The following is a 232,721-nucleotide window of genomic DNA, read 5'->3' on the forward strand; positions in this document are numbered from 1 at the left end:
CTCTTTTGATAGCACCTTCGAAACCTGCGACCTCTATCACCTAGAAGGACAAGGTAAGGAGATATGTGAGAACACCACCAGCTGCAAGTTCCCCTCCAAGTCTCACACAATCCTGACTTGGAACTACATCGCCATTTCCTCACTGCTAATGGTCAAAATCATGGAACTCCCTCCCTAACAGCACTGTGAGTGTACCTACACCACATGGACTGCAACGGTTCAAGAAGGAGGCTCATCACACCTTCTCAAAGGTAATGAGACATTGGGTTTAAATGGTGGCCTTGCCAGCGATGTGCACTTCCCATGAAAGATTTTTTTTCAAAAGTATTAAGGTGGGAAGAGGCTCATGTGAAGCATATACAGCACAGACCTGTTGGACCAAATAGCCTGGTTCTATGTTGTAAAATTCTATGCAATACATCTCAATTGTAATTAGTACCTAAAGGTTGATTGCCTTACTGTTAGAAATATTTTTACACTGGGAAACTGTTATAAAATATCAGTTGGTGCCGCGGGGGCGAGATTTTCATCTCTAAGTCAGAAGGTTTAGGTTCAATTCTTATTCTAGAAATTTGAGCACATTAACTAGGCTTATAATTTGGTGCAGTACTGTGGGACTGCAGCACTGTCAAAGGTACCATCCTCTAATGTTGCTTTTTTAAACAAGGTCCTGTTGCACTTTCCGGAGGATGTAAAAAAGCCCATGGTACTATTTGTGGAAGAGCAGGAGTGTTCTCTTGGTACAAAAACAAGAAATGGTGGAATCACTCAGCAGGTCTGGCAGCATCTGTGGAAAGAGAAGCAGAGTTAACGTTTCGGGTCACTGACCCGAAACGTTAACTCTGCTTCTCTTTCCACAGATGCTGCCAGACCTGCTGAGTGATTCCAGCATTTCTTGTTTTTGTTTCAGATTTCCAGCATCTGCAGTATTTTGCTTTTATTTTAGTGTTCTCTTGGTATCTTGGCCAACATTTCTCCCTGAACCAATATCACTAAAAATGATCTGGTCATTTATTTCATTGTAGTTTATACAAATTGGCTGCTACGCTTCCCTACAGTATAACACTGACTACACTTCAGAAGTACTTCGGTTGCTGTGAAGCGCTTTGGAATATTCAGATGTCATGAAAAGTGCTACTTCAATGCAAGTTTTTTCTTTATATAATGATTTGCAACATTAAAAATAATCTCCAGCCTATAGTGTTCCTAAAAGTCAATAGAAACAGATGTCATATGGATTATGTGCAGAGTTGAACAGGTACCAGTTGTGTAGGTTGTGTGAGAACAATATAAAACTTAAAAAGAACTAACATGTCATAGTAAATTTAAAAGTATATAGTAATCTAACAGAATTGTTACTTTTTGATGAAAGTGATTCTTCTGTCTTTAGAGTCAATATGTTTGCAATAAACTAAAATGATCAATTTTATTTGAGATTTTCAGCCATTCTACAAAAATGAGGTTCCAAAGAAATAGAGCACTAAAACAGCTTTTGGTTAACTATTATTAACAACTGGAGTAATTTAACATTTGCCATGCTATCCTTTGATAAGGCATTCAATCTGCCATAGAGAGTCAACTCAGTTCAATCTTTTCAATCTTCCATTGACTCAGGTGTGTCATCTTTTCACTAACTTGACCCTAAAGAGACCTCACTTACATTTCTGTCTTTTTCCAAAGTATGATAATCACGAGTTGCTCATTAAACCACTGACAAGCAGCTGATGAGGTTGTTATAGAAGATTAGGGCTCATGGAATTGGATAACATATTAGCATGGATTGTGGATTGGCTAACAGAGAGAGTAGGAACAAATGGGTCATGTTTGGTTTGGCTGGTTGTATCTAGTGGGGTTCTGTAAGGATCAGTGCTTGGATCTCAGCTATTTACAATCTATATCAATGACTAAAGTGAAGGGACTGGGTATAATATATCCAAGTTTGCTGATAACACAAGGCTAGGTGGGAAAGTAAGCTGTAGGAGAATGCAAAGAGGCTGTAAATGGATACAGATAGTTTAAGTGAGTGGGTAAGAAGACAAGCAGATGGAATATAATTTGGTGGAATGTGAAATTATCTACTTTGATAGAAAAATAGAAAGCAGAATATTTTTAAAAGGCTGGAGACTAGTAAATGCTGGTATTTAGAGGATTTTGGGTGTCCTTTTATCCAAATCACAGAAGGCGAACATGCAGGTAAAGCAAGTAATTAGGAATGCAAATGGTATGTTAGCCTTTATTGAAGTGGGTTGAAGTATAAGAGTAAGAGTCTTGCTGTAATTATGTAAGGCTTTTTATGTACAGTTTTGGTCTCCTTACATAAGGAAGGATATACTTGCCTTGGAGGCAATGCAACGAAAGTTCACTAGATTGATTCCAGAGATGAGAAGGTTGTTGTATGAGAAGTTGAATAGAATGGGCCTAGAGTTCAGAAGAAGGAGAGGTTATTTCTTGAAACATATCAAATTCTTAAAGGCCTCGACTGGGTAGATGCTGAGAGACTCTATCCACTTGGCTGGAGAAACTAGAACTAGGGGTCATAGTCTTAGGATAAGCGATCAGCCATTTCGGGGTGAGATGAAGAGAAATTTCTTCCTACAAAGGGTTGTGAATCTTGAGAACTTTGTACTCTAGAGGGCTGTGGATGCTCAGTCGTTGAGTATATTCAAGAATGAAATCAATAGCTTTTTGGACACAAAGGGAATCTAGGAATATGGGGATAGTGTGGAAAGTATACTTGAAGTAGATCAGCCAGGATCTTATTGAATGGTGGAGCAAGTAAGAAGGAGCCATATGGCCTACTCCTGCATCTTTTTTATGTTAAGCATAGGTTTTGAGCCCTAGCCAGTTGGACAACAGGGAATCTGAACAACTGATAACAGTACAACTCATTATGGAACATGAGTCCATTGCCACCATCCTCCTGATTACAGCATGGTGATACTATACCATGTTGAACAATTGTTTCACTAGTTGGTGGCATGGAACTCAGAATTTGCTACCTGCCTCTCTGCAATTGAATCATGTTAGATACAAAACTCTAGTTATATGAGCACATGTTCTTATACATGATTCCCAATTAATACTTTCCAGGACCTCGAGTTAACTTTCAATTTATGCATCAACTATAAAATAGGCATCCATGTTCTTTATGGTGGAATGAGCCATGCAAGACTGTTTACCCCTTGCCAAAAATATTGATGTGTTAGGTGTCAGAGTCCAATTTTATGTATATTCTCACTCATCACCTTGAACCCAATTCATATGAGGAACTTTGGCAAAGAGTTGCATCTGTCATAAAGTAGATTCCTTCTCCATGGAGCTCGGTGACAAGTCAGTTAGGATGTGGACCTCCCACCCTGCAACCATTTTCCCTTATTGCCTCAAATTTAACTTACAATTTGGTCCTGAATCTCTCACTTGGGCCAAAAAGAAGCCCTTCAAGTTGCATGCTTAGAGGCTGTAAACTATGAAGGAGAACTGGATGGATATATGCCGCAAGCTTAATCTGCATTGGATTTTCTCCCCAACCATTTCAAAGGCAGCAACAACCATATTGCCCTTTACAGCACATTCCCAAAATAACATGTTCCTGTGAGAGTTGGCATCCACCTGAACTCCTAGGTACCAAATGAATCAATAATTGGGATAGACACCCTTTGTATTTTCCAGTCAATATCTTGGAAATCCTCAGATCAGGCAAAACCATAATATTGGATTTTGGGTACCCACCACCATATCTCCAATTGGTTAGTCCATTATTCAAGATGAAGAATAGATCCCCAGGCAATTCCACCAACATAATATCATCTGCAAAAAGGAGCATTCAATGCATTCAAGAGTGTGGAGTGAGACAATTTGACTTGCACATCTAATGCTGATTTTAAGAACTTAAATTTAAAGTTGTGAACAATTATTTGGGATTCAGAAGAATCCTTGCACAGATCACAAGATGTTTCATCATCCTGGAATACACCAGGTAACATTTTACTGTAAGAGACTACTATTGAAGAAATTATCATCCAGAGTGAGAAATAGAATACTGAGGCGCAGGAACTAGTGGTAGAGGTTGTCTACACATCCGGTTTGTTTTAGACAGTGCCAGTTGCATGTATTTAAGCGTATGCATACTTATACTGACAGACACAGGAAATTTATATTACACAGCTGGATGTCAGAAAGAGAAAAAAAAGGAAGAGAAGGACAAGAGGGGAGAACGACATTAAAACAGAACAGGTACAGAAGAGTAGGGGACCCTTTACCCATATGTGCCTCCATGAGGTTTTAACTGGGTACACGTTTAGAATTGAGGTCTACAAAGGTATGTTTGTATACTGATGGGAGATTGCAAGAAATGGTCCAAAAACACACAAATTCTTTATTCAGAAAACTTCAAGAAAGTCATTTTTCATTCAAAATAAAAATTAACTTCCCTGAAGCTTTTTTTGCTGAAGCCATTTAGTTTTAGTAACATTATCTTCTCTCTGGTAGTAGTGTCTATTTAAGTTCCTCAGTTCAACTAAATACTTAGTTATCATCTTAAATTATCATCTGTAGTAGCATAGGAAAATCCCAGAAATGCACTTGTCGCAGTTGGACTGTTAATGGTAGAATCAGGAATGCGTCCCACAGAACTAGGGACAATTTCTTGTGTGAATTCGGGATCAAAGTGCTGTAGATCACCAGGGCCAGCCTGAAAAAAGAAACAAAGAAATTGTGAAGCTAGTTTTTTTCCCCAATGCACTTATCTAAATTTAAATTTAAGAAAAGTTGGTAAGTTGATTTCTTTTATCCTGTGTTCACAGAGAGGCACAACTATTCTGGGGATGAAAATACTTTGGGTCTCTTTATGTGTAGCAGGTCATATATTGTCTGGACTAGCCAGGGGTAAAGCTCACTACACTGTTCTACCAGACCTTAAAAAAAATACTCAAAACTGCACTTTTGCACAGTGATGCTTTTCCTCCACCTTCCTCCTACTCAAAACTCTGGTGAGACCGCACCTGGAGTATTGCGTGCAGTTCTGGTCACCGCATTATAGGAAGGATGTGGAAGCTATGGAAAGGGTGCAGAGGAGATTTACTAGGATGTTGCCTGGTAATGGAGGGAAGGTCTTACGAGGAAAGGCTGAGGGACTTGAGGTTGTTTTCGTTGGAGAGAAGGAGGAGGAGAGGTGACTTAATAGAGACATATAAGATAATCAGAGGGTTAGATAGGGTGGATAGTGAGCGTCTTTTTCCTCGGATGGTGATGGCAAATACGAGGGGACATAGCTTCAAGTTGAGGGGTGATAGATATAGGACAGATGTCAGAGGTAGTTTCTTTACTCAGAGAGTAGTAAGGGCGTGGAACGCCCTGCCTGCAGCAGTAGTAGACTCGCCAACTTTAAGGGCATTTAAGTGGTCATTGGATAGACAAATGGATGAAAATGGAATAGTGTAGGTCAGATGGTTTCACAGGTCGGCGCAACATCGAGGGCCGAAGGGCCTGTACTGCACTGTAATGTTCTAATTCTTCTAATTCTAATTTCCCCACACCTGTCATTGGTTAATGCTGATTTACATGCAGTTTTTCTTTCTCCTGACCTCACCTTGAATTTTGCTATGCAATTTAAATCTTTATATATTTTAAAGAGAGCCTGTAAGTGTCTCCTTGGGTAACAGAAGGAATGGAATGAAGTCTAGAGATAAGCCCTTACAAACCATATGCAGCAAGAAGTGCATTTTTTTAATCAATACCAAAATTCCATAAATTTCCAGTTTTCCTAGCAGATAAATGATAGAGATATTCTGGCCAGTCAGGCACACCACAGCATGCTGATCGTACTCCAAAATCAAATGAACCTGAACAGGTGTCTGGTATGTCACAAAAGCCTTGACTGACTTCTTGATCTCATCAGATATACTGATTCACTTACTAGAAATTTCCCAAGGTTGGGAAAGTATCCTTCTCCCTATGGAAATTTTACTGTTAAAAGTGAGAAGGTACATCCCTTAGCATTTGCAAAGCATTTTTATTTTTTTTATTTAGAGATACAGCACTGAAACAGGCCCTTCGGCCCACCTAGTCTGTGCTGACCAACAACCACCCATTTATACTAACCCTACAGTAATCCCATATTCCCTATCACCTATGGGCAATTTACAATGGCCAATTTACCTATCACCTGCAAGTCTTTTGGATGTGGGAGGAAACCCACGCAGACACAGGGAGAACTTGCAAACTCCACACAGGCAGTACCCAGAATTGAACCCGGGTCCTTGGAGCTGTGAGGCTGCGGTGCTAACCACTGCACCGCCCATTTGGAAAACCTCTATAGGCATATGTCATTTGGAATGAGTTTGATTCAACTTTCACCTAAAGTTTGAAAAGCAGCAAGTGGCCTCATCCTGTTCCATGCAACAATTTTGCCCATCACAAACATTAAAATGTACCCTGTCCAAACTTTTTACGTGGGGGGGCTATATTACAATTTTTGTCTTACATAGGGGGCCGGTGAGACAATTTCAGAAAGATAAAGGCATTAAAAATTTATCTTACTATGAATCAAAACCACAACAAATCTACATTTTTGTGAAGAAGCTTTAAATAAAAATACTAATTTATTCACTTACCTTCTCTTCACTATGTTGGGCACTGATTTAGTGAGATACCTGGCATTTTTCTGCTTGCACAAGTAGTCAATGTTTGCCCACAACTTGTAGTGATGTGTAGTATTCCGGATAGATGTCCATCTGTTAGGAGTGATCTTGATCTCTCTCTCTCCCTCCCTGTGTTCCCCCTCTCTATCCCCCTTTCTGTCTCCCCCCCTCTTCTGTCCCCTTCTCTCTCTCTCTCTGTCCCCTCTCTTCCCCCTCTCTCTCTGTTACATCTCTCTATTTCTGTTCCCTCTCTCTCTGTCCCTCCCCCTCCCTCTCTGTCACTCCCTTTCCCCTCTCTTGCTGTCCCTCCCTCTCTCTCTTTGTTCCCCCTCTCTCTCTCTCGCTGACCCCCCTCTCTCTGTCCCCCTCTCTCCCTATCCCCCCTTTCTGTCTCTCTCTCTCTGTCCCACTCTCTTGCTCTCTATCCCCCCCCCCCCCCCCAACTCTCTTTGTCCCTCTGTCCCTCTCAGTCCCTCTCTTGACAGTTGCAAAGAGCGGTAATGCTCAGCAGATGGTTGGTCAGTTTTTTTAAAAGTCTCAAGTCAGTTTCACAGCTGACAGGTGTTGACATGGGGAACAGCCATTTCCCAACTTCTGACAGATTAGGGGTTTTCCGGCGGGTTCTGACTTTTTTTTTCAAGCCCGCTGGAAAACCCCGAATCTGTCCGAAGTTTGGAAACAGCTGTTCCCCATGTCAACACCTGACAGCTGTGAACTGACTTGCGACTTTGTTTTAAAGGCCGGTCTGCAAGAAGAAGCCAGTGGGAAATTTCTCTGCTCTAGTCACAGACCCCTGGCGAGGATGAGGAACGGCCTAGGTACAGTTTACATCCTCGGCTGGATGGAAACCTTTAGTGGGCCGGATCCTGGCCAGTGGGCCGTATGTTGAACAACCCTGATACATATGATGAGCTGCCAGGAAAGTAAAGACATGAACTACACCCAGACACAAGAACAGCAACCCGACTTCACCTCATGCAATATAGATCAGACCCAAATGCACCTGTTCGACTATCTCTATGGCCAATGTTAGTAGGTCCCTGGGTCATAAATTATGCACCACCACTCAAGATTTTTCAACAATGCAAGCAAATTTCACTACAGCATTGTATCCTCTTGTAAAATGCCACACAACAAAATGTACAGCCAAACAAATATAAAAACCAACAGAAAAACAAAAACTTACCACATTAGGATTGTATGGTGGAGTAATTCTCTTGTGGTAGATATCCTCCCAGTTGATGGATGCAAAGAATATGTGTTTTTTTATATCAAGCTATGATAGGAGAAAATACAGTAAAGTTAATCAAATAATGTCATTTGCTCATGCCTCATTCTAGAGCTTGAAATGAAAATTATGCTTTTTGGATTATAGGCCTTGATACGATTAGGGCTGTTATGCAATACTTTGCGTGTGCTCATTGTAAAAAGCATTATCCATAAGTATGATTGAGGATGCTATAAATTGAATCTTAACCTTATGTAAGTAGTGAATGAGCTGTAGCATGCCTCAGGGATAACAATCCACCTGTTTATGGGGCGCCCAAGAAATATTCCCAATTTCTCCAAAAGGTATAGAAATACTACACTGATAGACCATACATTTCAGGGGAGACTTGTTTATTAACAAAAAGCACTATGCACCAAAGCAAGTTAAATGAGCAGCACTTGACTCTGATACTTTAAATGTTTTCTGAGATTCTTGCAGTCCCTTTTTCAGAGCTCTTTAACGTGAAACTCTCACTGAGCTTTTCATGCAAGTCCATTCTCATCACAATGGTCTGGAAATACAACTGCACTGAGTGAACTAAAGAGGAACAGCTATCTCAAGGTTTTTATGCCAAAAGAAACCGAATTTCACAGGAGCTAATTTTTAGGGGTATAAAGTACTGAGTGGGTTACCCTAGGATTGGCACTGTGACTGCTATGTCTTCAATTTACATCAATGATTTTGATTCAGAAATTCCATGCAAATTGGTCAAATTTGCAGATACCAATCTAGGATGGCAAGGGGAAATTACAGTAAGAGACAAATATATTTAAATTGGCAGAAAATGGCTGATGAAACTTAATGCAGACAAATGGAAAATACTGCACGTAGGAAGGAAAAATGGGATACAAACATAGTCCATCAATTGAGTTGAAATAGTGGTAAAGTTGAAAGGCACTCGGGTCTTACTAGACTTGACATTCAAATACATCCAACTGCTGTAGAACAGCCATTAACAAAGCTAATAAAATGCTAAACTATGTGGCTAAAATAGAAAAGTGCAAAGCAAAGAAATTATGCTAAAACTGAATTGTACATTGCTTAGACTGCACCTGCCTACAGTGTTTAGTCCTGGTAGGTGACATGGGGAGGCATTCCAACACTGGAAGTAATACACAGCAGAGACAAAAAAGTTGATCCCTACTGTTAGAGGATTGGGTTATGAGGAAAGGTGGAGAAATTTGGGGGTTTTAGCCTTGAGGAAGGTGTATTGACAGGTGACCTTTTAGAGATATATAAACAAAGTCAACAATATGGCAGGGATAAATCCAGAAAATTACTTCAAAGTAAATTATGACAGGTTCATTACAGGTTCAAAACTAATAGAAGCCAAATTTAAGACTGGGATAAAGATCTTCTTCATACACAGCGATTAATACGTGGAATGAATTTCCAGATAAAGGAGTAAATGCGAGAACCCTGAAACAACTAAATGCAACAGTGGTGCAAAAGCACCTCTCTGGATGAACTGAAATGGATGGAGTGTGTTCCTGCTCATAAATTATGTTGTGATCTAATAACACCTTTCATGTGGTCAGAACATCCCAATGCACTTCATAACCAAATTAATTATTTTGAAGTACAGTCACTGTGGTTATTGTAGCCAATTTGCACAACAGCAATATTCTGTAAATAGCAAATAAAGTAAACAATCATTTAATTTGCTTTGGTGGTATTGACTGCTGGATGAATAGTCGCTAAGACACCAGGTGAATGCGTTACTTTTATTTTTGATTCGTGCTATATGTTCTTTTACATCTACCTGAATAGACAGCTAGGCCTAGGCATAACAACTGTCCAAACAACGGCACTTCCAACTATGCAGCATTCCCTCAGTGCTAAAGTGCCAGCCAGGATTGTGTGTTGAGTTCCGAAAGTAGGGCTTGAACTTACAGTTTTCTGAGACCTACCAAGGGAGCCAAACTAACATAGAATCATAGAATTGTTACAGCACAGAAGGAGGCCATTTGGCCTATCGTGTCTGTACTGGTTCTCTGCAAGGGCAACTCATCTAGTCCCACACACCCCTCCCTTTCCCCCGTAGCCCTGCAAATCTTCTCTTTAGATAATTATCCAGTCTGTCACATCAACTTGCTTTGTTGAATGATAATTTTCTTTAATCCATTGACTGGAGATCTGAATTTATTTTTTTTAAAGACATTTTTAAAGGAACAGATAAAAGATGAATTTGCTAGCAGCTTAAGATGGCCACCTAATTTGCAACACTGTATCCCACATTGCAAGGGCTGTGAGGAGGGAGACGAAATGTCTGCTCATCCCAGCAAGAACCAAGACCCAGGAAGTTTAAGGGAATGGCTTGTTCTTTTTCTTTTAGCAAGAAGAAATACTGCTAACGACTATGCTTGAATGACTGAGTGACTGTCATGCGACAAGCCCCTCCCCATCTGTGGTTTTAAGCTTGAGTTTCTCGACAACAGCAAGGCCAAGCTTCTGGATTCTGACGCGTTGTTACGACTGAGGCGGGAGCAATGCACTGTCAATTCAGTCCCATCACTCCACAGGTTGCAGCATATTTTTAGTTTTCCCATCCAACTGGAAACACAGCTAAATTAAACACTCTAATAGCCCCCAGAATAAAACAGACCAAACCAGCTATCTTTAGACAACAACAAATTAACTATTTATTAAAACGAAATCTTAAACACTATTAAGATAAATTGTGTCCCCTGATTTAGATTTGAGGGGGGCGATCTTCTTGATGGTTGGCCCAAAAGCTCTCTTAATGCCATCATACATTCCTCTGATGTTTCCGGTGTCAGAGGCCAGCTGAATATGACTGCATAGGTGTTGCCAGTAGTCATTTGCGTAGTGCCTGGCTGTTATTTGTGCAGTGCTTCTGGCTGCTTTAAGTGCTACGGATGTTAACACGCTGGGGGCGTTCTTGTAGTTCAGCAGTGCAATGCGCTTAGCAGCTATGACAGGTTTCAGCTCTTCAAAGTGAGATTGAAACCAGTCTACATTCCGCTTCACGCGTTTGCCATAGTTGCTCATTGCTGAGTCATAGATGGCGTCTCTGATGTGGGCCCACTTGGTCTCTGCATCCCCTGTAGGAATGTTTTGAAGTGCTTTTTCAAGTGAATTTAGAAAGCTATGTAACAGCTGTGGATGGGAGATTCTGCTCGTGTTGATGTGCGGGCAGCCCTTCTGCTTGGAGTGATGCAGCTTCTTTGGTTTGAGTCTAACCTTGCTGCACACCAGGGAGTGGTCGGTGTCGCAGTCCACACTGTGGAAGCTGCGTGTGATTTGAACGTTGTTTAAAGAGGCTCGCCTTGTGACGATGAGGTCCAGCTGGTGCCAACGACGTGATCTTGGGTGCCTCCAAGAAACCTGGTGACAGGGTTTAGTGTGAAAGAATGAGTTGGTGATGCAGAGGTTATGATAGATACACAACCCAAGCAGTCTCTGTCCATTCTCATTCATCCTTCCAATGCCATAGCGCCCAAGGCAGGAGGGCCATGAGTCATGGTCGGCCCCAACCCTGGCATTAAAGTTCCCCAGCAGGAACAGGTGTTCGGTATTGGGGATGCTACTAATGATATTATGGAGTTCCTCGTAGAACTGGTCTTTAGTTTCATGTGGGGAGCAGGGTGTTGGAGCATAGATGCTGAGTAGGTGTACTGGACCAGAGGCAGTGAACAGTCGAATGGACAGTATGTGTTCTGAGCCATTTGAGGGTGGCTTTATCATGCTGAGCAAAGAGTTTCTGATGGCGAAGCCCACTCCATGCTGTCTTGGTTCTTCAGGATCCCTACCCTGTCAGAAGAAGGTGTAGTCTTACTCTCTTAGAGATCTGCTCACAGGGAGGCGTGTCTCCTGAAGTGCTGCAATGTCCACATTGAGTCTCCTGAGCTCGTTGTTAATGATGGCGGTCTTCCGAGAATCGTTGATTTGTGTAAGGTCTTCCGACAGGCTGGGACATACAGTTCTGACATTCCAGCTTGCAAATCGAAGGGCTGGTACCTTCTTTCCTTTCAAATCTAAATCAGGGGACACAATCACTGACCAACGCAAGCAAATGGACCGCTGGGTGGAGCACTACCTAGAACTGTACTCCAGGGAAAATGTTGTCACTGAGACCACCCTCAATGCAGCCCAGTCTCTGCCAGTCATGGATGAGCTGGACGCACAGCCAACAAAATCGGAACTCAGTGATGCCATTGATTCTCTAGCCAGCGGAAAAGCCCCTGGGAAGGATGGCATTACCCCTGAAATAATCAAGAGTGCCAAGCCTGCTATACTTTCAGCACTCTACGAACTGCTTTGCCTGTGCTGGGACGAGGGAGCAGTACCACAGGACATGCGCGATGCCAATATCATCACCATCTATAAGAACAAGGGTGACCGCGGTGACTGCAACAACTACCGTGGAATCTCCCTGCCCAGCATAGTGGGGAAAGTCTTCACCCAAGTCGCTTTAAACAGACTCCAGAAGCTGGCTGAGCGCGTCTACCCTGAGGCACAGTGTGGCTTTCGAGCAGAGAGATCTACCATTGACATGCTTTTCTCCCTTCGCCAGCTACAGGAGAAATGCCGTGAACAACAGATGCCCCTCTACGTTGCTTTCATTGATCTCACCAAAGCCTTTGACCTCGTCAGCAGACGTGGTCTCTTCAGACTACTAGAAAAGATCGGATGTCCACCAAAGCTACTAAGTATCATCACCTCATTCCATGACAATATGAAAGGCACAATTCAGCATAGCGGCGCCTCATCAAACCCCTTTCCTATCCCGAGTGGCGTGAAACAGGGCTATGTTCTCGCACCTACACTGTTTGGGATCTTCTTCTCCCTGCTGCTCTCACATGCGTTCAAGTCTTCACAAGAAGGAATTTTCCTCCACACAAGATCTGGTGGCAGGTTGTTCAACCTTGCCCATCTAAGAGCGAAGACCAAAGTACGGAAAGTCCTCATCAGGGAACTCCTCTTTGCTGACGATGCTGCATTAACATCTCACACTGAAGAGTGTCTGCAGAGACTGATCGACAGGATTGCGGCTGCCTGCAACGAATTTGGCCTAACCATCAGCCTCAAGAAAACGAATATCATGGGACAGCACGTCAGAAATGCTCCATCCATCAATATTGGCGACCACGCTCTGGAAGTGGTTCAAGAGTTCACCTACCTAGGCTCAACTATCACCAGTAACCTGTCTCTTGATGCAGAAATCAACAAGCGCATGGGAAAGGCTTCCACTGCTATGTTCAGACTGACCAAGAGAGTGTGGGAAAATGGCGCACTGACACGGAACACAAAAGTCCGAGTGTATCAAGCCTGTGTCCTCAGTACCTTGCTCTACGGCAGCGAGGCCTGGACAACGTATGTCAGCCAAGAGCGTCGTCTCAATTCATTCCATCTTCACTGCCTCCAGAGAATCCTTGGCATCAGGTGGCTGGACCGTATCTCCAACACAGAAGTCCTTGAGGCGGCCAACATCCCCAGCATATACACCCTACTGAGGCAGCGGCTCTTGAGATGGCTTGGCCATGTGAGCCACATGGAAGATGGCAGGATCCCCAAGGACACATTGTACAGCGAGCTCGTCACTGGTATCAGACCCATCAGCCGTCCATGTCTCCGCTTTAAAGACATCTGCAAACACGACATGAAGTCCTGTGACATTGATCACAAGTCGTGGGAGTCAGTTGCCAGTGATCGCCAGAGCTGGCGGGCAGCCATAAAGTCGGGGCTAAGGTATGGCGAGCCAAAGAGACTTAGCAGTTGGCAGGAAAAAAGACAGAAGCGCAAGGGGAGAGCCAACTGTGTAACAGCCCCGACAACCAATTTCATCTGCAGCACCTGTGGAAGAGTCTGTCACTCTAGAATTGGCCTTTCTAGCCACTCCAGGCGCTGCTTCACAAAACACTGACCACCTCCAGGCACTTACCCATTGTCTCTCGAGACAAGGAGGCCAAAGAAGAAGAAGAGAAGATTAAGATAAACCTATGTCTAAAGACCTTATAACTTCTTATTTTAATCTAACTCCCCCATTCACACACATACACTCAAAAACTAACGGTTAACTGTTTTTAAAAAATATGATGTTTTAAAAATTAGCGGTTTCTTAAGGATAAATAAATAACTGGGTTGTTAGTCTTTGTGGGTTATGTTCCTGATGGGTGAGGTATCCAAGTGTAAAAATAATCAGATGCCACTCGGAGTCTCCACGCGGATTTGATGAAACAGTCTCTTAGTAGCTAGGCATTCAAAGCACTTCGGCTGCAGCAGGCATCACACAGTTCTTTCAACGATGAGCAGAGCAATAGGTCTACTTGAATTTTTAAAAATCGGCAGTCTTTTGGGAAAAACTTTACTGTGAATTCCAGAAAACATAATCAGTCAGAAGAGAGTCAATCTCGAAGCAAAGACTATTAGATTGGAAGTAAAGAAAAGGAATTTTGCTACCTCCAGCAATACAAATGGTCTCTTTAAAAGTTTTTTTCCTGATTATGCAATTAACTTGGCCTGTAGCTCCTTTTAGAATTTCTGAGAAATAGACAGTTCATTTTTTCAGTAGACTGCTTCATTGGTGTCTCTCAAAACTGGTTTCAGCCGATTTTTACACACAGTTAAATTGTTACAGTACACCATGTGACCTCTCTCTCCTGCTGTGGCCTAGAAGCAGGTGCAGCTGGGACACTGTGCCTTGTAATTTTTAAAGGCATGCTGTTTTTAAATAGAGTCTTAAAGGCACACTGTTAATCAGGGGAGCAGAAAAAAAATAGTTCTGTGACAACGTGCAGACCCAAGTGGGGGTCCCTCCATCTCTACTCTGTCCAGACCCCTCATGATTTTGAACACCTCTATCGAATCTCTTCTTAATCTTCTCCAAGGAGAACAGCCCCAGCTTCTCCACGTAACACTACAATTAGTAGAAATTTGATTACTTGATATAGGACTAGCCCACATTTTCATCACAGGCCTCATTTAATTCAACAAAAATGACCTGAAATCCTGGCTGATCTTCTGCTGGGGTAACTGAAGTTTAGCTGTGCCTATACTATTAGCTGGAACAGTGTTAAATGCTTTCTTGAAATCCAGGTAGATTAAAATTCAGTCTCTCCCCATCTCTCCTTTCACTTCCACAGAAACTAGCTATAAACCTCCTTTCAAAAGGTTTGACATAAGAATATAAGAAGTAGGAGCAGGGGTCGACCATATGGCTTGTCGAGCCTGCTCCACCATTCAGTATGATCATGGCTGATCTTGGGCTTCGACTCCATTTTTCTGCCCGCTCCCCAAACCCTTTGATTCCCTTAGAGACCAAAAAACCTGTTTATCTCAGCCTTAAATATGTTCAATGAGGGCAATCCACAACCTGCTGGGGTAGAGAATTCCAAAGATTCACAACCCTTTAAGTGAAGAAATTTCACCCCATCTCAGTCCCAAATGATCAGCCTGTTATCCTGAAACTGTCCCCCTTGTTCTAGATTCCTCAGCCAGGGGAAACAATGTCTCAGTATCTACCCTGTCACACCCCTTCATAAAATTGAATGTTTCAATGAGATCATCTCTCATTCTTCTAAACTCCAGAGAATATAGGCGCAATTTAAGCAGTCTCTCATCGTAGGACAACCCTGTAATCCCAGGGACCTATCTAGTGAATATTTGTTGTACTGCCTCCAATGCAAGTATATCCTTCCTTAAATATGGAGACCACAATTGCACACAGTATTCCAGATGTCGTCTCACCATGACCAAATATAGTTTTGAAATGACCTCTCTGGATTTATATGTGTACCACTTGCTATGCATCCCAACATCCTATTTGCTTTTTTGTGCTGATGTTTCTAGTGACCTATCCACTAAAATCCCAAGATTGTTGTCCTGCTTCTGAACTACATTCCAATTTAGCACATAATCCACATCAACTTCCCACTACCAAATATCACATTTTCCTGTATTAAATTGCATCTGCCATTTCCTCACCCACTGTTGAAGCTAGGCAAGACCCTTTTGAATTTGTGTGCATTGATATTTATCATTTACCACAGCTCATTATTTGGAATCCTGGACACAATTCCTTACTTTCAATCATTTATAAAAAAAACAGTAGCCCCAACACTGAACTTTGTGGTGCTCCACAGGTTAACTGGCTGCCAATCAGATACATGCCCATTCATTAATACTCATAGGGAAGAGTTTTCAGGCCCCACCAAAGTTGGGAATGGAGGCAGACAGGGCCCGAAAATACTGCCAACCCCATTCCCAGTGCCGGCCATTTTTGCCAAGGAAGGTTTGGGACCGGCAGGGCTACCCACACCCCTGAGGGGGATAGCCAATTAGGCTCATTAAGAGGCTTGTTAACTGGGGATAAAGGAGGCCAACTGGGATTTTCTAGTCGGCCTCCAGTTTCCTGATGCGATGTGGGGCAGTTTAATTGTCTGGAGGTGTGCATCCAGCGGCAGGCCGGGGTGCCCAGGCTGGGTTACATGTATGGGTGTTGGCAAAGGCCACCTTGTAGAGGGATGCCCCCACCCACAGTGGTGGCCTGAATGCTTTTTTTGCTTATTTATTTAAATTTTAAAAAAAGTTGGAGAGGGTGCCTCCTTGATGAAGCATCCTCTCAGTCACTTATTATCTATTGCAGGCTACCGCTCCTGGTCAAGCTGGAAGGCCTCTAGCTTTGAGAGCCTGTCCATTGCCCTTAATTGGAAAGGGAACCTGTCTCCATGCCAAATAAGGGGACGTCCTGGTCAAAATTCCAAAGAGTGATTGTTTCCTGCCGGGGAAGGTTTGGGACCTGGAAACAGTCCCAACTCCTGTTTTGCTCCCCTGAAGCGAAAATTCAGACCATAAAATCTGCCAACCTAACAACTGCCTCTTCATTTTAATACATTACATCTATTCCACAGTGTCAAATGCCCTTCTGAAATACAGGTAAATAACATTCACTGTCTCTCTCCTATCTACTAGGTTTGTCATTTTTTCCAAAAGAAATGCAATAAATTAGTTAAGCATGATCTCTCACTCACAGCACACTGTCTCAAATTAGCATTCTTTCTAAACAGTGTAATGTATCCTTATAATAATCCAGTGTTTAGTGTTCAGTCATATACTAAATGCAAACATACAAAATCTGCTTCAGCTCCTAATCTTCTTTTTTGATCTTTTTGTAGAAGTCCCGTCAGAATATCATGAGCAGCAGTTGACATTCTCATTGGCAAGTGGAGCGGCTTCTGGACAATGTTATTGTACATCTCAGCTACATCCCGACTGTAAAAGGGTGGCTGTCCACATAAAAGAAAGAAACATTAACTCATGGATCAAATCTTTGGTGGAAATAAGCCTGTATCAGTCTCAAATTTACAATTTAGACTTGACTCAAGAGAACCTTGCACAAGGAAAAAATAAAGTTAGAAGTCTGTTGTTCATTTTAAACTTCTTTTCAGACCCAAATTTGTTATCTACATATCTATCTGCTATGTATTGTATAAAGTTTCAAACTACCAGAATATGACTTGAGTCTTCTAACAATGTTTCCTCATTGTTACCATTATCACAATACTAAAGAGAGTAGTCAGAAATGTTCAGTTTATTTGTACAGTATTTAATATCACAATGTAAATTGATTCACAGTATTGGGACCATCACCTATTGTGCCTCTAAATTTCTTCTTTCTTTCTCTCTCTCACTCACAGTTTCTTCCATGATTTTAATGTGTTACTGAAATTTAGAAACTAGAATATTCCAAGTTTGATTTCTGGGCAAAAGCCCATGAAATCAGCATGAGGCTCTTTGAGTGAGACGGGGGAGTAGGGAGAAACAGTGGCTTGAGTTTTACTGGATCTCTTGAGGTTTATACTGTTCATGAAATATATGCAGGAAGATACTTCTAGCAATTATCAACATTTGCTGATGACATCAAGCTGTGTGATAGGGTTGCAGGGCAGAGCAAGACAATTACAGCAGTGTAAAGGCACCTAGATAAATCAATAGATGACAAGGCACGATAGAATTTTATGCGGAATAAAATTAAATTAACTTACGCTGGTACAGGAAATATGGCATCCATTTACACAACACAACTGTCATATTCAAATAATGTAGATTGGAATGTTATATTGGCATGCAATTTTGGGTGAATTACGGTTTTGAGAGAGGAAGAAAATTCAAAATTTTTACTTTTGGCTCTGTAGTTCATACAAGAGATTTACTAAGTGCAAGTTCCAAATGGTCTATTGAAGGGAGTAGGGATGGGCCAGACAGTCTATTGTCATTCTATACTTTATATCTGTCATAGATACATGTCATGGATGAGGTTTTAACTCATTTAAAACCCATCTACTTGCACTGAGTTAAAATTGGGCTCCATGTTGTGATTTTTGGCCATTTTTCTTACAGAATTTAGAAAAGTTACAATTTAACTTTTAGGATTTTAGAGAAAAATGTATTCACAGAAGTTTAAAGACAGAGTACAGAGATGAAGGTAGTTAAAATGTTACAACAACGCAAAAGCAAAATACTGTGTGGATGCTGGAAATCAGAAATATAAACAGCAAATGCTGGAAATACTCAGCAGGTCTGGCAGTAGCTATAGAGGGAGAAACATAATTAAAGGGCCAGATTTTAACTCACTCAAAATTCATTCACTTACACTGAGTGAAAAAGTGCCGTAGAAAGGGGAAGGTTATTGGGGGTGACCCAGGAGTGTACCAGGGTATCAAGGAAGGAACGGTCCCTTCGGAATGCTGAAGGGGGTTGGGGGGAGTGGACGATGCGTTTGGTGGTGACATCATGTTGGAGGTGGCAGAAATGGCGGAGAAAGAACTGTTGAATACAGAGGCTGGTGGGGTGGAAGGTAAGAGCAAGGGGAACCCTATCATGTTTCTGGGAGGGAGGGGAAGGGATGAGAGCAGAATTGCATGAAATAGGACAGACCCGGTTAATGGCCCTGTCAATTATGCTGGGTGGTTAAAATGCTAATAGGTTAAGCATTGTTTCCCCAAAGACCACAAACAATAATCAGTTTAACAGCCTGTTTTTTTTATTTCCAAAATATACCTTATTCATAAAAATCTGTAAAAAATACATTACCGAACAGTTTCAAACAGCACCAAGTCAAAAAATACGAACAGTGCAAAGGAGATTAGTTTCCTTCAATACAATCATGAGTTGCCTCACAACCCTTCCATTTCATTTGTCATGCCATATACATTTTTACATTTTACAGCAAACGAAAATTTTCCCGATACAGTTCGAGGGGTTTTCCATGGATACAGCCCCTCCGTTCAGCTTGGTGGGGGGACCTTACACAGTGGTCTTTCCCCATTGAGCCTTTGCTGCGGCTGCCCCAAGCTTTAGTGCGTCCCTCAGCATGTAGTCCTGGACCTTGGAATGTGCCAGTCTGCAACATTCGGTCGTGGACAACTCTTTGCGCTGAAAGACCAGCAAGTTTCGGGCAGACCAAAGGGTGTCTTTCACCGAATTGACAGTCCTCCAGCAGCAGTTGATGTTTATCTCAGTGTGCGTCCCTGGGAACAGCCCATAGAGCACAGACTCCTGTGTTACAGAGCTGCTTGGGATGAACCTCGACAAAAACCACTGCATCTCTTTCCACACCTGCTTTGCAAAGACACATTCCAGAAGGAGGTGGGCAATCGTCTCTTCCCCACCACAGCCGCCGCGAGGGCATTGTCCGGAGGGAGTGAGACTTCGGGCGTGCAGGAAGGATCTGACGGGAGGGCTCTTCTCACCACCAGCCAAGCTACATCTTGGTGCTTGTTTGAAAGTTCTGGTGATGAGGCATTCCGCCAAATGACTTTGGCGGTCTGCTCAGGGAACCATCCGACAGGATCCACCGTCTCCTTTTCCCGTAGGGCCTTGAGGAAATTCCGTGCAGACCACTGCCTGATGGATCGGTGGTCAAAGGTGTTTTGCAGCAGAAACTGTTCCACGAAGGATAGGTGGTACGGCACAGTCCAACTGGATGGAGCGTTCCGCGGCAGCCTGTCTCTAATCAATAAACACCTCACACCCACTGTACTCAGAGATCCTTGATTCTGTGCTGTTAGTAGGGGTTGTCTGGCATTGACTGTCCTCATAGGTTGTGAAAACAGGAAGTTAAAAACAGAAACCTTCAGTCACAAGAACATAAGAAATAGGAGCAGGAGTAGGCCATTCGGCCCCTCAAGCCTACTCCATTGTTTAATATGATCATGGTTGATCTAATTGTGGCCCTAACACCACTTTCCTGATGGCCCCCCATAACTCTTGGCTCCCTTGTAGATCAGAAATCTGTCTAACACAGTCTTTAATATATTCAATGACCCAGCCTCCATTGCTGTCTGGGGAAGAGAATTCCAAAGATTAATGACCCTCTGAGAGAAGAAATTCCTCCTCATCTCTATCTAAAAAGGCAAACCCCTTATTTTCAAACTGTACCCCCCAGCTCTAGATTCCCCCACAAGGGAAAACATACTCTCAGTCAACTCTTTTTTAATCAGTAAACTATGTGTAAACTTCTGCAAGTTCAAGCGAGGCTGACTTTGGTTTGCTGTGGTAATCTGGCAGCTGGAGGTAGATCTGGTTGTGGGCAGTGGGCTGGTCAAGGGGAGGAGATGAGCACTCATGCTACTCCTGGCCCCACAAAAATCTGAAACTTACTTTTGCAGGGCCTTTTCAGCTGCGACACCAATCAAGCTTGCTGGAGCGTGTGCAGCACATGCTCTGACTATTTCTCTCAACAGAAAGAAGTCAGGGTCGTATGTACATCATAGGACCCCAGCTTGCATTTTAAAGAAACCTACTGCCTGACTCAGGGGATGCTCTGGCCCCGTGTTTAGGGTTTCCAACCCTCCCGGAATAACCAGGAGTTTCCTGGAATCGGGTACCTCTCCTGAGTTGTGCCTTCAGCAGCCTGGGAGATCAGCTATTTAAATACCCTACCACAGTATGACCACTGCCCCCCTCCACCTCTCCCACTCCATGATGCTGACTACAGTTAAAGCCTCAGGCTTGGTAATGTCACCTAACCCTGCTGCAGAAAGGCACAACCCTGAGAGTGCAACTGGCAGAGGGCGGTAATCAGGAATTGTGGGTGTCAACATTCAGAGAGTTCCTGCACTCGTGAGAGTTCTGAAAATTGTGGGGGAGATTGGGGAATGGGGGCTTGAGAAGAGGGAGACTGGGCAAATGAAGGTTAAGGGAATTGAGGGAGACTGGGAAAATGGGGGCAGGTGGAAGAGAAGTTGACTGGGAAATGGGGGCTCATTGAAAATGGTCTGGAATGGGAGCTCAGGGAGAGATACAAGGTAGGTGAAAGGGAAATTGGGAGGAATGATGGAGATTAGGTATTGGGGGCTCAAGTGGAGAGAAGGGTAATTAACGGATTGGGGGCAGGGTTGAGCGAGGAGGGGGGTGGGGACCAGCGTTTTCCACGGAGTCGGGAGCAGCAGTAGCAGCAAGGTAGTGAGTGGGAGCAGTACTAAGAGTGTAAAGAGGTACGTGAAACCCAAAGACCTTACTGTGGGTAAATAGTGAAATATTTCCATTGGTGCGTGAATGGGGAACTGGGAATCAGTAAACAAGGGTGAAGGGAGCAGGAGAATTCTTGAACTGAGGGCTATTAGACCATGGGCTACTTCACCACATGTGACAATTGAGTTAGGACTAACATTTCACTTCAAAGGGAATGGGATAAATATTTGAAAATGAGGAATATAAACAGATCACGGAGGCGTGAGGAATGGGGTTATGGGAGAAAGTGCCAGCACAGGGGGACAAATGGCCTCTTCCTGGGCTGTAATTTCTATAATTTTATGAAAACGTTCCTTTATTGAGCCCAAACTCAGGGAGTGATTTCGAAATTTTGGGGCTGAGTTGAGTTTAGGACGATGTGACCTGTGAGAAGTGCCCCAAATGCTGAGCCTGCTGCCTATGTGTGATCTCTTGGTTTGGTTCAAATTGGTTTGTGCCACCCGGTTTTGGAATGTGAATTTTGAGTACAGATCAGCTCTGCCTGAGGCTCCCAGATCTGAGCTGCCACCATCACACAGAACCTGAGACAAGGTATAGGGTGAGAGATCGGGCCTGTTAAAATTGGCTGACGGGAGCCTGATCGCATCTTGAGCAATGAAGGGGATTATGGTCATGGTTTCAGGGTAAATATTAGCACGTTATAGGACTACTAATAATTAAAGGTTGGGACATTATTACTGTAAGTTAAATATAGACTACCAGTGAGTTATTTTATTACTGTTAGTTATAGGGGAAATCTGAGTTTCCACTCTTCCCTGCGCTCAGCTTCCCCTCTTTGCCTGCTCAAGGATGGCCCCCTGGTTTTTGGAACTTTGCATACAACAGCTGCTGCAGCAAAAATACTCGACAACAAAGGACCCAACCTTTACAAGGTATGTGCAATAACATCTGTAGAATTCTTGGGACCTGATATCATGTGATTGAGTATCACATGGTCAGAAACCATGTGGTCAGAATGTCACATCATCAAACCACCAGGAATGCCTCCGATCAGAGTTGGCAACCCTACCAGTGGTAGGTCTGGGGTAAAATTAACATGGGCATAAGAACATAGAATTGGGTTGTATGTCATTCCTCACCATTTTGGGGCGATATTGCTCCATTTCAACCAGGCTGCAGGCCTCAAAATTCAGCCCCTAGTGTCACAAGTAGACAACTTATACCTCAATATCATGTACAATTGTTAAATGATCTGAAGTCCACAGGAAATATGTTGTTTGATATCATATTGATTCTGCAAAAATGTAAAAATATCCTTAAATACTACATTGAGTTTGGGTATAGATTTCTGGCTCAGGTAGCAGGTTGCTAGTTTGTTACTTACCATTCCAAACAACATTTCATAGAGGACTGCCCCAAAGCACCACCAGTCAACAGTCCGATCATATGGTTGCTTTTCTAGCACTTCTGGGGCAAGATACTGGTAAAACAAAATGCATTTAGAATGAGTGCTTATGAAATTTTTCTGTGCTGTGAAAATTCATTGCTTGTGAGCATTAAATGGAAGCAATAACCACCTGAAAGTGCATTAATCACTGCACAAGAACAAAAGTAAACCAAACAAAAAGTATTCCATTAACTTTCTCCCACCAATTAGAAATTTGAGCAACAGTGGGAAGTTGGTCATCACCCATGAATACTCATGCCTTGAACTGCAATATTCCTGTACTCTCAATGAGACAATTAGGTATAAAATCCTAGGTGCCCGTTCTCCACTGTTACGAGTATGACCAATACTGCAATTGGCACAATATACCGGAGCAATGAAATACAAGGCACTAGACCAGATTCAGCTCTTAGTTTTAGAGACAGAGGAGAAAAGGGTTGGTGCCACTGTGTAACACATAGTAAACCCTATAGAGAGAAATGTGAAAAATATTTGACTTAAACTTTGCCGAAAAATAAATATACTTTGCAGGTTGGATGCCCAAATTTACATTACTAGACTTTATTTGTTCTTTCTTCACAGGTTGCTTTGACTTATTGAGCCCTTACAGGCCAAATGAAATATGAACCTAGTAGTCACACACTTACCTCGGGGGTCCCGCAGAAAGTAGAGGTTGTTCCTGTTGGTTCTATTACTTCTTTACAAAGCCCAAAGTCTGTCAGTACAATATGGCCCTGAAATATAACAAAATTCAGTCATTAACAGGGTTCTGCAACTATTTCTTTTTTATTTAAAAAACCTGGGAAGATTGTTAATAATACCTGAGAATCCAAGAGAATGTTTTCAGGCTTCAAATCCCTGGAATACAAAGTGAGATCTAACATTCAACAATAGAGGCTTTGGAATTTTATTTAAAAAATTACTGAAAACATCCCTTTATAGCAGAACTCACCGATAAACAATGTTGAGCGAGTGCAGGTATCCTATAGCACTGGCCACCTCTGATGCATAAAATCTAGCTCTAGGCTCTGGAAAAGTGTGCTCTCGTTGCAAATGGAAGAAAAGCTGCAAAATTAGAAACCATTACTCAGTAGCTGTAATGTGTCAAGACTTATTTTCTGTCAATTATGTAGCATTACATGAAGTTTCCACTGGTGGCTCTCTGGATCAAAATGCCGTGGAGAAACTAGTCAGTGTCTATAGAACATAACCTACACCTCAGCAAGAAGAATTTCCCTTGAGCATGGTCTCCTTCCTAGAATATTGTGAACTTTTACCAACTAGGTCTTTCCAATATTTCCCCAATCTTCCAGATGTTGGAAGAACTGCATTGCTTTGGCCTGCTCCTTACTTTCCCCTTCCCCTGAGTCTGATCAGTAGGACCCAGCTAGCTAGTAAAGTTACGATAAAGAGATTCTTCGGATTTTAGTTTATTATTAAAACTGCATTGTAACTGTTTTGCTAATGATGTGGGTTGAATAAAATCACTATCAACATCAATTTTTAAAGTGCAACCAGCCCTGCCAGCTAATTTAAAATTTTAAAGGGAACCACCCCCCTGGAATGAGTCCAGTCTCTTCGGGGCATGAGTTCGTATCCCACCACTGCCACCATATAATGAGTTCTTTTTATATTGTCTGATGCAACATAAATGAGATGCCTGGAGTCCAGTTGGTTGAAGATCTCAAAACAGGTTTATTAAACAACTAACTATTATATACAGTACAGAGCTAACTACTTATAGGACCTTACTGTGGGTATTACAGTTACAGAGTGCCTCTTGCTTGTAGTCACATGACTGCATCCTGGCACATAACTCATTAGTATACCAAGATCGTAAAGGGATATCACTCTTAAAGACAATCATACAACACCCCCCACTGTTACAATCACAATTCTGTCACCCCCTTCCCACCCCCCAATAACAATAAAATTAAGTATTTGCCCTTCCCCCCGAAAATACTTACCTTACAAATATGACTTTGCCCCGCAAACTGTACAAACTTATCAGTTCACCCCCTCCCACCATCCCCTACACGAATGACCCTGTTCCCCCCAAGCCCCGCACTAAAAATCTCATGTTCCTCCCTTCCCCCTGTGGCACCTGTTTTTTTCCAGATGGGAACGTGAAGGCGCGGGAGGGCCCACTGCTGCTCTGAAGATCGCAGCCCGACCGTAGAATTGCTGGTAAGTTTGTTTAAATGTATGAATTGTACTCATTTCAATATGGTAAGCCAGGTCCAGTCGCCCAGCAGCGGGGGCGGGGGTAGGGGGGAGGTGGTGCAGGAGGGGGGCTGCTGTCTCGCCGCAGCTGGATTGGTCCTGGCCCTCCTGGCATCAGGCTCCATGGCAGGCCACTGCCGGAACGATCTTCCTGCCACCACCCCCACTGCCCCCCCTATCATGGAGCCCGACATCAGGAACCCTGTAAAATCCAGCTCATTGTAAAAAAAGCTGAATTAATATCTTAGCACGTACAAAATGAAAGTTGTTTTACATTGGTGTAAGAGCAGTATGCATAGATTTCAGCTATGAATGTTCAATCTAAATACAAGCATATAGTTGTAGCTGAGTGTTTAAGGCAACGGACAATAACTCCCTTAAGGTTGCACTGTGGAGGTTTGAATCTATCCCACTACTTGTTCGATCTTTTCCAAATTTAACCAGGTCCTTGCAGAATTAACCATCAGTTACAGGGAATAATATCCCACACCTTTCAACCCTTCCAGAGTTTTTTCACTGGTTTCATAAATAGAGGTATTGAGTTATGCTGTTATTGAGTATAAAGTTATGCTGAATCTTTATAAAGCTCTGATTCTGCCACAACTAGAGTATTGCATTCAGTTTTGGTCACCACACTTTAGGAAAGATGTGAGGGACCTTGAGAAGGTGCAAAGGAGATTTACCAGAATGGTGTCAGGGATGAGGGAATTCATCTACTAGGTTAGGTTGGAGAAGCTGTGGTTGTTCTCCTCGGAGCAAGGAAAGTTGAGGGAGATTTGATAGAGGTGTATGAGATTATGACAGATTTAGATAAGGTAGACAAAGAAAAGATGTTCCCAGTGGCTGATGGTACAAGGACTAGGGGACACAGATTTAAGGTTTTGGGCAAGAGATGCAGGGGGGATGTGAGGAAGAACTTTTTTACGCAGCGAGTGGTAATGACTTGGAAATTGCTGCTTATGATGGTGGTGGAAGTGGAGATGAACAATGATTTCAAAAGGAAATTGAATGGGCCCTTGAAGGAAAAAAAACCTGCAGGGCTATGGGGTTAAAGTGGGGCAATGGGACTGACTGGATTGCTCTACAGAGAGCTGGCATGGACTAGACGGGCCAAAAGGCCTCCTTCTACCTTTGTGCTGTAATTACTCTATAGTCAGGATTTTAGGCCTCCAAAATGGACGGCATTGGATGTGGGTGGGGCGGTAGGTGGGGCTGTAAAATTGTGTGGGGTGACGTCAGGTTGGCCTTCCGACATCATCATGCCAGGGCCACATTTTACGAGTGGCGGACGAGAAGCCGCATGGGGATGTCGCTCGCGTTTTCAAAATGAGCAATTGACAACCGTTTGAGACAGTAGACTGCGACTGTACAGGCCCCTCTGGATTTAATGGTAAGCGCATGAAGAACACAGTGGGGCGGAGCCTCGGCAGGTTTTGAAGGGCGGCAACTGTCACCATTGCTGCATTCGGCACTGTGGAGTAAGGCACTTTTCATTTGTAGGTAGGAAGGAGTTGGGAAGTCATTGATCTGGGCTTGAGCCCCACTTGATGCCATTGTGGTCCTGGCAGGGGATCATGACAGGGGCCTGGGGGGGGGGTGGTGGTGGCGGCGGGTGGGGTGGGCCGCATTGCAGCAGCCAGTGGCAGGGTGGCCCAGTCAGACCAGCAGTGTCTGTTCCATGGGCATCGTTCATTCAGGCTTTCGCCTCCTGCTTCCAGTTCCACCTCCCCTTTCCTGCTGGGTCCTGAAACATTCCAGCCTATGACTCTATGACCCCTGCCTCCCCCCAGCCCGCCCCCACCATGACCTAAGTTAGGTCCTGGTCCCCCAATGCCTCAGGTTCAAAATTCTAATTGTATTTAAATCCTTCCACTACCTTGCTATTTCGTATCTCTGTGACCTCTTTCAACCTTAGAACCTTCCCTGAACTCTCTGTTCCTGCAATTGGCCTCTTGTCATTCTCCATCATTTTGCCCTACCATTGGCAATGCTGCTTTCAGTCTAGCTCAGAATTCCCTATCTAAATACCTCCACCTCTCCACTTCCTCTCCTTCCTCTCTTCCTTTAATACTCTCCTTGAAACACATTCTACGCTAAAGGTGCAATATAGATTTAATTTTTTTCCCCAAGGCGGAACACACACATTTCACTGACCAGTCACATTCTTTTTCCAAGTTTCTCTAGGTGCAAAGATTTGTTCCAGGACCTCAGTTGGCAAGGTCTGTAGTCCTAGCAATGGCAATTGGGTCAAGTGAACATGAAAGACACCTCTCTAACATTACCTATTATTAGACTATACTCGGCAAGTGGTTTGCTTGTACTGGGAATACGTAATATTTCTCGGAAGTGAGAGCGCAGAATGGTTCCATATAAATGCTATCAGACCCCATTTTAAGCTACAAGTTGGCAACACCCCTGTCAATATCTGCTCAAAAAATGGAACCACACTGTGTCTTTGTCTTCATTCCGAAGATGTCCTGATAAAGGAAACATACACTTCATGGAGTCTACTACTCACTTTGTTTTTGTAACTCAAGGAAATAACTGTTTGAAGCCAAAAGTGCCATCTTTGAACAGTGCTGAAGAGCGTTTTCTCCAGTCCATTCAAGAGGCCATGGATAGAAGTATTGTGCCCATAATGTACAATGCTGTTACAGTATTATGTGAGTTGCAAAGCCATAGATAGCAGCACAAATAATATGAGACCAAGGAAGTAAAGAGACAAAAGCAAGGAAATAGGTACTAGATTTAAGGATGTAAAGTTCATGAAGCGACTGCAGTCTTAGGGAATCACAGTCCACAGTAGGCCAGCCACTCACCTCACCACCATTCACATAGTCGAGGACAAAATAGAGTTTCTCTGTTGTCTGAAAACAGTAGTGCAGCCCAACAAGAAAAGGATGCTTGAGATTTTTCAGTAGCACATTGCGTTCAGCCATAATGTTCTTTTGCTAATATAAAATAGGTACAATTAGAATCTGAACAAGCAACCACGGAGAAAAGATTCATACATCTTTAGTCAGTACATTTAAAACAGTGTACTTTTTACTTTTACTGGGTAGATTCAGTTTGAGGGCGAGAAGAGTGGGTCCAAGACTAGCATTTTAAACTTAAATAAGAGCAATTATGAGGGCATGAAAGCAGAGTTAGCGGAAGTGAACTGGCAAATCAGGTTAAGGGATAGGTCAATAGAGATGCAGTGGCAGACATTTAAGGGGATGTTTCAGAATACACAGAATAGATACATTTCAACAAGAAAGAAAAATTCCAAGGGTGGGAACTGCCATCCGTGGTTAACTAAAACAGTTAAAGATAATATCAAACTTAAAGGAAAAACCTATGCAAAGATGGGAGGCAGGTCAGAAGATTGGACAGAATATAAAAAACAGCAAAGAATGACTGAAAGATTGATAAGGAAGGTAAAATTAGAGTATGAGAGAAAGCTAGCTAGAAATATAAAGTCAGATAGTAAGAGTTTCTATAGATAATTAAAAAAGAAAAGTTAACAAAGTGAGCATTGGTACTATTAAGTCTGGGGAATTAATAATTGATAATAAGGAGATGGCCGATGAATTGAACAGATATTTTGCATCGGTCTTCACTATTGAGGATACAAGTGGCATTCCAGTATTAGCTGTAAGTCAGGAAATGGAAGGGAGAGAGGAACTCAAGAGAATAACAATCACCAGGGAAGTGGTATTGAACAAATTGTTGGAGCTGCGGGCTGACAAGTCCCCGGGTCCTGATGCACTTCATCCTAGGGTGTTAAAAGAAGTGGCTAGTGAGATAGCTGATGTGTTAGTTTTAATTTTCCAAAATTCCCTAGATTCGGGGAAGGTTCCGTTAGATTGGAAAATAGCAAATGTAACTCCTGTATTTAAAAAGGGAGGGAGACAGAAAGCAGGAAACTACAGGCCAGTTAGCTTAACATCTGTCTTAGGGAAAATGTTAGAAGCTATTATTAAAGACATTATAGCAGGGCATTTAGAAAAAATCAAAGTAATCAGGCAGAGTCAACATGGTTTTGTGAAAGGGAAATCATGTTTAACTAATTTATTGGAGTTCTGTGAAGGAGTTACATGTGCTGCGGATAAAGGGGAACTGGTGGTTGTATTGCACTTAGATTTCCAGAAGGCATTTGATAAGGTGCCATATCAAAGGTTATTGCAGAAATAAAAGCTCATGGTGTAGGGGGTAACATATTGGTATGGATAGAAGATTGGCTAGCTAACAGGAAACAGAGAGTAGGCATAAATGGGTCATTTTCTGGTTGGCAAGATGTAATGAGTGCCACAGGGATCTGTGCTGGGGCCTCAACCTTTTACAATTTATATAAATGACTTAGATGAAGGGACCGAAGGTATGGTTGCTAAATTTGCTGATGACACAAAGGTAGGAAAGTAACTTGTGAAGAGGACATAAGGGGGCTACAAAGAGATACAGATAGGTTAAGTGATTGGGCAAAGACCTGGCAAATGGAGTATAATGTGGGAAAGTGGGAAATTGTTCACTTTGGCAGGAAGATTAAAAAAGAACCATATTATCTAAATGGTGAGAGATTGCAGAGCTCTGAGATGCAAAGGGATCTGGGTTTCCTCGTGCATGAATCACAAAAGGTTCGTATGTAGGTACAGCATGTAATTAGGAAAGCTAATAGAATGTTATCGTTTATCTGAGGGGAATTGAATACAAAAGTAGGGAGGTTATGCTTCAGCTATACAGGGCATTGGTGAGACCACATCTGGTTTCCTTATTTAAGGAAGTATGTAAAAGCATTGGAGGCAGTACAAAGAAGGTTTACTAGACTAATACCTGGAATGGGTGGGCTGCCTTACGAGGAAAGATTGGACAGGTTAGGCTTGTATCCACTGGAATTTAGAAGAGTGAGAGGCGACTTGATTGAAACGTATAAGATCCTGAGGTGTCTTGGTAGGGTGGATGTGGAAAGGATGTTTCCCCTTGTGGGAGAATCTCTAACTAGGGGTCATTGTTTAAAAATAAGGGGTCGCCCATTTAAGACACCAATGAGGAGAAATCTTTTCTCTCAGAGGGTGGTGAGTCTTTGGAATTCTCTTCCTCAAAAGGCAGTGGAAGCAGAGTCTTTGAATATTTTTAAGGCAGAAGTAGATAGATTCTTGATAAGCGAGGGGGTGAAAGGTTATCAGGGGTACGTGGAAATATGGAGTAAATGGTTCAGCCATGAACTTACTGAATGGCGGAGCAAGCTCGAGGAGTCGAGTGGCCTATTCCTGCTTCTAGTTCGTATGTACATATTTCTAATTTTATATTCATGAGAATTCATACCAAATTTATTCCAGCTTCAGTGTACCTAACTGCTTGCAGTTCAAGCCATGAAAAATCTTTAGTATTAATTACCAGTCACATTTTCCCTTTTACAGTAACTTTACCCCAACATAAAAGGATAGTTGTAGCTCAGTGGGTAGAACTCTCACCTCTGAGTCAGAAGGTGGTGGGTTCAACTCCAGAGACTTGAGCACAAAATGTAGGCTGACACTTGTGCAGTACTGAGGGAGTGCTGCAGTGTCATAGGTGCTATATTTCAGGTGAGATACTAAACTGAGGTTCCGTTTGCTCTCTCAGTTGGATATAAAAGAATCCATGGCACCATACCGAAGGGAAAAAAATTAGAGGGCCATGGGGAAAGAGCAGGGGAGTGGGATTAATTGAACAGCTCTACCAAAGAGCCAGCACAGGCATAATTGACCTTTCTATAATTCTATGAAGAGCAGGTGTGTTCTTCTCCAGTGTCCCAGCCAATATTTACTTCTCAACCAACATCACTAAACAGATTATCTGGTCATTATCAGAATACTGTTTGTGGGATCTGGCTGTAAAACCCTTTGAGATGTTCTGAGGCCATGAAAGGGACTATGCAAGGTAAATCTTTCTTGCTTACTAATTTTGCAAGTTTTGCTTAGTACAGTGACAGGCCAGGTGTGTTTCAAAGACAACAGAGTAGATAATGACTTTGGTGATCTTATTATACAAACATTACTTCTATCAAATTGATGGGTTAGTGCTTCCATTAAAATAGCAAGAAGAGGAATTTCACTCCCATCTCATCTCCAACCTCTCTTTCCTTTCCAAAGTCATTAAATATATTGATGTCCCCCAAATCTACATCTGTTTCTCGCAACCCCTTATTTGAATCCCCCCAGTCAGGTGTCTGCCCCACCACAGCACCAATTTGGCCCTAACTGAAGTCATGGGCTACATTCTCTGTGACTGGGATCATGGTGGATTATTTCTTTTCATCTTCCTCAATCTCTCTGCAGCCTTTATTGTGATTGAACACACCATTCTCCTCTGACACTTTTCCTTCGTTGTTCAGTGCAATGAGACTGCCCTTGCTTACACATTTTCCTATCTGATCAAAGCCAGAACATTTCCAGCAATGGCTTTTCTTCCCAACCCTGTATCATTACATCCGGAGATCCCCAAGGATCTATTGTTGACCTCCTTCCTCTTCCTCATCTATATGCTACCTTTTAGTAACATCAGCTGCAAACATGGGGTCAGCTTCCATATATACGCTGACAACATTGGCCCTACCTCACCACCACTTTCTCTTGAACCCTCCACTGGCACTGTATTGTTAGACCACTTGTCTGACATTAAGTTTTGGATAAGCTGTGATTTCTTTCAGCTAACGTTGGGAAGATGAAAGTCATCACCTTTAGGCCCCGCTACAAATTCTACACAATCCTGAGCTGTGTTTATGACTCCATACCCTCTCCATTACAAAAACTGCTTACTTCCACCTCTCTAACATCACTGGTCTCCACTTCTACCTCAACCAATCTGTTGCTGAAACCTTCATCCTTTAGACTCAACTGTTCTAATGTCTGCTGATTAGCACCCTATTATTCACCTGTCATAAACTTCAGCTCATCTAAAACTCTACAGCCCATATCCTGTCTTGTATCCCTTCACCACTCATCCTGATCTTGCTGATGTATTTGGCTTTTGGTCCCAGGCATGCCAATTCTAAAATTGTGTTTAACTCCTTTTATGGTCACAACCTCGTTATCTCTGTAACCTTGTCCAGCCCTACAAGTACTCCCCAGCCCCACCAACCCAAACTCTCCACTCTTCTGACTCTGGCCCTTTTGCAATTCCTCCCTCCCTTTGTCCTACCATTGGCAGCAAAGTCTTCAGCTACCTCAGTCACATACTTTTGAATTCTCTTGCTAAAGTGCTCTTCACCTCCCTGCTCTTTTAAGACCCTCCTTAAAACACATCTCTTCGAAAAAACTTTTTTGTCACCTCCTGTCCTGACATCAGGGTTTGGTATCCAGTTTGGAAGACATCTCTGTGGAGCAGTTTAGGATATGTATCCACATTAAAATATGCTACATGAATGCATGTAGCTGTAGCATCAGCTGTAAGAGATTAATTTTCTAGACTAGTAAGAGGGAATCACTGAAGACTGGATGACATTGATATTCAGTTAAGGAGAGATGGAGAGAATAACAATCTCACCATGGTTTACCAGTTACTAAAGTGGTTGGGGATTCCTGTCACCAACTTCCATGACTTGTTTTTGAGCTTGGTCTGTGAATACGACTGCACCAATGCTTAAAAAAATTATCGGAGGTAAATAAAATGTTATTGTTTGAGCTCCCATTTACAAGTGATTAAAAATGCCCCACTTTCTAGTTCCAAGCATCTGATACACTGCAAACTATTTTACTTCATTACGTATTGTACACAATAAGCTCAACTGCCAATACATTCTGACATTCTGTGTTGTGAGGAAATTCCTTCAGGACACTTGTGATATAGGTATAGTCATTAAGAGATACAGAGTAAAATTTAAGTCTGTGCATTAAAGTGCACACTCAAGGAATTAAGCAATGAGGACAATTTTATACTTACTTCTTTTCTATTCAGGATCATTTTTTTCTGCAAGACTTTGATGGCATAAAATCTGCCATCCGATTTACGTTTTGCAAGGAGAACCTAAATAAAAGTTAAGAGCTTTTATGTCCGAACTCTGTGTGTCACACATGGGCTTCAAAAGTTACATATTTTCCAACTCTACATTGATTATATATTGCAAGTAAAGGTTAATTTTGACCAAGTTTGACTAACAAATTTGAACATATTTAAAGTCAGATGCAAGTTTCCGTAAACTGTCCTTTTTGTTGGACCTGGACTTACCCAAGCTTACTCAATAAACAATATATTTTTTTTAAAAAGAAAGGCACTCTATAAAGTGGAAACAAAATATAGAAGTTTGGTAAAGCAGGTTCAAAATTTGTATTGGAGGAGAAACTCAAACAAAAAAGTACAAACAGAATGAAATAGAAATAAAATCAAACTAGTAATAATATAATTCGCTTACTTTCCCAAAGCTCCCTTTTCCAATAACTTTTAGAAAATCAAAGTCTGTTGGTTTGGCACTGCAAGAAAATAATCATTTTTAAATGAAATGTTTCCAGGGATAATGGGCTATTATTCCAATATTAAAATAAACTTACTAGGAATTGGCGGATGGTCCCAGGTTGATGTTACTTGGCACTGACATGATCTGCAAGAGAAAGTTTGGGGAACACACTCAAAGGAAACGGTTATAATGAGGATCTACAATTTCTAGATAGCAAAACAGGAAAGCAAGGGTGAAGAGAGTTTTCTACTCACCGGATTTTCCTCATCGTTGTGAAAGCGATCCTTTTGAATTTTTGAGTGTTTCATTTTCGCAGAAGGACTAGTCCTGAAAAGAAAAAAATCAGCTGCTTCTTGCTGTTTGAAATCTAAGCTTTAAAACTTTCTCCTGCTTTAAAGCGTAGTTTATAAAACGGAAGCCATTTCAAACAGGTACTGCTTTCATGACAAAGTGGTATTTGAAAACTTCAGAGGAAGAAAGCCTTGCATTACTTTTATAAGAATTCACAAGGAGTATGATCTAGGAAATTACATGCGCTTCTCTGAACAAAAAAAAATGCACTGAACATTTTATTCCATGAAGCTGCGTGTGCTGCCATCAGTCTGATGCATTTTAGGATATTTTACTGCACTCATTCCTGCAGCAATCGCAATACTGTTCCTGTAAGCAGATCTGATTTCCTGTGCTCCATGAGACATTTCTGTCCCTGCAGAGGAGACCTTGCATCCTTTGGAATCTTAAACCTAGGTCATTAGTGCCCCCTATGGACTATCCCAAGCCATTGCAGTGTTATCAACACCTATGCTCAAGCTGGGTTCTGAATTAACTAACTAGATATATTTAGAAAAAATTAAGAAAGCATACAGAACACACAAGTATTTGTACGATGACTGCAAAAATCACGAGGTCTTTTAAATCTATAATGAACTCCACTATCAATGAATTTACAGTCACTTCCACCACCAGTCTCTAAAACACTCTAAAGCTCACTTTCCATTCTGTTTCATCCACAACCACCAGAGTCCTCATGACTTTCTAGGCAAGAGTGATCAGAACATGATAGAATTTCAGATTCAGTTTGAGGGTGAGAAGTTTGGGTCTGAAACTCGTGTATTAAACTTAAAGGGTATGAAGACAGAGTTGGCTAAAATGGACTCGGAAAATAAGTTAAAAGATAAGACAGCACAGAAGCAGTGGCAGACATTTAAGGAGATATTTCATAACTCTCATCAAAGATATATTCCATTAAGAAAGAAAGACTCCATGAGACTCTGTGGCTAACTAAGGAAGTTAAGGATGGTATCAAATTGAAAGAAAAGGTGTACAATGCTGCACAGATAAGTGGTAGCCAGAAGATTGGGAAAAGTTTAGAAACCAGCAGAGGATGACTAAAAAAATGGGGTGGAAAATTAGAGTATGAGAGTAAAATAGCAAGAAATATAAAAATAGTAAAAGCTTCTACAAATCTTTAAAAAGGAAGAGAGTAGCTAAAGTAAGTGTTGGTCCCTTAGAGGATGAGACTGGGAAATTAATAATGGGAAACAAGGAAATGGCAGAGACTTTGAACAAGTATTTTGTATCTGTCATCACAGTCGAAGACACAAAAAAGCATCCCAAGAATAGTAGAAAATAAGAGGCAAAAGGGAGGGAGGAACTTAAAACAATCACTATTAAGAAAATGTATTAGGAAAACTAATGGGAGGTAAAAGCTGAGAGTTCCCCTGGACATGATTGGCCTGCATCCTAGGGTCTTAAAAGAAGTGGCTGCAGAGAGAGTCGATGCATTGATTGTAATCTTCCAAAATTCCCTAGATTCTGGAAAGGTCCCAACAGATTGAAAAACCACAAATGTAACACCTCTATTCAAGAAAGATGGGGGCAACAGAAAGCAGGAAACTATAGGCCAGTTAGCCTATCATCTGTCATTGGGGAAATGCTAGTATCCATTATTAAGGAAGTAGTAGCAGGACATTTAGAAAATCATAATACAATCAGGCAGAGTCAACTTGGTTTATGAAAGGGAACTTGTGTTTGACAAATTTATGAGTTCTTTGAGGATGTAACAAGTAGGGTGGTTAGAGGGAAATCAATAGATGTAGTATATTTGGATTTCCAAAAGGCATTCGATAATGTACCATGTAAAAGGTTACTACACAAGATAAGAGCTCATGGTGTTGGGGTAATATATTAGCATAGATAGAGGATTGGCTAACTAACAGGAAACAGAGGGTGGAATCTTACAAGTGCTGTGGCGTTCCCGACGGTGGGACCAAAGGTTGTCGTAACTTTCGCTTCCGCTGCATAACTTAACGCTGCTTTCAGTGGTGTGTAGTCGCATTCATCATAGTGCATAGATGATTTCAAATGCCAACTACATGAAAGTGCAGCCACGCTTTGTTGAGATTGCAGCGATGAAGAAGGTCTCATGCAAAAGGGAATTTCTGTGAGGAATTGTTATGTTTCTCCTCCCAATGTTCCTTGATGATGTGGCTTATTGTTGGCTGAAACGTGTATAATTGAGGTTCTCCCTGATGTCCTTTGCATGTCTTTTCATGGCCCTCATATCGATGACAGCATCATTGGCATTGTTGTCCTCCCCCCTCACCCTCTTCATAGTCATCCTCATCTGAGGAGGACCGGTGTTCCTCCTGTTCCTCCGTCTGCAGAATGTCGCTGCGTCTAATTGTAAGGCACAGCAGACAACAATTATTTGTGACACCATCTGTGGCGCGTACTGAGGATCCCCTTCAGACCGGTCAAGGCATTGGAATCACATTTTCAACATGTCAATGGTATGTTCAGTGATGGCTCTGGTGGATGTGTGAGCGATATTGTACCTCTCTTCAGCAGTGCTTTGGGGATGACGTACTGGTGTCATCAACCATGTACAAAGTGGGTAACCCTTGCCACCCAGGATCCAGACATCCACTTCAGCTTGTTCCTCGAAAACTGCTGGCAGCTGGGAGTTCCTGAAAATGTATCAGTCGTGACAGCTCCCTGGCAAACGTGTGCAAACCTGCATGATTCTTCTCCTGTAGTCGCAAACCAGTTGCATGTTTAAAGTGTGGAAGCCTTTGCGATTGAAAAAGACAGCAGGCTGGTCCCAGGGAGCTTTAATTGCCAGATGAGTACAGTTGATCACCCCTTGCACTCTAGGGAACCCAGCGATGGTGCCGAAGGCTGCAGACCTTGCTGCCTGGATGTCCTTGTCTCCAGGACAGTAGATGAAATCATTGACACGTTGAAAAGGGCATTGATCACCCCTTTGATGCACCTGTGGGACGCAGACTGTGAGATGCCACATATGTCACCAGTGGATCTCTGGAAGGAGCTGCTGGGGGAAAAAAAATTGAGTTCAGCAGTTACCTTGAGGGCAACTGGCATGGGATTCCCACCGAAGTCAAGTGGCTGCAGGTCATGCTGCAGGATCCTACAAGTTTCTGTGGCTATTTCACATGACATCCTGTGGCATTGCCTCTCTGACCTTTATGGGTAATTTGTCCCTTTCCTGAGGATGCGATCATGTGCCAGTGCCTGTCTTCTTCAATAATGCTGTTCCTGGATGTTATCATTCTCAGCATCCTCACCTTCCCGTTCTGCCTGTTGCTGGCACTCAGACATCATGAGTTGAGGGAAAAAAGCCCTCCTTCGTCTCTCTTTGCTTTTCTTCCCGTGGTACTAGACAAATTGGGTGTATGAGACCCATGACACTGTGGCTTATCTGAACAATAAATAAGCAGAGCGTGGCGATCCAGTCTTCTGTTGGTACAGAGCTGAAACATTGAGGCGATGAACAGCTCCCTTATCTCTGCCATCAAATTGTAGCCAGGTAGATGACACATCCACTGTCATTTGTCTCCTCCCACTCTCCTTGCAATCCTTCAGTGTCCAAGTAGTTTCCATTATTGTTGGAGAAGATGGTGCGCATGGAATTCAGGGCAAGTCTCCCCATCTTCCAACCTCCTCCTGCAACCTTCCAGCTTGACGCACCCAATGTTACCATTACCCTTCCCTCCATTACCATAGAGCCTCCCCCCATTAGTGTGCACAGTGCAATCATCAATGTATTCATGCCATCCCTCCCCATTTGTGAACCGGGTGGCATGGGAATATCGCTCGCTGTTCACCTAATCTGGCAAGTAGAACTAAATTGTAACTATCTGTGGGGTAATGAGTATTCATGTTATTTAAATGAATGCAAAGCTGCAATCTGCTACCGTGTTGGGGAACCCCAGCTTGCTGCAAACTCGCCGCCAACTTAATTCCTCTAAAATATCCTGCCATCGGGAATCCGAAAAAACATCTCCCACCTCATTAAACCACCCCGCATGCCACCAAATCCACCGTGGTGGACAACATAAAATTCCCCCAGAGTGTCGGGATAAATGAGACATTTTCAGGTTGGCAAACTGTAACTGGTGGAATGCCACAGAGATCAGTGCTGGGTCCTCAACTATTTACGATCTATATTGGTGACTTGGATGAAGGGACTGAGTGTATTGTAGCCAAATTTGCAGATGATACAAAGATAGGTAGGAAAGCAAGTTGTGAGGAGGACACAGTGTCTGCAAAACAAAAGAGATTTGTTAGGTAAGTGGGAAAACATTTGGCAGATGGAATATGATGTGGGAAAATGTGAGGTTGTCCACTTTGGCAGGAAGAATAGATAAGCAGAATATTATTTACCAACTCGTTTTTTCATACTAAACCCTGTCACCAGGTTTCTTGGAGGCACCCCAGATCACGTTGTTGGCACCAGCTGGACCTCATCGTCACAAGGCGAGCCTCTATAAACAGTGTCCAAATCACACGCAGCTTCCACAGTACGGACTGTGCACCGACCACTCCCTGGTGTGCAGCAAAGTTAGACTCAAACCAAAGAAGCTGCATCACTCCAAGCAGAAGGGCTGCCCGCGCATCAACACTAACAGAATTTCTCATCCATAGCTGTTACATAAGTTCTAAATTCACTTGAAAAAGTCCTTCAAAACACTCCTACAGGGGATGCAGAGACCAAGTGGGCCCACATCAGAGACGCCATCTATGACTCAGCAATGACCACCTTTGGCAAACGTGAGAAACAGAATGCAGACTGATTTCAATCTCACTTTGACGAGCTGGAACCTGTCATAGCTGCGAAGCGCATTGCACTGTTGAACTACAAGAAACTCCCCAGCGAGTTAACATCCATAGCACTTAAAGTAACCAGAAGCGCTGCACAAAGAACAGCCAGGTGCTGCGCAAATGACTACTGGCAACACCTATGCAGTCATATTCAGCTGGCCTCCGATACCGAAAACATCAGATGGCATGATGGCATTAAGAGAGCTTTTGGGCCAACCATCAAGAAGATCGCCCCCCTCAAATCTAAATCAAGGGACACGATCACTGACCAATGCAAGTAAATGGACCACTGGGTGGAGCACTACCTAGAACTGTACTCTAGGGAAAATGTTGTCACTGAGACTGCCCTCAATGAAGCCCAGTCTCTGCCAGTCATGGATGAGCTGGACGAACAGCCAACTAAATCGGAACTCAGTGATGCCATTGATTCTCTAGCCAATGGAAAAGCCTCTGGAAAGGACGGCATTACCCCTGAAATAATCAAGAGTGCCAAGCCTGCTATACTCTCAGCACTCCATGAGCTGCTTTGTCTGTGCTGGGATGAGGGAGCAGTACCACAGGACATGCGCGATGCCAATATCATCACCCTCTATAAGAACAAGGCTGACTGCGGTGACTGCAACAACTACCGTGGAATCTCCCTGCTCAGCATAGTGGGGAAAGTCTTCGCTCAAGTCATTTTAAACAGACTCCCGAAGCTGGCTGAGCATGTCTACCCTGAGGCACAGTGTGGCGTTCGAGCAGAGAGATCCACCATTGACATGCTGTTCTCCCTTCGCCAGCTACAGGAGAATGCCGCAAACAACAGATGCCCCTCAACGTTGCTTTCATTGATCTCACCAAAGCCTTTGACCTCATCAGCAGGCGTGGTCTCTTCGGACTACTACCAAAGATCGGATATCCACCAAAGCTACTGAGTATCATCACCTCATTCCATGACAAAATGAAAGGCACAATTCAGCATAGCGGTGCCTCATCAGACCCCTTTCCAATCCTGAGTGGTGTGAAACAGGGCTGTATTCTCGCACCTACAATGATTGGGATCTTCTTCTCCCTGCTGCTCTCACATGCGTTCAAGTCTTCAGAAGAAGGAATTTTCCTCCACACAAGATCAGATGACAGGTTGTTCAACCTTGTCCGTCTTAGAGCGAAGACCAAAGTACGGAAGGTCCTCATCATGGAACTCCTCTTTGCTGACGATGCTGCATTAACATCCCACACGGAAGAGTGTCTGCAGAGACTCATCAACAGGATTGCAGCTGCCTGCAACGAATTTGGCCTAACCATCAGCCTCAAGAAAACAAACATCATGGAACAGGATGCCAGAAATGCTCCATCCATCAATATTGGCGACCACGCTCTGGAAGTAGTTCAAGAGTTCACCTACCTAATCTCAACTATCCCCAGTAACCTGTCTCTTGATACAGAAATCAACAAGTGCATGGGAAAGGCATCCGCTGCTATGTCCAGACTGGCCAAGAGGGTGTGGGAAAATGGCACACTGACACGGAACACAAATGTTCGAGTGTATCAAGCCTGTGTCCTCAGCACCTTGCTCTACAGCAGCGAGGCCTGGACAACGTATATCAGCCAAGAGCGACGTCTCAACTCATTCCATCTTCGTTGCCTCCAGAGAATCCTTAGCATCAGATGGCAGGACTGTATCTCCAACACAGAAGTCCTCGAGGTGGCCAACATCCCCAGCATATACACCTTACTGATCCAGCGGCGCTTGAGATGGCTTGGTCATGTGAGCCGCATGGAAGATGGCAGGATCCCCGAGGACACATTGTACAGCGAGCTCGTCACTGGTATCAGACCCACCGGCCGTCCATGTCTGCACTTTAAAGACGTCTGAAAACGTGACATGAAGTCCTGTAACATTGACCACAAGTCGTGGGAGTCAGTTGCCAGTGATCGCCAGAGCTGGCGGACAGCCATAAAGGTGGGGCTAAAGAATGGCAAGTCGAAGAGACTTAGCAGTTGGCAGGAAAAAAGACAGAAGCACAAGAAAAGAGCCAACTGTGTAACAGCCCTGACAACCAATTTTATCTGCAGTACCTGTGGAATAGTCTGTTATTCTAGAATTGGCCTTTATAGCCACTCCAGGCGCAGCTTTACAGACCACCTCTAGGCGCTTACCCATTGTCTCTCGAGACAAGGAGACCAAAGAAGAAGATTTACATGGAGAGAGACTACAGAATGCTGCGGTGCAGCGGTATCTGGGTGTCTTTGTACATGAAGCACAAAAAGTTAGCATGCAGGTACTGCAAGTAATTAGGAAGACAAATGGAATGTTGGCATTTATTGCAAGGGGGATGGAGTATAAAAGAAGGGAAGTCTTGCTACCACTGTAAAGGACTTTGGTTAGACCGCACCTAGAGTACGAAGTACAGTTTTAGTCTCCTTACTTAAGGAAAGATATACTTGCATTGGAAGCAGTTCAGAGAAGGTTCACTAGGCTGATTCCTGGGATGAAGGGGTTGTCTTATGATGAAAGGTTGAGCAGGTTGGGCCTATACCCATTGGAGTTTAGAAGAATCAGAGATAATCTTATTGAAACATATAAGATTCTGAGGGGTCTTGACAGGGTAGATGCTGAGAGGATGTTTCTCCTCGTGGGGGAATCTAGAACTCTGGGGCACAGTTTCAAAATAAGGGGTTTCCTATTTAAGATGGCGGTGAGGAGAAATTTCGTCTCTTAGAGGATTGTTAATTTTTGGAATTCTCTTCCCCAGCGAGCAGTGGAGGCTGAGTCATTGAAAATATTCAAGGCTGAGTTAGACAGAGTTATGATTTACAAGGGAGTCAAGGTTTATGGCGGGGGGGGGGGGCCAAGCAGGAAAGTGGAGTTAAGACCACAATCAGATCAGCCATGATCATATTGAATGGCGAAGCAGGCTTGAGGGATCGAATGGCCCACTCCTGCTCTTAATTCATATGTTCTTATGTTTTGTATTTGCATCTCCATTTCTCAAGCCAGAGGTTTAAATGTCCTCGTAGCCTTCAAAGTGTCTGGAGTGCAAGAAAAATTCCAGGTAGATATAAAATAACAACGTGACAGACGATAACATAATAGATCCTCCAATAGTCTCATTTCCAGTTTGAATGTACCGCAGCAGGGTATTGCTGAAATCTTAAGCAAAGTTATCCTGAGTTAATTAACACATATATAGTGCCTGGAAGCTGAAGATAGAAGCCATTGCCTGGAAGCTAGCTCTCTCTCCATCTACTTACATTACATACAGTAACAGTACCATCAAATGTGTCACAGCATGGTTCCCTTTAAAAAAGAGCTTGCTAATTCCCGCTTTTATGTTGCAGGCCAGGCTTGGGGAGAGTGAACTAACGATGGTACTCTCCCACATTTACTTAACAGGCAGCTGGTCTCCCTGTAAGTTGTCTGACTTTGCAGGTTAGACGCACCATGTACGCACAGGCAGATTGCCACAGTTTTGCCAGTGAGCGTTTGTGCAACAGTCCCGTCATCACAAGTTAACTTAACATTGGTATGGGTAAGCTTGTAAAGGCCATAATGCGGGATATAATTAATATTCACTTTGAAGGACATAGGTTAATTAAAAACAGCCATTATGTAAAAGACAATCACATGACAAATTTAATTGAGTTTTTAAGGAAATAACAGACTATATTGATATGTAAATACAGTGAATATTCTGTACAAGGATATCCCAAAAGCATTTAATAAGGTGCAACATAGAAGGCTACTTGATAAAATTCAGGCAAATGGCATTAAAGGGAATGTGCCAGCTAGGAAGTTGGTGAAGAACAAAAAATTTTTAATGGATGTTTTTCAGGTTGGAGGAATACTATCCCCCAGGTGTCAGTGTTCGATTCACTGCTGTTCAAATTGTATAATATCTATGGAGAACAATATCAAAATTTTCAGTCAATAAAAATAGGGAGCATGTGGGGAACTATGAAGAGAACTGTTAAACAACTTTTAATATATTTGTGAGATAGAGGTGAGAGGAAATTAATGTGGACAAATGTGAGGCATTAGTTTGAGAGGAAGAAGGAGGAAAAATACACTAAATAGTAAAACCTTTAAAGTAGTACAGCACAAAAACTTGGTCGGATATACAGATCTTTAAAAGTGAGAGCAAAGGTTGATAAAATCTGAAAAGAAAAGGATTCTAGGTTTTAGAAATATGGGTGCTGAATATAAACAAAAAGAGATCATTTTAAACCTATACAAATCATTGGTAAGGCTACAGTTGGAATATTGTGTTATGGTTTGTGCAGTACAGAAGGATGCTAACAAATCAGTGGATAGTTATAGAAGTGTTTCACTATGATACCAGGGATAAGAGGCTTTAATTATGATGAGAGACTAGAGAAACTAGGGCTCTCTTCCTTAAAACAGACAAAATTAAGAGGATAGAGGTATTCGGAATTATGACGAATTATGATGAGGTAAATAGGCAAGTTTAAACCCATGTGTTATCCCTACCAAGTCCTGTTGTCTCATCACCCTGTCCTTGTGGACCTACATTGGCTCCTAGTCTCCTAATGCCTCAGATTTAAATTCTCATTCTTGTGTTTAAATTTACACCATGACTTCGTCCATGCCAATCTCCACAACCTCCTCTAGACCTACAACACTCACCCTAGAACTCTCTGTTCCTCTGACTCGTTGTACAACTCCAAGTCCTTCTCACCCCCAATCCATTTCTCCCACCATTAGTGACTGTGTCTTCAGTTGCATAAGTCCAGCTCTCTGGGATTCCTTCTCAAAATCCCTCCACCTCCCTCTCCTCCTTTAAGGCCATCCTAAAAGCACACTATTTTTGGAAAGAAAAGAAAGACTTGCATTTATATAGCATCTTTCACAACTACAGGTTGCCCCAAAGGGCTTGACAGCCAATGCAGTACTTTTTGAAGTGTAGTCAGTGTTGCAATGTAGGAAATGCAGCAGCTAATAAGCACACAGCAAGCTCCTACAAACAGCAATGTGATAATCACCAGATAATCTGTTTTTCTGATGTTGATTGAGGAATGAATATTGGCCAGGACACCAAGGATCACTCTTGTGTGATTGCCTTTAAGAGTGATGTCACTTTAAGATCTTAGTATGCTAATGAGCTAAGTGTCAGAATGGAGTCATGTGACTACATGCTAGTCAAACTCTGTAACTGTAACACCAAGAGGCAAGATCTGAAAATAGATAGCTCTGTACTGTATATAGTTGTTAGCTGTTTAATAAACTTGTTTGAGCTCTTCAACTATCTGAACTCCATGCATATCATTTATGTTGCATCAGACAACATAAAGAAGCTTTTCATTGCATGGTGGTAGCTGTGGTGAGAAGACTGAATCCAAAGACCACAGGAAAACAGCTTTAAAAATACCTACAGCAGGAAGAGAGAAAGTTAAAAGTTAAAACTGACCCAAACAGTGTAAATAAAAAAAATTACCTTCAGCTGCAGAAGACAGAGCTCTGAATGACAGGCTGCAGATCAATCACTGTGATTGGGTGAGTCAGTCTACTGTCAGTAGAGGAACCCCCATTTTAAAAAAAAAAGAGAAGCCTTGAAGCCCTCAAAAAATTGATTTCTTTTGTCTCTCAAAGGCTCCCATGGAGAGTAAAAAATATGGAAAAGACCCAATCCCTTTCTTAGGCTGATCATGGCATGTGCCATTACAGGAGGCGCCCAACAGTGAAAAGCACTGGAATCCTCCATTCACGCAGCTCACAGCTAGAGTTATAAATAGAAATCCTATTAAATCATTTGAAGGCTGAAAAACTTACATTCACTCAGTCTGAGTTTTAAAAACTCATAAAACCACTCAAGTGTGAAGAATTGTCTCTTGAATGGCTGGATAAACAAACTTTAGCAGAGAAAAAAAGCACTTGAAATGCCTATTGGACAGCTGTATAAACAAACAGACTAGAGTGCTAGAAACTAGAACTGACAAGCTGCTCCTATCAATCAAATCAGCCAGTCTAAAGAAGAGAATTTTTTTTTCAAGGGAAGAGAGTACAGAGTCAAAGAACCAGGTCTCAAAGCAAGTTCTTAAAGCAAGTAGGAGAGCAAAAGAACAGCAGGAACATGGATACCAATATTCCCAGCATGAACTGGAAAGCCTTGGATATTGAATCCGAGTTCAAACAGTTCCAACAGAGAATGCAGTTATGCTCTACAGACCAAGTAATTACAGAACCAGAAAAGCAAGCTGTAAAGATAATGATAGTGATTGTAAGTGAGGCATTGCATAGAATCAATACCTCTGGATTATCTGAACAGGGCCAGAAAGATCCCGCAAAGATAAGGAGAGTGCTGGAAGAACAGCTCCATTTCGGAGTGAATTTTCAAATTCACCACCTAGAATTGATATCCTACAGGCAACAGCCACAGGAATCAATAGACCAGTTCATCAGCAGATGCCAAAGTAAGGGCAATGAATTTGATTTCTCAGAAGGTGAGCTGTCAGACCAAATAATCAACTTGGTGATCATAGCATCACCCATTGAAGCATTGCAGAAAGACCTCTTGGGAAAAAGAAAGGTCACAGCATTGACGCACTGCTGGAAGATGGCAGGAAATATGAAGCCATTGTAGATGGACAACAGCATCTGCAAGCACTATGTGCAACCAGCAGTATCGGCACCATAACCAGGTCGAAAAGAACAAGCAAGCTGTGTGGTAAGTGCAGTCTGTCCCACTCACGGCAAAATTGCCCTGCATTTTGTGACCTGTGCAAGGAATGCGGTGCAAAAGGACACTGGGCCTGCCTATGCGGGAATTGTGGCTCCAAAGATGCAGCTAGAAGTCACGGTCGGGCTGTTACGACCGAGACGGGAGTGATGTGCTGTCAATTCAGTCCCATCACTCCACAGGTCACAACATATTATTAGTTTTCCCACCCAACTGGAAAACAGCCAAATTAAACACTCCAGTAACCCCCAGAATAAAACAGACCAAACCAGGTATCTTTAGACAACAAGTTAATTATTTATTAAAACTAAATCTTAAACACTATTAAGATAAACCTATGTCTAAAAATCTTATAACTTCTTATTTTAACCTAATTGCCCATTCACACACATACACTCAAAAATCACGGTTAACTGGTTTCTTTTTTTTAAAAATTAACTGTTTCTTAAGAATAAATAAATAACTAGCATATAAGTCTTTGTGGGTTACGTTCCTGATGGGTGAGGTATTCTAATGTGAAAATAATCAATTGCCACTTGAAGTCTCCATGCGGATTTGATGAAATAGTCTCTTAGTAGATAGGCATTCAAACACTTCGGCTGCAGCAGGCATCAAACAGTTCTTTCCATGATGAGCACAGCAATAAGTCTACTTGAATTTTTAAAATCAACAGTCTCTCAGTCAAAACTTTACTTCAACAATACAAACGCCCTCTTCAAAGGGTTTTTTCCTCCTTTGGCAATTAACTTGGCCCGTCGCTCCTTGTAGAATTTTTGCTGAGAGAAATAGATAGATTTTTCCTTTCAGTAAGCACACTTCACTGGCAAGTCTTTCAAAACTCGTTTCAGCTGGTTTTTACATGCAGTTAAATTGTTACAGTACACCATATGACCTCTCTCCTGCTGTGGCCTAGGTAACAAGTGCAGCTGGCACACTGTGCCTCAGAAATCCAAAAGCTTCTCTCGCTGTCTTAAAGATACACTGTTTGTAACAGAGTCTTAAAGACGCACTGTTTTAATCCGAGGAGAAAAAAAATACGTTTCTGTGACAGGCACAAACAAACAGACAACAGGGCAACAGCAGCAAGGAAAGCGCCAGAGACCGACGTAAACACAAGCCGATATACAAAATCCACGGCAAAACAGACCTGAGACAAGATCCAGAGAGGCAGGTCGCAGTCAGAAGACAAGCAGGCATTCCACATTGTGAACCTGATACACCATGTCGATGAAATCAAGTAACTGGAAGCTTTTGTCACTATCAACATCATGTGCCCAAAGAAAGCTGGCAAACATACACTCAAGATCAAGATTGACACCGGCGCGAGTGCAAATATCCTACCAGTCCGTATCCTCAAAGATATGTACTGAAGTCAGTGGAAATCAATGATACAACTGGCAAATGCAAAGCTATCTGCATACAGTGGGTCATCCATCCTTTGCACTGGCACATTAACAATGCAATGCAGATACAGTAAGTTGGTGTGGAAACCACAAACGTTCTACCTAGTAGACACGAGCGGACCAGCAGTGGCAGGACTACCAGAGTGTCAGGACCTCGACATCATCACCATCCATGACAGCATTGCCGGGGGACATCTCTGAGGACTGGACCCCGCTCGTAGACTCTGACCAGCATCAAATGGTGCAGTCTGGAAATCCAGCAACAGCACAACTATGCCGCGCCTTCACTTCTGCTCTCTAGAGAACCGCCAGCAGCACAATGAGCCAGAATAGACAAGTACCTCCATAAGACCAAGTACTCTTCCCCCAACAAGTCCTCGACCTTGAGCGCCAAGCCTTCAGACACATGGAGGATGAGGAGAGGCAAAGGACACGCAATATCCTGAAGAGGCAGAGGAAAAATGAGTTGAAGCATTGTCTATTGGCTCTTCGAGATGAGATGCCAGAAGTTTCCAAGACTGACAAGGCCCCAAAAATGATTATCTTGAGAAAAGCAACAGAGTATGTTAGCAGGCTGAAGGAAGAGCAACAGAAACTGAATACAGAGAGGGTGAAGCTTCAGAAAAAACAGCTACAGGTAAGACGCAAACTCCCCGAACAAGAGTTGTCAAACCAACGAGAAGATCAAGGACTTTTGAGCCTCTATTCTCGTAAAGTTCATAATCTCTATCCATGTGTAAATAATTTCGATGTTATCTAATTTTATATGTTTCTTACGTTTAGCATACGAGACTTATCTTTGGAAAGAAGGGGGATGTTGTGTGATTTCCTTTAAGAGTGATGGCCCTTTAAGATCTTAGTATGCTAATGAGCTAAGTGCCAGGATGTAGTCCTGTGATGACATGCCAGTCTCACTCTGTAACTGCAACAACAAGAGGCAAGACCTGCAAATAGATAACTCTGGACTGTATATACTTGTTAGCTGTTTAATAAACCTGTTTGGGATCTTCAACTTCCTGAACTCCACGCATCTCATTTATGTTGCATCAGACAACATAAAAAGCTTCTCATTTCAATAACCCCTGCTTTTCTTCAAAATACTGCCATTGGATCTTTTACATTCACCTAGGAAGGCAGACGGAGCCTCAGTTTAATGTCTCATCCTAAAGAAGGCACCTCCAACAGTGAAGCACTCCCTCAGTACTGTACTGGAGTGTTAGCCTTGATTTTTGTGCTCAAGTCCTGGAGTTATACTTGAATTCACAACCTTAAGACTCAGAGGTGAAAGTGCTACCCATTGGGCCACAGCTGACACTTAACCAAGTTTCTGGTCACCCCTCCTAATTATTTCTTTTTGGCTCAGTGGCAGTTTTCCTCATGCCTCTAACAATTTGCCATGTTTAAGATGCTATATTAATGCAAGTAATAGCAAAAACTATTTCCACTGGTTGGTGAATTTATAATTAGATGCTATAAATTTAAGATCATCACTAAAGGAACATAAGAACATAAGAAATAGGAGCGGGAGTAGGCCATATGGCCCTTTGAGCCTGCACTGCCATTCAATACAATCTGATCTGACCTTGGCCTCAACTCCACTTTGCTGCCTGTTCCCCATAACCCTTGCCTCGCCTATAATTCAAGAATCTGTCTAACTCAGCCTTGAATATATTCAGTTACTCAGCCTCAAGTACCCTCTGGGGTAGAGCATTCCAAAGATTCAAGACCCTCAGACAACAAATTCTTCCTCATCCCCATCTTAAATGGGAGAACCCTCCCCCTTCTGAAACTATGCCCCCTAGTTCGAGATTCACCTACGAGGGGAAACATCCTCTCAGCATCTACCCTATCAAGTCCCCTCAGAATCTTATTTACTTCAATAAGATCATCTCTCATTTTTCTAAACTCCAATGAGCATAGGCCCAGTCTGCTCAACTTTCCCTCATAAGATACTCCTTCATTCCAGGAATCAACCTAGTGAACCTTCTCTGAACTGCCTCCAATATGTCCCTCCTTAAATAAGGAGACCAAAACTGTACACAGTACTCTAGGTGCAGTCTCACCTATGTCCTGTACAGTTGTAGCAAGACTTCTCTACTTTTATGTTCTATCCCCTTGCAATAAATGCCACAATTCCATTTGCCTTCCTAATTACCTCTGTACCTGCATGCTAACCTTTTGTGTTTCATGTACGAGGACACCCAGATTCCTCTGTACTGCAGCATTCTGTAGTCTCTCTCCATGTAAATAATATTTTGCTTTTCTATTCTTCCTACCAAAGTGGATAACCTCATATTTTCACACATTATACTTCATCTGCCCAATGTTTGCCCACTCGCTTAACCTATCTACATCCCTTTGCAGACCTTTTGGGCTGGGTTTCCCACCGAAAGTGGGAAACTGGAGTTGGGACTGTTTCTGGATCTCAAACCCACCGTCATGGGGAAGCAGTCACTCTTTGGGACTTGCACGGAGGCGTCATCCACTTAATTGGATGGAGAGAGGTTCCCAGTCCAATTAAGGGCAGCGGGCAGGCTCTTGAAGCTGGAGGGCCAATCAAAGGCCTTCCAGCTTGAGAGGGGCAGCAGCCTGCAACGAATGGTAAGTAATTGAGAGGGTGCTTCAAAATGGAGGTGCCGTCTCATCAATTTTTTAAAAAGTAAATAAGAAATAGATACAGCAGCCAGGCACCACTGTGGGTTGGTGGGGGGTGTGGGCATCCCTCTACAGGGCGGCATTTGGCTGCACTCATACACAGGCAGGTTTTACTGTGTTTTTCCCCTCCCATCAAGTTCTGTTTCAGATACTGGCAGGACAGAGGAGCTGGGGGCAGGGTAGGGGCCAGGGAACCAGGGTGGGTGAGTGGGGGACAATGAGCCGGAAGAACCCGGGGAGCCGGTAAGGTGGGGGGCGTGTTGGGGGACGAGGAGCTGGGGAACCATGGGAGCGAAGTGCGGGGGGGGTGGTGGTTGTGGGAGGTGGTGAAAAGGATTAATTAATGACCTCATAGTAAAGGAGCCTCTAGGTAGCAGTGATCATAACATGAATGAATTTCACATTCAGTTTGAGGGCGAGAAGAATGGGTCTAAAACTAATACTTTAAATTTAAATGAAGGCAATTACAAGGGTATGAAGACAGAGCTGGCTCAAGTGAACTGGGAAATTAGGTTAAAGGGTAGGTCAATGGAGATGCAGTGGCAGACACTTAAGGAGATATTTCATAACTCTCAGCAAAGTTACATTCCAGTGAGAAAGAAAGTCTCTATGAGAATGATGCACCATCCGTAGCTAACTAAGGAAGTTAAAGATAGTGTCCAATTGAAAGAAAAAGCTTACAGTTCTGCAAAGATTAGTGGTAGGTCAGAAGATTGGACAAAATTTAAAAACCAGCAAAGAATGACTAAAAAATAAATGAGGGAGAATTTAGAGTATGAGAGAAAGCGAGCTAGAAGTGTAAAAAAGGAAAAAGAGTAACAAAAGTTAATGTGTGTCCTCTAGAATGTGAGTCTGGGGAATTAATAATGGGAAATAAGGAAATGGCAGAAGTGTTGAACATATTTTTGTGTCTGTCTTCACTGTAGAAGATACAAATAACGTCCCAGAAATACTTGTAAATCATGAGGCGAATTGGGGGGGGGAGGAACTTAAAGCAATTACAGTCACCAGGGAAGGGTATTGAGAAAACTATTCGAACTAAAGGCTGACAAGTCCCCAGGACCTGATGGACTTCAACCTAGGGTCGTAAAAGAAGTGGCTGCAGAGATAGTAGATGCATTGGTTGTAGTTTTCCAAAATTCCCTAAATTCTGGAAAGGTACCATCAGTTTGGAAAATAGCGAATGTAACTCCTTTATTCAAGAAAGGAGGGAGACAGAAAGTAGGAAACTACAGGCCAGTTAGCCTAACATCTGCCATTGGGAAAATGCTAGAATCTAAGGAGGTTATAGCAGGGCACTTAGAAATCTTAATGTAATCTGGCAGAGTCAACATGGTTTTGTGAAGGGGAAATAGTGTTTGACTAATGTATTACAGTTCTTTGAGGAAGTAACAAGCAACATGGATAAAGGGGAACCTGTGGATGTGGTGTACTTGGATTTCCAGAAGACTTTTGATAAGGTGCCACATCTAAGGTTACTACATAAAGTAAGAGCTCATGGTGTAGGGGGTAACATATTAGCACACATTAGGTTAACTAATCGGAAGCAGAGAATAGGGATACATGGGTCATTTTCAGGTTGGCAGGCTGTAACTAGTGGAGTGTCACAATCTATATAAATTACATGGATGAAGGGACAGGATGCATGGTTGCTAAATTTGTTGATGACACAAAGATAGGTTGGAGAGTAAGTTATGAGGACATAAGGAGTCTGCAAAGGAACATAGATAGGTTAAGTGAGTGTGCAAAAATTTGGCAGAGTATAATGTGGGAAAATTTGAACTTGTCCACTTTGGTAGGAAGAATAGAAAAGCAGTATATTATTTAAATGGAGAGAGATTGCAGAACTCTGTGATACATGAATCACAAAAAGTTAAGTATGCAGTGTTACGACTGAGGCGGGAGGATTGCACTGTTTATTCTAGTTCCACCTCTCCACGGGTCACAACATATATTTAAATTTTTTCCCACTTACCAATACGTTCAATCATAGACTTTATTTTTATCTCAGAATAAAACACAACAACCAGGCCTCTTTAATAAACATCAAGCCCTCACTCTTTCTCCTGACGCCAGGCCCTGCTGCAGCAAGAAGAGGAAGTTCCTGCTGCAGCCTACGATCCAAGTAAGTATGGATTTTTTTGTGTATCAGTGGCAGATACTGCCATTTCACCACTGACAGGATTATCCGGGCCTCTGTTTTCTGTTAGCCAATCCTCTATCCATGCTAATATATTACCAACATCATAAGCTCTTATGAAGCAAGGGAGAAGTTAGGAGAAATCAATCTACTTATAACATTATTACGCAGCAGTTCATGGAATGTTCTACCAGAAACATAGGTGGAAACAGAATTCATAATAGTTTTCAAAAGGGAAATGGATAAGTGTCAGGCAAATCCCCCACCTGCCAAGACTGAGGCATAGATTGGGCTGGATTTTACGTCGGGCAGACGGGAGCTGGCCACCGACGTAAAATTCGGTGGTGAACCCACTTCCGCCTAGCCTGGGGATCCGTCCCACATTTTATGGGTCCTCTGGCTTTAACTGTTCAGAGGCGGGACTTCCACCCACTTGAGGGAGGAAGTCCCGCCTCATTGAGCTGCCAGCCAATCATTGGCTGGCAGCTCTTAGTCCCAGCAGCGCCACTGGGAGCCGTGGCCACTGCTGAGACTGTAGCCCAGCCAAGGACATGGAGCCAGGACTGCAGGTAAGTTTGGGTTGCCTTGCCGGGGGTAATCGGTCGTGCCCTGGCGAGGCAAGGGTGGTCATTTGGGGGGAAAGGGGACGTCTTGGTTCCTGGGGGTGGTTGGGGAAGTGGGAGTGGCCCTTCATCGGGTCCCCTGTGCCCAATTGTCAGGCCCCCTGCCAGGGTGCTGAGAGGCCACCAACTTTCACTGGGAGGCCTTTCCTGGCTCCAGGATACCCATTTGCCACAGGTAAAATCCCCGTGGAGGCGGGCGAAGGTCCTTAAGTGGCCGTTAATTGGCAACTAAGGGCCTTGATTGGCCTGGGGCAGGCGGCTCATTTTCCGTCCCCCCGCCCTATGTAAAATTTAAAATTGCAAGCCCTGACTGGAAGGACATTTGCATAGTACCAGACAATGTTAAAACAATGGGGACCCAGTAGTTGCTCCCCAAAATAGAAGTGGTCAGACCAGTTTTAGTCACATGACAAACTGACTGTTGCAGAGTTTTGAACTGAGAGTTTTCAATTGGAGAAAACAGGATTTGAACTGAGACAAAGCCATGTGCTCATGGAGTAAAGATCTTTCCTGGAACTGAAGCAAGAATTCCTGCTTCCATCTTCTTCCCACAGAACAGAAGCTTGTGAAAACACATGAAAATCAAAGAGAGAAAGGTTTCCTACGTGAACCAAGTTTTATGAAGAATACTGGGCCCTAACAAAACGCAAGACCATATCTTCAATCAAGGAGTACAGCAAGCTCGAGAAACAGTAACAAGATATTGCCTCAAACTGTTCTACTTAACTTTTCCTCTGCTGTTTTCTGTCCCTGTTTGCATGTGTGTATTGCGTGTGCATGCTAGCATGGGCGCATTGTAGATCCGTAGGCGTGAACCATATTAGAGTTTAAGTTTTAAGGTTTATTAAAATTTAATCTTTCTTCTTTAAACCTGAGAAAGCCTGTGTGAAATGGTTTCTTTGTCTTATAATTGAAAAAGGATTCACAAAGGGGGAGCTCAAAACACAGTGTGTTTAAAATTAAACCCTGTTACAATAAGACCAGGTGAAGATAGTAACAGACACCTTTCGCACCTGGTTGTAACAATAAGTATTTAGGAAAAAGCATTAAAAATTATAGGGGGAGGACAGAGGAACAGGACTTCTTCCAAGGGAGTCAGCAGAGGTATGATGGGCAAAATGGCCTTCATTGGTGATGTAACATTCTATGATGTCAGTATAGAAAATAGTAGCATGCATCATGATGTTACCACAAACACACACATCTATGTTTACTGGGCAAAGGAAGACTGGCAGTAGTATGGATGTACCAGTAAAAAAAAAGAGCTCTAAGAAAAATCCAGTAGCTTTATGTTATTGTTGCCATCAGCTATATGAAATCTGGGCTCACATGAGTTGATGGCCAAAGACAGTCATAAAAAGAGCTTATGGATGCATTTATGGTCTGAGATTGGTAGGAGTAGCAGCAGTGTCAACCAAACATTCTTTGTTTATCTTGTCTGGCGCCAATTTGGATTGTCCCTCCCAGGAGGGAACTCTGCCTATATGTACTTACAGGCGTGCACAGAGCTCCAGTCCTAGTAATTAAACTTCAAATATTTTGAGAGTATGTGGGTGGAGCATCCATACGCTCTGAACATTTAAATCAACTCTGGTTAAGTATTTTTTCAAAACACTTCAGTGATCACAAGCACTTTTTAAAACCTGATTTGACAACCCATTGGAGTTATGCTCCTCTGTACAGTATAAAATTCATATTGTTCAGACTGCCTCCTCTTGGGGTTGGGGCATTGTGGGTGGTTGGGGGGGGGGGGGGGGAGCGGAGGAGGGGTGAGGGGGGGGTGGTCTCTCGCACTACTGCCTTCTAACATCAGGTCAGGTTCCAGAAACCACTTCATCATAATGCCAAAGTTGCAATATAAACAGAATCTAATAATTCTTATATAAAAACTATATGGTAACATTGAGATTCACTACAACAGTCAACAAGATGACATATAACTCAGTTTAAAGACATTCTGTTTACTCACTGTGTACATGTCAGCAACTTAGTATTGTCGTATTGTATATACACTTGATCAATCTGTCCCTCTGCTGGTTAATAAAATCTGCAAAAACAATAGTGTCCGTACAAAGTTACAAATAATCAACTCTTACTGAATATAAAAAACAAAAAAGATATTTTGATTAGAACTCATCTGTGAGAATTCTCATAACTTCACATATCCTTGAACAACTCAGATTAAATCCAGTCTTATTTTCGAAGGTCACCTCCCTCAGAAGAGTTTAAACCACTCGACTATTTGCATTTACTGTGCACTGTATAAGAGTTGCAATAATTTGTATTAATGCAAAACACTAATGCGACTTCAGAGCCAGCTTTTTAAATGTTAAAGCAGCATCGAGACGGTTAATTATTAGTTGAGGATTTGCCAATTTCTTGCAAAGAATCACAGAAAGAACTCGCTTTATTGTACTTATTGGGGTTTAACCCACTCATGTCCGATTGAGAAGAGGTTTATCACAAATTAAGTGCTTCAGAAAGAAGACAGAAAAATTGAAAAGTGGATGTAGTAGATGCCAACTCTGATTTCCAAAGGCAGCACTGACCGTGATCAACATTTCAATCACTTGGGGTTTTGCAGTTTTTAAAGAGATAATTAGTGATGGCTTTTTTTTTGTATGACAGCTGTTGGTGACGATTCTGCTATTTTCATTTACACCTCCTCTAGACTCATCTATCGTGCTTCACTTGTCCCATTACTATCTCCATTTGCCTTGCACCATCATCCTTTTTGTCATTTGCATCAGCCATGGCTCAGTAGTTAGCACTTTTGCAAGGTTCTAGGTTCGAGTCCCACTCCAGGACTTGAGCACAAAAGTCAAGGCTGATACTTCGGGGAATGCTGCAGTGTCAGAGGTGCCGTCTTTCAGATGAGATGTTAAACCGAGGTCCCAAATGCCCTCTCAGATGTACATAAAAGATCCCATGGCACAATTTTGAAGAAAAGCAGGGGAGTTATCCCCGATGTTCCAGCCAGTATTTATCAAAAGAAAGGACTTGCATTTATATAGTGTTTTACAGCCAATGAAGTACCTTTGAATTATCATCACTGCTATAATGTAGGCAACAATTTTGCATACGGCAAATTCCCACAAACAGATTTCCAGCATCTGTAGTATTTTGCTTTTATTATCCCACAAACAGCAATGTGATAATGACCAGAGCAGATAATCTGCTCTTTTGTGAAGTTGATTGTGGGGTAAATATTGACTAGGACATGAGGGATAACTCCTCTGCTTATCTTCAAAATAGTGCCATGGGCTCTTTTACATCCACCCAAGTAGGCAGATGGGACCTCAGTTTAACATTTCATCCAAAAGACAGCATCTCCAACAGTGAAGCACTCCCTCAGACCTACATTGGAGTGTCAGCCATGATTTTTGAGCTCAAGCTATGGAATGGGACTTGAACCTAGAACCTTGTGAGTCAGAGGCAATAGTACCACCAACTGAGCCATGGTTGACATAATCCCTTGCTAGCCACTATCATATCGCTGTTTATGGGAACTTGCTATGTGGTAATTGACTGTCGTGTTTCCTACATTACAACACTGACTACACTTCAAAAGTACTTCATTGGCTGTAAAGCTCTTTGAGATATCCAGTGGTCATGGACAGCACTATATAAATGCAAGTCTTTATTTTTTCTTTTCTTTTAAATCACTCCTGTCTTTCACCCTATCACAGAATTTGCCTTTTGCTCTTTCTTCCCCCCTTTCCCTGCCTCTGTACTTACTTAAAACCTGTTATATCTCTAACTTTTTCCAGTTCTGATGAAAGGTCATCAACCTGAAATGTTAACTCTGCTTCTCTCTCCACAGATGCTTCCTGACCTGAATATTTCCAGCATTTTCTGTTTTTATTTCAGATTGCCAGCATCCGCAGTATTTTGCTTTTGCATAACATTTCATCCAATTTGTTTCACTTTACATTGGTTGAAACACTATGGAGTTCACTGTTAGTTTCTCCCCTTTTACAGTGCTATCGAGTCTCGATATTATTACATGGATTGTGCCAGTAAGAGAAAGTGTTAAATTATTTTCAGTAGTGTTTAAATATTGTCATGATCTATCTACTTATTAAAACATCTTAAATCAATTTTGGGAAAATTGCTCAGAGACGTGAATCGTACTTAAGTGGAGATTTAATCCAATCCTCTTTCACAGGTGAAATGTTCAATTAAAGTTATAACTATTAATCTGTATTTCAGCTCCTTTTATTGCTCACTGCTTAATGGCGACTAATAATAATGCTTAATGGACAAATAGATCACATGTAGATCATTGGCTGATTTTGAACTGAAGTTGTTCCTGTATTAAAGGAACCGTTAACTTTAAAAACAGACTTATCAGACGATGTAGTAACTGGATTTCGACATCCAACATTCTCTGTTCTAACACAAACTTGCAGAACATTGCAAATGACCAGCATGTTTCAACAAGTTAACAATAATAGTGAATTAAGTTAGAAATTAGAAAGCAAACAATGCTGTCTAACCAGAAAAGGAAAAGAAATGGCTTGTATTATTTTGTCTTATTTAGCTGTTAGTTATTCTAATGTTACACCAGATGACAGGGAAAGAAAATCAAGAGAATCAGACATTACTCTCTGCTGTTCAATGGGTTTATTATTTTATATCAATCAACCTCTGGGGAGCGTTGCCTTTTCTGTTAACCCATAATTAGACACTGGGTTGCCTCGGTGTTATCAACACAAATAAAATAAATCTAACAAAGGTTCCCCCTTTTTAATAGGAACATAGGAATTGGAACATAGGAACAGGAGTAGGCCATTTAGCTCCTTGAGCCTGTTCTGCAATTGAATGAGATCTTGGCTGCTCTGCAACATAACTCCCCATCTCTTTTAATACCCTTGGTTAAGAAAAATTTATCAATCTCAGATTTAAAATTAACAACTGACCCAGCAAAAACTGCCATTTGTGGAGAACTTCTATCACCCTTTGATTGTCGGTTTGGAGCTTCACTCCCGAAAGGTCTGGCACTAATTTTTCGACTTTGCCTCCCTAGACCTAGACGCCCCAGCTAGCGGAAATGTTTTCTCTCTATCTACCCTATCAGTTCCCTTTAATATCCTGAAAACTTAAATCAAATCACCCATTAATCTTTGAAATTCCAGGGAGTACAACATTAGTTTGTGTAATCTCTCCTCACAATTTAACCCTTGGATTCCAGGTATCATTTTGGTAAATCTAAGCTGCACTCCTTTCAAGGGCAATATGTTCTTCCTAATAAAACTCCAATCATAAAAAGACAAAGGAAACTTATCAAATTAAATAATAATGTAATATTGGGCCATTGGACATGGGGGGTTAAGGCGACTTGTATTCTTCAGGTGGACTGTGAGATAATTTGACCAGGGTGCCAAAGACTAAATTCAGTTCCATTTTAAAATCTTATACTGTTCTTATTTTACAAACATAGGGCTGGATTTTACAGCCCCCCCACCCCCTCAATGTTGGCGGTAATGGCGGGGGAGGGGGGGAGGCTGGGGGGGGGGTGGGGCGGTGCCCAGAAAATGCCTCTAGGAGAGGCACGACACGGGCCCCGACACCGGAAAGGCTTGGCTCCATATTGCCGGCGGCAGCAAGGCCTCGTGGTGGTGCCCTCGCCGCTTGGTGACAGGATCCAGATTTACATATTTTAAAAACTGCAAATGACTGAACTAAATACTTACCTGCTCCTGCTGTCTGTTCCGTTGTCTATTGGAGCCGGTGGCCGGAACTCCCGTGCTGTTGGATCTCCATGCTTTGATATAAAGCAGAACACTGGTGGTGGAGGGGGGGGTACGGGGAGCAGGTCAGTTTCTCAGTGCAGGGTGGGGGAGTGGGGTAAAACTAATTTCATTGGTCAAAGGGGTTGTGCGAAGGGTTAAGATTAAAGTTTGTGAACTTTGGGGGCAGATGGTCAGGTGCACAAGGTAAGTATTTTGGGGGGATAGGGCAAGGAATGAATTGTTTGGTCATGGGAGGGTGGGAGAGGGGCTTAAAACATTTATTTAATTTGTTTGAATAAATTTTCAGTGACTATTTAAAAATTCAAATGAAATGTAAGGGCGTGAAGCCCTTTAAAAATTGTGCAGTGCCTACACAATGGCGCCGGACGCAGTGGCCATGGACAGACCGCCCGCCCTCTCCATGTCATCGGGGGGCGCAGTCCACCCCGGCCATGTAAATAAGCCGCCACGTTTAATATTGCGGCACTCCATGGAGTATAGCCCGCATGTGTGGGCTGCCATTTTTTACGGTTGCTGCCAATTACAGCGGTGGTAACATAAAGGTCAGCCCATATATTCCATTAAAGTTCCTATGTCCACATTTCTAAATGGGAACTGATTATATAAACTTGTCAGACTGTAATTGCACCCTCCAAACTAATGGTGGCACTACAGTTGGAATGAACCCTAACCATCTGATGGCAATTTCAGTGGAACACTAGCAGTGAAAATGGGGATTTTACTCTTAGTCTGGTCCACTGGAAAGTAACTAACACAGTAATGTCTGTAAATTGAACCTGAAACTTTCCTAACCTGTGTGTTTCAGTACTAATACTAATTTATAAACTGAACTAAAGGGAGCCCTTTTTCTTGCCAAGGGACATGCATAAATCCTAATCCAACAAGTTAATTATAAAACTGGCAGCATTTTACACTTTTCCCAAGTTAATTGTAGGTCGGTTTAAAAATTGTCCAGAAGATCCAATGAATTCACCAGATACTTCTTCCACCAAGTTTGACAGTGATCTGGATTTACAGTCCATGCAGTGTCAAATGGAGGTGGTGTGAAACTCCCTACTCCAGGAACCTCTCCAGAGTCAGATCAGACCCTGTGTTAACTGTAGATTAATTGGGTGTTTAATTGTATTTAGGTGGTGGGTATTAACTGCGGAGCTATGGTCATATTTATAGGAGCTGACTGAAACTGTGGCTGTTGGATAGGAGGTGCATAAAAGCTTATTAGTGTATGAAGTGTAGGCTCCAGTTATATCCTTCACCACCTGGCCATCTGACCTGTAACACCCTGAATCTGGATTTACACCACACCTTTAGTTTCAGAACAAAGCGGTGTCTGTTTCACACTATTGCTAAAGCTGTAGTATAAATCCACCTACATAGAAAAGCAACTTTTCATTACCATGCACCTGAAAGTGATCTGAGTGAAGCTCATTCTTCGATATGGCACTAGGGCCCTAATGAAACATGTGTATTAAAACAGAGCAACATACATATCCACACAACTGTAATTTCACTTAACTTTTATAAATATTTGTCAGACCACAGCTGTACTTGTCTTTAAAACACTAAAAGTTCAAATTATCTGACAATGAGTATATATTTTCCCAGTGGACTCTTCAACTCGTGTAATAAAAGCAAAATACTGCAGATGCTGGAAATCAGAAATGAAAATAGAAAGTGCTGGAAATATTCAGGTCTGGCAGCATCTGTGGAGAGAGAAGCAAAGTTAACATTTCAGGTCTGTGACCTTTCATCAGAACTTCTTCAATTAGTGTCTCTCTTTGTGAAAATACTACTGGCTCCAGCTACTCTTGTATGTAATATATAACATGGACCGTGTCATTTACAGCATATGTGCTAATTTATTCGCAATATTTGGGATCAGGTCTGAGGCATTCAGACTCAATGACGATGACAGCAGTATAATTAACAAGCAATTTTATACTATCAGAGGAAAGCCTGAATTGATGCTGTTTCTCTCCAAGTCACAAAATTAAAACAATATTTTTCCTGTAAAACAGGAGAACAGCTCCACTCCAATGTGAAATTCAATCAGTTCAGTGTGGGCAGTTACTGCTACCACATGCTAACTCAACATACCTGTGAAGAGCTGTACATGAAGCCATCACGGAAGTAAAAATTCAATCAATTCTGTCCGCCTGATGTTTTGCTTCACAAATACTGCGTTGCAGTCGGCACCAAACCTCATTCATCAGATGACAACAATGACTGGCATTTATATAGTGCCTTTAACATAGTAAAATGTCTCAAGGTGCTTCATAGCAGTGCTATCAGAGTAAATTTGACACCGAGCAGTCTGTAACTTGATGGATTTCAGTTTGGAGGTGATTGAGCACTTGAAGTATATGATTTCAAAACATGTACTTCAGCAGGAAAACCTTGGGAAACTGGAAATCCTCTGGTTTCTGACAAGTAATAATTAGCTGTTGTTAATCTTGGTGCTACCGGGTGAAGAATATGAGTGATCTGCTGGTGAAACAGGACTGACAAGGACAGGAGCCTATTTACTAAACACAAAACAGGAAAAAACACTGTTTCTGCTCAACTTGCATGAAAACAGTCACACCTCTAACCTTCAACTATCCTCTATTCAGCTCTCCTAAAGCAGCATATTAGAAATATACTTTTAACAATCCTAGTAATTTTACATTATCAGTCATATAAGGAGCATCTTGCCATCAGGACTCATTGAAAGAATTATGATTTAATGTTAACCTGCTTCTACTGCATTTTTTAATTCTTTTTTTTCAGTGAGGGCTGGTGACACATTGCAGGCACTGGCTTGAAGGACTTATTGTACTGCACAGGGTGAGGAAGCTCAGTTGAATAATTTTGAGTAGTGATGGTCATTACCCCAAGACTGCTTCAGTATCAACTATATAGAGATGATTTTTCTGAATGCATCAGTCCCCAAGAGAAAATTGTGGTGACCAGGCCCCTGGCTTACTAATACATGCTCCAAATGGATGAGGCTCTCCACTGGTTGTGTACTTCTAGAAAATCAACCCTCTCATGTTTACTTGCCTTCCTTACACTTAACTCCTTCAGGCCAATACCGATGCTATCCACATTTAATTGTTAAACAAAATGTGGAATGCTCCAGAATAAAATGACCAAAGTGGAAAGCACTGTATTAAATGAGACTTAACTCTTAGTAATGGTTCAATTTTTACAAATGGATGAGATGCTGTGGTCCCTCTTTAATAAATGTTAAATATTGCTGAAAATAGAGACATGTTGTCAAAGCTTTTCGTCTTGCAGTCATCAGGACAATACGCAAGAATAACCAATGTAAGGGAAAACAACAACTTATACTGCATGAGACGAGAGTGCTGATTGGTTGGCAAGTGAACTCTGATTGGTAGAGGCATTGCCATGGAGAATGCACCAGTTTACAGTGACTGACAGTTAACTGCCCCTGATGAGTGCAAGATGAAAAGCTTCAACAACATGTCTCCATTTTCAGCAATTCTCAAGTTCTGTACTACTAAATGACTATTTGTAAATTTTAAATAACTATTTTACCCTCACAATTAGTTCAAATCAGCAATTAGTGGGGTGAACATGCTTTTAAGGAAACATTTTCTCCAAGCTGCACTATGTTATGCCTGTTATTTTTGTAACAGTATATATATTTCACTGTGCCATACACTTCAACATGTCAAATAAAGTCTGCAGCAATTAACAACACACTAATAAAGATGCATTGTATAGCATTTATGGCAAACATGCAAGTTTTGTATATATTTTGCTTAGGAAGACTCAAGTATTCCTGCCTTTCAAGTCATAGGTTATAGCATGAGATAGGAAGTGTAGCCCATTCCTCATCAGCTCAGAAATGAAATGACGTCTTTTGTGAATTTCACATTCAGCCCATCTAGACAAACTGATACTGGTACTGCCTGGCTAAGACTGACTTTCTTAGCATCTTTGCTGTTCTTACTGATCCTGCTATCTTGAGTAAAGCAGTTATATTCAGCTGGTCCCTACAAAAATAATTTTTATTTCAAAAGTATGGACAATGAACATTACCCTGTACTGTTCAGAAGCAGATATTTATAGAGCTCATTGCTCTGGCCTCTCCCATCTCCAACCTGTTTCCCACTCGGAAATGAAAATCACACCCAAACCCATCCAGTAAATTCTTCAAGTCTTTCACAAAACACACATAGGGCTGAACTTTATATTCCTGCTGCCGAAATCGGGCCGCACATCGCGGAGCTGCTGCAATCCTAAGCGCGGCGGCTTATTTAAATAGCTGGGTGGGCCGCCACCTCCGATGATGTGGAGGGGGTGGCTGTTCCTTCCCGGCAATGGAGTCAGCTGCCTGTGTGCAGGTGCTGACGCCATTTTTAAAGGGCTTTGAGCCCTGCTGTTAAATTTAAAGATTTAAAGGTACAGTTAATAAAAAAAATTAAAAACATTTATTTTACCCCTCTCCCAACCCCCCCAATAACCATAAAATTAGTAACTTGCCCTCCTCCCCCCAAAACACTTACCTTGCCCACCTGATCTTCCCCCCCCCACCTGCCAAAGTGCATAAACTTTAACCTAAAACCCTTCCCACCATCCCCTACACTAATGATGTCACTTTGACCCCATGTCCCCCCACTCCCGCACTAAGAAACATACCTTTCCCCCGCCCCCCCCCAAACCGGTGTTCTGTGTCGTTTCCCCAGACGGGGATCCAAAGGGTGCGGGAGTGCTGGCCAGCGACAGGAAGATCGCACCAGGACAGACGGCGTGAACATAAGTATAATTAATGCATTCATTTACATTGATTTAACTATGCAAATGGGGGTCCCATCGCTGACGGCAGGGGTGCTGCCTCGAGGCCTCACCGCTGCCGGCAATAACAGGCTGGGCCCTCCCGGCATTGGGGTGTGTGGCGGCCTTCTCCTGGAGGCATTCCCTCCCCCACCACCTGCCGCGAAACCTGACGTCGGGGGAGGGGGGGTGCTCTGTAAAATTCAGCCCATAGATTCACAATATCCTTTCCCTGTGGTAATTATATTTTGTCCTTATGTTTCTAATGCTGCCCTTATACTGCTTTGAGAGTGCTATAAATAGGCCTCATTAAGTTATACTGCAGGTTCTGCTCACTCTTAAATTGAGGAAAAGTAGAACATTGTGCATGAACAATGCTTTGTTAAATGTCATCCAAATACTGCTGAATATTAATGTTGGCAAAGAACTAATTGCTCCATTGCATCATTATTAACACTCAGATATTAAGGAGTACATTGTGTCACTTACAAACTAAACTTAAAATACAAGGGGTAGGATTCATGCTTCAGCTATACAAAGCTCTGGCTAGATCACACCTGGAGTACTGAGATCAGTTCTGAGCACCACACTTGGGAAGGATATGTTGGCCTTGGAGGGAGTGTACCATAGATTTACTAGAATGATACCTAGACTCCAAGGATTAAATTATGCAGAGAGATTACACAAACTAGGGTTGCATTCCCTGGAATTTAGAAGATTAAGAGGATATTTGATTGAAATTTTCAAGATATTAAGGGGAACAGAGAATAGAGAGAATGAATAGAAAGAAACTACTTCCAGTAGTTGGGGTGTCTCGGACTTAGGAGCATAGTCTAAAAATTAGAGCCAGACCTTTCAGGGGTGAAATTAGGAAACACTTCTGCACGCAAAGGCGGTAGAAGTTTGGAACTCTCTTCTGTAAATGGCAATTGATGCTAGGTCAATTGTTAATTTTATATCTGAGATTGATAGATTTTTGTTAACCAAAGATACTAAAGGGATATGGAGTTAGGCCGCAGATCAGTCATGATCTTATTGAATGGCAGAACAGGCTCAAGGGGCTAAGTGGCCTATTCCTGTTCCTATGTTCTTACGATTTAAGTATAAAATTTATTTTTTCACCTTGGCTGCAGTTCCACCGTCAGATCTTGTTTTTCAATAGAAACTGCTGAAGCAACCAATGTCCGATCACATAAAAATACCCAAGTTATGCACCTTGTGACAGGTGCCACCCAGACTGGCTATTAAGACACATGCATAGGAAAGGTAACAAGTCTTTCAGACAGTTTCTCTTTGTACTAACTAAGCATCAACAAAGTATGTTGCCTGTGCAAGTTTTAAAGCATCCAATCTGCTTCTGATCCAAAATGTTCAGAAGCTCAAGTTTCTGCTTGTTCCTACCTGTTTCTAAAGACATTAAATATTCTCATATGACCTGCACATGTATTGTTGTCTTATTACTGCCTGTTACTATAACTGGGTTTAACAAAATCAGAATGTGCTAGTACTCACATGCCACAGCTAGCTGCACCTAGATAATAATTGCTGAAACTGGCCTCTATAATAATAGGATCATAGAAACAGGAGTAGGCCATTTAGCCCTGCGAGCCTGTTCCGTAATTCAGTGAGATCATGGCTGATCTGTGACCAAACTCCATAAAACTGCCTTTGTCTCATATCCTTTAATACCTTAGATTCATTGAAACCTATCATTTTCAGATATAAAATTAACAATTGATCTAGCATCAATTTGCGGAAGAGAGTTTCAAACTTCTACCACCCTTTTCATGTAGTAGTGTTTCCTAATTTCACTCACAAAATGCCTGGCTCTAATTTTTCAGCTATGTCCCCTAGTCCTAGATGTTAGAGAAACTTCCAAGCCTACTTGTGACGAAGACACTGAGAGTAGGATGCTTTGGTGGAGATTGTTTATTGCTTGCCACAGAGCTTACTTCTACTCTCCAAACAACACCATTAGCCAGTGTTGGCTGGCTCTTCTTTATATATACACACTTGAATACAATTAACTAATTAACACCCAACACCTGTTCACCCCATTATCTTAAACTACCCCAGTTATTTATCATCCAATAACAGAACTTCAGACCCTAACACTAGATTCCCCAACCAACAGTTTCTATCTACTCTATCAGTTCCCTTTAATATCTTGAAACTTTGCTCACATCATCCCTTAATCTTCCAACATCCAGGTAATACAACCCTAGTTTGTGTAACCTCTCCTCATATTTTAACCCTCTGAGTCACTCTTGTAAATCTACGCTGTACTCCCTCCAAGGCCAATAAATCCTTCCTGTGGTGTGGTGCTCAGAACTGCTCACACTAGTCCAGGTGAGGTCTAACCAGGGATTTGTCTTCTAAAACAGCATGACTTCTAAACCCCTTGCATTCTGGTCCTCTAGATTTAAAGACCAGCATTCCATTTACCTTTATGATCATATTTTATACTTGTCCATGGCATTTTAAAGATCTATGTACATGGACTTCTAAGTGTCTTTGGACCTTCACTGTTTCTAGCTTTTCACCATTTATAAAGTACTCTGATCTATTCTTTTTACGTCCAAAGTGGATGATCTTACACTTGCCTATACTGAAATCAATTTACCATGGTTTTGTCCATTCACTTAATCTATTAATATCTATTTTTATTTTTATGCTTTCACCTAAACTGTTGACAATGCTGCTTACTTTTGTGTCATCAGCAAATTTGGAAATGTGGCTTTCTATCCCATATTTAAGTTTTTAATAAATACGGTGAATAGTTGAGGCTCCAACACAGATCCCCGTGGGCCACCACTAGTCACATCCTGCCAATTAGAGTACCTGCCCATTAACCCTACTCTCTGTCTCCTGCCACTCAGCCACTTCCCTAATCAGGTCAATAATTTGTCTTGAATTCCATGAGCTTCAACTTTAGCTAACAGTCTCTAATGAGGGACTTTATCAAATGCCTTGTGGAAGTCCAGATAAATAACATCCATAGACATTCCCCTGTCCACTTTAGTTACATCTTCAAAAAATTCAGTCAGATTCATCGGGCATCATCTACCTTTTACAAATCCATGCTGGATCTCTCTGATCAGTTGAAAATTGTCAACATGTCTGTCACTTTATCCTTAATTATAGACTCTAGAAATTTCCCGACAATTGATGTTGGGGCCAACTGATCTATAATTCCCTGATTTCCCTATGTCACCTTTCTTAAATAACAGAGTGACATGTTCAATTTTCCAATCTAAATTAAGGGGTCCCAAATTGAAAGAAATTTGGAAAATTATAATTAAGGCATCTGAAATGTTCCACTTACTTCTTTCAAACCCCTGGGATTGAAACTATCTGGTCCTGGGGGTCTTGTCACTCTTTAGTGCCATTAATTTCTCCATTACTGTTAAATTGCTTACCTTAATTTGTTCAGTTCCTGGTGCAATAATAGTTTCCCTGGGATGTCTGGCGTGCTGACCTCCTCTACTCTAACTACTGAAGCAAAATAATTATTCAGCTAGTCCATCATTTCCTCATTTTCATTGACATTATCACCGTTATCAGTTTTCAAGAGGCCTACATTGCTTCTGACCACCCTTCTTTTCCTAATATAATTGCAAAGGTTTTTTGTGCTGATTTTGATATCCCTTGCATGCTTCTTTTTATACTCCCTTTTTGTCACTCTTATTAACTGCTTTGTCACCCTTCACTGCTCTTCATATCTTTCCCATTCATCAGGATCTGTGCTTTTTTTGCAATTTTATATGCTTTTTCTTTTAGTTTCATGTTGTCTTTTATCTGTTTAGTTGTCCATGGCTGTCTTTTTTGGAAAGTAGAACTTTTGCCCCTTTTGGGTATAAGCTGGTTCTGTATCACATTAACTTCATTTTTGAACACTTCCCACTGATCTTGTCATTTTACCCAGATTTGCCCAGTTTTCTGTGGACAGTCTCAGTCTCATTCCATTGAAGTCAGCCTTAGCTAAATACACAGCTCCAAGCCTCATGACAGCCTTGGTTGAAACATGGACACAAGAGCTGACCAATTGTGGCATCAAGGCGTCCTAGCAAAATTGAAGTCAATGGGAACCAGGGGGAAATCTCACCACTGGTTGGAGTCATACCTAGCACAAAGGAAGATGGCTGTGGGAGGCCAATTATCTCAACCCCAGGATATCACTGCAGGAGTTCCTCAGGGTAATGTCTGAGACCCAACCATCTTCAGCTGCTTCATCAATGACCTTCCCTCCATCATAAGGTCAGAAATGGGAATGTTTGCTGATGATTGCACAATGTTCAGTGCCAGTCGCAGCTCCTCAGATACTGAAGCAGTCTGTGCCCGCATGCAGCAAGGCCTTGACAACATCTGGGTTTGGACTGAGAAGTGGCATGTAAAATTCACGCCACACAAGTGCCAGGCAATGACCATCTCCAACAAGAGAGAATCTAATCATCTCCCCTTGATGTTCAATGGTATTACCATCACTGAATTCCCCATCATCAACATCCTGGGGTGTTACCATTGACCAGAAACTGAACTGGACCAACCATCTAAATATTGTGGCTACAAGAGCAGGTCAGAGGCTGCAAATTCTGTGGCAAGTAACTCACCTCCTGACTCCCCAAACCCAGTCCACCATCTACAAGGCACAAATCAGGAGTGTGGTGGAATATTCTTCACTTGCCTGGAAGAGGCAGCTCCAACAACATTCAAGGAGCTCGACACCATCCAGGACAAAGTAGCCTGCTTGATTGGCACCCTATCCACCACCATAAGCATTCACTCCCTCCACCACTGGTGCACAGTGGCAACAATGTGTACCATCTACACGATGTACTGCAGCAACTTGCCAAGGCTCCTTAGACAAGACCTTCCAAATACGCGACCTCTACCACCTAGAAAGACAAGGGCAGCAGAGGCATGGGAACACCAGCACCTGCAACTGCCCTTCCAAGTCACACACCATCCTGACTTGGAATTATATTGCTGTTCCTTCACTGTCACTGGGTCAAAATCCTGGAACTCCCTCCCTAACAGTACTGTGGGTGTACCTAAACCACATGGACTCTAGCCGTTCAAGAAGGCAGCTCACCACCACCTTCTCAAAGGCAATTAGGGATGGGCAATAAATGCTGGCCTTGCCAGTTATGCTCACATCCCAAGAATGAATTAAAAAAATCTAGAATCCTAGAAGCTATTTCACCATTCTCCCTTTCAAACTCTATGTTGAACATAATCATATTATTATGATTATTAGACAACTGTTCATGCACTTTTTTTATTTAGTGATACATCACTGAAACAGGCCCTTTGGCCCACTGAGTCTGTGCTGACCATCAACCACCCATTTATACTAACTCTACACTAATCCCATATTCCTACCACATCCCCACCTTCCTTCAATTCCCCTACCACCTACCTATACTAGGGGCAATTTCTCATGGCCAATTTACTTATCAACGTGCAAGTCTTTGGCTGTGGGAGGAAACCGGAGCACCCGGCGAAAACCCACATGGACAACTTGCAAACTCTGCACAGGCAGTACCCAGAATCGAACCCGGGTCGCTGGAGTTGTGAGGCTGCGGCGGTAATGACTGCGCCACTGTTTGTGTGTTAACTAAATCTGGCACATTACTTATTATTAAATCTAATATGGCTTTCACCCTTATTGGTTCTATTGTTGCAGAAAACTGTCCTGGACTCAATCAAGAAATTCACTACTTTCCTGATGTGTTCTAGTCTGCTTTTCCCAATCTATTGAAAATCGAAATCTCCCCTTAAAATACTCTGCCTTTGCTACATGCTTGACTAACCTCAGCATTTATACAAGTTACCATTTCTAGGCTACTCCCACTACAGCCTTAATTCTATTCTATTTCTTAATTCCACCCATAAAGTCTCCACTGCCTGCTTACTTCTCGTTATATCTTTTCTTATCATTGAAGTGATTTCATTCTTCATCATTAAGTCTACTCCTTCCCTTCTACTATTTTATCTATCTTTCCTGTGTACCTTATAACCTGGTATATTTAGTTCCCATCATCTTGCAGCCATATCCCAGTAATGGCTGCCATGTCTTACCCTCCAAGTTGAATTTTTGCTTGCAATTCATTCAATTTGTTCCTTATATTCTATGCGTTTGTATGAAGAGCCCTTATTTGGGCCACAAACCCTAACCTGTCCATCTGCTCTAATATTTTACCCCCACACGCTTCCTATTTCTCTCCTGGTTTAATTACTTTACATCTTTTAGTTTTCATTAAAGCACAATTTCTGACTCTTCCTCTATACTCTGTCCTTCTGTTTGTTTCTGAACTATTATTTATACAACCTGTTCCACCTAAGCCCTCTGCCTCCACCTCACTTACTAGTTTAAAATCCTGTGACTGCCCTATTTATCCATTCCGCTAGAACTCTGATCCCAGCTTGATTCAGGTGGAGACAATCCCAACGGTACATTTCTTTTCTGTCCCAGTACTGGTGCCAGTGTCCCATGGAATGGAACCCCTCTTTCCCACACCACTCCTTCAGCCACATGTTCAATTCCCTAATCTGCTTATCTCTGTGTCAATTTGCACGTGGCTCAGTTAATAATTCAGAGATTATTGTCTGTCCTTTAATTTAGCTCTTAGTTCCTGGTCCTCTCCAAACAGGACCTCTTGCCTACTCTTCCCTATGTTGTTGGTCCTAACATGGATTTCAATGACTGCATCCTCCCCCTCCCTCACCAATATCCTATCAAAGTGGTTCGAAATGTACCTCACCTTGGCAGCAGGTAGGCAACAAACCATGTGGAACTCTTGATCCTGCTTACAAAGCATGCAACCTGTCCTCCTGATTATTGAATCCCCAACAGCTACCACAGCTTCCTGCTCCAGGGCGCCATGGTTCGCATTCTGGCTGTACTTTCGACTGTCTGTACCCTTAGCCTCACAGGTAACAAGTACATTGTACCTGTTGGATAGGATCAATTTCTGTGGTTCCTCACTCTCTTTCTCTCAGCTGGGTTTCCTTTACCCTGTACACTATCGGTCACACCAACTGTTATGAATGCTGGACTTCGTAACATGATTATGTTTTAAAAACTGTGATTTTTAAAAGTTTAAAATGGAGTCCGGAATGTCAGGTGACCTCACATTCACTGTCCTAAAGGGCAAGATAGATCAAAGACTTTTTTGAAAAGCAGAGAGTGCACGGTGAACACCTGAAGAACAATGGGTTTTGCCCTCCCAGACTTTCAGATTGTAAAACAAGGAGTCAGTGAGTCCAGATAAATTTAACAGGTTTTCAGAAGGCAGACAGGCTGTAAGAAAGGAACCCAGCGGCTGCAGCCTTGAGAGAAAGAGGTGACACCTGCACTCAGAAGCCTGATACAGTAAAAGGCTGCGAAGACTTGAACCTGTTTTGAAAGATGAAGCTTGCGGAGAAGTAGAAAACCAGCTGGATCACCAGGAAACACCTTATTCACTGACCTCCAGGTCGGAAGAGTTCAGAGAAGTGAGCAAAGAGGACATTGATTTTTGAAAAGGTCTGGGAGATCCAACCCATTGCTACTGGGAGGAGTTTAGGACTTTTAATCGCAAAGGATATCGTCATCAAAAAGGACTGTGTAAGGCAGGGGTGTCCAACCTTTTCATGTGAGGAGCCACATTATAATTTTTGTCCTACATAGGGGGCCAGTGAACAAATTTTGGAAAGATAAGGTTATTAGAAATTTATTTTGCTATTAATCAAAACGACAAAAAATGTGCATTTTGGTGAACAAGCATTAAATGAGAAGACTAATTTATTAACTTACTTTCTAGTCACTATGTTGGACACTAATTTAGTGAGATACCTGGCATTGTTTTTGCTTGTAGAAGTAGTCAATGTCTGCCTGCATGCTTGATGTAGCAATGCGGATTATTCCGGATAGATGTCTATCTGTCAGGAGTGATATTGATCGCTTTGTCTCCCCACACCGTCCCTCCATCTCTGTCTCTCTCTCCCTCTCTCTGTCTCACTCCATCTCTATCTCTGTGTGTGTGTCTCTCTCTCTCTGCCTCTGTCTGTCTCTCTGTCTCTCTATCTGCGTGTGTGTGTCTCTCTGCCTCTGTTTCTCTCCCTGTGTATCTGTCTCTTTCTTTCCCTGACTCTCTCTTTTTGTGTCTCTGTCCCTCTGCTCTCTGTATGTGTTTTTCTCTCTGTCTTTTCCCACTCCCTCTGTGACCTCCCCTCCCCCCTGGTCCCAGGACCCGGTTATCCCGGGACCCTTCTCCCAGGGCCCGGTTACAGCATCCTGCTCCCAGTGCCCGGTTACCCTGACACCCTGCTCCCAGGACCTGGTTACCCCGGCACCCTGCTTCCAGGGCACAGGCCTGGGCCCCGCTGCCTCCTCAGGCGGTTCCTCCTCGGTGATGGTGGCAGACATGAAAAGCCTGCAACATCAGGCCCAGGCCGGGTCCGTACGCAGTCAGAGCCAGCGTTGGGCTTGGGGCCCAAGCTCAAGGCTGGGAAGGCTGTACTGGGAATGGAGTTTGAGTGGGAAGCACCGACAGACAGGCAGCTCAGCCCAGGCACCGCCATCTTACAAAAGGAGTCAGAACATCAGGTACTAAAGAACATTCATTCTTGGTAAAGGAGGACATGCGCAGTGAGGTGTCTCGGCCATGTCAGTAAAGGAGCTGCAGCCGTTGTCAGTCACAGAAGGCTTTGGCGGGCTGGAAGAAGCCACTGGCGGATTTCCAATGGAAATTTCTCATCCTTGGTGGGCCGGATAGAAACCTTTGGTGGGCCAGATTCTGGTTGTGGGTCGTATGCTGGACCATCCTGGTGTAAGGTATGCGAGGTTTTCAAGTACTTTAATAAGTACAAAAATTAAATTTCTTTGTAATCTGAAGTATCAGCTCCTTACAAAGTACTATTCGGTTTGGTCTGGGGGTTCATACCTTGTATTTTAACATCAATGGTTGTAACACCAACCTAATTCTGAACCTGTACCTCTCCAAGAAATGTGACGGAAGACTAGATCAAACTGTCGAGGTGCTGCTCCCCCTCCCTCATATATCGGAGTGTCTCCAACCCACACTCCAGCTCATAGGCTCAGAGCTTCGAGATGGAGACATCTCCTGCAGATGTGTTCGCTTGGGATGGTCTCACTATTCACAATCTCCCATGTACTGCGATCCAGACACACAACCTGCTCTGCCATATCTTAGTCTAGATCAGGGTTGTCCAACATGCGGCCCACGGGCCAGGATCCAGCCTGCAGATGTAAACTGTTCCCAGGGCCATTCCTCATCCTTGCAGGGCTCCATGACTGGAGATGAGAAATTTCCCTTTGTCTTCTCCTTGCAGAGCGGCCTTTTTAAAACATCACGCTGTCAGTTTCACAGCTGACAGCTGCTGAAGCAGGAACGTGCTTCCCAACTTTGACAGATTCGGGGTTTCCGACTTTTATTAAAAACCCACCGGAAAACCCTGAATCTGTCAAAGAGAGAGAAAGAGGGGGGAACAGAGAGAGGGGGAACAGAGAAAGAGGAACAGAGAGAGAGGGGGACAGAGAGAGAGGGGAACAGAGAGAGAGAGGGGGACACAGAGAGAGGGGGGAACAAAGAGAAAGAGGGGACAGAGTGAGAGAGGGGAAAACAGAGAGAGAGAGGGGAAAACGGAGAGAAGGGGGAACAAAGAGAGAGGGGCGGAGAGGGGAGGACAGAGAGGGGGGAACAGAGAGAGGGAGGATGGGGATGGGGACAGAGAGCGAGGACGACACAGAGATGGGGGAACACAGGGGGAGAGAGAAACAGAGAGAGAGACAGAGAGAGATCAAGATCACACCTGACAGTTGGGTATCTATCCAGAATATTTTGCATCGCTACATCAAGTGTGTGGGCAGAGATTGACTACTTACGCAAGCAAACACAATGCCAGGTATGCCACTAAATCAGTTTTCAATATAGTGACGAGAAAGTAAGTCAATAAATTAGTCTTCTCATTTAAAGCTTCTTCACAAAATGCACATTTGTTGTTGTTTTTATCAGTAAGATACATTTTTAATGCCTTTATCTTTTTAAATTTGCTCACTGGCCCCCTGGGCCGAGCAAAAAATCGTAATGTGCTCCTCTGCCTGAAAAGGTTGGACAACCCTGGTCTAGATTATTTATATCTAGTTTTTAGTCTGTTGTAATTTTTTTCTTTTTCTACACATTAACTTGCAGTAAATAACGATTCACTGCCTCGCTTTCTACTACGAGTAGTTGGAGGTTAAAATTGGAGGTTAAAAAAATAAAAAGTAACACCTCCTTTCCCCTCTGCATCAAATCCCTGACTTTAGAACTCTGTTAACTCTGCATTCAGTTCTGCGATCATGCTGTTTTTTCACTTTCTGCGGTAGAAAATACTATTGACCGACATAGAACTTATGACTGACACCCAAGTTACAACTGTTAACTCAGCTTCCTGCTCACAGAAATAACCACTTTCAGCTGATTAACACTTAACTGCCACTGACACGCAGTTTATATTCACCACGTAGCTTAACTAGCTTGCAGTTTCTTTTACAGTTTTTAAAGCTTCAAGTCAAATTCTAGATATTAAACTAAATTTCAGCTGAGGAATACTTACCAGAGAAATCTCACTTCCATCAAGTTGCAGACTTTAGCAATCTATTAATGCTGCACTCAGTTCTGCGGTCACTCTGTGCTTTCCACTTGCACTGCAGCACGTGCGCCAAGTACCTGTGACATGTGGCTGTTTTATTCTAAAGCGAAGAGCTTGTGTTTATATAATGAGTTATTCCAGCTCTCAGAAATGTCACAAAGCACTTTACATAAAATGAATTATAGTGAAACGCAATCACTGTTATTATGTAGGCAAACAGCAGTCATTGTGTGCAATGTGAAGTCCCACAAATAGCAAGGAGTGGCCAGTTAGTCTGCTTTTCTCGAGACACTATTGGTTGCCCAAGGAACCCAAGGAGAACTCTGTGTTCTATGAATAACATTATGAAATCTTTAATATTCATAGAAACTAGCATAGTAGATAACCAAGGCTTTAATTTAAAGACCCTTCTGAAAGTCTGCAGTGATATTTTTTAACAGTGACGGGATTGAGGGGCAGGTGATGGTGGAGAATGGTAATAGTGGGGATCATTTGTGATACACCTTGCCCAATGTTCCATTCCATTGTACAAAAGAAAATCTGTGCAGTAAACAGTGAATGACCTTTAACACACAGGAGCAGGAGCTCTATACAGTTGCATTATAAATGACACAGGCAGTACTTTAAGGGTTAATTAAGTTCAGAAGATCAATTTTAGATACAAAAAGGTTTACGCCTTGGGATGTTTTAAGCCATGAAAGGTGCTATTTAAATTCCATTCTTGTATCTTCTGGAAGCCTATGGTGTATGCAGTGTGCTGCAGTTACCACTCAGGCTCTGTGCTGGCAGACTCTGCCCTTTTTTCTCTGCCAGACAAGGAAACACCCATCAATACTTCTGTGTACAAGAATGTAAATCTAGACATATAGTGAGCATCTGTAGGTGAAACAGCAACATAAGGCCATACATGTTGACAACTTGTCAGGATGTGAGGGGAGGGAACGCATTCATCGTATCTGCATCTCCAAGAGCAACTGCAGCTGTCTAAATGTAAGCATCTCATTTTATCACCTGTGTCATTTTGTGCTTATTAATTATTTAAAAAAAAATTCTTTCCCAGCTATCTTGTTCTTTTTTAAAATCTTATTCTTTGTTACCAGATCTTTGATCTCCCTTGGCTTTTATGTTCTTGTATTTTTGAAATATCGGGGAGTTGAGGGCTATGAGGTGCTGGCACGAAAGAGGAGCTCAGATCTGGGGCAGGTCAACCATGATCTTATTGAATGGCGGGGCAGGTTTGAGGGGCTGAATGGCCTACTCCTGCTCCTATTTCTTATGTTCTTATGTTCTTTTAGACAGTGAAAGAAAAATAAATAAATTGGAAAGGGAATAAGGTAAAGTTTTCAGGTCAAAGTCAATCCATCGCATTGAACTTAGAGAGGTGCTCCTTTTATCTCCAGACATTGCAAAGATCAGATCCAAAGCTGGTTAAAATATAATTACAGGTTACCCTCATATGACAAGGTATTTAAACATAATTTTATTCTTAAATCAAATACTTTATAGGTGCTAATCTTTAGATCAAAAATAAATGCATTCTTCAGTCTCTTTCCCCCAGTCAGAAGATTGTGAGTTCCATTCCGAAAACTTGAGCATATTATCCAGGCTGGCACTCCCAGTGCCAGTACTGATGGAGTGCTACACTGTCAGAGGCACTGTCTTTCAGCTGAGATGTTCAGCCCCATCTACCCTCTCAGGTGGTTGTAAAAGATCCTATGGCACTATTTCAAAGAAGACAGGGGAGTTATCCCCAGTGTCCTGACCAATATTTATCCCTCAACCAATATCAGTAAAATGGATCGTTTGGTGATTAGTATATTGCTGCTTGCGGGGTGCAAATTGGCTGCCATGTTTTCCCATGTTACAACAGTGAGCACACTTCAATAAAGTATTTAATCCTCTGTAGAGTATTTGGGACATTCTGAGGTCTGAAAGGCACTATATAAATGCGAGTCTTTCTTATGTTATATTTATAGGTAAATGATAGTGTTAAATGATAGTAAAGTTATAGTTAGATAGTTTTATAGTATTGGAGCTGAAAATTAATAGCATAAGGATCTTTTTAATGATGAGATTTACTTTGCTGCCATGCCACCCAACCTCTCTGTCTCAGAAAACAATTTAAACTGTGGAGTCTCATTCCTGCAGGTAGTAAATTGTCATTTGAATTTTTTCATACTTTTTCTCTTTTTTCTCTCTGTCTTAATCCAATCCTCTTTCCCTCACTTTATTTCTTTTTCTGCATCTGATATGGTTTTAATTCACCCTCCTTGTCCCTGGTGGCTGTTTCTTTCTCATTAATTTTCATTGGTTACGGAGATAGACTGTTGGTCCTGTCATTCACCGAGATTCCAGATGCCCTGTTATTATTAGCTATCACTTGCAGAAACTTAATTATTAGACTTAACTTTCAGTGGCGAGTTTAATGGGCAATTAAGGCACACATGCAGCAATTTTATGAAATTTACTGGGAGGTTGGGGGTGAGATTCAAATTTTGCAAGGCTAATGGCAGGGCAGCACGAATCATTCAGCCAAATGTGTCCATTTGCAATTCACGGGATGTATCTTCCTCACCACAAGTTGCTGCCCCATTTGCACATTAATCAGAATGTATGTGGTTATTTTTTTCAGCAAATTGTGAAGGGCAAATTGTGTTCAACTAACTTGCTGGAGATTTTTTGATGAAGTAACAGAGAAGGTTGATCAGGGTAATGCTGTTGATGTGGTGTACATGGACTTCCAAAAAGCATTTGATAAAGTGCTGCACAACAGACTTGTGAGCAAAGTTACAGGTTATGGATAAAAGGGTTGGTAGCAACATGGATACAAAATTGGCTGAGTGACAGGATACAGAGATGTTTTTTGGAATGGAGGAAGATTTGTAGTGGTTCCCCAAGGGTTGGTGTTAGGACCCTTGCTGTTCCTGATATATATAAATGTCCTAGACCTTGGTGTACAGGGCACAATTTCATAATTTGCGCATGATACAAAACTTGGAAACATTGTTAAATGCGAGGGGGTTAGTATAGAACTTCATAAGGATTTTAGTAGAATGGGCAGACAAGTGGCAGATGAAATTTAATGCAAAGAGCTGTGAAGTGATTCTTTTTGGTAAGAAGAATGCGGAGAGACAATATAAAATAAAGGGTACAATTCTAAAGGGGGAGCAGGAGCAGAGGGACCTAGGTGTACATGTGCATAAATTATTGAAGGTGGCAAGACAAGTTGAGAGAGCAGTTAATAGAGCATACAGCATCCTAGGCTTCATTATATGTTAAACACATATAGAACAAACGTGAATCCAGGATGGTGTGTTGCCTCTCTGGTGCCAGGGTCAAGGATGTCACTGAGATGCTGCAGAGCATCCTGAAGAGGGAGGGTGAACAGCCAGCAGTTGTGGTCCACATCGGAACCAACGACAAAGGTAGAAAGAGAGATGTGGTCCTGCAGTCAGAACTTAGGGAGCTAAGTAAGAAATTAGCAAGCAGGACCTCAAAAGTAGTAATCTCTGGATTACTCCCAGTGCCATGCACAGGTGAGTACAGGAATAGAAGGGTAAGACAGATGAATGCGTAGCTGGAAAGTTAGTGCAGCAGGGAGGGCTTTAGATTCTTGGGACATAGGGACCGACTCTGGGGGAGATGGGGCCTATACAGGCCGGATAGGTTGCACCTAAACAGAGCCGGGACTGAGTTCCTTGCGGGACATTTTGCTAGTGCTGTTGGGGAGGGTTTAAACTAGTTTGGCAGGGGATGGGGACCTGAGGGTAGACTCAGTTGGGACAAAACAAAAATGAAAATGGAAGGTAGAAAATTAACAGAGGAGTTCTGGAAGATGGAGGAAACAAAGGTTAGAACATTTTTAAAAAGTTTGGCAGTGCTCAAGGGTATTTCTTTCAATGCAAGGAGTATAGCAAATAAAGCAGATGAGCTGAAGGCACAGATAGACACGTGGCAGTATGATATCATAGCTATTACAGAAACATGGCTTAAGGAGGGACAGGAATGGCAGCTCAATGTTTCTGGTTACAGGGTTTTCTGAGGCGATAGGGAAGGGGATAAGAAAGGAGAGGCAGTAGCAATTTTGGTCAAACAAACTATTACAGCTGTGAGAAGAGAGGATATGTGGAAGGTTCATCAAATTGGGCCAAAGAGATTGATCTAAGGAACAGAAAAAGGGCAATCACACTGCTGGGAGTGTACTATAGACTCCCAAACAGGCAGAGGGAGATAGAAGAGCAGATATGTAGGCAAATAGCTGAGAAGTGCAAGAACAATAGGGCAGTAATATTGAGGATTTTACCTACACCAATATTAGCTGGGATAGATTTAGTGTGAAAGGAATTGAGGGAGCAGAATTCTTGAGGTGCATTCAGAAGAACATTTTTGGTCAGTATGTAGCAAGTCCAACAAAAAGGGGCGCAGTTTTAGACTTAGTTTTAGGAAATGAAGATGGGTAGGTGGAAGGAGTGGCAGTGGGGGAGCATTTTGGTGGTAGTGATCATAATTCAGTCAATTTTAACATAATTATGGAAAAGGACATGAATAGAACAGGAGTTAGAGTTCTCAATTGGGGCAAGGCTAATTTTATTAAGCTGAGAAGTGATTTAGCGAAAGTGGACTAGAAACAGCTACTTGAAGGTTAATCAGTATCAGAACAGTGGGAGGCATTCAAAGGGGAGATTCAAGGGGTTCAGGGTAAACATGTTCCCACAAAGAAAAAGGGTGGGATGGCCAAATCTAGAGCCCCATGGAGGTCAAGAAGCCTACAGAGTAAGATAAGGCAGAAAAGGAAAGCTTATGCCTGATACAGAGAATTCAATTCTACAGAAAGCTGAGAGGAGTATAGAAAGTGGAGGGTGAAATCAAGAAGGCAATTAGGAAAGCAAAGAGAGGGCATGACAGAATATTGGCAAGCAAAATCAAGGTGAACCCAAAGATGTTTTATCAATACATTAAGAGTAAGAGGATAACTAAGGAGAGAGTAGGGCCCATAAAAGACCAAAAAGGTAACCTATGTGTAGGGGCGGATGATGTTGGTATTGTTCTTAATGAATACTTCGCGTCTGTCTTTACAGAAGAGGGGAATGATGCAGATATTGTAGTTAAGGAAGAGGGGTATGATCAACATAGGGAGAGAAGACGTATTAATGGGATTAGCATCCTTGAAAGTTGATTAATCACCAGGGCCAGATGAAATGTACCCCAGGCTGTTAAAAGAAGCAAGAGAGGAAATAGTGGAAGGTCTGACCATCGCTTTCCAGTCCTCACTGGATACGGGTGTGGTGCCGGAGGATTGGAGGACTGCTAACGTTGTACCTCTGTTTAAAAAGGGAGTGAGGGATAGACTGAATGATTAACCTCAGTAGTGGGCAAATTATTGGAATCTGTTCTAAGAGACAGGACAAACTGTCACTTAGAAAAGCACAGATTAATCAAGGATAGTCAGCATGGATTTGTTAAGGGAAGATCTTGTCTGACCAACTTGATCAAATTTTTTGAAGAAGTAACAAGGAAGATAGATGAGGGCAGTGCAGTTGATGTGGTCTACATGGATTTTAGCAAGGCTTTTGACAAAGTTCCACATGGTAGACTGGTTTAAAAAAATCCCATGGGATCCAGGGAAATGCAGCAAGGTGGATACAAAATTAGCTCAGTGGCAGGAAACAAAGGGCAATTGTTAACAGGTGTTTTTGCGACTGGAGGGCTGTTTCCATTAGCATTCCTCAGGGCTCAGTACTGTGTGCCCTGCTTTTTGTGGTATATGTTTAGGATTTGGATGCAAATGTAGGGGTCATGGTCAAGAAGTTTGCTGATGACACAAAGATTGGCTGTGTGGTAGATAGCGAGGAGGATAGCTGTAGGTTTCAGGAAGATATTGATGGTCTGGTCAGATGGGCAGAATAGTGGTGAATTGAATTCAACCTGGAGAAGTGTGAGGTGATGCATTTGGGGAGGTCAAACAAGGCAAAGGAATACATGATTAATGGGAAAATACTGGCAAGTGTAGAGGAGGTGAGAGACTTTGGAGTGAATGTCCACAGATCCCTGAAGGTAGCAGGACAGGTCGATAAGGTGGTTAAGCAGGCATATGGAATCCTTTCCTTTATTAGCCGAGGTATAGAATACAAGAGCAGGGAGGTTATGCTGGAACTGTATAAATCATTGGTTAGGCCACAACTTGAGTACTGGGTGCAGTTCTGGTCACCTCATTACAGAAAGGATGTAATTGCACTAGACAGGGTGCAGAGGAGATTTACGAGGATGTTGCTGGGACTGGAAAAATGCAGCTATGAGGAAAGATTGGATAGACTGGGGTTGTTCTCCTTGGAACAGAGAAGGCTGAGGGGAGATCTGATTGAAATGTACAAAATGTTGAGGGACCTGGATAGAGTGGAGGTGAAGGGTCTATTCACCTTAGCAGAGAGGTCAGTGACGAGGGGATATAGATTTTAAGTGATTGGTAGAAAAATTAGAGGGAAGATTAGGAAAAACTTTTTCACCTAGAGGATGGTGGGGGTCTGGAACTCACTGCCTGAAAGGGTAGTTGAAGCAGAGACCCTCAACTCATTCAAGTGGAGTCTGGATATGCACCTCAAGTGCCGTAATCTGCAGGGCTACGGACCAAATGCTGGAAGGTGGGATTAGAATAGGTGGAACGTTTTTTGGCCAGCACAGACACGATGGACCAAGTGGTCTCTTTCCAAGCCGTTAACTTTCTATGGTTCTATGATTCTATTCTAACACTGGTTCAGCCTCAGCTGGAGTATTGTGTCCAGTTCTGGGTGCCACACTTTAGGAAAGCTGTGAAGGCATTAGAGAGAGTGCATAAAAGATTCCCCAGTATGTTTCCGGGGATGACGAACTTCAGTTATGAAGATAGATTGGAGAAATTGGGACTGTTTTCCTTTTAGAGAAGGCTGAGAGGAGATTTGATAGAGGTAATCAAAATCATGAGGGGTCTGGACAGAGTAGATAGAGAGAAACTGTTCCCATTGGTGGAAGGATTGAGAACAAGAGGGAACAGATTTCAGGCAATTGGCAAAAGAAGCAATAGCAACACAAAGAAACACTTTTTCACGCAGCAAGTGGTTGGGATCTGGAAGGCACTGCCTGAGAGTGTGGTGGAGGTAGATGTAATTGCGGCATTCAAAAAGGAATTGGATTGTTATCTGAAAAGGAATAATGTACAGGGTTATGGGTAGAAGGTGGGAGAGTGGCACCAGTGGAGTGGCACTGGGGAGGTGTTGGCTGAGTGGTGATGTCACTGGACTAATAATCCAGAACGCAGGATAATGGTCTGGGGGCATGGCTTTGAATCCCACCATGGCAGATGGTGAAATATGACTTCAATTAATAAATCTGGAATTAAAAGCTAGTCTAATGGTGACCATGAAACCATTGTCAGTTGTTGTAACTGGTTCACTAATGTCCTTCAGGGACGGAATCTGCCATCCTTACCTGGTCTGGCCGACATGTGACTCCAGACCCACAGCAATGTGGTTACTCTTAAAATGCCCTCTGAAACGGCCTAGCAAGCTACTCAGTTCAAGGGCAATTAGGGATGGTCAAGAAGGTAAGAGCCCATGGGATCCAGGGCAATTTGACAAATTGGATCCAAAATTGGCTTAGTGGCACGAGGCAGAGTGTGATGGTCAAGGGTTGTTTTTGCGAGTGGAAGCCTGTGATCAGTGGTGTACCACAGGGATCGGTGCTGGGACCCTTGCTCTTTGTAGCGTACATTATGATTTTGACGCGAATAGAGGAGGTATGATCAGTAAATTCGCAGATGACACAAAAATTGGTGGTGTTGTAAATAGTGAGGAGGAAAGCCTGAGATTACAGGATGATATAGATGGGCTGGTAAGATGGGCGGAGCAGTGGCAAATGGAATTTAATCCTGAGAAGTGTGAGGTGATGCATTTTGGGAGGACTATCAAGGCAAGGGAATATACAATGGATGGTAGGACCTTAGGAAGTAAAGAGGGACCTTGGTGTACTTGTCCATAGATCACTGAAGGCAGCAGCACAGGTAGATAAGGTGGTTAGGAAGGCATATGGGATAATTACCTTTATTAGTCGAGGCAGAGAATATAAGGGCAGGGAGGTTATGATGGAGCTTTATAAAACACTAGTTAGGCCACTGCTGGAGTACTGTGTTCAGTTTGGTCGTAACATTATAGGAAGGATGTGATTGCACTGGAGAGGGTGCAGAGGAGAATCACCAGGATGTTGCCTGGGCTGGAGCATTTCAGCTATGAAGAAAGACTGAAAAGGCTAGGGTTGTTTTCCTTAGAGCAGAAAAGACTGAGGGGGGACCTGATTGAGGTATACAAAATTATGAGGGGCATTGATAGGATAGATAGGAAGAATTTTTTTCCCTTAGCGGAGGGATCAATAACCAGGGGGCATAGATTTAAGGTAAGGGGCAGCAGGTTTAGAGGGGATTTGAGGGAAAAAAATTTCACCCAGAGGGTGGTTGGAATCTGGAACACACTGCCTGAAGAGGTGGTGGAGGCAGGAACCCTCACAGTATTTAAGAAGTATTTAGATGAAGAAGTATTTAGAAGTCCTCGAGGCGGCCAACATCCCCAGCTTATACACCCTACTGAGTCAGCAGCGCTTGAGATGGTTTGGCCATGTGAACCGCATGGAAGATGGCAGGATCCCCAAAGACACATTGTACAGCGAGCTCGCCACTGGTATCAGACCCACCGGCCGTCCATGTCTCCGCTTTAAAGACGTCTGCAAACGCGACATGAAGTCCTGTGACATTGATCACATGTCGTGGGAGTCAGTTGCCAGCGTTCGCCAGAGCTGGCGGGCAGCCATAAAGGCGGGGCTAAAGTGTGGCGAGTCGAAGAGACTTAGCAGTTGGCAGGAAAAAAGACAGAAATGCAAGGGGAGAGCCAACTGTGTAACAGCCCCGACAAACAATTTTTTCTGCAGCACCTGTGGAAGAGTCTGTCACTCCAGAATTGGCCTTTATAGCCACTCCAGGCGCTGCTTCACAAACCACTGACCACCTCCAGGCGCTTACCCATTGTCTCTCGAGACAAGGAGGCTAAAGAGAGATTTAGATGAGCACTTGAAACGCCATAGCATATAAGGCTACGGGCCAAGTGCAGGAAAATGGGATTAGAATAGATGGCCGGCACAGACACGATGGGCCGAAGGGCCTGATTCTGTGCTGTATAACTCTATGACTAATGCTGGCCTAGTCAGCAATGCCCATATCCCACAAATGAACTTTAAAAAATTGCTCTTTCAGAGAGCCAGCGCAGACACGACGGGCCAAAAGACCTTCTTCTGTCCTGTAACTATTCTGTGTTTCTGTGAAATTCCAGCGCAACATTTTAGCTCCACGGTTTAATTAGCAATTCAGTTTGGGGATCCAAAACAAGCAGTTTCGTGCGAGTTCTGCTGACTCCAAGTGGTAAAGATGGTCTCTATCGCTCTCTCGTGGTCAATACGTGTATAGCGACACCAACATCTCATCAAATAACTTCGCTCTCTGTTTAAACTGTCTGCCACGTCGACTTCGCGGCGCAGAATGCACATTCCAAGAGGCTCAAACTCAGCAAAATTTAACGGTATCACTTTCCTGTAATTCATTCGAAAATAGTCTGGCGGCTTTGTTTGCTTTAAACGCAGGCATAAGTAGACAACTTTGGGAGAAAGCCTATTTATCTTTCAGTACATGTAACTGACCGAAATGCTAATGGAGAGAAACAATGCTTAAGAAAACACATTTAGGCCATGATTTTAAATACGTTAAGTAAAGAAAGACAGAACTATTTGTCTTTTATAAGTCTATGGCGTGTTGCAAGACTCGGCAGAATGGGATTGCTTTCTAATTTGATCCAATATTCCAGAAGTCCTGAAGCAATGATTCTGAAGATTTGAGTGAAAAGTAAACAAAACTTAATAGAGGGGGGTTAAACCATGGAAAGATGGGATGTTAAAAGTTAACATCCACCCGTTGTACATAAAATATATTTATTACAAACGTTCATTTTATAAGGAGCCTCCAGTTTAAAGCAAACCGGAAAAGTGTTTACAAGACAAAGGTTTTTGAATAGTTAAACTACACAGATGTTTTATTTTTGGCAATATACCCGTTCCTTTCTCTTTTTAGGAAGTATATTTAGCTTTTATTCTCTGTAAGTAACTGCTCTTTTGGAGATCAGAATTTTGCGTTGGTGGGTGAATGTTTAAAGTGGAACATTACAGTGATGCTGTTCTAACCGATTCTTTTCCCAATTATCTCTCCTCCTCTAAGAGTGAGTGGCTCTTGACTCGTTGCATGGTTACCAGCAGCCACCCTCTGGTATGTTGGCTCTGTGCCTTTTTTTCATGTGTGACCCTGGGCAGCAAGTGTTTGCAGGCTGGTTGATCATGGAGGGCATCACAGCTGAGCCCAAACTTGTTTTGGGACCAAAGTCTTTTCACCTCCTGCCGCCTCCACACTCGCATCCAAGATTGAGGTTGTCTGTTGACGCATCTCAACCCGATGGAGTTAATTCACAGTTTTTCACACCAGCTTAGTGGTTCATTGCCAAGTTTCAGAACTGGATATGGTGGGCGTCTGAGAGCAGAAATGTAAAACTTCTTATATAAATAAGGGGAAGATATTCCTTGAACAATAATGTTCTGTAGATCAGAATTAAACAGTACCTGTGGTCACTTTTTCCATTTTGTTTGTACAAGAAGGATGAACTTGCATTTATGTAGTGCCTTTTATGACATCAGGACTTCCCAAAGTGCTTCACGACCAATTAAGCCCTTTTTGAAGGGTTGTCACTGTTGGAATATAGAGACCACTGCAGCCAATTTGTTCCACAAACAGCAATGTGATAATGACCGGATGACCCGTTTTAATGATGTTGGTTGAGGGATAAATATTGGCCAGGACTCAAGAGGAGACCTCTCCCGCTCTTCTTCGGAATAGTGCCCTGGGATCATTTACGTCCATCTTGGAGGGCGTCCAGGGCCTCGGTTTCACAAAGTTTCTTGTCTGAGGAATGCCCCCTCTACCAGTGCAGCACCCCCTTCAGTGCTGCCCCTCTACCAGTGCAGCACCCCCTCGGTGCTGCCCTTCCACCAGTGCAGCACCCCCTCGGTACTGCCCTTCCACCAGTGCAGCATCCCCTCGGTACTGCCCTTCCACCAGTGCAGCACCCCCTCGGTACTGCCCTTCCACCAGTGCAGCACCCCCTCGGTACTGCCCTTCCACCAGTGCAGCATCCCCTCGGTACTGCCCTTCCACCAGTGCAGCATCCCCTCGGTACTGCCCTTCCACCAGTGCAGCATCCCCTCGGTACTGCCCTTCCACCAGTGCAGCATCCCCTCGGTACTGCCCTTCCACCAGTGCAGCATCCCCTCGGTACTGCCCTTCCACCAGTGCAGCATCCCCTCGGTACTACCCTTCCACCAGTGCAGCATCCCCTCGGTACTGCCCTTCCACCAGTGCAGCATCCCCTCGGTACTGCCCTTCTACCAGTGCAGCACCCCCTCGGTGCTGCCCCTAAACCACTGCAGCACCCCCTCGGTGCTGCTCCTCCGCCAGTGCAGCAACCCCTCGGTACTGCCCTTCCACCAGTGCAGCACCCCCTCAGTGCTGCCCCTCCACCACTGCAGCACCCCCTCGGTGCTGCTCCTCCGCCAGTGCAGCAACCCCTCGGTGCTGCCCCTCCACCAGTGCAGCACCCCCTCGGTGCTGCCCCTCCACCACTGCAGCACCCCCTCGGTGCTTCCCCTCCACCACTGCAGCATTCCCTCGGTGCTGCCCCTCCGCCAGTGCAGCACCCCCTCGGTGCTGCCCCTCCACCACTGCAGCACCCCCTCGGTGCTTCCCCTCCACCAGTGCAGCACCCCCTCGGTGCTGCCTCTCCGCCAGTGCAGCACCCCCTCGGTGCTGCCCCTCCACCACTGCAGCACCCCCTCGATACTGCCCCTCCACCACTGCAGCACCCCCTCGGTGCTTCCCCTCCACCACTGCAGCACCCCCTCGGTGCTGCCCCTCCGCCAGTGCAGCATTCCTTCAGTTCTGCCCCTCCGCCAGTGCAGCACCCCCTTGGTGCTGCTCCTCCGCCAGTGCAGCAACCCCTCGGTGCTGCCCCTCCACCAGTGCAGCACCCCCTTGGTGCTGCCCCTCCACCAGTGCAGCACCCCCTTGGTGCTGCCCCTCCACCAGTGCAGCACCCCCTCGGTGCTGCCCCTCCACCAGTGCAGCACCCCCTCGGTGCTGCCCCTCCACCACTGCAGCACCCCCTCGGTGCTTCCCCTCCACCAGTGCAGCAACCCTTCGGTGCTGCCCCTCCACCAGTGCAGCACCCCCTTGGTGCTTCCCCTCCACCAGTGCAGCACCCCCTTGGTGCTTCCCCTCCACCAGTGCAGCACCCCCTCGGTGCTGCCCCTCCACCAGTGCAGCATTCCCTCGGTGCTGCCCCTCCACCAGTGCAGCACCCCCTCGCTGCTGCCCCTCCACCACTGCAGCATCCCCTTGGTGCTGCCCCTCCGCCAGTGCAGCATTCCCTCGGTACTGCATGGAAGCTCAAGTCTCTGGAGGTGAGAGTGCTACCACTGAGTAAAAGCTGGCATAGTGTACAGTGCTGGACAAGTGGCTGCACCTTCTATTGTCACTCAGATATGGTATTTGAACCCTGATCCCATCTTTAGTGTTATGATTTTTAGATTGAGGGTACATCACTGCTTCACTGTGTTGTGGTTAACACCATCAGGGCAAAGCCACAGCTTTTCTTATAAGAGGAAGAGAAGAGCAGCTGAAGTTAGGGTCAAAAGTTATGGAAGTTTTTTTCATTTCAGATAAGTCACCCTTGGGGCTGTCCTGCAGTTTGCCAATGAAATACTTATCAAGACAACACTCTCTCTAATATTTCCACTACCAGAAACACAGCCGTGGTGACGGGGGGTGGGGGAGGAGGGGGGTGGGTGGGAGAACAAAACAGGTTTTAGAAATTTCATGGTTAACCCCTGCCTAGCCCCGTCCTATCTTAATAGTCTATAACAGAGTAGCAGCACCTAGTGAAAACTGACTGTGTTTCAGAGTACAACATATTATTGTTTCATCCCCAGCCTTTCTCCTTCAAGAAAATTCCTTTCTTCCAGAGGTTAGTTTGAATATTCCTTTGCTATTATTTGTAGAATTGTGCAACAGTATCTATCTTTACAGCACGCTTAAATTTCACAATATATCAAGACAATTACCGTTAAATAAATTGGTTGAATTAGAAGAGTTCCAACTTTCATTCAAATTGTTTTAGCTCTTTCTGCACATTGTTTTACAGTTCTATAGTACCCTCCTGTTACTGTGGAAACGGGGAACTCATTAGGAGATTGAGCTAGAGTTATGCAACTCCTATTTCCAATGTTAGCGATGTAGCAGCCTCCCAACTTCTGTCTTGTTATTTATGGTGTGTGTGTGGTTGGTTTACTGTGCTCATTTTATTCAAAAAATGTCACTTGCACGTACTCTAAAAATAACAGCTTACTCTAGATTGCTGGTTTACATCCACCTCTTTAACTAACATCATGGGCAGCCCGATGTTTACAGTCATTTCACCATTCACTGTGAATGAGTCATTACAGCGCAGAAGGAGGTCATTCGGCCCATTGAGTCCATGCTGACTTAATCCAGTCAGTCCCAGTCCCCCACTCTATTCCCTATAGCCCTGCAAGTTTATTACCCTCAAGTGCCCATCCAATTTCCTTTTGAAATCTTTCATCGTCTCTGCTCCCACCACCCTTGTGGCCAGCGAGTTCCAGGTCATTACCACTGGCTGCATAAAAATAAAAGTTCTTCCTCCTTGATCCCGTGCCCAAAATCTGTGTCCCCTGTCCTTGTAACAGCAGCTAATGGGAACAGTTTTTCTTTGTCTACGTTATCTAAGCTTGTCATAATCTTGTACACTGCTATCAAATCTCCCCTCAATTTCCTCTGCTCCAATGAGAACAACCCCAGCTTCTCCAACTTAACCTTGTATCTAAAATCCCTCATCTCTGGAACCATTCTGGTAACTCTCCTCTGCACCCTCTTGAGGACCCTCCCATCCTTCCTAAAGTGTGTTGACCAGAACTGGACGCAATACTCCAGTTGTGGCCTAACCAGAGCTTTATAAAGGTTCAGCATAACTTCCCCGTTTTTGTTTTCGCTCTTATTTTTGAAGTCCCCGATCCCATATGCTTTGCTAATCACTCTCTCAATATGTCCTGCCACCTTCAAAGATCGATGCACATGCACCCCTAGGTCCCTCTGTCCCAACTCACTCTTTAGAACTGTGCTATTTAGACTATGTTGTCTCTCCCTATCCCTTCTTCCAAAATGCATCACCTCACACTTCTCTGTATTGAATTCCATCTGCCACTTGCCTGCCCATTCTGCTAGCCTATCTGTGTCTTATTGCAGTCAATCGGTATCATCCTCACTGTCTGCCATACCTCCAAGTTTGGTATCATTGGCAAATTTTGAAATTTCACTCTGTATTCCAATAGCCAAGTCATTTACATATATCAAAAAAGCAGTGGTCCAGCACTGAACCTTGAGGAACACCACTGTCTACCATCATCCAGTCTGAAAAATAGCCATTTACTATGACTCATTGTTTTCTGTCCTTTAGCCAATTTTTTTTTATCCAGTTGGACACTGACCCTCCTATTCCATGAGTCTCAATTCTGTTAACTAGCCTTTTATGTGACACTTTGTCAAATGCTTTCTTAAAATCCGTATATACAACAGCCACGGCATTCCCTTCATCGAACCTCTCTGTTACTTCATCAAAAAATGCAAGTAGATTAGTCAAGCCTGATCTTTTTACAAATCCATGCTGGCTCTTCTTAATTAACTCAAACCTCCCCCCAAGTGCCTGTTGATTTTTTTTCCCCCTGATTATTGTTTCTAAAATCTTACCCACCACTGATTTTAAACTGACTGACCTGTAGTTACTAGGAATGTCCTTACACCCTTTGTTGAATAAGGCTGTCACATTTGCCACTCTCTAATCCTCTGACCCCCTACCCCATATCTAGGGAAGATTGGAAGATTATTTTAGTTTAGTTTAGAGATACAGCACTGAAACAGGCCCTTCGGCCCACCGAGTCTGAGCCGACCATCAACCACCCACTTATACTAATCCTACACTAATCCCATATTCCTACCACATCCCCACCTGTCCCTATATTTCCCTACCACCTACCTATACTAGGGGCAATTTATAATGGCCAATTAACCTATCAACAAGCTCTTCCGTTATCTCCACTCCCTTTAACAACCTGGAATGCAAGCTACCCAGACCAGGCAATTTATCACTCTAAGAACAGCCAGCCTTTCCAGTACATCCTTCCTATCAATTTTCACCCCATCCATTATCTCTACTATCTCCGCTTCTACCGATATTTTATCAGCACCCTCTTCCTTAATAAACACCAATACAAAGTACTCATTAAGCTCTCTGCCTCTAAGCATATATCACCCACTTTGTCCCTAATAGGAACCACCCCTCTACCCACTTACTATTTGTCGGTAGAAGATTTTTAGATTCCCTTTTATGTTGACGCCCATTCTATTCTCATATTCTCTCTTTGCCAGTCTTCTTTTCCTCTTCACTTCCCCTCTCAATGTATTGTATTTGGCTTGGTTCTCGCTTGAAAAATTCACCTGATATGCCTCATACACCTTTTCATGTTTCATCATATTCTCTATCTCCCTCTTCATCCAAGGAGCCCTGGCTTTGGTTTCCCTATCTTTCACCCTTGTTGGAATTTACTAAACCTGTTCCTGAAATATTTCCTCCTCAAAGATCATCCATTGTTCCGTTACAATTTTTCCTGTCAATCTTTGGTTCAGTTTTACCCTGGCTAGATCCCCTCTCATCCAATTGAAGTTAGCCCTCTTCCAATTTAGAAGTTCTACTTTAGATTGTTCCTTGCTCTTCTTTATTAATAATCTAAACCATATGTTATGATCACTCTTACCCAAGTGTTCCCCCACAGACACTTGGTCCACTTGGCCCACCTCATTTCCCAGCACCAGATGTAGCAATGCCTCCTTCTTCATTGGACTGATAACATACCGGTTAAGGAAGTTCTCCTGAATACATTTCAGAAATTTTTGTGCCTCCTTACCTCTTAATATTGTTCCAATGGATATTTGGGTAATTAAAGCCTCCCAATATCACCACTCTATAGTTCTTGTGCATCTCTGTGATTTCCCTGCAGATTTGCTCCTGTATCTTTCTCTCTCTATTTGGAGGCTTATAGAATACCCCCAGTAGTGAGATCATACCCTTTAACTTCTCAACTGTAACAAAATGGATTCTGTCCTTGCCCCCTCAAGGACATCCTCCCTTTCCAACACTACAGTATCTTCCCGAATCAGTACTTCCACACCACTTCCCTTTTTTTTCCTTCCCTATTTTATCCTGAACACTTTGTATCCTTGATTATTAAGCACTCAGTCCTCACCATTTTTAAGCCATGTTTCCGTTATTGCCACTACATCGTATTCCCACAAGGCCATTTGTGCTTGGAGTTCACCAACCTTATTCACCACACTTTGGGCATTTACATACATGCATTCTAAACCTGTCTTTGTATTCCTCGAAGTCCTTCTTAGTCTGCTCCTATCGAATATGGTACGACCTCCTTCTCTAGTACTAGCTAACAGTCTCACTCCTTTATGCACCTTATTTCTATTTTCTACTTCTGTATGCTGGTGCCCATCCACCTGCTAATTTAGTTTAAAGCCTTCCCAACCACACGATTGAACCTCCCAACGAGGACATTGGCTCCAGTTATTTTGAATCCCCTTTGAATAGGTGCTTCCTGCCCTGGAACTGGTCCCAATGTCCCAAGAACCTCAAGCCCTCCCTCCTGCACCATGCCTCAAGCCATACATTGATCCTCCCTATGTTTCTATTTCTACTCTAGCTAGCATGTGGCACTGGGAGTAATCCAGAGATTACAATCTTTGTAGTCCTACTTTTAACTTACTCCCTAGCTCCTGACCATCTGACTGTAGGACCTTAATACCTGCTATGTCTTTGTCATTGGTACTGATGTGTGCCACCATGTCTAGCTCACTCCCTCTCTATTCCCTCTTTTAGAATCTAGTTAACTCTTGTACAGTAAAGTTGTTGTTTAAAACATGAAATCTTGTGTCGTAATTCTTTCAGTAATAACTGGGATTTTGACTTTCTCTTTTTAAAAGTTAATGGTCCTTAACGGGATCGTAACAATAGCTTAACGAGTTAAACTAATAAAATTTCAATCAGGGTAAGTATAACCTAGTTAATACCTTGTATAAACTTCTAATTTTAATTATTTCCTCTAGACCTGCTCTGTGCTAATACTCTTAATGCTAATTCCCTTACGGTTATACTTACCCTGATTGAAATTTTATTAGTTTAACTCGTTAAGCTATTGTTATGATCCCGTTAAGGACCATTAACTTTTAAAAAGAGAAAGTCAAAATCCCAGTTATTACTGAAAGAATTACGACACAAGATTTCATGTTTTAAACAACAACTTTACTGTACAAGAGTTAAACAAAGCAAGACACTGCTAACAACACTACAATTTGGAAATATTTATATTTTAAACTTAAAATCTTAATAGAATATGAAGATGTATACTTCAAACTCTAAATCTCAACAGAACACTCCTATTTGACAGTTACTTCCACCTCCAGCATTTCCTTATATGTTAGAGGATCTTGGTGGTTTGTTCGCTTCTCCTGGGACTCATCCAAAGTGTACCAGAGCTCTTAGGAATTCACTTCAATTTCCATAGTTTCTCAGCTATCTTCTGAGGTATGAGATCACCTCCCAAATCTGGACCTCCCATCTTGAGCACGGGTCTGCCTCAAAACAGAAACACCCTGGTTCCTGATGGCCTCTCTGTTCCTGAGTCCAATTGACTTCCAAAAGCCAACTTGCTGAATATGTCAGTAAGCTCACAGATCAGAAAACCAACCGGCACCCCCTGCATCATCTATCTCCATAGCAATGTGGTACATATGGGATGTCCCGGATAGCAATGTAAACTAATTATTCCCAACTCCAAATCTTCTCTTCGATCTGGGAAATCATATGAATAATTTAAACTGCTGACTGAGGTAGCTGCAGACAAGGCTGGATTTTACCCGTATTTTACGGATCCCCGGGCTTTAACTGTCATGAGGCGGGACTTGCACCCACTTGAGGGAGGTGGTCACGCCTCCGTGAGCTGCTGGCCAATCAGCGGGCTGGCAGCTCTTAGTCCCAGCAGCACCACCAGGAGCGGTGGCCACTGCTGGGACTGCAGCCCAGCCGATGCCATGGACCCTGGAGAGTGGGTAAGTTGGGCATGCCTCACCAGGGGGATCGGTCATGCTGTGGTGAGGCTAGGGTGGTTGTTTGGGGGGAGAGGGGCATCTTGGGTCCTGGGGGTGGGTTGGGAGGCAGGGGTGGCCCTCAGTCAGGCACCCTGTGCCCGACTGCCATGCCCCCCCCCCCGGGGCGCAGAAAGGCCAGCAGCTATCACTGGGCAGCCTTTCACGCCCCCAGCATGCCCACTTGCCATGGGTAAAATACCTGTGAAGGTGGGCGAGGGCCCTTAAGTGGCTGTTAAGTGGTCAGTTAAGGGCCTTGATTGGCCTCGGGTGGGCGGGTCGTTTCCTCCCCCTGCCCGACCGCCGTAAAGTTCACCGGAGGCTGCAGTGGGGCAGGTAGGCCTCCCGGAGCCTCCCGCTCAATTTTACGCTGCTCCCATGCCATCATCTGACCCACTGGGGCAGCGTAAAATTCAGCCCATTGTCTCCATTAACAAGTTAAGAGGACTTCCCATTGTGTAGGGTCTTGGCACTTCCCAATAATACCTTACTTAATAAACAAGGGCCACCCTCGGCTTGTTTGCTAGTTTCTCAAACCAGGTGTTTTCACTTGTCTTGCATTAAAAAAGTCCCAAATTAAAAGCTACCTCTAGAAAATTAATACAAACCATGAACTAGGTGATTGTAATATTATAAATTTAATACAGTACTTTGTTGTTTTCTTATCCTAGTTTAAACCACTGCCTTAGTTTTAAAAAACCTAATACTTACCATCCAATCACCTACCTGCTGTCCTCTGACATCACCTCTTGCTTTTTTGGAAATGCATCGGTCTGGTCTGCACTGTTCTCTCTCCCTTGTATTCTCCGCCGCTGCTGTTGGTGTCTCCGAACAGATCTGCACTGTTCCCCCATTCCCTTTTATTCTCCGCCATTGCGGGTGACTCTGATCAGGTCCGCGCTGTCACCGGTAACAATGACTTATCATTACTCATCAAAATGAAATGACCTGATAAGTCAATCCCTAAATAAAAGCAAAATACTGCGGGTGCTGGAAATCTGAAATAGGAATAGAAAGTGCTGGAAATACACAGCAGGTCTGGCAGCATCTGTGGAGAGAGAAACAGAGTTAGCATTACAGGTCTGTGACCTTTCATCAGAACTCTGTTTCTGTCTCCACAGATGCTGCCAGACCTGCTGTGTATTTCCAGCACTTGCTGCTTTTAAGTCAATCCTTAATACTGGATTGGTCCTTGTATTGCTTTGCCAACTTATTTGCTCACATGGGTTTCTATGGAAACTATAGCTGTTAGAATATGCATCGATCTCACTGCCAACAATGAGATTAGTGTAGACCACAGTGAGTTTGCCTATTTTCATAATTCGCCCCGTCTCTATTTTTTTTGCCCGCTGTAGGTTTTTAATGAAGTTCTGGCTATTGAATCCACTAGTTGCCTTGGCGACAAATCTCTTTGATGTTCCTCAAGAGGTTTCTAGTGGTTCCTAATACGTCACTTAGTAATCTTCATTTTCCCTTGCGTTCATTTGCTGTCAGCATGGAACAGCTGAAAGTAAAGGGCAATAAGTCAAGGTAATGCAGCTTGGTAAAGCTGGTGTACAATAGGAAATTCCACACTGCTTCTAAGTATTAATGATGTTTTGTGCTGCTGATCTTTTTTTTCCAGAGCAAGATCGAAGGCTGTACGGGACACTAGACTGCTGATTTATCTTTAAGAATGATGTGGCATTGTTCTCGTGGGGAGATGCGTGAGTAGCGTTGAACCTCATTTATATTTTTCACAGGTTTCTTTCACTGTGTTTGAAATTTCACCGCGTAGACTATAACTGTGCCTCAAAGTAGAGTGATACTGCTGCTTTCCTACAAGTCTGTTAGAAACTTTATCATATGAAGGTGAACAGTCATGTTTCTGTTTTTGATTCTCAAGACAGTCACTATCATTATTTTTGAGGTTTATTAATGCTGACACAGGGTACAGTATATGAGAGCATAATGATTCTGTTACTAGGCTAGTAATTCAGAGGCCTGGAATAATGACCTGGGGACGTGAGTTCAAATCCCACCACAGCGGCTGGGGAATTTAAATTCAATTAATTAAAAAAAACTCTGGAATAACAAGCTAGTATCAGTAATGCTGATCATGAAACTACTGGATTGTTGTAAAAAGCCTGTCTGGTTCACTAATGTCCTTTAGTGAAGGAAACCTGCTGTCCTTACTCGATCTGACCTCTGTGTGATTCCAGACCCACAGCAATTTGGCTGACTTAACTACCCTCGGAAGTGGCCTAGAAAGCCACTCAGTTTTATTCAAGAACCTTCTCTAGGTCATGAGGAATATGCAACAAATGCTGATCTTACTGGCAACACACACACATCCTGTGGGAAATTCCATGTGTTTTCTGCTGGGAGCAATAGATTTTATAGAGAAGAAATATGTACACCCACTACTTTTCATGTTGTGTATTTGCAAAGGGGTGAATGAGTTGATGTGTTGTATTTCTGATGTAGCATAGTGCCCAGAAATTTGAAGGTGCTGCCTGTAACTCATGCAGATAAGGCAGCTGTGTCTGTACATTCTCCGTCACCTGCACCATGTGTTAAAATGGAACATTATCCCATTTTGGCTAACACCGCCAGAGCCAGATGTGGCATGGAAGGGCGACTGCTTCCAGAGAAGACGCTGCTGTGAAGCTAAAGGTTTGGTGTGGAGTGGGAACACCCCTCCTGCTACGGTTTCTCTCGCTCCTGGGAGGTGCCAGTAACTATTGGCCCACTCATCTGTGGAAAAGACATCTGGAACAATGTGAAAGCACATCAATATTATCTGCCCTGTGAGGCTTGCCGATCTAGGAGGTTGCTGATCTAGGAGTGATCCATCCCTTCTGCCCTTGAGATGTGGGACTTGGAACACTAGGCATGCTATATTTAGCATACACTGACATATGCTAAATATTGTACCTCTCTAGCAAGTATCGCACAGTAAAGAAAGACATTTGTGCTGCAGATGCTGGAATGATTGCTCTGTAATATTGATGTGCTTTCCTATGTTCCATGTGTCCTTTTCACAAGTGAGTGTTCCAAAAATCTAAGGTGAGAGACCACCAGTGGCAGAAGGGATGTTTGTGCTCCGCACAATTTTAGCAGCACCAAGTCACTTACTTCACAGGATAGTGAGGTACAACATGATGCACTGGTGAAGGTTACAGCACCCATTACTAAAGGAGTATCACCAGAGGAGTCTTCATAAAGCGGCTGATGTGCTGAGAAATGGTTTAGTCACACCTCCAGACTTACCTGAGGAAGTAGACATCTCAGTGGACCTCTGAGTTGAGGGTGAAGGGCCCATGTGATGGTATGTCTGCTTCCTTTGGCTCTCTGGGAGAACAGTGTACCGAAGTCTAGATGTTCCAAAACCACCTGTGTGCACTAACCCAAGGAGTGATTAAAGAGGACGACTTCTCTGGCTGAGATCGAGGAGTGGCAAAGTGTCAATGCCTGTGGCTGGCAGTCCTCAAAAAGCGAGACCATGAACGTGGACTATGCCGCTCGGTCGGTGCTCACACTTGGCTATGGAAAGCCCTGCTAGAAAGATGACAACAATTCCTACCGTTTTGTCAATGTTTCCTGTGTTCGGCCAGCACATCTTGTGAGTACACACTCCTGCAATGTGAGCTGAGACAGCAACCATGCTTTTCTGGCAGTTTTATGCCAATGTGAAGCCTGTCAAAAGTAACAATGGAGTGTATCTTGGATTTAGGGGTAACAGCATTTCCAAGAGCTCCTGTTACTGATGCAGGTGCCTCATGGTTTCTGAGACTGAGGGCTTGGAAATTCTACAGAAGTAGGTAGGTGTTTTTCCCCAGTCATGATGCATCCCCAGGAACTACAGCACATGGAGCTAGGTTAGGCCCATAGGTGTGAAAGACAGTCGCAGGACCAGGAGGTGACTATACAGTTCACATGTATATAAGTTCATCTCCCTCATTCAATCAGTGGCACCCAATTCCAGTACATCATCCTTCCATCTTTGCACATTAGTACAACTAGTCACACGCCTCAGTTCTGTGCCTACACTCTGTTAAAGTCACAGCAATGCTTGTGACACATTTGGAGATCGGCACAGTAATTGTATTTTAGTGCTAAATGAATGTTGTCACCTGTTACGGCCAGGTGAGGAAGGGGTCTCGGGGCTCCCTGTTCGCTCCTTCTCTGGTTTAACCACAACAGGATTTTTTTTAACAGTGACTTATCTTACCATCTCAGTGAGCACTTGCTCTTGTTCCTCTAATATAATTGCAAATGAATCAATCGGACAGGTTTTCTTGAGTTTAAACAAGAAAGATGTAAGTTGATTAACCTTATCACTCTAAACCGGTCAAAAATTACTAAAATATGCCACACATTCACGCCCCACGTTCACACAAGAGCCACACACGCATTGCAGAGGGAAAAGACAGATTTGGGAGGTTGGAGTAGAGTCCGTAATAAAAATGAAATTTCAATACTGAATCTTAGTCCCAGAGTTCTTAGTGGAAATTGTTAGTCCTGAAGGCCTCACTGGGCCACATGCATGGTTCAGGCTTGCCTCTCAGGTTCTGGAAGGCAGAAGAGGGGTTTTATCCTGGTCCCCTAGTTGCTGACTGTAAGGATCTGTAGACTTGGCTTCCACCAGCTGCAGCTTGAGGCTTCTCTGGATCTCAACTGGAAAGAGGGAGAGAGAACCTGTTACCCTGATGGCTCTCAGTCACCGTCTGCCTTCTGAGTCACAACTCACAAACTCCCAGAGTTGCACCAGCAGTCACATGATATGACCACCTCTTTTTTGTTTTAATGAGAAGTTTCTGGAATTTTTTCTGAAATTCAAGGATCTCCCCTCAAGCAGTCCAGACATGGTGGTGGTGGCGGTGGCGGCAGCGGCAGCGGCGGAGTTGGCTCTTTCAGAGTCAATGGGTGTTGATGTCTTTTGACGACCACATTGTTCTGGCTAGGCTGTCAACCATGTCTGTCTCTAGTCCAATCCTTTGGTTTCTTTTATATGCAAATGTTCATGGCCATCTTGGCTGCCAGCTGTTCTTTTTATAAAGTTATTTGTAACAATTTCCAATAAAAGTCTCAGGCAAAGTTCCACTTGACAAAATTAATATCTTCCATTTGGCATGTGGGGGTTTTCATCACATCAGTAATTAGAACCTACTGCTGCCTGTAGCTATGCTCTAAATAGAATAGGGTTTCATCCGACACTTGTTAAAGTGAAGGGTAACCGTGAATTGGCTGATAGAGCAGACATCACTGCATTCAACACAAGAAAAATATCCCAGGTCAATGGAGAAGGTAGCCATGGCTGTCAATGATCTGTCTTCCCCAGGTGATCTATGTTACTCCCCCTTGGCTTTCAGTTGCACTAGTAACTGCTCATTAGCAATGAACTGTGTACTGATATCTGTCAGAATTGTGCAGGATGTTCTCACTGTTTCGGCCAACTCCTCAAAGGTAGGCATGAAGCAGCACCTGGACAGTGCAGCCACCTGGTGCCCTGCTTGAGCTTGACACCAGGCTGATTGATCAATGGCCTAGTCTAGGCACAAGCTCCTGCCCCACTGTGCGGGTTGGACAGGAGTGCCATGAGTCTCTGTTGCAAAGTGTAGCACATAATTGCCAGCTGCCATCTATTGTATCATTCCTGATCTTGGAGAAACTTGGTAATGTTGGATTGGTTTAGGATGCATGAATCATGGTGTTTCTGGGAAGCACACATTAATGTGCAGAATCCTAAATCAGTGGATGCATTCCATCAGCATACTAAAGAAATGTAAATCATCTTGATTTATGCTGTCTGTGGCACTGATGTGATAAAGGTGATCTCTTGGTGGTGTGAAGGAGTCAGTGTGTACAGCCTGTTACCTGAACAGTTGACTTGTTGAATGCACTGCTGTTAGGTGCACTCACTGGTTTCAAAGCTTTTTTTTTGAGATGTTCCTTCACTGGAAAATGAAACTAAAAGCTTCAGAGTTCTGGGAAAACAGTACTGGTTCGGACCATTTAAAAACATAGGACACCGTCATATGACCAGAGGTGTGACTGAAGCTATTCAAGCTCAGTTTGCAAGACTGCAGAATTGAAACAAGCTGGGAGCTGTTGAATTTGAAAACCAAGACAGGCTGCAAAGTGAAAAGATTTGATTCTGGGAGCTGTCCATTGGCAAATACGACTTGCCGCAGCTGTTTTCGGTGATCTAAAGAGCTACAGGTGAAACCACTCCATCAAGACTGTCGTGAGCGGGACTGGGGTCATTCGAGAGGTGACGAGACTGAAATTTTTAAGGGAAGACTGCAATGCTGTCTATTGATGAGAAGACTTTACTTCCATTTCGGCATCTTGGATGACAGCAGTTGCATATCTACCTGAAGGAGTTCATGGATTTGAGCAACTTTGTGACTGTTCGGTGCTATCTTTGCTGACAAGACTGCCCAGTGGAGCCATAAGATCTATCTTTGCATCTGATAATTAATGTGTAATCTTTAAGCCATCTCTGTGTCTCTTTTTCTTAATATTTATTGGCACATATCTCTCTCTCTCTCTCTCTCATATATATACCGTTACGACCCGGTGAGAAAGGTGTCTAGGGGTCCCTCTCAGCCTTTACCTGGTCTTACCGTAACAATGTTTTATTTTAAACACACTGGTTTTAGCTCCCATTTGGTGAATCCTTGTTCACTGCTTTCCAATTATAAGCACAAACAGGCTTTCTTAAGTTTAAAGGAGAAAAGTTTAAATTTATTAAACTTGAACTTAAACTCTAATTTGGTTGGCGCCTATGGATACATGCCCATGCTAGCATACATATGAGATACATACATGCAAATAGAGACAGAAAAGAGCAGAAGAAATAAAGTGGAAAAGTTTGAGGCAATATCTGAAGAGTTTTTGCTATGGTTCTTTGAGCTCACTGTAGAATCCTTGATTGTAGGTAGATCTTGCTTTTGTTGGGGCCTAGTATTCTTCTTAAACCTTGTTCACTGTAGGAGACTTTTCTGTCTTGGGGTTCATGTGCCTTCAATGGATTCAGAGACTTGTTAGAAAGAGATGGGAACAGACAGGAGAGATCTTCTCAGTCCAGGAGCAAACAGACACTCTTTGAGTTCAAACTGTTCATACAATTCAGAAAAACCCAGGTTGCCAAGCAGGTTAGTCATGTGATTAACTGGTCTGACCACGTCTTGGATTGTATCACGTTAGCAGTCTCTGGAATGATCCTCTTACACACAATACATGGTGATCAAGGTCCGTTGTGGGTTGAATGTGTCAGGGAATGGTCCTTTGTCCTTCCAATCACCATCCGTTAATATGCAAATGTCTTTTCCAGCTACGGCTGATCTGTTTAACAAGCCCTTTCTTCACTCCAGTAACAGTTTAAAATCAATGTTCATGACAAAATTAATGTGCCTCATTCTTGGCAGGTGGGGGCCTGGCATGACAGTATATACCTATCGACCATGATTTAACTGTTGGTTCATGTTTAGCACTCAAACCAAAATCAACATGAATTAAAGTAAAATTTATTCAAGTAAAATCTTGCCTGTTTTTTTTTCTAAATTGGGGTTGGGGATTTGATTCTTCTGGTTTGCTGATCTTCACAGAGATCATAACAGTGGGTGTGGCCATACAATGCTCTAGTTACAGATATATGGCTTTGTGGCTCTCTCGAGTGATCATACCTGTTGGGCCTGGAATTGGCTTGGAAATATGTTTTTTTTTAGATTAGATTAGAGATACAGCACTGAAACAGGCCCTTCGGCCCACCGAGTCTGTGCCGAACATCAACCACCCATTTATACTAATCCTACACTAATCGCATATTCCTACCAAACATCCCCACCTGTCCCTCCATTTCCCTACCTATACTAGTGACAATTTATAATGGCCAATTTACCTATCAACCTGCAAGTCTTTTGGCTTGTGGGAGGAAACCGGAGCACCCGGAGAAAACCCACGCAGACACAGGGAGAACTTGCAAACTCCACACAGGCAGTACCCGGAATCGAACCCGGGTCCCTGGAGCTGTGAGGCTGCGGTGCTAACCACTGCGCCACTGTGCCGCCCCTTGAATCCTATAACTCATTGTTCATGAGGTGAGACAGGGCAGTAAGCACCTCTTTGGCCCACCTCAGTCTTTGGTGTTGTGGGACAGCACGCAATGCAATTGTAATGGTTATCTGCATGGTTATGCGGCCCAGTGACACAGTAATCTGACCTCGGGCACTTGGGGAACATTTACAGAACCCAATCGAAAGTAATGTCTATTTACCATTAAGGGTCAATAATAGGCTCTTAATTTGCATTATTAAGTGTTGGTTATTAGTTAATTGCAAATAAATTCTTGATGCTAATTATTCCTCCACAGGACAGAGAATGTTGCTGTTGCCTTTTTGCCAGTTGTCTGTCCTTTTTTAAACACAAATCTCTGTGGACTCTAGCAATGGAGGAAAAATACCTCAAAGTAGTTTGCGATATTGGCATCAGTGATTACAGACGAACATTTAGACTGGTTGGGATTTTAGATTCATTTCCGTATGTGGTACTGATTTGCAGTTTAGGTTCACCAACTATTCCAGTTTCTGACTTTCCAGTTATTCTAATTCACATTCTTCTCAAGATATGATTTCAGTGTTTTTAATAGTTATACCAGATGAAGGGGGAAGCTCTCAGTTCCAGTGAACTGATGTAAGAGAAGGGTCCAAAATCACTAGGAATCAGTGAATTCAGCCTCTAAACCCAATATGACCTGAATTGTGCTCTTTAACCCCCAGCTTTGACCTGTACCTTTTTAATGAGAAGGTTTGTGTTCCATGAACACAATGACAAACCTCTACAACTATGTGGCTTAATTTTCCCATTTCGTTGAAAGTTGTGAGTGCACAGTGTTTCTAGCTAATCACTTTTTCTTGTGTTTGTATAGCACTTATCCCTCAAACTCCCTTGTATTTGACCTTTGGATAGTCATATATTGCTCAGTCCCTGAAATATCTCTCAATACGAGTGATATTGCTCAATCACTTCCCTTATTCTGGTTACAATTGTAAGCAGTGCCTCGATTTTTTTTTTTTCTTATTGTAATCCTTGTTTTCAGGTTGTTCCAAGGCCTCCCACCTCCCTATCTCTGTAATCTCCTCTAACCGCACAACCTTCTGAGATATCGGCACTCATTTAATTCTGGCCTCTTGAGCATCCCCGATTTTAATTGCTTAGCCGTTGGTGGCCATGCTTTCAGCTGCCTAGTCCCTGAGCTCTGGAATTTCCTCCCTGAATCTCTCTAACTCTCCTTCCTTCTTTAAGACATTCCTCAAAAGCCACCCCTTTGACTGAGCCTTATAGGAACATAGGAAATAGGAGCAGGGATAGGCCATTTGGCCCCTCAAGCCTGCTCCACCATTCAACTAGATCATGGCTGATTTCTACTTCAATGCCATTTTCCCATGCTATCCTATTTCCCTTGATATCTTTAATATCTAGAAATCTATCGATCTCTGTCTTGAGCACAGTCAATGATCGAGACTCCAAAGCCCTCTGGAGTAGAGAATTCCAGATTTACCACCCTCTGAGTGAAGAAATTCCTCCTCATCTCAGTCCCAAATGGTCTACCTTTTATTCTGAGACTTTGTCCCCTCGTTCTAGACTCCCCAGTCAGGGGAAACATCCTGTATCAACCACGTTGAGCCCTGTAAGAATTCTGTATGTTTCAATGAGATCACCTCTCATTCTTCTAAATGCTAGAGAATACTGGCCTATGCTCCTCAATCTCTCCTCATGGGACATTCCCGCCATCCCAGGAATCAGTCTGGTAAACCTTCAATGCGTTCCCTCTGTGGCAAGTATATCCTTCCTTAGATAAGAAGACCAAAACTGTACACAATAATCCAGGTGCAGTCTCACCAAGGCTCTATACAATTGCAGCAAGACTTTGCTACTCCTGTACTCAAATCTTTGCAATAAAGGCCAACATACCATTTGCCTTCCTAATTGCTTGCTGCACCTGTATGTTAGCCATCAGTGATTTATGAACAAGGATACACAGGTTCCTTTTGGACATCAACATATCCCAATCTCTCAACGTTTCAGAAATATTCTGAATTTCTGTTTTATCTACCACAGTGGATAACTTCACATTTTTCAACATTATATTCCATCTGCCATGCTCTTGCCCACTCACTTAGCCTGCTAATTCCCCCTGAAGCCTCTTTGCATCCTCCTCACAACTCAAATTCCCACTTAGTTTTGTGTCCTCAGCAAACTTGGAAATATTATATTTGGTCCCCACATCCAAATCATTGATATAGATTGTGAATAGGTGGGGCCCAAGCACTGATCCTTGCAGTACCCCACTAGTAACAGCCTGCCAACCTTAGAATGATCCATTTATTCCTACTCTCTTTTCTTTCCAACAACCAATTCTCAATCCATGCCAGTATATTACCTCCAATCCCATGTGCTCTAATTTTGCTTGCTAACCTGAGCGGAACCTTATCGAAAGCCTTCTGAAAATCCAAATACACCACATCCACTGGTTCCCCCTTATCTATTGTAATGCCCAGGGGAGAAAGGTGTCTAGGGGTCTGTTACTGTCTTCATCTGGTCTTATTGTAACAGGGTATTGTTTTAAAAACACTGCATTTGGAGCTCCCCCTCTGTGAATCCTTGTTCACAGCTTTCCAATTATAAGGTAAAAAAATGAGCATCAACAGGCTTTCTTGGGTTTAAAGGTGAAAAGTGAAATTTATCAAACCTTAAATTTAAACTCTAATAAGATTAACGCTGAGGGATATATGACGCGCCCATGCTAGCATGCATACACGATACACATATGCAAATAGGGACAGAAAAGAGCAGAAGAAAAAATAAAATGGAGAGGTTTGAGGTAGTATCTAAAAGGGGGTTTCTGTTTCCAGATTTCCAGATCACTGTAGAGTCCTTGATTGTAGACAGCTCTTACTTTTTGTTGTGGCCCAGTATTCGTCTTAAACCTTGTCCACTGTAGGAGATTTTTCTCTCTTGGGGTTCATATGCCGGCGCGAGCGAGATGAGAGCAGACAGGAGAGAGAAAAGTGTTTTCTGAGTTCAAAATTCTGTTGGAAGCTCAAATTTAAAAAACTCCGTCAGTGAGTCATGTGACTAAAACTGGTCTGACCACTTCTTCTGTGTAGTGGGGAAGCAAAAGACTGGATCCCTTTGTTCCAACACTGTCTGTTACTATGCAAATGCTTTTCCAGTCAGGGGCTTGCAATTTTAAGTTTTAATGTTCATATGGCGAAAGCATGTGTTCCTCTGTCTTGGCACGATGGTGGGGGGGGGGGGGGGGGTTGCCTGGCACTATGCTGCTTCTTATATCCTCAAAAAACTCCAATGTGTTTGTCAAACATGATTTCCCTTTCATAAATCCCTGTTGACTCTGCCCAATCCTACCATTATTTTCTAAATGTCCAGTTTATAACATCCTTTTTAATAGGTCTTAGCATTTTCCCTACTACTAATGTCAAGCTAACATTCATGTCCGAAATTCAGTCCACGAAGAAGTAGTTCCCCGTTTTCTCTCTCCCTCCTTTCTTAAATAGTGGGGTTACATTTGCTACCTTCTAATCTTGTGTGGCTCAGTGTCAAATTTTGCTTTAAGATGTTCCTGTGAAGAGCCTTACCATGTTATATTATGTTAAAGACTCCATATAAGTACAAGTTGTTGTCCTATAGAACTTTAAGTAACCTCTCTTAAGGTCCTTGGCATGGTTTAAGGGACCATTGTGACCTGGTTCAAGTTGTCAATTGTATATAGGTGGTGGGCATTAACTGAAGATTCACTTGTGCCCCTATTAAAAAGAAGCAGACAAACTGTGATCGTTGGAGGAGGAGGTGCATGTCTGTAATGTGTCTCTCTGGTAATAAATGCTTATAAAATAGTGTGTAAAAGTTGGCTCCTGTTCTATCCTTCACCTGCATTCTGGAATGTAACACAATATTTAAACACAATGGTTTTCAGTAGCTATCTGATTACTGCTTTAGGTGAGACCTGATGGTGGGTATTTTAAAAATGTTTGCTTTACATTTCAGGGAGGTTTTCGCATGTCCTACTGCTGTCATCGACGGTGTCCCTTCTTGGTGGACTGATTTTCGGATATGAATTAGGAATCATCTCTGGTGCTTTACTGCAGCTCAAGGAGGTCTTCAGCCTTAGCTGCTTGCAGCAAGAAATACTGGTCAGTGCCCTTCTAATTGGGGCTTTCTTCGCCTCATTGGTAGGAGGGATAGCCGTTGATTATCATGGGCGAAGAAACTCAATCATTCTGAGCACAGTATTGATGTGTGTTGGAAGCAGCATTGCCTTACTGTCTTCTTCATTCACACTGCTAGTGATTGGCCGGATGACAGTTGGATTCGCCATGTCCATTTCCTCCACAGCGTGTTGCATATATGTTTCTGAAATGGTCAGTCCTCACCATAGAGGCAAGTTGGTGTCTCTTTATGAAGTTGGGATCACAGTTGGAATCTTGAGTGCCTATGCATTAAATTACCTTTGGTCGGATGTAAGAAATGGATGGAAGTACATGATTGGCTTGGCCATTGGTCCAGCAGCTTTCCAGGGTATCAGTGTTCTCTTCCTTCCCTCAACCAACCATAGGGTCAAAAGCCAAGGTGACGATTCACAGAAAGTTCTGTTACAGTTACAGAATGGAGACCATGACAATCCCGACTCGGAGGATATTAATTCACCTCAAGGACTCAATCGACAGTACAGTTTCCTTGACTTATTTCGGTCCAAAGACAACATGAGAGCAAGATTGCTGGTGGCACTGGGTCTAGTGCTCTCCCAGCAGCTCACTGGACAGCCCAATGTGCTGTACTATGCCTCTACCATTTTTAGGTCTGTGGGATTTCAGAGCAATGCTTCAGCAGTACTGGCTTCAGTAGGACTGGGAATAGTAAAAGTCATTACGACTGTGGTTGCAATGGTATGTACTGATAAAGTTGGAAGGCGAACACTGCTGGTTGGTGGCTGTGTTGTAATGTCTGTGTCAGTCACTCTGATTGCTTTCTCAAGCCAGAGCATTTCAATGGAATCCCACCTGAGTTGCAGAGTCAAAGCCCAGGTTAATGGATCGTATCACATGTTAAATTCTAGTAGAACTTCCTCCAATCTAATTCTTCGGAAATCAAATCTAACATCCACCAATGAAAGTTTACTGAACATGAGTCAAACTTTGGCTTTATCTGTCGAAGGCAAACAGCATCTGACGTTTGATGAGGGAATGAATAACAGTTTGTTCAGTGAGCAGACAATTCAGTTCTTCAGTGCAATGGACTCTTTAACTAACTTGCACACTTCAGATGAAGGTTTCCGTTCAAGGAAAGCGAGGAGTCACAACACACAAACTCCAGTAAGCTCTACTCAAACCTCCAAACGATTAGCTTTAAATTGGATTACACTGCTTAGTATGATGGCCTTTGTCAGTGCTTATTCAATTGGGTTTGGTCCAAGTAAGTGTATTGCCATTTCTACTGTTTATATAGTTGTAAGCTGGTGTTGCTAAGTTACAGAATAAATAAATGTATAACTTGTTGAAAATGGCGGAGCAGAGTGGGGCTTGGCTACAATGCATACCAAAGATAGTTGATCACATACTATTGAAACTGTTTAAAAGGGACATTAGCTCAGATGAACTTAATCAAATTTGCAGTTTCACAGTATCAATGCTGATTTGTAGGAATAGTTGAGGCTGAGGACTCTTTACAGATATGATTACTAGACATTATTGAAATACTGATGATCAGAAACTAAAATAACTGTTTAATTTGATTTTAGTTAACCTTGTTCCTTTCCCCCTCTGTAATGAAGCTCTTTGAGAGCCTTGCATTTCTATAGTGCTTTTCATAACCACTGGATGTCTCAAAGCACTTTACAGCCAATAAAGTACTTTTGAAATGTAGTCACTGTTATAATCTAGAAATGCAGCAGCCAATTTTCACACAGCAAGCTCCCACCAACAGCAATGTGATAATCTGTTTTTGTGATGTTGATTGAAGGATAAATATTGGCCAGGATACTGAGGCGAACTCCCCTGCTCTTTGTTCAAATTAATGCCATAGGATCTTTTACATCCACTTGAGAGGGCAGATAGAGCCTTGGCTTAATATCCTGTTTGAAAGTCAGCATATCCAACAGTGTAGCCCTCCTTTAGTACTGCACTGCAGTAACAGCCTTGATTTTTGTGCTCTAAGTCCTAGAAAGGGACTTGAACCAAGAACCTTATGATTCAGGAGTAAGAGTACTACCAACTCAGCCACAGGTGGGTTTTGACAGATTGTCACAGATCAGTAAATCTCACTATCGTTTGTTAATGGTGTTTGTGGCTTTCTCTCGCTTTGCAACATGAAGATGCCTCAAAGATAGGAAATTGTGTTTGAGCAAATGTTACAAAACAAAAGGTAGAAAGTCCAATTGCATTACTACCTGTGGCCTGGTATTGGTGTGGATCTTGTCGATGGGAAATGGGTAGTGAAAGTGAGATGTGGGCGTGGTGGAGGGGGGATGGGCGAAGTCCCTGGCCTCCATTTGGTAGATGATGGGTTGTTAACATCTGTACTTCTGTGTAGTCACATCTCCCAAAGCTAAGTTTATCAGTCAAAATAAATCTTGAAGCTTCTGAAAAATATAAACAGCTTTGCACTGTCCATTGTAATAAGATTTGAGACCTCATTCTATAAATAAATGTATTTGTTCAGGGCTGTGTTTGCCAATTCTGTTCCCTCATTCCCTCATCTGTCCATGACTACAATAGCTGCAGCTGTGCCGCATATGTGACAAAAATTGCTCTAATTTTTCAGTGACTTGGTTGATTCTGAGTGAGATATTCCCTGCTGGGATTAGAGGGCGAGCATTTGCATTTTCCAGCAGCTTCAACTGGGCAGCGAATATAATTGTCACAGTCACGTTTCTGGATGTATTTGGTGAGTAAGAGAATACCTGTTTTTGTCTTGGGCCTTATGTCAAAATATCTCAAAAGAATTTGTGCAGAGTAAATGACTACTTTTGGAGTGCAATGACTGTTGCTACCCAGGCAAATTCAGCAACGTTTTGCAGCAGCAAACTCCCATAGACAGCAGAAGCAAATGACCAGTCAACCTGTTTGAGGGAAGGATTTTGGACGTTGGGTATAGTTCCATCCTTCGTAGAGAGCGCAGCAGATATTCTAATACAAGGCTTTGGGTGTGTTTTTCAAATTGTACTTTCTTATTTCTTGACATTCGAGTAGTTTCTGTGCCACAGTGCAGGAGACTTTAACCAGTTTCAGCACAAATGCAGGCTTTATTTTTCCTCTCTTTCCCAGTTTTGTCTCCACTTTTTTGAAGTTACAGATTCCTGCTGGGGTACAGTTTCACACAGCCCTCTATTACCTCAACCAAATGGACATTCTTTGTCTTTGAATGTGGTGCAAGCAGGCTTTTGAACCCCTCGCTTTCCAGCAGGAATAACTGGATAGTGAGCAGGGGCTGGGAATGTGGAAGTTGTCCTACTCCCTTGTCCAAGATGACTGAGGCCAATTGAGACACCACAGCTACTGCCCTGGTTGAGACAAGTTAACTCAACACAGACTGGGTTTCAAATCAACCACCTTTCGAGTGCAGCTCAGTTCCCCCCACTGGACGAGGCATTTACCCATACTTAAGATGTACAAGAATATGATTGTTTTGGAAGCACTATTAGTGAGATTTGCATATGATTCTACTCACAAACATTTATGTAATCTGTTAATATGTAAGCTTTTTGGAAATGTATTTTTAAAGAATTGTCAGAGATTCAATTTTAGCAAATCAGTAAGATTTAATGTTTAATCCAGGTCTATGCAATAAGATAGTGGAGGTATTTGCCATTTGGCTGATGTCAGCTTTTACCAATGGCAAAGATTAGTCACAGACTCCACTGCTGTTGTTTTCCGTTTCTGTGGTGAGTGACCTTGCTGCTAAAATGTATTTTCAGCAATCTCTGACAATTCTTTAAAAATACATTTCCAGCAAGTTTCATCCGTTGTTGTAGCGCTATACGAATGCATATATTTCTTGCTATATTTTTTAATATTCAATGGTTTTAATTCCTCAAATACTGCTGGCCGACAGAGAACCAATGCCCATTGGGCACGGGAGGCAAATGTACGCTGGATGTTTCTTATCTTCAAATAGAAATAAGAAAAGAGCCCACTCATGGCACAGAATCAATGTGGCTGGAGTTCATACTGTTTAGGACGAGAGTTGTCTTGTGTGTATGAGGAAAAAAAAAAATCAATCACTAGCTGGTTAAGTGTTAAATGTTTTGTTTTGTGTGATAGAGGAGTGACAACAGTAGAAAGCTATTATTGCTGGTCGGTTAAACCAAAGGGTAACTGTATGCTGTGTAGAAGCCAGTATTAACATTGAAAAATACTAAGACCCCACACCTGAAAAATGAACATCATCTTATTTTTTGTTCAGATACTATTGGCCTCTCTGGGACCTTCCTATTCTATGGACTGGTGGGATTTGCTTCTGTTGCTTTTATATGTCTTTGTCTACCTGAGACCAAGGGGCAATCACTGGAAGAGATTGACCGACAATTTTCTGCTAGAAGGTAAATTTATTTTTGAACTTTAAAAAAAAAAGGGGCCAAGGTAAAAAACATTCTACGCAAAGATGTTATATTAATGGCTTTGGATTGCAACTAGTAGTTATTTTTTGTGTGTATGTGTTTCAGAAGCAAGCATTAAGCATGGCTTATTAATGCATTTACTGGGACAGAATATATTGCTACAGAAAGCTTGCTGCAGGCATCCATCTCTTGGTGTAAAGGCAGGATATTCTGGATCACTCGCCAGCTCTTACAGGGGCCTTCAGTCTAGGTTAAAGTTGTAATATCCAATTACATTCAATCTTGATGCAGGAGGCTGTAGACTTATGTCACGCTACACTATGGTTTCCATATAGGGCTGTAGCTTGGATTATAGCTATTTTAATCCCATTACACTTTGTTTCCCATACAGGGGCTGAGTCTGAGGTACATTTTTACGATCCCATTAAACTGAGTTTACATTGCACTAATATCCATCGGAGCATCACTGGTTCCCAACGCATGGGTCTTAAAAGTTGGCTGCGAGCCAAAATTAAATTTGCTGAGAGTGGTGACTGGGAAGATCCACGTTTTCTTGGCCCCTGACTGTAGAAAATCACAGCACGTTTAGTAGTGGATGTCGCTGTCTGCATGAGATCTATGCAATGGTAGTAAGGGGGCTGCAGGCTGGATCAGAGCTGTGCAATTTTATTCCATATTATCCCACACTGAAGATAACTGGATTACTGCTATATCATCTCCTTAGACTATGTCTCCATACAGTGGGTTTGCACTTGGATAATTCTGTCTAGCCCTCTGACATTGTATTACCCACACGGGGCCAATGTTGTATAACTTCACGGCATTTGGTCCTGATGCACTGGATTAAATCTCACTATCTCCAATATCTACAAAGGCTGCAGCCTCAGTTAAAGCTACTCAGAAGGACCAAAGCTGGGGTAAAACTTTACTATCCTATTACATGGTACTGTCCATGCAACAGGCTGCGGGATAGATTAAAATCTGACCATATTGTCTTATGTACAAATCCACAGATGGATCAATGCTGATCCCGTTATAACATGTCCAGAAAGTTGGTTTGTATTGGTATCTGGACAGTCGCAACTTTAGTTTTGGATATAGATTTTCAGAACTGAGCTATGAAGTGACAGGGAAGTCCAATTGTAGGGCAGATTGAAAAGTTCTCGTTCATGATTCGTAGCTCTTAAGAATGGAAAAGATGGGATTCATGTAGGCCAAGTGTAAGCTGCAGAACTGAAGTGTGGCAAAGGGGAAACAGTTGGAGGGAGGGAAGGGTTTTTCCACAGCAACCATTTGCTAAATACCCTGGAGAGGAAGTCAGCTTCATGACTAACATGTCTCTTTGCTGCAGTGTCTCACATAAGGACCTGAATGGAATGGTAGGTGGTGTGTAAACTTAGCATATGGAGTTGGGACTGAACATTTGGAACATCAAGGTAGCTGGCAGTTTGCGAAGTGTCCTATGTAGATTCTACTGCCATATTGAAGGCGGATGTCCGATATATATAGTTGAGAATTTGCAGCACTGCTTCTGAAAGGCATTACCTGGAGGTTTGAAGTGAGACCATGGACTTATCCATCCTGTGCTTGTTTGCTTGATAGCAAAATATTGTCACTGATACAATATTTCAAACAATTGTAAGCTGTGACTTAAAATTCTGCATGTAACTGAAGTATTACAGGGGTACTTATAAATAACAACATCTTTTAACACTATTGAAAACGTAAAGGTATGGCCATGCTCAGTGACCGACTGGATAAAGGCTCCAAGTGTTGTACTAAACCGTACAGAACAGAAAATCCCTGTTTTGATTCTTGGGTGGTGCTGAGTTAGATGATCTAATTTGGCGCAGCAGTGGGATTGTTGAAATTGATCTCAATGCTCCTGGGCTAGAGAAGGGAAGAATCAAATAGGGTTCTTGCCGCAGGTCACTAGCTAGTGAGCCATGCTTTAAAGTGCAGTGCATGGAGGTTGGGTGAGAACAAGATCAAGCTTGATTGGGGTGCCTTTTGTAAAGAAGTAGTCCACTGCTATCCCCTGTCTCTGCTCATGCATGGTGAATGGGTCATTGAGTGAGGTGCCAGGCTCCAGCTGGTGCCCATTGAACTAACATGAACTGGTATCTTTGGGAGAGAAAGGGGAAAATTTGGTTTAAAAACCTTAAAGATATATTAAAAGTTTGCATAGGATTATTAATGTTCAGAGATTTTAACCCTCCCAGTTCCTAGTCTGTAATGTTGCTTGTTGCACAGGAGAGGTTGGAACTGAGAACATTAACCCCTAATAAATGCTGAATTCTTTCACCAAAAGTTACATTTCACATCTTAGCTGTACTTATTTTCTAGAGTCTCAGAAGTGAGATGCTGCTGTCTGAGTACCAGCAGAAGAGGAACATCAGTGGGTCGTTACAAACGAGTTGATGGTTTGTTAATTTAGACTACAGTGCTCTCGATATTTTTTTTAACAGACTCAAATGTGATAATACTAAGAACAAAGAACAGTACAGCACAGGAACAGGCCATTTGGCCCTCCAAGCCTGCACCGATCGTGATTCCTGCCTAAACTAAAACCTTCTGCACTTCCGGGGACCGTATCCCTCTATTCCCATCCTATTCATGTATTTGTCAAGATGCCTCTTAAACGTCGCTATTGTACCTGCTTCCACCACCTCCCCCGGCAGGAAGTTCCAGGCACTCACCACCCTCTGTGTAAAGAACTTGCCTCGCACATCCCCTCTAAACTTTGCCCCTCTCACCTTAAACCTATGTCCCCTAGTAACTGACTCTTCCACCCTGGGAAAAAGCTTCTGTCTATCCACTCTGTCCATGCCGCTCATAACTTTGTAAACCTCTATCATGTCGCCCCTCCACCTCCGTCGTTCCAGTGAAAACAATCCGAGTTTATCCAACCTCTCCTCATAGCTAATGCCCTCCAGACCAGGCAAAATCCTGGTAAACCTCTTCTGTACCCTCTCCAAAGCCTCCACATCCTTCTGGTAGTGTGGCGACCAGAATTGTACGCAATATTCTAAGTGTGGCCTAACTAAAGTTCTGTACAGCTGCAGCATGACTTGCCAATTTTTATACTCTATGCCCCGACCTGATGAAGGCAAGCATGCCGTATGCCTTCTTGACTAACTTATCCACCTGCGTTCCCACTTTCAGTGACCTGTGGACCTGTACGCCCGGATCTCTCTGCCTGTCAATACTCCTAAGGGTTCTGCATTAGACCTTCCAAAATGCATTACCTCACATTTGTCCGGATTAAACTCCATCTGCCATTTCTCCACCCAAGTCTCCAACCGATCTATATCCTGCTGTATCCTCTGACAATCCTCATCGCTATCCGCAACTCCACCAACCTTTGTGTCGTCCGCAAACTTACTAATCAGACCAGCTACATTTTCCTCCAAATCATTTATATATACTACAAACAGCAAAGGTCCCAGCACTGATCCCTGCGGAACACCACTAGTCTCATCCCTCCATTCAGAAAAACACCCATCCACTGATACCCTCTGTCTTCTATGACAGAGCCAGTTCTGTATCCATCTTGCTAGCTCACCTCTGATCCCGTGTGACTTCACCTTTTGTACCAGTCTGCCATGAGGGACCTTGTCAAAGGCTTTATTGAAGTCCACATAGATAACATCCACTGCCCTTCCTTCATCATCTTTGCCACTTCCTCAAAAAACTCAATCAAATTAGTGAGACACGACCTCCCCTTCACAAAACCATGCTGCCGCTCGCTAATAAGTTAATTTGTTTCCAAATGGGAGTAAATCCTGTCCCGAAGAATCCTCTCTAATAATTTCCCTACCACTGACATAAGGCTCACCGGCCTATAATTTCCTGGATTATCCTTGCTACCCTTCTTAAACAAAGGAACAACATTGGCTATTCTCCAGTCCTCTGGGACCTCACCTGTAGCCAATGAGGATGCAAAGATTTCTGTCAAGGCCCCAGCAATTTCTTCCCTTGCCTCCCTCAGTATTCTAGGGTAGATCCCATCAGGCCCTGGGGACTTATCCACCTTAATACTTTGCAAGACACCCAACACCTCCTCCTTTTTGATAATGAGATGACTGAGACTATCTGCACTCCCTTCCCTAGGCTCATCATCCACCAAGTCCTTCTCTTTGGTGAATACTGATGCAAAGTACTCATTTAGTACCTCACTCATTTCCTCTGGCTCCACACATAGATTCCCTTCTCTGTCCTTGAGTGGGCCAACCCTTTCCCTAGTTACCCTCTTGCTCTTTATATACATATAAAAAGCCTTGGGATTTTCCTTAATCCTGTTTGCCCATGACTTTTCATGACCCCTTTTAGCCCTCCTGACTCCTTGCTTAAGTTCTTTCCTACTGTCTTTATATTCCTCAAGGGATTCGTCTGTTCCTAGCCTTCCAGCCCTTACGAATGCTTCCTTTTTCTTTTTGACTTGGCTCACAATATCCCGCGTTATCCAAGTTTCCCGAACCTCGCCAAACTTATCCTTCTTCCTCACAGGAACATGCCGGTCCTGGATTCTAATCAACTGACGTTTGAAAGACTCCCACATGTCAGATGTTGATTTACCCTCAAACAGCCACCCCCAATCTAAATTCTTCAGTTCCTGCCTAATATTGTTATAATTAGCCTTCCCCCAATTTAGTACCTTCACCCGAGGACTACTCTTATCCTTATCCACAAGTACCTTAAAACTTATGGAATTATGGTCACTGTTCCCGAAATGCTCCCCTACTGAAACTTCGACCACCTGGCCGGGCTCATTCCCCAATACCAGGTCCAGAATGGCCCCATCCCTAGTTGGACTATCTACATATTGTTTCAAGAAGCCCTCCTGGATGCTCCTTACAAATTCTGCCCCATCCAAGCCCCTAGCACTAAGTGAGTCCCAGTCAATATAGGGGAAGTTAAAATCACCTACCACCACAACCCTGTTACCTTTACATCTTTCCAAAATCTGTCTACATATCTGCTCCTCTACCTCCCGCTGGCTGTTGGGAGGTCTGTAGAAAACCCCCAACATCGTGACTGCACCCTTCCTATTCCTGAGCTCCACCCATATTGCCTCGCTGCATGACCCCTCCGAGGTGTCCTCCCACAGTACAGCTGTGATATTCTCCTTAACCAGTAATGCAACTCCCCCACCCCTTTTACATCCCCCTCTATCCTGCCTGAAGCTTCTAAATCCTGGAATATTTCGCTGCCAATCCTGTCCTTCCCTCAACCAAGTCTCTGTAATAGCAACAACATCATAGTTCCAAGTACTAATCCCAGCTCTAAGTTCATCTGCCTTACCTGTTATACTTCTCACATTGAAACAAATGCACTTCAGGCCACCAGTCCCACTGTGCTCCTCAACATCTCCCTGCCTGCTCTTCCTCTTAGTCTTACGGGCCTTATTTACTAGTTCCCCCTCATTTATTTCACTTGCTGTCCTACTGCTCTGGTTCCCACCCCCCGCCACACTAATTCTAAACCCTCCCGAGTGATGCTAGCAAACCTCGCAGCCAGGATATTTGTGCCTCTCCAGTTTAGATGCAACCCGTCCTTCTTGTACAGGTCCCATCTGTCCCTGAAGAGATCCCAATGGTCCAGATATCTGAAACCCCCCCCCCTTCTACACCAGCTGTTCAGCCACGTGTTTAGCTGCACTATCTTCCTATTTCTAGCCTCACTGGCACGTGGCACAAGGAGTAATCCCGAGATTACAACCCGAGAGGTCCTGTCTTTTAACTTTCTACCTAACTCCCTAAACTCCCCCTGCAGGACCTCGTCACTCTTCCTGCCTATGTCGTTGGTACCGATGTGTACCACAACCTCTGGCTGTTCACCCTCCCCCTTCAGAATGCCCCCTGTCCGTTCAGAGACATCCTTGACCCTGGCACCAGGGAGGCAACATAACATTCTGGAGTCTCTTTCACGTCCACAGAAGCGCCTATCTGTGCCCCTGACTATAGAGTCCCCGATAACTATTGCTCTTCTGCGCTTTATCCCTCCCTGCTGAACAACAGTGCCAGCTGTGGTGCCACTGCTCTGGCTGCTGCTGTTTCCCCCTGATAGGCCATCTCACCCAACAGTATCCAAAACGGTATACTTGTTCGAGAGGGGGATAGCCACAGGGGATTACTGCACTGACTGCCTGCCCCTTCTAGCGGTCACCCATCTATCTGCCTGCACCTTGGGTGTAACCACTTCTCTAAAACTCCTGCCTATGATGCTTTCTGCCACCTGCATGCTCCTAAGTGCATCCAGTTGCTGCTCCAACCGATCCATGCGGTTTAAAGTGAACAATTCTTTGAATTTGAAACCTGGTGTCAGAACGTTAACCATGCATTGAAGGCAATATCCCAGAAGTGTCAGAAGGCGAGCGTCCTGCTCCTTTACATCAATTGTTTTCATACCTTGATGATTGCAAGATATTCCTTCAGAGCCGGCAGTACATTGACACATTGACAGGTTGTGCTTTGAATCACCTGGAAAATAGCAGAGAGGAGGGCAAGTATTTCCTGACGGGAAGGGAGAAAAAATTGGAAGGATGGATCACCCTGAGGCACTCCTGTTGCGCACTTCCTGGCTGCCCAGTTGTGAGCAACATTAGCAGAGGCCTAGCAATGGGCTGCAATTTAGTGTTTTTACTTTACTGTGCCCATTGATTAAGGCAGCAGTCTGTCACAGGGAGGCCTAACAAAGGGATTAAAGGGGATTAAACAAGACTTCGATGAAGGTGCTAGAGTCTTATTTACGATTATTAATTTTTATCTTTAGGGAGATATAACCTCTAATTTATTTCAGATTCCCAAAGACCATCATTTTCAGTGCCAGCCAAATATTGACAGCTTTGGGTGCTGGAAAATGCATTTTGATTCATTACTGTATTTTCTTTCCAAAGCCCTTTTCTTGTTAAGTGACTTTGCTGTGCAGCATAACTCAGCTGAGTATCGTACAGCTTTCAGGCATTTCCCCAGGTTACAGTGTATGAGGTGTGAATGAGTAGCCCCAAAGTGATTGTCACTGATTTGCCCTTCCTTCTTGTTGGAAAGCATATGGTCTCCACTTACTGCTACCATATGACGGTCAGCCAGCCCTTGGAGCTCATCCTGGGGGGAATCACAATTGAGTCCGCAACCTGGTGCTCTATGGCACAGTGTGTTGGTGCTTCATTTTAACATGGTTTCTAAAATTTGAAAGTATAAGTATTAACAAGAAGCACATATTGAATCCTGGCACTATGGGCGTTGCAGGGAGCAACAAATGGATTTGGCATTGGGCCCATGGATTTTTCAAGTATTTTATGCCTGACCTCTAACCTAGTATTCTCAATATGAGACAGTTGTGCAATAATAGCTATTTATTTGAGGCTTTACCAGGATGTGGGTGGGTGTGTGTGGGGTGGGGTGGGGGGGGGGGGCGTATATTTTAATGTTTTAAATTGATCTGTGCATAGACAAGTGCAAGTTACTTCTAAGTGTGGTTACATTTCTTCTGTACTGTGCTCTGATAAACTTTACATTTCTGTTGTTGGTACATTCTTGTTATTTTTTGTATTCTTCGGTCTCCACCACAATCATTGTTCCCTAGCCACCGTCTCCATCCGTCTCCCTGACAACTGTCTGAGGCTGAACCAAACTGTTTGCAATCTTGGTGTCATATTTGAGCCCGCGATGAGCTTCCAAACACCTATCCATGCTCTCATTAAGATTGCTTGCTTTCATCTCTGTAACACTGCCCGACTCTGTCCCTCCCTCAGCTCATCTGAAAACCTCATCCATGCCTTTGTTACCTCTAGACTTGAAAATTCCACCTTCTTCCATGTTCTAGCCTCTGTAAACTTGAGGTCATCTAAAACCTTGCTGCCCAAGTCCAAGCTGACACCAAGTTCCATCCAGCCATCATCCCTGTACTCACTGACCTACATTGATTCCTGGTTAAGCAACAGCTTCATTTTTAAATTCTCAACCTTGTTTTTAATTCCCTCCATGGATTCACCCCTCCCTATCTCTGTAATCTCCTCCACCCACAATGCTCAAAGATGTCTGTGCTCCTCTAATTCTGGCCTCTTGAGCATGCCCTATTTTAATTGCTTCACCACTGGTGGCCGCACCATCAGCTGCTCAGGCCCTAAGCTCTGGAATTCCTTCTGTAAACCTCTCCGCCTCCCTATCTCACTTTCCTCCTTTTAAGACACTCAAAATCTATCTCTTTGGCCAAGATTTTGGTTATCTGCCCTAATGTTTGCTAATGTGGCTCAGTGTCAAATTTTGCTTTACACTGTTCCTGTGAAATGTCTTGGGATGTTTTTATTGTGGTAAAGACGTTGTTGTAGTAGTAGTGAACAATTTGTAACTGGCATAATCATCGGATTTTTTTTCCTGTAAATTTAACCCTTGCTTCTCCTATGGCAGGGAGTTTTGATGTTTAACTTATGACTTCACGCAATCACAGTTTCTGTTAGGAGTAAGTATGTTTACCCATGTAGTCTCTGCTCCAGGTGGGAAATTGATAATTGGAAGCAAGAGGGGAAAATACCATAGGAATTCATCAAAGGCTAATAGATATTGCTCAAGCTAACAGCCAGGTATTCATTTCCTTTAGTAGCGCTGTTGTTAATGCTTTCACATAAATTTCCCAAAGGCACTGAGTCATGGAGGGGGTTATGGTTCCTTGGGTCCTGGCCACCTACTCTACCTCTTCATGTGTGACCATAAACAAGCTGTTGGTTGGTGATTATGGGGGAGCATCGTACCGAGGTCCACTGCTAACTTCACTTGATGTTCATACCTTACACACAACAGATAATCTGGATACATTACAGATATGGGCACACCATCCAAATTAACACATGTATGAGGCTTATTATAGGCTTCTGCACACTGTCCACAAGAAAGGGTAGAAAAACAAAAAGATGATGCAGGAACACAGCAGGTAGAACAGCATGAGAGAAAGATCACTTAATGCTTTGGGTGTAAGCTGTCATCAGAACCCAGAGTTCTGGTGCAGGGCTACAGCTGATGAAGTTGTAACTGTTTCACTTCAGAGATGCTGATCAAGCTGCTGTGCATTTCCAGAATTGCTGATTTCATTTCAGTTTTTCCTTATTCAGTTTTCCTTCTAGCCAAACCTTGTGCGTATGTTCTTTCCAAATCAGCAAATACTCAGGAATCTATTCTTTTCAACACACCCAACCTGCCAATTGTGTGTGTGTGTGTTGAGTAAAGTAGCGTTAGACTTTCGGGGTGAACACATGTAAGAGATGCCAAGTGTTTTAAGTTCCTCTAGTAATTTCACTGATGGTGTCTCGCTGAGACATTGGCAGTTTGAAATGAAAGCAGTGTTGAGCTCAAAAATGCTTTGTAAATAAACATTTTACTGTGTACCAGAAATTCATGTTCAGCATTAATTCTATTCCTAGGTCAGTTCGACTTAAAATTTAGATTTATGTTCGTATTTCAGAAAACTTCCAGGGATCTGCATTCCAGTACATAGGACTGAGACATGCATACACCCTGCTTGTAACAGCTGAACAAATTTATTGTTCTGTAGGTGCAGTTTGCAAGCGTAGTGCAGTGAGACAGCTTCATAAAAATTAAAAAGTGGAATAGCTTGAGTAGGATCTAGCACGGCCCATAACTACATTTTTTAAATGCATCGTGTCCTGCTTGACAGATGGCACCTCCATTAGTTTCAGATTATGTTTAATTGGAACATCTGTTCAAAGCAGTTGGCTGCATATTTTCAATGATTTCTTATGGGTGGTCTCTGGGAGGGGGAGGGGAGGCGAGCATAAAAGGCCACTATAACAACACTGCAACTTCATATTATAAAGGACTTGCTGAATATATTTTCCAAGTATGTATTTTATGCTGTTTAATAAAAGAATGAAAATTTGAGTCCTAATGTGTTCTTTTATAAATGATAAATAAAACTGACTCAAGTTTCTGATATTCAACCTCTTCAGCTGTGAAGAAGGTGTCTTGATTTGATTTAAAGATCCTTTTACATTTTGTTTTTGGCTGGCCTGCCTCTTTTCTACAATTCTCTTTATATATCTATTCCAAAAATAGTCACCATTTGCTACCACAATTACATAGAGATAAATAATTGTTTTCTAAGGCATATTTAGTTATGCAAAAAAATTTACAATTTTTTTTTATTTCTGTGTTGTCTACTGGAATATTCTCTGATCTAATTTATCCACTTGGAAAAGCATGACAGAACTCAACTAGTGGCCCTCGTTATCTCTATAACCTGCTCCAGTCCTACAACCCTCTGAGATCTCTGCACTCCTCCAATTCTGGCCACTTGCATATCTGTCTTCAACTGCCTAGGCCCTAACCTCTGGAATTCATGCCCTACGCCTCTCTACCTCTCTCTCCTTCGATGCATCCCAGAACCACCCCTTTCACCAAGTTTATGGTCACCTATCCTAATATTTAATCATGTGGCTCGAAGACAAATTTTGTTTGATAACGTCCTGCGAAGCAGCTTGGGAAGTTTTACTATGTCAGAGGTGCTATGTAGGTGCAAATATTGGTGTTGTAAGGGCATGAGTTTGCCTCAATCTCCTGATCTTAGAAGGAGACAATGAGTAGAATCCAGGCCTGTCCTCTATGGTGGGAGAGGAAAAATTGGGACAGTGCCTCACTGTGACTTGACGCATTTATATTATGGATTAGGAGCATCAATACCAGTGCTTCTCTCAACTAATGAATAAGAAATGAGAATGCAAAGTTGTATAAGGAAAGGCCAGTCAATCTACTGAGGCCAATCCTTCCTTAAACTCTCCACAATATATTTTATTCCAACCTATTTAATCCCTTCGGGATAGGTTTTGCAAGTGCTTCTCTGACCCCCAAAGGCAAATCGGGTGAAACCTTAGACTATAATTATCTAATCTGCATCCTACATTAATCACCTTTGAACAGTTGCTTTCTGTGTATGAAATTTGCCTGGATCCAGCATCATATTCATCATACAACACAGAAGGAGGTCATTCAGTCCCTCATGCTTGTGCTGGCTCTTTGAAGGCTATCCAATTAGTCCCACTTCTTCACCATAGCCCTGTAATTTTTTTCCTTTTTGAGTATTTATCCCAATTCACGTTTGAAAGTTATTACTGAATCTGTTCCACCGTCCTTTCTGGCAGTGCATTCCAGATCATCATAACTCTGTGTAATAGCAGCACAAAAGAAATTCTCCATATTTCCCCTCAGGTTCTTTTGCCTGTGTCCTCTGGTTACTGAACCACCTGCCAGTAGAAACAGTTTCTTCTTACTCTATCAAAAACCCCCATAATTTTGAACAACTCTATTAAATTGTCCCCTTAACCGTCTCTGTGGTAAGCAGAACAATCCCAGTTTCTGTAGCCTCTCCATGTAGCCTAAGCTCCTCCTCCCTGGTAAATAAACAATATTTAAAGTTTTTCGTAGTTCAAACAAAAAACTCCAAACATCACTTGAAATAGAACCCAGGGAAAAACCAGCCTGTGAGAGACTGGGGAAGTATATAATGCCTGGCAGTCTAGTGATCTAGAGGCTCTGCATCTGGATCCATGTCAGTCTGTGGTTATGGCAGTGAATCTCTAGCAATCAAGTGACAGTTAAGAATATGGGTTACACTATCAATAGAGGAAGGGCTTAGTGTTCCCTGGCATTCCAATGGCAAGTGTTCATCTGATCATTGGTGTGTATATCTGTTACTCTGGTGCTTTATGTTGGTACGCGTGTACGTCTGGTTAGAAACATAGAAATCACCTGATTTGCCTTTGGGGGTCAGGGAACCACTTGCAAAACCTATCCCGAAGGGACTCGATCGGTTGGAATAAAATATATTGTGGAGAGTTTAAGGAAGGATTGGCCTCAATAGATTGACTGGCCTTTCCTTATACAACTTTGCATAGAATCATAGAAATACAGCAGGGAATGAGGCCATTCGGCCCATTGTGTCCCTGCCTGACAAGCAGCCATCCACCCTAATCCCTCTTTCTGGTTCTTGGTCCGTAGCCTTGCAGGTTGCGGCACTTCAAGTGCATATCCAAGGACTTTTTAAATATTATGAGCGTTTCTGCCTCTACCACCCTTTTAGGCAGTGAGTTCCAGATCCCCACCAGCCTCTGGGTGAAAATATCTCCCCTCAAACCCCACAAAACCTTCTACCTATTAATCTAAGTCTATGCCCCCTGGTTCCTGATTGTTTTAAAGCTTTATCAAGACTTGGGTTTAATGGAAGCTTCTGAACCCACAGAATGAATAAACCTGAACACTGAAGTCATCAGTAATCTTATCAAGAACCAACATCAGTGACTTGTCGAATATAACTTTTCAAATCAGAACTCAAGAAAATAACCCTAGGTTAAACATTTACAGTCATTTGAAGCAATAATCTTCATGTCATAAAAAATAATTCCTCTGCCTGACTTCATAATTAAATGAATGAAGATCATTCAAATATTGCTCAGATTGTTTGGAACTTGGAGCAGTTTCTGTTTATTTTTCCTAGTTCTTGCAGACATATTTTGGCCGATGAATTATTTCTGGTGTTTATTCAATATTGCATGAAGGTCGCTGTTATGTTTGATTAAATGTGCTATTTAAGTAATCACAATTCAGACTAATTTCGACCATTAGAGGTAGCAGAAAACATTTATAGCCACTACTTCCTCAACTACACAGATACTACAAATCAGTGGTCTGTGATTTCCAAGTAATTTTATTTATTTTTCCAGCAACTCCATGCCCAGACTAATTAACTTTGGGTGTACGGTTCACCAGTTTGAAGTGAGGACTCAGGAATAATATTATGACACAATGTTGGAACTCTGAAATAATATTTTTGTGTTATTTACATCAATAAACTTCAGCAGATCGGTGATAGTAGTTCTATGATTGGTCTAAAAGATGAAATGCCGTCTCTTAGAATTGCATGAGAGCTTAGCTGTTTGATTCATGCCTGATTTACGTGTTTCATGAGGCCTAATATGCTGACCTGCAGGACTATGGGTTTATTTAGGCTGTCCCTTGGCAAGGGAAGCTTCCTCTCTCTTCTAATCTTTCCCTAAGGAGAGATGAATGAGGAAAGACTCAGATACTCATGTGGTGAAAAAGAAACACGCACTCCAAATGTTGGTGCAGAGGGTCAAACCCAAGGAACATCTGTGTTAAATGAAGCCCTGAGAGAAAAATAAGGCCATATTGCCATTCTAAACAGCACGCTGCAAAACATATTCTGATTTACAACACAGAAAATTGCACACATACTGATCTGCAGCACAACATGTAGTATGAATCCACTGCAGATACCACTCTCATCTACAGTATTGTTTACTGTGCACCCTCACTGATCCAGAATAGAACATTCTATACAGAATGCATAATAAGTTAGAGTAAAATACAAATTGAACGCTACAATATGTTACAAAATGCACGGTGATCTGCTACAGAGCAGGCTGCAATGGCTAGTCCTGTCCACAAGAGAGCATACTCGCCAAACTCATGGTCATTTACAAGTAAGCATTATTGACAAACCATCATAAATTTACAACAATATGTACGGCACATGTCCCAAGCTAATTTAAATATTTGAACAGGTAACTGGATATAATTTTTAAGTAAATTAAGCAGTAAACCAACTCACAAGTTATACTGTCACTTTTAAATAGACATAAAGTGGCTTTAGATATGTATTAAGGTGAAAGTAATGGTTGGACTTGGGACTTTTACTGATGGGAGAACACAGATGCTCCTGCCTGTGCTCTCATTACATTAAAATAAGCAGCTGCCAGAGGGGGCGGAGCTCAGCCCTCCTCAGTATGACACGCAGCACTGTATCCTAGAAGTATATTTTGTGCCTGCCTCACTGAGGGGAGTACTCAACAAATGCTAATCTGATAACATAGGTTAGAAATGATCATTGCTCACGTAAACAGCCAAACACTAAAAGTGTTCAAATAACATGCCTCTCCCTGCTATCAGCAGAAGCATTAACCCATTTACAACAACCAGATTGACAGCTCCATTAAAATAATAGACTCAGGAATGCCATACAAGCATGCTAAATATTTGTTGGTTAATATTGCCCATTGCCAATAAGGGCGGCACAGTGGCGCAGTGGTTAGCACTGCAGCCTCACAGCTCCAGGGACCCGGGTTCGATTCTGGGTACTGCCTGTGCGAAGTTTGCAAGTTCTCCCTGTGACCGTGTGGGTTTTTGCCGGGTGCTCCGGTTTCCTCCCACTGCCAAAGACTTGCAGGTGATAGGTAAATTGGCCATTGTAAATTGCCCCTAGTGTAGGTAGGTGGTAGGGAATATGGATTACTGTAGGGTTAGTATAAATGGGTAGTTGTTGGTTAGCACAGATTCAGTGGGCTGAAGGGCCTGTTTCAGCGCTGTATCTCTAAATAAAAAAAATAATTCCAGCCTTATATCTGTGGCATAACTGTAGCCTCCTGCTGAAAAACAGTAAACAAAAAAGATAAGAATTAATATTAGGGATGTTGTAATTTTCTGTAGTTTGCAACAAGTCTACAAATGACGCAGGAAATAGACCATTAACTCAGTCTGGAGGCTGCATATTTTTCAAGACATTATTCTTTTTAGTCACTGAAATGTCTCAATGGGTAATAATATTGAAAACAAGTTCTTAGTAGGAACATAGCTGCAAAATAATACTGAAATCTTGGATCTGATATGGTTTTCAATTTGTTAACTTCTAATGAATTTACTTTGAACAGTAGCGCAAGCTGAAGTAGCGTGTAAAAAATTCGCTCAGCACTTGCAAGTTAGTGGTTCATCTGAATGTTAAAGCAATTATGTTTACAAAATGTTTGGGGTTGATATTATGCACAAGGAATATCTGAGCTCTGTCTACTAATTTAAATACAAATGCATTGGATGTAGTTGGTACATCAGGGTGTGGGGGGGGGGGTGCGCGGAGAATGGGCTGGATTTTACCTTAGGCGGACGGGAATTTGCCACCGACATAAAAGTCAGTGGCGAACCCACTTCCGCCTAGCCACGGGATCTGTCCTGCATTTTAAGGGTCCCCAGGTTTTAATTGTCCTGAGGCGGAACTTCCACCCGCTTGAGGGAGGAAGTCCCGTCTCATTGAGCTGCCAGCTAATCAGCGGGCTAGCAGCTCTTAGTCCCAGCAGCACCACCTGGAGCGGTGGCCACTGCTGGGACTGCAGCCCAGCCGACCAGATGGAGCCAGGAGACGAGGTAAGTTGGGCATGCCTCACCAGGGAGATCGGTCCTTCCCTGGTGAGGCTGGAGTGGTCGTTTGGGGGAAGAGGGTGTCTTGGGTCCTGGGGGTGGGTTGGGAGGCGGGGGTAGCCCTCAATCGGGCACCCTGTGCTCAACTGCCATGGCCCCCCCTCCACCAGCACGCGGAAAGGCTGGCAACTATCGCTGGGCGGCCTTTCACATCCCCAGCACGCTTACTTGCCACGAGTAAAATACCCATGGAAGCAGGCGAGGGCCCTTAAGTGGCCACCTAAGTGCCTTGATTGGCCTTGGGCGGGCGGGCCATTTCCCACCCCCCCCCCGCCCCCACCACTGTAAAGTTGACTGGAGGGGGGAGCGGGGCGGGTAGGCCTCCCAGAGCCTCCCGCTCAATTTTGCACCATTCCCACACCACCATCCGACCCTCTAGGATGGTGTAAAATTCAGCCCAATGCCTACAGAGAGATCTGCCAAGGGCCTCGACACTGGGAAGCCCTGGCCCGATACTCTCGGCAGTGGCGAGGCCTCGTGGTGGCCCCCACGCCACTCGGCAATGGGACCAAAATTTAAATATTTAAATTTAGATAAATTAATGAATTAAATCCTTACCCGCTCCTGCTGTCCATTCTGATGCCATATTGGTGACGGCAGCCGGCGCTCCCGCATCTTCGGATCGCCGTTCGGAGATCCAAGCACTGGTGGGGACGGGGGAGAAGTTAAGTATTTCAGTGCGGGAGGGGGAGCGGTGTCAGTCTAATCTGATTGGTGGAGGGGATGGTGGGAAGGGGTTGAAGTTAAAAGTTTGTGATCTTTTGTGGGGGGGAAAGGTCAGGTACACAAGATAAGTATTTATGGGGCGCAGAGGGAAAGGAATGAGTGTATGCTAATTGTGGAGGGGGGGGGAAGAGGGGCTTGAAACATGTATTTATTTAAAATAAATTTTAATGGACTATCGCTTTAAAACTTTAAAATGTAATGATGAGGCTCGAAGCCCTTTAAAAATGGTGTTGGCGCCTGTGCAGAGGTGCCTGATGCTGTTGCTGGGCCGGATCGCCCGTCCCCTCCATGTCATTGATGGGGGAGGGGGGGCGGTCTGGCCATTTAAATGAGATGCTGCGTTTAATATCACGGTGGCTCTGCGAGGAGCACGGACTGCCATAGAAAACGACGGCGGCAATGTAAAATCCAGGCCATAATGTTCCCTTTCTGTCTTGCGTTCTGCTTTTACAGTTGTTCTTGGCTTTGCTAAACCTCCCCTCGTCACATAAAAACATCCCATAGTAAACCAATAAGGGCAGAAGTACCACCATCTCCATTATGATACTGGTATAAAAATATAAGAAATTATGAAGCAAGTAAAGGCTATTCAAACCCATTGAACCTGCACCTAAATTTAGATCATGAGCAATTTGCATTGGAATGTACTTTCCCTAACTTCTCTTGAGTGAGTTGAATAACTGTAGGGGAATCTTTGAGTTTTCAAGATAAAACTCTAAGATTTCTTCCTGATTCCCAAACACAATTAAGAAAAAAACACTTAGATATTAATCTAACACTGGTTGTACGTGTTGTAGTTTGCAGTGCGCCAGTGGTCTGTTGAACTTGCACCGACATTACATCATCATCAGGGAAACATCAATATAAAGGTCATGGATGGGTTGGCTATACAGACTGATATTTTAAACAAAATAAATACAAATAGCAAAACACCCAAAATTAAATTAAATGGTAAGATCAGGGGAAACGTCGCAGAGCATGCCATGTGTTATACAACGGTCAGGGAGCATAGTAGAATCATACAGCACAGAAAGCCATTCAGCCCATCATGCCTGTGCTGGCTCTTTGAAAGAGCTGTTCCATTAGTTCCTTGCTCTTTCCCCCAAGCCTTGCAAATGTTTCCCCTTCAAGTCTTTATCCAATTCCCTTTTGAAAGTTGTTGTTGTGTCTGCTTCCACCACCCTTTCAGGCGGTGCATTCCAGATCACAACAACTTGCTGAGTAAAATAAAGTTTCCTCATGTTGCCTCTGGTTCTCTTACCAATGTTCAGTATGTGTACTCCAGATTTACTTGGGCACAAATTAATATTTTAAATGTTGTTGAATGCTGTTGAGTGATATTGTGCATCCTGGCCCTCTGGATGACAGACTTTACCATGATCTATTCCCCGAGTCACCAAGTAAATGGTTTATATTGAAATAATGAAAAAAGATCACAGGTTTCGCACATATGGATGAAGCACAGGCTCCTCAAGGCAGCAAAATGAGCAATTAGGAGAACACAAACTGAAGTTTCCCAGCAGTTCTAGAAAGAAAGCCTACATCTAGGGACCCGAAACCTCATAAGATGCTAATACTTCCTGCTGAGAAATGTCAGTGGAAGATGATGGTGAAATATTTGTTGTATGGTCCCTATTTTACATGTAATGGTTTGACTGTGGGATTAGGCAAAGCCCAGCTCTACCAGGATACTTCAAGTGCCTCCCCTTAAAAGGCAACAGTGCTAAAACTACCAGGAATTAGAAAACAAAATGAACAAAAATAACAGTATCAAATCAAAATATTAAAACTGGGGTCAAATTAAAACAAAAATTGAATGCATTGCCCATTGGTCACAGAAGGCATCCAATGAGTAGGATCCAGGCATCAAGGAGACACAAAGGGTGAGATTCTACTGGCCTCCGGGTGGCAGGCTAGGAAGCAGGGGCCGGTAAAATGCCAGGGAGCCATGTCGGGAGGGCTCCCCGATGCAGTGCTGCTGCAAGACATTTTACCAGCAGTGGAACAGAAGCAGCTCAGCTGCTGACTGGAGGGGGGCAGCCAATTTAGCCAATGAAAAGCCCAATTATGGGCCATCTTCCCAGGCTGCTGGCATTCTGCCAGTGGCAGAGTGGTGGGCAAAGTGGCACCCCCCCCCCCCCCCCCGGCACCCCCGCCACATAGGGAGGCTACCAGTTGCATGGAGGTGGCTTCCCAGCAGCTTCCTGGGTGGGACATTGCATCCTGAGGCTCGTTGGCCCCGGCAGCAAAGACCGCCGCTGCAGCCCTGTCGCTGCCGCTGGAAGGGTTAGCCCTCCAGTTGCTGGGGCCTGCCTATCTGGCCCTGGCAGAGATGACAATTCTCTAACTCCCCTGCAAGCGCACCTCAAAATGAAGGTGCCGTCTCGTTCACCTTGCAGCCTCAGCAGTGGGCACCTCTCTCGGTGGCGCTGCTAAGGCTGCAGAGTTGCCGGTCCTCTGATTGGGCTGGTAGAGTGGACAGCCAGCCCACCATCCTTAATTGGACTTTGGGCCTGGTGGCGGCCAATTAAAAGGCTGCCACCGGGAAGGTTGCTGCTGCGGTCCTACTGCCCGCCTGCGCGAGCTTGGGACCCACATATGGTCCTGATGTCGGGACTTACCACCTTCCAGGAGAGTCCCAGCCTAAGTGTTGGTACCCAAGGGTCACCTGGGCACGAACTATAATTTGAAACTTGGGAAGGAGTCAGAAAATTCTTGGCTAGTAATCCTGAGCATCCTGGATCTGTGGATATCAGTGTTGGCTAGGACTAGGAACAAAGCCCCTGAACTACTTGCCCTGTCCACCGAATGTGGGAAAGAAACAGGGTTAGGAAAAGCTACACTAATAATATAAAAGTCACCCCTTCAAGTAGTGAAGGAGGGTTGCAGCCTCTGGAACTAAATATAAAGATGCAACATGGACACCTCATTGGCACAAGTGTGGAAACAGGGAATGGGTCCGTATAATATATCCCACTCCCAGTACCAGCAGTACTGATAAAGAAGTTTAATATAGGGTCTTCCATTGGTGATGCTTGTTTTCTGAAGATGGTAACACCTAGGAAATGTCCTGGCAGGGAATAAAAGTGAACACTTGGTTGTGTGGTTTCTATTTTGTGTTAGGCCAGCTTGGGTTGAGGACCATATGAACATAGCTCCACAGGAACAGACTCAAGAGCCTTACCTTAAAGAGGCAACAGCACTAAAATATTACAGGTTGAGTTGTCCAACTCCCACTGTTTTTCTATAAGAAAGAAAATTAACTAAAATATCAAATTAAATCAGAATAGCAAGATCAATGAGATCAAACAACAATTTTATCTGATGCCCACTGGCCAGAGATGGTAACAGCTAACCACCTGAATTAGTTGTATAGACATCCCTTAACAAACGGACAAAGGAAACCCATTTGGGGAGATTGTTTACCATTCATTGAAAACATCCAATCAATGTGAAGTTATTATTATAAGGGTTAATCAAGTATGTCAAGGGCATTAGATTATAAGTTGGAACAGATTCATTTGACCCCTGTAAAGCTCATTAGTAATGTTACATTTGGAATAATGTGTAGAATTTTGGGAACCTTACCTTCAAAAGGAAATTGATATGCTGCAGTGGTAAAAGGGAAAAGCATAAAAGATCTTTCTGGCATTTAAAGAGATTTAAAAGAATTGAAACTTTTCATTGGAAAAATAAGCATCATGCAGATTGCTAATGTCCCCATTATGATAGGGTTTTGTGCTAAAACTGATGCTGATAGTGACTGAATTCAGCACTGGTTTATAGAAGAGCTGTATTGTACCATGAATACATCTACTAAGGCCATCTAAAGATAATTTTACATTTACTGCTTCTGTAGTTGAGATGGTAGGAGCATGATGTCCAAGTGCTGGCTCTGCACCTTCACATTGTTAAAAATGTATTCTTATCTTGATGCCAAATTTGTAGAATCACTAAAATGCTTATTGTTCAGAGCAGGAGATTATTTTAACTGTGTAAATATACACGGAATTTACTGTTCCACAATCCAAACTACAGAAAAGCTAAATATACAAATACCTTAAATAGATAGGCTAATGGTGGAGGATTCCCATTATCACTTCCATTTTAGCGAAAGGAGCTCTCATAGTGCCCCACAAATCATTGTACATCATTGGACCAATTCCTCTACTGGAATCAAGAGGAATTTCATGGAGGAATTTCTATGCATGGAAAGAGTTGCTCCAAGAAGAAATCAGCAAGTTACTGTCTATCAGCCTCTATAATTTAACTGTGTAAGGTTGAGCAATGCTTAATATACTTTTCCTGCCATTGCACTTGCTACAGCAGGAACACAGGCCACTGAAAAGTTTCAGTAACGTATAAAGCATGATAACAAATAAACATAGACATTCATATGTCCTATATGTTTGTTACCAAAAGTTCTTAATTCCCATTTTTTTTTTCATTTTCCTGTTTAATATTTTAGGCATTCAACAGAAAATGAAACACAATGGAATACAACTGATAATGAGCAGGAAAGAATTTGAAAAATTATAAAAATGAAAAAAAAAACCCAAATTATTCAATTTGCTTTAATTACAGCAATTTTTCCAGGGAGTTTCCAATACTTTCACTGTAAATATAATATTAAATTAAAATTTCCACTAAATTATTTTGAAGTGACTCTTTGATATTGCTTTGATTTGTCCCACTGTGCTTTTTTCATCAAGGTGACAGGAACTCATTAAAAGGATGAATAGGCTTCTTTTGCTAGTTTTTCACAATCACAGTCAAGCATTTTAAAATTATGATTACAGACATATTTCAGACTGTGATTACCCAATTTTGTACTTAAAAATAGCTTTTGTACAAGAAATTTTTGGCTTGTTTACAAATGACTGTTTCCACTCACACTAGAATGTCATAAGCCCAATGAGTTGTATTAAAAACTGAGATGGGCACAGTGAAGGAAATAGGCTTTGCTATGTGCCAGTATGATTTTTTTAAAGTCTGAATATGAAGCATAGACATACGCATTTTAGAGCAACTGAAAATAGCAACAGAAAGAGATGATATAACAGCTACTCCTATCCATCTTTAAGCTTGAATATGCCTTTTGTGTTATTCAGATGTCTGGATAATTCCCTGTCAAATAATTATTTTGCTTCTGATCCTTGGACATTTCATTCTTTGGATCCATTTTTTGTGACTGTCTCCAACCATATTTCTATTGAAAGATTCTACAGAACCTTTTATGAGATTCTCTGTCGCGCAACTTTTGATGGTCTGATAACAGAATTCCTGTAATATCTAAGTTTGACAATGAGATGATTTAACCCAAGTTAACGTTAAAACTCATGGAGGTGGGCTGATAGGGAATTCTATAACATTGGGCTGGGTTTTCTTCCGGGCCTCACGTTGCCATGCGTCCACAATATTTTTCGTGGAAGCCCAGGATAATGAGCCGGTCAGGCTGCACCCTCCCCCCATCAATCACATGGAGGGGGTGGGCTCGCCAATGTCAACCATGGCCTCAGCTGCCTGGTGCCATTTTTAAAGGGCAGCCAGCCCTGCTGGCTCATTTAAATTTTTAAAGGAATATCCTCCCAATCGACTGCATTGTAACCTATCGCCCCTTGCCCCCCAATAACATTTAAATTCAATATTTGCCCTCTTGCCCCCCAAAATACCTAACTTCAACACTTGACCTTCAACCCCACCCCCCAAACTGATCAAAGTGCATCCCACCATCCCCTACACTAGTAATGTAAATTTGACCCCATTCCCTCCCACCCCACTGCACTAAAAATCATAAGCTCCCCCCTTCCCCACCACGATGATGCCTGCTTTCCCTGGACAAGAAAGTGAAGGCGTGTGAGTGCTCGCCCGCGCTCAGAAGATCGTGGCTCAAAGGTAAAATTGGTGTGGATTGGATGCAAATTTATTCATATAATTAATTTAAATATGTTAAGCAGGGTCCTGTTGCCCAGCAGTGGAGGGGGCCGCCACGGAGCCTCGCCACCGCCGGCGAGATCAGGCCTGGCACTCCCAGCATCGGGTTCCTTGGCGGGCCACTGCCAGAATGATCTTCTGGCATCCCACCAACCAACCCCCCAACCCACACCCCCGCCGTTGAGCCGAACGTCGGGAGCTTAGTAAAATCCTGGCCATTGTTACTAACTTCTTCAGTACAGTTCATGAGCAGCACGTGCAGTGTTATTTAATAGGATTTTCACACCTTCTTCAACAGGAATGAAGCACAATGGAGAGCAAACTAGGCAGGTAAGAAGGAACTTTCATTTATGTAGTGCCTTTCACATCCTTAGGACACTGCAAAGCACTTCACAGCCAATGAAATTTCGAAGTATAATACGCAAGTGTGGCATCTGAAGGCCCTATGAGTAACAAAAGTGGCCATGCCGTCAAATCTAAAATGCCAGTATCCTCCATTTGAGCTTGTTTGAAGGTCTCATCGAATTAGGACCATATTTTCAGGTGCAGCGGGAAAGAAAGTCATTCTTCTAATGTTTTGTTGCAATTTTTTTGGGCGTTTCAAAAAGAAATGATCCCACCGAAACCTGCTCTGTGTTTTCTATTTCCTTTAATGCATTTATATGGCGTAATTGTAAGGTACATTAAAAATTTCAAAGCCTCCCCCATAATCGGCTCCTAAACATGTTGAGCCTGTTGTGCATAAATGATAGCTAAAGCATTCGAAACTTAAAATTTTTGTACTTAAATATATGGTGTGATTTCCTTAGGCACCAACTGTTTATACTGATTGCTGCTCATTTACATCCATTTACTGTCAGACATATTCTAATGAAATTGGAAGGATAATTGACATCAGGAAAATGGGTGCTGACATTGGGCTCATTTTTTGATCTAACTTCCAGTTTGCACTGATGGAGGAACCATGTGAACCTCAAACAGAGTGACTGGAAGGCAACCTGCTAGAGATACCTCACAATTCTTGTTACAATACACTGGAGAGTCAAATCACCGAGACAGCTCATATTGAAACAAAATACTGCAGTTGCTGAAAATCAGAAATAAAAGACAAAATCTGCTCCTCGCCTTTCCTCTGCCTCTGTACTTGCTTAAAAACTATTACATCTCTAATGTTTTCTAGTTCTGAGGAAAGGTCATCACCTGAAATGTTACTTCTGTTTCTCCTCTCTACAGATGCTGCTTGACCTAAGTATTTCCAGCATTTTCTGTTTGTATTCCCAAGTTATATTGCCTCATTCACATTGATGTACACCTGAAACTGTTCTGCATCAATGCCAAAATTGTATCCTTAATTAACTTTTCATGATTTTTAATGTATGTGTTATATATACATATATAAATTTCCTATATATATGTAGATATATATATGAATATATATATATGAAATTCATGTATATGGATTTCCAATAGCTCTGAATTCTAAGCATACACATATTTCTCACATATTTTAATTACATATACATGGATTTCTCATCAATCCAAAATACGTTCTGTACTCAGCAAAGGACTCAGTTTTATCCCCTTATGCCCCCATCTCAATGAAATTTGTGCTTTACAGTCTATTCACACCCTCTCTGTACTAATGCTTTGTCTTTCAGCACACCATTAACATACAGTTTTCCTTTGTTCCAAGACCTTCTGGTCAGTTATTCTCTGTGACCCTCTGTCCTATCAACACCTTCTCTTTTGTTATCTCTTGCCCCACCCCCAACTTTACTCGCTTAAAACCTTTTACATTTCTAAGATCTGCCAGTTCTGATGAAGGGTCACTGACCTGAAACGTTAACTCTGCTTCTCTCTGCACAGATGCTGCCAGACCTGCTGAGTATTTCCAGCATTTCTTGTTGTTATTTAGAATTTCCAGCATCTGTAGTATTTTGCTTTTGTTTACGTGTACGTGGGTCTATTTTTCCGAATTGAATACACTGATTTTATTTTGCATTATTATATCTGCTCAAGTTTCTCTTCAAGTGAATTAAAAGGATATCCACACATCCAAATAATGTATTAGGATTTCCCATTTATCAAAGAGATATATCTTTCTCTTTGACGTATCGGGGGCAGCCGCTCCGTCCCCAGCAACGGCATCCGGCACCACCGCGCTGGCACCATTTTTAAAAGGCGTCAAGCCCTTTAGGAGTATTTACATTTTTAACGTGATAGAATGTTGAAAATTTAATTTGCATATGTAGTAACATTTTTACTCGCCTCCCCCACACTCCCAAGGAAGAATCAATTGATTAATTGAACATTCCTCCCTCAAAAACTTTTGTGCAGATCCTGACCATTCCGCCCCCCCCGACCTTCATCAACTTTAAACTTTGACCCCTTCCCACCATCCCCCCCCCCCCCCCCCCCACCAATCAAAAGGGTTTTCCTCGCTTGTCCCCACCACCCTGAAAATTTCACTCCTCCCCCTTCCCCACCAGCGTCATGCTTCGGAACTCAAGGTGCACCAATTGCGGCTAGTGGCCGTAATATCGGCATGGAATGACCGCTGGGACGTGGTAAGTTGATTTGCTTGTTTTTTCATTGATTTTCATATTTAAATGAAGGCCCCACCGCTTGGTGGGGCGCTGGGGGGGGGGCCTAACCGAGGCCGCGCCACTGCCGGTAAAATTCAGGGGGGCGTTCTTGGCATCGGAGGTCGTGGCGGACTGCTCCCACAAGTATTTTACCGCCCTCCCCCGCCACAACCCCTGACGTTGAGTTGCTGGTAAAATTCAGCCCAAGGTGTTTCACTTCAGCTTAATTTTTACTAGAACACCGGTTGCCCATTTATCCGAGTAGCAGACACCGATTTAAATAAAGGTTTATAAATCTTTGTTTGATTTTTATGACTATGTGGAAGGTTTTTACATTGGAACATTACCAACCAATAAATCCTTAGACACTGCAAAGATTTATTTCATAACTGTTCTCTGTCACACAAAAGCTATGACTCAAAGCCTTGGACGTATTTGAACGATCTTTAGCAAATAGGAGAAAATGGGGCCTGCATGTTAATTTCAGTGCACCACCCTATCAGACTCACACTCTTCCTCATGCAAAACAAAGCAATCTAAGAAGTTGCTCCTACATTATTTGTCCTGTAGGTGTCATAGACTTAACACAAGCTGGCTTTAACATAGTCCCCTCCCTGCTCCAAAAAGCCACCAAATTTACAAAGGAGTCTTATCTTTGAGGCTGATGATGTTGCTGTGGTTGAGTATAGCATCAAGTTGCAACCTGTAACATACAGGTTTATAATGTCATAATTTATATGCTAAAAAGTTTGTCAATACAAATGAAATGTTTAAAGGGAAGCCCTATGGTTCAGTTAGTTTGGAGACACTCGCTGTGGATAAGGGTGGTGGAAATGGAGACGATCAATGATTTCAAAAGGAAATTGGATGGGCACTTGAGGGAAAGAAACTTGCAGGGCTACAGGGAATAGAGCAGGGGAATGGGACTGATTGGATTGCTCTGCAGAGAGCAGGCATGGACTGGATGGGCCGAATGGCCTATTTCTGTGCCGTTATGACTCTAAGAGCTTCTTTGCAGTTTAGGGTCTTTCACTATGTTTTTGAAAGTAGTGCAATTAGCCCAAGGAACGAAGCCCTATGAATATTAGTCCATAGCCTGTCTGTTCTATGTGACAGTAATTCCTGGAGACGGAATACTTTCTAGAAAACGAAAGGAAATGTTACATTTTAATATTACGAAATCATAGACTGAGAAAACCCAAAGGATTTCAATTTCTCCCAAAGCAAGTAAATCAAGACAGAACCGCAGCGCATAATGTTTTTAAATTTAAACTTGGAAACTAATTATAATATAGAAAATAGTTACTCCCGACCGAGAAGCGTATATGAGGTGTATGGGAATTCCGACACAAGGTGAAGCTTTGTAGTACAACTTTCAGGAACAACATTAGATCAATTTTTGAGACGTATATCTAGGGTTAAATGTGGCGCTTTGTACAGATCCGAGCGCATGTTAATCGTGTCCTCGACTGTGATTTTTTTTTTAAATACTGCACTGGAATTTATGGCTGTAAATATATTTAGTAAACCTTAACATATTTTAAAATGTTCTGTGAGCTGAATGTAAAATTCCACGGGTTTGCAGATATTTAATCCCCCATTTGTTTAAGTATAATTTATAAACTATTTCCCGTGCTAACATATTTAAGGAAATTATTCCGGTCATTTGAAACATTTGGTGACACATGTATGATATATTTTTCATTTTTAAAAATATGGTTAAAATATTTCGTCGGCGCGCGGCGAATATTTAAATCACTTCGTCCTCTTGGATATGATGCAAATATCTTCCACATACTTGATTATGATTGTGAGCCTTGTATTGTCTCTATTAAAGTAGAGAGAGAGCCGCCTTCCCGGGAAAACCAGTGATAATACAGCGGGTTCAGCTTCTGTCTTTAGGATTTAGAAATACTGATAGTTACGGTAAGACAAATTCCCCAATTTTAAACTTTCATAGTTAATTACTCTCTAACAATAAACCACTAGAGAGCTACATTAAATGCAAGGCATACATTAGCCTTTTTACACGCAGAACGTGCAATTTTAATGCATACATTTTGACATCTGCTGAAACATTAATCCCTCTGGTTTGATCATTTTCGAGGTATTTTTTTGAACCATTTGAAATGCAGCCAGTTCTCACATTGCAGCCGAACCCCGGGAGCTGGATCATTCTGCAGCTCAGGACACCCGGGTGAGGGCGAGCAACCGAGAGACCCCGGGGAAGAACCACGTCGGTCCGGCAAGGAAACAAGAGAACTGGGGTTGAATTAGAGAAGGGGTGGGGATTCCAAATCTGACCCTTGGCAGTGAGAAACCTTGAAGAGAGATTGCTTAAAAAAATACTCCAAGACACTGCAGATCAAAGATCTGCCGTTTGTATTTAATTCTGAACAGCTTTTTAAAAAAAAAATTCACGAGTTAACTGGGACTGCAGGATCTGTTATCAGTCTGATGACTGGGCGAGTTACCCCTTCTGATCAGGTTATTGTGCAGAATCTGCTGGTGCTGATTCGGGCGGCTGGAAAGGGTCAGTGACCAGATCAGATTTAAATGCGTTAAAAAGAAAGTCAGGGTTTTTTGTTGTTGTTGTTGTTGTGCGCGATTCAATGCAATACCGATTATTGAGAGCTCCTGAAAGATTATTTTCTGGTCAGGTTGCAGGGAAATACTCGCACTGTCCCGCTCTCAATCTCCCTCCCGCTTTCTCTCGAGGGGGATCTAGAGTAAAAATCTTGGGTCAATATTCAGTGAAACATTTTAAATGCTTAGGAACCGAGGTATTTTTTTTGTTTAAAAACCGCATAATGTTATAGTTCCCGTGCCACGGGTTGAAATGAACAAGAAATGAAATGTCCCTTTTTCGAACGAAAAACATCCCCATTTGTGAAAAACAGCTCATTTCCCCCCCCCCCCCCTGCGAATCCGAGTCAGCAGTAGTGAAATCAACGTTTCACAGTTTGCGCAGAGAGGATCATTCAGGTTATTAAGCGGCACATGGATTTGAATTGAATGAGTAATGTGCGTGTGATTTTATTGTCGAGGCACTCGCCCCTATGGTATGGGAGCAGTCTGGTTTAATAATGTCAGTGTGAACCTATCCTTGTTTATCAGATGGGAATTAAAACTGAAATGTTGGTTAGGTGAATGTTGCACAGGTAGCGGGGCTGAGCTTCAGGACATCACCCACTCCCAGGTAACTGAGCTGGAGAGGAATTCCGACAGCTGGTCCCTTCACTGGCTGCCGTCAGGAAAGGGCTTTTGTCTGCACATTTCAAACCATTTAGATTTCGTTCAGATGTAAGTGAATAATACTGGAGGATGATATAAGTTCTGACACTGTAATACTTTGCGCCCACCGGTGTTTTTTGGACCTGGACTTTGAGTCCCTGTGTTGTTGAGTGCGCACCATTCCGTTCATAGTTCGGGCTACTTATTACCGAACCGGTCTCTTTGTATTTCAGACCTGGTCCAGGGAAAGTATTTAATGCAAATTAACATGCTGAGAATATTTGGAACACGCCTGCGTGATTCTATCATCCCATAAATACATCTTGTACACGTTTGAGAAAGTTTAGTGCATTCACATTGAGTAGCTTATCTTGCTCATGTGGTTCTGTCCCTTTCCATCTCCTGCTCTCACTCTGGAAGTAATTCCCTGAAATTCCCAATAAAATTCTTATTGAAGCTTACATTAAAACAAATTCTGGTTGAGTTGAGTTTCTGGGCATAATTTTTATTTTCTTCGGCTGCAGCGGTTTGAACAACTTGGCTCCTAATTCTCCAGTTGACCATGTCCCAAAACCGATGAAACGGTGAAAGCCGATCAGAGATACACAATAGCACTGCAAACTTCCAAAGTCAATATACGAAACAAGGAGCGACTTTTATATGGACTTAGTAGCATTGTAATTTGTGTGATTTTTTTGTATGGATGATTCTGCAATTTGAAGTTCGTCTTTATTTAGAAATCAACTAGAGACAATGTCAACTTAAATAGCTGTTGAGACAGTTTTGTCCGTTTGGTAAATCATAAAAAGATGGACTGAACGATTGGAAAGGTGCAGAAATTTGACAAATAGCAGGCTTTGTTCGATCCTTAGACGCAGATAACCTCCGTCCCCAACCCTCGATAGATTTTCTGAAGTTCAATAATTATTGAGCTAGTTTTCTCAGATTGGGGATTCAATAGTATGATGTAGATATTGCTGGAAAACACGACTGCCACCGCCGAACACTGCTCAGGACCAGAAGTGACATTGTGTGAAATCCCTGGGGTATGAGTGCCACCAAATGGCACAACCTCCGAAACTTTGTCGGAGCCACAATTCTTGCCGTTGCGAACTTCAACGAAAATAAGTAGACGCAATGTGCTGAAAAGTAGTTTTAGGAAAGTAATCACAGAAGGATTCACCTTGTGTATATTACTGATCGGAACATTGGCGTCCGCTACAAGTGCGAAAAGAGGCTTTCTGTTGCTTGCTGAGACCTTTTGAATGCGATTCTACAGTGGCACAGTCAAATGGAAACATCAGTATTTTACTCCATGTCAGACTGTCTGCAAAGGGGAAGATTTTGAACTATTCCCGCGGCCACAGACGAGAACATGGAGCAGCTCACACATATTTTGACTGTGGTGGCCCAAAATCGAGCAGAGCGCATACTGTGGGGAAAGAGGAGAAAACCTCAACCAAAAGTCAAAGAGGTTGATTAAGCTACTTAATTAATTGTCTATTCTACTGTATATTAATGTAATAAGACATCAGTGTCACGTGTAGACATTTCTGAAGGGGGGATATCATTACTAAAATATGAAATTTGGTTTTGAGTATAGCATACACCCCCTACCATTTAAAAAAAATTAAAAATGCACTTTATTAGAAGCATCTTTCAACATTTAGAGGATAAGTCATTCGCCACTCAGTTGCTTTTCAATTTCACAGCGATTCTACATATGAGTTAATGTGAACCGTTGAATAAGAAATGACTGGCATTATAATGTTCTAATTAAGTTAATTGTTACAATATTTCTGAACAGGCTTTTCTCTAAGCAAAAGACACACTAATTGTCCAATGATACTGCAAATCAATTCATCAACCTCTGCACTACTCAGTTACTCACCCTGTTGATTTAATTTGTCTTTGTACAAATACTATATCATAAGACTTCAAACTCCGGTGCTAAAAACCACATATGATTTTTTCTGTCACTAAAAAGGAAATGTGACTTACTTTATAAATCTAAAACTTTATTATATTAATAATACAACACTGGCTTAATTTTACACACAAGTTTGTTTGGTATGTTTATCATAACTGCTGAATCTCACCATTTTTGTAACGGCTCAGTTGAAATACATGACATTAACCCCATAATTTGGGAAAATAAAAAAATTAGACCCATAGAGTTTCTATTGTGAATTGTTGAACTATAGCAATGTATACATTGCTCTCTTTTGCTGCAGAGATTTGACACAATTAGTTTTAATTTCACCCTGTCCATACTTTAAAGGATTCCATCACTGTAAATTATGCTTTAGTGAAGAAGAATGGTTGACTTAACTAAAATAATCTGTTTTTGCACATAGAATTTGGCTTTAACATCATTCATAAAATATATCATTTTAATTTTTTTTCACTTTTTCTCTTTTCAGATTCATTTCTCTGTCATTCCCCCCACCTCATCAATGCCAGGATCCTCCCTTAAAAAAGCAGGGTTGTCTTTCCCACAGACATTAACGCAGATGCTGTTAATTTCACACCTTGTTGGAGCAAACAGATCCTGAGATCTTGCATTCACATCTAGCTGCATTGGGGTTAGCTGAACGAGTTATCACATGGCACTTATGATTGGGAAATGGAGGTTCTGCGCAATGTACTGACCTGTCCCAGTAAAGTTGGTGATATCTGTGACATGTACCAGATGGTCCAATCACAGTGAGACATATAGAGTCCAAACGATATTGTATTGGTCTGCCAAATGTATTCAGCTGCTCAGTTACTTTTGGAGGAGTCTGTCCAACATGTTAGCTTGTTCTGCTATCACTCTAGGTATTTTATGACTCAATTTCATGGTCATCCCAGAGGTGACATGCACAAGAGTGACGAATTTACCTCAAGGGAGGCCTCAATATGATCATCATGACAGAAATTTGAACTTGTCACCTTACTGCAACTTTACTATGCTTTGGCTGCTGTGGTACAATGTTAACAATTTCAAAATAAACATGTGCATTTACTGTAGTTTTAAATATTTTAAGTAGAAATGCACACTTTAACCTTTCTAGTCCAGATTTGGGATGTGCCAATCCCATATTTCATTTAGCATGTCTAGCCACCTTCAACTGCTCCCATTTTTTTGTAAGGATTCCTGCCTACATTCTGATGTGAATAAGTTGCAGGTGGCTGAATGCCAGTCAAGAGCACCAGCAAGCCAAATAATTCTGGGTGTGGATATGGGGACGGGGAGAGACATGAGAACTACAAAAGTTTAGGATGTTGTACGTCTGTACTGGTACTGACCTAATAAGGGTGTAGAAAAAATAGAAAAAGAGAGAAATATTCTTCAATTGCTCAGTATTTCTGACTGTTAGGAGATTTGCCAGTGTATCTATCACCCCATGAATCTCAGACATTTTGTCAGGAACAACATGTTCTCCCCTGAAACCTTCCAAAGGTCGATGTTTCTGGTGAGTGAAGTATTTGGTGCTCTTTCATTATGCGGATGCCATTGTACAAATGCTTGTAGCTTTAAAAGGCTTTCCATTGTCCAAAGACTGGATGTTTCTGGTGGCTGTGTTCTCCAGTTCTCAAACTATAACCAGATCATTTAGCGACCAGAACTGCACCAATAGAGGTTTATGCAGCCAACTCTAACAGACTATTTGTACAATTATTTTCCATCCAAAAAACTTGAATTACTGGTTGCTTGTGTTTTTATATTTAATTTAGTAACTAAGCCTGAAATGAATAGTTAAGACTGTGAATGAACAAGATTTTGCATTCTGAAAGCCCGGTTGATAGAGGATGTGTGTCATGGATTTTTAGTTTCAACTAAACAGAATCATAAATATAGTGTTACTTTCCAGGACTCCTCTGCCAGGAGCAGCCTGTCACATGCACTTGTTATCATTTTTATTTACACTGTGATGGTAAACAGATTTATTGGCACTGATGACAGCTTACTGATGCCAAAGGGGAAGTCATGATGAGAGACAACTTCTGGTGTTAATAGGTTTTTAAGATCTGATGGGAGCTGGATCCCACTTGGCTGTACAAGGTTGCACTTGATTGTTCTTGATTTGAATGCATAATGTAACAACTGGGTCAATAGAAAACCACCTGCTTATTGCAATAGTGTTCACTGTGCAGTACAAGTTAACAAATAAGGCTTTATGTCAAAGTGAATCAAATGTAAAGTATGATGGGGTGACTCAGTACACTGCAGAAATAGGACACGTCACTGTGGATTGGAGTTATAGTCACTTGAATCCACCAGCCTTAATTTTGATGAGTACACTGGTTTTCAGCTAGGCCAGACTACCTAAATGGGAACTGAAAATCTAACACATGCAATGTCCTGTGACTATGTCACCTTCTGCTAATTCCAAAGTAATATTAGTGGTATCTGTGAGACAACTGGGATGCTTAGTAACACAGAAGGTGTCCAAGATTTGCAGATTTCGATTGTAAGATTGAGGGACTGCCTGCAAGACATACAAAATTACCAAGACAGCAGTGGGGGCATTTGTAACAAATGCTAGACTGTTCTGGTAATACTGGGGTGTTTATTCTAATACCTGGAGCCCAGACTGCCTCAGCAGTATTGTGATGTTTGTGAAATGTACTAGGACTAGATTACCCCAGCGACATAGAAGGCATCTGCATCACCAAAAACTTGTTCACCAATGCTCAGTTTGGGTTCCAGGACCACTCAGCTCCAGGCCTCATTACAGACTTGGTCCAAACATGGACAAAAGAGTTGAATTCCAGTGGCAAGGTAAGAGTGACTGCCGTTGGCATCAAGGTATTTGACCAAGTGTGGCATCAAGGAGCCTTTGCAAAATTGAAGTCAATGGGAATCAGGGGGAAAAGTCTCCACTGGCTGGAGTCACACTGAGCACAAAGGAAGATGGTTCTGGTTGTTGCAGTCCAATCATCTCAGCCCCAGGAGATCACTGCAGGAGTTCCTGAGGGCAGCTCCTGAGATTATGAAGGGGCTTGACAGGGTTGACGCTGAGAGGTTGTTTCCCCTGGCTGTGTTCACAGTCTCAGGATAAGGGGATGATCATTTAGGACTGAGATGAGAAGACATTTCACTCAAAGGGTTGTAAATCTTTCAAATTCTGTACTCCAGAGGTTGTGGATACTCCATCATTGGATATATTTAAGGCTGATATAGATAGAATTTTGGTCTCTCAGGGAATCAAGGGATATGGGGAGCAGTGTGGAAAGTGGAGTTGAAGCCAAAGATCAGCTATGATCATATTGAATGGTGGCACAGGCTCGATGGGCCATATGGTCTAATCCTACTCCTATTTCTTATGTTATAATGCTGTCCTGGGCTTCAGCTACTTCATCAATGATGTTGCCTCCATTAAAAGGTCAGAAGTGGAGATATTTGTTAATGATTGCACAGAGTTTTGTTTCATTCGCATCTCCCCAGTTAATGAAGCAGTCCGTGCCCACATGCAGCATGACCTGAACAACATTCAGGCTTGGGCTGATATGTGGCAAGCAACATTTATGCCATACAGGTGCCATGTCCAACAAGAGAGAATATAACCATCTTCCCTTGAGATTCATTGGCATTACCATAGCTGAAACCTCTGCCATTAACATCATGGGGATCACAATTGACCCGAAACTAAACCAGTGACATAAATACTGTGGCTACAAGAACATGCCAGATGCTGAGTGTTCTGTGATGTGCCATTCACTTACTGAGTCCCCAAACCTTTCTACTATCTACAAGGCACAGTCAGGAGTGTGAGGGAATACAATGCAATTGTCTGGATCAGTTCAGCTCCAACTACACTCAAGAAGCTTGACACCATCCAGGACAAAACAGCTGCTTGACTGACACCCCATCCATGACCTTAAACATTCACTCCCTCCACCACCGGTGCACTGTGGCTGCAGAGTGTAATATCGATAAGATGCATTGCAGCCAGTTACCGACGTTTCGTTGATAGCATCTTCCAAACCCACGACCTCTACCACCTTGAAAAGAAAGGACAGCAGATGCATGGGAACAATAACAACAATAACTTGAATTTATATAGTGCCCTTAACATAAGTGTTATGGAACAAAATTTGACACTGAGCCACATAAGGAGATATTCTGGTAGATGACTAAGAGCTTGGTCAAAGAGGATGGTTTAAAGAATGTCTTAAAGAAAGAGAGGAAAAGAGGTGGAGAGATAAAGAAAGGGAATTCCAGAACTTAGCACATATGCAGCTGAAGGCATGGATGCAAATGGGAGTGATTAAAATCAGGAATGCTCAATAGATCAGAATTTGCCGAGTGAAGAGAGTGAAGGGGATCATGGGGCTAAAGCAGATTACTGAATTAGGGAGGGGCAAAGGCATGAAACGATTTAAAAAGAAGGATGAGAATTTTAAATTAGAGATGTTGCTTGTCTAGGAGCCAATGTAGATTGGCAAGCACAGGGGTGAAAGTTGAGTGGGACTTGGGGCAAGTTAGGACACAAGCAGCAGAGTTTTGAATGATCTCAAATATGTGGAGGATCAAACATGGGAGAGTGGCCAGGAGTGCATTGGAATAATCAATTCTGAGGGTTTCAGCAGCAGATAAGCTGAGGCAAGGTCGATGTTACAGAGGTGGAATTAGGTGATCTTAGTGATGGTGCAGATGAATGGTAGAAAGCTTATCTCAGGATCAACTATAACACCCAGATTACGAACACCACCTCCAAGTCACACACCATCCTGACTTGAGAATGTACTACTGTTCCTTCAACAGCACTGGGTCAAAATCCTGAAGCTCCCTATCAACAGCACTGTGGGTGTACCAACACCACCTGGACTGCAGCAGTTCAAGAAGGCAGCTCACTACTATCTTTTGAAGGCTAATTAGGAATGGACAATAAATGTGATGGCCACATCCCATTAATGAATAAAAAGAAATCAGTGAGTTGAGGTAGATTTGTGGATACTTCTGGCTCTCACTGCCTTGTCTTCTTGCCTGCAACACTAGAGGTAAACATAGGGCCACACCACACAGCTTGAGATTGCCTGAGTCATAGAGAGATACAGCACTGGAACAGGCCATTCGGCCCACTGAGTCTGTGCCAGCCATCAACCACCCATTTATATTAATCCCACATTACCTACCACATCCCCACAATTCTCCTACCACCTACCTACACTAGGGGCAATTTACAATGGCCAATTTATCTATCAACCTGCAAGTCTTTGACTGTGGGAGGAAATTGGAGCACCCAGCAGAAACCCACGCGGTCACAGGGAGAACTTGCAAACTCTGCACAGGCAGTATCCAGAATCGAACTTGGATCGCTGGAGCTGTGAGGTTGCAGTGCTAACCACTGCGCCACTTAAACAAAAAAAGCTGCTTTTACATTAGCTTTAGGGGAGTGCTTGCACCACCTTTTACCAGATGGTTCTGATGGCTGGTTTTACCTAGATTACATTGGATTTGTAACAATGTATGTTCCCAATGTGTTGGAAACAGTAGTGTTATTGCAACTGTAAAGCCAATGTAAAACCTGCTTTAAATCCACTTCCTAGGTCATTTATATTATAAGCTGTTACCATCAGCATTCCTAACATTGACATCAAGTTTGTAATATTAAAAAAGCAGCAACATGGAATTTAGAGGCAGAAAGTTTTAAAAACTTTTTCCAAACAGTGGAAGCCATCTCTGGCACATATGTACGGTTTTAAACCTGTGAATAGCTATTTTCTTTCACTCTGCTAATATCCTGAGCAGCCACAGAAGCTGTGTACAGGTGAATGGTAGTTACCTTTTTATCCTGGCTGCTGTTTAAACTAATGTAAACAGATCAGGTTTAACAGCAGCAGGGTTGGAATTTGGATCAACACAGCTACTTCCTGGAGAGGTTGTGTATTATATAAAAGGGCTATTAATGTAGATCCTTACAGCCAGGAATGGGAGGTTTAGCTGCTTTTATATTGCGTTCAGTGAGATGCTGGGCCCCAATCTTAACGCACAGGTCTGTGCAACTGGCAAAAACCCCAAAGTAAATTAGTTAGATCCACTAAGGCTGATGACTAGGAAGATGTGGTTTAAAATATTATATATATATATAATGAGCGGCTGCTTAGCATCCCACTTCACACAAAATCAAAGCAGCTCTTTCACTGGATTAAGGACAGGTCATAAAAGACAAAGGACAACCACAGTTCTTTTTTTGGGCCTCCTTATCTCGAGAGACAATGGATACGCGCCTGGAGGTGGTCAGTGGTTTGTGAAGCAGCGCCTGGAGTGGCTATTAAGGCCAATTCTAGAGTGACAGGCTCTTCCACAGGTGCTGCAGAGAAATTTGTTTGTCGGGGCTGTTGCACAGTTGGCTCTCCCCTTGCGCCTTTGTCTTTTTTCCTGCCAACTACTAAGTCTCTTCGACTCGCCACATTTTAGCCCTGTCTTTATGGCTGCCCGCCAGCTCTGGCGAACGCTGGCAACTGACTCCCACGACGTGATCAATTTCACAGGATTTCATGTCGCGTTTGCAGACGTCTTTAAAGTGGAGACATGGACGGCCGGTGAGTCTGATACCAGTGGCGAGCTGGCTGTACAATGTGTCTTTGGGGATCCTGCCATCTTCCATGCAGCTCACATGGCCAAGCCATCTCAAGCGCCGCTGACTCAGTAGTGTGTACAAGCTGGGGATGTTGGCCGCCTCGAGGACTTCTGTGTTGGAGATGCGGTCCTGCCACCTGATGCCAAGTATTCTCCGGAGGCAGCGAAGATGGAATGAATTGAGACGTCGCTCTTGGCTGACATATGTTGTCCAGGCCTCGCTGCCATAGAACAAGGTACTGAGGACACAGGCCTGATACACTCGGACTTTTGTGTTCCGTGTCAGTGAATGCAAAATAAGTAAGCAAAACAGCAATGCTCTGCTTAAAGAGAATGAACCTGCCAGTAGCACATTAAGTTCCATATTGAATCACTTTCTTTCAAATAAAGTACCAAATGCGTAATGCAAGATATTAATCTTATGACTTTATCAACTGCATTTTAAGTCCAGCTGTTAGAAGCCCAAAGGGCATTTTAATACTTCCCATGCGATGAGATTTTCACCACTCTCCAAACGGCCTTGTCTTCCATCTTGAAAGTCCCCATAAATGGAATCACTGAAGGGAATTATGATCACTAAACCTCCAGAAAACTTGGGTTTAAATTCCTTTGCTTAATTAATTTACTGAAAATAGAAATCTGTAGAAAGTGATGGAATCTAAAATCACCACTTGAATTATTCATCTGTGGTGATTATTTCACTAGCAACTAACATTCCAGTAATAATAAACAAACTTTTGTAAAAATGTTGGAAACAAGTGTTTTGCTTCTTGAAAGGCAAGAATATGGTATTATTATGGCAGTGGTCAGTGATCTTAAGTCAAAATCTTACTTTAGTAAGTTGTGAAATTGAATTTACTAAATCAGATATCTCATGATCAGCACTAGGAAAATAAATAAAAGGAACCATGAAAGTTGCCAGATTGTTATGAGAAGCCAACAGGATCACTAATACCTTCAGAAAGGCCCACCACCACCAACCCCCCTCGACCAAACAGTCTGGCTTATACATGACTCTGGTCCACACTATGTGGTTGATTCTGTGTGGCTTCTGTCATTGACAGATTCCACACCCATAAGTCCCAGCTGATTGACAGTCTTGACTTCCAGTCAGGCAGGGACAACTCCAGAGCAGGCTGTAGTGAGGTCCAATCTATAACCTGAGGGGGGTCCGATCCTGGGGGGAAGGCAGATGTGTCTGATTGCTGACCCTGGAATGGTCCAATCCACAAACTGGGATTTAATCCTATGGCGTTCAATCCCAGACCCTGGAGGCGGGGAGAGGTCCAATTCTGCGCGCCTTTGTATGGTGAGGGGGGGGGTGGGTGGTGTGGGTGCCTGATTGGGGGGAGAAGCTTGGACAACTGGCAGGGGGTGGTGGTAGCGGACCAGGGAGAAGCACTCTTGTTCCTCCTGGCCAATGAGCAGTGCTGTAAAGGCACTTGCCTTCTCCCTGAAGCTGTTCTGTCCCTCACCTTGAACTGCAGGCTTTCCTGAGGCCTGGAGAAACTCAGCCCCTCACTATAAACCTTCAAGCTGGTTAAATTAGAGACTGTCAATTGCATTAAAATATTTAAATTGCTAATCCGCCTTGTGCAAGTGGATTGGCTGCTCTCTCCTTGTCCAGCTGCTGTTAAACCTGGGAGTGAGCAAGTTATAGAGTCATGCAGTCATTTACAGCACAGAAGGAGGCCATTTGACCTATCGAATCCATGCCAGCTCTCCATGGAGTTATGCAGTCAGTTCCACTCTCCAGCTCGATCCCTGTAGCCCTGCAAGTATTTCTCTCAGGTGGCCATCCAACTTCCTCTTGAAATCATTGGGTTCGGGTCGGGGTTCAGATTTTTAAAACTTTAACATCTGTCTTGACCGAACGCACCCATTATTGGCTGTTAAAATTTAGCCCTTAACGTCTTCTGAAATGACCATTCAGTTGTACTTACAATTGCTTTCATCATGCAACTTTCCAAGCCTCTTTCGACAGCACCTTCCAAATACGTGACCTCTACCACCTAGAAGGACAAGGACAGCAGACGCATGGGAACGTTACCACCTACAAGTTCCCCTCCAAGCCATACACCATCCTGACTTGGAAAGAGATCACCGTTCCTTCACTGTCACTGGGTCAAAACCTGGAACTCCCTTTCTAATAGCACTGTTGGTGTACCTACACCAGTTGTACTGCAGCGGTTCAAGAAGGCTGCTCACCACAATGTTCTCAAGGGCAATTAGGCATTAGTGTCGGTCAATTTAAATTTCATATGGAGAAGGTAGAAAAAGTAACTGAAACATTCCAAGGCCAGTTCATTTTAATACATTCTTCATGCTTCATGCATACATTGTACCAAATGGTGACAGAGGGGCAGTGAAACAGCAACACTTAAAGGGCTGCTGCTCACATTTTAAAGGGAAACTGCAAGCAATAAGTACTGCAATAAATTACTGATAAAGAACAGGAATGGGGGTCAGAAGGTGAACAACAAAGATACTCCATTGGAGGATGCCACCCTTCAGGTGTTGCTGCAGAAGTTGCAGAAAAGGAGGGTTACCCAATATGCAACTGAAAGGTCCCGTCCTATTAGAGGGGGGAGTGAGGTGGGGTGGTGATGTCAGAAATGTCTAGGTAGAGGTGGCTGAGTAAGTGAACGTAGTCCTCCACATTCATAAGTAGTAAGAATAAATGCAAAAACAAGAGATTGGAACTCTGGATGATTATCAAAGTGGGAGCACTGGATGTTGCCTCCATTAAATAAGCCATAGGATGCATGCGACAAAGAGTGTACCAGCAACAAGGTGCAGTTTAATTCGTGTAGTATTTAGAGGCACTCAGGAAACCTTTTACATATGCATGAGTATGTCCACTTTAGTGATCCTCCAACATGCTTCTAACGCCACACATCAACTCTTGATGCATTTACTCGCAATGCAGGCTGTCACCAGAAGCTATTTACTTACTGCTAGTGTGATAGCTGTGACTCAGTTGGTAGCATTCACATCTTTGAGTCTGAAAGTTGTAGGTTTAAGTCCTATGCCAGGACTTGAGCGCAAAAATCTAGGCTGACACTCCAGTACTGAGGGTGTAATGCATTGTCAGAAGTGCTGTCTTTTGGATGAGATGTTAAACTGAGGCCCCATCAGCCCTTTCTGGTGGACGTATAAAATCCCATGACACTACATTGACGAAGAGCAGGGGAGTTATCCTTGGTGTCCTGGCCAATAGTTATCCCTAAATCAGGGTCACAAAAACAGATTGTCTGGTTGTTATCACATTGTTGTTGTAGGAGCTTGCTATGTGCAAATTGGCTGCCACACTTCCTACATTACAACAGTGACTACACTTCAAAAACATGCCATTGGCTGTAAAGTGCTTTGGGGCATCCTAAGGTCATTTTTTTTGCATTTTTATGCACTCACACAAGATGCCGTTTGGGTTTGGCACAGGGGTGACACTCTATCTGTTCTTGAAAATTATGGCAGAAAGGGACAAAGGTAACAGACAGAGATAAATGTACACGGGAAGAAGCTTCAGAGCTTCAGCCATTTGATTCAAATTAAGGACATGATCTTGTAAATTGTTGATCTGGAATCATAGAAGGAGTGGGAGTATAAGACCCTGCCTCAGACCTCATTGTTCTTTCGTTGTTCTTCTTTCGCCCATTACTTACTCACTTAGCAACAGACACATACACTGTACACCAATTTTTATGGTGTGCCGCATTCTTTAGAACACATTCCTCATTGTCATCATAATAATGACTATTTCTTTTCTTTTTCCGCAGGGGACTCCCAATATAAAATATCAGTCCCAAGTATACATAAAGAACCTCACACTAGTCCAAGTCACACACTCCACTCGCACATTTATGCTCACCCTTAGTGAATTTATCAAGTCAGATTGAAGGAGTGCTTGTACGGAGATGAAATACTGACATGGACTGGTTGGGTCCAATGGGCTCATCCCTCCGTCGTAATTTCTATGGATAACAAACGCTAGGTGAAGCCCTGAGTGCATTTTGTCCTCCTCATCCAAATCCTCGTTTGCCAGAGGAATAACGAAGGGATTGTCACCCTCAGAGATGTGATTGCTGCAAGTAAAGTTGCAGTAGGGGCAACAGACTGGTGGGCAAAAGTGCGCTACTTAAAAAAGTAAACAAACTAAAAGCAAAGGACTCACTAAAGTCAAAAAGAAACGTGACTATCAAAATGGTGAAAACTGACTCCAAATAGCAGTTAACTCACTCATGCAAGGCAGCAATATCTCAACACACCTTTAAGAATGCATTACTTAGAATCATAGACTTATAAAGCACAGAAGGAGACCATTTGGCCCATTGTGCCTGGGCCAGCTCTTTGATAAAGTTATCCAATTGGTGTCAAACCGCTCCTCTTTCCACATAGCCTTGTAAATATTTCCTTTTCCTCAAAATGGTTTTGCTTTGGTGGTCATTTTATATGGATTCACAAAATTGTCAGCACATTCCCAGTGGAAAGTGTAGGAATTTGGCTGTGACTGTTACTTAAATACATGAATAAAATTTTGCCCTTTCATTCACCTTTGTGCACCTGGTGCAGAGCTTGCTTCACACATTTGTAAGTTCAACAGGAAACAATTGTGACATTAGAATTGGGCATGATTGAGACTTTTGGCCTACCGGCCTGATTTTCTGCCCACAACACTTGTTTTGCATCTGCATGTGTTAATTACCTATGTGCAAATTCATAGAATCATAGAAACTGAGAGCACAGAAGGAGGCAATTCGACCTGCCGAGCCTGTGCTGGCTCCTTGAATAAACAGTCAGTTGTAAGAAAGTTCTAAAAGTTTATTACATCCAACCCTCTGGGTAACTTCAGTGATCCCAAAGTTCTAGGGATTAAAAAACAGAATAAAAATATTTCTGATTCCGCACAGAAACTGATCTTGTTCAAAGCAAATATTAATGTTTAGTTTTTTGACCTGCTTCATTGGAATTGTGTCAGTAGGGAAATATAAGTCCAGGTTTGATTCTGCAGTATTATAGCTACTTCCACGTTGTATGCAAGTGAGTGCCTACAGTAACTTAGTAAGGGATCATCTCACAGGAACGATCTGCATTCTAGAACTGGTTTTGATATTTGGGACTTTCATTATTTAATGTCTTTCCTGGCTGGGGAGTCTAGAACCAGGGGACACAGTCTCAGAATAAGAGGTAGGCCATTTAGGACTGAGATGAGGAGGAATTTTGTCACTCAGAGGGTGATGAATCTGTGGAATTCTCTACCCCAGAGGGCTGTGGAGGCTGACACATTGAGTATGTTCAAGACAGAAATCGATAGGTTTCTAGATATTAAAGATATCAAGGGATATGGGGCTAATGCGGGAAAATGGTGTTGAAGTAGAAGATCAGCCATGATCTGGTTGAATGGCAGAGCGGGCTCGAAGGGCCAAAGGCACTATTTCCTATGTTCCTATAATATAACATAATAGCGATAGATATTTTTAAGTACTATAGATTGTCTTCAGTTTCAAAATATCATCTCTGATTATATCATAGTAAATGATAATGAATTTCGAATGTAGCATAAATGTAGCACAGTGGCGCAGTGGTTAGCACCGCAGCCTCATAGCTCCAGCGACCCGGGTTCAATTCTGGGTACTGCCTGTGTGGAGTTTGCAAGTTCTCCCTGTGTCTGCGTGGGTTTCCTCCGGGTGCTCCGGTTTCCTCCCACATGCCAAAAGACTTGCAGGTTGGTAGGTAAATTGGCCATTATAAATTGCCACTAGTATAGGTAGGTGGTAGGGAAATATAGTGACAGGTGGGGATGTGGTAGGAATATGGGATTAGTGTAGGATTAGTATATATGGGTGGTTGTTGGTCGGCACAGACTCGGTGGGCTGAAGGGCCTGTTTCAGTGCTGTATCTCTAAACTAAAAATATTAGTTTCATATGTAGGTGAATCTATTTGACCAATCACAATTATTGTGCCAATGTGATTTATAAATGATTTAAAGGTTACCTAGACCTCTGTTGACCATGCTTTACAATCTGAGTGTTTTATGTTGGCATTGTTTAAATTCAGATTCTTAGGAGCTCCCTTATCTCAGAGACAGACTCATAAACTCAATTTTTCATGGGTTTATAAGAATGAAGCCAGGGTAAGGGAGGTTGCATGCAGATAACAGTCTCCTGAAATTTGAAATAGGAGAAGCAGTATAAAATTGCCTAATCAGACCAGTATGAGAATCTTCTTACACATTATTCAGACTTGTATAAGCGGCTCCTCATGCATTATTCATTTTGGTTTAAGAGGCTCTTTATGTGTCACTCAGGCTTGTGTGAAAAGCTCCCTATAAGTTGCCTTTATTAGAGGTCCTTTACACATAATTCAGACCCACGTAAAAGAAGTTCTCTGATGTTTCAGTGGGAAGTGCATATAGACCAAAAAAGTTCCATGTTTGATTCCTGCTCTGGATTGAGTTAGCTGACCTCAACCAGAGCAAATGTAGGGTTGTTACAGATTATATCACAGAGAGTATACAACAACAACAACTTGTGCTTGCATAGTGCCTTTAACATAATAAAATGTCCCAGGGTGCTTTACAGGAGCATTATGAAACAAAATTTGACACCAAGTTACATAAGGCCAGATGATCAAAAGCTAGGTCAAAGAGGTAGGTTTTAAGGAACGTCTTAAAGGAGGAAAGAGAGGGACAGAGGCTGCGAGATATAATGAGGGAATTCCAGAGCTGAGGGCCTAGGCAATCGAAGATGGAGTGGTTAAAATTGGGAATACTCAAAAGACCAGAATTTGCAGAGTGTAGGGATCTAAGGGGGTTGTAGGGCTAAAAGAGTTTACAGAGATAGGAAAGGGTGAGACCATGGGAAAAAAAAAGACGTGCATTTATATAGTGCTTTTCATGACCACTGGATGTCTCAAAGTGCTTTACAGCCAATGAAGTACTTTTGAAGTGTAGTCACTGTTGTGATGTAGGAAACACGGCAGCCATCTTATGCACAGCAAGCTCCCGTAAACAGCAATGTGATAATGACAGATAATTTTTTTTTAGTGATGTTGATTATTGGCCAGGACACTAGGGATAACACCCCTGCTCTTCTTCAAGATAGTGCCACAGGATCTTTTACATCCACCCAAGCAGACAGATGGGGCTACGATTTAACATCTCATCCAAAAAATGGCACCTCTGTCAGCCTTGACTTGTGTGCTGAAGCTGTAGTGTGGGACTTGAACCTGGAACCTTGTGACTTAGAGGCAAAAAGTGCTACCTACTGAGCCGTGGAGTGGCTTGCAAACAAGGATGAGAATTTTAAAATAAAGGGTTTGTCACGGCGGGTGGGGGCCATAAAATTGAGTGGGAGGTGGGGGGGGGTGGGGGGGGGGGGGGTGCGCTGTTCCCGACGCCTCCCCGCCCCCGCTGCAATTTTATGTGGGGTGGTGGCAGCGAGAAATGGCCTGCCTGCCCCTGGCCAAACAAGGCCCTTAAGTGGCCAATTAACTGCCACTTAAGGGCCTCCTCCCACCACCGCTGGTCTGTTACCCATGGTGGCCAGATGGCAAAGACTCCAAGAACGCCTCCTTGAGGGCTGGGGAGGGGCCCTCCTGATCGGGCACCCTGTGCCCCACGGAGGGCTGCCCCCGAAACCCCAACCACCCTCACCGCATCACACTCCCTCCTCGCCCCAACAGACCCCCCCCCTTGCCTCGCCTTGGCCTGGCTGATTGTCCTTGGTGAGGCTCCAAAAACGTACCATCATTCGGGGGCCGTCGTCTCTTCTTGCTGCTTTTGGCTGGGTGTAGTCCCAGCAGTGGCCACCATTCCTGGTGGTGTTGCTGGGACTAAGTGCTGCCAGCCCATTAGGCGGGACTTCCTGCCTCAAGGAGGTAGAAGTCCTGCTCAAGGATAACTAAGGGTCTGGGGAGTGAAAAATCCTGGCGTAGCTCCTCAGGCCTGGTGGAGTCAGGCCCATCACTGACTTTTTAGCTGGTTGGCAGGGCCAACCCCCCCCAACGTAAAATTTCAGCCTAGGAGCCAAAGTATATCAGCAAGCACAGGAGAGCTGAGTGAGCGGGACGCTGTATGTTAGGACAGAAGTAGCAGAGTTTTGAACAACCTCAAGTTTACGAAGGGTAAAACGTGGGAGAATGGCTTGGAGTGCATTGGTTTAATCAGTCTAGAGGTAACAAAGGCATGAACAAGCGTTTCAACAGCAGATAAGTCAACGTTACGGAGGTGGAAATAGGTGGTCTCGGTAATGGTGTAGATGTGTAGTAAGAAGCTCATCTCATTAAGGTTGCGAACAATCTGGTTCAGCCTCAGAAAGTTTCACCACAGAAACAGGCCATTCTGTCCAATCCGTCGATTCTGGCATTTATGCTCCACCCAAGCCTTCTCCCGTCCTTCCACTATCAGCATAGCCCTTTATTGCATTCTTTCTCATGGGCTTATCTAGCCTCCCTTAAATGCATCTATACAATTCACCTCACCTACTCCCTGTGGTAGTGAGTTCCACATTGTCTGGGTAAAGAAGTTTCTTCAGAATTCTCTTTTTGATTTCTTGGTGACTATCTTATATTGATGGTCTTTAGTTCTGCTCTTCCTAACAATCGGAAGCACTATCTCTCTGTCTACTCCATCAAAACCTTTCATAATTTTAAAGATTTCTATTAGGTGACACCCTCAGTTACAATAAGCCTCAAGTTCATGAAAAGCAAGGTAAGTTTACCCCTCTTGTTCACTATCCAGTGTTTGTGTGTAGTTGTTGAATGAGGACATGATGGTTCCTTCCACAATCAAATGGCTTGCTGGCACGTAAAGTTTCAGCTCACACTTAAAAAATGGGCTCTTGGGCTGAGGTACTGGGAGGCTGCTGATTGCCATTAAATTGACTCCTAGCACACATAAGGGCCACTGGTAGCAGAGGTGAGAAAATTGGGCAAAAGAAGAACAAGATTTAAATAAAAAGGTTTCTTACATGTTACTCAGACTTTGTTGTGAATTAAAAAAGAAATCGAATTCAGATTTTCTTGTATCCTTTGAAAAAAGATGTTGTGATGCAGAAGTAAAGTGCAGATTACTTTTTTTGTTGCTTGTTCTGGACTGCTCATCAACGGTACAACCAGATCCAGTTGGGGTTTGAAAACCTTGAGTGTTCCCCCTGCCCTTTTATTGCTGAATTCCCCATTGCCAGTGAAACAGCTGATGAAACAATAGAAGTGGTTAGGATCAGATATCAAAGAGTCCTATAAATCATTAATGAATCCCAACGTTTTGAATTGCTTTTTGCAAGAGGGGGCCATAAAGCTGTGGAATACAATCAGAAGGAATATAGAAAAAGTACCTTTTACTTTGCATTAAAATGTCGTTTTAGCGTAATGCCATGCAAAACGATAAGAAAACACAAAACAGCACAATTTAAAACACCAAAGAAAGAGTAAAACACAAATAACCAAAGTAACCATAGTATGGTTGTAGCATTTGACACTAGTTAAGGCTTTGTACAAAAGCAAAACTGACTTATGATTTTTTTCAGGGTTACAAGTTTTTGCGTCATAGCTACATGACTGTATGGGAGATATAGTAGACACTAGGAAAAGGGAACACTCATTCACGCCTGACATTGTGTGACTCATGATGCAGTCAACAAGGTTATTTCTTAATAGAAGGAACAAATCATTTACTTCTGGCACTGCATGACTTGCGTAAGTCCCAGTGTTGCTCATGTATGTGCACACCTGAACCTATACATTAATATTAAATTCCCCTGTTTGCTAGTTTAACAATCTCCCTTTTGGCTCTAAGTCAATATTATGTGTAGTGCAGTCCCTCTCCTTCCATTCAGAGCCAGCATTATTTCTAATGTCTGGGTGTGTTATTATAACTGGACAAAAATTTAATTGAGATTTCTGGAAATGGGAATCTGAAGCTGGAGATTGTTGTTGTGCCTAAGGCCCATAAGGACAGTTGGATATGTTTAGGCAAGTCTGGCTGTAGGATATAAAATGAGCAGATTCTGTAAATAGCTCTCATACAATTCTTTTTGGGTCATATTTTCCTTTTGTCATTAATTTACACAAAAGGAAGTTGATGTGAGGAAACGGGTGAACAGGACCTGTAGAATGCAGAAAGCGTTAACTGACTTTTTTTATCTATTACCAAAAAAATGTATTTTATAAAGCACCTTTAACATAATAAACATCAGCTGAGAGTGGCAGACAGAGGTGAACAAGGGGACCAAAGAGGTAGATTTTCAGGAAGATTTTAAGAAGGGCAGAGAGGTATTACATTTCATAGTGTGGGGCCAAGACAGACTGTGACTGGAGTGTAGAGCTGGAGGAGGCTGCAGAGGAGGGGAGGGGTAAGGCTATGAAGGGGCTTGTAGATGATAAGAGTTTTGGATTTGATGTCCTAACAGACTGGAGACCCAGAGGTAGATGGTGAGGACAAGGGTAACACATGAGCCAGATTTGATGTGAACATTCTGGATGAGTTGCAGCTTATGCACAGACATGATTGGCAGTCATTAACAATTATCACATCATTAAAAGTGCACTTAAACTATTAATTACTAGACTTAACTTTCCGTGGTAAGATTAATGGGCAAATAATGTGCAAATGAAGCAACGTCATGAAACTCAATGGGAGGTTAAGGGCGAGATGCCTTTTTTGCAAGGCTAGTGGTGGAGCTGCAGAAATTGTCTCGCAACTTGTGGTAATTTTCCATTCACAGTGTATCTCTACCTTGCTACCAGTTTCTGGCTGATTTGCACATTAATAGCAGCATGCGTCATTCATTTGCTTTTATTTTTTTCAGCAAATTCTGGTCCAAGAGGTTCAGCCTGAGTGAGCTGTTGGGGTGAGGGCTGGGATTGAGGGCATGGTTGTAGAGTTTTCAGCAGAAAGTGAACAGGAAGGCTTTGGCCATGCTCGGGTTATGATGAAGAAAGTTTTAGCTATCCCATGCTCAATGTCAGATAAGCAGTCAATTGGTGTTTATGGGGTCAAGGATGTTCAGGATGCAGCAGGGCTGGGTGCCATCAGTTTACACATAGAAGTTAACTCTGTGCATAGGAATTATGCCATCAAGTGGAGGCTTTTAGATGAGAAAAAGAAAGATGGAACCAGGTGGCACACCTAAAGTTGTTCTGTGTAGCGAGAAGAGAAGCCATTGCAGGAAACGTGCTTGGTGCATTGGCGTGGGTGTGAGTGGAGCTAACCAGGGTCAGTGCTATGGGGTAAAAACAAGAAATGCTGGAACCACTCAGCAGGTCTGGCAGCATCTGTGGAAAGAGAACAGTTCCGAAGAAGGGTCACTGACCCGAAACATTAACTCTGCTTCTCTTTCCACAGATGCTGCCAGACCAGCTGAGTGGTTCCAGCATTTCTTGTTTTTATTTCAGATTTCCAGCATCCACAGTATTTTGCTTTTATTTCAGTGCTATGGGGGTAGTTCACAAATGAGAAGACAGCTATTTTGAAGGCCAGGGGAACAAATCTTGAGTAAGGGAAGCTATTAGTGATGTTTGTAAGCATTGAACCAAGGATAATTTTGTTGACAGAAGGTGGACCAGGCCAATCGAGGATGTCAGTAAGAGAGAAGATACTAACAGAGTATTTAATTTTACACCCATTCTAAAATGGGTCCAAGGAAATTAGTGAAAGGAATACTGTATGTCAAGGCCTTGTTAAAGACCTATCTTGGGAAATTTGTACAGAATTGTGGGCTGCATTTTGTAGTCCCACTGGTGGGAGCGGCAGTGGGTGAGGAACATTGCAGCTATCCTTCACGGGACCAGTGCGGCCACGATTATGCGGTGGGCGGCTACTTTACACATTGACGGTGGTCGCCAACCCCCGCCAATCATATGGCGGGGGTGGTCTCAGCAACGCCATTCATTGTGTCATCTGTTGAAGGAGCAGGTGCTGGCACCATTTTTAAAAGGCTGCCAGCCCTGCAAGCGGCACAACATAATGCAGAGTTCACCCCTTACCCTCCATATCCATCAGAGTGCAGAGTTCACCCCTTACCCCTACCCATCAGAGTGCAGAGTTCACCCCTTCCCCCCATATCCATCAGAGTGCAGAGTTCACCCCTTCCCCCCATATCCATCAGAGTGCAGAGTTCACCCCTTCCCCCATATCCATCAGAGTGCAGACTTCACCCCTTCCCCCCATATCCATCATAGAGCAGAGTTCACCCTTTCCCCCACCTCGGTGGCGCCAGATTTCCCTGGACGGGAAAGTGAAGGTGCGTGAGTGCCGCACATCATGATGAAGATAGGGAATTGAAGGTCAGATCGCTGTGGTTTACATTTAATTCATGCAAAGAAGTAATTTACATATGATAACTCATGTCCCGTCGCAGAGCTTCCTTGCCGTCAGGAAGAGCTGGCCCGGCAATCCCCGCATCGGGTTCCGTGGCAGCCGCTGCTGCTGCCGCTGCGATTTTCCAGCCCTTCCCCGCTACGGAACCCGATGTCGAGCTGGGAACAAAATCCAGTGCACAGTGTCTGGGGGTGGGGGGATATAAGTGAAAATTGAGTCTTGAGCTCACCTTCAGAATGGCATTAATTCAAGAAGTGCAAGATTTCTCAGTACTACGCTGTCCACGAACAATATGCCATATAGTAAATTTTACAATGGATCAATAGTGCAAAACATATTTTTAAAGTGTCATTTCTTACATTTTAAACAATAATCTATTTTCCATGATTTTTTTTAACAAATGCATCGAAAACTATTAGCAAATTAATAAATTAGTAAATTATTCCTTGTTGAATGAGTTTTATAGACTATTAATGGTCATGTGATTTGTAACATACAAATAACTTTAAGATCCTAATTAGTTTAATCTTAGTAATTGCTATCAAATGCTTCATTTGGAATTAACAATGTTTAACATTTTTCTGCATTAGGTAATGAATTTTGAGTGCATTCTCTTTCAGCTTCATTGAATTAGGTCCTAAACTTGTCTACCAACTATTTATAAATGCATCCATTTAGAAAACATGATTACATGGCTTTCAAAGATGAGTAGGGATATACTTGATCACTTTTATTTGTGTACATATTTATATAGTATATGTAGCTGTCGATTATGTATTAGAAATGGTGAGTGCTTTTAGGATATCAATAGTACTGCCCCCATTGCTGATGCTGTAGATGTAATATTACATGATTAAACAAGGTCAAAGTAATGTAACTTGACAGCTTAAATTTGTACCCTCACTAATACCCAGGTACCGCTTCAATAAATTTTTCACAATTTCCACCTGCATGGAACCAACAAATCAAAGGATCAGTACACTAAAATAATCAATGATGCCTGAATTAGATAGCCATCAATATGGAATAGAAATAAACTTGCAGAGCATGTTCACAAATTTAGTAATGGTGGCTTCACAGAAAAGAGCTGACCGCCACCTGAATAGCATCCACTGTGAAAGCGGTGTTGAATCATAAGGAAAAATGAACCAAAACAGAAGACTGAGTAGAAGTACCAAAAACCCAACAAAGTGTGCGAGCAAACAGTAACAGATGCCAAATGTTGACGTTAAATAACTGTTAGGTGATGGAACCGAATTTGGAGCCATACCTCCAGTAATTTCCAAAAGAAAAGGCATAGCTCTACAGTCCAAATAAATGTGAAATTAATGAGTAGCATTAATTGGAACTAAATTCCTCAAGGGAACACTAATTAGAGATGGAACGGAAATTATATCCCAGTTGCTGACCAGAAATGTCAGCATATGGTGCATCAAAAAGGCAAAATCCAAACCACCCTTTCAGATACAAAACTGGTTTTGAGACTTTGAGATTTTGCAGCAGTATGATAGGATTTTTTTCTAGTTTGGGCCATTGTAGTGCGCATTCTGTGTAAGTAAATGCTACGGCATGCATTGGTGATATTATGTCTTACTTATTCGAGTATTTTCAACACAGAACTTGTCTAATGATTCTGATATGCATTACCCTAACCTTGTACAATCATTTGTTCATGGGATTATCAGGAAAATAGAATTTAATAGATATTACAGCTAACAATTTCCCCTCCAGACCAGGATGCAAAAACAGTGCTGGAATAAATAACTTTGAAAAATAAGTATTTAATTAAACAACATCTTTCCCCAAAAAATAATTTAAGAAGTTCTGAAATAATATGCTATTAGTAGTATTGAATATATTTTTAGTAACAGTGCAGTACTCATTTAAATTGATTATTAATAATTGCAATATAATCAGCAATGAAAGACAGGTAATCGATAGATATTTTATGTGAATTTTTTTATAATGCGTGGAACACAGTGATTTGCTTCTGGCGTAAAAGGATTTTAGTTGTAATGGGGCAACCGTCCATTGTTTCACAGTTTCAGTTCTCTGTGATGTATGGTTGGTGTCCAGGATATGATGGAGACATAGTGCAGAACGATGAAGTCTAAGGGATTATTCTATGATTCAGCGCTCCTAGCAAAGAGCAGCACTTGCAGGAACAGGTTGCTGGCCGACAGCCATTTTATTATTCAATTTAAATGGCTGGAAGACTGTGGGCTGTGGTTCTGCGATTTCCTGATCTGCATTCCCTAGGAGCACAATCTTGCTGGGAGCACTTGATCATGAAATCAACCTTATAATTTCAAATATTGAGTTCTTCTATGATAAAGTTGGTCCCTATGCAAGATAATAGGAGCTTCCTTGCACCATCTCTGCAATTGTACTGGAGGTCAATTGTCATCTGGTAATGGCTTGTAGTTTAGCTCCACTCCTTCCTTTCAGCCCCAACACTATTCATAATATGGCAATAATTATACACTTGGTGAATAATTATAACTGTGTATAAAAATCAAGTCAAGATATAATTCCACCAGAACAGGGAAATAGCAATCAGAAGTTTAAAGTCATTCAATAATTTCAAGATATTGTGATTTATTTCCTTTTCTAACTTTTAAATATGTTAATCATTGAATATGCATGTTATACATTGTATATCAATATTGCAATTAATATTGAAATTATATCTATAAAAGCTTATTGTTTATAATTAATGTAATTTTGCCGAGAACAGTACACACACGATGGGCCAAATAGCCTCTTTCTGTACTGTATGATTCTATAATTCTATGAACTGCCAGTAACACATTCTTTTGAATTATTGCAAATGTAAAAATTAGATTATGTTGATGGTGAACTTTAAATAATTTGTAATTTGCAAGGGAGAGGAATTGGTTGTGTGGAATAAAGGTTGAGTTTTTTGCATGATTTTCCCTAATTCACTGCATGTGGGGTATAATTAGTTTAGCCAAGCATTACATTGCTGTTCAAATATGAACCACAGTTTAAATACTGGTCTCCAGTGTACGTCTTTGGTACATAGGCTATGCAGTTATACATCCATATCTTGGGCACAATCTAAACCACTGTATATTCTTTTGGTCATACATTAACAGAAAATCTGTAGTTCTGCCAATGAGTAACATGATCCTACAGGATAGGAGAAATACCAATATTCGTTTTGTTACTGTGTCCTAGAGCCTATGTATGGACTGTAGTTTTGGTTACCAGAGAAACTACATCTCCTAGCAGACCAGTACAGATGAAAACATTCTTGTTTTTGCATATACCAACCATGGCAAATTTTGTTATGTCATACAACCCAGTGGATTTAAATTTTATAATCCTACACTCTAAAAGCCTTGGTAATACTTTAAATATTCCAATTCTTTAAGCTGACTAATGCAGGATCTAACTCAGAGTTCAAAACTAATTTTTCTATTTTTTTTTCTCCTCTCCTGAATATATATGAGTATCTGGTGACTGGCTTTCAACAAGGCCTCGATAAACAAAAATCTGCATTTGTCCTCTTACTAATTTCTGTTAACTCTGTTACGAAATAGCTTTGTCACTTTTTATCAGTCTTACATCTCCATTTATGCCCCTCTACTTTGTTGTAAAAATTAACGCACAGAAGAAAACTTGGTCCTTATACCTATCTTGTTCTTGAAATGGAGCATCCTTAAAATTGGGTTTCTCAGCTGATTTTGGTGGATGTGAGGCTCTGTCTAATTTAATGATTCATGTCAGTTTTCAGTGGTAATATCAAGAAGTTCAAGTAACACATTTCCAGGAATGCTATTTCATTTCTGCCAACACTTTCTTCTTCTGTCTTAGATTTTATCATGTCCATTATCACGTGGCTCATTTCATGAAAGGTGAATTCAATCCGCTTTACATAAGAATCTGTAAAAGAGGCTTTGCTGGCCTTAGGGCTTCTAACGCTTGTACCTTTTTAGGCTTGAGGTAGTTAGTTTCATGATCCAAAATGAAAACTCCAAGGTTATGGTGACAGTGCTGTTACATTTTAATTAGGATGTGATACATAGACTCATTTGTAGTATCTCTGTATTGTTCATGCTCTAGATGTGAGGTGCACCACACAAGTTAACTGTGTTACAACCAGGTGAGAAAGGGTTCTAGGGGTTCCCTCTCAGCCTTTGCCTGCTTTGACTGTAACAGGGTTTAATTTTAAAAACACCCTGTTTTTAGCTTCCCCTCAGTGAATCCTTGTTCACTGCTTTCCAATTGTAAGGCAAAGAAATCAATCAGATAGATTTTCTTAGATTAAAACAAGAAAGGTGGAAGTTTATTAACCTTAAACTCTAATCCGGTTACCGACTACGAATACGCGACATGACCACGCTAGCATGCATATGCAATAAACACACACGCATATAGAGACAGACAAAGTAGAAAGAATAAAGTTGCAATCTGCAGTCTGTCTTCAAACTGTCCTGTGTGTAGTTCAAAAAGCCTGGGCCAGCAGGTTAGTCATGTGACCAGCTGGTTTAACCACACCTGCATTTGTGGATTCTCCATCTTAACAGACACTGGAATGCAGGCTTTCTTACACTTCCAATGTCTGGTGATCAATATCCATTTGGATTAATTGGACCAGGGAGTAGTTGCTTTGTCTCTCCAAGCACTGGCTCTTAGTATGCAAATGTCCTCCAGCCAAATGTCTGGTGATCTCTTTAAACAAGTCATTTCTTCACTCCAGCAACAGTTTAAAAATTAATGTTCATATGATGAAATTAATATGCCTCATTCTTGGCAGGTAGGGGTCTTCATGACAACTATGTTAGCTGGCTTATCAGAAAAATGCACAATATTTTCACCCACACTCTGCCAACGCATTGTAAGTTTCATTTGTTAGAGCGATATTTTCTTTCAATGCAATTTTAGAGAGATAAAAAGGTAGAGGTTCACCCTTACAGCCTTTGTCAATTCTTTTAATAGATTAGCTGCAATGCTGACTATTGCTAACCAATGTACTAGGCTTCCTGACCTTGATTCCATCCATGTATCATGGAAATGTTTTTAAATTCTTGCCAGGAGCAGCAACAATTTTTCCAGCTAAAAATTATCATGCTTTTCAAACTTGCAAAGACTGTATCACAAAGTTTACTGTATGACATAACTTATGCAACATTATTATGCTATTTTTCTGGTAGAAGATTACTGTGATGTGCACAATGTGAAGTGCTGAGCCTCTGCTTGGCATTTCCCACTGATGGGAATGCCACAGCTAGGATTTCAACAACTTGCGTTCTACCATTCTGTGGCATACTCTAAAAAAGTACACTACTAATATCCTGTACCAATGTGCCATTCCCACTTTTGACTATTACAGTTTTAATAAGCGATCCATTATTTTTCAGAACTTATGATTGAAGATTAACTTTAATAAAGCACTAGCTACAGTAGTGGTTGACAACAGAATCAGGAGCAGATGTGACGGGTTAAAAAATGCCATAGCTTAACTGCACAAATCACCCAATGATTGGGAATAATGTTTGCAGAAACAAGATAGAAAAGGATGCTGCAGTCACAAGAGGAAGCAATTAGCATTGTGGCCCTATTCTTTTGCAATTACCTATTTACAACTATTGAATATGGGATGATATATAATATATAAGATGTTGTGCAGCCAAAAAGCATCCTCTCTGTGACCCATTTTAAGGTTGAGAATCTTTATTCATGAGAACACTTAAGTTCTAATGCTGCAGCAAAGCAGCTTTTGTACCATGATTATTTGGATTTCATAACTTTAGCTCCCCTATTATAGGGCTGAATTTATTCTCCTGGTGGCGGGTGAAAAAAATTGGCAGCCCGCACATGCAAGCCACCATGACGCCGTGATCTACCATGCAGTGCCTCAAGATAATACTCTGGTCGGGCTGCCACCCCCAATCACATGGTAGGGGTGGGCTCTGTGATGCTGGCACCGGCATCAGCTACCTATGCGCAGGCACTGGCGCCATTTTTAAAGGGCAGCCAGACCTACCACTAAATTTAAATATTTAAAACCATGCCCCCCCCTCGCCACCGGAGGGAAGATTGGGCCCGACACTCCCGGCGTCGGGCTCCTGCCGATAGAATCTTCTGGCCCCCCTGCCACAAGTCCCGACGTCAGGACCTCAACAAATCCTGCCCATTCAGTGTGTCATAGAGTGATACAGCACTGAAACAGGCCCTTCGGCCCACCGACTCTGTGCCAACCATCAACCACCCATTTATACTAATCCTACATTAATCCCATATTGTCAGGGAATGAGGTGATGATACTTAGTAGCTTTGGTGGACATCCGATCTTTTCTAGTAGTCTGAAGAGACCACTGGTCTCTTCAGACTACTAGAAAAGATCGGATGTCCACCAAAGCTACTAAGTATCATCACCTCATTCCATGACAATATGAAAGGCACAATTCAGCATAGCGGCGCCTCATCAGACCCCTTTTCTATCCTGAGTGGCGTGAAACAGGGCTGTGTTCTCGCACCTACACTGTTTGGGATCTTCTTCTCACTGCTGCTCTCACATGCGTTCAAGTCTTCAGAAGAAGGAATTTTCCTCCACGCAAGATCAGGTGGCAGGTTGTTCAACCTTGCCTGTCTAAGAGCGAAAACCAAAGTACGGAAAGTCCTCATCAGGGAACTTCTCTTTGCTGACGATGCTGCATTAACATCCCACACTGAAGAGTGTCTGCAGAATCTCATCGACAGGTTGGCGGCTGCCTGCAACGAATTTGGCCTAACCATCAGCCTCAAGAAAACGAACATCATGGGACAGAATGTCAGTAATGCTCCATCCATCAATATCGGCGACCACGCTTTGGAAGTGGTTCAAGAGTTCACCTACCTAGGCTCAACTATCACCAGTAACCTGTCTCTTGATGCAGAAATCAATAAGCACATGGGAAAGGCTTCCACTGCTATGTCCAGACTGGCCAAGAGAGTGTGGGAAAATGGCACACTGACACGGAACACAAAAGTCAGAGTGTATCAAGCCTGTGTCCTCAGTACCTTGCTCTACGGCAGCGAGGCCTGGACAACGTATGTCAGCCAAGAGTGACGTCTCAATTCATTCCATCTTCACTGCCTCCAGAGAATCCTTGGCATCGGGTGGCAGGACCGTATCTCCAACACAGAAGTCCTCGAGGCGGCCAACGTCCCCAGCTTATACACCCTACTGAGTCAGCGGCGCTTGAGATGGCTTGGCCATGTGAGCAGCATGGAAGATGGCAGGATCCCCAAGGACACATTGTACAGCGATCTCGCCACTGGTATCAGACCCACTGGCCGTCCATGTCTCCGCTTTAAAGACGTCTGCAAACGCGACGTGATGTCCTGTGACATTGATCACAAGTCGTGGGAGTCAGTTGCCAGCGATCGCCAGAGCTGGCGGGCAGCCATAAAGGCGGGGCTGAAGTGTGGCGAGTCGAAGAGACTTAGCAGTTGGCAGGATAAAAAAAGACAGAAGCGCAAGGGGAGAGCCAACTGTGTAACAGCCCTGACAATCAATTTTATCTGCAGCACCTGTGGAAGAGTCTGTCACTCTAGTATTGGCCTTTATAGCCACTCCAGTTGCTGTTCCACAAACCACTGACCACCTGCAGGCGCTTACCCATTGTCTCCCGAGACAAGGAGGCCAAAGAAGAAGAAGACATTAATCCCATGTTCCCTACCACATCCCCTCCTATATTAATCCCATATTCCTGACCACCTACCTACACTTTACAATTTACAATGGCCAATTTACCTATCAACCTGCAAGTCTTTGGCAGTGGGAGGAAACCGGAGCACCCGATGGAAACCCACGTGGTCACAGGGAGAACTTACAAACACCACACAGGCAGTACCCAGAACCAAACCTGGGTCGTTGGAGCTATGAGGCTGTGGTGCTAACCATTGCGCCACTGTGTGATAGGAGACATCCTATTGACTTGTGATACTATGTCAGATTGTAAAGTAATGTTAATTTGTTCTGGTTAAGCAAGGTGTATTGATTATCCAAAGTGCTAGAATATATTGAGAATTTAAGGTAGTCATTTGTATATTGCAGATGAACCTCGTTTATCTGGCAAGACTCATTTTGAGCATCCATATTTGTTAACTTTGGCTAGTGGTTTTCCTTGTCTGTACAAATTTTTTGCCTCAGGCAGTCAAGGTTCTGAAACAGGAATTTGATTTTTTTTGTCTTGCTGATCTTTCTGCTGCCTCAGCAGTTAGATAAAATAGAGCTGACCAACTTCTTGGCTAAGGTTGCTGCTGCTCTACAATGAATGAAGGAAAAATCAAGCTTGCGGAGTGAAAGGCGTGCTGTGGCTCACATCTGCTTCAGATGAAGTCTTTATTTTCACCCAGTCTTTTATTTCCTCCTCAAAACGAGCAGAGATGTTTTAGATTATCTGAACCTCAATCTGCTAGCTTGTGATTCTATTCCAGGAATATGACCGCAGTGCTGGATTTGGAGTAATTTTCCTTGTTCAATTTAACCAATTAATGAATAATACATATTTATAATGAATAGTATTTTCCCAGATTTTCCACCATGTAGAAACCATGCTATCACTCACAATTCCCAACATGGCTTCCCACAGTGTGGACTGAGCTCAGAGGCGCTATCACTCCATTATAAAGAAAATAAAACCCTCCCTCCCAGAAGAACAGGACATAAAGTAAAGCTGACACTGCTACATAACTCATTAGGGGAATTATAGCTTTATAAACCTCTTTGGCTGTTGGATTTGCATATGCCATTTTTGCTCTAACTTCAATTGTTCTGGAAGGGACAGGATTATAGTTATGGCTCAAAATATTTCTTCGAATTCTTCCACAAAATCAATTTACTAATAATGGTATTAAAACTATTTCCCATGGCTCAGTCATTTTTTTTTTTATTTCCAAAATATACTTTATTCATAAAAATCTGTAAAAATTACATTGCCAAACAGTTTCCAAACAGCACCAAAAAATACAAACATTGCAAGGGAGATCAGTTTCCTTCAATACTGTCATGAGTTTCTTCCCAACCCTTCCGTTTCACAATTGTCATGTCAATTACAGTTTTACATTTACAGCAATTGAGAATATTAACGATACAGTTCGAGGGGTTTCCCATGGATCCAGCCCCTCAGTCCAGCTTGTTGGGGGAACCTTACACTGTGGTCTTTCCCCATTGAGCCTTTGCTGCGGCTGCCCCAAACTTTAGTGCGTCCCTCAGCACGTAGTCCTGGACCTTGGAATGTGCCAGTCTGCAACATTCGGTGGTGGACAACTCTTTGCGCTGGAAGACCAGCAAGTTTCGGGCAGACCAAAGGGCGTCTTTCACCAAATTGATAGTCCTCCAGCAGCAGTTGATGTTTGTCTCGGTGTGCGTCCCTGGGAACAGCCCGTAGAGCACAGACTCCTGTGTTACAGAGCTGCTTGGGATGAACCTTGACAAAAACCACTGCATCTTTTTCCACACCTGCTTTGCAAAGGCACATTCCAGGAGGAGGTGGGCGACCGTCTCTTCCCCACCACAGCCAACGCGGGGGCACTGTGCGGAGGGGGCGAGACTTCGGGTGTGCATGAAGGATCTGACGGGGAGGGCCCTTCTCATCACCAGCCAAGCTACGTCTTGGTGCTTGTTTGAAAGTTCTGGTGATGAGGCATTCCGCCAAATGACTTTGACGGTCTGCTCGGGGAACCATCCGACATGATCCACCGTTTCCTCTTCCCGTAGGGCCTTGAGGACATTCCGTGCAGACCACTGCCTGATGGACTGGTGGTCAAAGGTGTTTTCCCGCAGAAACTGTTCCACGAAGGACAGGTGGTACGGCACGTCCCAACTGCACGGAGCGTTCCGCGGCAATGTGACCAGGCCCATCCTTCGCAATACCGGGGACAGATAGAACCTCAGCACGTAGTGACACTTGGAGTTTGCGTACTGGGGATCTACACACAGCTTGATGCAGCCGCACACGAAGGTGGTCATCAGGATGAGGGCTCAGTCATTAAATGCATTATATTAGCACAAACCAAAAAGTGCCAGCCCCCATACCCCACTTGCATTGAATTAGATGATCTCAGTGAGATAGCATTAATGATGCTGCGATTAATTTCAGTAACCCTGGGGTATTAAGGGGACAAAACAGGAAAGGTTTCTGAGCCTTATTACTTTAAAGTCATTTGCTCCTGTAAGTTACACCTTTTTGTATGTCAGGTGAGGACAGAATTTGGTTCAGTTGTTGGTGCCCTTTGTTGTTGAGAAATTAGAATATTTTCTTAACGGGTGAGAAACTAGGACCTGCGGAAAAGCAAAGGGATTTTGGTGTCCGTTTACACAAATCACTAAAAGCTAGTGCGCAGGTACAAAAAGTAATCAAAAAAGGCTAATCGAACATTGGCCTTTAACTCATAACAGTCAGGAGGTGATGCTTCAGTTGTACAGAGCCTTGGTTAGACCCCATCAGGAGTACTATGTTCAGTTTTGGACACCAGACCTCATGAAATATCTATGACCTTGGAAGCGTTACAGCATTGGTTCACCGGAATGATACCAAGGCTTAAACAGGTTAAATTATGAGGGCAGATTGCATTAACTTGGGTTGTCTCCCCTTGAGTAGATGAAGAATAGCCACTTTGGAGAGGTACCAGAGGATTGAAGGTGATCACAGATCTGTACCCTACAAGAGTCAACATCTTCAGAAGAGAGCAAAAAAGGAGGAAAAATTGGAAGAATGTGGTTGTAAGTTACATCTTTTTGCATACTAACATTATTTAAGAAGATTAACTGCACATAGTTCACTAGGACAAGTTACTAGAGGGACTGACATATTGACTCACTAGACTGAGGTACAGGTGGGACTATCACCATGTACCATTATAACTACTGGGTGGTGGTGTTGATCATGGTTTTATGCTTATTAAGTCATGACTGGAACTAGTCACTCTTCAGTGTGAGATGTTAATGCAGCATCGTCAGCAAAGAGAAATTCCCTGATGAGGACCTACCGTACTTTGGTCTTCGCTCTAAGACGGGCAAGGTTGAACAACCTGCCATCTGATCTTGTGTGGAGGAAAATTCCTTCTTCTGAAGACTTGAACGCATGTGAGAGCAGCAGTGTGAAGATGATCCCAAACAGTGTAGGTGCGAGAACACAGCCCTGTTTCATACCACTCAGGATAGGAAAGGGGTCTGATAAGGCACCACTATGCTGAATTGTGCCTTTCATATTGTCATGGAATGAGGTGATGATACTTAGTAGCTTTGGTGGACATCCAATCTTTGCTAGTAGTCTGAAGAGATCATGTCTGCTGACGAGGTCTCTTAACATCCCACACAGAGGAGTGTCTGCAGAGACTCATCGACAGGATTGCGGCTGCCTGCAATGAATTTGGCCTAACTATCAGCCTGAAGAAAACGAACATCATGGGACAGTCCGTCAGAAATGCTCCATCCATCAATATCGGCGACCACGCTCTGGAAGTGGTTCAAGAATTCACCTACCTAGGCTCAACTATCACCAGTAACCTGTCTCTTGATGCAGAAATCAACAAGCGCATGGGAAAGGCTTCCACTGCTATGTCCAGACTGGCCAAGAGGGTGTGGGAAAATGGCGCACTGACACGGAACACAAAAGTCCGAGTGTATCAGGCCTGTGTCCTCAGTACCTTGCTCAATGGCAGCAAGGCCTGGACAACGTACGTCAGCCAAGAGCGATGTCTCAACTCATTCCATCTTCACTGCCTCCGGAGAATCCTTGGCATCAGGTGGCAGGACCGTATCTCCAATCCAGAAGTCTTCGAGGCAGCCAACATCCCCAGCATATACACCCTACTGAGCCAACGGCGCTTGAGATGGCTTGGCCATGTGAGCCGCATGGAAGATGGCAGGATCCCCAAGGTCACATTGTACAGCGAGCTTGTCACTGGTATCAGACCCACCGGCCATCCATGTCTCCCGCTTTAAAGACGTCTGCAAACGTGACATGAAGTCCTGTGACATTGACCACAAGTCGTGGGAGTCAGTTGCCAGTGATCACCAGAGTTGGTGGACAGCCATAAAGGCGGGGCTAAAGAGTGGCGAGTCGAAGAGACATTACACTTGGCAGGAAAAAAGACAGAAGCGCAAGGAGAGAGCCAACTGTGTAACAGCCCTGACAATTAATTATATCTGCAGCACCTGTGGAAGAGCCTGTCACTCTAGAATTGGCCTTTATAGCCATTCCAGGCGCTGCTTCACAAACCACTGACCACCTCCAGGCGCTTACCCATTGTCTCTTGAGACAAGGAGATCAAAGAAGGAACTAGTCATTATGGTTATCTGCTCATTTTAACATGTGACATTATAATTATAAATGACATTACTCATAATGGCTGCGTGCTCTTCTCTGTTAGACACATCATGACTCTGAATAAGAGAACACACCATAATAATGTGTTCATCACAATCATGTGCTCAGTGTTGTTAGGAACAGCAGTGCTTGCAGCAAAGTAGAAGGAAAGGAGGAACTGTATGGGCTGAATTTTACATTAGGCAGATGGGAATTTGCCACCTGCGTGAAAGTCGGTGGCCAACCCGCTTCCGCCTAGCCCGGGGATCCGTATTTTACGGATCCCCGGACTTTAATTGGCCCGAGGCGAGCCTCCACCCACTTGAGGGAGGAGGTCCCACCTCCGTGAGCTGTCGGCCAATCAGCGGGCCGGCAGCTCTTAGTCCCTGCAGTGCCACCGGGAGTGGTGGCCACTGCTGGGACTGCAGCCCACCCGACACCAAGGAGCCTGGAGGGAAAGTAAGTTAAGGTTGCCTCACCAGGGGGATTGGTCTTTTCCTGGTGAGGCTGGAGTGGTCGTTTGGGGGGAGGGGAGAGCATCTTGGGTCCCAGGGGTGGGTTGGGAGGCGGGGGCGGCCCTCAATCGGGCACCCTGTGCCTGATTGCCATGGCACCCCCTGGGGCGCGGGCTGGGCCTCCTTTCACATCCCCAGCACGCCTGCTTGTCACAGGTAAAATACCCGTGGAGGCGGACGAGGGCCCTTAAGTGGCCGTTAAGTGCCACTTAAGGGCCTTAATTGGCCTCGGGTGGGCAGGCCATTTCCCATCCCCTGCCCGTCGCCGTAAACTTGGCCGGAGGCGGAAGTGGGGTGTGTAGGCCTCCTGGAGCCTCCCGCTCAATTTTACGCCACCCCCACGCCACCATCCGACCTGCTGCGGCGGCGTAAAATTAAGCCCTATATTGTAGGTTCACACCTGCTGCTTCTTCACAGGGGTGTTTAAGATCCCAGCCACACCATGGGGGCCGGGGTGGGGTGTACTGAATGCCCACTCTTGCACACTCTGCTGCTACCAGAATGGTATTGGCAGAGATCAAAGGAGAAGATTACCCACCAGTCCCTGATCAGCCAAGGTAAGATGCACGGCACAGGAAGATTTAAAACAGCATAAAATATAAATAAATAGATGGCACTACCAAACAGTTTTGCTTCCGGTTTCTAACAGTGAAAGAATGATGTCGTTCGGGCCATGTATTATATGGGAAGCTGCTCTGCACCACCTCGATTCATTTATTGTCCTACAGTGTTGTAAATTTCCTGCTTGCTGAGTGGTTTTCCTTTTTTGTTTGTTCTAGTCTAGAATTTGGAAGGCTTTTAGGCCCATTTGAAGACGTTTGGAGGGTTTCAGGTTTTAGAATAAATTGACAATGGACGAATCTGAGCATTGACTATCTTTGAGAAAAATTTCATCTCTCCTTTTAAGTGGCCAGCCAGAGGTAACAAATACTTGGATGTCAAGGGGTCCCCAGTCTCAGACTGAGTAGCGAGTGATAACATCTCTCCAGCAGCAGGATTTCTTGTTGCCAATTTTTCTCTCCTCCAGGCTTTGCCTCTTGCTGAGGCACAGTTCAATGGATGTGGATCTCTCTGGTACCTTGCCCAAATGACCCTTTTCATCTGTGAACCTAAACTGCATTGACAGACTATTCAAGCAAACAAGCTCAATCCCATTCTTACCTAATGTCACATGTATGCACTTTCCAGGAAGGGTCACTGCATAGTGAAAAACCTCGCTTTTTCCTTTATTAAGTTAAGGGTGTTGAAGTCAAATATGATCAACTTGCTCAACAGTTTGAGAATTGAATCTGGGATCTTTAGATCTGTGTGATTCAACTCCATGCACCCTTTACCAATTAAGCCATTCAGAAGTCGCTGAGAATTCTCTGAGATGGTAGGAAAGCCTTTTTGTGTTGCTTTGGGAATAGATAACATCATTAACATACTGATCATCATATGCTGACCCATATAGTGTCAACGATCCATGTTATTGAATGCAATGACACATTTTAAAAGACGGAACCTGCTATTATCCTTTATTATGGGGATTTGGGCGATCCAGAATTAACTTAAATTATATTGGACAGAAAGTTCATTTGGAGGGACAGAGAGAGATTGGGTGTCCCTATTCCATTTCAGGACTTAGCGTACCATTTAAAGGCTTTAATATATTGACCCATCCAACTACCCGTGGCTCAGTAAATGACAACTGGAGTAAGTCATCCTCTGCCACTCTCCACACCAAAGGCTTAATGAGCATCATGTGCATTTATTTTCAACAAAAGAATGACATGTGTTGCAGGGAAACCTAAAGATTGGGAGAGGAATTGTCTGTTAAAATGGACACCAAAAATCATTAATCATGTAATTGCAGCAATGTTAAAGATTCTTAATTAACATCATATACAAATCTGCACTATGTCTTGATTTGCCAAATATAGACAATAAAATCTCAGGTAGATCAATAGATTTATGAAGCTTTTTTATTTAGACCTGCAGACAGAGGAGCACGGTGGATGCATTAAATGTCTTTTCATTTATGGATTAGGTATGAATTCATGTATAATATTTGTAGCCTAAATGTTACCCTTTGTGTTCATTTGTGGTTGGAAAATACAAGAAGTGATTGACATACAGATATGAATTGAAGACTACTCATAGAGAGATATTGTATTTGGAAGGAATTTAAATGTTGACATTTTGACTTCCAATCTCAATGCTTCCATTGGATTCATAAGTGCTTATAAGTTTTTTGAAAAGCTGTCTGGTGAGTGTTACTGAGGAGAAAAGTTAGACTTTCACTGGAGTTTCACGCTGCTAATCAAATTTTTAAAATTTCAATGTTCTATATTGGCCATATTCAATTACTTCTCCACAGAAAAGCCAAAATGACAGGGTACAATTGGTGTGAGCTGCATGAACAGAAAACATAACATACAAATGGCAGACTGCCTTTAAATGGATAAAGCAGTAATGAAGGAATGCAACAGTGACATTTCAGTCTATAGATTAATTAGTTATGGTTTAAAAGTCAAATGTTGTTCATTTCTCCCCTGTGTATAAATAACATTGTACGTGCATAGCAGAGGCTCAAATTCATGGTAGCTCAGTGGCCTAAGGCTACCAAAATATCAGCTGTGGCATTGCCTTAACCTTTTCAGCACAGGCATTTTCAGTGTCTGTATGCACATCTTTTCTTTCACATTCATCTACCAATCTTAATTTTAAAATTCCTATTGGTGAATATTATGAAGTGTAACTAAAGAAATGTGTAGAGTTAAAGATAAAATTCGTTATATTCCAGAACAGATTAAATCTTGCAATCTTGTTTGGAATTTTGATTTTGGTACAGCCTATTAAAACTTCCCTCAAAGGGTTAAATGACGGAAGCCCAAAGCTACTAGACACTTTTACTATTGAAATGTGCCCTGGCTATATCAATGATGTCAATCCTGTATAGCCTGTGCAGACACATTTTTAACCCTCACTTGGTAGTAAGCGCAGGGTTTGTTACAGGTCTAATACTCTTGCAGTTTCTATCTTTCCAAAATGGTCAATGATCGAAAATGCACTCGCCATACCTAAATGAGTCAGAAGAGGGTGGGTCTTCCTTAATATTGCTTTGCCACTTTTGGCTCTCCAAATCTGAGATAATGGGATAATTTACACCCTGAGATGTAGTCTGGGAGAGGCTTGCCCTCCCATTGTGGAAACCATCTGATTTTCATTCTTCTGATTTTAACAATCAGAATGGGCTCTACAATAGGCAGATGATCTACTTTGCCATACCCAGAGGGTGAAGATGAAAATCTACCCGAGTGACTGTGATACATATATCACCACTGAGAGCTGAAAGAGCTTGGAGGTGAGAGCTGAAAGCTGGTATTCACATTCAGAATTGTATCCCCTTAAGGAAATGTTGCCAATACACATGCAGTATTGATCTCAGCTACGTGAGTGCCTTCCGTAAGATAAGTCAAAAGTTTTAAGCCATCATCATTGATGACCTGCTGTCACAAATGAAAGGGGAGTGACTACAGGAGTTCTTTTTTGCAATTTATTAATATTACATTTGTTTTTTTTTCGTTTGTTCATGGGATGTGAGCATTGCTGGCAAGGCTAGCATTTGTTGCCCATCCCTAATTATCCTTGAGAAGGTGGTGGTGAGCTGCTGCCTTGAACCATGCAGTTCATGTGGAAGGGAGTTCCAGGTTTTTGACCCAGCAACAGTGAAGGAATGATGATATAGTTCCAAGTCAGGATGGTGTGTGACTTGGAGTAGATCTTGCAGGTGGTCGTGTTCCCATGCATCTGTTGCCCTTGTCCTTCTAGGTGGTAGAGGTTGTGGGTTTGGAAGGTGCTGTCAAATGAACCTTGGAGCATTGTTGCAGTGCATCTTGCAGATGGTGTAGACTGCTGCCACTGCAGTGGTGGTGGAGGGAGTAAATGTTTATAGTGATAAATGGAGTGCTGATAAAGCAGGCTGCTTTGTCCTGGAGGGTGTCAAGCTTCTTAGATGTTGTTGGAGCTGTATTCATCCAGGCAAGTAGAGAGTATTCCATCACACTCCTTTCTTGTGCCTTGTAGATGCTGGACAGGCATTGGGAATCAGGAAGTGAGGTACTCGCTGCTGAACTCCCAGCCTCTGACCTGCTCTTGTAGCCACGGCATTTATATGGCTGGTCCAGTTCAGTTTCTGGTCAATGGTAACCCCCAGGATTAGAATTAGAATTAGAATTAGAATTAGAATTAGAACATTACAGCGCATGTTGATGGTCGGGGATTCAGCAATGGTAATGACATTGAACATCAAGAAGAGATGGTTAGATTCTCTCTTGTTGGAGATAGTCATTGCCTGGCACTTGCAAGGCATGAATGTTACTTGCCACTTACAAGCTCAAGTCTGAATGTTGTCAAGGTCTTGCTGTGTGCGGGCATGAACTGCTTCAGTATCTGAGGAGTTGCAAATGGTACTGAACACTGTGCAATCATCATCGAACATCCCCATTTCTGACCTTATGTTGGAAGGAAGGTCCATGTGACTGAGTTCCCTGGTGATCTAAGACATGACTGATGTATCCAAGTTACCTCGTGGATTAAAAAGAGTGATCTATCTATTTTTCTGATGTTCATTGATTCTCAGGTCGTCTTTATGCAAGAATGGAACTAAGTTAAAGAAAAAGATGTGTCTGATTTCCTGTAGGATCTAATGAGTAGGGTGGTATATTATCTGAAATCTGTGATGGACTTCTGAGTGGTCTAGAGTAAGGGGAATATGTTTCATGTTGTCTTATTATAAGAGTAGTAAGGTGGGGTGGTTTATGACTGAATTCCTTAATGTTTTCAGACCTCTCCTGTCAGTATTAATAATATTTCCCTTCAAACATTATAGTCCAGCTTTAAATTCAAACTGTTAAAAGTTGGAAAGGAATCTAATATTTGTAATTACTTCAATTGTTTGTTCTAGTAGTTTATTGCACTGTTACAATAAAAGGGTCAGAGAGGTTTCTGAAAGAGAATCTGGATGACAAAGCAAGATCAAGAAACCAAATGGTCTCCCTTTGTTCCTGAAAAATGGAACAAATTTTTTCTGCTAAAAAAAAGTTACCAATTAAACAGTAAAATGCACTGCTTGAAATTATATCAAGGGAAAACAAATGTACCAATGCTTATTTTAAAGACACCAGAAAAGAAATTTCAGATAAATGTTTAAGTATGGAAGTATCCTAAAGTGTCATTTCAGAACAAAATCTTTAATGTAACTGTCGGTTTCTGCATTTATACATATACCGTCTAATTTGAGTAAAAATACACAGAAGCAGTCAGTTCTACAAGTATGAGAAAAGGTTGTACTTGACAGTTGGGTTTCTGAAGTGTCTCTCTATGGTACCCTTTGTTAGATTGTAAGTTCCTTGAATATGTATAATTTATCAACAAAACTGTTGAACTACAAGAAAGCCCCCAGCGATTTAACATCTGCAGCACTTAAAGCAGCCAGAAGTACTGCACAAAGAACAGCTAGGCGTTGCGCAAACGACTACTGGCAACACCTATGCAGTCATATTCAGCTGGCCTCAGACACCGGAAACATCAGAGGAATGTATGATGGCATGAAGAGAGCTCTTGGGCCAACCATCAAGAAGATCGCCCCCCTCAAATCTAAATCGGGGGACATAATCACTGACCAACGCAAACAAATGGACCGCTGGGTTGAGCACTACCTAGAACTGTACTCCAGGGAGAATGCTGTCACTGAGACTGCCCTCAATGCAGCCCAGCCTCTACCAGTCATGGATGAGCTGGACATACAGCCAACCAAATCGGAACTCAGTGATGCCATTGATTCTCTAGCCAGCGGAAAAGCCCCTGGGAAGGACAGCATTACCCCTGAAATAATCAAGAGTGCCAAGCCTGCTATACTCTCAGCACTACATGAACTGCTATGCCTGTGCTGGGACGAGGGAGCAGTACCCCAGGACATGCGCGATGCCAATATCATCACCCTCTATAAAAACAAAGGTTAACGCGATGACTGCAACAACTACCGTGGAATCTCCCTGCTCAGCATAGTGGGGAAAGTCTTTGCTCGAGTCGCTCTGAACAGGCTCCAGAAGCTGGCCGAGCGCGTCTACCCTGAGGCACAGTGTGGCTTTCGTGCAGAGAGATTGACCATTGACATGCTGTTCTCCCTTCGTCAGATACAGGAGAAATGCCGTGAACAACAGATGCCCCTCTACATTGCTTTCATTGATCTCACCAAAGCCTTTGACCTCGTCAGCAGACGTGGTCTCTTCAGACTACTAGAAAAGATTGGATGTCCACCAAAGCTACTAAGTATCATCACTTCATTCCATGACAATATGAAAAGCACAATTCAACATGGTGGCTCCTCATCAGAGCCCTTTCCTATCCTGAGTGGTGTGAAACAGGTCTGTGTTCTCGCACCCACACTTTTTGGGATTTTCTTCTCCCTGCTGCTTTCACATGCGTTCAAATCCTTTGAAGAAGGAATTTTCCTCCACACAAGATCAGGGGGCAGGTTGTTCAACCTTGCCCGTCTAAGAGCGAAGTCCAAAGTACGGAAAGTCCTCATCAGAGAACTCCTCTTTGCTGACGATGCTGCTTTAACATCTCACACTGAAGAGTGCCTGCAGAGTCTCATTGACAGGTTTGCGGCTGCCTGCAATGAATTTGGCCTAACCATCAGCCTCAAGAAAACGAACATCATGGGGCAGGACGTCAGAAATGCTCCATCCATCAATATTGGCGACCACGCTCTGGAAGTGGTTCAAGAGTTCACCTACCTAGGCTCAACTATCACCAGTAACCTGTCTCTAGATGCAGAAATCAACAAGCGCATGGGTAAGGCTTCCACTGCTATGTCCAGACTGGCCAAGAGAGTGTGGGAAAATGGCGCACTGACACGGAACACAAAAGTCCGAGTGTATCAGGCCTGTGTCCTCAGTACCTTGCTCTATGGCAGCGAGGCCTGGACAACATATGCCAGCCAAGAGCAACGTCTCAATTCATTCCATCTTCGCTGCCTCCGGAGAATACTTGGCATCAGGTGGCAGGACTATATCTCCAACACAGAAGTCCTTGAAGCGGCCAACACCCCCAGCTTATACACACTACTGAGTCAGCGGCGCTTGAGATGGCTTGGCCATGTGAGCCGCATGGAAGATGGCAGGATCCCCAAAGACACATTGTACAGTGAGCTCGCCACTGGTATCAGACCCACCGGCCGTCCATGTCTCCGCTATAAAGACGTCTGCAAACGCGACATGAAATTGTGTGACATTGATCACAAGTCGTGGGAGTCAGTTGCCAGCATTCGCCAGAGCTGGTGGGCAGCCATAAAGACAGGGCTAAATTGTGGTGAGTCGAAGAGACTTAGTAGTTGGCAGGAAAAAAGACAGAGGCGCAAGGGGAGAGCCAACTGTGTAACAGTCCCGACAAACAAATTTCTCTGCAGCACCTGTGGAAGAGCCTGTCACTCCAGAATTGGCCTTTATAGCCACTCCAGGCGCTGCTTCACAAACCACTGACCACCTCCAGGCGCGTATCCATTGTCTCTCGAGATAAGGAGGCCCAAAAGGATCAACAAAACTTCTTCTAAAGATTATGCTTTCTTCAAAGGTACCTTTGATATCTTGCCCGTCCATGCAGCCATTATTCACAGGTGAGCCATGATAGTAAATATTTGTAGACTATTCAACAGGGGAAGGGAAGATCCAACACAATTAGAAGCGTGGTGAAAGCAGATTCCATGGCAACTTTCAAAAGGTCATTTGATAAAGAATTGCAGGACTATGCGGAAAGAGCAGGGGAGTGGAACTAATTAGATATCTCCTACAAAGTGCCAGCACAGGCGCAATGGGCTGAATGGTTTTCTTCTGCGCAATATCATTCTTTGATTTTATGATTCCATTTGAGACCAATCCTGCCCCTGCTCAATGTACCCCCAGACGTACATCTCCAGCAGGGGTTGCAGGATAATAATCAGGAGCAGGAACTTTAGCCCATTTCCCTTATCTACCCCAGGGGTGTTGAGGTGAATTTTATACCCCTTCTGCCACCCTAGTTGAGATCAGCTAATTCCGCAGAGACCAGGGATTGAACCTGAAACCGTCCTCGTCTGTATGGCTCAGCTAGTAACTGGATAAACTTGTTGAATCATCCAGGGAGCCATAACAGCAAAATTTATCAACCAACTTTAGAAGAATTCTAGTTTTTGCGGTGCTGTCTCTTAAAATTTTATATTGATGTATGACATGTTTGCAGATTTAGTTAGAGAAGACAAAATGACCGTTTTAGTGGCTGTACTTGGAGAATTTTGATACAATCTGTCCTTTATCCTTTCTTGAGTGCTTAAATCCCTCTCTTACTTTTCAAATAGCTGACACAAAATCAAAGGTTTGAAAAATCAGTTTCTGCTTTCATCCAAACACGCTATTTAAACTAATCACTTTGTTGAACACAAACCGTAAAAAGCCAGTATAGTTTCAGTGCCTTCAAATCAGTCTAGACTGGGCAGCCAGTATAACCTGCTGATTAAATGCTGGATCTTTTAAAAGTCAGTTAGACTCCAGCAATTATGCTATCCAGACAAATCAGACAAATCAAATGAAACTGATCCTGTAACAGGCTAAATGTTCAAAGCCTCTTTCTCTTGAGCATGAGATGCGTTACTGACCTACATTGGGAACTCCTAATGAAAGCGTAGCTTTCTCTGACCCATGTTGTTATAAAACTTATATTTAGTTACTAATTTAAAATGAATTTTAAAAGTAGTGATGGTGACATTTTCGGATAGCTGTTCTTTAGAAATTATGCAGCAGGCAACCAGTGAATATCTGGCTTGTGAGAATACTTTTTAACTCTTTCCCTGCAAAAATTTGATATATCCATTAGGCGGTGCAGTGATAAAAAACTGGTGTTTAAAATATCAGCAGAAGTATCTAACTTCTTTTTTAAACCCACTTGCTGAGCCAATGATATAACTATAGTAACTCATGATTCGAGAGCTTAAATGTGCTAAGTAGCATCAATTAACCATAATATATTCCTTATAGTGTTAATGAACAAATAAAAACTTGGTGGTTCTAAATAAATATTGAATTGTTTATCATTAGCTCTCTACAGTCTATACACAGAGTTTTAAAAATAATGTTTGTTTTTCCTCATAGAAATGTTCTATTTTTCTTCGAGCAGATGCAAGACATTTCTTCATTTAAAAAGAAACATAATTTAATGGTGGCTCCTTCCCATACCGTGAACCTTCTAGAATACAATATTGCTTGGAGCTAGTTGCTTCCATCACGGAACCTCATAAAAATTGAATACATTTTAATTTTATATTTACATGATATAATAAAATATTTTTACAATACAGAAAAATGGTGCAGAAATATATTTGTCAAAATTTAATTTCCAATTCCAGATCTATAGGAATGAAACCTACAAATAAAGGCTGTTACTGGTTTACAGGCATGACTAGTTATGTGAAGTTTGCCGACAAGAGTTGAATAAGGAAGGGCTGGCTTTCAGCCAGTACAAGCATTTGCTGTTATAGGACCTAAATTGGCTACATGGGTTGAAAAATGGACTAAAAATGCTTTTGTGGAGGGTTCTGTAAAACCTACTTGAAGCAGTTGAGATGTTCTTGGAGAAGCAGTTGGCCATCTATTAGGGAGGTGTGATGTAAGCTTGTACAACATAAAATTATGCACCATATGATTTGGGTTCCAGCAATATCGAAAATTGCAGGGTTCTCAACAATGGATGAATGCTGAAGGTTTAAACAAAACAAAGGCACATTTTTACATAACTTGCCAACACCGCCCCCAGCTGTGCACTTTCTGGAAAGCTTGCCTGAATGAGGTCTTGGCTGCTTCTGAATTTGTAATACTTGAGCTGTGTTCAGAGTCACTTTGCTCCAATCAACTTTGCTGAATGAAAATGTAAAGTAAGTCCTTCAGTTAAATGTTGGTTTGCTCCTGTTTACAGGCGCAGGGGTTGTGATTTGCAATCTGCCCATGCCTGGTTCCACACAAACTTCATGCTGCCTCCTCATTCCCATGACTACTTTTCTGCCAAGTGTGACCCTTGTTGCTGGCTGTCTGAACGCTAAATAGGAAGCCCAGCTGGGTGTGTGGCTAGCATGTGTTCCAGCTAGCCAGCACCTTTTAAAGGCAGCCCACCCCTCTTAAAAGGGGAGCTGCACTCATTGTAAGGAAGTTGCTACTGACAGTCTCTGCAGGAATCGGCAGGAGGCCAGGAAGCCCTCAAAGAACACTCGAAAAGGGAATGGGAGCGCACAGCCAGGGATGTCAGTTCAGGAGTCTCACCCTGAGGATCTGACAGCAGTGCGATAAGAAGTTTAATGAAAGCAAAATACTGCGGATTCTGGAAATCTGAAATAAAAACAAGAAATGCTGGAACTACTCAGCAGGTCTGGCAGCATCTGTGGAAAGAGAAGCAGAGTTAACGTTTCGGGTCAGTGACCCTTCTTCGGAACTGACAAATATTAAAAATGTCACAGGTTATAAGCAAGTGAGGTGGGGGTGGGGCAAGAGATAACAAAGGAGAAGGTGCAGATTGGACAAGGCCACATAGCTGACCAAAAGGTCATGGAACAAAGGCAAACAATATGCTAATGGTGTGTTGAAAGACAAAGCATTAGTACAGAATAGGTGTTAACGGACTGAATATTGAACAGCAGCAAGTGCAAACATGAAAAAAACCAGTGGGTAAGCAAACTGAACAAACTAAGATGAAATGAAATAAATGCAAAAAAAAGATTGTAAAAAATGTAAAAAAGAAAAAAAGAAGAAAAAAGAAAAAACAACTAAAAATTAAAGTAAAATGGGGGGCTGTCATGCTCTGAAATTATTGAACTCAATGCAGGCTGTAGTGTGCCTAATTGGTAGATGAGATGCTGTTCCTCGAGCTTGCGTTGATGTTCACTGGAACACTGCAGCAATACCAGGACAGAGATGTGAGCATGAGAGCAGGGGGGAGTGTTGAAATGGCAAGCAACCGGAAGCTCGGGGTCCTGCTTGCGGACCGAGCGGAGGTGTTCCGCAAAACGGTCACCCAGTCTGCGTTTGGTCTCCCCAATGTAGAGGAGACCACATTGTGAGCAGCGAATACAGTATACTACATTGAAAGAAGTACAAGTAAATCGCTGCTTCACCTGAAAGGAGTGTTTGGGGCCTGGGATAGTGAGGAGAGAGGAGGTAAATGGGCAGGTATTACACCTCCTGCGAATGAGCTCCTGTGGGTGGTCAAGGTCAATGAATGTATCTTCTCCTGACATCTCCTACTCACCAGACCATCAAACTCTCACATTGCTCAATGCACCACATCTCCACCAGTCACCTATCAGCAATTTAGAATCATAGAATGGATACAGCATAGAGGAGGCCATTCATCCCATCATGTCAATGCTGGCTCTCTGCTAGTCCCACTCCCCTTATCTCTGCAAATTTTTTCTCTTCAGGTGCTTATCCAATTCCCTTTCGAAATCCACAATTGAATCTGCCTCCACTGCACTCTCAGATAGTGCATTCCAGATCCTAACCATTCGCTGTGTAAAAAAGTTTTTCCTCATATCTCCATTGGCTGTTCTGACGTTCACCTTATATCAGTGTCCTCTGGTTCTCGACCCTTCCTTCAATGGGAACAGCTTCTCTCTATCTACTCAGTCTAGACCCCTCCTGATTTTGAACACCTCGATCAAATCTCCTCTCAACCTTTCATTCTCTAAGGAGAACAACCCCAGCTTCTCCAATCTCGCCACATAACTGAAGTCCCTCATCCTGGAACCATTCTCGTAAATCTTTTCTGCACCCTCTCTAATGCCTTCAGGTCCTTCCCAAAGTGTGGTGCTCAGAATTAGACACAATACCGCAGTTGAGGCTCAACCAGGCTCATCATAGCTTCCTTCTTTTGTACTCTATGCCTCTATTTCTAAAACCCAGATGCCTTCTTAACTACTTTCTCAACCTGCTCTGCCACCTTCAACGATTTGTGCACACATACCCCCAGGTCTTTCTGTTCTTGTACCCCCTTTAGAATTGCACCTTTTATATTATATTGCTTCTCCTCATTCTTCCTCCCTAAACGTATCACTTCACACTTCTATGCAGTAAATTTCATTTGCCATGTGTCCATTCATTCAGTCAGCCTGCCCATATCTTCTTGAAGTCCATCACTGTCCTCCTCACAGTTCACAATATTCCAAGTTTTGTATCATCTGCAAATTTTTGAATTGTGCCCTGTACACTTCTAGCACCTGTACCTCTCTAGAAATCAGGACTAGGCCTAGCGTTCAGATACTCCACCTCAGCCTCACACACCTATCAATGCTGCCAGACTCACACCCACCTCTCACTGCTTCCACATTTCAGAGAGTGGTAAACCTGTGGAATTCTCTACCACAGAAAGCAGTTGAGGCCAAATCATTAAATATATTCAAGAAAGAGTTAGATATAGTTCTTAGGGCTAAAGGGATTAAGGGATACGGGGAGAAAGCGAGAACAGGGTACTGAGTTTGGATGATCAGCCATGATCGTATTGAATGGCAGTGCAGGCTCGAAGGGCTGAATGGCCTACTCCTGCTCCTATTTTTCTATGTTTCTACCTGCAGCTATTCAACTGTGGCAGACACATCTCCCAAACACTTCAACAGAACCACTGACATTCTTTCCTCTCTCTTGCAGGCCAAGGCATAACCACAGGGAGCAGAGCAGATCTGTTTAGTTTTAGTTTAGTTTAGTTTAGAGATACAACACTGAAACAGGCCCTTCGGCCCACCGAGTCTGTGCCGACCATCAACCACCCATTTATACTAATCCTGCACTAATTCCATATTCCTACCACATCCCCACCTGTCCCTATATTTCCCTACCACCTACCTATACTAGGGGCAATTTATAATGGCCAATTTACCTATCAAGCTGCAAGTCTTTGCCATGTGGGAGGAAACCGGAGCACCCGGAGGAAACCCACGCAGACACAGGGAGAACTTGCAAACTCCACTCAGGCAGTACCCAGAATTGAACCCGGGTCACTGGAGCTGTGAGGCTGCGGTGTTAACCACTGCGCCACTGTCCCTGGATCACCTAAGCCCTCTGGAGGAGACTGTATCATGAGGCCGGCTGTGACAGAGGCCGTTGCATTTGGTGCCACCAAGACCATTCAGGGTGGTGTTATGTTTCTGCCTCATGACCCTTCTCAGATCCCTCCTCACCCTCATCCTGCTATCTGGAATGAAGTGCAAGCTGCTGATGGTGCAACCATGGACCTCTTGATTTCCACCCAAACCCCCTAACCCCTTCTGATTTTATGCTATCAGAAACCCAAGAACTGCAGCCTGACCAGTCAGAGGAGGAAGGGTGAAAGCTACACCTGACCTCCGATGAAGAAGCACCATTGTTTGATCTGACACTTGCAGCCACCAGCTCAGATAGCGGCATTGTGCGAACTTTAAGTGGTAGGATAGTATCAGGATCTGCATGTGGTGAGTCCCCAGGCACGAGCGGACTGCAGCCATACCAGGGGTATAGAACACTTCATTTGTCAGCTCCCTGGAGGACGAGGTCGCAGATGAGTTCTGCGACAGAGACTCAGATGAGTGGTTTAATGGATTGGCCTACAGGAGAATACTTGGTGCACCGGCAGACCTGCCACACAGCCTCCTGTCACAGTCAAGCAGCACGGAGGATTCCGGTTTCAACGTGGCACAGGGCATCATGTAGAGCTTGGAGCCCATCCCTTCCACTGTGTAGTGGTGGCCAACTCAATGGCAGCACTTGTGGACATAACTGTAATGCAGCATTTGGTGGTTGCAGTCAGATTCTACTGGAGAACAGGTGGAAGCGACCCAATGTCTGCGTGCTGCAGTGGAAATTCAGACTGAGGTCATGAGATCTATGCTTGCTGCCACGCAGGCTCAGACTGCTACCATCACGGTTGTGGATGTCAGTCCTCAAAGGGAATTACAAGGTGTCACAGCTGTCCAGCAATCTGTCCTCCACAACAGTACTCGGTTTGCTGGGGAAATGGCAGTGGCTCCGTGGATCACGAACCTGCTATCCTCTCTCTGGATGACAACATTAATGCTCCCATCACTGCCACCTCGCCAGTACCCTTGCTGTGCATCTCAAACCAGCCAGCCCAGGCTGTTGCCGCCCATGCTGAGGTGGCGCAGTCCGAATCTGGGCCCTCAAGGTCCAGAGATGCTCAAGTTCGTCCTGCAAGGTTATCTGCAGTCTCCCCCATTGCAAGTCAGCATCCTTCCATCAGTCATGCTGCAGTCACTAGGGTAGTACTGCGTAGGAGTACTAGGCCAGGCAAAGGCACCCGCAAGACAGGCACTAAGGAATGCACAAGGGCGAATAGTTCATTTTTGTTTGCATTATTGAATGTGTTGTTGGATACGGTTGTTATGGAAAGGTTTATCATTGGTGGCTTTAATTGCAGGATTTAGCAGAAGATGTTGTGGTGGGACATTGCAGATGGATGGGAAGGTTGGAAATTGTGAAGCAATGGTGATGATGGGATGACATCCTAAGGGAACCGGAACCTCTGTAGGCACTCATGGAGCGAAGTGGTCCCAGGTGCCTCATCCCTGACTTCTCCTCCTTCTCCTAAGGTGGCTTCCTAATGCATGGTGACAAAGGCTGGCCCCTCATGATAGTGAGGTTGCGAAGGACGCAACAGACCACCACAAACTTGGAGACATGCTTCAGCGAATATTGTAGGCCTCTCCACAAGTGGTCCAGGGAGCAGAACCATTACTTGAGGACGCAGGTCGTCTGCTTCACAATGTTTCTTGTGGCTGCATGGCTCTCATTGTATGTCTGTTGTCCTCGCATGGTTGGGTGATGGAGGGGCGTCATCAGCCACGTGTACAGGGGGTATCCCTCGTCTCCAAGCCACCGGCCTCTGGTTCTTTATGGTGGCCCAAAGACGGTGGGCGGGGCAGACTGTTTCAGGATGAAGGCGTCGTGGATGCTGCCAGGATAGCAGGCATTCACTGGCATGATGTTTTGGGCATGGCCAATCACCAACTGCATATTGGGAGTGGAACCCCTTGTGGTTCCGATACATTTCCCCATTGATATGTGGGGCTTGTAGAGCCACATACATGCAGTCGATAGCTCCTTGTATCATTGTGTATCCCGCTATTGTGGTAAAGCCATGCATGCGCTTGCTCACCCAGCTTTTGTCTGGTTAGAGAGGAAGTGATGAACTCTCCTCTCCTTGCTTACAGGGTCTCCATCACCTCCCTGATGCAGCAATGGATGGTTAACTGGTATATGTTTGTACTGTTGCCTGCTCCTACCTGGAACGATCCAGTCACAGCAGTGACATTGATGGCCACTGGCAGTGCCATCCTCACCCTGATGTGAGTCTGAAGGCCCTATTGAAGTAGGTGGCACAGCTCAGTGACAACATCCTTGATAAATCTCAGGCACCTCAGGCATTGCTCCTGGCTGAAGTGGAGAAGTCCTCCCTGAAAACCTTTTGTGGGTGGGGCCTTCAGTGGAGAGCCCTCCGCCTCCTCCCTCTGCACACAGCGTCCCCTCTCTGCAGCTTTAACTCCATTTCCCTGTCACGTTGTAGACCCAGAGACAAAGCAACTGCAGCCCCATAACTGTTGCAGCCTTTCTGTGGACTGATCACAAAACTCCTCTTCTATCCCTGTCAGGATGTAACAGCACCCTTCCAAATCCAGCAACTCACCAGAACACTTCCATGAACACATCACAGTACTTCTACAAACTTTGCCAGAGCAACAGCAAGTCAAAAGCATTTCACCTGCAAGTTGGATGACTAGACCTTGAAATAGTGTTAGTGAGGGGTCCCTCATGCAGCTTAATGGTTGGTTAGCACAGGGCATTCACTTGACCTGCGCAGTCCAAGTTTACCCGAGAGGCTGCTTGACGTCACAATCTGCCCACCGTCAAAGCTTCCGCACACACACTACACAACTGTGCTGAGCGACTTTCCCAGAGCTGGGCATGTTGGAAGTGGCTGGAAGCACTGTACATGTTATTTTTTCACATCATGGCACTCTGGAGTCCAATTTCCCACCCCTTGTGTTCCATTGATGAATAAATGAGTGCTGTCAACTCTAGGATGATATCTGTTCTTGTTCTCCTTTTTAATCTCATCATACCTCTGTGAAGCATTTTGGGACTTGATTTTGCACTAAAGGCACTGAAAAAATACAAGCCATTCTTGTGTAGCGTTTTGAGGAAGAACCACTATGGCCGTAAGGTGCATGACATCGTAACTGAGATGACAAAGACTGCCTAGGCCATTGCTTGTGTATAAGTGATGAATGTACTAAAGTAATGACTGAGAAGAGTCTGCACGGAATGTCCTCAAGGCCCTACGGGAAAAGGAGACGGTGGATCCTGTCGGATTGTTCCCCGAGCAGACTGCCAAAGTCATTTGGCGGAATGCCTCATCGCCAGAACTTTCAAACAAGCACCAAGATGTAGCTTGGCTGGTGGTGAGAAGGGCCCTCCCCGTCAGATCCTTTCTGCACGCCCGCGTCTCGCCCCCTCCGTGCAATGCCCCCGCGGTGGCTGTGGTGGGGAAGAGACGGTTGCCCACCTCCTCCTGGAATGTGTCTTTGCAAAGCAGGTGTGGAAAGAGATGCAGTGGTTTTTGTCGAGGTTCATCCCAAGCAGCTCTGTAACACAGGAGTCTGTGCTCTACGGGCTGTTCCCAGGGACGCACACTGAGACAAACATCAACTGCTGCTGGAGGACTATCAATTCGGTGAAAGACACCCTTTGGTCTCCCCGAAACTTGCTGGTCTTCCAGTGCAAAGAGTTGTCCATGATTGAATGTTGCAGACTGGCACATTCCAAGGTCCAGAACTACGTGCTGAGGGACGCACTAAAGCTTGGGGCAGCCGCAGCAAAGGCTCAATGGTAAAGACCACTGTGTAAGGTCCCCCCACCAAGCTGAACTGAGGGGCTGGATCCATGGGAAACCCCTCGAACTGTATCGGGAAAATTTTCATTTGCTGTAAAATGTAAAAATGTTAATGGCATGACAAATGAAATGGAAGGGTTGTGAGGCAACTCGTGATTGCATTGAAGGAAACTGATCTCCATTGCAATGTTTGTATTTTTTGGTGCTGTTTGAAACTGTTTGGCAATGTAATTTTTACAGATTTTTATGAATAAAGTACATTTTGGAAATAAAAAAAAAGAACAGCTTCACAAATGCATTTATAATATTGCTACCAATTGCATCTAAAATAATTCTTCTCTCTATGTGAGCACATTTGTTGTAATTCCAATTTTGTTCATAAATGAAGAAGTTCGTTGTCTATGAAGAATGAAGGTATGAATAAATAAATAGAGTTGGCAGGGTCACAATTGCGTTTTCTGTTTCCATGTGATTAATCCTAGCTCCAAGAATGCTTAACATGTTATAGTTATGCTGTATATTATGGTGAACATCAAGGTACAGATGCTGTTCTGTATTATTGTTTGATTGTCTCTGTGTGTATGTTCTGAGATATCTAAAAGCCATGAAGAAATTTAACTTTGTTTAAGTAGCTATTGTTACGACCGAGGCGGGAACTGTGCACTGTTAATTCAGTCCCACTTCTTCACAGGTCACAAAATATCAATAAGTTTTCCCATTTACCAGAACAACCAATTAGATACTCTATTTGTCACCAGAATAAATCACACCAACCAGTTTTCTTTAATAAACAACAAAATTATCAGTTTATCATAAAACCAGGTCTTAACCAATAATGAAGTAAAGAGCAAAGAGCAAAGAACAGTACAGCACAGGAACAGGCCATTCGGCCCTCCAAGCCTGCACCGATCTTGATGCCTGCCTAAACTAAAACCTTCTGCACTTCCGGGGACCGTATCCCTCTATTCCCATCCTATTCATGTATTTGTCAAGATGCCTCTTAAACGTCGCTATTGTACCTGCTTCCACCACCTCCCCCGGCAGCAAGTTCCAGGCACTCACCACCCTCTGTGTAAAGAACTTGCCTCGCACATCCCCTCTAAACTTTGCCCCTCTCACCTTAAACCTATGTCCCCTAGTAACTGACTCTTCCACCCTGGGAAAAAGCTTCTGTCTATCCACTCTGTCCATGCCGCTCATAACTTTGTAAACCTCTATCATGTCGCCCCTCCACCTCTGTCGTTCCAGTGAAAACAATCCGAGTTTATCCAACCTCTCCTCATAGCTAATGCCCTCCAGACCAGGCAACATCCTGGTAAACCTCTTCTGTACCCTCTCCAAAGCCTCCACGTCCTTCTGGTAGTGTGGCGACCAGAATTGCACGCAATATTCTAAGTGTGGCCTAACTAAAGTTCTGTACAGCTGCAGCATGACTTGCCAATTTTTATACTCTATGCCCCGACCCGATGAAGGCAAGCATGCCGTATGCCTTCTTGACTACCTTATCCACCTGCGTTCCCACTTTCAGTGACCTGTGGACCTGTACGCCCGGATCTCTCTGCCTGTCAATACTCCTAAGGGTTCTGCCATTTACTGTATACTTCCCACCTGTATTAGACCTTCCAAAATGCATTACCTCACATTTGTCTGGATTAAACTCCATCTGCCATTTCTCTGCCCAAGTCTTCAACTGATCTATATCCTGCTGTATCCTCTGACAATCCTCATCACTATCCGCAACTCCACCAACCTTTGTGTCATCCGCAAACTTACTAATCAGACCAGCTACATTTTCCTCCAAATCATTTATATATACTACAAACAGCAAAGATCCCAGCACTGATCCCTGCGGAACACCACTAGTCATCCCTCCATTCAGAAAAGCACCCTTCCACTGCTACCCTCTGTCTTCTATGACAGAGCCAGTTCTGTATCCATCTTGCCAGCTCACCTCTGATCCCGTGTGACTTCACCTTTTGTACCAGTCTGCCATGAGGGACCTTGTCAAAGGCTTTACTGAAGTCCATATAGATAACATCCACTGCATCAATCATCTTTGTCACTTCCTCAAAAAACTCAATCAAATTAGTGAGACACGACCTCCCCTTCACAAAACCATGCTGCCTCTCGCTAATAAGTTCGTTTGTTTCCAAATGGGAGTAAATCCTGTCCCGAAGAATTGTCTCCAATAATTTCCCTACCACCAACGTAAGGCTCACTGGCCTATAATTTCCTGGATTATCCTTGCTACCCTTCTTAAACAAAGGAAGGACATTGGCTATTCTCCAGTCCTCTGAGAGTTCACCTGTAGCCAATGAGGATGCAAAGATTTCTGTCAAGGCCCCAGCAATTTCTTCCCTTGCCTCCCTCAGTATTCTGGGGTAGATCCCATCAGGCCCTGGGGACTTATCTACCTTAATGCTTTGCAAGACACCCAACACCTCCTCCTTTTCAATAATGAGATGACTGAGACTATCTGCACTCCTTCCCTAGGCTCATCATCCACCAAGTCCTTCTCTTTGGTGAATACTGATGCAAAGTACTCATTTAGTACCTCGTCCATTTCCTCTGGCTCCACACATAGATTCCCTCCTCTGTCCTTGAGTGGGCCAACCCTTTCCCTAGTTACCCTCTTGCTCTTTATATACGTATAAAAAGCCATGGGATTTTCCTTAATTCTGTTTGCCCATGACTTTTCATGACCCCTTTTAGCCCTCCTGACTCCTTGCTTAAGTTCTTTCCTACTGTCTTTATATTCCTCAAGGAATTCGTCTGTTCCTAGCCTTCCAGCCCTTACGAATGCTTCCTTTTTCTTTTTGACTAGGCTCACAATATCCCGCGTTATCCAAGTTTCCCGAAACTTGCCAAACTTATCCTTCTTCCTCACCGGAACATGCTGGTCCTGGATTCTAATCAACTGATGTTTGAAAGACTCCCACATGTCAGATGTTGATTTACCCTCAAACAGTCGCCCCCAATCTAAATTCTTCAGTTCCTGCCTAATATTGTAAGAATTAGCCTTCCCCCAATTTAGCACCTTCACCCGAGGACTACTCTTATCCTTATCCACAAGTACCATAAAACATATGGAATTATGGTCACTGTTCCCGAAATGCTTCCCTACTGAAACTTCAACCACCTGGCCGGGCTCATTCCCCAATACCAGGTCCAGTATGGCCCCATCCCTAGTTGGACTATCTATATATTGTTTCAAGAAGCCCTCCTGGATGCTCCTTACAAATTCTGCCCCACCCAAGCCCCTAGCACTAAGTGAGTCCCAGTCAATATAGGGGCAGTTAAAATCACCCACCACTACAACCCTGTTACCTTTACATCTTTCCAAAATCTGTCTACATATCTGCTCCTCTACCTGCCGCTGGCTGTTGGGAGGCTTGTAGAAAACCCCCAACATCGTGACTGCACCCTTCCTATTCCTGAGCTCCACCCACCAAATCTACATGCGAATTGAAATATTCTTATCCTAGCCCTCACACTCACGCACATACATCCAAAAACCGGTTAACCAGGAAAAAAGGGACTTTTGTTTACAGTTGTTTCAAAGGAATAAAAGGAATTAAAAAATAATAACTTAGATTGCGAAGATCTGGAAGGATGTCCTTTGGTTTGGCGAGGTGTCCCAAAGTTGAATAGTTGGCTGCCACTAGGAGTTTTCCAGGTGAGATTGATGAACAGTCTGCTTTGGGTAGGTGTTCAAAGAAATTCAACTGCAGAAGGCTTCACATAGGTTTTCCATCAGGTGTGCAGCAACAGTGTTTTAGTTCCAACACATTCGATGCAAAAGTCCTTATTAAAGATGCAAGGTTTCTGCAAGCCTTCAGGATGTCTTCAAAATTACAGGAGACAACAGTACCACTTCATACAAGCTTTTACTTTTCCAGAGCAGGGATTCTTCAAAGTGAGGTAATAGTCGTCTGGTTTTCCTTCTGATCTCCTGGCAGGTCCATATGCAGATTCCAACTGCCTGTTTTTAGTCCAAAAACCAGCATCTTTTAACAGATCAAACTGAAACTAACTTTTCCAAGCAAGTCTCATGCTAAGTTTTAAATTCTCTCTTGTCACAACAAAGGGTAGCTGTTAGGTCAAAACCTCCTGTGGTTTACTTGAAATCACCTGGTTTCCAGTATTTGTATACTGGTCAAAACCAGGAACCTCTTGTTGACCTTTTTTTTTCTTTTAAAAGCATCCATAAAGTTCAGCTGTCTCCAGATGTTTCAATGTCCATGAGATCCTTTTTTTTAGTTTTTAGAAAAGAAATATATATTCCCAGTTTTTAACACAAAAAATGGAAATTCCGTTACTTTATTTATGGTGGAAAACAGAACTAAAAAATTTATGAAAAGAAATTTTCCAGGCAAATAGGAATTTCTGTAATGACATAATAACATAAGTCTCTGGTATTCAAAAGTGATTTAATATCCAGATGCTGTACCCATACAGCACCAAAATATTTTGAAATGCTTTTCTGAAATAGTATCATCTGAATACCCATTCCTCTTTCTAAATGATGTAGTCTGAAATTTCTGCTGGTCAGATAACAACAACAACTTGCATTTATATAGCACCTTCTAATGTAGTAAGAATGTCCCAAAAAACTGGTCACAGGAGCGATTATGAAACTAAATCTGACACCGAGCTGGACTAGGAGGCATTAGGATAGTGCTTGGTGAAGGAGCTGGTGAGTGGGGAAGATTCTATTTATTAGCCCACACACAAAGTTCGAAGACACTTCAAAATCCGAAAAACTAGTTCCATGTTAAGATCTAACTCAAGTTAAACTAAAATGGTCACAAAAGATGTTGAGACCACCTTTTATCTGGTAATTGATTGGTTAAATTCATTTTGTTAGCTTATCTTTTCCATGCAAATTTTATTGTGGGAAATTTGTGATTTGATTCTTTTACTTGTATTTATATAGTGTCTTTTTAAAGTCATTTTCTGGGAGGAATTAAGTTAAAATAATAGTTATTTCCTTATTTTCACTTTTTTTATAGGCTATTGGACTGACATTCAAAATTCAAACATTTAATAGCCTTATCCCTTTCTGAAGATGACTGCTCCCCCAAATTCGTAAAGGAACTTATTACCTTATTTGGGAGCTTGTGCCCATTTGTCTCACCTCTAGAATTGATTGAACTGGTTTTATGTTTAATCTTTTTGCCAAATGTTAAGTCATACAGGAGGTCCTGCAGACTCTAGGGACAAAGACACGCGAGGAAATTTGATTGGAGAACAGAATACCCAAATCTATCATAAATAGTGAAAGTAAATGTTTTGTGGCTAACACAATTTTATAATGACTAATAATAGTCCTAACTCAATGTGGCCCCGAGTCCAACACTTTTCCATTAATTAATAGCTACACGTCTTAATCTGGTACTCACAATAATACAAATTAATATCTGCTTCAATATAAGCTTGACCAGAAGTTAATGCTTTACACAGGCTAATATCTGCTAATGTCCTATTTTAGGTAGTCTTGATTTGAGACTTCTTCAGCTATCTCTATTTCTAATTAAACTGACGCTGATGCTTTATATAATTTCCCCACCTACTAGAGTTCTTCACCCAGAAGGCTTTTTCTAGGGATTTCAAAGCAGCTGTGGACTACTGTCGTCATGTTACCTCAAGATAAGTTTTAACTTTTTTGAAAACTGCTTCTTCCCTTCCTCTAGGATGCTAAGGAAATGGCAAGTCCCATGGAGTAAACTTAATCTTTTTACTATGTAGTTCATCATATTTATGTCACCATTTGATAGATTACCAATGCCTGCTCCTTTGATGGCTCAAATGCTTAAAGTCAGACAGGCTCAATTTTGTTTTTAGTCTATATGAAATGCCGAAATGCTTCACTATTCTACCTTCAACATGACTTCCAAGATGAAGGTTTGGCACCTCACCACTTCAAGACTCACAGAATACCTAGAGAATGAGATCAAACTGTATACTGAATTTACTGCTTCCTTTCTCCTAATCCTGCTGTGCTTTGGGAGGCTAAGAAAGTTACTGACAAGGAAGTATCATTAACTTTGCTTCAACAAAGTTGAAATGGAACAGAGAGGAACAATGAACAAGAAAAGAGACTTACAGACCATATAAAGAGGCTTTGCTTCCGCAGACAACCTAAATCTAAATCACATGTTTGAAACTTCTCAAAAAGTTCATTATTGTGAAAATGATGATGGCCAACTGCCACCATTTTAAAAAGCCTTGAACTGACCTTGTCTTAACATGCAAGAATTTCTGCCTTATAAGCCAGAAATTCCTGAAACAGTGCCACTTTCAGTGAAGTCCGAAGGTGACAGAAAATGCTGAAGTAAGAAATTAACCGACAGGATGTGCTGTATTTTTTAAACATCAAAATCTTAACGCACTTTTAGGATAGTGAAAGATTTTGCTTATTTGTTTGATAAATGTAAAAAAGAGATAAGTAACTTAATTCCAAAGTTACATTTAGAAATAGTAATACATTTAATAATTAACATTCTATGTTAATAGGAAACTGTAAAAAGTAGAAATTAGATGTGAATAAAGCACCCCCAAGATTACTGGCAAAAGGTGTAGTTAGTTAAATATCCTGCCACGAATGGGATGTTTGGAGGCATAGTGTATGCATCATAGGATTTGATTTTCCAATTATATTGAGGATTAGGAGAGTGTTGACATTATCGACCTGGTTCAAAGTTATGAGGCACCTCAGGATACAAGTGATCAATTTGATGAAGAAGGGGTTGGTTTAATGGGAAAGAAGGCAGCATTGGAGCTAAGGGAGGCACAATGGCGTAATTGGTCTGGAAAGATGATCAGTTCTTTAGTACTTTGTGAATTGTACATCATCATTTCTTGTTGTGATATGTCTTAAAAGTATATGATCCACACATTGGGAGAGGAAGCTAACATATTTTATGCCATGAATGGGATACATATTCTCATTGTAAATGATAGGAATTATATTGATTTGCATCTTTGGGAGCCCCAGAAAGCAGATCAGATGCTTCACCATGCTTAACAATGTTAAAGGTGCCTTTGTTCTATTGGAAGTCTGAAGTCCAGAAACAAAGGCAGAGACATATAGACATGTGCGTTTGTACCTTGATTCGATCATGGTCCTCAAAGAGAACAAATCCAATATCACTCTTGGGGCCTCCTAAACACTGATATACTGGCTGGATTTTATCCGGCCCTTGGAAACGGGCTGGGAGGCATGGGGGAGGGGGGGGGGAGGGGGGCCTGATGTTGTCCTGCCCCAATGCCATTTTGTCTATGGCAGGCACTGTGGCAGACAGGTCTGCTGGGAGGCCAGTTAAGCCATTTAAGTGGCCCAGTAAGGGCTTCCTCCTGCCTCTGCTGGCATTTAGCCAATGTTGGAAGGGCCCTTATGGAGTTATTGCCAGATGAGACCTAGTAGCCTAAGAACCTCGGGAGGGGCAGAGTCCCTCCTCTAGGGGCAATCCATGGCCCATGGAGGGACCCCCAGCGGCGATGGCCACCCCTGCAGTAAGAGCCCCTTTGCCCTCATCAACCAACACCCATCCCGTCACCGGGACCTGCCTGACTAGCTCTGGTGACCTTGATCCCAGGGTCTCCTCCATTATCGTTGCTCTGGGCCTCCTGCAGTTCCAGCAGTGGCCACCTGCCTGTTGTTGAATTCGGCTGGGGGTCTGATAAAGGGCCGATGTGGGGTCACCCCGCGCACCCCCCCCACCCCCCCGCCCACATTCGGCCTGTCGCTGGGACCCCCATTGGCAAAATAAAATCCAGCTCACTATGTTTCCATTTTCTGAATGATCTTGGTGGTCTGCTCTATGTGTCTCGGCTTGTCTATTCAGTTTCTTTTTTCAGTAAAAATAATCTATCCACTGCTATATCTCATCTAAGTCCTTAGTTGGAAAAATTGTATCCAAAGCCTGAAAGTAACAGTTAATTAGCAGTTATTTGCTCATTGGGACTTTGGTTTGTCTACACCTTTTAAGGCCATAAAGACCATGCCCTATTTATATGCATGATGCCTGTTCATATTCTTATCAAAATGTTTTTTTCGAGTTCAGTATGGTCAGTGTCAATGGGCTTGTAGGGCATATGAGTACATCATTTTAATTGGCCCTCCTTTCTGCTGTTAGATATTGGGCTGGATTTTACGAAAAGATTGGAGGCCCGCAAGTGCGGGCTGCATGCCGCCATGCCACGCAACCTAGCATGCGTGGCTCATTATAATATGCAGGGCAGCTGCCACCCCCCCCCCCACCCAATCACGTGGTGGGGGGGGGTTGGCCACCAAAGGCGCCACCTGTTTCTGTGTTGGCGCTGGAGCCGATTTTAAAGGGTTGCCAGGCCTGCGTTGACAGATGAAAGTTGACCGCGTTCCCTCCACCAGAAAAGTCCAGATTACCCCTTTTCCATCCTAACTGCAGTAAGTGTAGAGCTGATCCCTTTTACACCACCACTCCCCCCCTCCCCCACCACCGAACTGACTAAGTGCAGAGTTCAACCTTCGACCCCCCCCAACTACACTGAGAATGCAGAGTTGACCCCTCCCACTTCACTACAAATGCAGAGTTCCTCCCTTCCCCACCTTGGTGACGCCAGCTTTCCCTGGACGGGAAAGTAAAGGTGCGGGAGTGCAGTATGTCGCTCGGAAGATCCGGAACTGCTGGTAAGATGGCGCCAGCTTCCATTTAAATGTACTTAAATAGGTGATTTTAATATTGAAATCTGGGTTCCACCGCAGAGCGGCGGATGTGCCGCCACAGAGCTTTCCCGCCGCCGGGAAGGTCGGGTTCAGCATTCCTGGAGTCAGGCTCTGTGGCAGGCCGCTGCCGCTGCGATCTTCCGGCACCCCCACCCCCCGCCACGGAGCCCGATGCTGGGAGTTCAGCAAAATCCAGCCCATTGAGACTGAAGTGATCTATCTCCCATATTGCTTTCCACTCTACATCCCCCAGGATCTTGGGGAGTCCTTTTTTCTCAGTTGGCAGTGTCTTTGTGAGAAAAATGGCAGAAAACATTTGCAGATCCGTGGCTGGTTTATGGACTACAAGGATACATTTCAAAGGGAGTGAATATTCCTTCAAGATGAAGGGTGATAGCTTAGCTTGTAATCGAATGCCTGATCTGAAACTATTTGACAATACCCAGGTGACCAATGTGAAACTCATCACCAGAATGTTTCAGTTGTCTCTTTCAGAAAGTTGGACGAGGGCTGTGACAAATTTGTCATGCTGTATGTTAAATGTAAAGACAATGAATCAGTTATCTATGCTTTTTGGTAGATTGGGGATAGGAAGAGACAGTTCCATATATATAATGAAAGACTTACAAATCTCTTCCAGCTTGCTGAGTTAAAAGTTATGATTCAGATTGCACTTGACTTTTGACATTAAGGGTGCAACATTGGGATTAGATCAGACACATCTCCATGGCTATGTAACAATTGTGCTTCGTAGATGGCACCTTGGAGTACCAAGACCATGCAATTCACCGCCACTGAAGGTATGTTTTGGAGCAAATGACTTTCAGGAGGCTTTTGATGTTAGGGAGAGAGCTACCAAGACAGAATGAGTTTGGAGAGTGGGCAGGGGCCTGATGGCTGAAGCAATGACTTTTGATAGTGACACAAAGGGGTGAGGAACATGTAATAATCAGAGACAAGGGAATAGGGGTGGAGCTGGGAGAGGAATAGTGAAATAGTTGGGACAAGGCCATTAAAGGATTTGAAAATAATCAATTTGTTGGGGTACCGGTGGAAATTGATATTACTATCCAAAGCCATTGACTAGAGGGCATAGAGCATGGATACCCGACCCAAACCCGACGGGACCCGATGACATATGTCGTGTTCGGGTCAGGTCGTTCTTCTGGGTTCGGCTTTCAGGCTCGGGTCGGGACGGGCTGGGTTGGACACAGTGACAGCCAGGACGTCAAGGCGGGAAACACTCCACACTAGTCTGCAGTGAGCGATTCCATCCAAGGGTAGAGCACAACCTCTTTAATATAATCAACTTTATTCTGGTGGTTGGATCGGGTCGGGTCGGATCGGGTCGGGTCGGTTCCGGTGCGGGAAAAAATAAAAGGACTCGGGTTGGGTCGGGCTCGGGTCGAGTTTCATTTGCAGACCCGAGCCGGCCTTTAAGAGGGCCTAACCTGCCCATGAGGTATTAAAATTGATAGGAAAGTTATCTTTAGCCAAACTCAGACATCAGATTGTGACCAGCTCAGAATGGCATGGGTGGTGGTTTAGGAGAATATCACCAATGTGCCATCTGGGAGCAGTTGGTATATGGTTGGTAAGTTATAGGAGTAACATAATCAGGATCTTCAAAGTTAACTTAAAACAGAGTTTGTGGGATGAGACTTTTTTTTGTTCATCATGGAATGTGAGCATTGCTGACAAGGCCAGCATTTGTTGCCCATCCCTAATTTTCCTTGAGAAGGTGGTGGTGAGCCACCTTCTTGAACCACTGCAGTCCATCTGGTGCAGGTACACCCAGAGTGCTGTTAGGGAGGGAGTTCCAGGTTTTTGACTCGGTGACAATGAAGGAATGGCAATATATTTCCAAGTCAGGATGGTGTGTGGCTTGGAGGGGAACTTGTACATGGTGGTGTTCCCATGCATCTCCTGCCCTTGTCATTCTAGGCAATAGAGGTTGTGGGTTTGGAAGATGCTGTCGAAGGAGGCTTGGCGAGTTGCTGCAGTGCATCTTGTAGATGGTACATACTGGGTGCTGGGTTGGAGGGAGTGAATGTTTAAGCTGGTGCAGGGAGTGCCAGTCAAGTGGGTTGCTTTTTTTGGATGGTGTTGAGCTTCTTGAATGTTGTTGGAGCTGCACTCATTCAGGCAAGTGGACAGTATTCCATCACACTGCTGACTTGTGCCTTGTAGATGGTGAACAGGCTTTGGAGAATCATAAAGTGAGAATTCCCAGCCTCTGACGTGCTCTTGCAGCCACAGTATTTAGATGGCTAGTCCAGTTCAGTTTCTGGTCAATGACAACCCCCAGGACGTTGGTGGTGGGGGATTCAGCGACGATAATGCCGTTGAACATCAAGGAGGGATGGTTAGATTCTCTCTTTTTGGAGATGGTCATTGCCTGACATTTTGTGGTGTGAATATTACGTATCATTTATCAGCCCAAGCCTGAATGTTGTCCAGGTCTTGCTGCATGTGGGCACAGACTGCTTCCGTATCTGACGAGTTGCTAATGACACTGAACACTCTGCAAACATCAGCGAACATTCCCACTTCTTACCTTATGATGGAGGGAAGGTCATTGGTGAAGCAGCAGAAAATGGTTGGGCCTAGGACTTATTTTCTCATAAAATGCTACTCTGCAGTATTAACGACAATTGTAACTGCTCTGGCATTTTGTGAGCCTTGGCATTTTTGGCATAGACTAGATAAGCTTTCTGCCCACAGAAATTCAGTGACACCTTTGTTACATTAGGCTCGGGACTTCAACAGATAACCTGAAACAGAGTTAGCAGGATGAGATCTCACCTTCTCAAAACATCTACACTGCAGTATTGATGACAAGGGGTAGAGTTTCCGCTTTGGGTGCAATCTGTGATCCAGGTGCAAATTAGGCCCAAAATTTGCTCTAGTTTTGAGAATTTTTTGTCTCAAGTTTCTGCTGAAACTGATTTCCATATTGCGAGTTGTAAAATCTATCATGAGCCAGTGCAATCTGGCAGCATTTTAGAATATAATTTTTTTAGAATAAGTTTTGAGTTAAAAGAATCCTTTGCTATATAAGTGGTAACTTGGTACAGTTTGATTCATACAGCTGAAAATTATTACTCAATTATTATCACAAAAAATAAGCTTTTTTAATCAGAGTGTCTAGTCCACACCTGTGAGTAACCTGATTTTAAATAACTGAAAATAACTTCAAGAAACTATGGAGAGCCATTTTCTAGTTACATTGGTGCACAGTAGTCAGTTTCTTCGTAAATATAAAAAAAAATCAAACATTTTTAAAATGTGCCAATAGTGTCCGTGTGCCAAAAAATGACTGGTCTAATGAAGGGTCATCAAGAATCAAGGATTTGTTAAGGAAAGATCTTGTCTCATCAAATTGATTGAATTTTTTGAAGAAGCAACAAGGAAGATGGATGAGGGTAGTGCAGTTGATGCGGTCTACATGGATTTTAGCAAGGCTTTTGTCAAGGTCCCACATGGCAGACTGGTTAAAAAATAAAATCCCATGGGATCCAGGTAAATGCAGCAAGGTGGATACAAAATTGGCTCAGCAGCAGGAAACAAAGGGTAATTGTTGATGGATGTTTTTGCGACTGGAGGGCTGTTTCCAGTGATGTTCTGCCGGGCTCAGTACTGGGTCCCCTGCATTTTGTGGTATATATTAATAACTTGGACGTAAATGTAGGGAGCATGATCAAGAAGTTTTCAGACGACACAGAGATTGGCCGTGTGGTAGATAGCGAGGAGGATAGCTGTAGGCTGCAGGAAGATATTGATGGTCTGGTCAGATGGGCAGAAAAGTGGCAAATGGAATTCAACCCAGCAGAAGTGTGAGGTGATGCATTTGGGGAGGTCAAACAAGGCAAAGGAATACACGATTAATGGGAAAATACTGAGAAGAATAGAGGAGGTGAGGGACCTTGGAGTGAATGTCCACAGATCCCTGAAGGTAGCAGGACAGGTCGATAAGGTGGTTAAGAAGGCATATGGAATCCTTTCTTTAATTAGCCGAGGTATAGAATATAAGAGCAGGGAGGTTATGCTGGAACTGTATAACTCATTGGTTAGGCCACAACTTGAGTACTGTGTGCAGCTCTGGTCACCTCATTACAGGAAGGGTGTAATTGCACTCGAGCGGGTACAGAGGAGATTTACGAGGATGTCGCCAGGACTTAAAAAATGCAGCTATGAGGAAAGATTGGAAAGGCTGGGATTGTTCTCCTTGGAACAGAGAAGGCTGAGGGGAGATCTGATTGAAATGTACAAAATGTTGAGGGGCCTGGATAGAGTGGAGGCGAAGCTTCCATTCAACTTAGCAGAGAGGTCAGTGACTAGGGGGCATAGATTTAAAGTGATTGGTAGAAAACCTAGAGGGGAAATGAGGAAATACTTTTTCACCTAGAGGGTGGTGATGGTCTGGAACTCACTGCCTGAAAGGGTAGTTGAGGCAGAGACCCTCAACTCATTCAATAAGAGTCTGGACATGCACCTCAAGTGCCGTAATCTGCAGGGCTACGGATCAAATGCTGGAAGTTGAGATTAGAATAGGTGGATCGTTTTTCGGCCAGCACAGATATGATGGGCCAAGTGGCCTCTTTCTGTGCCTGAAACATTCTATGATTTTTCTATGATTTTAAGTGGCAGTTAATTGGCCACTTAAGGGCCTTATTGTCCTGGGGCAGGCGGGCTGTTTGTCACTTCCACTGCCACTTGTAAAATTGCAGCGGAGACGGGAAGGTGACGGGAACGGCACTACCCACCCCCACCTCCCACTCAATTTTACACCCTCCTCACCTCCAGCCCGCTCCCGTGGGAGGCATAAAATTCCAGCCTCTGTTTTTCTCTCCACGGATGCTGCCAGAACTGCTGAGTATTTTCAGCATTTTCTGTGCTTTTGCCTAAATATATTCCCCATTTTCAGTCTTATAAATTACTCCTCGCAATCTTACTCTCTTATTATTTCTTTCCTAGTTCCAATAATCACAGCAGCAACCTGCCTCACTCTGTCTGTTGCATGGCTTTCTATTGTTCGTTGGGCCAGCATATCCTATCAAACTATTGATGATCTTTTTTTCTCCATTCCTTGTTATGAATGAAAGGAAATTTGATATGCTAAAAGATGAACATTGAGTTCTCTGCATAATGTGCTGACAGAAAACATGTATGAACGTTCAACAATTTTCATGAATTTGTGTAATTACTGCTTCTACTATTACTAGAATTATATAATCAGGCTGTGGTTGTGCCTTCCTGACCACCTCCAGTTTGACCTCATTTTCCAGACAGCCCATGATAAGCTGATAAACTCAGTGCCATTCCTGCAACTCCAGCTGAACAGGGGCGCGGTTCTCTGCTGGATTTCTCAGCTAGCACTACAATCATAGATCTAATAGGGAAGAAAAGACCTGAGCTTGATTTTAACCAACCCTCCCCACCCCCCGATGGATGGGGGAGGTTTGGGGTTAAAATATCCAGATCGGGCACCTGACCCCAGTCAGACCCCCATTCCCGTCCCATTTAATTTTGAAGAGCAGAAATCAGGGCATGATTGAGGTTCCTGCAAAAGGCAGGTGGGACCTATTGAATATCCTAAAGCTGGAGCCTGTTGACATCATTGGCACTGGACTTAAATTTAACAGTAAGCGAGGGGGAGGCGCAACCTGTGGGATTCCCGGTTGCTGATCCAAGGCAGGAGATGCTGACTCCCCAAGGTAAGTGGCTCCCCACAGGTCTCCGACCGCAGCCTCCTCTCCTGCCCATCGGCCAGACTGCCTGTTTAGTTGGCATTTCAATATGTTAATGAGGCCCTGCCAATAAGATCGGCAGGGCCTCCATGTCCTCGGTCTCGATGGGTTCCTCAGCCAATTTCAGCCTCCTCCACACCCTCCCTGGTTCTCACCTAATGCCGGGGCTATTGTATAAGAAGCAGCAAATGGTCCTGTCAGAGGAAATTGTAGACTCCCACCCGCTTGAAAATGAAGCTGAAGAAGGAGAAGTGAAGATATTTCTTTCTCCTGTCTGTCGTTCGAGAGCACCTCCCTTTAAAAATGGAGAGTGCCTTTAGGCCAGAGATACCTGATTTCCCACCCCGCCCCAAACACGCAACCAATTAGCATTGCAGGTTGTCTGCACGTCTGACCCATTATAACCATGACCCAATAGCAATTTCATGTGGCTCCTGTGGAGGAGGGGCAGGTATGAGGAGGGGAGTGTGTGGAGGAAGCCGAAATTGGCTGAGGAACCTGTCGAGGGCTGGGACATGGAGGCCCTGCCAAACTTAATGGCGAGGCCTCAATGACATATTGGTTCCTGTGCCCAGGTGAACAGGTACATACCCCACTGTGCCCTTTTTTCAGGTGCAATCTAATTTCGAAGCCTTACTTGGTGTCTCCAAATCACTCCTGGATCTCCTTAGCTATTCTGATGTGTGTTACAGGAAGAGAAAAAAACCTAAAAATAATGTAAAAAAAGAATTAACAAAAAAAAACCTCACCCAGCAGTAACTCTTGATATATAGCCTAAAGTTGAAATACGTATTAATGAAATGATAACATGTGTAAACAGGAAAGAAAATATAATCCTGAAATATTGAATTTTGATGTGTATGCCCTATCTAGGGATGACATGTATTTGCTTGACAAACTATTTTGTGCCCAGGGAGCCTAATGATATCAAATGCTGCTTTAAATATAACACCTTTTGGCAGAATGATAAAAAATGTCTCCCTGCTGAGGAAAAGCAGTTTAAGTAGATTGTTTAAGTCACAAAATGCAACATTCCTCTTGCTGAGTTTCCGTGCATGCTGGATAATGCCTCACAAGCTCCTGTGACCTTTGCCAATACTCAAAATTAGTTTATGTGCTTTGTAAATGATGAAAAAACATTCTATTCTTCCAGCGCTGGTCATTTGACACCCATTTTCGTGGTATGTGGTTGGGTTCCATGGCAAACGTGGTTCATCCTGAAACGTTGGTGGCTGCTCTCCATGGAAACTTGGACACTGAGTTGCAGTGGACTGCTGGGGCTCTTTTATGTGCAGTCGATCAAGACAATGCAAGCCTCCACGTAATCCCTTGTCAAATTCAATTAAAATGTATCACAGCCCTTTCAAGTCTCTCCAAGATAAACTCACTGGGCTGTGTCATGTAGCTGGCAATTGCTGCAGTTGTTATATGTCTGCACTTATTAGCAAGATGACAAAAATGCTATCATATGCAGTTTTGCATTTATTTGTTCCACTTTTTCATGAGCTTGAGATTTGGCGCACGGTGTTTCAATCAAAAATGACCGTCAGCTTCAACCAGGTTGTCCACTTCTATTTGTGATACCATTTTATCGATTTCAGAACAACTTAAATTGTCAACAAAAGACACGATAAGTTTTAAGCCGGCCTGTCCAGCTAAAAAAAAAATCTAAAAATAATGGGCAAGCGAATGCTTAAAATGGCCCATGGGATGTACCCACTCTTATCCCGCTGCCTTCCCCACGGATTGTGTTCTTAACCTGCTCTTCCAGGCAGGCGAGAGCGACATCTGCAGGACAGTGGGATCCTTCTTTTAAAAATGTAGATGGGGCTCCAATGACATCATCAGGGCCTGATTGTAGTTTAACCAGCGACCTGCACAGGAGGAACCGATGTAGCTTCCCTACCAAGCGAATCTATCGACAAGAGAAGCTGTGGCCATGCCTCCTTCGACAGCACTTTCCAAACCGGCATCCTCTTTCACCACCAAGGACAAGGGCAGCAGACACACGGGAACACATGGGAAATATTGTCATTCCTCACTGTCGCTGGCTCAAAATCCTGGAACTCCCTCCCTAACAGCACTGTGGGTGTACCCACGACAGATGGATTGCAGCTGTTCACCACCAGCTTCTCAAGGGCAATTATGGACGGGCAACAAATGCTGTCAAATTAAATGCATAAAATGACGCCCACATCCCATAAAACAAATTCTAAAAAAGACCCAGAAAGGTAAGTAGGTTTTATTGTATTTTGTAGTTTCCTCGTGGGCCAACAAGAGCGGGAGCACAGGAAGTATTGACCCGTCTCCTCCCCTGGACTTCCATAACCCTCCCTCATCTGTGACACCCTCCCGAACTTCCTCCCCACCAAGTGCCGGGGACCATTCCTTCGGGAACCCCAACTGCAGCCTCCTGCAGCCTGACAGCCTGTTCCCACCCACCAACCAGCTACCTGGTTTTTGATGAGGGTGTTATTGGGGGAGACTGATGTGGTCTATGCAAGTGAGGTATCAGTTTTAAAACCATCTTGTGCTTAAACAACAGCATCAACTTGAGTTAATTTTTTCCATTCTTTCATGAGATTTGAGTGTCGCTGGCAAGGCCAGCATTTGTTGCCCATCCCTAATTGCCCTTGACAACTGAATAGCTTGCTAGGTCATTTCAAAGGGCAGTTAAGAGTCAACCACATGGCTGTGGGTCTGGAGTCACATGTAGGCCAGACCAGGTAAGGACAGCAGATTAGCATTAGCAGAAGAGCATTAGTGAACCAGATGGGTTTTTACGACAATTGATGGTAGTTTCATGGCACCATTACTGAGACTAGCTTTCAATTCCAGATTTTTAAAAAAATAACTAATTGAATTTATTAATTAGTTTGCACTTAAATTTCACCAGCTGCCATGGTGGGATTTGAACCCATGTCCCCAGGTGTGTTAGCCTGGGCCTCTGAATTACTAGTCCAGCATCATTATCATTATGCTACCATCTCACCTTTAATGTACTTTGACATCCCAGGAATGTCATCAATTAAAATTTGACACCAAACCACACACAGATATTCGGATAGGTGAACAGAAGCTTGGTCGAAGAGGTAGGTTTTAAGGAGCATTTAAAGGAGGAGAGAGAGGAACAGAGGCAGAAAGGTTTAGAGCAGGAATTCCAGAATTTATGACTGAGGCAGCTGAAGGCATGGCTGCTAATGGCAGGGCGATGAAAATCAAGGGTTGTGCAAGAGCGGAGGAGCGCAGAAATCTCGGAGGGTTGTATGGCTGGAGAAGGTTATAGAGATAGGGAAAGGGGAATTCAGAGGTCTGGATGGTTTCCCACCCGCATGGTCCCTGACCCTGAGTTAAAATTGGGGCTCATATCTGAACCTCCTGCCAGTGACTAATGTACAAATGTCTCGTTCCCTAATCAGGGGACTGGGTAAGTGGGAGTGACGTTACTCAGGGTGATCAATTATTAGATCTAATTTCCTGATGTAAAGCAGCAGCAGAAAGAAAAAAAAAGGAATTTTTATGCTATTGACAAATGTCCAACATCCAGGGAATAAATCATGTTGTTGCAACATATGTGACTTCCTAAAATATAATTCTGATCTACTAATAGGAAAGCTTGTGTTCTGCGTACATTCAGATATACACACTGATGAAACACACTGACACCCAAGTGCTGCCTAATTTTTTGGAATCCTGTCATGACACAATTGTTGAGTCTCAGCTGTGCTTTGAGGCAGAGGCCACCTGTTCAGGAAAAAAGAATTGTTCATTCCTTTCGTGTGAATGCTTCGGCAGAACTGCATGATATGAGTTAGAAAGTGTCCCGATGGATTTTTTGATTGATTCGTTTTTGCAGAGGTATCTAAAACCGTGACTGAAGACTCTGTTGCTTTACCCTCATTATCTTGCAGACGTGAAAGGCAGTGAAGTACAGCATGTTGCAAGAAGCATATTGAAATGTACTTCTGACAATCTTATGGTGTTGTTCCAGTCTCTTGGCTCGTCTAATTGGAAGGAGCTGCTCAGACATATGTCATCTTTTTGTGGTCTGTTGTGTTATTCAGACTTTGTCAAACACAGTGAGTATAGATCTCTTCTCTGGGGCCTGCCAGTTAGACATAAATGGTGTTTTCTGGCCCTAGATATTCCTATGTTCTTAGACATAACAAAGAGCTTTCATACAGCTTTCATAGAGGAACTTACATCCTAACTGTCCAGGAGCATTTGTATGAATGTCTACTTCAACGTCAGTGTTTCATATTGAAGGGTTTTGGTAGAGTAAATAAAGAGAAACTCCTTTCAGCAGCAGAAGGGTAAGTAACCAAAGGACATGGATTTAAGGTAATTAACAAAAGAACCAGAGGCAACGTGAACAAAAAAATGATGCAGTGAGTTGTTATGATCTGCCTGAAAGGCTGGTGGAAACAGATTCAACAATAACTTTCAAAAGGGAATAGGATAGATACATGAAGGGGAAAAACTTGCAGGGCTCTGGGAAGTGGGACTAATTGAATAGTTCTTTCAAAGAGCTGGCACATTGGGCTGAATGGACCCATTCTTTGCTATTTTTCTTTCGCCTCCTTGTCTCGATAGACAATGGGTAAGCGCCTGGAGGTGGTCAGTGGTTTGTGAAGCAGTGCCTGGAGTGGCTATAAAGGCCAATTCTAGAGTGACAGACTCTTCCACAGGTGCTGCAGATACAATTGGTTGACAGGGCTGTTACACAGTTGGCTCTCTCCTCGTGCTTCTGTCTTTTTTCCTGCCAACTGCTAAGTTTCTTCGACTCGCCACACTTCAGCCCCGCCTTTATGGCTGCCCGCCAGCTCTGGCGATCGTTGGCAACTGACTCCCACGACTTGTGATCAATGTCACAGGACTTCATGTCACGTTTCCAGACGTCTTTAAAGCGGAGACATGGACGGCCGGTGGGTCTGGTACCAGTGACGAGCATGCTGTACAATGTTTCCTTGGGGGTCCTGCCATCTTCCATGCGGCTCACATGGCCAAGCCATCTCAGGTGCCGTTGGCTTAGTAGGGTGTATATGCTGGAGATGTTGGCTGCCTCGAGGACTTCTGTGTTGGAGATACGGTCCTGCCACCTGATGCCAAGGATTCTCCGGAGGCAGCGAAGATGGAATGAATTGAGACGTCGCTACTGGCTGACGTACATTGTCCAGGCCTCGCTGCCATAGAGCAAGGTACAGAGGACACAGGCTTGATACACTCGGACTTTTATGTCCTGTGTCAGTGCGCCATTTTTCCACACTCTCTTGGTCAGTCTGGACATAGCTGAGGAAGCCTTTCCCATGCGCTTGTTTAATTCTGCATCAAGAGACAGGTTACTGGTGATAGTTGAGCCTAGGTAGGTGAACTCTTGAACCACTTCCAGAGTGTGGTCGCCGATATTGATGGATGGGGCATTTCTGACGTCCTGTCCCATGATGTTCATTTTCTTGAGGCTGATAGGCCAAATTCATTGCAGGCAGCCGCAAACCTGTCGATGAGTCTCTGCAGACACTCTTCAGTGTGGGATGTTAATGCAGCATCATCAGCAAAGAGGAGTTCCCTGATGAGGACTTTCCATACTTTGGTCTTCGCTTTTAGACGGGCAAGGTTGAACAACCTGCCATCTGATCTTGTGTGGAGGAAAATTCCTTCTTCTGAAGACTTGAACGCATGTGAGAGCAGCAGGGAGAAGAAGATCCCAAACAGTGTAGGTGCGAGAACACAGCCCTGTTTCACACCACTCAGGACTGGAAAGGGGTCTGGAAAGGGGCCTGTGTGACTTTGCTATTGCATTCTATGATTCTATGTTATTTAGAGAGACTTGTATAAACATCTGCAAAATTAGTCAGCTGACTTGAGACAGACTATTACAGCCAATAGTGAAGATGGAGATTTTTTTTTTAAAGCAAAGGCTGAACTGCCACTGTATATTGATTTCAGACCTTAATAAAAAAAAAATCGAGGTTTATAACAAATCGTAAAACAAGTTCAAAATAAATGCTTTAGTTGGAATCAGAGTGTTTGGTGAAAAGGAACAAAGGGGAGGAGCAATAAAAGCAGAGAATCACAGTAAGTAAAAACGAATCGCACAGTACAATAAAAATAACAGAGTGAAATGGAGATGTAGCAGGCTCCATCCAGCCAGCAGTTGACAGGAAATTTCACAAAAAAATTGGAAAAAGAATTAAACAATGGTTCAAATTATTTGTAGCAGTTATTGGAGAAGATGAGAAAGAATTATCAGGGTGGAAGCACCCATTTTGTTACATGTTAATGGGGAAGAAGCATTTATAATAATTTTAACTTTGAGAAAATCCTTGACTCAATTAACAATGAACAAGATTGGGAGCACTGCAACCTAAAACAAAAAGTGATATATGAAAGGAACAGATTTTTCTACAGGTGTGCAGAAAATAGGACAAACCATTGATCAACATGTAACGGAAGCACGCTTGGCCCAGTTTTTAATTGCCAGTGCAATTTCACTGGGAGACCGTGCTGTCGAGTTAATTTCCTGCCTGCCCTCGCGCGGCAGAGTGAGACCAATTTTCACGGCCAGGCCTCCTTTAAATCCCGCTGGCCGACTTCCCGCCTGTTCTGAGTGGGAAGTTGGTGGGTAACAGTAGAAAGTCACACAGGCTGCCTGCTGACACTTGGTTTAGTGGCAGGATTGGTCACTGGGGCTGTCTCATGGGGGTTTTGCAATTTGGATGGGGGCGGATGTGGGAAAAGGAGGAAAAGGGTAGAATTTGTGCCTAAGCTTTCCTTTGTGACCTCCTGACCTCAGAAATTTAAAAAAAAAACCTGTTTGGGCCTCTTCCCTGTTGGCTTCCCATGCAGGCTGTCCAGTTACAAATGGAGACGCGGCCTGACAATATCATCAGGAATCGACACAAGAGTAAGAAAGGACCTGGCCAGCTTTGGGCAGGTGTCCTTGTTTCCTGCTTAGTGGAACAGGTTAAAATTGAGAACAGTGAAATCCTGGCAGCTCCAGGGGTGGCTATGTAACCTGCCCATCCACCTGGTTTCCAGGGCAAAGGTAGGGGTAAAATCACCTCAAGGACTCACAGTAAGACATATAATTTAGGTTAAATTGTAGGATCCCTAATAAAACACAAAATAACTTGTTGAATACCAGACATAGGCTGAGGCAAGAGCAAGATTTGATGTTAACCACAGCCATACAGATTTGTAGGGTAGCCAAAACTGTAAAAATATAAAGAGGTGTGCAGTGAGGAAAATGAAGCCATTCAGACAGGGCTTAAGAAAGACATTAAGATGGAATCAACTAAAAATCTGAAAGATGATCCGTCAAAGCTAAAGTAGAAAAATAGAAAATTATATGGATGGTCTGGTATGCAAGATAGACCCAAAAGTTTCCAGCTTTTGGGAAGGCACTCATAAAATGAATTCATAAAAATAACAACTATGTCAGATGTTTCAAATTCCAAAACAGGTATCATCATCCTATGGAACAAAGGTCACTTGAAGAATTCTATGTGATGGCTGTGAATCAAGAAATAAGAAAGATTAGGTGTTACTATTACTAATGAATGAAACAGTCATAGGGGTTCTGATTATTTAGTCTCATTGCAGTGTCCATAGAACCATTGTACTATAGTATTATAGTGCATGACATAGAAGTGGCAGAGGAAGTGAAGTGATGTGAGGTCAGCTAATTTTAATGTAACTATAACGTCCCCTGGGCAGATTGCCTGTTGTGCAGGGAGTGCATGGCGTTTAGTGCAGTGAGAACAGAGCTGCTATTTGCAGTTCCATCCATCGCTATGCCTGCCATACACAGAACTTAGCACGGCAACCAGGAAAAGGAGAACTGTTCCTTTTCAGGATGGTTCTTTGGAGCTCTTGTTAAGCTAGTGCAGAGAAGAGAGGCCTTCTTCAGAGTTAAGGGGTAGCCCCCAATACTGGCCAATGTGTCGGATGCCTGGGTGGACCTCTCTGATTATGTTAAAGCTGTCTCAGATATGCATAGAATATGGTAGCAGATTAGAAAGTAATTCTCAGGATCTAGGAAGGTAACTGGGGTAAGTGAAGTGAAGTATAAGAATTTGACACTTTAGGGAAAAGAACCTTGGCTCTCCTGCCTAACTGAAGGCCTAGAAAAGTTAGAAATTAGATCAGAACCTAGATATGCCATGTTTTGGTCTTACGTGGAGGATTCCATGGAGCCTTGGAAGAGCCAAGTTTCTGCCTGCTAGTTACAAGGCCCCTGACATTAAGAGAGGAGAGGATCAGAGTAGCAGGCTCCTAATGTTGGGTGTTCCCAGCTCTCAGAAGGACTCAGGGTACATTGACAGCAGTGCACCATACTGCCAAATACTTCAAGTGGACCCCTCCAACCTATCCTTTCCATAACCTCTACAGAATTTGCCTTTGCAAACCCAGTGAATGGCTGCTTCAGTGATTTGCATGTTGTATCCATGATGCTGTACTGACGTGAGAATATTGCCCGCATTCATTGTAAGACTGAATTGTGGCCTGGACGCGTGGAAAAGAACACTGACTTTTAACATTTGTTTTCTCCATGGGGCTGATGGAGGTACTTTAAACAGAACGCTGGCCACTAGGAGCCGGCAGGCATTCAAGTTGCACCAATTCAGACTTGAGCATCTACTATTAGCATGCAAAATATGGAACTCCCCCTGACCTTGGAAAATTTGTTGGGGTCAGCAGTGCAGGCTCCCAACAGGAGTGCTCCTGGCTTAATGGTCGGGATTACAAACTTGATGACACACAGCTTTACTATGAATGTCAACAACAATTTATTCTCACCTTGGTGCAACATTACAGACACCACATGCAAATCACTGAGGCAACCGTTCACTATGTTTGCAAATACAAATGCTGTGGTCAGAGTTAATAGAGATTATGAACAGGGTAGGTTTGAGGTGAAGTCTAGTGCCATCCTATTCACTAATTTATTCCAACATATGCAGGCATACAATGGATTTCGGCAGGACAACACACAATACCTTTCCTTTAAGGTAAGGGGCAGGAGGTTTAGAGGGGAATTGAGGAAAGATTTTTTTCACCCGGAGGGTGGTTGGAATCAGGAACACACGACTTGAAAGGATGGTAGAGGCAGGAACCCTCACAACATTTAAGAAATATTTAGATGTGCACCTGAAACGCCATAGCATACAAGGCTACGGGCCAAGTGCTGGAAAATGGGATTAGAATAGGTAGGTGCTTGATGGTCGGCACAGACACGATGGGCCAAAGGGCCTGTTCCTGTGCTGTATAACTCTATGACTCTATGTAAGCTGGCAGCAATGTAAAATATGCAACTGTCCACCCTCTCCCCAGCATCTCACTGCAATCTGTGCCACTCACTCTAACAGTGTCACTCTAACACTCTTAACTGTGTACAGTTCTGGTCGCCGCACTATAGGAAGGAGGTCATTGCACTGGAGAGGGTGCAGAGGAGTTTCACCAGGATGTTGCCTGGGCTGGAGCATTTCAGCTATGAAGAGAGACTGGATAGGCTAGGGATGTTTTCCTCAGAGCACAGAGGCTGAGGGGGAACCTGATTGAGGTGTATAAAATTATGAGGGGCATAGATAGGGTAGATAGGAAGAAACATTTTCCTTAGTGGAGGTGTCAATAACCCGGGGACATAGATTTAAGGTAAGGAGCAGGAGGTTTAGAGGGGATTTGAGGCAGAGTGGCGCAGTGGTTAGCAGCGCAGCCTCACAGCTCCAGGGACCCGGGTTCGATTCTGGGTACTGCCTGTACGGAGTTTGCAAGTTCTCCTTGTGTCTGTGTGGGTTTTCGCCGGGTGCTCCGGTTTCCTCCCACATCCAAAGACTTCCAGGTGATAGGTAAATTGGCCATTGTAAATTGCCCCTAGTGTAGGGAGGTGATAGGGAATATGGGATTACTGTAGGGTTAGTATAAATGGGTGGTTGTTGGTCGGCACAGACTCGGTGGGCCGAAGGGCCTGTTTCCGTGCTGTATCTCTAAATAAAATAAATAAATAAACTCTATGACTCTGAGTGGCAAGCACCAGCTCCTATACATCCACTTTGGGGAGTTCAGCTAGTGAGCTGCAAGAAGGAGCAGTAGTGAATAACAGAGCACGAATGAGGAGCTGCAAATGGAGGTGGAATTCGTGGACCCTGACTTTGCCATCCAGAAGCACAGTGGCAAGGTCTTTTCAGACGCATGTAGGTTTGGCTCTCACAGACAAATGGAGTTTGAGGCTGTTTCTAAGGAAAGAGATGTGGTTGTGAAAGCAAGTTTCAGTGGATACCTAATCAAACATGCAAAGGGAAACAGAAAGCAATGAAGGAGAACAAGGTAAAAGACAAATGGAAATCCCATTGGAGTGAAGAGCAGCTCAGTGGCATTTGTTATGTGCATCAACATTTCATGGAGATATTTGAGAAAGTGCTAAAAAGCTTCAAAACTTTGAGTTGCAGTATAGAGGAGTTAATTGCCTGCATGCATACAATGATTGACCAAATGAAAGCTCTGCCTAGTTATACCAGGTCATGAGCAGCCTAAACAGTATTTCTTAAAGGGACCACTGGAGGCCATTCAAAAACAGACACATAACCTTTTTCAAAGTTACATTTTTTTGTGGATTTAGGAGGAGGAGTGCTTCTTGTGTTTCCAGAAAAATAGTGTTTGCCGATGGCAGCCTAGGCTCACCCACCATCCAAGCTTGGCCTCACTCTCCCCCTCCCAGGATCTACCTGAGGGCTGACTGAGCATCAGAGCAAGCTAGAATTCATCAGGCTCCGTTTAGAAAGCTGCATTGGGATGGCCCTTTGGAGTGCAGAGCTTGGGGCTTCTATCAAATGAGACCCAATGTTGAATACATCTCAGGCCTCAGGCTGGCATGGACGGACGTGCAGACCAATTGCCTCATTATCTTGCTGCCCATTTTTGTGCACAATTCAAATTTATTTTTTCATTTGTGCCCGAGTTAGCTAGTTGTTTTCTTATGTTGGTGTGCATGTTTGCCAACTGAGTTAAATCACATTAGTTAAACTATAATGGTTCCTTTCACTTAGAAAGTAGAGATAGAAGTTAGAAACAGAAAGAAAGATGGGCCAGGCCAAGAGATGTGAGGAAATGATGGGAAGGAATTTGTATGCGTGCGTGCTGAGAAAACACGAATTTATATACATTTATAGTTTCCCCAGCATACTTTACAACACTGTAAAGTCTACCTCTACCCACTTGGATCAGTCAGCAAATCAGAACAGACTGCAACAATGATCGTCTCAGTGGGGCTTTTCCAAGGTATACAAACACAAAAAAATTATACAACACCGATTACTGCCTCACATCCCCATGGTAACCATCTGGAATGGCAGCTGACTTTCCTGCAACAATGTGTGAGTGTCCCTCCCCCCAACACCTGCTATTACCCCCATTGTTGCAACAGTAATGTGACCTGACGTCAATGACATACATTCACTACGGATTTCTTTTGGATGCAGATTATAAATTCAATAATTTTATAAGCTTCATATTTTTAGAATATTAGATCCAGAGAGCTCTGTCATTATATGTACAATAGGGGAGAAACGAAACATTATATCTCTTAAAGGGGAATCAGTGTAAAGAAGGGTAATCACGTGCCACATTATGACCTGGTAAATGAGCTTTTATTCAGTCACAGTTTGCTATGTATAAGCTGTCTGCACCAGCAAATTTAAGTGATTAAACATCAAATATTAAAGAATTGTAATTTTTGAGTGAACGCTATAAAGGCTCAGGATAGAGGCCTATTCATTAATTCGTGTGGTAGCTCAAATACGTCGTTGTGGAATTAGTAGTTATAGGCAATAAATGTAAACATTTGAAGCAACAAAAAACACACATAAGCACACATGGCAATAACGTACTGACAACAGTGGGGTAACTTCAATGGAGATGAAAATTGGGAGATATGTATTGGGCTGCCGATTTGTTACTGCTCATTTCACACCATTGCCCAAAGTCAAAATTGCCCGCCGTGAGAGAGAAGCTTGTAGAGATGCCATCGCCCATCTTAGTACTCAACTTTGATAAATGCCAGATTGGTCAATGGGTGCATTAAGTTTACAATAGTGCGCACCATCTCATGCGTTTGTTATCTACATCTACAGTGTTATCACATTATGATGAGTACGTGAAGACATGATTCAAGAAATCTATCATCTATTGTGTCCAATACTGTATCTCACTGTGTGAAGGAATGGTAGGAGGTCGGTTTATATTCCCAAGGCAGTGAGATCCCAATCAGATGAAAGGCATTGTGTGGACACAAGAGCTATGGGGCTGAAATTCAACTCTGGATGGGGGTGTTTGCAAAACAAGCAGTAGTGGATTGGCTACCTGTTATACACCTTGCCTGATCTTTCTTTCCATAAAGTCAGAGTCAATTTTGTGGTCCACCCAAAGTTGAATTTCACCCACTAGTTTTTCTAATATGAGTTTAGTTCATGCCTGAATGGTTAGAAACAGGTTTTGCGAGCTGAATCAGACTGCTGGTTTGATGCCCGCATCTTGGCCATCAGAGTGCTTTGGCTCTTGACATCTCTTCATTCTTGCAATGAAAGCTTAACGTTCAGTGTTTGTTGGGTTGCTTTCAAGGAAACATCCAACATTACTGTTAGTTTGGCATTCATATATCTTAGTGGTTCCACTGGATCTGCTGTGCCAGCTTCTTTTAGGAATGGGAACCTCTTCCTGCACTTGTCATCTGCTGAAGGAAGGTATATTCGTCACTGTTTGCACATGTGGGTATGTGGGTATTGGCAGTTAGGCACAGAGCTGAGCTTGTGCAGCCTAACCTACCTGGTGTCATTCATTCTTCTTTTTTTCCAAAAAATCTCAGATGAGTGAAGCTTTGGGTAAGTGAAGCTCTGGCCTGCTTTAGGGCTGGTGCTTACTGTGCATATTTTCTCTGCCCAGGGAATGCCTATGATGCACTAGGGTAAACCAAGATAATAGATCTTTACTCAGTGTTTTGATTGGATCCACGCCTGCAAGTTGTGTAAAACTGATTGGAAAATCCACACTTAGCTGTTTTCCCATAGCAAGAAGGGCAAACCCATTTGGTAAATGCATTTGGGCATCTTCTAGTCACTAACTCAGGTGCTCTGCAGAGAGTACAGAGGAGATTTACAAGAATGTTGCCAGGGCTTGAAAGTTGCAGTTTTGAGGAAAGATTGGATAGGCTCGGGTTGTTTTTCTTAGAACAGAGGAGGCTGTGGGGTGACTTAATTAGGTGTCCAAAGTTATGAGGGGCCTAGATAGTGTAGACAGGAAGGACCCGTTTCCCCAAGCAGAGAGGTCAATTACCAGGGGGCACAGATTTAAGGTGATTGGTAGAGGGACATGAAGAAAACCTTTTTCATCCAGAGGGTGGTGGGTATCTGGAATTCACTGCCAGGAACGGTGGTGCAGGCAGAAACCCTCAATTCTTTTAAAAGGTACCTGGACATGCACCTGAAGTGCTGTAACCGGCAAGGCTATGGACCAGATGCTGGAAGGTGGAATTAGATTGGGCGGCTTGTTTTTTTGGCTGACACGGACATGATAGGCTGAATGGCCTCCTTCTACACTGTAGTTTTTTTGTGGTTCTATGGTTCCAAGTCTAGGCAGAGGCCAGAGATCAAGTAATATGCCTGAAATGTGATACGGTCAGGAGCTTAAAAATGGGTGAGGTGGAAAGAACTTTTAAAGGGGAAGTGGGGAATATAATAAAAGTTTGAAAACCTAATAACACAAGAGAAATTAACACAAAAGCAAAATACTACAGATGCTGGAAATGTGAAATAAAAACAGAAAATGATGGAAATTCTCAGGTCAGATCTCATCTGTGGAGAGAGAAACAAAAGGCTGAATTTTGCCTCTTACCTGGAAATCCTGCCACCAGGGCCAAAAGCAGGAGGTGGGCAGAGGGATGCGTGACTGCTAGTGGTGGTCAGTGTTGAGGCTGCAGCTCCAGGGAGAGGGCACCTCAATGGCGGGGCGCCCTCAAAGACAGGTAAGTTGGGTTAGGGATTCAGAGGCCAGGCAGCCAGACTCCAGCGATTGGTGTGTAGGTGGTAGGGGAGGTATGGTGTTATGTCGTGGAGCACGAGGGGTGCCGTTGCCGGGAGGGTGGCCATTTTTGCTGGGGGGCCTCTTCGTGGGCCATGGAGTGCCCATCAAGGAGGACCAACCCCGCTGAAGCCATTGGGAGGCCACCAGGATTTACCTGGCATTCACCCCACGCGGCAGTTGGCCCTCCAGACATGGACAAAATGCCCGTGGAGGTGGGAAATGGCCCTGAATAGACCACTTAAGGGGTTCAATTTGCTGCGCGGTGGGAAACTGAGCTGCCAAGTTTCCAGCGCTGGCTATATGGCATGGCAGCAGGAAGGCGTCAAGCTCCCCTCCAGACGCCTCCCCCCCACCATTCTGCCAGACCTCCCGTCTCTCAGCCCATTGCCAATGGACAGGGAAAATTCAGCCTAAAGATAATGTTTCAGGTCAATGACCTTTCATTAGAACTGGAAAATGTTAGAAGTGTAACAGGTTTTAAGCAAATACAAAGGTAGGGAACGAGAAGAGGGGAGGAAAGAACAAAAGGGAAGATCTGTGATCAGTTGGAAGGCAGGAGAGATTAAATAAAAGAAAGGCTGGCATTTATATAACATTTTTTATGACCACTGGATATCTCAAAAATTTTTACAGCCAATGAAGTACTTTTGAAGTGTAGTCTCTGTTGTTATGTCGAAAACATGGAAGAAAATTTGCACATAGCAAACTCCCACAAACAGCAATGTGATAATGACCAAATTTTCTGTTTTTATGATGCTGATTGAGGAATAAAAATTAGCCAAGACACTGGGGATAACTCTCCAGGTCTTCTTCAAAAAAGTACCATGGTATGTGTTACAGCCACCTGAAAGGCTATACATAGCCCCAGTTTAGCATCTCAACTGAAAGGCAGCACAGCAGTGGAGCATCAGCCTTGATTTTTGTGCTTAAGTTCTGGAGTGGGTCTTGAGCCCAGAACTTTCTGACTTAGAGGCAAGAGTGCTACCAACTGACAAATAGCTGACACAAGGCAAAGGGGATGATGGGACAAGGCGAAAGGGGATAGTAATGGGACAAATAAAGAAACAAAAGGTGGGTCTAGAGGAGATGCAAACAGCAATAACAGAATCATTACCAACAGCTGCTATACAAAAATATGGCGGCCATATTTATAATCTGAAATTGTTGAACTTAGCGTTGAATGTCGAAGGCTGTAAAATTCCTAGTCAAAAGATGAGGTGCTGTTCCTTGAGTTTCTGTCGAGCTTCATTAGAACAGTATGGGAGACTGAGAACAGAGAGTTCAGAGTGGGAGTGGGGTGGAGAATTAAAATGATGACAGACCAGAAGTGCAGGGTCACGCTTGCGGACTGAATGGAGGTGTTCTGCAAAGCAATCACCAGTTAAGTCTTGTACTGCACCTTCAGCATAGCAAAAACTCTAAAAGTTCTTCACAAAAGGGCAGATCAAGCATTGAGCAGGAATTGGCAGATTAGGGGCTGATCGGCGGCGAGTTCAAAAACTGGCAGCCCGCCCGCGGGGGGCGTACGCCAAAGACCCGCTGCAATCTCAAGTGCAGCAGCTCATTTAAATAGCTGGGGCAACCCCCCCCCACCCCCCTGCCAGTCTCATGGAGGGGGTGGGCTGTCCATCCCCAGCAATGATGTCAGCTGCCTGTGCATAGGCAGTGGTGTCATTTTTAAAGGGCAGCCAGCCCTGCCACCCAATTTAAATTTTTAAAGTCCTGTCCCCAAAATTAAATAAATGAACTTCTAACACCCCTGTCCCATCCACCAATAACAATTACAATTTCCCCTACCTCCCCCAAAACACTTACCTTTTACATCTAACCTTCCCCCATCAAACTGCACAAAGTTTAAGGTTCAACCCTTCCCATCATCCCCTACACCTATTATGCAGATTTGACCCTGTTTCCCCTCCCCCCCATTACACTGACAAACTTACCTCCTCCCCCCTCCCCACCAGTGTGGCGCCATGTTTCCCCAGATGGGGATCTGAAGGCACAAGCGTGCTGACCGCTGTGCCAAAGATCGCGGCGGGCCCACAAAATTGCAGGTAATCCTATTTAAATTCAATAATTTTATTAATTTCAATGTTTAAATTGTGGTCCCGTTGCCCAGTGGCAGGGTGGGGGTGGGAGGTGGGGGGGACCTGCCATGGAGCCTCGCCGCTGCCGGGAGAATGAGACTGGGCCTTCCTGCTGTCGAGGTCCGTGGCGGGCATCATCTGGTGCCATCTTCAGCCCCTCTCCCCACCTCCACCACAGAACCCGACGCCCGGGGCAGAAGAAAATCCAGCCCTAGGGGTCGGTAATGAAAAGTGTTGTTGAAGATTGAGGAGGCCCTGAAGGTGAGTAGAGGGATAGAAAGTATTTTTGACTGCAGAGAATGTGATGGCTGAAGATTCTACCCCTTATGTTGTAATGGATTGATGAAGAGTCACATTAATGCAGACTCAAAGAATCTTAGGGTGTAAGCTGGCTGTGGCACTGGGCTTAGATGCGGAGATAGGGTGGAATGGGGCCATGGAAGGACTTATAAATAAGGATTGGGATTTAGCAATCACTGTACTGTGGACAATGTAGAATGAAATAGCTTGTAGGAAACAAAGTTCTGAAGAAGTTGCAATTTATAATCAGTGGAAAATAAGGTAAAATGGCTTTAGAAAAGTTGAGTGTACAAGCAACAAAGGTGCAGATGAGGGTTTCAATGACACAAGCACAAGTTGGACTGAATAGCCTCATTCTCAAGGGCTGGAGTCCAGTGGCGAAATAAGGTTGGAAGTGAGCAATGCTTTGGAGGTGGAAATAGTCTTCGTGATGTACTGGATGTGGGATTTGAAGCTCAACTACTGGTATTCATCCTAGATTTGAGTGAGAATGGCTATCCCTGTACTAAATAGAACAGAGACATCTAGCCTAGCACTGACTTGAGGAGGATGCAGAGATTCAAGAGTCACTGAGAGAATGTAGAGCGGTAAATCTTTGCAAGTGTCTCATGAACTATTTGGAATTTATTAAATGGAGGATATATGATGAACAGCTGCAGGAAACAACTTGTATCCCAGGAATGGTCTGACTTGGTAACTTATAACCATCAAGAATGAGTTATGGACAGCAATGAGACAGGAATGCAGCATTCATCATATAGATTGTATTTACCATATTTTAGGCATGCAACTAAGAATAATCAAAGTTAAATATAAATTTTAACTATAAAGAGGAACTCATGTTCTTGTGTATATTCCAAAGGGATTTGGATTCACTCCAGAAACTTCTTTTTCTAGGGTAACTTGGAAGTTGTCCTGGAGAAGCCTCCTGAATGTAGGGTTGGATGATTATCCAAAGCTCACCAGCAGAATTTCAGTACTGGAAGTAAGAGCTATGGCTCAGTGGTAGCCCTTTGTGTTCAAAGGTTGTAGGTTCAAGTCCTCACTCTGGAGGCTTGAGCACCAAAATTTAAGCTTCCAGCACAGTCCTGAGGGAATGCTGCATTGTTGGAGATACCATCTTTTGGATGAGACATTAAGCTAAGTCCTCATCTGCTCTCACATGTGGACGTAAAAGATCCCATGGCACTATTTTTGAAGAAAAGTACGGGAGTTATTCCTGATGTTCTGGCCAATATTTATTCCTCAATCGACATCAGAAAAACAGATTATCTGGTTATTATCACATTGTTGTATGTTGGAGCTTGCCATGTGGACAAATTGCCACGTTTCACACATTAGAACAGTGATTGCACTTAGAAAGTTAATTGGCTGTAAAGCATTTTGGGATGGCGTGCAAGGTACTATATAATTGCAAGTTTTTCTTTCAGATATCTTGCAAAAAGTGCAAATGAGGTAGAATCATGGCAGAACTGGGTTCCATCCCATTTTCTAGCCCCCGGCCACGATTCACCACATTTCTGCCTTGGCTCCCAACTGGAATTTTGTCACTTGAAGCTTTAGGTGGGGCCATGTTAGCATGTTGTAGTAGTTCAGGTGGAGATTAGGCTTTGGACACTATTCAAAGTTGAGCAGAGCGTTCATTTGGTTCCCTTAGCAACATTCCTCCTTCAACTAACACCACCAAAAAACAGAAAGCAAGCAGATGAATTGCTGGAAACACACAACGGGTCAGCCATTATCCGTGGAGAGACCGGACAAGTTAATGTTTCTGGCTTAAACTTAAATACTTGATAGTTTATCTCATTGCTTTTTTGTGGGATCTTGCTGTGTGCAAAATGGCTACCATTAGTGACCTAACAACAGTGACTATATCAAAGTAACCATTGTGTGTGTGTGAAGTGTTTTCTGAGAAATGATGTAATGTGCTGTACAAATACAGCCCTTTTGATTAAAAAAGTAATCACTGGAAATAAGTAATATTCTCTCCTCAAAACTATTTTTAATTTTGCTGATACTAAGATCAACAGGTGTGCCAATAACTGGCTCTGAAAAGAAACTTTATACATTGCAGACAGGTTCTTTTTATACCTGTGCCCAGCAGGTACCCATTAATACGTTGTATTTCACAGCACCCCTCCCTGCTCAATCTTCTTAACTATTCGTGTATAAATCTCACTGTGAAACCTGAGATGTGTGGGAGTACCAGCCTCTGCAGTGTCTCAAACCCGTGACCAGGGAGGTGTTCATTGAATACGACACCAACTTATCTGGAGACGGATTTGCTGCCATTGGCTTTTAAATGACGGAATCTGTAAATCTTTCCTGCCGTTATTAACTGAAGTTAAGCATTCAAAACCAAACCCTTGAAAAGCTATTGTTTTTTAAATATAAACTTCTTCTTCACATTCTCAGTTTCCCTTTTTTCACTTCAATTTGTAAAAGTTCACCTCTGTTCTTGCCCACACAGCAAGGTGAACAACAAGCGGACAGCAGGCTTCTTTGTAGTTCCGCTGAAAACATCCCAGTTTACCGGCTTTTGATTTGAGGTTTTCTCCACTAAATGGCCTGGTACATTAGGGGATAGGTGGTGGTTTCAACGGGATGTTCATAAACCCCTTATGTCACCCACGCTCTTTTTGTTCTTTTTTTAAGCTAGCCTTTAAGTGCAAAGAAAAAGCTCACCATATATCTAAGCGGGTTTATGAATGCACCACACATTCAGTCTGTCAAATTAAATGTCTGCTCTCCCAAGCATTCTTCCCGATGGGACTCTGAAGTGACATCAATAAATGTGGATATAAGGATGGGATTGACAAAAGTGTTCAAGGCATAATTATTCCATAGTCAGGGGTTCTGTTAAACTAAAAGGCCGTGGGAGAGACAAGAAGATATGGAAATGGGATTAATATTTACATTCACCTTTAATGGTTTCAAACTGGGTGTAAAGACCATTGTTTGGAAATACTGTTTTGATATCAAATCGTAAATAAGGCGCGGGTTTTTCACCCAGTTCTTTAAATTTTCCATGTTATGTTTTGAATTATAAATTATTTAAATTATTTTTTATCTCCTGATACCTGCCTACATTGGCATGTGATAAATGTTGCATCTTAACAAAACCCAGCCACAAAATGTGTGCTTATTATCAGGCAAATGCTTGCTTTTTTTTGCAAATTTTGTCCCATCTGAGACAATTTAGAGTCAGGTGCGTGAATTCGATTAACAAAAATAGCATTGTGCAATGGTTTTCTTTTTGTTCGGTGTGTGCAAAACTCCATATTGTCAGCAATGCCGTAAACTTTTTACCGATCGGCATGATCCAAGGCTTTGGTGTCGGTGATTAATGTTCCCTGTTGGTTCGGTGTACCTTATCCAGGAGGTTACCATCTTACTTCATCAGCTGTGTCCCTTTAGCACTCAGTCTATGGGCAACCTAGTAGTGCAATGTTGGCCATTTCCTTGTTACATCTTGGGGGGAGGGGAGTGCTGAATCTGTGGTTCCCTAGCATTCTACTGCACAGTTTCCTGCCAACCTATTACAGAACATCAATTATTCTTTCCTATTTTAAGCCACTTGAATTTTGTAGTGAGGTCTGGACCCAAATTGTAAATTTATCTGACTGGTTCTCCCGACAGGGCGTCTATGTAAAGGGGGACAAGACAGAACGTAGTGCCGTCAACATTAAGGAAATGCTAACAGTGACAGTTATGATCAGAAAGAATTTCACAGACTGCAAACCTATTTAAAGAGATGGAGCAATGTTTATTTTTAAGAGTGACATATGTCAAAATAGGTTACAGTTTTAAACTAAAATGAGTGATTGCGACTCCTAATGAGGGGCACGGCATGACTGAAAATGACCGACTTTCCTGGAGAGAGCATGAAAGGCAACTGCATTCTCCTCTGGTGAAACAGGTCTTGTATGGGGAAAAAAGGAAAACCTGCATTTATATAGCACCTTCCCCAGCCTCAGGACATCCCAAAGTGCTTACAGCCAATGAAGTACTTTTGAAATGTAGTCACTGTTGGGAGATTGACTGTGCCTTTCCAGTTCTCTCTCTGGTGGGATGGTAATATCCCACCTAGTGATCTGGTTGAGAAATAATCCAGCTACCCACCTCTATCTAGTAATATGGACGAAATAAAAAGACTTGCATTTCCACAGCACCTTCCCCAACTTCAGGACGTTCCAAAGCTCTTTACAGCCAATGAAGTATTTGGAAGTGTGGTTATTATTGTAATGTAGAAAAACATCATTAATAACTAATTAACAGTCAATATTAACATAATCATAATACATTTGTCCACTATTAAGCCTATGATGAAGATGATCTGGAAATAAAACTGAAGCAAAACAAATCTGTGGACTATCCCCTGACTCCCCGTGGCTATTTCAAGTTATTGCATATTAAAAAAAGATCCATTTCTGTTTCAATTCCTCAAAAGCTGCCTGTGACATGGGGTTTTTAATGCAGCGTGTTCAGCTGTTGATGGGTTAGCATTCAGGAAGGTCAGGGCGCTCAGACCGGTGTTACAAGGTATCAGTTACAGCTCAAGCCTTTCAGCTCTACAATGGCCTCCAGACCAGCTCCCATTTCCACAGGCAACGTTAATTTTTTTTTTAGCTGCTGAGGAACCTCTTTGTTTCACTGCCATGCGTAGTACTTCATATAGCCTAAATATGGCTTTATCAAGCGTAAATGGAATCCAACTTTATAGCATATTCTTTGATTTACTCCACACAAACCTTAGGATTTCATTTTATTTTCTTAAAGAAGCATTGTCACTTTCTATGTCCTCATATTTCCAAAGTCTCACCGATCATACAAGAGTGAAATATAGCAGTACAAAAGCAAATCTCAAATATGCATTTGAAACGGGACAAAATATGAATTTCAGAAAAAAAATCTGCTTTAGTCCTTTTGTTTTCTCAATTGTATGGCTACTGTCTAAACAACTGGCAGTTGGGCAGCTCTCCAGCACACTGCTTCTGTGCAGCTGCAATGATCCTTTGGTATGCGAGCTAAAGATTTGTACTTCTCCATTTTACAAGAGCCTGGCAGAAAAGTGTTTGCAAAGTACTGACTAACATAAAAGGCCAAGCAGTGAGTGAGTGACGTCAGGAAAGCAAATAGAGTGGAGTTATTGGCATAAGGAGGACAGTTGAGAGTCAGTAGCACCAGGAAAATAGAACAGAGTGTATGGCATTAGAGAGACAGTCATACAGGAGGTTTTAACATTGTCATTACTGGGGATGGGGTTGCCAGGAACCTTTTTTGTTTGATACTAGTCTTACAGGTAGCTTTATGCCACTTTTATGTTTCTGCAGTGCAGGGGCTACCCATGAGGTGATAGTGGTGTAGTAGTAATGTCACTGTGCTTGCAATCTAGAGCCCAGTCTAATCCCCTGGGGACATGGGTTCAAATCCCACCATAGCAGCTGGTGGAATTTAAATTCAATTAATTAATAATTTTTTTTAAAAAAAGTATCTGGAATTGAAAGCTAGTCTCGGTAATAGTGCCTGTCATCGATTGTCCTAAAAACCCATCTGGTTCACTGGTTCCTCTTTAGGGAAGGAAATCTGTTGTCCTTACCTGGTCTGGCCTACATGTGACTCCAGACCCACAGCAGTGTGGTTGACTCTTAACTACTCTCTGAAATGGCCTAGCAAGCCACTCAGTTGTCAAGGGCAATTAGGGATGGGCAATAAATGCTGGCCTTGCCAGCGACGACCACATCCCATGAAAGAATTTTTAAAAATACAAAATTTAGTAGCAGAGCTGTAAGGTTAATGAAATAATGCAGCTGGCTCTGCAGGCTTCAAGACCCAACTAACGCGCTTAAAAACAAACTTGCATTTCTATAGCACCTTTCATGAACTCAGGATGCCCCAAAGTGCTTTATAGCCAATGAACTACTTTTTGGAATGTAGTCACTGCTGTAATGTAGGAAATATGACAGTCAAATTAGACGCAGCAAGGTGCTACAGAGAATCTGCTTCAGTGATGCTAATTGAGGGCTAAAAATACTGGCTAGGACACCGGGAGAACTCTTCCACGCTCTACTCCCTGAGAGCACAATTGGGGCCTTGATTTAATGTCTCATCCAAAAGAGGGCATCTCTGACAGTGTAGCACTTCCTCCATACTGCACTGAAGTATCAGCCTAGATTATTGGTTTTGTCTATGTGTTTGGAAGTAATGGTTCCCCTCATAATATTATAAATGCTCCCCCCAAAGGGGGAGGCCATCATTTTTCCTGACCACATATTCAGCCCCACTTGCACGAATCAGCAATGCATTTTTTCACTCACTCACCTGCATGGACCCTCCCCAGTATTTGGGGAAGGCCCAGAGTCTGGAAAAAAAGTCACAAAATGATTGTATATTATCAATAAACTACATTGGACAAGGTAAATAATTAAAAATAAACCATAATAATAAGTTGGTGCTAAAGACCTTCATAACAAAAGTGCTAAATGTTGCTATTAATATTAATATATTGGTATATTAATAGCAACATTTAGCACTTTTGTTATGAAGGTCTTTAGCACCAACTTATTATTATGGTTTATTTTTAATTATTTACCTTGTCCAAGTGGCTGAATTAGTTTTGCCTGTGTTCATTGTTTTATTGTCCTTTCAGAAGACCTCCTTGGTTTTCTCTCCTTAACAATGCTGTTCCTTTGAGGCATATCTTTAGACCAGACCAAAATAAGGCTGGAAAAATAATTTTTCTTTTCAAACCTTAGACCTTTGTAACAATTGATCCAACTTAATAGTGTTATTTGTTGTGCACGAATCATTTCAGAAGCATACCTACACAATGACACATTTAACAGATTTACGCAGAATTGATCATCTGTAACAAACATATCCCACATTCTAGTGGAGAAGGTCAGTAATTTTGTGTTACAACACGTCTGAACAGGTCATGCTAATTAAGTGCTGACAGTGGGGGTTTTGCACCAGTGTTGAATGCTTGCACAGATGAAAGCACTTTCTAACTATCATTAGCAGCGCCAAGAATGCTGGACCCGATGACACTGATGATGGACCAAAAGGCTTTGGTGTAGGGAAATTCAGACCCATTCCCCCATCTATGGGGGCAGGCGGGGGGGGGGGGAGGGGGGTGGATGTCAGGTCTCACGCACCTGGTATGGAAATGTGACCCTGGTTATTGACAGACGAAAGAGAATTTTAGGTTAAGTACAAATCTTGTAAGTATTAAAAAAAATTCTCAGTCTGTTTCCTTCAGATCAGAATATTTGATTTCTAAGACACTGGGAGGTGAATCACTTAATTTGAAAGTTTATCAATTTACAGATGGAAATCATTCAAAAACCAGAAAAACAAAAATCAAACACTGGATCTCTGAACTCTAAGAGAACCAGAGAAAATTCTGGAACTGCACATCATGTCAGACAATGTCTGAAAGAAATAGGGAGCTTAGTGTTTAGATTGGGAACCTTCGTCCAAACTTGCCAGAAGGGACCCACCCAAAATGTTAATTTCTCTCACCTTACAGATAGTGACTGCAATTCCCGCACTTGCTGGTTTTGTTAATATTTTGTGACTATTTTCAATTTAATGGGCTGAACTTTCAACACCTTGGGTCGTGGTGGGGAAGTCTGCAAAATGCTAGCAGGAGCGGCCTGCCACGACCCACGACGCCAAGAAGGCCCCGCCAGATATTAGCGGCGGTGCCGAGGCCTCGGTGTGGCGGAGCCTTCATTAAAATATTTAAATGAGCATTAGTAAAATTCAAATTAACTTACCCGCCAGCGGCAGCCATCCCATGTCAATTTTACAGCCAATCGGCTGCGAATCGCATGCCTTCGGAACTCCGTTGGAGTTCCAAGGTGAGATACGGGTGGGGAGGGGGGAGGAATAAAATATCAGGATGGGAGGGGCGGGGAAACAGTCAAACGCTTTTTATTGGCTGTGGGGGTGGTGGGAAGGGGTTGAAGGGCAAATGTGAGAAGGTTGAGGGGGAAAGTTCAGGTCGGGAATAAAGTAAGTTTTCTGAATATAGGGCAATGAAAAGACCAGAGGGAGGGTTGGGAAAGGGCCTGCATCTTCTAAATATTTATTAAAACCAAATGAAATCTAATATCCCTTTAAAAATGTAAATTTTTGTTAAGGGCTTGAAGCCCTTTAAAAATGGCGCTGGCACCTGCACGATGGCTCAGACACCATTGCTGGGACGCGGTGGCAACCCCCACTACATCATCGGTGGTGGCTGCTCTGCCCCCTCCATTTAAATCAGCCCCCGCGCGTAATATCGCGAGGGCTGTGGGGCTGCACTTTTGTGCTGGAAGGTCACCACTTTCACAGCGCGCCATTGTAGAGCGCAGAGCGCGGCACGCTGATAAAGTTCAGCCCAATGTATTAAATGAGTATTTTAATAAGCAGGTAACATGGAGGCCGAGTCCTGTCTGCTTTCTTTGCATCACACGGACACGACTGACATCTTTACTCAGTGTTTTAGGAGGTATGAAAGGCAAGGTCTCATTAAAACAGGTTGGGTCCTGCTGACGTCAATGTGACCCCGGCGTTATTTTCAATTGTTGTTGTGAAGTCAATGCCTGGTGTCAGTGTCACAAGGGAAACTGTGCACAAAGGAACACCAAGCCCAGAAGAGGGCTGAGAAGAACATTACTTTTTAAATTTCTTATGGGTCAGGTCGACTCAGAGTGGCTTCTACTCCTGCTCCCCTCACCATCTAGCTGGCTGCTGGATCCGATCCCACGGGACCCCGTCCGTGGCCTCCTTCTGTGCCTACCCATCTCCCACCAGCCAACCTGATGGGTTCCTGAGGTAGTTAGGCCTGGTTTATTTAAATGAAGTCCAGGAGTTAAACTGAATCAGGAACCCCCCCCCCCCCACCCACATCGGTGAGCTTGATGTTCCCTTCAACACCCCCTCATCCCCAGTTAAAATTGGAGCTTAAATGTATGCATAATGCAGAATTTATTCTGAAACTTGAACATTATTTTGCATAAAGCTGAGGTAATAGTGGCCCATTATGATGCACTAACATAGACCTGGTCCTAGGGAAGAATATTTGGATACTTTTGGTCTTGGATTCAGATATGGATTTGAGTTCCACAATCTCACGCTTCTAATAATTTCAGAGTTTGGCGTGATCTTTCACAGTAATCTCCTATAAAGCAGGATAACAGCCAGCATTACAGTGCTGGGAGGTGCCCACCTACTGGGCCCCTGCCGAGTGTATTGAAGTTTGTGAGTTCAGTGGTTTGGTGTGGAGGCAGTTCTGTGGTGGCAGTAGATGTTCAACCTGGTGGAGGACTGTGTGCCAACTCTCCTTCCTGAAGAACAATCTGTCTGCCTTGCAGAACCTCTTTACAAAAGGAGCCACTTTAAATCTGATATAGGTAGACCAGGCTCCGAGCTGGACCTGGAGCCTGAAGTGAGTCCCATTTCCATCCCTTTCACCATGGTATACTCGGTGTGATCAGGCATACCTGTGCAGATCATATGCTGGTTCCCAAATGAGCGCTTAGGAGTGGGAATTCCTGAGCTTAGAAGTTCTTGCCCCTGGCCCTGCGCTGCTTGTATCTATGGCCTTGTAGGGGTAGGTGGAGGAGGCATGCCCCCCCACAAGGACATAACTTGGGATTACTCCAGTTTCAAGCGGAGGAGAAGCATTCGGGAATCCAAAGAACCCATAATTAGCCTTGTAAATGCAAAGTGCACAATCCAATCCTTGCTGGATCTACTCCATGGATAACAAGGTTTTCAATTAAGACAGAGGCCAGCACTGCTCTTGCTAATAGCTGCAAGAATGTCTATCTCCCCCCGACCCTCTCTATCTTGCTGCGCCCCTAGCCAAGCTGTTCCAGTACAGCTACAACACTGGCATCTACCCTGCAATGTGGAAAATTGCCCAGGTATGTCCTGTACACAAAAAGCAGGACAAATCCAACCTGGCCAACTACCGCCCCATTAGTCTACTCTCAATCATCAGTAAAGTGATGGAAGGTGTCATCAACAGTGCCATCAAGCGGCACTTGCTTAGCAACAACCTGCTCAGTGATGCTCAGTTTGGGTTCCGCCAGGGCCACTCAGCTGCTGACCTCATTATAGCCTTGGTTCAAACATGGACAAAAGAGTTGAACTCAAGAGGTGAGGTGAGAGTGACTGCCCTTGACATCAAGGCAGCATTTGACTGAGTATGGCATCAAGGAGCCCTAGCAAAACTGAGGTCAATGGGAATCAGGGGGAAAACCCTCCCCTGGCTGGAGTCATACCTAGCGCAAAGGAAGATGGTTGTGGTTGTTGGAGGTCAATCATCTGAGCTCCAGGACATCACTGCAGGAGTACCTCAGGGTAGTGTCCTAGGCCCAACCATCTTCAGCTGCTTCATCAATGACCTTCCTTCAATCATAAGGTCAGAAGTGGGGATGTTCGCTGATGATTGCACAATGTTCAGCACCATTCGTGACTCCTCAGATACTGAAGCAGTCTGTGTAGAAATGCAGCAAGACCTGGACAATATCCAGGCTTGGGCTGATAAGTGGCAAGTAACATTCGCGCCACACAAGTGCCAGACAATGACCATCTCCAACAAAAGATAATCTAACCATCTCCCCTTGACATTCAACGGCATTACCATCGCTGAATCCCCCACTATCAACATCCTAGGGGCTACCATTGACCGAAAACTGAACTGGAGTAGCCATATAAATACCGTGGCTACAAGAGCAGGTCAGAGGCTAGGAATCCTGAGGTGAGAAACTCACCTCCTGACTCCCCAAAGCCTGTCCACAATCTACAAGGCACAAGTGGCGCAGTGGTTAGCACCGCAGCCTCACAGCTCCAGGGACCCGGGTTCGATTCCGGATACTGCCTGTGTGGAGTTTGCAAGTTCTCCCTGTGTCTGCGTGGGTTTTCTCCGGGTGCTCCGGTTTCCTCCCACAAGCCAAAAGACTTGCAGGTTGATAGGTAAATTGGCCATTATAAATTGTCACTAGTATAGGTAGGTGGTAGGGAAATATAGGGACAGGTGGGGATGTTTGGTAGGAATATGGGATTAGTGTAGGATTAGTATAAATGGGTGGTTGATGTTCGGCACAGACTCGGTGGGCCGAAGGGCCTGTTTCAGTGCTGTATCTCTAATCTAATCTAATCTAATCTAAGTCAGGAGTGTGATGGAATACTCTCCACTTGCCTGGATGGGTGCAGCTCCAACAACACTCAAGAAGCTCAACACCATCCAGGACAAAGCAGCCCGCTTGATTGGCACCCCATCTACAAACATTCACTCCCTCCACCACCGACGCACAGTGGCAGCAGTGTGTACCATCTACAAGATGCACTGCAGCAATGCACCAAGGCTCCTTCGACAGCACCTTCCAAACCCGCGACCTCTACCAACTAGAAGGACAAGGGCAGCAAATACATGGGAACACCACCACCTGCAAGTTCCCCTCCAAGTCACACACCACCCTGACTTGGAACTATATCGCCGTTCCTTCACTGTCGCTGGGTCAAAATCCTGGAACTCCCTTCCTAACAGCAATGTGGGTGTACCTACCCCACATGGACTGCAGCGGTTCAGGAAGGCAGCTCACCACCACCTTCTCAAGGGCAATTAGGGATGGGCATTAAATGCTGGCCTGGCCAGCGACGCCCACATCCCGTGAATGAATAAAAAAAAAATGGTAAAATGCAGGACCTCTCCTATATGAAAGCAAACATATGACTGAAACAACTGTGGGATATATCCCAGTCTGTGGTAAGGCCTCTGCTTGGAACTGGAACAGATTTTTGGAGGCTTTCTCTGCATATACATCTTGCCAATCACCCAAGCCATCTCCCCAGGAAGAGAAAGCAAACTAGCAATTTCTTTTTTCTTTTGGGCCTCCTTATCTCGAGAGACAATGGATACGCGCCTGGAGGTGGTCAGTGGTTTGTGAAGCAACGCCTGGAGTGGCTATAAAGGCCAATTCTGGAGTGACAGGCTCTTCCACAGGTGCTGCAGAGAAATTTGTTTGTCGGGGCTGTTGCACAGTTGGCTCTCCCCTTGCGCCTCTGTCTTTTTTCCTGCCAACTACTAAGTCTCTTCGACTCGCCACAATTTAGCCCTGTCTTTATGGCTGCCCGCCAGCTCTGGCGAATGCTGGCAACTGACTCCCACGACTTGTGATCAATGACACACGATTTCATGTCGCGTTTGCAGACATCTTTATAGCGGAGACATGGACGGCCGGTGGGTCTGATACCAGTGGCGAGCTCGCTGTACAATGTGTCTTTGGGGATCCTGCCATCTTCCATGCGGCTCACATGGCCAAGCCATCTCAAGCGCCGCTGACTCAGTAGTGTGTATAAGCTGGGGGTGTTGGCCGCTTCAAGGACTTCTGTGTTGGAGATATAGTCCTGCCACCTGATGCCAAGTATTCTCCGAAGGCAGCGAAGATGGAATGAATTGAGACGTCGCTCTTGGCTGGCATACGTTGTCCAGGCCTCGCTGCCATAGAGCAAGGTACTGAGGACACAGGCCTGATACACTCGGACTTTTGTGTTCCGTGTCAGTGCGCCATTTTCCCACACTCTCTTGGCCAGTCTGGACATAGCAGTGGAAGCCTTACCCATGCGCTTGTTGATTTCTGCATCTAGAGACAGGTTACTGGTGATAGTTGAGCCTAGGTAGGTGAACTCTTGAACCACTTCCAGAGCGTGGTCGCCAATATTGATGGATGGAGCATTTCTGACATCCTGCCCCATGATGTTCGTTTTCTTGAGGCTGATGGTTAGGCCAAATTCATTGTCAATAGGCAGGTAAAGGCAACAATCCTAACTACAGGATTACTAGCAGGTGGAATTCACCCTGTTCTCTTTTCTTGACCTATATGAAACCCTGAGACCAAGAATAGATTGCTTCAACCCTTAAGCCTGCATTGCTCTGAGTACAACCCTTAGTACAAAGGGGTCTGTAACCAGGGGGCATTGATTTGGCGTAAAAGGTAGGAGGTTTAGGGGGGATTCGAGAGGACACTTTTTCACTCAGAGGATGGTAGGGATCTGGAACTCACTGTTTGAAAGTGTGGTAGAGGCAGAAACTTTCATAACATTTAAAAAGTACTTCGAAATGCACTTGAAGTGCTGTAACCTACAAGGTTACAAATCAAGAGCTGGAGCGTGAGATTAGACTGGATGGCTCCTTGTCTGCTGGCACAGACACGATGGGCCAAATAGCCTCCTTCCGTGCTGTAAATTTCTATGACTCTATGAACCATAACCATTTCTACAACTCTTTAGGTACTAATATACTCCTTCCACAAACATTGTGCAATCAAAATGTAAAATTACTTCTTGAAATATATGCGTGAATGTAAACTCTTAAGATTGCAATAAAAAAGGTAAAATACATTGAGGAGGAAATGACAAAGTTGCATTTTTGATGAGAACCTCCATCAGTTCCATGTTTCTATTATCTTTCCTTTTCAAATGGTGGCTGCATACTTCCAGCATTTTCCATTATTATTTTAGACTTCTAACATTTGTGGTTTTACTGTTTCTCTTGACACAATGGTTCCAGTGCAGATACTGGTATGAGGAATATTAGTGTAGTGGTTCTCAAAATTTTTTGTTGCTGAAACATCCCTTTTCAAATGGATTAGTAATCACAGACTCCCCATCTAAATTAGGGAAAATAAAGCCCTTGGGCAAACTTGTATTTGGCAGCCTTTCTTTGACTTTGTGTATGTACTACTTAAGTATTTAAAATACTCCCCTCTCTTGAACAAGGCTGAACTCACCTGGCGCCCACCATCAACCTTGGGGGATACCTGCAATCTTCATGCCCTTCTCAGCACTCATCCAGGCATGCTCCCCTCTCAGCACAGCTAGTCCCCTCTGTGCTGCACAAGTGGCAGCTGCATTCTGAGCCCGCCTCCTGGCTGCCACTCATTCATTTACCCTTGACCATGGAGCCCCCTGACCACGACACCCTGAGCGGTCACCTATGTCGCCCACCCGGAAGGCTGGCCCTGCAATTTCACATTATTTTGTGGACCCTCTGGAAAGTATCTACAGACCCACAGGGATCTATGGACCCCTGTTTGAATGACTGTATGAGGAAACTAGGCAAGTCACTGAATGGGGCATTAGACCCTGGAGTGATCTTTATTAGATACATTATCACTCTGCTGGGAACCATTTGCATCAGGATGAGGATTTGGGAATTCATTAGAGAGAGGAACTGGTAGGAGGAACACAGAGTAAATGTTCTATTTATAGCTGAGTTAGCAATTCACAATGATGTATCTCCACTGTAAGATCTGAAACTGGAACTCTACTGAGGCTGGCCTTGATGTCTGCTTCTCTTTTTGGAAGGGTAAAGAACAGGCAGGTTGCTCTCCACAACTTGATGAAGTTTCATGATTGATTGTTTAAGGGTGTGTTTATATTTTACATTTCAAAAAGATTCCTGGATGAAATAAATGCAAATTTAGGTGCATGGATATATTTTCTTTTCTTTTTCAGATTAGATGAAATTCCATATCCTATAATTGAACAGAACAAGAAACAGACCTGGTGCACCTATCACTCAAACAACACAAGTAAAATTTTTTTTCAAATGCCCACAGTCAGAAGAATGAGCATTTGTACAAACTGCAGGAGCTGATTAAGGGGTTAATCTTCCACAACGTATATCCATCAACTGGCTTTTAACACACCAGAGTGGGTTTATAAACAAAAGCTCATGTTTGAAAAAGTACAAAGAAAATAAAATGCGATAACTGAGCTGCAGGAAACAGTATATGTGTTTTGTTCAAGAAGCTTTGCGTGCAGGTTGTTTATTTAACTACTTTCTAAGTGTTTGTGTACTTTCCCATTTTTTTTTGCTTTTGCTATTGCAGGTAAAGTTAATTATTCTACTGGGGATAAGAACATATGGTGAACACAGGACTGGAATTAAGGGCTTGTAAAGATGGAGGGACAAAAAAGTTCTGAGAATACAGCTGTCTCCCAGACATTGCTATCATGAGCACCACAATAAATGGATAAGCAGGAGTGTGGTGATCACTTAATGATGTTATTTATGTGATCTAAATATTTTGGGGTACATTCTCCTTCAGGTGAAGATTAGTTTCTTTACATCGTTGT

At 43.2% G+C, this 232,721-nt stretch overlaps 2 protein-coding genes and 1 long non-coding RNA gene across 4 annotated transcripts; 2 read left to right on the plus strand and 1 right to left on the minus strand.

The window, feature by feature from the left end:
* Positions 1-4,435: 4,435 nt before the first annotated feature.
* Positions 4,436-54,072, minus strand: sgk2a (serum/glucocorticoid regulated kinase 2a). The gene is made up of 13 exons (XM_068048841.1): positions 54,020-54,072; positions 33,680-33,752; positions 33,520-33,569; positions 33,384-33,441; positions 32,915-32,998; positions 27,835-27,966; positions 23,745-23,857; positions 23,614-23,650; positions 23,440-23,526; positions 22,730-22,825; positions 17,001-17,156; positions 7,825-7,914; positions 4,436-4,690 (listed from the first exon to the last, which is right to left on the minus strand). The coding sequence occupies exons 2-13, from the start codon at positions 33,731-33,733 to the stop codon at positions 4,532-4,534; spliced, it is 1,116 nt and encodes a 371-aa protein (XP_067904942.1). The 5' UTR covers positions 33,734-33,752; positions 54,020-54,072; the 3' UTR covers positions 4,436-4,531.
* On the plus strand, positions 44,624-112,086 carry slc2a10 (solute carrier family 2 member 10). The gene is made up of 8 exons (XM_068048572.1): positions 44,624-44,963; positions 45,056-45,217; positions 47,007-47,269; positions 49,696-49,807; positions 103,672-105,096; positions 106,444-106,566; positions 108,085-108,220; positions 110,585-112,086. Exons 1-8 carry the CDS (start codon positions 44,624-44,626, stop codon positions 110,673-110,675), a joined length of 2,652 nt encoding a protein of 883 aa, XP_067904673.1. The 3' UTR covers positions 110,676-112,086.
* Positions 112,087-132,608: 20,522 nt separating this feature from the next.
* LOC137378245 (uncharacterized) lies at positions 132,609-232,359 on the plus strand. Of its 2 annotated transcripts, XR_010976584.1 has the most exons (4): positions 132,609-132,740; positions 134,596-134,684; positions 167,501-167,622; positions 232,098-232,359. It is a non-coding gene; the product is annotated as an uncharacterized lncRNA (long non-coding RNA). The 2 variants fall into 2 exon arrangements; XR_010976583.1 differs by lacking the exon at positions 134,596-134,684.
* The last annotated feature ends 362 nt before the right edge of the window (positions 232,360-232,721 follow it).

This window comes from Heterodontus francisci, chromosome 16, assembly GCF_036365525.1.
Source record: "Heterodontus francisci isolate sHetFra1 chromosome 16, sHetFra1.hap1, whole genome shotgun sequence".
NCBI lineage: Eukaryota > Metazoa > Chordata > Chondrichthyes > Heterodontiformes > Heterodontidae > Heterodontus > Heterodontus francisci.

What these genes read in the sequence shown, in the direction of transcription:
- sgk2a (XM_068048841.1), bottom strand. Translation starts at nt 33,733, where the DNA reads ATGAAACACTCAAAAATTCAAAAGGATCGCTTTCACAACGATGAGGAA. An exon ending in GAAAAGGGAGCTTTGGGAAA is followed by an intron (nt 32,999 to 33,383) that starts GTAAGCGAATTA and finishes ACTTTTATTTAG; the next exon opens with GTTCTCCTTGCAAAACGTAA. An exon ending in ATGAAATGTTGTTTGGAATG is followed by an intron (nt 17,157 to 22,729) that starts GTAAGTAACAAA and finishes TTATGTGGACAG; the next exon opens with CCACCCTTTTACAGTCGGGA.
- slc2a10 (XM_068048572.1), top strand. Translation starts at nt 44,624, where the DNA reads ATGGATACCAATATTCCCAGCATGAACTGGAAAGCCTTGGATATTGAA. An exon ending in GTTCATCAGCAGATGCCAAA is followed by an intron (nt 44,964 to 45,055) that starts GTAAGGGCAATG and finishes GAAGCATTGCAG; the next exon opens with AAAGACCTCTTGGGAAAAAG. An exon ending in TTCAGAAAAAACAGCTACAG is followed by an intron (nt 47,270 to 49,695) that starts GTAAGACGCAAA and finishes TTTCACATTCAG; the next exon opens with TTTGAGGGCGAGAAGAATGG.